General features: G+C 41.8%; 2 protein-coding genes across 6 annotated transcripts; one reads left to right on the top strand and one right to left on the bottom strand.

Annotated features, from left to right (window-relative positions):
• The first annotated feature begins 7,604 nt into the window (after positions 1-7,604).
• On the top strand, positions 7,605-48,630 carry CHRFAM7A (CHRNA7 (exons 5-10) and FAM7A (exons A-E) fusion). Its single transcript, XM_039339903.1, has 10 exons — positions 7,605-8,105; positions 11,700-11,839; positions 24,423-24,467; positions 28,628-28,737; positions 40,188-40,267; positions 41,159-41,326; positions 42,802-42,996; positions 45,071-45,157; positions 46,257-46,366; positions 47,967-48,630. Exons 1-10 carry the CDS (start codon positions 8,051-8,053, stop codon positions 48,480-48,482), a joined length of 1,506 nt encoding a protein of 501 aa, XP_039195837.1. The 5' UTR covers positions 7,605-8,050; the 3' UTR covers positions 48,483-48,630.
• Positions 48,631-153,521: 104,891 nt separating this feature from the next.
• On the bottom strand, positions 153,522-287,506 carry THSD4 (thrombospondin type 1 domain containing 4). Of its 5 annotated transcripts, XR_005556355.1 has the most exons (19): positions 287,071-287,489; positions 278,882-279,002; positions 276,832-276,901; positions 271,629-272,059; positions 265,381-265,837; positions 260,842-260,941; positions 237,098-237,234; positions 189,734-189,938; positions 177,565-177,740; positions 176,944-177,040; positions 175,609-175,839; positions 171,638-171,767; positions 170,513-170,717; positions 169,826-169,999; positions 166,283-166,456; positions 158,509-158,688; positions 156,222-156,366; positions 155,150-155,644; positions 153,522-154,608 (listed from the first exon to the last, which is right to left on the bottom strand). XR_005556355.1 is itself a non-coding variant. In XM_039340167.1 (18 exons), the coding sequence occupies exons 2-18, from the start codon at positions 278,908-278,910 to the stop codon at positions 155,502-155,504; spliced, it is 3,084 nt and encodes a 1,027-aa protein (XP_039196101.1). In that variant the 5' UTR covers positions 278,911-279,002; positions 287,071-287,489; the 3' UTR covers positions 153,522-155,501. The 5 variants fall into 5 exon arrangements, 4 of the variants coding, with proteins under 4 accessions (XP_039196101.1, XP_039196102.1, XP_039196104.1 ...); XM_039340167.1 differs by having other exon boundaries at positions 153,522-155,644; XM_039340168.1 differs by lacking the exon at positions 287,071-287,489 and adding an exon at positions 285,699-286,134 and having other exon boundaries at positions 153,522-155,644.
• Positions 287,507-288,358: the final 852 nt, after the last annotated feature.

Here is a 288,358-nt window from a genome sequence, read left to right as displayed (position 1 = left end):
GACAGCCATTTGTATGGAATAATATAGGGTCTCCTGTTCAACTAGGGGGTTGGACTAGAAGACCTCCAAGGTCCCTTCCAACTCTGTTATTCTATGTTTCATGTTCTATGTTCCAATTTTAGTTTCCCAATCATGTTATTGATGAGGTTTCTCTTTTCAAACATTGGGTTGACCAATGATATGCTTCCAAGTCATTGTGGACTCTTAGCCATCACATAGGGTCATCAACTTCTCCAGGAGGATCTGCTCCCAACTTGGTCCTTCAGCTCTTCCAAGGATGCCATCATCACCATCATGACTCAGTCCATTTACCTTGCTGTTGGCTGTCTTCTTCTTCCTCTCTTTCCTACCACCTTTCCGAACATAGAGTCTTCTCCAGAGATTTAGGTCTTCACACAACATGTTCAAAATTGGATGATGTGACTCTGGCCATTTGTGCTTCAATTGAGAATTCTGAGTTCATTTGTTTGATGCTCTGTTGGCTTGGTTTTTTTGGCTGTCAGTGTTGTGAACAGCCTAGTTATTCTGTAAAGAAGGAGAAACTTTTCTAAAACGATCATTCAAAAGGCAGATTGGAGATGGCACCAAACATATGAAAGTGTTTTGATCTGGGGTCAGATATTTTTCCAACCTATCTAGGATTGCCTGCAACTGTTCCTTCCACTAAGCTTTTTCATCTCTTACACACAAACACACACACACACATCCTTTCAAGAGCTCAAGGCCAGGGACCACGAGCCTTGCCTTCTCTTCTCCACCTTGCAAAGGAACCATGCCATCTTGATTTACCTTTACAACACTCTGTTGCCGCTCACACAATCGCATTGCAAGCAGAGTTGGCTCATCTGTCAGATCCTCTTAGCATCCCTCTGCTTACGTTTAATATATTTCCTGGCAGATGTTTGTGCAGCTGAACAAAGGTGTGTGTGTGTGCCTGGCTGTGTGTGTGCTTGATGGCATTTTGTATTTAAGATCGAAGGGGGGGGGAAGTGGAGTTTTAGTGCTGGTTTAGCAATCCTGGGTGACAAAAAGGGACTTTGGCAGCTCCTGTCACATTAGAGCTGTGTCTTGGCACATAGACTGCCCTGCTTGGTCATTTTCTCTCCTTTCTATTTAGAGGGTTCAAGCTGGTGAGGCCATTAGCAGAGAGGATAAAAGCTGCCAGAATTGGGTTCTCTCCATTGCAGGCAAGAACTCAGGTTAATTAACACAGCCTAATTGAAACTGCATAAAGATGAGCTCGTTTGGGGTCTGGAAAGAGCTGGGCAGAGAGCCAGGCACCTGGATAATGAAACCAGTTGCCAAGCTACTAAAACGGTGGGGGAACTGGGTTCAGTGTGCTTGACTGGGTGCTTTGCAAGCAAGAATGGCAGTCTTCCCCCCCCATATAGGGTAGGAAGCCTGAAGAACAAGTGACCTTCAGGGACTGACTTCACACAACACTGTAATCCATTATTTACTCAATCATGGTTGACTTAGTGTTGAACATTGTTGACGGAACAGCAACTGAATGTGTTCGCTGCATAAGCTGGATCAGAAACGGTCATTGGCAAATCATGGGGACCAGTTTCACTCAATGTGAGCCAGAAGCAAGGCAGTCACCATGCCAGAGTCTCAATGAAAAGCAAAGCCATGGTTTGGCCTACAAGACACTGAATGCTAGCTAAACAAAGAGGTACTCAAACCAACAACCAACTAGAGATCTGCTGCATTTGGACAGTTGCGTAGGTGACGTACTCATCTCATAATCAATAAAATGAATGAGTAGGCAGTTAAAGTCATCCGTATTTAGCTGTAGCCATGTATTGTTGTCTAAACCACCATGGACTAGGATCATCTATCTTGCAAAGTCACAAGATGAGCTTTTATGAATCACCATTGGCTGATTTACACAACTTTGCTTAACTAAAAGCAAATACCTGTCTGAGGGTTTAATGTGAAGCTGAAGTGTCAAAAAAGTCAAGATGGCAGCTGCAATGGTGAGGGTGAAGCTTCGCTTGCTATGATGCATATCAAATAATACTGTAATTCCAGAAAGAAATGATTAGATTTCCTAAAAGTGTGATTTAGCAATTTTTGAGAAAAAATGATATATTTTGCAAATCAGAAAATACAATAGTATTTCTGGAAAAACAAATCTTGGATAGGATGATGAATATTGAAAGTTTATCTTCTCCTTTTAAAGACTTACCTAACCAGGTGAATTTGGAATATATTTGCAATTACAGACTTTTTTTTCATCTTTTCAATGTTTTCATTTGCTGCGTTATGTTTTTTCCCCTTTTTTCTTCATGTGTTGTGAATTGTTCATTTTCATTTTATGTATGTTTGTTTGCTAATGGCTGAATAAGCAGTATTATTTTTTTTAAATTATGCAGTTGAAAACCAGGGGGAGGTTTTTGAAACGGAAAAAAAAGATACAATGGATTGTTGAACGATATCAATAAATCTTGAGTCTTCTAATAATAAACTCCCAGATTTTTCTTTCATTTTTTAAAAATGTCTTCGAGGCCCCACATATAAAATTTATACCCCTTTAAAAGGTACATTGCGCTTTTCTATTATTCAAAGTTGGGATGACAGTGGAAAAATTGTCAGAATTAATTTCTTGCATTATTCAACACAACACTATTTGCTTCCCACCGCTCCAAAGTATACATTCTTCTACTTTTTCTTCTCTCTGCCTTTCCTGTTCATGCAAAATGCACAAATCCTAAAGTCAGATTTGAAAATTAAAAAGAGACTTCCCCCCCCCCACCATACCCTAGGCAGTCCCTAAATCCTGAAAATTCTGCAGATTTTATTTATTTCGTTTATTTATTCATTTTAGGGACCGCCTGTCTTGCTCACAGTTTGATGGTCACAATAATTACGATACACTTTTCAAATAATCCAATGGCAGCATTGAACCCTACAAGAGTTGGAGCCATCTCTGAAGCAGCGATTTCTCCTCAGTTGAAGGATTTGGTTGAATAATAAATTTTTGTTTTTTAGATGGTGGTTAACAATCTGCCTTTCCTGATTCGGGGAATGGTCAATAAGGATGAAATAGAATCTAAAATGTAACAGTGAGAGCAATATAGGTAAAAGAATTAATATTTAAATCACTCTTGGGCAGGACAAAAGACAGGGACAGATATTTTTCTGAAGGTCTGGTTTCATACCTCTAGGAGAAGCTGTTCCTCTTGTGCATGAAGTCTTGGAAATAACTGAATTACCAACCACTTTGAGAGCTGAGCCTATTTCTCCAATGCTGAACATCTCCTGGGGAGCTGGATGGGCCAGCTAGGTTGGCCTTACATAAGGCATTAAAACCCTGGAAGTTCCCATAGAATTTGGATTAGGAGGCTATTATCTTAATGTTTGGAAGTGGTACCGGTATATGTTTTCAATCTCTTGTATAATATGTTTTTTGAATATTGACTTCATGATTTGTGTTATTTTTTGCAGGGGGTTAGCCTTTGAAGGTCACCAAGGGTCACCCGGTTGAGGCAGACAGCTCTATAAATAAATAATCCCTATTCTGTGGGATGGAAAAGGAGATATCTGTGATCTGAAGAATTAAGTTTGATAGACCGTAGGGCAGTGGTTCTCAACCTTTTTAATGCTGCGACCCCAACTGGTTGTAAATCGAGGACTACCCAACCGATCGTAAGTCGAGACTACCCAACCGGTTGTAAGTCAAGGACTTTCCCTGCCCGGGAGCGCCACGCATGCGTAGTGCCGCCCCCTGCGCCGGCCGAGGTGTAGCTGGCAAGCGGCAGAGACAGAGCAGGCCGACCACCGGCTGGACCACCAGCTGGCCCAGCCCAAGGGAGGTAAGGCACCCGCTGGGCCCCATGCGTGCCAGCAACCCTCCCTGTGCCCGCCGGCCTCCCACCTCCCACCCCTGGCCCTCTTTTACTTACATTTTTAGTAGTTGCTCAGCAGGGAGGGGTGGAAACTTCCAGACAGCTCGCCTTAGCTGCAGACAACTTGCAGCACCGTTTGCAGAATGGGACTTTTGGCGGGCTCAGCAGGGCAGAGACAGCCTGGACAATTCCTATTGGCTTTTGAAAGCCAATAGAATTAGACTCTATTCAAGAGAGTCTATTCTATTGGCTTTCAAAAGCCAATAGAATAAAACGGAGTAGCGCAGCTAAGGAAAAGGGGGAAAAATGGCGGAGTGTGTTATTTGGCGACCCCCGTGAAATGGTCGTTCGACCCCAAATGGGGTCACGACCCACAGGTTGAGAACTGCTGCCGTAGGGGGTAGATCACGAAGATCACCAAGAATAGGGAGGCTGCTCCATACGGAGGTTGAAGCAGAAAGTACCTAGAGACATTCTACATTCTAGGGAATTCTCTCCTATCACACTTATTTCAACCCCCCCAGGTGTTTCCAGATTGAAAGGATTAGCTGGCAAAATCACTGTTGCCCAGGGGGTGCCCAGTTGGGGGGTCCTTTTATGTCCCAGCAGGAGCTGGAGTGAAGGACAGGAACTCACCCCATCCCACGGCAGTGCTCGGGTCTCAAACACGGCCTTCCTAACATCCAACCCACATCCTAACCATGTGAGCCAATGTGCTCTCTGAGGATCTTGATGTTGATTGGTATTGCCCACCCATGTCCTAAGCCATAGTTCACACATTGCATTAACCTGCCCACCATGGCTTAGAATCAAAAGAACACATTCGCACAACATATTCAATCCAAACTAAGCCAACTGCTTGGGTTTGGGTGATGTGTGGATGGCCTCAACTTGCATCCATGAAACATCGTTGAATTACCGGTGTTCTAAGTTATCCTGACAAGATTTAGGAGGTCATCCTGTATAGGTCTACTGAGAAGCAAGTTTTAATATATTCAGTGGGATCACTCCCATAAATACATCCTTGTAAGCCTGGCTTTAATGAATGAGCTTCACTGATCTCAATTCAGCAGTTGCTCCACCTAGTACTTAATTCTCTCCATGACATCATCACAGCTAAGCCAATGGCAGCCAAAGGAACTGTGACAATCACATCTGATAGCAAAGCACCTCAACCAATCTGTCTCAAAGCTGTGAACAAGCCAGAATGCATATATTCACACCACTGCAGGTATGCTCCCTTCCATCAGGTAGAACAGAATAACAGAGTTGGAAGGGACCTTGGAGGTCTTCTAGTCCAACCCCCTATGCCAGTGTTTCCCAAACTTGACAATTTTAAGGCATGTGGACTTCAACTCCCAGAATTCCACAGCCAGCGTTGCTGGCTGTGGAATTCTGAGAGTTGAAGTCCTCATGCCTTAAAATTGTCAAGTTTGGGAAACACTGCCCTATGCCATTTCAGACAAATGGCTGTCCAGTCTCTTCTTAAAAGATTCAGAGAAACTCGAAAGCAGAATAAGAATGCCCCCAAATTGTTTCTAAACCCAGATGGGGGTAGCACATTGATTCTCCCCCCTCCCATTTGACTTTTATCTGCTAGCTAAATCAACCAGCACCTCAAGAAAAGCTTCAGTCAACAATCACAACTTTTCTCCTTGGTTTTTGAGCACTAATTACTTGGAATTTATGATTTAAAGGTGACAGCCTAATTGTTTCACTGGAAATGTGGCTCTGTGTTGCAGCTTAGTGAACTGTAAAATATCCCACAGATGCTAATTTGAATGAATAAAAGATTCCGCTCGCTTCCCAAACCTGGCCTTGACAGTTGCTTTGAGCAAGATCTATGCCTCGGAATCGGTCGGTGGGCACGTTTCCTGGTGCCCAAAATCATCAGGTCTTGAAGCCTGACTACATTTTAAGTATAAATAAAGCCATCTCTTTGGATTATCTAATAGAACTTTAGATGGAGATGTTCTAAAGGCCAAAATGAGGGGGAGATGTTGTTAATCATTCATGGTCTTGAGAGAAAGAGACGGTTTTGTCCATTTTTTTAAAAATTCCACCTGCATTTGTTGTTATTGTGTTAGTGAGTCATCCTGATGGCTGGTGACTAGAATAAGAATAACAGAATAGCAGAATTAGAAGGGACCTTGGAGGTCTTCTAGTCCAACCCCTTGCTCAGGCAGGAAACCCTATACTATTTCAGACAAAGGATTGTCCAATTTCTTCTTAAAAAAACCTCCAGTGTTGGAGCGTCCAGAACTTCTGGTGTTTTGGCTTCATTTTCTGAGGAGGTTTTCCAGTACACATTTCCTAGGGCTGATAAAGAGAGTGGCTGGCTCATCCAAAGTCATCCAACCGGTTTGGTGCTCAAGGCAGGACTAGAACTCAGCTTTCTGTGCTCTTAGTCCAGCACTTTTGACCTCTGGACCAAACTGAGTTGGGATCATCCAGTTGACAGTTGAAACCAGACCAGGAAAAATAAGGTCTTCTTCCTGCATTTATTATCCATTATTATCATCATGATCATTATGAAGCATTCGCTACCCTCAGACGTAGAGATGCCCCTCCCCCTGCTTGGATGCCTTTGAAACGGCAAAGGTCAAAATCATGAGATACCTGTCAGAAGGTCTAAATGGATTCTCCTAAATGGATTCTCAATCTGCAAAGATAGAATGCAACTATGTCAGCCGGCGTTTGAGTAGTAGGGACAGAAGAAGTTGGGTGTGAAGAATGAAGCATCTGTCATGAAATTAGAATCCAGAAGAGAGCTGGGCTTGGGTTCACAAAGTTCATGCAAAAAAAGCTTTTTTGGAATCGGTTCCCAAAATCCAGATTGGATCAAATGAACTGAATTAAATCGGGCTGATCTTGCATATACTCAGAGAACATCCATTGCTACGAGTCATTCTTGCCTCGTCTGAGAGCTTTTTGGTCTCTCTCTGGGATTGTGTGAATGAGTGAGTGTGCAAACCAGGTTCCCAGTTTCTGATTCAGGAAGCCTTTGATCAGATCTAGCAGGCTTCTTCTATGTCCTTCAAAGCTATTGGACTGCAGGGGCTGCTCCTTAAACAGACAAGCATAACATTAACCCTTACAATGCATTGTTGACTTGCGAAGGCCCAGTGCAAGTCTTCCCTGTCTCCAAGAGGGAAACACCTGATGCCAACTGCCAAGAGTGCCTCTGAGCATATGAGCACCCTTGGAGACCTAGAATGGACAGGTCCATACCTTGTTGGGGGAAGGATGTGACGTTAACCCTTTGGGCAAAGTGAGGATCAGGCTGTCATGATTTCCTCCACCAAACATGGTTAAAAAAAAAAAAACCGGGGGCCAAGCTTAGGGGTGTAGCCCACCCCTCCCGATGGCCCAGAGCCGATCCTCCGTGCCCCTTCCTTGCAAGCGAGCCTGGCCCTTTTGCTTCCTGCTCTCCCGTTGCCAGAATGCGTTGCAAAGAGCTTTCTCCGGAGCGCGGGGCGGGGGGGGGGAGGAATCGCCGCCTTCTGCCGCCTGGCTGGCGCTCTCCGGGTCGGGACGGAGCGAAGCTGGGCCTGCCGTTGAGCCAGGAGGGCGGGGAGAAGGAGGAAGAGGAAGAGGGGGAGGAGGTGGTGGTGGAGGAGGAGGAGGAGGAAGAGGAGGAGGGCGAGGAAGAGGAGGAGGAGAAGGGCGAGGAGGGCGAGGAGGAGGAGGGGAAGAGGAGAAGGAGGAGGAGGAGGAGGAGGGCGAGGAAGAAGAAGGAGGAGAAAGGCGAGGAGGAGGAATAGGAGGGGGTCCCGCCGTTATACATAAAGCCGGCTCCTTCCGAGAGCTGCAGTCGCTGGCAGCAGCAGTAGCAGCAGCAGCAGTAGCAACGGCTGCCGCTTGGCTCCTGACGCTGGGAAGGAGGGAAGCCCGTCACGTGGGAACGGCAGAGCGAAGCCCAGCCGAGCAGCGGCGGCGGCGGAGGAGGCGAGCGAGCGAGCGGCGGGCAGGTGGGCGGACGGACGGACGAGGGAGGGAGCCAGGCAGAGAGGCGAGCCAGGCGACGTCTGGCTCCGGCAGGCTCCGTGGAGGAGGCGGCGGCGGCGGCGGCGGCGGCGGAAGAAGAGGACCCTTCACCCCACGGGGGTGGTATTTCCCGGTTGCGCGGGATCCCGGGCGCTCCCGCCGGCCTTGCGCCTCGCCGGCCCGCCTGGCAAAGCAGGCAAGCAAGCAGCGCGATGGGGCTCCGGGAGCTGTCCGTGGTGCTGATCCTGGCCGGAGGACTCGTGCGCGGTGAGTGGTGGGCTTCGGGAGCTCGCTCGTCGGGACTCTGCGATCGCAGCCTTGCTTCCCCCCCCCCACACACGGGAAGGGCTAGGAAGGAGGCAGAGCAGGGGGAAAGAGAGCTTCTGACCATGTCAAGAATGCCCCATTTCCCCTTCCTGATCTTTGTAAGGGGCGGTTTAAGGACTTGAGCGTTTGGAGGGAGGGTCTTCAGGCGGACCTCAAAGTGCATTATTCAGGTAGGATTCCCAGGGAGGCGGGTAGCCCAGCCCTTCGTGAGGACCGACCTCCTAAAATTGGCATGGTGATAAGAAAGGAGGAGGAACTCACAAGAGACAGAGAAAGAACCGAAGTGTTTTCTTGTTTTGTGTCAATCGACTTTCTCCGGCAGGGCTTTCCTTCCCACAAACCCCCCTCCCGAGCATTGGGGGACCCTCCAATGGAGTTGGAACGTTGCCATCATGTGGTTGGTTGGTTGGTTCTCAGCTTAGCCTGCTGCACAGCCACTGGGGTTTGCCAACCTTGCTTGAAGTTGTGTGAATCCAGCGACTTGCAGTTGATTCAACAAGCAGTTTTACACAGACACTCCAGAATACACTCCAGAGATCTGCCGAGAGGGGTACAGAATCCAGAAAACTGAATTCAACTTGGAGTTGATTAGCTTTTGAAGTTTCTGTGTGCATAATCTCAAGAAAACATGCCTAGCTTCCAAACTTTCAAAGTGTTGTTTTCCTAATATTTTCGCACCCACATGCTCAGACATTCCCGTTTAAAAATAGTGGGGAAGTAACCATACCTGGAAAATGTGGGTCTAATTCCTGGGGGAAAGAGGTAGGTAATTGTGCTGTGAAACTTGGCAAGTCCCTCTGGCTTTGTTGGAAGGTTTGCTAAACCCGTTTCCTCCCCAAATTCTTAAATTTAATTCACTCCCAGGCAAAGCTGGGGTGGGCGGAGTGGTGGGGAACCGGTTAGCAGGAGTCCAGCTGCTGTGGTTTTATGCACGCTTACCTAAGTCGCTTCTAAGGCTTCTCTTGCAAAAAAAACCCAAAAAACACACCACCGTTGGGCTTATGGCTCTTAAGTTAATTAGAAAGAATAAAGGAATTGCTTTTTTTTAAAAAAGTATCCCATCCAGCCAATTTTCAGACATGATTTGCAAAGAGTTTCCAGTAAGTTTTTATGATGAGAAAAGTACTGTGTGTTCTTTTTTAATTTCTGCTAATCTGGCTCCATTGTGGCAGCTGTTTTTAGTACCTCTGTATTTATATATATATATATATATACAATTTCTGTCTATATAACTTCTCTCTCTCTCTCTCTCTTATATATATAAAATAAATAGTAGAGAGAGATGATAGAGATAGATAGATAGATAGATAGATAGATAGATAGATAGATAGATAGTAGATAAATAGATAGAGAGAGAGATGTGTTGGTTGGTTTCTCCCCAGTTTCTCACTCTCTTTGACTCGAATGTACAAAAAGCTTCCCATTTAGGATGGGAAAGAAGTGTGTTTGCAGTGATTCAAACAACCCTCTGCATTTCTCAGCTCCTTAAATGGCTTTTAAATGATTGCTTTTAGCTGCAGTGTAGCTTGTTTGGCTTCAACGTAGCACGCTGCCAAGTCAACTGGATCACTTTATCGTTGGGCAATTGTTGCTGTTGTTTTAATGATAGTCCCGACTTACGACCACAATGGAGCCTCAGATTTATGTTGCTAAGTGAGACATTTGTTCAGTGAATTTTGCCCCATTTTTCATCAGTTCTCAGTTGTTCAGTTAGTGACACGGTGGTTCCCCACTGACTTTGCTTGTCAGAAGTTCGCAAAAGGGGGTCACATGATGCTGCGACCATCATAAATATGAGTCAGTTGTCAAGAATCTGAATTTTGATCATGGGATCATGGGATACCGCAATAGTTGTAAGTATGAAAAACAGTCCCAAGTCGCTTTTTTCAGAGCTGTTGTGACTTTGAACGGTCACTAAATGAACTATTGTAAGTGAAGGCATACCTGTATTATTATTTTTTTAACCTTGTATACTGGCCAATAATGTTTTGAATTGGACGGGCCTTACCCATTTCATACTTTAAAGTAACTGTTGAATGTAGGCAGGGTGGTGGGCAAACCATGATGGTTTAGCATGACAGGAAAACTCACTCAACAGAGGTTTATTCAGTACCTGGCGTTGGTTCAATACGAGTTTTAAAGTTGCCTAGGAAGAAGATGGAGAATAAATACTGCAGATGGTATAGACCAGGAGAAATAAAGGAAGAGATAAAATCTGAGAGAAGAATGGCTGGTTCATTGTGCAGAGAGTTATGTGCTGAGCAAGTCTATTTATTTATTTTTAAAAAAGACACCTCCCCATAAACACACACACACACACACACAGTGTTCCTTGACCTTGTCGACTTTAACATGCATGGACTTCAACTCCCAGAATTCCTCACCCAGCCAAGCAAAGCTGGCTGGGGAATTCTGGGAGTTAAAAGTTCACAGATCAAGGTTGAGAAACATTGCATTAGCAAGTTTCTTTTTCTCTCCCTGTCTCATCTCATTGGGCCCACCCATCAAAGAGAATCTCCTTTGCAGAGAAGCCTCAACATCTGTCTCCAGCTGCAGGTCTGAAGCTGTAACCTGTGAACCCGTCCAATAAGACTGCTGGCGCATTTATCCCTAAACTGTACATGTGAAATAAGAGCGGAAAGCAGGTTTCCAAAACAGTTCACGCCTGCAGATGTTTCTCTTGTTCTGCCATATGTCTTATCTCTTCTTCCCCAGGGAAGAGAAATAAGGCTCTCTCTGTGCCTTCAAACTGCTGAGAAACTTTGCATACAATGTGAAAATCTGGAGAAACAGTTGGACGTGGCTAGATTTATCCCTTATTTCCCCTTGCTTAACGGAGTGCTTACTTTAAAGACAGTAAGGGAAGGTTAGATACATCCTTGCATGATTTATAGACTGATCTCCAGGAAGGAGGTTTGGCACCTGCTGAGGGAGAAAAATATATCTCCTTGCTAAAGATGCTGGCTAGACAATGAATAATAGAACAACAGTGTTGGAAGGGACCTTGGAGGTCTTCTAGTCCAACCCCCTGCTCAGGCAGGAGACCCAATATCATTCCACACAAATGGCTGCCCAATCTCTTCTTGAAAACCTCCAGTGATGGAGCACCCACAACTTCTGGAGGCAAGCCGTTGATTAATTAATAAAATAACAGAATTGGAAGGGACTTTGGAGGTCTTCTAGTCCAGTCCCTTGCTGAAGCAGCAGACCATATACCACCCCAAACAAATGGCTGCCCAATCTCTTCTTAGCAATCTCCAGTGTTGGAGCACTCACAACTTCTGGAGGCAGGTTGTTCCACTGGTTAATTGTTTCTCCTTAGTTCTAGGTTGCTTCTCTCCAAATTGAAAGGTTTGCACAGTTTGCAAAGTTGAACCGCATCTGTGCTGGCTGGGGTATTCTGGGAATTGAAGTCCACCTCTCTTAATGTTGCCAAAGTTGAGAATAATTGGTTGAGGGATGCCAATTTGAGGAGATGCTCCAGCCAATCCTGACTTTTGACCCCTTTGATGATTTCCCTTTCTTCTCTTCCAGTGAGCCTGCAAGGGGAGTACCAGCGAAAACTTTACCGAGAGCTGTTGAAGAATTACAATCCCTTGGAAAGGCCGGTGGCTAATGATTCTCAGCCGCTCACCGTCTCTTTCAGCCTTAGTCTCCGACAAATTATGGATGTGGTAAGCTTTCATTGTTTGTGTAGTGCCTTGTCTTCCTCTACCCAGAAGGGCAGCGTTACAAACATCCAATTTCTCCGCTTGGGGCTAAGAGAATTGGCAATAGTCAAGATTAGACTTATCAGACCTAGAACTCATCAGACCTATATCCTTCTCTATGCCAATTTGGTGGGTCCTAATCAAATATTGCCGATATATACTGGGTCTGGTTTGCAAGAGTCTATTGTTAAATGCGAGAGCGAACTGTTAAATTTTTAGGCATCTTGACAGCTGGTTGAGAGCAGAGCTGAGCTACGATGCCTAGAGGTCCAATCAGCTTTGGGGTGACTTGCAATGTGGTGCAGTGGTGGCAGTAGATGGGCAGAGCCAGCTGTTATCCCTTTATTTAGCACGCCATTGGATGTTGCCAATTACAGCTTTTGAATTTGGTCATGTCAGCTCTTTGAAGTTGGCAAACAAACCCTGACTGGACTGACTGGAATTCTATGTCATTGGCGCAGGTACAGTTAGCCTGATTGGGTTTTTCCTTCCTTCCTTCCTTCCTTCCTTCCTTCCTTCCTTCCTTCCTTCCTTCCTTCCTTCCTTCCTTCCTTCCTCATTCCCTTCCCTCTTATTTGTTTTATTTCCATTGAATCATGTCCAACTGCTTAGATAAGTCCCTGCACTTTCCTTGGCAAGATTTTTCCAATGTGCTTGGCCATTGCCTCCTTCCTGGGGCTGAGAGAGAGGGACTGGACCAAGGTCATCCTGATTTCTGCTCAAGGCAAGACTAGAACTCACAACCACCTGGTTTCTAGCTTGATGTCTTAACCATTACACTAAACTGGTTCTCTCTTATACCCCAGTGAATTGGGGTGGAGAAAATCTGAGCTTCCTTCTCTGTTTCTCAAGTCCAAGGAGACTTTTGTGGCTATGGATCTCTACACACCCCTTCGAGGTAGACCAGGTCAGGAAACAAATGCAAGTTGATCTTTTTGGTTTCAGCAGAATGAATTTACCGGTCATCTTTGCAGATCGTTGCAAAGATCTTTGCAGATGCAAACAATGCCCCTTTTAAAAAGAATGAAAGAGAAATCAGATTTTTAAAAAAAAATTAAAATGAAAAGAATTAAATCCGCAGAAGCAGATCCCAGGGCTGCTAAGCCAGCCTTTGGAATCTCATTCAGAAGTAAGAGCTGAAAGACTGGCAACCTGCTTCTTAAACCCCAACCGGTTCTGTTACCTTCACTCATCCTTAGAGATTTTAATCCAGCCGGTCTTGGGTTTTTAATTGTTTGCCTTTTGAAGGCAGCTTGGTAGGAACTTCACTTTCTACTTTTCTCCTGTTTAGAATTTGCTCCTAGGTGTTTTGTGTGAAGAAAATAAAATAGAAAGCTTTTGAGTGTTTAGGAGAGAAGTTCCAGATATCTTACTTTGTTCTTTTATTTTTTGGGGGGGAGGAAGGGGGTGGTGGTGACATAATAATCAAAAAGCGTTTTATAGACATGCTCCACTTCCTAGTCAGGAGTCAAAGAAAAGGCCTTGTAGGATTTCAAATGCCTTGAAAAATTTCCATCGTTCGGTTCTGCGGCAAACTCTCGCCCTGCTCTGAAGTGGTGCCAATGACTTGAAAAAAAAAAAAATTGGAGAATACGTGCTTTGATCAAAATTCAGACGCTTGGCAACTGACTCGTACTTATGACGGTTGCAGCGTCCCTGGGGTCACGTGACCCCATTTTGTGACCTTCTGACATGCAAAGTCAATGGGGGAACCAGATTCAATTAACGACCGTGTTACTGGCTTAACAGCTGCAGTGATTCACTTAACAGCTGGGGCAAGGAAGGTCGTAAAATGGGGCAAAACTCACAAGCACTGCCTCACTTAACACCATAAATCTGGGGCTCCGTTATGATTGTAAGTCAAGGACAACGTGAAAATAGATACTAGAGCAGTTAAGAGACCAGCCGTTAAGATTAGTATAATTTGTTGTTACAGAAATGGTGAGTATTTGTTAAATTGGTAAAGTACGAACTTGAGGTTAAAAAATTGAATACTTTATTGTGCAGAGAAAACTTGGAAAGTTATACATTTTTCCTTTCCTTTTTATCTACACCTTCTCCCCCCTTCTATTTTCCTCTCTTCATATTCATCTGTATTTTATCTTATGATACCCTTAGTAAAATTCTTATGTAGATAAATAAAAAAGAGATCCGCGGTCAAATACTCTGCAAATTCTCCCCTAGCAGACAGAATCCAAAGCCCCAAATTTTGGGGTGAGGCTAAATATCTGCCCTCAGGATCCCCAACCATTGCTTCGATTTTAGGGTTAACTTTCCTAATTAGCCACCCACAAAACCCTTGTAGAAATGGACCAACGCCACTCCAGCCTTTATAACCTGCGTTGCTTATTTCTCCCTCTGGCTAAGTACTGAAAGCTGCCATCACGCAATTAAGGGTGGAGTGAAAAATCAAGGCTTTGGACCAAGCTTTATTTTAAAAAATAAAGCATTGGGGTGGGGGTGGGGGGTTTTTTGGAAAGATTTTGAAAAGCAGCCACCAAGCCATTAAGGTAATCATATTATTCAAACAGAATAAAAGCAGCTTCAGTCGCTGACTAGTGGAATATTTCAGCTACCCAACTAACGTGAAGAAGTGAATTAATCCAGACTGAAAAATGTAAGGTCCAGCCTTTTCGTCTCAGATTCCAAGGGGAGATCCAGAAATTAGTCAGGAGAGCCAGGATCCCTTCTCATGATCTTCATCGATGACTAACTAGAGGGTTACGGCCACAGTTGAGCCCAAAGTTTCTGTGGTTTTGTTCAGTGAGTTTGGCCCCATTTTACGACTTTCCTTGCCACGGTTGTTAAGTGAATAATTGAAGTTGTTAAGTTAGTCACAAGGTTGTTAAGTGAATCCAGCTTCCTCATTGACTTTGCTTGTCAGAAGGACGCAAAAGGGGATCATGTGACCCCGGGATACTGGAATTGTCATAAATAGGAGTCAGTTGTCAAGCGTCTGAATTTTGATCTCGTGACCATGGGGATGCCGCAACGGTTGCAAGTGGGGAAATGGTCCTAAGTCACTTTTTTCAGTGCTTTTGTACCTTCAAATAGTCACTAAACAAACTTTTGTAAGTCAAGGACTACCGATGTAAAGCCCTAATTGGTGGGTGATGTGCCATCAAGTCACTGTTGACTCTTAGCAACCACTCATTGTTTCTCCATGAAGATCTGTCCCTAACCTGGTCCTTCAGATGTTCCAGTGGTCTCCCCATCGCCCCTCTTACCAAGTCCAACCACCTTTCTCTCCTCTCCTCCCCTCTCCTCCCCTCCCCTCCCCTCCCCTCCCCTCTCCTCTCCTCTCCTCTTTGTAACCATCACAGCAGAATCTGACCTGTTCTCCAACCTACCTTTTCAGCCTCTTGAACAATCCCGTTTCTGTGCAGAGTTCCACACATCTCTGTGACATCTATTTTCTCTCTTCTTTCTAAGAGAAAAAGCTATTTCCCATTGCTGCCAAAAGAAGGGCAATTTGCATAAAACGAAGGAAACAATTGGGTCTGGACAAAAACAGAAAACTAAATTGCTGGTGTTTGCAATTCTGAAATAGGTATGGAGGCATCATGAATCCCAAAGATATTTTTATATGCATGTAAATGGAGCATTTAGTAACGAGTCAGCTGTGATTAAGGAGGCCTGGGAAAACTGACGAGAATCCTAGAGGATGGATGGTATGTGATAGATGGCTGTGGATGACTGGGGTTGAAATATAAAGCTTCCTTTCGCTCCTAAAACAACAGGATCAGCATATCCAGATGTCGTGAGATGGTTATGATCACCATTAAGCAGTTAATGCAACAGAATTACATCCCTGCTCATAATGTTTATGCCTCAGCTGTGCATGGTTCAAGTGTCCTTGCCTTGTGTTGGTTTGAATTTTATGTAAGCGCAGGGGCTAGAATGAATGTTTTCAGTTGCAGAGAAATTTGCATAGTGGATTCCTAAGTGGAAGGTGGTTTGGTAGCAGACTCCCCCCCCCTTTTAAGAATTTATAGTGCATCATTCCCATGAAAAAAGAGATGGTGGAGAAGAGATAGTATCAGAGGGATTCTTGTCAATTGGAGAGGTGAAGAGTCCCAAATCAAAGAATGTATATTAATTATTATATTCATGTGCTTTCAACTCCATGTGGGCTCCAGGGGTTTTTATAATATCTTCATATAAAATTATGGGTATCCATGGTGACCCCGTCTCTTGAGAAATCTGTAGTGCTGAGAAAGGAAACAGAAGAAAAGAATGACCAACATCAAGTGGATGGATTCGATTATAGTGGTAATGGATATAATGTGAAGGACCAGGTTGGAGACAATCCCCCTGGAGAAAATGTATGACTTTGCTAACAGTCAACACCATAGCATATTATCAATCAATCAATCAAAATCAATCTCGGTGAACCAAGAGTAGGATGCAAAATGCCAACACAACATTGCACAATTACTTCAATTGGCATATTTGCATCAGAGGTGAGAATGCAGCTACAGAAATGCTGTATGGATGAGATGATGCCACCAAGCACACATCAGCATTTGGACAACATTGTGGTTCCCTATGGATGCCACTATATCGAACCATAAAACCAACAATTAAAACCATGAAAAACAAGCCAGCCCCAAATCCCAGCAACTTTCTAGATTTAAGTGTCAACAAAATTTCTCTGTTTTACAGCCCGCCTAGGTGCCATAAAAAAAGCAACATCTGGATCGCCATGGTAGCTTGTTCCAAAGGGATGGACCCAAACTGAGAAACATTGTCCTCTGATCCTTCTCTTCCTGAACAAGTAGAGAGAGATTTAACTCCATCCTGCACACAAAAAAGCAAGCTTTTGCCTACTATGTGATGAACACAATGTGCCCAGCTGATAATTGCTAAGCTAATAATGTCTGATCATCTCTTTGCTCCTTGATCCAAGTCTTTTATTCCTGACTCTGTCCAGGGTCCTGAAATGATGCCCCTTAAAGAATGTCTTGATCGTATTGCAAGCTTTTAGTCTGTGTATGTCAATCCATGATGTCATCACCCCCCATTTCAAAATATTGACTCTATCGCTTAAATGGTCTATGTCTCCAGCCTTTCCCCTTACCCAGAAGGAGAGCAAATTCGAAATTGGAAGGAACCCTTTGCACTGATAGGATGTTTTGCCTTTCAGGGGAAGGTTAGGAGAAGGCATTTCCCTTATGGCTCATGCTCCACCCTGGCTTTAAAGGGTGCTCCATCCAACAACTTGACTGATCAGCTTTCTTAAGCTGGACAATTGCACGTGGGTCATGTCTATCTCTAGGACAGATTAACTGTCTTCTTATAGGTTTGCTCTCAGTGTCAAGATGTTTCTAAGCATTGTAGAGCTTAGAAGATTCCCACAAAATTCTTCCATCATTGCATCTGGAAAAGAGAGCTGTGGTTCAGATAGTAAAAAAAAAAATCGCTATTAAAAGAGGCCAGTTAAATGTAGCCCAACTAAATAGTCAAGAGATGAAACAAACAGAAATAAACAGAGGCCAACAGAACAGTGACAGTGAAGTGATGGAAGCAAGAATTATCTCAACAGTAGAAAGCTATGGAGAGGTATAGTGAACGGACTTTGTTCGTTCATTCATTCATTCATCATTCATCCATTCATTCAAATTTCTGTAGCCTCCCAACTCAACCATGTGACTCTTCTTAGTGTTAGTTGTATTTCCTTTTCTTGTCCCTTTGTTATGTTTTTTTCTGTGTTTTGTATACTACCGTATTTATTATCCCAAAAAGGAATAGTATGCTGGGTGAGTACGTCAACACTTATTTGGACCAAGCTGTACAACTATTTGGCATTTCATACGCCATCCCAATTCTGAAATTAATTGGAAAGCTTAGCTTGTGTAAAGCTCCATTACATTCCCATTATCCCAAATAGGGACCCTCAAATTAGCTCCATGTCTGCGAATATTCCATATATTCTATTAATGGACCATCCCATTAAATCAAAATTATGTTCAACCGGCCTTGCTATATCTAAAAGGAGAAGTGTTCTACGCGACTACCGGTATACTCCGCACGCAGCTCAAGAACGTATTGGTGTGTCGGTTTTGCTAAGTTTTTTAACAGCATTGTTTCTAAACTTTCAGTATCTATGCCATTTTGTAATTATTGGAATTTCCCCCCATTTGAAATGGAAGAAGTACATCTGCCTATTTAATAGCTTCTTCAGATTTCATTTCGGGAGAAGAGGGAATGCAGTTCTGCGTTAGGATTTTTATTACTTAATAAGAAAAGTAATTTGTCTTGCATCAGTAAAGGAAAAGACCCATTTAGGATGTGGACACAGCAGTACCTTTTATCTGATTACGTTGTGTAAACTATGGTCTCCAACAGAGTGTGGGAGGTTGTTAAATACTGAGGAGCCACGGAGTCACCATCATTGATTATGAAAAGGCTTCCTTGTCATCTTGTGAACAGCGAATTGCAGAAACAAGGGAGAACCCCTTCAGCAATTACGAATACTTAGGTCCGAGTTGATGTTGAAATTGTGTCACCGTCATTTCTCAGACGGAAAAGGAACTTAACACAGCAAGTATAAGAAATGCTTTTGGCCCACTTCAGGAAAAGCCGCTCTTGCTTCAATTACTTTGAAAATGACATTTCTAAATTTGCATTTATCATCTCGATGCTAACGAGGAGGGCGTAAAATGTTTTGAATTAAACTGCTCTGAATGGGAAACACTTCATTTTGAATTCAAAACAGGCTGTTCCTAGGTCAGAACAGTTGCTTTGAGTGTGAAAAGGCTCCCTTGGAAATGTTTTTCTAAGTGTTCAGAACTCTTAGAAATAACTGGAATGGTCTGTTTCATACTTAAGACTAATGTGGCACATTCAGATAGGGTTGAATGGAGCCTCTAATTGTAAATGACTCTATCTAGAAAGTGAGTTTGGATACCAGCAGCTAGCCTACATCAGCTACGGAGTAAGTAGTTGAAGGCCTTTTTCTAGCTGTTAGTAAATTAGGATCTAGATGTTATTGCTTATAGTTTGGGTTAAAAACTGATGTAGTAATTTGTTAAGCTTGTGAGAATACATGGGGAATTCTGGGAATTGAAGTCCTGAGGTCTTAAAGTTGCCAAGCTTGGACAGCTCTGGTGTAAAGCAAACCAACATGTTGTACGATGTACTACAGCTAATAGAAAATGTTCTGATTGTGTTCCTGATTGTAAACAGGAAAATGTGCATGTAAATACCAGCAGCAACATGGAAGGGACATGGGAGAGAGAGAGGGGGGGGGGGCTTGGACAGTTTGTCCTTTTCTGAATTTTCAAAGAAGACAATTGGCTTTGCTCTCCTTATGGGCTGTTGCTGTGGAAATAAAGGATTTTGCTGAAAGAAGATGACATAGATTGTAGCAGAACTGCAGCCAAGCTTTCTGATGCCAGTTGACGCCAACAACTGAGGAGCTGAATGTTGAAGCTGTGATAGAAACCCTTGCCAGACCTCACCATCTTTAGAGCTAGCAGAGGGGGGTCCCAGTGAAAACATTCATTTTGTTGGATGGGGTCCCATCAATCACCCCATCTGTTATCTGCCTGCAGTTTTCTCATTTTGTAGATCTTTCTATTTGCTCGTAAGCCTGTCCACTTGCCTTAAATTTATTCAACATTGCAGTTTCTGATAATGGTAGAAATACGTTGTTTTCAATATACCTTTAAGTCATCCTAAAAATGTCCTTTTGTGATAGATAGATAGATAGATAGATAGATAGATAGATAGATAGATAGATAGATAGATAGATAGACAGACAGACAGACATAATTGGATAAACCTGGAGGATTTTTTTTCATCCATTTTCAGTGGGAGAGTAATGGTTACAACTTTATTTAGGGACAGAGGTTGAAGAAGAGAAATAGTAAATTCCTGAAAGTATCTACTCAAAAACAAGTCTAATTTTTTTATACTTCAGAAGAATAGAAACTGTGGGTCTTCTCCCTGTGCCTTCAAGGAAGTCAGCCTTGCTGGATTGTACTTAGATGTCTGAGGGGATAAACGAAGAGAGCATTGGACATGCTTTTATTGTGGAACAGTGAAGTTTTCACTGGAAAGAAGTATTATAATTATAACCGTTTTAAAAATGTTAGCAAAATTAAAATAAGTTATGAGAGCTCTTTGCAAGAGCCCTCTCTGTTTAATGTTTAAATGTTTAATCCTCTGTTTTCCTCCAGAGGATGTGAAGGAAGTTCGTTTTTATTGTCTGAAGGAGAGAGTATAATAGCGTTGCCACTTCTGCACCGTTAGACAGAAATTTATAGCTTGGCATACTCATTTGACCTCATCTCTTCATTAATTACTTGAACTTAACTTATTATTGCAATTAGATGAACGGCAACATAACCTCTCTAGTAGAAGAATCATTAGCAGGTCAACAGTGGATGGAAGAGAAAGCAATGGTGAACCTCTAGTTAATGTTGGGGAAATGCAGATTTTTTTTAAAAAAAATAACCCATAGAATAAATTAAAAGCTGCCCCAGTCAGCCAATAATTTCCCAAAGCCTTCCCTATGTCCATTAATAATAATAATTATGGTAATGATGATAATAAAGGTCAGGATGATTACACATGGCTTTCTTGACCAAAGCAGACAACTGCCATATTGGCACAAAGAATCAGGGCCATTTGCAAGGTTGCAGTGTAGAAGATTTATTCAAGCTTATATCCAAGAATCTGGTCCACTAAAGTTCAACACTAAATTGGTGCCAGATAAGGGTCAAAGACTTCAGGAGGGATTTGACTTGGTGAGCTTGTGGGAACGCAACAATTCTAAACTGATGACGTGCTTCAATCCACCTCCCCAGCCCTGCCTGTTTTTCTCCTACATTAGAAGACCAGAGGAATGGAATAAATCCAAGCAATTTTGTTGACAAATGAAAGCTAATGAGTTCCCTCTTCAACTCAGTGCTACCACAACCTCAAATCAGCCAACCCACCCAATTGTGCCCAAGATGGGACTAGACTCACAATCTCCAACAAAAATCTTGGATTTTATTCCGTTCCTCTGCTCTTCTAATGTGGGAGAAAAGCAGGCATAACTGGGAGGCAGAGTTAACCATGCCATCAGTTTAGGATCGTTGTGTTTCCACAAGTGCTTCAAGTCCAACCCCTCCTGAAGTCCTTTGACCCTTATCTGGTTCCAATTTAGTGTTGAACTTCAGTTGACTGGATTCTTGGGCATAGGTTTGAATAAATCTTCTATGCTGCAACCTTACAAATGGCCCTGATTCTTTGCACCAATTTGACAGTTGTCTGCTCTGATCAAGAAGGCCATTTATAATTGGGTGATGCCAATTTCCACCTTCCCAACCTATTTTTTAATAGTTGAGCACAGCTGCCTCTAATTTTACAATTTCTGAAATAGTTATTAAAGGTACTTGCTCATGGTGCTGAAGATTATTATTGAAAGCTGATGGGGTCCATCCCTTATGGAAATTTCTTGGCATGTGGCATAATCACAGTGGGCCCCCAAACTTCTTAAATTTTAAGAAACTAGTCCATTTTCTGATTGTGCCAGAGAGGGATCTACTGCAGAGATTATGGGATGTTGCCAAAAGCAAGGTTTGCTTCCAATGTTTTTGGTTCAGTATGTTATTTGGTATAATGAAGGCACTTTTACAAAAAGCAATTGATTCTTAAGTTTTAGCCTCCTTTCCTTCTTTCCAGATTACACTGTTTGCCTGCAGGGAATTCTGAATTATGCTACATCAGTAGAATAGTAAACTAACCCAGAATGACAATTTTTACAACAGCTTGGGGAACTGGGATTGTGTTTTTACTATAGGCTATTGCTGTGCAGTGTGAATTTAGCAATGGCATAAGATGCAGAGTGGGTACAGCAAAGTTATTTTGAATTATAATCATTGTCTTTTGCTGCACGCCTTAACCACATTAAGAGTTTCTTTGATTTTAATCTCTTGCAAGGGGACTTGGCAAAATCTGATTTTTCTTTTGAAGGGAACAGATCCTTTAATAAAATGAAGGACTTAGTTTTGCAAAGGGCAAGAATGCTCCAGACTTAAGAAGCAAGCTTGTCCGCAGAGGCAAAATAGCTGCAGCTACTTTTATGGAGCATAAGAAAAATAAGAACAGAGAACAGCCTCATCCGATGTGTAAGTTAACATTTAGAGAAGGACTCTCCAAACTCTTCACTTGCTAAGAAATTGTGTGCAGGATCAGCTTGCCTGTTAGAAATGCAATTTATTTATTTTTCTATCAAATTTATATGAAATTTGATGGGTTGACCTTTGCAAAGCAGGCCAATCTTTTCCACTGTCACCGAGATGTTCATCGCTTGCCACCTGTCCTTTGGTTTCCAAAATAAAATGGTTTGAAATCAAGCAGCCGAAATGTCTCCTAAAAAAACCTGTGGAATAATTTTGGTTTTCTGCGGAAATACTCCTGGCTGAGCCTCAGAATGCTAGTTTACTTTTATAACTGGTTAACAGTCCTGGAAAAGGAATTTAGAGTAAGAAATCTTCAACGTGATACTCAGAAAGGAAGCAATTGCATCTGAAAAGGCTCCCTCGTGCATTCTGAATTTTTAAAGTCAAGGACTTTTCCATGGGAAATGCTCTTCATAAAATGTTGCTTTTCCTTTGCTAACTCTGCGTTAAGCGCTCTGCCAAACTTTGCAAATTAGCAATGCGGGAAGAAAAGCATCTCTGCGATTCTTCACTTCCTCACTTGTTTTTTTCCACAAGGACAACTCTTGACATTGATTAGAATGGCCATTAAAAGCCGGGCAAACTTAGGCATCCCTCTTCAAGCTGAATTGGGAGGTGGGGGGGGGGGGAAGAGAAAACAATAATCTTGACATTTGGGCCTTCATTTGCTCATTCAATTATGTCAGTAATTAGATTTGTATCCCAGCTTTGTAAGAACGGTAAAAATATGGGCTGGCCCTTGCAAATCTCGTACTTAAAGCAATAATTATTAAGAGGCCTGAAACAAATGGAAACATGGGAGACCTTTGGCAGAAGAGAAGCGAGCTTCATAAAAACAGGATGTCAACCCTGGAAGGGGGGGGGGAGAGATTAAAAAACAAAGCGAAGCCTTTTGCATCAAGAAAACCCTTAAGGCTGCTAAGTACCGTATTGGCAAAGCAGGAAGCGCAAAAAATAATATTTGGACAGGACTTCAAATACAGGCAGTCCTTGATTTACAACAGTCCTTGTTTAGTGACATTTGAATGGTACTGGAAAAAGTGACTTATGACTATCCCCATGGCCACATGACCAGAAGCCGGACGCTTGTTAACTGGCATGTACTTATGACTGTTGCAGTGTCCCAGGGTCACGTGATCCCCTTTTGACAAGCAAAGTCAATGAGGGAAGCCAGATTCACTTAACAACCGTGTTACTGCATCTGCAGTGCTTCCCTTAACAACTGTGGCAAGAAAGGTTGTAAAGGGGGGGGGGAGCAACACTGTCGCTTAAATGTAAGGCTTAATTGTGGATTTATGGCTATGGAAAGCTGAATCTCCATTGCTTTGGGGTTTCTAATAGGCCACTCTTTGTCCGATGTGTTTCCCAAAGGTTTGTGTAGCTTGGAAGCCAACATGTTGCCCATTAGTGCTGATGAGGCATCAGAACTGTTGTGATAACGAGCAACACCTTATGAAGCCATTATTAATAAAGACTCCCAGGAAGCTGCACCAGTAATGACCAACCAATTATATCTCCCTGGCATGGATGAGGAAGTTGGTGGCCAAACATGTCCATCTCCATCCTTAATAACCATTTTGGCTGAAAGGCAATTTTACTGGGCTGGGAAATCTGTTTCCCCTTTTCTAAGTAAGAGCCCTGGAAGAGATGAGCGAGAGCACGGAACCCATCAATCTGGTTAAAGAAGAACCAACTCAACAACCATTTGCAGCGGCACCCTTTCCCTTTTCTAACACCTCTGCTGAGACCCACCGGGTGACCGTGAGTTCTAGCCCCAGCTTTGGCACAAAATTCAGCTGAGTGACCTTGGGACAATCCTCCCTCCCAGCCCTGGGAAGGAGGCAATAGCAAACCACTTCTGAAAATCTTGCACAGAAACCTGTAGGGACTAGTCCAGGCAGTTGCCAGGAGTCAACACTAACTCAAAGGTCTGCGCGCACAGACAGACAGACAGACAGATGGAGGCACTAATTAAACAACCGGTTTCATCCTTATTCATCCTTGCACCATTGATTCAAATCCTGTTAAAGGGTTGAACTTAGAGCATCCCCTAGGGAGGATGCCTACACCTAAGGAGACCCAGTAAGGATGAGGCTTATGTAGTGCCTCCAACTGGTCATTAGATAGCATAACACAGGTTCTCCTGCTTGGGCAGGGGGTTGGACTAGAAGACCTCCAAGGTCCTTCCCAACTGTGTAATTCTGTTATGTTGATTCTCTACATCCTCCCTGAAGAAGCTCCTTATTTTTTAGGTGGGCTTTTTTTCGGTGGGAGGAAGATCACATGGGAAGGAAAGCAGGAAAGGTTTTCAATCTAAAATTTATCCTTCTAAAAATATCTGACTTGGTCTAATTCTTTCTTTGGCTTTGCAGGATGAAAAGAATCAAGTATTAACCACGAACGTTTGGCTGCACATGGTAAGTTTTAGAGAGCAGAAGTTCCTTCAGAAAGGGTGGCTGGGTAATTGTTTCACACAACAAAGGAGAAGACGCACAAAGTGGGACTGTTAAATGGGTGATCAAGTTTTGGTTTAAAAGCTAGCTCAATCTTAAGCCCGCCGTGACGAAGTTAATGAATGAATCTCTGACTGGAGAGGAGAGAATTCCATCGAAAACCCTGAATGAGGGCCTGTCAAATATTACCTGCTGTCCTGCATCAGCTGTCAAGTAGAAAAGAGTCTTGAAGTTGTCTGTCACACCAGGCAGGGTTTTAACAATGCTCGGTTTTAGGCCATGCCAGCTGTCACTTGCTGGAAATGTCAAACACCTTCTTTAGAATATCAAATACCAAAGAATTAGATAGGAATAACCTTAGGTCAGGAAGCTATAGTAGTTTGGGTGGATTGTTAAGTCAAATGATGGTATTAAATCATGATACGGCATCTGCATGCTAAAATATAGGAAAACTGAAACAATATGTTGAGATAGTGTTGCAGTCACATGTTTAAATAAATCCACCCCCTTGGTAATTAACCCTGATCATCTGGAAACTGATCAAGGAGAGATTTAACCTAGAAATAAGGAGAAATCTTTGGACAGAGAGAATCATCAACTAATGGAACAGTTTGTCTACAGAAGTTGTGGGAGCTTCATCACTGGATCCTTTCAAGAGGAGAATGGACAGCCCCTTGTCAGAAATGGCATAGGGTCTCCTGCTTGAGCTGGGGGTTGGATTAGGTCCCTTCCAGCTCTGTTCTTCTACTCTAATCTCTAGATGGCTTAATGGCTTTATCTATAAACTTGATAATCTTTGGTTTTGCCCGGGTGAGAAATTTAATTTTAAGAATCTCCATTTCGCTTTCCAATTCTACAGCAGCTTCATTCAAAGGGAGTCAAAACCCGGCTAAAAGTTTGCTCCCAAAGGCTATCGCTGTTAGGGAATTGGAGCTTGAAGACCAGATGATAAGACCAACCCATGAGTACATAAAATGATATTTAAACCAATAATATCTGCACCTTCCTCAGACGTGATGGCGTAGGCTTGAAAAACAAGCGATTCCCTACATTTCTTCAGGCAGCCCTTTCAGGGGGAAGATTTATGGCAGAGAACAGCTCCTTCTTATATCTGTGGTCTATTGCCATTCTTTTGAATGGTGGCTACGAATCTCAGCATGACAGCTGGTGTCATAGCCTCTGCAAAGAAAGACAGAGAGAGAGAGAAACTCGCAGAGAAGCGATGCTAATTCAGTTTGTCATACATGCTGTTGTTGGCAAAACCACCTGAATATCTGTGTTATTTATTTTTTTTAAGAACTGCAAATCCAGAAATCACTGAGAATGTTGGAGATGGGGGGGGGGGAAAGGAGAGGAGGATATGTGATGTCGACTTCCAAGCGCAAAAGGGAAAGTGTCTACAAAATGATCTCATTAATGAAGATGCTCTAGTTATCCCCTATGTTGGCCTGGGATCAATGTTTTCCATGCAAAACACTTTTCTGTGATTGATTTTTGGCACTGTCTCTCTACCAAATTAACTTTTAAGCTCTCTTTGGCTCTGCATGCTGAGGTGTGGCAGTTCCCAGTGTTCAAATCCTTGCTTTGCTTTGAAGACAGATTAATTCCAAGTGCAGAGATTTCAGGAGGCAAAAGAAAGAACTCTGTGGTTAAACCTCAGAAAATATTCTGGATTCTAAAGTAGATAGACACATTTTTAAGTGTGGTTCAAAATATCCCAGCATTGATAAGTTATCTTTCTTTGGGAGAAGAGAATGTGTGTAGCTCAGGATTCACTGTGGGGTCCTTGGTGCTCTCTGAGTTTATTGTTTTTATTTGTCTAACACATGGACAGACTTAACCATAGTTTACACTGGGAAATAGTGAGCATTCTAGACTAAGCCAAGTCCAAAAGCTCTAGAGAATTCGTGGAATCCTGGTGCTCAGACAAACCAGCCATCAACAGGCACAAAGAGATAAACAACATCTACATGCCATTCAAATGGGAGAATCAAAAAGTCAAAAAAGGAATAAAAATGACCAAAGCACCTCCTCACCAGCAAACAACACCCAGATAAGCAGAGATTAACACCAGAGTTTAATATTAGACTAACAAGCAAGATGTCAACAATATCCCAATCAAGGAACTGCCCACTCAGACCAACAAGCTGACAGTAAACAGTAGCTTAATCAAGGAACTACCAAGAATATTCTCATCCTGAGAGGGCAAGACTCTTTTATATGAATAGAGAGCAACTCCTACCGATTGATAGAATTGTAAGGAAGAGAGTTAATGAGCATCTCCACAGCAGGTCAGCGTAACCGTGGACACAGCCTTGTGGAGAACACAACAATTATTTGGCGAGACTTTGAGAAGCTAAAACGAATGATCAGAGAGGGCTGCAAATTTTAAAAGAAACCCACAGGAGGCATTCTCGACTTGACATTGTTTAGAAATCCTCCTGATGGATTCGAATCAATGAGCAATATTTAGTCCATCCTGGTTTTTCATCCTTTTTTCTTCGAGCTGGCTAGTAAATGAGGTTTTAGTAAATAAGGGAGATTCACTCTGAAAGACTCTAGGGGGCAAACTTCATGTTCTTTGCTGTGTTCTTTAAAAGGTGAAAGGCAAATTTTGGATCCAGATTGATCCCACCAGAGCAGAGCCACTGAACACATTGAGAAGACAATCCCCATTGATTTCAATGGGGCTGCTTTAATTTGGGAAGTTTGGAAACCATGTTTGGATCAGAGAGGCTGCCATCTCTTTTCTGAGATTTCAGATTTGGTTTCCTTTGATTTCTGTAGCCCCTCTGGATAACTCTCCTTTCAGAACGCCTGGTTCATTATGGAAAAGTTGCAGATTAGAAGCAGAAAAAGGGTGGACTTCCTTCCTAACCCAGCATTCTCAACCATGCTTTTTTTTTTTTTTTTTAAAAAGGACTCCCCTCACTATCTCTGAGTTGCCTGAACACCAAAAGAATGTAAAGAATTCATTTTTAATAAAGGAAAACATGGGAAATTTGTTTATAATCATGGACAATTTCTCCAGGAACAAAAGACACAGAGAAAGCAGGATTCTCAACAGAGATACGTTTGAGGGGTCCTTGGTGTTTTCTGAGCTTGGTGATTTTCTTGCAGATGTTTCATTACCCAAACTAGGTAACATCATCAGCATTGATGATGTTACCTAGCTGGGTAATGAAATATCTGCAACAAAGCCACCACGTTCAGAGAACACCAAGGACCCCACATTCTTCCTCCTCCTCTTTCTCTTTCTCCTCCCCCCTCCTCCTCCTCTCCACAAACCTCCCTCCCTTCTAGCACTGATGATGTTACCTAGCTGGGTAATGAAACATTTGCAAGAAAACCTCCAAGCTCAGAGAGCACAAGGACCCCACATTCTTCCTCTTCTTCTTCCTCCACTCTGCAAATCCCACTCCCTTCTAGCACAGATGATGTTACCTAGCTGGGTAATGAAAGAATAACCTGCAAGAAAACAAGCAAGCTCAGAGAGCATCAAGGACCCTTCACTTCAACCCTGAGCTACAAATATTCTCTTTTAGAGAGATGTTTAGCGGTCTCGCTAATGACTTCTAATTGGTTATTTCGGTCTTTTCCTTTTCAGTTTTAGGGAGCTATGAAGTCACGGCCCTAAAGGGAAATGTAATTGGGATGTAAGGTGTGCATGTGTTTCTGTAATATTCCAATTTTCTGCTATGAATGGCATGCTGGATGCTGCGTGCTGAAGTTTCTTTTACAGGTATTTGTGTGCAGTTGGGTGACCTGATACCTAAGTTTCTATTTACCATCACAATATTGTTTTTTTGGGGGGGGATCCAGGGTGGTCTTCAATGTGAAGGATATTGAATTCCATGGACTTGCATCTGCTATGAGCCATAGGGATGCCTCCGGCTCCATGACACCATCCCATAATTTGCATCCGTTGCGCATAAAACCGTGACAGGTGCAAATGACATCATTTGCTTTATATTTGCAACAATGCTGTGATCCATTTAACATCCCTTGCCCCTGCAGACATCCAGGTCCTAAGGCAGCAAGTTGGTGCTAATAGAAAAGTAAATTAGCTTCTGGCTGTTGGCTCAAGTTTTCTTTTTTTCTTTTTCCTTTTTTTAATTTGCAAGTATTGGACAGATTATTATCTACAATGGAACATGTCTGAGTATCCTGGAGTAAAGAACGTTCGCTTTCCTGCTGGACAGATATGGAAGCCAGATATCCTTCTATATAACAGGTAGGATTAGTTGATGCTAGAACAACTGTAGTCATTTGCTTATAAAGGAGGTGGATGCTTTTGTTTTGTTTTTTTAATGTTACATTCCACAGTTGCATTTATTGATGCTATCTGTCATCTCTTCATCATCCATCCATCTGTCTGTCTGTCTGTCTGTCTGTCTGTCTGTCTTTCTGTCTGCCTGCCTGCCTGCCTACCTACCTACCCATCCGTCCGTCCATCCATCCATCCATCCATCCATCCATCTATCTATCTATCTATCTATCAACCCATCCATAATCTATCTATCTATCTATCTATCTATCTATCTATCTATCTATCTATCTATCTATCTATCTATCAGTCTATCTATCTATCTATCTATCTATCTATCTATCTATCTATCTATCTACTATCTGTCTACCTATCTATCATCTATCTTTCCTACTTTCCTCTTTGGAATGGCAACAAAAATGCAGAATACAAGATTATTATAAATAATTGTATTTCTATATTTATAAACAATACAACACAACATAATAATGTAGCCATTGAACATGGAAGATCTGCCTAAAGAGGTATGTTTTTAAAGATTTCCTGAAAGAGGAGAATACAAAGACTAAATCTACTAGGACTCGTCTTATACATCTGGGAAGTGAACCACATCAACAAGACTCTTGAGAGCAGCGTATCATTTATGGTTAGTTGGCTGGACAGGTTGGTAACTGTTCTTTAAGCATCAGGTTCCATGAGAGCTCTATAGCATGCTATTGATCAAGTTCTAGGCAAAAGTAGAGAGGCTGCAAAAGTAGCCACTGAAGTAGGAAGAGGATTTCATTTCAAGGACAATGGAGATTGAATGTGCATGTTGTGAGGCATCTCCCAAAACATGAGTTTGTTCTTGACTGAGTGGAATTGGGGACATTATTCACAAAAGAAAGGAAGAAGATTGGAAGAAGTCCTAAATCTTTGCTGCCACAAGGAAGAGCAACGGGGCTGTCATCTCGCAGTTCATCTGGTTCCTATTTAGAGAACACCTCAAGAATCACCATGCATCTACTTAGGCTTCAGCAGAAATAGCTTCCAGGCTACAATATTTCCACCCAAATGAATGAGTTTTGGAGAACTTGAAATCAGTTTGGGGAGCCCAGAGAGGCTGACCCCTTTGTCCACATGATATCTGCAATGATGGAGTGGCAGAGGGTCCAAAAAATCAGATTGGAATACAGCTGGAGGGTGTTGCATGTGTATATAAATATCTCAACCACTAAGAACAACATCATCTGTAAAATGATTAGCTGAAACTCTCAGCTTAAAAAACCAGATTTCAGAGAAAGATCAAGCCAGTTTTCTGGAGATGCCTTTAACGGCTGAAGTTATAAATAATATCTTGTAGCTGTCTGGAAAGTAGGCATTTCTTAAGCTGCATTTGTATAAATGAATACATTAACAGTGACACTGGCAAATTGCACAAAGTTGTCACTTAGCTGCACAATATTGTTGCTGCTATAATTATGCTTTCATCACCGGCTTAATTACAAAGTCGTATTTCATTATGGAGAAAGAGGAAGGGGAGACGGGAGCAGTAAATTTTTATTCAACTTGCAGTTAGGTGGAATTCAAGCATTCTCAGCTTCCTTACATCAGCAGCTGCCTGCAGAGGCTTATGGCTGAATAATAAACATGTCCCTCATTTGGAAACATGCAAATCGCACAAGCACTTCACAATGCTCCAAGCCCGACATTTCCACACCGCTGGCTCTATGATATTAGAGTAATTGTGAGTTATGAGAGAGGGTCATAGGTCCATGTAGTGCATCTTCTTCACAGGCATCGGAAGTTTGATCCCCATCACCTCGGGTTTCCGGGAATCAAGTCGCAACTGAAGTAATAAAAAACATAAAACATAAAAAACAACTGCCAGTCAGAATAGATAAAACTGAGCAAGAGGAACTGGGAATTAAACCAGGACCATAGCACAGTGGTTTAGCACACATTTTACAAGTGAAACCTCTCAGATTCATTTCACAGCATCTCCAGGTAAAGCTGAGGAAACATCTACCTGAAACCTTGTGAGGTATTCGCTTAAGGCGATGAGATCTCGGTTACAAAAATTCAGATTGCTAAAATTAGGAGTTTTCTCCTTCTTCTTCTCCTTCTCCTTCTCCTCCTCCTCCTCCTTCTCCTCCTTCCCCTTCTCCCTTCTCCCTTCTCCTCCTCCTCCTCCTCCTCCTCCTCCTCTTCCTCCTCCTTTTTCTCTCCACCATTGTCTCTCTAATTCCCAGTTGCAAGGTGCTGGTTGGGTTGATAATTGTGGAGTGCTATGACATGTTTCAAGTCCATCTTGGCCAATAACTGTCATTCTCCATATGTTGGGCTTATGTGAACCTTGGGAAGAATCCTTATGCAAGCTAAGATTTGGGGTTCAGCATAAAACCCTTTGCATTCTCTTAAACATTCTTCCTGGGCAGTTTAGCTAGAGAAATGGCATCTTAAAATTCTCTTCTCTGGCTGTTGTGCTCACAGATTGTCCTCCTTTCTGAGTACAGCCCCAGCTGTCTGTGTCCATTCATCCTGCTAAGCTACCCTCTCTATGCAGGGTGAGTGATATTTATGCACCAGATAGGAAAGCCTAGTTGTTGAATGCCACAGAGAGAAGGGATTAAGTCGGAGAGCGGATTTAAATGTTCCCAGGGAGTTTTGTCATGTTATGCTTTGTTTTGCTGGCTTCTGCTCAACCCTCACTGAGTGACTACCTTGCTGGTCTTTAAAAACCGTAGAGCTAAATTCTTGGCTGCCTCTGCAGGTGGGTGGCCACCAAAACTTGAAGGCTCTTTGGCTAAAAGCTGAAAGAAACACATCAATCACCCATCTTGCCAACATTGTACAGATAAAAATAGAAATGCTTAAGATGCAAGGCTTCTATTTTCCCAGGAGATCCAAAACGGGCAGATATTTCTTCCCAGGTCCTGTCAGATTTGGATTGCAAATGACCAGATTAAAACTCTTGTTTCTTGCCTACCTCCCATGGTGAGATTTTTGCAGATCTTCTCAGATACAAAAGGTGTGTTAAGCAGTCCATGGAGTGTTTTCTTTTTCAACCAGTTTTCAAAGGGCCTCTCTGAGAATTCTTTTTCTTTGCTGGTTCACATGACACCTGTCTCCAGGTTAGGTAAAGCCTGACTTCATGCAGCATGCTAAGCTTAATTAGTTTTAGTCGTGGTTACTTTTTGGAGGAGGGAACTTTCCAACTGAAGACCCTTGTTTGGAATCTGATCACCTCCTCCTCCTTCTCCTCCTCCTCCTTCTCCTCCTCTTCTTCTTCTCCCTCCTCCTCCTTTCCTCCTTCTCCTCTTTTTCTTCCTTCTCTTTCTTCTCCTCCTCCTCCTTTTTCCTCCTCCTCCTTTTAATCTTTTCCTCTCCCCTGTTGTCTCTCTAGTTGCAGGAAAAGAACAGAGAATTCTTTCAGACGCCTCACAGTCTGGGCAGATTTTTCAAGGAGAACCTTTCCTTTAGTTTTTTTTTTAAAAAAAGCCTTGTGAAGGACACGTCTTCCTGCTTTCTCCCAGTGAAGCAAAGTGTCCACATGCTACTTGCCTCCTCTGACATTTGCGAGAGGCAGGGATCAAAAGGCTCTTTCAGTTTTTATGAACGCTGCCATAAGCCGCAAAGAGGCTGAGGGCCTCTTTGCGGCCCATCAAAGCTGCCATGGCTGGACCGAATGGGAGCAGCAATCTCGTGAAGGGATTTTGAAATTAGGCCAAAGATTTCTTGCTTTGGCCTGCACTGGGCTCAGTTGTTTCTTTTGCTACACAGTGGATCTCCGGCTGAAAACTGGCTATTTTAAGCTGGACTTTTCTTGCAAGCACTTTCATCTAAAGGAGCGCCTTTTTTTGATAGGGCCAGACTGAAGGTCAAGTGCTCACAGAGGCATATCTGAAGCCTGTTTCACCTTGCTGCTTCCATGGTGAGATGGAAAATGGGTGGGAATGAAATCTATGAAATAATAATACCTTTTAGGTTTGATCTAGGTAACCCACTAAGGATTGGGGAGGTAGCCTTTATAGGAACAGTTGGATTCTAGTTTCTTATTCCTGATTCCTAAAAATGTTCATCTGAGACAAACATCTCATCCACTTGAAGGCTATGTTCCTTGTGGGAGATTTAAAAGAAAATCAAACCAAGAAATTGGTTTTGAGTGGCAGGAGATCAACTATTTTACAAGCCCTGGCAAAAATTCACATTGTACACGATGGTGGCTTTACAAGCAGCAATTAGGACTGCAGCTTTCATAATTGAAAAGGAACAGTGAAGCCTGCAAGTGAGAAAAAAAAAAACAACCTAAAACAGAACAGCAGAGGCCACCCAAAAAATGTTGGCTACAAAGCTAAATCAGTCTGAAAAAGAGTGTGAATTGGCTGCTCCACCACCCAAATTACAATGACAACAACGACAATGTCTGGGAAAGGATCCATAGACTTTGGGAATTTGTATCAAAGTCAAACAGGGGATAAAAACCATGTGTGGACGAGTGTCATGTGGCCACAGTGGGTTAACAGAATAAGAGAGTTGGAAGGGACCTTGGAGATCTTCTAGTCCAAACTCCTGCTCAAGCAGGAGACCCTATATTATTTTAGAGAAACGGTTGTCCAATCTCTCTTAAAAGCCTCCAGCAACTTCTGAAGACAACTCGTTCCACTGATTCATTGGTCTCACTGTCAGAAAATTTCTCCTTATTTCTAGGTTGCTTCTCTCCTTGATTGGTTTCCATCCGTTGCTTCTTCTCCTGCCTTCAGGTGTTTTGGAGAAGAGGTTATGTAGGCTCAAAGGATTAGGCCAGAGTTTCCCAACTTTGGCCTCTTTAAGACGTGTGGACTTCAACTCCCAGAATTTGTCAGCCAGCTTACAGAACTCAAAATTCAGGACTCCTATTAATGACGGTCGCATAATGATGAGCCCGTTTTGCAACTGCCTGAAAAGCAAAGGCAATGGGGAAGGCAGATTCGTTTAACAACCGTGTTGCTCACTTAACAACCGCAGTGATTCTTCATTGTGGAAAGAAAGATCATAAAAGCGCCTGAGGGCAGGACAAGAAGCAATGGATGGAAACGAATCAAGGAGAGAAGCAACCTAGAACTAAGGAGAAACTTCTTGACAGTTAGAACAATTAACCAGTGGAACAACCTGCCTCCAGAAGCGGTGAATGCTCCAACACTGGACGTTTTTAAGAAGAGACTGGACAGCCATCTGTCCGAAATGGTATAGGGTTTCCTGCCTGAGCAGGGGGTTGGACTAGATGACCTCCAAGGTCCCTTCCCACTTAATAATAATAATAATAATAATAATAATAATAATAATAATATGGGGCAAAACTCGCTTAACAACTGTCTTGCTCCGCAACAAAAACATTGGGCTCAGCTGTGATCGTAAGTCACGTGCTGTTCCAGAAATGCAGGAGGAGAGGCCCTCTCTAGGGAAACTTGTAGAAAATTGGTATCCCGTGTGGAGGGAAACGGACTAAGTTTGGAATATCAAAGCCAAGATGTTTTGACCAAACATGATTCTTTTGTTTATTTTTTGGGTTTAATTCTAATAAAACCATTTCTCTTTTATTTGTTAATTTTCCTATATTATTTTAGAGAAACGGTTGTCCAATCTCTCTTAAAAGCCTCCAGCAACTTCTGAAGACAACTCGTTCCACTGATTCATTGGTCTCACTGTCAGAAAATTTCTCCTTATTTCTAGGTTGCTTCTCTCCTTGATTGGTTTCCATCCCTTGCTTCTTCTCCTGCCTTCAGGTGTTTTGGAGAAGAGGTTATGTAGGCTCAAAGGATTAGGCCAGAGTTTCCCAACTTTGGCCTCTTTAAGACGTGTGGACTTCAACTCCCAGAATTTGTCAGCCAGCTTACAGAACTAATAGATCAGCAGTTTTCAACCTGTGGGTCGTGACCCCTTTGGGGGTCGAATGACCCTTTCATAGGGGTCGCCTAAGATGATCGAAAAACATATATTTCTGATGGTCTTAGGAACCGAGACACCACTCCACATCCATCTCTGCATGGCCTCCTCTGCACTTTCGCTTCCTTTCTCTCTCTCTCTCTCAGGCGGACTTACCTCCTGCAGGGCTCCTGATTGGCCCTGCGCCTGGGTGCTCCACCCCCTGGGAGAAGCGCAGCCAGGGCCTCGTGGTCATGGAGCTGACTGGGGAAGCCCCGGGATCCCTGCTGGGAGCAGCCCACTGGAGGCTCCGCTGAGCGGGCCAGCCCTCCCAAAAGCCGCGGCCCAAGGGAGACCAGCCCCTGTGATCCCCAGCCAGCCCGATCATTGGACCCACTGGCCGGGAAGCATGCCGGAATCCAGGCTGCTGGGAAGGAAGAAGGAGATTCAGCAAAGGTAGGAGAGGAGAGCCATCTCCTGGGGCCCAGCGCTGGCTGCGGCTTCCTTGCCCTCCTCTTCCTACTCCCCTTCTTCCTTCTGCTGCCCCCAAAGTGGCTCAGGCAGGCAGCGGGGCAAGAGGGGTGCCTGGGGGGAGCAGCCGAGATGGCAGAGGGGCTGGCAGAGGCTGTGTGGCACCAACCCCCACCAAGGCTCCATCGGATGGGCGGAGGGCGAGGCCGGGCAGTGTGGAGTCCCGGCTAGGGCGACTACTTCCTCGCCCTCCTCCTCTCCTTCCTCCTGCTGCCCCCCAGGCAGCTTGGGCGGGCGCTGCCTCCACCATGGCTCCATCTATGGGCGGAGGGTGAGGCCGGGCAGCACAGAGTCCTAGTGGGGGCAGCAGCCGGGGCGGGGTGGCAGGGACCCCTACGATACTGCTGTGCCACTGTCGCTGCCGCCAGAGCCGCTGCCTCCTGTCCTGCTCCCCCTCCCCGCCTGTTTGGCTGAGGATGTGGCGGCCGGGCCGGGGGTGGCGGTGAGCAACCCTGACGATCCTGCCGGGCTGCCACCGCTGCCACCGGAGCCGCTGCCTCCTGTCCTGCTCCCATCCCCGCCCGTTGGGCTGTGGACGCGGCGGCCGGGCCGGGGGCGGCGGTGAGGAACCCCGACGATGCTGCTGGGCCACCGCTGCTGCCACTGGAGCTGATGGCTCCCGTCCTGCTCCCCCTCCCTGCCCCTTTGGCTGAGGACGTGGCAGGCCAGCGGCCGGGCTGTGGGCAGTGTCGAGGAACCCTGATGATGCTGCTGTGCTACCGCCACCACCGCTGCCTCCCGTCCTGCTCCCCCTCCCTGCCCGTTCAACTGAGGACGCGGCGGGGTGGTGGCCGGGCCGGGGACGGCGGTGAGGAACCCCGACGATGCTGCTGGGCTGCCGCTGCTGCCATCGGAGCCGCTGGCTCCTGTCCTGCTCCCCCTCCCCACCCCTTTGGCTGAGAACACGGCGGGCTGGCGGCTGGGCTGGGGGCAGCGGCGAGGAACCGTGATGATGCTGCCGTGCTACCGCTGCTGCCGCTGCCCCCCATCCTGCTCCCCCTCCCCGCCCGTTCAACTGAGGATGTGGCGGGGTGGCAGCCGGGTGGGGGGACCCCCCAACAATACTGCTGTAAGAGAGAGAAAGAGAGAGAGGAAAGAGAGAGAAACAGAGGAAAAGAAAAAGGAAAGAGAGAGAGAAAGAGAAAGACAGAGGAAAGAGAAAGAGAAAGAGGGAAGAAACAGAAAGAGAAAGAGAGGAAAGAGAGAGAAAGAGAAAGAGGGGGAGAGGAAAGAGAAAAAAGTGGAAAGAGGGAAAGAGAGGAAAGAGGGAGAGAGAGAAGAGAGAGAATGAGAAGAGAGAGAGAGGAAAGAGAAAGAGAAAGAGAAAGAGAGAAAGAGAGAGGAAAGAGAGAGGAAAGAGAGAAAGAGGAAAGAGAAAGAGAGAGAGGAAAGAGAGAGAGAGAAAGAGGGAGAGGAATGGCACTTCTCCAACCAGGCTGGGCGGAGCCGGCGGAGCAGCCTTCCTGCCCCCCCCTCCCTGGCCAGCTAGATGGGGGGTTGGGGGTCATCACAACATGAGGAACTGTATTAAAGGGTTGCGGCATTAGGAAGGTTGAGAACCACTGCATTAGATGCCACCAAGATTATTTTTCACTATCTCCTGTCACTTAGTGATTTCCAGGATGACTTGGTCATCCTAGCATACGTGTCTCATCTTAAAGAACTAAAAAAGTAGCACATCTGGATCATCTTTGGACCACCTGGAGATCTTTGAAGCAATGGGGTTCTCCAGGCAGTGTGTGAAACAGAGTCAGCTCTTTGTTCATTTTTAGCCCTTGTGAGTGCTTTAATGTGCTTATTACCCAGTGTTGACTAGAAGGTTCAGTTCTTTGGCCAGAGACCTACAAACTAGCCACATCCCAGCTAAGCATCAAGAAAATGCCTTGTCCCTTTTCTCAAACAGCTTTGAAGCTTGATTAATGTCACTCCAATTTGGCACTGTCCATCGTGATGGTGCTTCTTCTGGCCCACTTGAGGATTGGCCTCGCAATTAGACGCTGGTGTGAAATAATATTGTCTTAGTTTAGTAGTCTGTAGAGAAGACACTTTCTCCTGTCAATCAACAAGGAGCCTCTTTCAGGTCTGACAACTTCATTTTGTTTACTTCAGGATCCGAGCGCGTCTTTTTCTCATGCATCTCTTCCCTGTTTAAATAATCTTGGATGAAACTTGCTCCAAAACGTGCTCTACCAGCTCCATCTGTCAAGGGGAATAATTGGTTCAGAGCTGGAGATGAGCATGTGTTATTAGCCTTGGAGGGGAAGGGTAAACACTAAAAGGCTTATAAAGACTTCCTTGTGGAAAAGAGCTCAAGACACACTCAGAACAAGCATCGTTGTTCAACGTTCATTTCAGTGCAATGTATTTTTTTCTCCTTGTTGGAAATTTGCTTTCCTTAAGCACTGGAGTAAAGTCAGAACGTTTAGCTGTTGGTTCTGTTGGGTTTGTCCAAAGACTCTAGTTCAACCTCAATTGTCCTTCACTGATGAAGTTACCCAGTTGGGTAATGAAATGTCTGCAAACACATACATAAACAATCATGCTCAGAGAACATCAAGAGCTCCACAATTCAGTCAGATACAGATCTTTTCTTCAAAAGGAATATGAAGCAATCTATTCCTCCTTATTTCTCCTAATGGTCTTGCTAGGAATAGATCCTTGTTTTCCCAGGACCAATCAGATGCCTCTTTGGAACACCAGGAGGAGATTTGAGAATGGCGAGCCCATTCTCCACAAGGAAGAGGGAGTCAACCTATTCTCCAAAACACCCAAAGGCAGAACAAGAAGTAATGGATGGAAACTAATCAAGGAGAGAAGCAACCTGGAATTTAAGGAGAAACTTCCTGACAGTGAGAACAATTAACCAGTGGAATGGCTTCCCTACAGAAGTTGTGGGTGCCTCATCACTGGAGGTGTTCAAGAAGAGACTGGACAGCCACTTGTCTGAAATGGTATAGGCAGGGTCTCCTGCTTGAGCAGGGGGTTGGGCTAGAAGACCTCTGAGGTGCCTTCCAACTCTGTTATTCTCCAATGCTTGGCTCCTTAGCAACAGTTCTCCAAGAACAGTTCCTCTTTGCGAGCCTAGAATTTCTATTTCACACCATCAGAAGTGTGGGGAGAAGTCTCCTGTTGAAGAATAAGACAATGCTCCCTTCATATCAGCTGATATGCATCTTGTGGGAGACCTGCAAAAGAGCATTGTTGGATTCTGGCTAAACATACGCTCAGGCGACTACTGTTTGGCAGGCTTCATTTTTCAAGTTGTCAATTTGTCAAGTCTCTTAAGTGTGGCATTGTAGGAAAGCCGAGATGTTGCGTCTTCTAAGCCAATTGTGATGGATCTCCTTTCAGAAAGCAGTGACAAGGTTCCTAATTCACTTGGAGATGGGGTAATAAACCAAATTTCCATTCTCCATGTGCTCGCACCTCTTTACTATGACGGCCTTGTGCAGCACATGGAAGAGACTGCAAGAGACCCCTGACTGAGGAGGCCATCAACATCAACCCCATGCTGTGCCTCAGCCATAGACAGGTGTCTAGTCTCTATCTGAACTCATCCTGTGAATGGGAGAAGGTATAGCAAACCTTTCACTCTGTCCTCCATCGCCAGAGAAGAGCAAAGGAGGCAGTAGCCAGCATATTCTCACAGAGGCCATCTTCAAAAAGATCCTAAATATACTTAAAACAATTTATTATAGACAAACCGCTATAAGTAATTGTAAATGGAGATTTTACAGAGAACTTTAACATTAAAAAGGCACAAGACAAGGGGGTTCATTATCTCCACTGTTATATATTTAACTTTGGAAGTGCTGAACAGAAATGTCAGACAGGACCCAGAAATTAAAGGAATGGAGATAAGAGACGAAAAATACAAATTACAAGCGTTGGTGGATGATTTGGTATTTAGATTAGGAGAGACAAGCCCTAAATCATTGACAAAGATAGAACAATTGGGAGATGTAGCAGGATTGAAAATAAATAGAGAAAAGACTAGAGTGGTAGTTAAAAACCTTACAAAAAAAAAGAGGAAGGTCCTAAAATTACAGCTTCCTCGCTGACAGCTTCTTTTCATACCCCAACCAAAAGAAAAAAACAGTCTTGAGTGGTCACCTGCATACAGGCAATCCTTGACTTTCAACCACTTGTTTAGTGACCATTCAAAGTTACCACTGCACTGCAAAAAAGCGACTTACGCCCATTTTCCACACTTGCAACCTTTGCGCCATTCCCCAAGGTCACGTGATCAAAATTCAGGACTCCTATTAATGACGGTCGCATAATGATGAGCCCGTTTTGCAACTGCCTGAGAAGCAAAGGCAATGGGAAAGGCAGATTCGTTTAATAACCGTGTTGCTCACTTAACAACCGCAGTGATTCTTCATTGTGGAAAGAAAGATCATAAAAGCGCCTGAGGGCAGGACAAGAAGCAATGGATGGAAACGAATCAAGGAAAGAAGCAACCTAGAACTAAGGAGAAACTTCTTGACAGTTAGAACAATTAACCAGTGGAACAACCTGCCTCCAGAAGTGGTGAATGCTCCAACACTGGACGTTTTTAAGAAGAGACTGGACAGCCATCTGTCCGAAATGGTATAAGGTTTCCTGCCTGAGCAGGAGGTTGGACTAGATGACCTCCAAGGTCCCTTCCCACTTTATTATTATTATTATTATTATTATTATTATTATTATTATTATTATTATTATTATTATTATTATTATTATTATAATAAAATGGGGCAAAACTCGCTTAACAACTGTCTTGCTCGGCAACAAAAACATTGGGCTCAGCTGTGATCATAAGTCACGTGCTGTTCCAGAAATGCAGGAGGAGAGGCCCTCTCTAGGGAAACTTGTAGAAAATTGGTATCCTGTGTGGAGGGAAACGGACTAAGTTTGGAATATCAAAGCCAAGATGTTTTGACCAAACATGATTCTTTTGTTTATTTTTGGGGTTCAATTCTAATAAAACCATTTCTCTTTTATTTGTTAATTTTCCCCAGCGCCGATGAACGTTTTGATGCTACTTTCCACACAAATGTTTTGGTCAACTCTTCAGGATACTGTCAGTATCTTCCTCCAGGTATGAATTATTGGCATATTGGGAAAATTAACACCTGTCTCAAGAGTCCTTGCATGCTTCCAACAATGAGATATGATTTTTGGAAGAGTTAGATAAGCTCTTTTTTTTAAAAAAAAAAATCAGCCATCCCTGCTGTTGTTTCAATATGATAACAGGGATAGAGATAAACATACTTCCAGGTCAGAGGTCCTTCAAACCTACAGAGATGCAGAGATAGCCATGGCAAGATTAACCTTTAGAAATATTTATAGAAAAGTAATATAAAGTCAGTCTCTTAGATAAAAAATACAAGCAGGAATCTAGCTGGAAATATGTAAAGGGGCAAACAAACCAAAAATCACAGAAATAAAATGAAAAATAAAATAATAGTTACAGGAAGGGGGGAAAGCAACTGGTAGTAATAGTAATAGTAATATAGTAAAGTTGGAAGGGACCTTGGAGGTTATCTAGTCCAACCCCCTGCTCAGGCAGGAAACCCTACACCATTTCGGACAAATGGCCGTCCAGTCTCTTCTTAAAAACTTCCAGTGTTGGAGCATTTACTGCTTCTGGAGGCAAGCTGTTCCACTGATTAATTGTTCTCACTGTCAGGAAGTTTCTCCTTAGTTCTAGGTTGCTTCTCTCCTTGATTAGTTTCCACTTGTTGCTTCTTGTCCTGCCTTCAGGTGCTTTGGAGAATAGCTTAATTCCCTCTTCTTTATGGCAGTCCCTGAGATACAGAAAGGAATCACTGTGATACTAGTAATGTTTTATTTTGCAGGGAACACACAATATTTTTAAACAAATCAGTTGTAAATTTGGAAGGGTGGACGTTTTGCATTCTGTATTTTTCTTTTTAAAAAAGTGAATGATTGACATATTCTTTTCTTCTTTTTTTCCACTTCAACCTAGGGATTTTCAAGAGTTCTTGCTCCATCGATGTCCGATGGTTTCCTTTTGATGTCCAGAACTGTAAATTGAAGTTTGGATCCTGGACTTATGGAGGCTGGTCTCTTGATCTCCAGATGCAACAAGCAGAAATCTCTGGATACATTTCAAATGGAGAGTGGGATTTAGTGGGTAAGCTAAATCTGGGGATCTTCTTCACAAACAGGACTTCTTTTTTCCCCAGTTTAATAGTGGATGGCTCACAGTGGTATAAAACCAACAGCAGGCAAAAAAGTAAAGCAAAGAACAATGAAAAAGAAAGAAAGAAAGAAAGAAAGAAAGAAAGAAAGAAAGAAAGAAAAGGGAGGGAGGAATGAAGAAGAAAGAGGAAAGAAAAGGAAGGAAAGAAGGAAGGAAGGAAGGAAGGAAGGAAGGAAGGAAGGAAGGAAGGAAGGAAGGAAGGAAGGAAGGAAGGAAGGAAGATGCATTCACATAGACCCCAGTTAACTCTTCATGACCATAGTCTGTGGACTCCCGGCCACCAGGACATTTGAGGGCTGACAATGACAATAGAGAAAAACTATTGGGTGTGATTGCTAAAAAAAAAAAATGTCTCACCAAGCCCTGAAGAAGACTACTCTTTAAGACTCTTCAGGGATCTACAGCTCCATGGTGTACCAAGAGTAGGCCAAGGGAGAAATCCACCCTGGGTGCAGACAATAAGGGGGTGCATTAGGTGAGGAGGCTATTCAGAGGGTCTCTGGTGGGTGTGGATTGGGTTCACTCATGGTAGCACATGGGTCAGCTTCTTGGTGGACAGCAACACCGCAATGGTGATGAATCAAAATGGTCAATGGTGGTGTGGTCATGTCAGCCAAGATCCTGCAGCTGCTGTTCATCCATCTCAGGTGTCAAGGATGCTTTGAAAGGTCCTTGAAAAAAAAAAAAGACTAAATGTTGAAAATGGGCAGGGCTGGAACAAAACCTAAAAATCTCAGTAGTGTTATCCTACCTGGGAGAATCGTTATGGCAGCGAGAAAGTTCACAGATGCTGCTTTACTGCACCCTCTATGAAAATTTGTGTTTTTATTGCCCCATTATAAAAACACGACAGCTGAGGGGGGCGGGGGTCTGCTACCACAATTTGATACTACTTAATTGTCCATATTCCTGATCGTTCATTAAAAGCAGCCCAGGTTTTGTGCGGCTGCCAATCTGAACAGGAAGCGTTTGCTAATTTCACTGGAGGCCTCTCCGATTCCTATATAAAGTTGTAAATTATTAAGTTGGAAGATTAAAAATGGGCCACTCTGTCCATCTTTCTGATGAGAGCTAATAACAAAATATGAGACTGGGGAATAGCTTTACAATCTCGGTAGCTGATTCATGAAAGACAGCTTGAGTGATATGATTGTTTTTATGAGAGTCGGATATTTTGAAGTGTTTTTATCTTCTCATTGCTCCACTCTTCCACATTTGCTGAATGTGCATTGATTCAGTTTGACTGTTGGCAGCTAAACAACTCTCTCCACCTTCTCTTTCTCGTCCTTCTCCTCCTCCTCCTCCTCCTCCTCCTTCTCCTTCTCCTTCTCCTCCTTCTCCTCCTCCTCCTCCTCCTAGCCTGATCCAATGGCTGGTCCATCTGAATTTTTATTCTTTCCACGCAGGAGTTCCAGGCAAGAGGACAGAATCCTTCTACGACTGTTGCAAAGAGCCCTATCCAGATGTGACCTTTACAATCACAATGCGACGGAGAACACTGTATTATGGACTTAATCTTCTCATCCCGTGTGTCCTGATCTCAGCGCTTGCCCTTCTGGTGTTTCTGCTTCCAGCTGACTCTGGAGAGAAAATTTCACTTGGTAAAGAGATGGTTCTGGTTTTTTTTGAAGCAAGTTTTTCTCTCTGAAGGTCACCTCCAGCTTTTAACATCAGTTAGAAAGAAACTTTCAGGACGTTGTAGAAGAATTGGATCAGGAGTGGGGAATGAAGAAAGTCAAACCAACAGCCGAGAAAACTGTAGCCCATATAACTTTTATAACCTTGGAGCTATAAAAAATTCATTTTTTAAAAAATGTTGGTCACCAAATCTGCTTCATTTGCTAACTGGCCAAGAAGAGGACCGAGTTTCTGTTTCTAGCTGTTAGACTTGCTATATTCAACTGTAAAAATCTAGATGAACTTAATTGCAGCTAAGTTTCTCTTAATTATTTGCTGTAATCCAATGTTTGTCTTGATTTTTGGAGCCAGATATGGTAATCAAGTCCCAGTCATATCATTAGCCAAAGGAATTCAGCAGTTTGAAACTGGAACAATAGAGCTAAACATTCTGATTCCCACGATGTGCAGACATGGGCGAGAGAAAATAACTTTGCCAAAGATGCGGCTGTGTTGACAGCAGAAGTGAGTTTCAGACTAGGCATTTCCAAATGGGTAGTTTCTTTGCCACCCCGTGTATTACCTACTCATGAGCAAGTTCCATTTTGCTCAATGAGGATGTCTCCCAAGTAAATTCATAGCGGATTACAACCGCCTTCTTGTTAGACTTTTTCACCAATTAAGAGTGCGGACACATCACTGGTTTTACATCCTTATCTCACAATGGACACAAAATCTTAATTTAATGCATGTTTGTAGCAATTGTTTGAAAAAAAGAGCATAAGGATGATTCATTTTGGCCCTCCAGTTTGGCATGTGTCTCTGTCCAACAGATGAGCAATGTGGAATCAAGTGCCAAAGGATACCATTTGTAAATCTTCTTCATCATCACCCTGAACTTTTTCCAAGTCCACATTGCATAGCATATGGTGGCTTCTTCCTCTCGCTTTCTCTCCATTCCCTTGTTTTTCTCAACATGAACAAGATTCAAAGGATAGCTACTAAATATTTTATATTTTGTTGCTCAGCAGGCAGCAAAGCCAGGAGGATGGGAAAATGTGTGGTAATTTGCCTGCTAAATATAAATAGGGTTGCTATTGCCAGGGGCCTACAAGGATCACCCTCTATGAGATGGGGTGGGTGGATCTTCTTTCTCCTGAGAGCATTCTTGCAAGTGAATTAAGATTTCACCAGCCCTGTCGGTAGTTGTGTAGAGTAAATGAACAAGAAAAACTGTCTATAAAAAGTGATAGAAAGAACACTATGATGGGTCAAAGACACCCCCAGCTGGAATTATCTTCCCACAAAGTCTTTTATCATTAAGAGGTGTCACCTTATAAAACCTAACATCCAGTACAATCAGCCTTTTCTCCTTCTCTTCTTTGAGGCATTGATGAAGAACCTCAACTATTCCAGGCTCCATCTGTATCTTCCCTTTGTCTTCTCTCGTCCAAAGTTAACACTTCCAGTCTCAATGTCTATGGAGATTCTCAGTTATCCAGATCATAGTTGTCCCAAAGATGCTTTTCCATGAGGCAACTAGACTTTCTTGTTTTTCTTTGAAGATGTTTCGCTTCTCATCCAAGAAGCTTCTTCACAGCTGTAGAAGCTTTTTGGACGAGAAGCTAAACATCTTCAAAGAAAAACAAGGAAGTCTAGTTGCCTCCTGAAAAAACATCTTTGGAACTTCCAGTCTCATCAATTTTCTTCTTATCCATTCTTGGCCATCCTTTTGGGTACTTGCCAATTGCACCAGGCATCTTTTAGATGTGTTTGAATGGCCAACAGGAACATCTGAAAGACATCAGGGGTGGGTGAGGTTGCGTTCCATCCTGTGGAGGGATTGAGATTTTTCATGATACAGTATATTTCAATGTTTCTCAACCTTGGCCACTTTCAGATGTGTGGACTTCAATTCTCAGATTGAAAATTGGAAGATGAAGCCTACACATCTGGAAGACACCAAGGCTGAGAATGTTGGTATATTTAGTCACTTTTGTTCAACCTCAGAAATTTCTGTTCTGTGCCCTGGGTCCAACCCAATCATTTCTTTTCCAGGAATCACGGTTTTGTTATCCCTCACTGTTTTTATGCTTCTGGTGGCCGAAATCATGCCAGCAACATCGGACTCTGTGCCATTAATTGGTAAGTCCCTTTCAAAGAATTAAGCTCTTTTCCATCATGCAACACAGCCTCAAAGAGAACCAATTTAGGAAGCTCGTGTCTTATGTAGTTTAGCTTTTAGATTAAACAATTCAGAAATCTGACTTTGGAGTGGAAATAGGGAACCTTAATCTCTTTTTTTTCATTGGTCCAGAAGTCATGGTGGGTGGATGGGGGAGTAGAATGGAAGGCACAGAAACTCCTGGACTATCTGAAATTAGGAGAAGCTACACAGAATCACATTTAGTAATATTGAAAAAAAGGGAGAATATTCACAAAATTGAAGTGTCTTTAACAAAATATTCCTACTTCTTGGAAATGACAAGGCTGCATACACACATACACACACACACACACACACACACACATGTGATGGAACATGAATTTGGGTAAACTCCGTGAGACAGTGGAGGACAGGAGGGCCTTGTGAGCTATGGTCCATGGGGTTGTGAAGAGTCAGCCACAACTTAGTGACAACAACAGCAAAAAGATGAAACATATCTAACAGAGCAGTGGTTCTCAACCTTTTTAATGCCGCGACCCCTCAACTGGTGGTAAGTCGAGGACTACTCAACCGGTCATAAGTCGAGGACTACTCAACTGGTGCAGCACCGTTTGCAGAATGGGACTTTTGGCAGGCTCAGCAGGGCAGAGACAACCTGGACAATTCCTATTGGCTTTTGAAAGCCAATAGAATTAGACTCTATTCAAGAGAGTCTATTCTATTGACTTTCAAAAGCCAATAGAATAAAAGGGAGTAGCACAGCTAAGGAAAAGGGGGAAAAAATGGCGGACTGCGTTGTTTGGTGACCCCCGTGAAATGGGTGTTCGACCCCAAATGGGGTCCCGACCCACAGGTTGAGAACCATTGTAATAGAGCAATAGGTTGATCTACCACAGGGCTCTTCAAACTTGGCCCTTTTATGATTTGTGGACTTCAACTCCTGGAATTCCTCAGCCAGGCAAACTGGCTGAGGAATTCTGGGAATTGAAGTTCACAAGTCATAAAAGGGCCAGGTTTGAAGACTCCTGATCTACCATGTCAGTCTTTAAAAGACATATTTCTTGTTTCCTTCCATAGCTCAATATTTCGCCAGCACCATGATTATTGTCGGACTTTCAGTGGTGGTGACAGTGATTGTCCTACAGTATCATCACCATGATCCCGAAGGTGGCAAAATGCCAAAGTGGGTAAGCACCTTTTTTTTTCTTTCAAAATCTTATTTTTCCTCCATTAAGAACCATGGAGGCAGGTGAATATCCCCCCTTCCAGGAAATAAGAGATTTTTCCAGGCAGAAGAGAAAGATGTATAGTAATTTCTGCTAGCTGAAGATCAACCAACCGTGGGCTCGTCTCTGTTACATGCCGCCAAGTATCAGGAGCTGTGTATGTTTTATTCATCCAAATACGTTGCTCCGCCTCTTCATCTGTGAAGATCATTCAAGCGGCCAACTCATCATCAATAAATAAAGAACACTGAAAATAAAGGAATATGTAGCTTTCCCCCCTAGCAGGCAGAAAATTCTTTGGCTGCAGAAGCTAACGTTTTTTAAACTTTCAGGAGGCACCTGAAGTACCCTGGAGAAAGGGTCCAAGATCCTTTCCTTCCTGTACGGTTTTGCACAGTTTTTGCAACTACAGCATAAAGTGGTTCTTCTCTCCCCCCCCCAACATCACCAGAAAACAGCCTTCTCTTATTGTTACCAACCTCAAAGAATTCTACATTCAGACTATCCAGATTCTGTTAGCTTTGCAATAAAGGAGAATTAGTTTTGCTTGTCAAGAGTGTTGTCTGGGGTGATGTTCCACTGTGGAATGCATGGGTGAGTCTCAGTGCCCCATAGATATATAATTACAATTTTATTGGGTAAGCATCTGAAGATGATGTGTCTCAACGTCATGCTTTCCTCTTATCTATATACAGGTAGTCCACAACTGAGCCCAGAATTTATGTTGCTAAGTCAAAAATTTGTTGAGTTTTGCCCCATTTTACGACTTTTCTTGCCACATTTGTTAAGTGAATCACTGCGGTTGTTCAATTAGAGACATGGTTGTTAGGTGAATCTGGCTTCCCCTCGTTGACTTTGCTTGTCAGGAAGTCGCAAAAGGGGATCACGTGACCCTGGGATATGATGACTGTCTAGATAAGGGGAGACATAAACCTCAGCTGCTTAACAGATTAAGAAAGCGACTAAGAAGGGATCCATCTCAGTTTATCAGCATCAACATCCAGCTTAAGGATCCAAATAAAAGTCCAGGCTCATTCCATTTTCAAAAACTTACTGTTTATAGAGTACACAGCATGCTAATGCTGAAGCAAAACTAACTCTGAGGTTCCCAGATACCAGTTCATAGAATTAACAATCATTGCTCTGGGCCAACCCCCATCCTCTCATGTAATCCATGTAAACAATTTCACTTTGTTATGGTAACCGTCTGCTTCTTCTCTACACTTGCTGTGGTGCCCTTAGAAAGGTTTCAGTCTCTTACTGTCTTCAGTGGAATCATAGAGGTTTCATTTCTCCATCTTAACCACTTCTAAAGCAACACCTCCTCCTCCCTTTATTCTAATGGCAAGTTGAAATGCAGAGGCACTTAGCTGCCAAAGTTTCCCTCTTGACAATCAGGTCGCAAAGGAGAAGGTCTGAGATTTATACTTTTAGATCTGCAATGTAGCCTTACAATGAAGTAGAATTAGCTCATCTGGTCGTGTTTTCTGTCTGGTACAATTAGGAAGGCTGACAGAAAGACTCTGTCTATCAAAACCACCTGCTTCTCTGTGTTTTCCAGACCAGAATTATCCTCCTCAACTGGTGTGCCTGGTTCCTGAGGATGAAGAGGCCTGGAGAAGGCCGAGTGCGCCCGGCTTGCCAGCACAAACGCCACTGTAGCATTTCAAGTGTGGAGATCAATACGGTCAGCGGTCAGCAATCCAGCAATGGGAATATGTTGTACATTGGCTTCAGGGGTCTGGAAGGTGTCCACTGCACCCCAACCACCGATTCCGGGGTGATCTGTGGAAGAATGGCTTGTTCTCCCACGGATGAGGAGAACCTCCTTCACAACGGGCACTCTTCTGAAACAGACTCGGATCTAGCAAAGATCCTCGAAGAGATCCGGTACATCGCCAACCGATTCAGAGACCAGGATGAAGCTCAAGCGGTTTGCAACGAGTGGAAGTTTGCCGCCTCTGTGGTGGACCGCCTCTGTTTGATGGCCTTCTCGGTCTTCACCATCATCTGCACCATCGGCATCCTGATGTCGGCGCCCAATTTTGTGGAGGCGGTTTCGAAAGATTTTGCTTGACCTGCGCTTGGGGACTGCCCCGAACCCCAAAGTTGGCCATTTCTCAAAAATCTGTTATGTAGCAATAATGTATTTCAGGGCACTTGATTCTATTGCATATGTGGATGCAAACTTTGCTTTTTTTCTTTCCTGGGGGAGGCAGGGGGGAGGGTGAAGGTTCAGGCTAAAAAAAGACAGTCTCATTATTAAGAACCTCAGTGAGGTAACAAGAGCCCCTCCCTCAGTACCTGGACTCACAGCTTTGGTGTCTGGAATAAACTCTTTTAATAAAGTCATCTTGCATCTCAGTTGTATTATTGATTCAACTTCACATATTTTTGTTTTCAAGAGATGATATTATTATTTGTTTGATTTGATTTGGTGCCATGCAACTCCAAACTGTTCTTTAAGCAGTGATGTCACTCATACTGGAAAGCTGTACAAAGAAAGAAAGGAAATCTCCTTCTCCTCCTCCTCCCTCCCCCTCCCCTCTCCCTCCTCCTCCTCCTTTGTTTCCACTTCCCCCCAGAAATTTGGAGGAAGTCAGTCTAACACTTTCTCACATGGTTCTTCTGCACCAATTCTCCTAATCTTCTCCAAGGTCATCTCCATAGGTCCATGGTAGGATTCCAACTGTTGGCTTTAAACTTTGAAGACCTAAATGGCTTGACTCCCAGATTCTCTTCCAAGCAGAACCTGCTCTTCCAGTTGTCATATCCCAATTTGAGGCCTGGAAGGGAGATCCCAAGTGCTTTCCTGTGGTGGCTTCCACTCAGTGACACCCACCCCAGCATCCTTTCAAAAAATTGCTAAGAAGTTGTCTCACAAGGCTTTTGACCTCTTATTGGTGCGATCATCTCCTGAAGCTTGCCATTGCTTCTTTTAATTTTTCAACGTTGAAGTTGTACGTGCTGTCAGAATCCAATTATACTTCATCTCCAGTTATCAATTATAGAAAGCCCCATTTCTGCCTTCTATGGATTCTGTCATACGATGAAGGGAAGGGGTGAACAAAGGGGCTTTATGGCCCTCACTTCCTTTGGTACAACTTCAAAGGGATTGAATGTGGATAGCACCAAAAGGACTTATCATAACAAAGGCTTTCATGTAGTTTTCTCTGAAGTCTCCATCCAGCCGGCAGAAAGGAAAGGGGGTGGGATTGTGATGCCTGAAACTGTCGCTGGAAGAGGGGGGTGATTGGGTGGGACTACTGGGGAACCCCTTAAAACCTCGAATGGGAGAGCTCGAACCCCAAGTCCTGTCTAGAACGCCTGCAACCATTTTCTCTTAATAAAGGATTCCTGTTGGAAGAATTATTCCAAGAGTTCTGTCTTCTTAAGATGCAAAGTGGGGTGGGTCCTTACACCTGCATTTAAAACTTGCTTGTGCAGTGTTTTTACAATGGCAAGCAAGATTTACAGCTGTATGCAAATTAAACCAATACCATTTGCATAGAGAAAGAAAAAAAAACTCTCAAAAGATGAGCCCTAATGAGAAGCTTTCTTTTCTGGTTAAGGATGTCTGGATGTCTCTGACCCAACTCCCTGGGCTGGACAGAAGACCTTACTTTGATTTATTTGCAAAACTTTGGATTATTAATGCCACAGGCTCTCTGAATTTAACTTGAAAGAAAAAGCAGTATCTGAGTGTGCTGCACACCATTTGACACCCCAGCAAATCACACTGACAGGCAGAAATGAGCAATTAATTTTTTGGGAGTGGGTGGGAAAGAAGATGCTTTGATCCACTGGCATTGGGCTGGGTTTCAGCACCATCTCTGGCAAAATGTTTGGTCAGGCCGAAATGTGAAATAGAGTTGGAAGAGACTTGGAGATCTTTTAGACCAGTGGTTCTCAACCTTTTTAATGCTGCGACCCCCAACCGGTTGTAAGTCGAGGACTACTCAACCAGTCGTAAATCGAGGACTACTCAACTGGTGCAGCACCGTTTGCAGAATGGGACTTTTGGCAGGCTCAGCAGGGCAGAGACAGCCTGGACAGTTCCTCTTGGCTTTTGAAAGCCAATAGAATTAGACTCTATTCAAGAGAGTCTATTCTATTGGCTTTCAAAAGCCAATAGAATAAAAGGGAGTAGCACAACTAAGGAAAAGGGGGGGGGGAAATGGCGGACTGCGTTGTTTGGTGACCCCCGTGAAATGGTCGTTCGACCCCAAATGGGGTCCCGACCCACAGGTTGAGAACCACTGTTCTAGACCAACCCTCTGCTTGACCCCTACATCATTTCAGATAAATGGTTCTCCAGTCTCTTTTTGAAAGCCTTCAGTGATGGAGCACCCACAACTTCTGGAGGCAAGCTATTCCATTGGTTGATTGCTCTCACAGTTAGGAAATTACTCCTTAGTTCTAGGTTGCTTCTCTCCTTGGTTAGTTTCCATCCGTTGCTTCTTGTCTTGATTTTGGTGCGTTGGAAAAGATCAAAAGACCCTCCTCATCTTTGTAGGAGCCGTTCAAATATTGGAAGATTGCTATCGCGTCTCCCCCAGTCCTTCTTTTCAGATATACCAATTCCTGCAATCTTTCGCCTCCAGCCCTCTAGTTAATCTATTTTTTCCTCATTACAGGGAATTTTATAAACTCCCAGAAAGAAAACAAGAAAAATCTAACCTAAGCCTATTGCTTAGAGAAAACCACATATGTTCTTCTTGCTGCAATTAACTGTTTTCAGGATGCCCAAACTGTGCTTTGTTTGTAGGGAAAATAAATATTCATTATTTTCTAGCCAAACCAGGTCGATCACCTCATAGGAGATAGGGCAGAGAGATTTTAACTTTTATTTTTAACCAAAACACTTGTCCCCAATTTTTAATATTGTGTTTCTCCATAAAGTCAATTTAGCATGAAAAAAAAGGATTGAATCTATGATATAATTGTTTCTACTGTATTTAGATCCTAATATTGCCCCCCTAACCAAAGGGATTTTATATATGTCTATTCCAAAGTTGTTCAAATTAGAAAATTAACATTGATTGTTGATTCCCAATATTTAATACTTGACAATCGGTAAGCTTGATGATACAGGTCCAAATTACAAAACCTCCCTAATTGCACTTTCTGTAAAGATATTCTCAGAATCAAAGAACCCCATAACATTTTTTCCAAACAAACAGATTTATTTTCTGAAAATAATTTCTAGCTATTTAAACAGGACTTCCTCTCCAAATATAAATTTATCTTGGAAATAATATTCATTTCAAGATAGTCGCCTTTCCTTGTTGAATGACTCCCATCTATCCATATCTAAAAGGAACCCCCTTCTTATATATTTTCTCTATATTGCATATTACTGAGTTACATCTTTGGGTGTGTGCATAACTAAATGTTTAATGGATTGGTACAAATACAGAATTAATATTCTTTAAATGGATGGGTTAACCCAATCTTCGTCTACTGCTATCAACTCTGATCTGGACCAACTGCAAAATGTCTACTTAATTCTCCCAATTTCTTGCCTCGTGACCTTGAAACTGTCTGATGTTGGAGGTTTATTAGATCGTTCCTTTTCATAGTTTAAATTCCTGGTATTGGCCAGTAAAACTGTTTTGAATCTGTTTTTGGCTGTTGGCTTCTCTTAAGGCAGGAAGCAGAGATATATGGCTGGAACAAGGACATCTGTAAAAAGGGAGAGAAAGAGAGAAAGAGAGAGGAGGGGAGGAGATGGTTATCAAATTGGGCAGAGACAGAATTGAAAACAACCCAGTAAAAGAGCAGTTAAAGCAAATTATCCATGTGTGTGCCATAAATTGGTCCATGGGATTGAAGAACTGGTGTTCCAAAGGAAACCAGGCATTCCTGAGGGAGGCATATTTCTTGTAGGCGTTTTCTTTAATGGATTGTCTCTTCTTTTTGTTAACAGCTGGTGGCCTTTGAATTCTGCATAGATGCTTTGAGGTCAATCTGGGACGGGGGAGGCTGTGCTCCCCAAATGGGCTTAGTGGTGTGCATTTTCAAAGAACGAACAAACTAGTGGAGTTGGGTGGAAGAAAAAGAGATGAAGAGTAGCCATTTCTTAAATTCTCCCCCCTTCCTTCCTTCTTTCCTTCCTTCCTTGCTTGCTTCCTTCCTTCCTTCCTTCCTTCCTTCCTTCCTTCTTTCCTTCCTTCCTTCCTTCCTTTCTTCCTCCCTCCTCCTCCCCTTCCTCCCTCCCTCCCTCCCTCCCTCCCTCCCTCCCTCCCTTCCTTCCTTCCTTCCTTCCTTCCTTCCTTCCTTCCTTCCTTCCTTCCTTCCTTCCTTCCTTTTCACTTTTAAAATGTCCTCCATATTTTTGACTGTTTGCAGAACAGTCTGCAATTAGAAGCTTTATAAAGAAATGAAAACTAATGCAAACTAATACAAAGTAGAAAGAACAAAGAAAGAATGAAAGTGTTAAAAAACCAAATAGAAAGTAGCCTCCAATTTCCCATGCAGCAAATATAAATGCAATTACATAATTATCTCTATGGTTACAGAAGAAGCTACCCTTTTTCTATTACCCTTCCCCCCCCCAATCATCAAAACCACAAGTCATAAGTGCATTTTTCCCCCTGTTTTGTGCAAAATGTCTGTCAGGAATTTCCGTTCAATCATAAATGTAGACATTGTTCTTTTTCCCCCTCTGATCAAAATAAGCCAATTTAGCTATCTCTGCAAGTTCAATCATCTTCACCCAAGGAGAGCTGCACTTCCTGGGATGCTCATATGTGAAGCTGGCAGCTACGTCCAGTCCAGTTAGGGAGAGAATGTTGAATTTTAATGATTCAAAACTGGGCATGAATCATCCTTCATTCATCCTATTTTATTCTGTTGAATGAGAGGTGCTCCTTTTTCCTCCCCGCCCCAGAAGATTCTTCTTCTTTTAACGGTTTTCACTAGACTGAAGTGTCTATCAAAATATCTTTGAACTGCATCTTGAGGTTTGAACCTTTACACAATCCTACACTGAATCTTCATTTCCGGAGTGAATTCATTCTCTTCTAATGACCTTAACAAAGAAGTGACATGCTTTTAAGACTCAGCTGAAGCTGAAAAAGTGGCTACTATTCTAGCCTATTGATGTAATAATATGTCCTTGGAATTTTCTTTACTAAGCCTGTAGCTGTGTCTCGGATTCCCACTGGCACTTTTCTTGAAAGAAGCTTATTTACTGGCAATGCTGTCAGTATTTTGGGCATCAATTGTTCTGCAATATATATATTTTTTGTTCAGCTGATCTCATTGAATTGCATTCGATGTTTCAGTAGCATTTGGACGTCATGCTAGAAACTCAACCTTGTGAAAAATTTTTATTTTACTGCTCCTGAAACAGTGACTATTTGAAAGAAAGATTCGTTTCCCCTCTGTTACTTGAGAAAGAACAAGGGAGAGATGGCATTTTAAAAAGAAGTTTCAAGAAATTGTTTTAATTGTACTTTCCCCCCTCCTTTGCCTTGCAGACCAAGAAGGGGGAAAAGAACATTATAAGTTCATGTGACTCCATTAAACTGAATTGGTGGTGAGCTGAGAACAATCAAAACTTGGCAGGGTCCAATCCATTAATTTCATCTTTTTCATGTCTTGAATGGACCCCGTTTTCAGCTAATTTCTCCAACCTTCTTCTGCTTTACTGTACAAGGAGGTGGTCTGTCCTGGTATTGATGGGTATTCTTCTGGAACTTTTCTGAGAAAAATGAAAGAAAGAGAAAGAAAGAAAGAAAGAAAGAAAGAAAGAAAGAAAGAAAGGCAGGAAGGAAGGAAAAGAGGAGAGAAGAGGGAAGAAAGGAAGGAAGGATGAAGTGAGACAAAGATAGAGGAAGAAAGGAAGGAAAAGAGGAGAGAAGAAAGAAGGAAGGAAGGAAGGAAGGAAGGAAGGAAGGAAGGAAGGAAGGAAGGAAGGAGAAGGAAAGGTGAAGGGAGGGAAGATTTACATTACAATAGTCCAGATAGGAGTTGACCAGGATTTGGCTGAGTGTGAGAAGGGCATCTTGGTCCAACAATATATTTATTGTTTTTAGGGTAAAGATATTCTAAAATAATTGTTTTACTATAACATGGCAATGCATATATATGAAGATGACGAATGGGACTTCGTCGAAACGTCGCCAAGACACTTCCAATTTTACGCGGGTGTTTGTATGTAGGTCTTTGGTTGTTTGGGTTTTCTCCCGCGTAAAATTGGAAGTGTCTTGGCGACGTTTCGACGAAGTCCCATTCGTCATCTTCATATATATGCATTGCCATGTTATAGTAAAACAATTATTTTAGAATATCTTTACCCTAAAAACAATAAATATATTGTTGGACCAAGATGCCCTTCTCACACTCAGCCAAATCCTGGTCAACTCCTATATATATATATGCCTTGGCTAGCCTAATCATATATTTGTAGCAATGAACTCTAAGGTCTATCGGTTCGTTGATTGAGGATTTGGAAGAGAAATTCATCCTATTGGAATTTTAATGCAAATTTACCCTGTTTTGTCCTGTCAAAATAATAAATGCCACCCAAAGCACAATCGACCTTTGAAACTTGGGACTTCTCTTGATTCTTTCCAAGGAACAAAAAACAACTGAGAAAATCATATGATGTGGAAATGCATCTATTACGGTTTGAATACTATAAAAGAGTAATTGGGGAAGAATAATAGAAGACACTTATGCATGATTGCAGTACCCCCATTTGCAGACCATGCTTTTGGCAGCAGCATATTACGGGTTAGTTCTATCTCATGGAATTTAACATCCCTTTAATAAAAACCAGAACAGCCTATAAACAGTTGTGAGGTCTTAAGTTCTCTCTTCACCACGGAGAAGTAATGTATTCCTTCCTTCAAAACAGGGAAAATATTTTCTCTTTTTAAGGGGTAACTAAGCATGCAATCACTTGCCACATGGCTTCTGTGTTATCATTTCTGCAGGTTGCATTCATCATAGTTCAGCTATTGTTCTTCTTAATTACTCTTTAAGAAGATTAGAAGGGATTGTAAACATTCTTCTGGAGAGTGCCTGCTATATCAGCTGTGTTAATACAGTATATCTCTCTCTTACATTAAAATAACTGAACTGGGAATGCATTTGGATTAAACCTATAATAGGTTTGCCTTGGATTAGACACCAATTAACATTTGCTTGTTTCAAATAACAAAGTAACAGAATAACAGAGCTGGAAGGGACTTTGGAGGTCTTCTAGTCCAACCCCCCTGCTCACGCAGGAGACCCTATGCTGGTAATGACGAATCTTTTAGAGACTGAGTGCCTGAACTGCAACCTAAAACCTACTTGTGTCGGATGGGCATGGTCCATCGGGTGGGTGTGGCCAATTGGGTGGGCATGGCCCATTTGGTGGGCATGGCTGCGGTGGTAAAGGCCAACTGGGTGGGACTAAAAAGTTCAATCAATTAATTCTGACTTTGCGAGATCTTTTTTTCCTCTCAAGAAGTTGAAATTTATTGATTGACTGAACCTTTTTTTTTTTTTTGCACACAGCGGCAGAGGCCTAAAGTGAAAAGATTTTATAAAACCCAGCTGAAGGCCTAGGACTGGGGCGACAGCACACATGCCCACAGAGAGGGCTCTGCGTGCTGTAGGTTCGCCACCACGGCCCTATGCCATTCCAGACAAATGGTTGCCCAGTCTCTTCTTAAAAACCTCCAATGATGGAGCACCCACAACTTCTGGAGACAAGTCGTTCCACTGGTTAATTGTTTTCACTGTCAGGAAATTTCTCCTTAGTTCTAGGTTGATTCTCTTAGTTTCCATGCATCGCTTCTTATCCTACTTTCAGGTGCTCTATAAATAAATAAATGCAATTTTTTTTTTAAAAAATGTGTTACGTTTATACAACTCACCAAAAGCAGAATCTAACTCTCATAACATTTTAATGCAATCTATTATTTCAAGTCCGGAAAGGAGTTGCGATATAGAACGATGTACCTCATCTGAAATCCATTTGTTGCCAATATTGCTAAAAATCACTCATTTGCTTTTTTTGGAAACCAATTTGTTTTTCCACAGTATGTATCGACTGTTCAGGACCAATTTCTCGAGGTTTTTATCATCCCCCCTCCTTTTTTTATACCCTCAAATAATAGATAAACATTGAAAGCACAATATGTGCCATTATTTCAGGCACTTATGTGGCTCTCTTCCACCTCCATTGACTTTTTAGGATACTATAATCAGGATAATCACAGTCTACAGGGTTATGAATTTAAACATTATGGGTTTGCATTCATTTTTTTAAAAAAATTCCCCTTGCTGTTTCATATCATACGTCCACTTCCTATACTTATACAGTACACTTCGAGTTTGGATACATGACTGGATTTTAGTCATCATAAGAATAAGGCAATCTTGTGCTGCATTCACACAAACTACTATGTCAAGGAGCTATTACTTTTAGGTTCCTGGGTGGGACCGATAAAACCCAACTTTCCAATCCTTATATTTATAATAATAATAATAATAATAATAATAATAATAATAATAGTAGTAGTAGTAGTAGTAGTAGTAGTAGTAGTAGTAGTAGTAGTAGTAAAGTTGGAAGTGACCTTGGAGGTCATCTAGTCCAACCCCCCTGCTCAGGCAGGAAACCCTATACCATTTTGGATAAATAGCTGTCCAGTCTCTTCTTAAAAACCTCCAGTGTTGGAGCATTCACCGCTTCTGGAGGCAGGTTGTTCCACTGGTTAATTGTTCTAACTGTCAGGAAGTTTCTCCTTAGTTCTAGGTTGCTTCTCTCCTTGCTTCTCTCCTTATGTTGAATTAAATTCGAATAATGCTGATGGCCCACTATATATTCAATGCTTTTCTTCTGTTCCATTCATATCTGCAAATGAGATACACCTTCGAGTTGTCTCTAAGAGTTTCTCTGTCTGGTCTGGCATTTCTATGCTAAGTCAGAAACCATGGTTACCATCTATGACATGCTAAACCAGGGATGGTCAAGACAAGATCCCGGCTTAATTTCCAGAGTCAGAGTATGATTAAATATCAATTCATATATGACAATATATGAAATATAAATTTGCTTGTTTCTTTTGAACAAAAAATGTCAGGTTTTCTCTCGTTCCCCCCCCCCCTCGCGAGAAAGATCAAGTGTGCCATCGTCCCTTGACAATTATGAGCAGAGGAGTTTCAAAAGCAAGGTATAAATTACCTGTTTTTGTTTGAAACCTAAAGAAAAACCAACTCCATAACAGTATAGCATAATGTGTGATTAACACACAGTCTTGGGACCAACACATTTTTCTATACGAAATGCAAAAGTTAAAAAGAGCAAACAATTACTTGCATGTCACAGCAACCTAAATTCATCAGAGAAATCTTTACAAAAGAAGGTTCAGCTCAACAGATGGAATTAGACCCAGAGAGCAAATTGAAAAAAGAAAGAAAGAAAGAAAAAAATGGATAGCAAAGTCAGGATTTCTTTTTACTCTTTGCTTATTCTACATTTATCTGTGTCTAAAAGGGAGTTTCCTCCCCTTTCTATTATTTGGGGTGCTTGAGAGGCTCTCTAATCATACCTGTAATGGGAAAATACCCATGATAATAGTGTTATTTGTCTTGTCACAGATAATTCAATATGGGATGGCTTTGGTATTTAATAACCTGGAGCATCAGAGCTGGTGTAGTTATGCTTTGCAGCATAAACACAAATATTGCATACTTGACTTCAAAAAAAAAAAAAAAAGAGCAAGCAATGGAGAGCCGAGGTGGCACAGCAGTTAGAGTGCAGTACTGCAGGCCACTTTAGCTGACTGTGTTCAGCAGGTCAGCGGTTCAAATCTCACCGGCTCAAGGTTGACTCAGCCTTCCATCCTTCCGGGGTAGGTAAAATGAGGACCCAGATTGTTGGGGGCAATGTAAATATATATATATATACATTGCTTACTGGTGTGCACCGCTTAGAGAGTGCTTGCACTTAAAGCGGTATATAAGTCAAATAAATAAATAAATAAATAAAAAGAAGGTTATTTCTTCTGAATGCTTCTTGTTTAATTTGGAGCAATTATTTGTAGTCAGGAGAACGAGGCAGAAATATCATCGCTATTTCAAAAGGTTGTCCTTTGAGTAGAAGGTCCTAGGCCTGTCCAATGCCCATTGTCTACTTCTCCTTGGCTTACAAACTGAGTTGGGATTGTATTTGGGGGGATTAATTTTCCTTGTTAAAACCATGCCTTCAAAGGGATCCATGGAGTCTCATTTCAGCCCAACCTCGTTGGGTTTTTCCTCCTCCTCTTTTATCTCCAGCAGTCACAGTTGACGATTTCTTGCGGAGGTAGAATTCCCAGATGAAAGAAAGAAGAAAACCTTGTCAAAAGGTAGCCTGAAACACAGTGAACTCCTTTAGGCCACGAATGAAGAAGAGAAGAGGCGGCTGGTTGTAGGATGTGAAAGAAAAATCCAGGGTTGTCCATTGCACTAGACTTTCAGCTTCCCTGATTTCTTTTTCGGGCTGGCAATGAGTGAAAGTTCACCGTGGGACCCAGAGCCTTGAAAATTCACATTACAGTCCTAATCAGCAGTTTCTGTGTGGATGAAAGGGTCGTCCTCTGTTGATTTGACTCTATAAAGACTCTGGATTTTTTTTTCTAAGAATCCCCTTGGCTTAACTTGCATAAAATATAAAATATTAATTACAGTTTATGATGAATTTTGGCCTTGGGAAAGGTGTGTCATAGACCGAAGGTAGTGAAATAGTTAATGCTAACTCACTGAAAATGAGACACAGGGAAAAAGGGACTATCTAACTCAGTGGTTCTCAACCTGTGGGTCGGAACCCCATTTGGGGTCGAACGACCATTTCATGGGGGTTGCCAAACAAGGCTGTCCGCCATTTTTTCCCCCTTTTCTTTGGCCACACCCCTGGCACCCGGTAATGTATAAGTGGTTGGGGGTCACCACAACATGGGGAACTGTATTATGGGGTCACAGCATTAGAAAGGTTGAGAACCACTGATCTAACTCATTGAGTAAAGGAGAGATAAGGACAGTACTGAAGATTCCTTTCTTCCTTTTGCAGTCCCATCTTCAGGGATCGAAAAAGATGTTGGAAGAGAGAATGCAGGGTGTTTGCATGCTGAGTCGAAAAAGTTAAGATGCGTGCAACATATGCAAAAAAACAACAACACTTAGTTCCAGCTGCGATCTTGACTTTTTTAACCCTTACAACGGAGTCCTTCCCAAGGCAACCCAAAAAAGTAAGGGGAGATGCCCACATTAAGCTATCCAGTGGTCCACATAGAGTAAAATTGAGCACCATCTCTGCATAAGATGTTCACATCATGAGACATTCCACAGAGATGTGAAGATCTGCAATCTTTAAGCAAGTTGCTTGTTTTGTGAATTTAAATTAGTTGCTTAGTATGTCGCGGACCATAAATAAATTCTTCCAAAGAAACACATTTATTTACAGTAATCATAGACTTCATAAGGAAACTATTTATTGTCCAAATCAAATAATCAACAGGTTGAATGAGAAATCACACAGTGTCGGTAAAACTCGGTGAATTATTTTTCCTCGCTGAACACTAATAATAATTTATAGTTACAGGTGCAAACCCACTTGGATTGTAATCAGTATTCTTATCAACGTCAAGTTTAGAAAAGCACCTTTGAAAGTAACAGTAGTGACAGAAAATATAATGTTGCAATATTCCACACGCAGCCAACAATCAACAAGAGAATAAATCCTTGAATGCTCATAAGGTAAGGAAGATTTGCAAACCCATCAAGCAGGAAATCTATGGAATATAATAGTGCTTCTTTCTACGACACATGCATATAATGACGTGGTCAGGTCTTGTTTTCTTTGAACACCCATTGTCACAACAGTTGGGTCAAAAAAAGGCAATAGCTCCTTGTCAAACAGGAGAATGTCAAGCAGGAGATGAATCTTATACAAATGCTTTGAGGTTTTTGTGCTGAAAACTATTATTATTGTTTAGATTTAGACTTACACTTAAAAAAATATAAAATGGGAAAGAAATGTAACATATGGTACCAACAGAAGAGAACATTTGCAGCCCAAGGTTGAATTGTGGGGTCCTTGGTGTTCTCTGAGTTTGGCTGTAGATGTTTCAGGACCAGCTAGATAACAGAGCTGGAAGAGTGGGGGGTTTGCAGAGAGGAGGAGGAGGAGGAGGAGGAGGAGGAGGAGGAGGAGGAGGAGGAGAATTGTGGGGTTTTCTTGCAGATGTTTCGCTACCCAACCAGGTAACATCATCAATGCTAGAAAGGTTTAAACAGAGAACAAACCCATCTTCCTTCAAGCACTGATGATGTTACCTAGCTGGGTAATGAAGTGTCTGCCAGAAAACAACCCAGCTCAGATAGCACCAAGGATCCTACAATTATAACATGTGTCTGGACAAATCACACTTCAACAACACAATCAACAGGGGTTCCACAACCATCCTACCCCAAAGCATGGGAGAACAGGGAAAGTTTTTCAAGACTTCTAGGACATTGTTAGGATGGGTGTTGAATAGATGTCATTCCAGAGGATGGGCAAGAAAGAGAAGGTACATTCCTTGGGTCTCAAAAGATGACATTATTTGATGAAGGGGACCTGAAGTGCATTGAATCCAACCGATCCTATCAGATGGACCCAAAACTTGGGAGCTAAATGGTCCCTCAAATAACTTAGTCCCAAGGAAACCAGAACAACTCCATGAATTGCCAAAACAGCTTCTCTGTTGTCGATCCCCTATTTTACAAGAATCTTGCCAGACTGCCTGCATTCCCTTGGGTACCAGTAGATAAAGGTTTCACTCATCCTTCCTCCTGGGAACAATGCCATACTTGCATGCCTCTAAGCTCCCCGCTCCCCTTTAGATAGTGATTCCACCACAATTAGGTAGCAAAAGAGTTGGTTTCTCCCTAAAAACAAGGTTGGAGATGAGACCTATGGCTATTGAGCTTTGAACCAATTTTGAATTGGGGGTGATTTTTGAAGGTGGAGAGGACAACTGTGTCTCAGCCTAGTGAATTACAAGTTCAGAATCGGCTAACATCACCTTAAAATCGAACCAAATGGATGTCTTCATCCATCTGTGGTGTTGTCATTGTCCTCCATGGATTTAATCATATTCCCTTGTTGGCAATATCTGTCTTCTTCTTTATGTCTTTCAATATATCCAAAAGAAGCTCAGAATGAGGATTAGGAGAGAAGGCCATTTATTTAATGAACTGATATGCCAATTAATTAGTTGAAAGACAGATGATTCACCAGGGAAAATCTTTAATATGAGAAGATCTTTTTTTTAAAAAAAAAATGTTCATTTTCTCCCAGGTATTAATCCCACTCTCTATTTCTAAGAGATTAATCGTTCTCTGGATGTGTATTATGTTTAATAGGTCTTGATAAGGTAAACAACTTTGAATTAACACGCCAGTGAGACCTTTGCTGAAAATTTACATTTTGATGTACAGTACCATCTGGCATTTTTAATTTATTGACCTAGTCATGCCTTCATCTTCAGTCCAATACATCAAGTTTTAAATAATTTATATGGCTTGCAAGAAAACCAGGAGTCATTGGTTTAAAATAATGATGTAGACATTTCTGTAAAAAAATAAGAGGGAAGAGAAAGGAAAATAACTAAGACATCTCTCTACTCACATCAAAGTCCCTTTATTCTCAGCTTGGCAAACCTTACTGGTATTGTGCCAAAAAAAACGATATCTGTGCAAACCTTTCAAATTGGAGATCCCACTTTTTGGAAGCTCCTGTAACCTGTTGCCACATCTCATAGAGCAGAGAAGCAGAGAATAGCTTATAAGGAACATTAGTCACACGTCTCGCCCCAACCCACTAGGGATCACAGTCTGAACGGGACCACGCTACAGAAGCAAAAGAAATCCATCTTTAGCAAAACGTTGAAATCCACTGGGGAGAAAGCGAAAGAAATCTAAATGAATTGGGGGAAAATATTTCCCCAAAGTAGCTTAAAAACGTTGGCTTAATTTTATAGCTACCAATTATATACCTTTTGCAAGCAAGCAGAGATTTGATTTCAATTTGTTTGTATTTGTTATGCAGCCGAGCAGGTGGTTATTTTGGGTCTCACGATAGATGCAAACTGACTCCACGTTGGCACTTTATCATCTCGCAAAATTCGTTCAGTGACATTTTAAATTTTACATTGTTTTGCAGAGAACAAAGGACAAGCGCCAGATTGCGCAGCCAGGAAAAAGGAGAGGTCAAAAAGATTCAACTTCCTTTTCTGCAGATTGAATTATGTTTTTAATTTAAAGACTTTTTTTGTATATTCCTATAAAACATGGCAAAATGAAAACGGGGCCAAAAGAAAAGCAGAACAGAGATGTAGATGCAACTCATTTTAATCTTTTTTTTTTTAAAAAAAAGTTGGCATTTGATATTGTTGATTAACCCAATCATAGAACTGATAATATCCTACATTCTGTTTCATTAAAATTACAATTTGGAAATTATTTCAGGGATTGAGGAGGGATGTGTTTTGGGATTTCAACTCAGCTGTGAACTCCAGTTGTTCCTCTCTTTCTAATTTAAACTTTAAAAGTTTTTCTTGCAGCAAGGAGACACTATCCATCCCAGCGCTGGCATTTACAGAGCAGCTTAAAACGCACAGCCATGCATATTTAAAAAAGGCGTAATTATAAATTTATTTTGCCCTTTTGCTGGTTATAATTGCCTCCATCTTTATCCGCAGCTCTGGAGGAGCCATTTTTCTTGGCCACCAGAGGAACCAGTTGGGGTGGGCAGTGGGAACTTAGTCTCAGACTGGAAATTAGCTTGGCAAAGTCAAGGGAAGATGAAGACAAGTTTATTTGAATTATGAGAAAAACATGGTTTAGAAAGACAAACAGGGAGAGGGCGAATAAAAGCACTTTAACCGTTTTACAAACGACATCTCTAGAGTTAATTGGTAAATAAATATGCATGGGAATAAATCCCACGCAAATCACAGTTAAAACAAACAGGCTCCAAAGCTTCATTTTTCCTGCTGATCTGATGGCCAAGATGGGCATCCTGTGATCTGATCACAAGACGGGCATCTAAGCTGCTTTTGCTTCTTAAGAAGGCATCTAAGCATCCCATTAGATAACTGACAACTAATTTCAGACTCTTTGCTAATGTGGAAAACACTGGAGGTTTTTTAAAGCTTTTTTTGTTTTTTTGCATACCCTGATTTATGATTTAAAATGATCTACTGCTGGGCAGTTGTATAAGGAGACAAACAAGGCCTTCTGGTAATGGCAGCCTGTAGGCTGAAAAGCATGCAAAGCAAATATTATGTCCAGCAGCATCATGGTAGACTGGATCCCATTTTTTTCATAAGCCAATGATTTGTAGATGCCGTTTGTCAAGCATAGCGCCCAATGATGAATGTTTGTGACCAAGGCAGCACAGAATACATGACTGAGATCAACTCTCTGGTCCAGGAGAACCTGCTCCAGTGCTTTGGGTCCTGTGGCTTCCTCCAACTCTGTGGATGTGTATGATACAAATGTTCTCTCAAAGCTTGCCTTATGTTCTTCTTTGGGTCAAGTTAGTATCATCACTCAAAATGTTGAGATACTTGACTCTTTTGGAATAGTAATAGACAAAGCTAGCAGGAGGGGTTAATTTCCCCTTTGAAAAAAAGTATGGTGGGACAGTTGACTTGGAGTCCAAGTCAGCTTCCATATTGCCTAGCTGTTGGACCAAACCAAGAAAAAAAATCTTTTGTAGGATATAATGCACAGTAGATAATCTGAATGCTGTCGAAAGACATTCTGTGAACCAAAACTCCTTGATGATCTTAAATTGGTCATGATGTCTTTTGAAGCACACCACTTTGTTTCTAAGGCAAGGGTGCAAAAATCTCTATCATCTCACTTAAATAAGGGAACAAAGCTTTTCAGGTGGAAGCTGTCCGGCGTTTTTAAATATATCAAACAAGAGCTGTGCTTAGGCACGGTGGCCCACACAATCAGCAGTTTGGAAATTAGTTACTCATAAACAAGGGAGATTATTAAGATGACATATGCCATGAGCAATTCTTTTTCAATTTTTAAAACTGCCATATGGCACAAATGGATTATATTAGCCTGTCTCTGAAGCGTGCAAATGCACATCTTCTTTTCTAAGTTTATTACATTCCAGGATCACAGTTTGGAGAAAGTTTGCAAGCTTTCACATATCAAGTAGATCAATCAATCGATTGATTGATTGATTGATCAATTGATAGATGGATGGATGGATAGACAGTTAGATAGAAGGAGGGAGGGAGGGAGGGTGAAAACGATCACAGAGAGCCTAAAAACAAACAAATGGTGCTTGACAAGATCATGTGGAAGAAAGAGAAGAAGAGGTTAACAGCAGCAAAGTGGACAGACTCCATTACAGCAGTGATGGTAAACACCTTTGGATAACTGGATGGATAAGATTGTGGACCAAAGCTCTTGGAGTTGTTCTATCTCTGTGGTGATTAAGAGCCAGCCCTGGAACATAATTAATCAAGACAGCCGCAGGCAAATTGTTCATTTGTACAAGAGCCGTGACTCAAGGAGAAATCCTTAAGAAAAATTGTCAGCAGGCTTCTTAGAAGGGAGAGATTGCTACCGGCTGACTAAACTGTGGAGATATAACTACGGTATTGTTTACCTGACATGAGTACGGAAAAATGTTCTCTAGCAAATTTAGCTTATCCATATCTATTCTGATAGTGAACTCACAGTCACCACCTGTTGGGCAGGTGCCCAGGTGGTGAGGGGAAACCTAAAGGTGAAGGCAAGGCCATCATACCAGCCATGATGCCAAATGCTGTCCTTGAACAGGGACCACAGCAAGTATAACAGAAAAAAGGCACACGTGGAATTCATTACAAAGGGATGTAAGATTAATGAGCGCGAGTTAAAATTATGGCGTGGCAGTCATTCATTCTGCTGTCAGTTTTAATGAGCCTCTTTGTCTAGGATTCCCAAGGAATTAATGGACTATGTGGCTAATCAATTTCCTGGAAAACTGCCTTGGAGAAAAGAAATATTATATGAGCAAAGCGGTTTCGTTCATTCTCCTGGACAGATATTCAGGCTCACCTGGCTGTTGATGTTCGTCATGTGGTGCTGAACCATTTGTGAGAGCACCATGCAACATCCCAACTTCTTCAAGCTGACTCAGATGTAGGTTGAGGCCTCCAAAACTTCTTGGCATGAGAAGGCAAGAAAGCTTTCTAACTACACTATCATTGGTGGAAGTGGGTCCTTCATAACTGGTCATAACCATCACAACAGCTCTTTTGTGAATGCCCATTCAAAAGACCCAGGGTGCCAAGGTTGTGAAGCTCTCTTCTCTCAAAACTCCAGATGGGTCCATGAATCCAAAACGACGGTCAACTTCTAAAAGTAATTTCCAAAAGTGTCTGAAGCCAAGTGACTTTTCTGTAGGACAAAGGTGCAGAATGCTTTTGGGTTGAGGGCTACCTTTGGGCTTTTGAACTCAAAGTTCAGAGTCTATGCTTCCCAAGCTAGATTATGAGGACAGCCCCCAAGCTCCATCCAATGTCTCTCAATCATCATTTGCCATTAATTCCACATAATATAAGTCATATTATTACTCTCCAGCCATGTCTTTAATTGCTCTCTCCTTCTGTCACCTTAAAAAAATTACAGTTTGGCAACCATTTTTAAAGGAACAATGGCGGTCACTTGGAGGCTTGGGATCCTCGCCGCTTCCTTCATCTCAAGTTCTTCTGCGTTGCAAAGCATGATGAGAAACAATTCATCCCAAGATCCAGGATTTGACTTTCCTTCAAAGATGTCTCTCACCAGGAAGTGATGCCAAACCTCAAACTGGTCTGTTTGCACAGGAGGAAGTTATCAAATCATCGTGCAGAAGAGGCGTGAAATGTTATAAGATTTTTTTTTAAAGGCTTCCTTGCATGCACAGCTAAGAACATGATTGTTATCGTTGTTAGCCAGGAATGGAGAATTCATCTAATCTGAATCTTTGGCAGGCAATTAGAAAAAGAGAGTGAGAAATACGGTTTGTAAACAAGAGATACTAAGCTTAAATCCTTTACTGGCTCCTTACCACAACTATGGTTATTTCGGGGGTTCGTTCCTTGGTGGACTATATTTTGGGTTTTGAAGGCAAGGCGGGGGATCAAAAATGAGATCTATGTTTTTCTTTTTCTCTTTCTCTCTCCTGTTCTCATTTGGTTGAAAAGGAAATTTCTGACTTTCTACTGCGTTTTTCACAGGGAACCTGTTCTCCAGTTTTTACTTCAGTTTGCAGAGGAATTGCCATATCTCAGTTCATATTTGGCTGCCTTTGCTAATAATAATAATAAATGGAGATACTGATATTATCAACCTTGGGTGACATTTGGCATTAATGAGCGTCACAAAAGATCCATCCAGGAAGATCAGGCTGCTTCTATCAATGCATGAATTCCTGTTTCTGATTAAGTGTATCTAAAGTGCCAAAAATCAGAGATAAAGGCAATCTAACATAAGCTCCAAGATGGGTTTTTTGCCCCATTAGCTCAACTTTTTCCACTCCCCAAAGGATTAAGTTTTGCCTGCTTTATTCTTTTCATGCACAGAAGTTTCACAGCATTGGTTTATAAATGGAGGATAGTTATACTTTCATTTCAGTCTGGAAACAAAGAAGCATTTCTGAGTGATGCTCAGTATGATTGGCAATTTACAGGGAGGAAAAAGCAGAAAAGGTGAGCTTCAGAACCAGGAAGTCAACTTAGCTCTTCACAGAGATGGTCAAGGATGTATTGGCCACTGGTGAACATTAGTATCAGGTTAGCTGTGTGGTCAGCCATGGAGGGTCATCTAATCAGAGCCCAGAAAGAAAACTAGAAGTCAGAACAACAGGAAAACTTCCAGAAAACATTGATCTTCAATTGAAACCATCTATTGTAGGAGGAGTTGCATTCAAGCATTAACATTTTGTGACCTTTGGTGGCCCAGACTGGGCCAATGTTGAAGGCTTCTTTCCCTGAGAAGTCATGCATGGATCAAGTCAACACTTGATGTACCAGCGCTCCTCAATCTTCTTGAGTCTATCTAGCTTTGGGAATTCCTCTCCCTGCATACATAGTTTTGATTGACCAAGAACTCTTGGAGATGAAATCTACACATTCAAAGTCAATGAAGATTCTCAGTCATCCAGGTAGAGTTGTTTGAAAGTTGTATCATAGCAACTGGGCTTCTTTCCTTTTTTTGGTTTGCAATGTTTTACTGCTTACCCAAGTAGCTTCTTCAGTCTACATATTTGTAGAAGCGGCCCGGATTAAGAAACACTAATATAAGCATTTCTGCTAATTTTTGAAGTCCATCTTTCTCGATTACTGAAGATCTCAACCATACTGGGTTTTCCACAGCATTTGTATGTTATTACAGTGGGCAAGTTCAAAGTCCTTTTGGGCAACCTGACTCTTTGTATTAAGTCATGTTTAGCCCTGTTTGTTGAAAATGAATAGTTTCTCAATTGTGTTGCAACCATAGGCACATTTGACTGTGTTGGCAAGGCAAGATAACAACTGGCGAATGTTTTTACGAATCTAACCAGGGTTGTCCCCTCCAATGGATCTTCATTGGGGGCCTCAACTTTGTCAAGTGGTTCCTTGGTGCTTTATGAGTTTGGCAGGTTTTTTTTTTTGCAGAAGTTTCAGATCAGTGCACTGATGCTGTTAGTTACTTGGGCAATGAAACATCTGGAAGAAAACAATCAAGCTCAGAGAGCACCCAGGGTTCAACCCTGAGCTACAAATATTTTCCATCAGTACTTTGCCAAGTGTTTGACTGAAGAGCAACTTTTGATAAAGGTAAATACTTTTTATATATATACAAAAAAAATAAGGAAAGCAGAATCTAGGCTATTCCATATTTCATACTTTCAGCTCATGTCTGAATTTTTAAGCAGCCACTACAGCTTCTCTTGACATATCAAACATCTTTCTTGAAACAAAGTGACATGTCTGCTTTTTCTCTTGGTCTTTTTTTTTTTTGGTTTTTCTTTCAAAGTGAACAAGTAAACAATGTGTCAATCTTTTATTAATGATTCATTGAGTTATCTTTCGGCACATTAGATTAAACGGGGGGCAACAGGGGGCTTCCTGCAGAAAGATCTTTCTCCCGTTCCTGGAGTAATTTTTGCATCTCATTTAATCAAGGTTTCCTCCTTCGAAATCCACTTACTTCTCTTTTTTAGCAAGCAGTTTGTCAAATGCCGTGTAAAAATGTGGGATTAAAAGCACTCATTTTAATAATAGTTCATGGTTAGGGGTTTGAAGAAACTTTTCATTATATTTCAAGCCGCTGACATCTTTTTTGAAATGTCACATTCATGCAAGGTTTATGCCAGGAAATATCATGAGTGTCATTGCTGTGGTTAGCAGAATGCAATTTAAGCAGTCACTTCTTTTTTTTTAGGGCAATATCCTCATTATTAGTCCAAGAAAGATCTGGAGAGATATCTCAAGGAAGCATTGAACTTGTCAAGGGTTCACATCATCAGAGACATTTAAAAACAGGGTGGGAATTGTATGGATTCCATCCATCATTCTGGAGTGGAAGCAAAAGTCTGTGAAATTGTGGGTGCTCCATCACTGGAGGTTTTTAAAGAAGAGATTGTACAGCCACTTGTCTCAAGTGGTGTAGGTTCTCCTGTTTGAGTTGGACTAGAAGACCTTCAAGGTCCCTTCCAACTCTTGTTATTCTGTATTCTATTCTGAAATTAATCAAGGAACTTGTTGAAAAACACCTGGGCGGAGTGGGGTGGAAGGGTTAAGAAGAAAGTCATAAGGCAGATTGTTCCTGTTAAGTCCTTCGCTTAATGACGAATGAAGATCACACATGGTTGAATCAACAGCTCTTTATTTCTCCTTCTGCTCACTCCAACAACAACTGTGAGACACACAGGTCCCTCCTTTTGTGTCCGGATCCCCGGGCAAAACGGTTACAGATTATGGCCCGCTTTCACACCTCACGCATGCGCGCAAGGCTGGCGCCGCTCAGTCTGGTCCCGGGCAGCTTGCAGCAACCCCGGGACCATAGCAATGTCCCGAGCCTGCTTTTGCAGGCTCAAGACACAACAGTTCCATTGATAATTAACTCCAACACCTATAACCTGGCCACCACGTGTAAAATTTAAAGTAGAAAAGAGTACTGTACATTCATGTTATGTCTGGATCTGTACAACCATTAAATCCAATAGACATTATGAATTCACACCTTGGCCCAAAGAAACCAAGGATGACCAATCATTCAAAATAGAGCTGGATGGGACCTTGGAGGCCTTCTAGTCCAACCCGCTGCTCAAGCAGGAGACCCTATACCATTTCAGACAAGTGGCTGTTCAGTCTCTTCTTAAAAGCCTCCAGTGGATGGAGCACCCCCGACTTCTGGAGGCAACTTCCATTCCACTAAAGAGCTCCTGGCAGTTTGCGAGAATATTAGCTATTCTCTTGCTTTTTATGTTACGCTTTTAACTCTGTGGGCTTTTAAGCTAATAGTAAAGATGAAAATCCCTTTATTCACCAGAGTGTTCATTGTCTCTGGATCCAAAACAATCCATTGCCTGGGCACCTGATTGCTGCCCTGACACTTGGCAAAACAGGTGATGGTGACAATTGCAGGCAGGAAGAAACGTGGCTGGTTTGGATGTTAAACTGTGTATTACTCATTAGTGCCTGGCTATGGAGTGTTTCTATTTTTGTCGATGGCTGTAGGGGAGAAAGTGTGATTCGGAGCTCTGCTCAGAACAGCGATAGCCAATCTCTTGGCCTCGGCGTGTCCAAAATTCAGAAAATACAGTACTTGACTTCCCTCAAAACAGAAGGGAAACAATTCTCTACAGATTTATTTATTTAAAAATAAAATATGTTCCAAGCGTGTGTGGTACTCTGTATGTCATAAAGAAATACCACGTAATGACAGAAATGAAATACGAGTGAAACAAAATCTTTTTGGGAGTCGTGCTTTTGAGAATAGTTACTGGTATTGGTGAACGCTGGCATGTCACTCCCAAAATTGTGGTGGGTCACCTTTGACACCCATATGATAGGTTTGCCGTCACTGGCTTAGAATCACAGGTAAGTCCTTGACTTACAACGGTTCATTTCAGTTACAACTGAAAAAAAGGGGCATACAGCACGACCGTTTTTCACATGACCGTTACAGCATCCCCATGGTCACATGATCAAAATTCGGAGGCTTGGCAACTGACTCATACTTATGACAGTTGCAGAGTTCCGGAGTCATGTGATCCCCTTTTGCAACCTTTTGACAAGCAAAGTCAATGGGGGAAGTCCGATGCGTTTAACGACCGTGTTACTGACTTAACAACTGCAGCGATTCCCTTAACTGTGGCAAGAAAGGTCATAAAACAGGGCAAAATTAACTGTCTTGCTGAGCAACAGAAGGACCACCTGTAGTAGAAGGGCAAGTTCTGAGTTCGGAAGGGGTGGGGTGACAAGGACCCCCAGACAAACTGGGGCTTCATAACTAGAGAAGGCCCACTGCAGAGCCTTCTCTAAGGGGGTCCAGTAAGAATTTGGTTGCAATGAGTGACTTATTTTAGTGCAGGCTGATTTCCTGACAACTGGAACCTCAGTGATCTCGAGCAGGAGAACATTCAGATTCCAGGTATTACTATAGCAACACGTGTCCCCAGAGGTCTGGCTTGGTGTCAATTAGGCAAGGACCATGCTGGAACAGTGACACAAATCTCTTCATTTTGTCTCCAAAAGAACAGGCAGCAAAGGAAAATCTACACAGGTGGGTCAATGGAAAGCAAAACAAAACAAAACCACACATATAGTTTCCAGAAGGGAACCCAGGAAGTGTGTGTCTTTTATAACAAGGCAATTTGCATCCTAAACACCACCTCCTGATTCATTTTCCCCATAAATGCAACCTTGGCTCTTCTCAGAAAAAAATAAAATAAAATAAAACCAGAAGAAGATATTGGAAGGCTGTGGCTTTTTTGAGCTGAGGAGCTGCTTTCATCAGATGTAGGAAAGGTCTGGACCAGTGGAGGATTTTAACTGGGATGAGCTGAGGGCACAGGAAGGGTAGGCAGGCAGAGGCAGGTTACAAGAACCTTAATATTAACAATTGTGATGTGTTAAATCCATTATTGTGCAATGATTGGAGTGAAAAATCTGGAATCTTGGTTACTGAGTCCTTTGTTTAGGACAAAAGGAACTGCTTCATCAGTCAAGATCACCCATCCACTTAGGCCAACATTGTCAATAAATGCTCTGGAACAATTCTCCAAGATTTCAAACAGCAGTTTTGCTTTTGCTCCAAGCTATTAGATGGTTGTCAATCTAGTGAGGCCAGCAGTCCTTCCTTCCTTCCTTCCTTCCTTCCTTCCTTCCTTCCTTCCTTCCTTCCTTCCTTCCTTCCTTCCTTCCTTCCTTCCTTCCTTCCTTCCTTCCTTCCTTCCTCCCCCTCCCCTCCCCTCCCCTCCCCTCCTCTCATGTTTCTCCAAACTCCTGAATTTGAATGATGCTGTTTATTTTTGTGGATCTGACATCATCGCTCTGGCTGAATTCCAATTAATCTAAAATGCATTGAAAGGACTTCATGATAGTGAAGATGACCTCTTGGGCCTTTTGTTGTTGATCAATGGAAGGAAAGCTGCAGGAAGGTCCACTGCCTCTTATTGCCCATGGTTGAAGAGGAAAACTTGGTGAAAATTTAATTGGGAAGGACAATTCTCTCTCTTTCCAGGTGTTCTTTGTGATAAGGTAGCCTCATCCCATCATAAGTTGCTTTGAACCAGCCTTTATCCAAGCAAAGATCCACTTTGAGGTTTCATTTCCTCTTCTGTAAAATGTGTTTGCTGGAGACCATGAAAGTGATATATCCCTAATATGGTTTACAAACAATAAATTCTTCCACAATTAATTTTGTTGCTTGGTTAGGTGGCTTCTAAGATTGGTTTCTCAGACTCCAGTTGAGGCCAAAATGTTTTTTCCCCACCTTTGGCTGGTCCAGCTTCATAAAGACAAAGCTTTAGGATCTGAACCCTTCTACAAAGACCCCAAATACCCAATTCTTTCTTCCATCTGCTTTGAGCTTCCATGTCTCATCCCTTTGTGTGGTCTGAGGAACCTTGGAAAAACCTATTTTCCCTGCAATTCATGCTGTGCTGAGGACAGGAAGGTGAAGAACATGTGGGCCTCCAGGTGTTGCAGTTCCCACCATCCCACTCTAGAGTTCAACAACATCTGGAATACCTTAGCTCTTCTTCTTGTTATCAGGTAGTCTTCCAGCTGTGGTGCAGGAAAGGAACAACAACAAAAAAAGACAATTCTGTGCTTCAGGTTCTCTGTCATTAAAAAAAAATATTGTCCAAGTGCTTGATCTTAGACTTCTATACCTTCTTTATTCTTTGGAAAGTTGAAATCCATGCTGAAGAGATGGGAGATCGATGCTTTGCCACCGAGGAAAAAAAAGTCCCTTAAGACAGTGGTTCTCAACCTTTTTAATTCCGTGACCCCCAAGGGGTCGTAAGTCGAGGACTACCCAACCGGTCGTAAGTCGAGGACTACCCAACCGGTCGTAAGTCGAGGACTATCCAACCGGTTGTAGTCAAGGACTTTCCCTGCCTGGGAGTGCCGCACATGTGTGGTGCCGCCCCCTGCGCCGGCCGAGGCGTAGCTGGCAAGCGGCAGAGATGGAGCAGGCCAACCACTGGCTGGGCCACCAGCTGGCCCAACCCAAGGGAGGTAAGGCACCCGCCGGGCCCCACACATGCCAGCAACCCTCCCTGCGCCCGCCGGCCTCCAACCTCCCACCCCTGGCCCTCTTTTACTTACATTTTTAGTAGTTGCTCATCAGGGAGGGGTAGAAACTTCCAGACGGCTCACCTTCGCTGCAGACAACTTGCAGCACAGTTTGCAGAATGGGACTTTTGGTGGGCTCAGCAGGGCAGAGACAGCCTGGACAATTCCTATTAGCTTTTGAAAGCCAATAGAATTAGCTCTATTTAAGAGAGTCTATTCTATTGACTTTCAAAAACCAATAGAATAAAAGGGAGTAGCACAGCTAAGGAAAAGGGGGAAAAAATGGCGGACTGCGTTGTTTGGCGACCCCTGTGAAATGGTCGTTCGACCTCAAATGGGATTGCGACCCACAGGTTGAGAACCACTGCCTTAAGACATCTTCCTTTGATCTGAAGTCTCCCACTTCTATCGTGCTCAAAGCTCTGTTTTCAGTATAATAAAAAGCTCAACCTTAGAAAGGATCTCGTTTGGAAGACTTTGATGTTCAAATGCCCCCAGATGATTAGCTCTGTCATTCAAGTAGGGCTGTGTTTTTATCAAGACAGGAGATAAATTCTTTAAGCTCTGCTTCTTCACCGAACTGTTAATGAGTTATCCCTTTTATCTTTCCCCAATGAATATCATTATCAGTCAAGGTCTATTCACAAAACCATGCTGAATCCCCTCCGCTCCCATTTCTCAATCTCTCATTTCCGACTCTTGGCGAGAAATTCTGTTCTTTTTCCATCTTTTGGGTTTCACACGCACTTCAGTTGAGTTCATCCATCACGCTAAGCTAGGATTCTTAAAACTATCCTAACCGAGGTATATTTGGACCGCCAACAAACCATAATGGTTGGGCTGACGAATCACACTGAGCCAATAGTGGGATTCAAATAGGTGAACAATCGGTTGTCTGTGTGGATGCCGCTTCCGGAAGTCCATTCTGGGCCTGGGCAACAAAAAATTAGCTACCGGTTCTGCCGAAGTGGTGCGAACCAGCTGAATCCCATCATTGACACTGAGCCCAAATCAAAGGAGCATTTTTTCCTCATGCGGGTGCCAAGTTCTAAAAATGGGAATCCCCCATATCTTGTAAGATGCCTGTTGAAATTCTTGCAAAATGTCATTCTGATCTTGCTTTTTCTCCTTGTTCTCTAATGTGGCTGCCAAGAATAAGATTTCATTCCTTCTTTGTGCACCTGGCCATTAAAACACAGATTCACCTGCCTGTAGAGATTTAATTTCTAGAAGTCTTGGAAGAAAATAAAAACTGGAACAAGAGCATTTAGTAGAAGAAAAGCTGGTGAAGATTTGCAACATCACATTTTTTTTATTGAAAGTTTTTGAATTTTACAAAATAAATCCCTTCCCCAAACCCCCCACCCTCCCATACCCTCCCCCTCTCCCCAAACCTCCCATACCCTCCCTCAACCTTCCCAGAGCTGAGTACAGGCTTAATTAAATTTTTTCAAAAAAGATAAGAAATAAAAAAACTTAAAACACATATAAATCCAAACAAATCTAAATACCTTAAATTAAACAAATTGTCTTCTCTAAAAGATAATAATTACAAGCTTTAAACACATATTATGATATACTCTAAACCTTTTCTAATATTGTAGTTATATTATTACCCATCATTCTATAAAGAATCACCAAAACACCAATTTGAACATTACTTTCTTTAAATATCTATACCTACATTATAAAATCTAATCTAATCTCCCTCTTTCTTTACTCTAAAACACAAAAATAAGCATATGAACATTCATTATACCATTAGGACTGGATACTCATTTAATTAGTTAAACTAAATACTTATATCTAAACTTCTTATCTAAAATTTAATTAAACAAATTAACTTCTCTTAAGAATAATAATAATAAAAAAGAAAAGAAACCAATCTTTAAACAAACTATAGTATACTCTAAACCCTTTTCATATCATTTATATTATTATCCATCATTTTATAATATACTCTAAACCTTTTCATGTCATACATATTATTATCCCAGAACACATATTTAAGACATTTTCCAAAAACATTATAAATTTTCATTCAGTCTCCATAATCTTCTGTCCAATAGCCGGTTGCCGTCCACTATAAACACAATCCTTATCAGTCTCTCTTGCCCACTATAAACACAATCCTTATCAGTCTCTCTTGCCCATAAGCATCGAAAGAAATGCCCTTGAAGATCACATCACATTTTGAAATTCACTCCAAAGGTCATTTATCAATGAGAACTGTGTTTAGATAGTAGCATTTTTATACCAAAAAAACACAATATCCCTTGAAAATAAAGACTGCTGCTGGAACATCCTCAGGAATATTATCATGTGGAATGGCCTTGTGTTGTTCCACGGCTGAAGATAATTGAATCACAATTTGTAAAACCAGCCTCTTCTTTCTTAGGGTCACGCTAATTCCAAACAGAAAACAGATTTTTATGAAAAATGGTTTCCCAAGTAATGCTTGGCAGTTTATGACTCAGAGAAGAGCTGCCTTTTGTAATATAAATGCTTGCCAATTTCCATGTATCAGGACTAGAATTTTTTTTTAAAAAAATGTGTATATTTCCAGCTCTATATAGACTGGGCTTGCTTTCCCATCAATAATTTCAATGCCAATTTGACTGTCTGGCCAGGTTTTCTGGAGTTATATCTGCTAATTCAGAGATTCGTCTGTCTTACCTCTTAAAAAATCCGTGTCAAGTATTCGCCATGCTAAAATTTAAATTTTGTAAGCTGCACACAATCACCTACTGTAGGTATGTGTTTTAATAAGTAAATTTTATCAATAAAATAAAATGACACATAATAAAATGAACAGCTTGATTTTGGATTGCAGATAAGCTCACCACACTTGCTAAGCTAAACATACTTGCTCTAAATCATGGTTTAGACCATGTATCTTAACCCTTCTGCTGTAGGCCCCTTCCCACTTTCAAAAATGGGCTTGCATGACGTGCTTAGCATGGCTAAACTTATGTCACGCAAACTTAATTGCAGCTAATTATGATTCACTCAATTTACCAAACATTATGCATTCACACCACATACTCAGCTATAAATTAATTATGCAAGCTGGGTTCTGATGCTGCACTCTGCTAAAATATTTTTTGTTAGTTTGTGGATCAATGCCATGTGTTCATTAAAAAAGGGCATTTTCTCCCATATTGCATCTAGTTTTGGTCGCCATAATATAAAAAAAGATTTTGAGACTCTAGAAAGAGTGCAGAGAAGAGCAGTAAAGATGATCAGGGGACTGGAGGCTAAAACATATAAGGAACGGTTGCTGGAATTGGGTATGTCTAGTTTAATGAAAAGAAGGACAAGGGGGGACATGAGAGCAGAGTTCCAATATCTGAGGGGCTGCCACAAAGAAGAGGGAGTCAAGCTATTCTCCAAAGCACCAGAAGGCAGGGCAAGAAGCAACAGATGGAAACACCTCAAGGAGAGAAGCAACCTAGAACTAAGGAGAAATTTCCTGACAATGAGAACAATCAACCAGTGGAACAGCTTGCCTCCAGAAGTTGGGGTTGCTCCATCACTGGAAGTTTTTAAGAAGAGATTGGACAACCATTTGTCTGTAATGGTAGAGGGTTTCCTGTTTGTGCAGGGAATTGGACTAGAAGACCTCCAAGGTCCCTTCCAGCTCTGTTATTCTGTTATTCCATGTTATCTCCTGTCTCTAATCTAGGACAATTAATCTTCCAGTTGCCAATCCATATTTGCTTAACAAGAACTAACACAGCAGGAGTTTATTTCTAAGTAGACTTCATGTTATTGCTGCATAAAGCTAATTGTAACTCTATTTAAAAAGAAAAAATATTAAGCATTCCTAATAGAAGATTTAGAGGTAACAGAGAGAGCTTATAAAGCCTCCAAATATCCAAATATTTAAATTCAGTATCCAATGTTTGTCAGAAGTAAACAGCAGAGTGTTTGCATGGAATCTGTTATTTTGTAAGAGAAGAGAAAAAAATGTTCTTGGCTGTTTGCATTTCTTCAGGGAGTGATTTCAAAAAGACAGATCTTTATGTGCAAACACGGGAAAAATGAATACATTAATATATTTAATGTGTGTTCAAAAATTTGTCAAATTGCTTTAAAATATTTTAAAATTACAAAGTAAAGCAAACATTGGCTTTGCTCTAAACACAGCTCTGAAGAAGAGAGCTTATGACATAAATCAAAGTTTTGTAGAATTTAAAATTTGGCAACCTATGGAGCAGTCCTTTTCAAAGAAGGGTGATAGTTTGATAAAATACCTAAATTGATCAGGCTTCATTGAATATCAACACCTCTTTTTTTCTTGTACTTTTCCTTCCTCCTTCTCGTATAATTTGTTTGATAATGTCACATTTCCTTTCTCCTATCTGGGGACTATGCAAAGAGTCATATTTACAGCGTTCTGCCTAAAGAAAAATGTTCTTAACAGCTGTTTATAAGGCTAAAAAAAAGCAGAATTCCCAAATCATTTTCCCTGTGGAAATAACCCATGCACAAATAGATTACAAACCATAACTAGAAAATCTGCATCAGCCGAAACCCTGAGCTAGGAATCCAGAGGTTAACTTCTACACTTGCTAATGCAAAGTCTGAATCTGGAGATTACCAACTGTTTGCTAAAAACTCCTTATTTCTGGACTACATGAATTATCAGCCTCTCTGCCCACCTCTGTATCTACATACAATAGAAGCCACCAAGGTCAAGAGGATTCGTCTGAGATTCTCCATCATCCAGCTCAGGGTTGTCCCAAAGGTGCTTTTTCAAAAGGCAACTGGACTTCCTTTGTTTTTGCTTCTCATCCAAGAAGCTTCTTCAGTTCTGAACAAGTGAAGAAGCTGAAGAACTGAAGAAGCTTCTTGGATGAGAAGTGAAACATCTTCAAGCAAAAACAAAGAAAGCCCAGTTGCCTTTTGAAAATACATATTTGGGATACTCAAGAAGATCTGGAACACTTCAGAAACCTGCTGGACAGAAGGAAAGAAATGGGAGAATGTGTGGGACTCAATAGACCACTGATCATCATCTGAGTTGGCCAAAGAAAGGTTTGTTATCATTCTAGATTACAAATGTCCATCCATTTGTTCAACGGAGCTTAAGCATAGAATGGCAAATAAGGAAGACTGCAATTGTAATGACATAGACTTGGTTGGCTTAATACATCTCCTTGAAAAAACTTTTTAAAAAAACAAATATATATATATATATAGAAAAGGTTGCAGAAGAAGGCTTGATTTTTTTATTTAGTTTGCTATTTGTTTATGTTGCTTTCCTGATGTTATTGACAATCATTTCCTTATGCCAGTGTTTCCCAAACTTGACAATTTTAAGGCATGTGGACTTCAACTCCCAGAATTCCACAGCCAGCATTGCTGGCTGTGGAATTCTGGGAGTTGAAGTCCACATGCCTTAAAATTGTCAAGTTTGGGAAACACTGCCTTATGCAATGCTAAGCTGCCATTGGAGGCACCACAACGAGCCATCCTGACCCATTATTCTCTCAGACAGAAATGGGAATCTATCCTAAAGTCATCCTACAAAATAAGGAAGCATCTCCATTGCTAGCAATGACTACTTACAAATGGTATCTTCTTTAAAACAACAGGCATTATCTAAGACAGCGTTTCTCAACTTCAGCAACATTAAGCTGTGTGGACTTCAACTCCCAGAATTCTGAATGGGGAATTCTGGGAACTGAAGTTCACACAGCTTAAAGTTGCTGAAGTTGAGGAATGTTGGTCTAAGAGCGCACAGAGAGACTCAACTTATTTCATTAATCATCATCTGAAGGTCAGCTAGGCAGGCTACAGAGGCAAGGTGGAAAAAAAAATCAATGAATCTTGGGAGCGAAAAGAAACTTCAAGGAGGCTGCTTGATTAATAGTTTTAATTAGGGTAAGCCACCTAGGCATCACAAAAAGGTCTTTCAAGAAACCGATTGAGCTATCTAAACAATCACTTCACTATGATTTTTTTTAAAAGTTGCTGTGTTGACTAGTTCAGAGTTTAAGACTAGGAGAGTGAGTTGATATTCAGGAAATGAAAGCAGCAGATGGCAACTCTTTTTAAGTCACCACGGAAGAAAAACAGATCAATAAGCAGCAATTAAAAGAACATCAGATAGGCCAGCATGCTGTCTTCATCATTTGATGCTAGCTGACATGACATTTTCTAAGAACAGCATATAAGCATCTCCACCTGGCTTGGATGAACCAACATTATTGATAAGAAGAGACTATTTGTAGTTCAGGATTGAATTGTAGAGTCCTTGGTGGTCTCTGAGCTTAGTTGTTTTCTTGCTAATGTTTCATTACAAACGTCTGCAAGAAAACAACCAAGCTCAGAGTGGGGTCTAGTCCAGCCCCACCTAAAGCAGGAGCCCCTTACATCTTATATGGGGTTATGTATTTATTGATTAGGCATATAAGGCCCTATGACTCCATCTAGTGGAGCTGATAGACCACCTGTTCAGCCAGTGGTCTATCACCTGTAAATAATGTCTACTATTTATGCAGAAGACCACTAGTAAAACATCTCTATTTTGTTTACAGGCAAACTCTGAAAATCGATTCAAGTATCCCACCATTCCTATTTGGCCTTGCACCACAATGAGCCTCCCACATAATCCAAAGCTGGACCTTCAATTTGCTTGTTATCCAGCCTCATCTTCACCCTGTTGAATAGATCTATCAAAGGACCTTGTCAAAGTTATAAAAAGCCATTAGTTCTCGCTAGAAGTGCATCCATTTCTATGCACATCATTAATTCTATCCCCCCACCCCAGGGCTCAGCCTTTCATAGAAGGCAGAAATGAACATGCTGGATGGATCTGAAGGACCTCATTACTGCACCATCTAGAGAAAGTACAAATAAGACAGGGAAGATGTGGGGAGGAAAAACAACTTGGGTTTGTCAAAGGCCATTTATTACTCTTTTGCCTTTTAAAGTGCATTAGAATTGTCAGCAGTTGGATACCAAAAATTTGATTAATTTGGAGACTCAGATTCATACTGTTCCAAGAACTCTGAAATCATAATTATTTAAAATGACAGCAAACTACATTAGAGCTGCTGCATTCATACGAAGGGCACATTAAATGGCCATTACTTAAAAAGAAAGAAAAAAAAGCAGAAAGAGATTGGCATCAGACTTCTAATTTTTTAAAAAAAGTCTCCAATCCTTTGAAACATTTTGAAGGTATCTCCAGCTGTCTTCAAGAGGAAGACACAATCACAGTCTGGTGTAAAGTTTCTGTAGGTCTTGGAAAAACAGAATCCAATAATATGACTTGCAGTTAAAAAGCTGTAAGATCAGTTCCTTATATAGTGTTTCTCTACCTTGCTTTTTCAAGAGGCAACTGGACTTCCTTTGTTTTTCCTTGAAGACGTTTCGCTCCTCAACCAAGAAGCTTCTTCAGTTTCAGTCTTCTCAACCAAGTGTTTCAATCTTTCAGTCTTCTCAAACAAGAAGCTTCTTCAGAAGAAGAACTGAAGAAGCTTCTTGGTTGAGAGGTGAAATGTCTTCAAGGAAAAACGAAGAAAGTCCAATTGCCTCTTGAAAAAGCACCTTTGGGATAACCTGACCTGGATGACTGAGAATCTCCATAGACATTGAAAATGAGTGGACTTCAATGCCCAGAATTCCCCAGCCAGCATGGCTGGTTGGGGAATTCTGGGAGTTGAAGTCCACTCATTGTCAAGCTTCCAAGGCTGAGAAACACGGTCCTAATGATTCCAACTAATATATATGCCATATATGCCAACTTTAGCTGGCATATATATTCCAACTAATATATATGCCAGCTAAAGTTGTAAAGTCTCCCTTGGGATGATATTTGAGGTGTTGTTCTAGGGCAGGGGTCTTCAAACTTGGCCCTTTTATGACTCGTGGAGTTCAACTCCCAGAATTCCTCAGCCAACATGCGTGGCTGAGGAATTCTGGGAGTTGAAGTCCACAAGTTATAAAAGGGCCAAGTTTGAAGACCCTTGTTCTAGGGAATAGAACAGAATAAATTTCTTGAGGACTTATTTTTAAACATGCCAACATAATCTCCAGAGATATTTTGGGTGGTCTGCTCTCTAGATAATTTTGAGCTTGCTCAAGATTGATTTGATGCAGTCATTACCTGGCTTGGCACACATCAGTTTGGTCCATTTTTTAAAAAAAAGAAAAAGAAAAAAAGGACTAAATGAGAATTTTTCAGTCTCTCAATTTATGTTGGAGGTGAATTGTGGGACAGAGAAATAAGCAATGTTAGGCTGCTGATTGAGGTTTAGCAGTCTGGTATTGCCACATCCTGAACCTCATTAAATATGCACTTACGATATGTGTGCTTCGTAATAATAACATTGCAATGCACTTCCTTGACTTTGAAAATTTCAAATCTCCAGGAATCTGCCCCACTTCTGCTGACTTGAAAGGAGGAGACATCTAAAGAAATGACCATGCTGTGCAGTTTAGCTCACCTGGATCCAACGATCTGTGTGCATGGGATGAGAATCTTAATAATATTTCCAGGAGAAAGCGGTCCACCAACTTACATACATGTCTTCACTAACTTATCTCGCTAACCATTCATCTTCTACAGGCTCTCCTTGACTTACCATCATTCATTTAGTGACTGTTCAAAGAGTTACAACCATTGCCGCATCCCCTTGCAGTAAAGGAGAACTAGCTTAATTAGTTGGTCAGCTTTCCTGCCTGGTCTCCTGGCAAGGTTGACCAAGACAGACCTTTTCAAGCCTGTTTTTCCTAGTAACATTTTAAGATGCATTTTTCTAACCCATGCACCGTTTTTGCAAACCATTTCTCTGAAAACGAGACTTGCCTCCTTCTTTGTGCCTACAGTTTTCATTTTTTTTCTGCTCGTGCCTCCGCCTTTTTAAATGGCGTAATTCTGAAAAATTCAGATCTCTGTAACCATCTGTGTTTTGGTTTGGAAATCAGTTTGGGAATTGACGATTGGATGCCTTTGTTTAGCTATCCAGACTGCAATAATACCGGCCTCATTTCTCCCTGGGTTTTTTACATCAGCTACTGACTCTGGTGCTTGACCTGCTATGAAACCATCTTTTAAAAGAACAATTATTCCCCGTTTTTTTTAGAGCACTCATGCTGAAGTTTTATTCCAGACACACGATTCATTTGTTTTCATTATTAGCTGTAAGCAATCCCGAGAAAGGGATTGCAAGTAATTATGGCTCTGCAGGTAATTGATGCTCCATTAGTCTAGGTGATCTATATATACACACCACATTTATCGTTCGGGATGTTCTCTAAAACAATCCAAAAATATTCCCATTGCTTCTCCATTGCTAGTCTACTTCATGCCTGTTACGTAACAAATTCTCCTACAGGTGAATCAAAATTCTGGATGGTCGAATCTCCAAAGTGATATACAGGTACTCCTTAACTGACAACCATTCTCTTAGCAACCGTCCAAAGTTACAAAGCAATGAAAAAGGGGACTTACAACCAGAATTATTTTTGTTAGGAATAATAGAAGCTAACTATGAGAAAGATTGCAGATATTTAATACTACACGTACTAACGGCAGCAAGAATTGTATTTGCCCAACATTGGAAAAATGAAAACTTACCAGCTGAAGAAGTACTAATTAAGAAAATTCTAGAGTGTGCAGAAATGGATAGATTCATTCATTCATTCAAGATAAAAGAGAAAGAAGACTCAGTGTGCTTTAGAACATGGGATAATTTCTATCAATGGCTAGAAAGACGAATTAGAGAGAAAGGAACGTGATATGTAATTTTGAATCTATATTAGCAAGATTGAGTAATTAATTAACCTATTGTTTATGATAATTAACTATTTTCTATTATTGCTTGTTAAATACATGAACCCAGACATTATGCTGTTTGCTAAATATTGAGAATGTTATTTGGAAAAACCCTAACCTTAATCCCAGCCCCACCTTATTCGTAACCCCATAAAAACTAATAAAATTTATACAAAAAAAGAGAGAAAAAAGTGACTTACAACTGGTCCTCACAGTTACAACTGTCGCAGCACCCCCAAGGTCACGTGATCAAAATTTGGGTGCTTGGCAACTGACAGGTACTTACGACGGCTGCAGCGTCCCAGGATCACATGATCACCATTGGTGACCTTCCCAGCAAGCAAAGTCAATGAAGGAAGCTGGATTTGCTTAATGACCATGTGATTCACGTAACAACCGCAGTGATTCCCCATTACAGCATTTAGAACACACACACACACACACACATATATATATATTTAATATATTTATTGTTGCAGGGCACCATTCTGTGGCTTTGGGTAGGCGGATATGTGAAATTCTGCTTTCCTGTTAAAATTCTATTTTACTATCAGGTATCTGGAATCTTGGAACTGGGTGATATATAAATATATGTTAATCAATTAAGCCTGCCTTTTTTTGTCTTCCCAAGAGTGAAACAATAACTTCCATGGGAGACACCCAGAAATCCCAGCTTGATTTGTCTTGTCTCCTAACAGGAGTTTGTAGTGATGGAACAAGACACTTTCTTCTCCCCATCCACCCCTTCCCAGGGTCTGTGAATTGTGCTCCTGGCCAAAAAAATAAAAATAAAAAGCATCTGTCAATTTTAACAAGGGGTCTGGCTCTACAGTTGTCTCTGGTTATGATAGCCCATAAATACATGGATGCTTTTAATCCTTCAAATATTTGTCAGCTCAAAGGAGCTGCTTCTAATGCCTCATTTGCCAAGGCAGGGAAGGAAATTGTAATGGATGAACCTGAGGTGGGGATTAAATGACAGTATACAACTCATTTTGGGGTGACTCTTTCTCTGGGGATGCTGACCACCATTTGGACAAGTGAATTAAGGAAGGAAGGAAGGAAGGAAGGAAGGAAGGAAGGAAGGAAGGAAGGAAGGAAGGAAGGAAGGAAGGGGAAGGGAAGGGAAGGGAAGGAAAGGAAAGGAAAGGAAAGGAAGCTGTTGGAGACTGGCATAAGAGATCTTGGACATCTGATTCAGACATATAATAAAATGACTTCTAGAAAAGTCATTGCCATTTGCTAGGAGGGTAAGGTGAGGACCATCAAGACTGAAGCATCATGATTTCACAAATGATTCACAAATGATATGATTATGTACTTGTGCTGGGTACGTAACATGACGTAATTATGGATTCTTGAAATCCAGCTCTTGAATAATATAAATAATACATATATGCATATTGATATTCTTCTGCACATTGACTATGCTTTGTAAATTAAACCAAGGGTGTTTTCCAAATAAACAAACTGTAACCATTTTCAAACTATAATTATCATCGGTACTCAGCTGTCCTAATTATGCACTTCTCCCAAATCTTAACCAATTCTATCCCCACAATTAAGACCTTCCTATTGTTAAGCCGGTAGGAGTCTTGAACGTGCAGATCAATCCAAGGACATGGAAACCGAAGATCAAGGACACACACCTAACACATTTTGGCAATCTTAAGAGACTCTGATCTATAGGACAAGAAATAAATTGAGAGTGGTGTGGGATTTAACTCCCATCCCACTCAGCAAACGCAATCAATAGCCAAACACAAGGATCGTTCTCATTTCTTTTGTCTTCTTCAGAAGAAGAATATTTTAATGAAACCCTCATGAGAAAGGTGCAAAGCTCTTGAAGGTGGCCAAAGACAGTGTGCATTTTTATGGTACAATCTCTCTCTCTCCCTCCAAGGATTGTCAATCTCTCTGGATTTTAGAAGGAAATTAGCTAGAAAGGAGTGGGGGGGGGGGATGCTTAAGAAAGCTCCAACGTGCCATTTTAAAGATGCCCTCCCCATTTTTTCCCATTCTAGATGGTTTATTTGCATTTGAATATAATAGATGCTTTGCTGCTTTGCAAGACTTTTAAACAATAATAAAAAAAACTCAGCAAGGCTGTAAACATTAGCATTAAAATTTATTAGCAAGACTGATATCCTGGTAACAAACACAGCCAAAGCTAAGCAAATTGTTCTTGCAGCTTATAAAGAGAAGGGGGGGAAGCTGGGTTAAATTTGAATAAATAAAAAACAGTATTTTGCTTGGATTGGAACTGCTGAGGTTTCCCTGGGCATCTTCTGAAGTGAGATTTTGCTTCCCATTAGCTTTATTTCTGCCTAGAGATGTCATCATTATCTCCCCTGTCACCAGGCTGCTAAATAAAAACCTGAACAAAAACCATAAAAAAAAAAAAAACAGAGAAAAGAAAGGGGAAAGGTGTTTCATTTCCTGCCATAGTGCTGGGTTGGGAAATAATACCAGAATATTATGACTCTTGAATTTAGGTCACAAACTGAACTGTCAAATCTGCTTTCCCTCCTTTATGAATAGCAAAAGTAATTACGCAGATATCCATGCAGAGATGCTTAATGGGTGTATGTGTGTGCGCATGTTGTTATTATTGATACTAGAGTCACGTTCCCCGCCCCAGAAGTCTTGAAGTCCACAATTTCTTAAAGGTCTTAAAGAAAGCCACTGGATTGGCAGCTTCCGAGAAGAAACCAAGAACTTATCTGATTTGTAAATGTTCATACCTGATGTTCATACTCAAGGTCACGTAGGTTTATTGGAAAGCAAGAGCAATGGGACTCACTCCTGCTTGAAGGAACCCCAAACAAGCATGATTCCTTAGAGCTGAATTCCTACACTACACTAAATTCAGGTTTTGAATGACTAAGCCATAAAGGCTGAGCTTGCACAACAAGAAAAATGTTTGATTGGGCTTTAGCAGAAACCTGGAAGACAAACAGGATAGGTAGTGCTTGACTTAGGACTAGTCACTTAGCAAACATTCCTAGTTAAGTGGACTTCACCTCCCCAAAGGTACTTGTGGAACTAGTTATGAAGTTCCGATGGCTGGCCTCAACCCCAGCAGTAGATCAAGCATTCAACATCTACAAAAGTATTTTGATTTGGTCGGGTTTTCTCCTTTAGTTGGCAGAAATTGTTCCTGTAAAGTGAGGGTATCAACTAGGGCCAGAGGGGGGTCCATGAGTGAGTCAAGATGCCAACTGCACTCCCTACATTGAAGTCTCATCCCCATAACTTGTACAATGACTGTATGAAGGAGGAAGGGTTTCATTCATGCAATCCTAGCTTTTGTCTGGGCTATTATGAGCCGCCCCAGAGATGCCCCTGAGCATAGGTGCCCACGGGGTGGTGGAAGAAGCACCAAGTGACAAACTCTGCATGGCAACATCATGTCCCAAACTCTTCCCCTTTCATCCTTGCATTGCAACCCTGCACACACAGTTATACGGTAGGTTGTGACATCATGATGCAAGCTTCACCTTTTTACGAATCTAAGCGTGCTGACTCAGTAGGGTGGATGGACCAACCACATTTCTGAATACAAGTGTCTGTGGAGATTCTCCATCATCCAGGTCATGGTTGTCCCAAAGGTGCTTTTTCAGGAGGCAGCTGGACTTTCTTGTGTTTCTTTTGAAGACATTTTGCTTCTCATCCAAGAAGCGTCTTCATCTTTGACTGGATCCTTCCATTCCCCACCATCCAGTCAGAGCTGAAGAAGCTTCTTGGATGAGAAGCAAAATGTCTTCAAAAACAACCAAGAAAATCCTGTTTTGCCTCCTGAAAGAGCACCTTTGGGACATTCTGAATACAAGGATTCTGAAAGTTCAAGTGAAATGGTTATCTTACTCTTCCTTGCCTTACAAGAGGTAATGTTTGACATGGATTTAGTGCAACTTTTGGGTTTCTGTTGCGAGGAACAAAGGCCGCACCTTTGTTGAGCCTGCATTGAATTAACTAAGTTCACAGACTCCCAAACACTTGAGTAATTTAAATGCTGGTGAGTGGGATTAATTATTTTAAATGGAGAAGCATCTTTTCCCCAGAGTTCTGGTCAGATATATTGATTGAGGACCATGTAAGATCGTTAAATATCATTAGGAGTTTAACAAGCACAAAGGTCAAGATAGATCGAGAATTTATTTTGGGGGCAGGGAAGAAAAAGTTAAGAAGACACGAGAGTCATACTTATAAATTCTTCTCCATGCACCCTATTAAGCTATATTCATGGATTTCCACAAAGCCTTTAATTCAGGCAGGCACCTGGCTCACATAACGGGTAGAGGATGATGGAGTTTGCTTGCTTTTAGCTTGGCGTCAGGTGCAAATTTAGTAAAGCGCAATTTATGACTTCACAACCTGGTTCTACATCAAGCCAAAGCACGGCACACTTAGCTGAATTTTACTGAATAATTCACAAGCAACTAGGTTTGCACACTACATGAAAATATCCCTCCAAATAATCTCATTGTGTGTGAAACCATTTACTGCCTCTTATCCATTTTGTGCTGGCAAATGTGTCAGCCTGAGTTCTTTCTCATAGTGGTAAAACTGAAACAAGGAATGGATGCAGACTGTCTTCCTTCCCCAAAGCTCTCACCTGCATCAAAAAAACATGAGAAAATGGACACAGTTTTGCACCATATTCCCAAATAGAGAGATCCTATTTGAAAGTAAAATCCTTGTGGGAAGTCTGGTGTGTCACCTTAACCTTCCTTCTAAGAAATGCTTTCAATGAAAATTCTCAGATTCTTGTTCCAAGATTAACCATTCCAGTCTTGGTTGCAAGGATGGAAGTCTGACTTTATTTATTTATTTATTTATTTATTTTTATTGAAAATTTTTAAAAGTTTTTACAAATAACAAAAAAAGAACAAAAAATAAATAAACAACCCTCACCCAACCCCTCCCAAACCACCCCCTCCATCCCCCCCCGAGCTTCCCAGAGCTGAATATAGGCTTAATTAAAAATTTTTAAAAACCTAAACAAATTTTAACAACTTATAAAATAGTTAATAATAAAATATATATGACATAAGCATTAAAAAGAAAAAATACTTTAAAAAAGAGAAAAAGAAAGAAAAAAAGAAATAGAAAAAAGAGAAAAAGAGAAAAAGTACAATCAAAAATTATATACAAGTTATAAAAAAGCTAATGATATTTTTTTGTATCCAATTTATGTTGTATAAAATTTATCCATTTTTCCCATACGGCAAAAAATTTCTCTTGCGATTGCTCCTTTAAAAAAGCCGAAATCTTTGCCATTTCCGCCAGATAAGAAACTTTAAAAAACCACTCTTGCAAGGTGGGCAAAGATTCCTTCTTCCAATATTGCCCTACCAACAGCCTTGCGGCTGTAATCAAATTTAACATCAATATAACCTCCTTAGCATCACAATCAGTAACAATACCTAACAAAAATAATTGCGGAGTAAATTTTACCCTCTTTCTAAAAATTCTTTGAATATTCCACCATATCTTAATCCAAAAAGCTTTTATGTTTTTACACGACCACCAAATATGATAATAAGTGGCGTTCAGACAACCACATCTCCAACATTTAGGTTGTAAGTCAGGGTACATAAGAGACATTTTTTGTGGATCAAGGTGCCATCTATAAAACAACTTTATTTATTTATTAAACTAACTTTTATAGTGTGGTGACTGCATCCAGTTTTGGTCACCACACCATAAAAAAGATGTTGAGACTCTAGAAAGAGTGCAGAGAAGAGCAACAAAGATGATTAAGGAGACGGAGGCTAAAACTTATAAAGAACAGTTGCTGAATTGAGTATGTCTAATTTAATGAAGAGAAGACTAGGGGGTGACAGGATAGCCATGTTCCAATATCTAAGGGGTTGCCATAAAGAAGAGGGGGTCCACCTATTCTCCAAAGCACCTGGAAGCAGGGTAAGAAGCAACAGAGGGAAACTAATCAAGGAGAGAAGCAACCTGGAATTAAGGAGAAATTTCCTGACAGCTAGAACAATTAATTAATGGAATAACTTGTCTTCAGACGTTGTGGGCGCTCCATCACTGGAGGTTTTTAAGACGAGATTGGACAGCCACTTATCTGGAATGTTATAGGGCAGGGCTTTTCAACCTTTTCACCCATTGTGCCACTTTTAGGATATGGCAACATCCGAGTACCACCAGTCACCTAGAAAGGTGTCAAAAACTTGATGATCCCCCCAAAAAGGAAAAAAGTGATAAAGTACAGGTAGTCCTCGACTTACAACAGTTCACTTAGTGACTGTTCGAAGTTACAATGGCACTGAAAAAAGTGCCCCCCAAGCCACAGCCGAGCAAGACATCTGCCTGCCCACCTGGCGGTCCTCTTTCTCCGAGGTTTCCGTTGTTGTGAGCATTTCTGTTGGGGATTGGCAGCGGGGGTGGGGTGGGCTGTTTGGTTTTTATTCCCCCTGTCTGCTGGGTGGTTGCAGCAGGTTTTGGTCACTTCACATGACCCTAGGACACTGTGACTGTTATAAATATGAATCAGTTGCCAAGCATCTGAATGTAAATCACAAGATCCTGGAGATGCTGCAACATTCCAGCTGATCGATGCTTCTTCTGGGCTCAGCAGAAGCATCAGGATCAGTGCCAAGCTCCAGCTGAAGTCTGGTGCTGATCCTGGCACTTCCACTGAGCCCTGACAGCCCTGCAGCTCCAGCCATCTCTCACTCAGGCTTGTGCGGTGCTGCCACCAGTTCAGCTCATTCCCCTCCCCCGCTACCCCTTTTCTAGGATGGTCGCGTACCACCTGCCAGGTGACAATGTACCACAGGTGGTACCCATACCACTGGTTGAAAAGCCCTGGTATAGGTCTCCTGCTTTAGGAGGGGTTTGAATTGGTGACCTACAAGTTCTCTTCCAACTCTGTTATTCTGTTCTGTTTTGTTATAACTTATAGAGCTGCTTATAGAAGAAACTGGGGCACTGAACAAAATTAAAAACACAAAAGAACTAAGTGGACACTTCCATCAATTTCAGTTCATCCACCAACAGCCTCTGACAGCTCCGTCAAGGTACTGGCCCAGGGCCAGCAGCAAAACCTAAGTCTTCTCTGTTCTCCAGATCGGAGTCATTGGTATCTCCCAAGTGTGTGTCTCACTTTCAGATGAAAAGCCTGTATGTAAGCAATGCTAGAAGGCAAAACGCTAGTCTGTTTTCTTGTGTTTTTAGCACCAAGAAATAACTTTCTCCTTGAGGGAGCTGTTCTTTATTGATTTCCTTGCAGAAGCTGAGCAGACCTAAATATCTCCTCCTTGCAACCCAAAGGGATTCAGCCCAGCCCTCCCCTCTGAACCCAACTTTCTCAGTTTTGAGAAAGGTGTAGCATCTTTCTCGTGGGAATCAGAGGGAATTATAAAAAGTCAAAAGTGGGATGAGGCCCCCTTGGGGTGCCACAAACACTCTTCTTCGGTTGACATCAAGAGGAGAAAAAAATCGAGCATCTTCCATCCTATTTCGCCTTGACACTTTCAAAAGGATGTGCAGAGAAAGCTTCGGCTTCCTCGCCAGCCACATCTCTCCTCTGGGAAAGAACCTTGTTTACTCTCCGTGCTCATTCGGCCATTGACCTTTCTGGCAAAATTCATCTGATCTGTCACTCGCTAACAAGGTTTTGGAGGATTTTATGATGTGGGCAACCTTCAGAAGGAAGCAAACAGTCACTTCAAGGAGCATCGGGGAATTGCCAACAAAGGTGAAATCTTCAACTCCCTCCCTCTTTTAACAGCAGCTGCTCTTCGGTGGTGACATCTTTTGGAAAAGAAGACTTTTAAGCAAGAGAAAGAACAACAAAAAGAGGAGCTTGTTCAAAATAATGGCTTGGTAGGCACACCCCAGTAGTACAAGTGAGTGCACAAATGCATCAGAGGAAATGACTTATTCAGGAACCCCCCTCAGCTATAAATGAAAATGGTTTTTGAGCGATCATCTTTCTGTCTTTTTGTCTTTCTGTCCTTCCTTCCTTCCTTTTCTTCCTCTTTCCCTTTCTTTCTTTCTTTCTTTCTTTCTTTCTTTCTTTCTTCCTTCCTTCCTTCCTCCCTTCCTCCTTTCCTTTCTTTTCCTTCCTTCCACCCTCCGTCCCTCCCTCTTTCTTTCCTTCCTTCCTTCCTTCCTTTCATTTCCCCCCCCCTCTCTCTCTCTCTCTCTCTCTCTTTCTTTCTTTCTTTCTTTCTTTCTTTCTTTCTTTCTTGTCATAACAGGGCCAGATTTTCCAACTTTTGTAACAAATAGGAGAGAAAAACATGAAATAAATTTCATTTTTTTAAAAAAAACAAAAAGTAGGTTCCACCAATGACTTAAAGGGATTTTGATTATCAAGGGCCAATGAAATATTAGTGGGGAAAAATAAGACTTACGATCAGCTTGAAAAATCTGGGGGAAATTCAGCTGGATTGTGACTTTCTTGGAAGACGAATAAGCACCAGGAGCGAGTCTCAACTTCTCTTCTGGAAAAGGAGTGTGCAGGCATGTGAATAATGACAATTTCTTACATTCCATTAAAATGAGTGATTACATATAATGCTTCGTTTTCCCTCTGCATGCTGTTTTTCTTCCTCTATGACGGATGATCAGCTTCTCCTAATCCAGCATTATCTTGCTGCTGCATCAAACTCTGAGTGCCACAGAATAAGACGAATGTAGAAAAAGTTAAGTCAGTTCAACTATGCAACTGTTGGCCACCAGTTCAGATGGTCTTAAGTGGGGAGTGGACCAGTTCGTGGAGGAATGGGCTAGGAATGGCTATGAATTTGGAAGGGTGGCATTTTTGAATCACAAGCAATGTTCCTTAAATAGCTACTACTATTGAGCAAAGATAGAAGAGAATGGCCACCCTTAAACCTGAGTTTGTATGTTTCCTGGATGAACTTGGCTACTGTGTATCTCCAAATGCTGGAAGAGATGGATTCCTACCTTGATTTAAAAGGGAGGCACTTTATATTCTTAACTACCTGAATTATTGTGGGTTCGGAGGATAATAAATGATCAGAAATGAGAGAAAGAGGAATGGGAAGAAGGAAGAAGGAACTGAGGAGAGTAAAGTGATAGAATATTTAAGGGAAGGGAGCATTTTCAAACTGATCTCTCATCCTCCTCAATAATTAACAGAATAATAGAATAACAGAGTTGGAGCTCTTCGTCCAACCCCCAGCTCAAGCAGGAGACCCTATACCATTCTAGACAAATGGCTGTCTAGTCCAGGGGTTCTCAACCTTGGCAACTTTAAGACGTTAAGACGTGTGGACTTCAACTCAGCTTTGCTGGCTGAGGAATTCTGGGAATTGAAGTCCACACGTCTTAAAGTTGCCAAGGTTGAGAACCCCTGGTAGTCTCTTCTTAAAAACCTCCAATGTTGGATCACCCACAACTTCTGAAGGCAAATTGTCCCACTGGTTAATTGTCCTCACTGTTATGAAGTTTCTCCTTAATTCCAGGTTGCTTCTCTCCTTGGTTAGTTTCCATCCATTGCTTCTTGTTCTTCCTTCAGGTGCTTTAGAGAAAGGTTGATCCCCTCTTCTTTGTGGCAGCCCCTTAGATATTGGAAACTGCTATCATGTCTCTCCTAGTCCTTCTTTTCATTAAACTAGACATACCCAATTCCTGCAACGTTCATATGTTTTAGCCTCCAGTCCCCTAATTGAAGGGGAAGAGAGTTGAAAGCCAACATATCAGAAGGCCAGATGGGAGAATAACCTATAATAGCCTGTTGGAATGTAAGATCTAATTGGATATCAAAATTCTTTTCTGATGTTCCCTTCTCCCAGTGATGAATGTGTTTTCATCATCTTCCCTCAGCCCATCAAAACAAGAGATTTGCTGTTAAGTAGGCTGGCTCAGCGAGATCAGATGTTCTTTTCTCCATTCTGCACACTTCAGGAAGCAATATTTTTTCCACTTGTCAAAGAGCACTCTGCCTAGAACAGGCATTGTTAAAAAGAGAGCCAAGCACTGTCTTTCTCTTAAAGGCAAAGGAGTAGAGAAAAAAAGAGAGATTTAACACTCAAGCATCAGACAGGACAATTTATAAGACAGTATATTCAAGAATTGTAGCTTTAAGGGTTGAAGCTTCTGTAGATATGCTAAAGAGTGGGGGACTACTTTACAGATCTTTCCAAATGTTTTTCACCAATTGGTGCTGAAGTCCCTGGAGAACACAATAAAATAACTGAGATTTTGAAGCAATACTTTATTTTAGATGCACCATGTTTCTCCTTGCCTTAAAATCTGAGAAGAGAAGAGCTGAAAGACCATCAACTAACTGGGAATTGTTAGTTTGTGAAGCACATCTTTGAAGGAAAGAGAAATGAAATGGCCATGCCACTTCTCTTCATCTACTTTTGAGGCCTCCAGCTTAGGTCTTCATCTACTTTTGAGGCCTCCAGCTTAGGTCTTCATTTACTTTTGAGGCCTCCAGCTTAGGTCCCAAAACTGGAAAATGATTCTGTGAGTGCTTTTGTGCAGAAATTATTTCCAAGAAAATTCCAAGATCCATTGGAAAATCCTTGAGGTCCATGCAAAGCACCTGGATGAAGAGAATTGCATCTCCTTCACAGCACAGAACAATTGGTTGGGACCAAGTCAAGCCACATTGCGCAGTCCTTACACAGTGTGAATTTATTCATTTAATAAAATCACTTTAAATAAATTTCAGATGGTCAGTTGTCCAACAGAGGGGTCAAGGATTCCAGCACAGAATTCCCCCTGTGCTTGAGAGGTAATAATGTGTTTCAACCATTTTTCTTCCTCCATAGACATTGAACTGCTTCTGACCTTTAGGAATGCCAACAGAACTGAAAATTAATCTGCGTGCTTGGAGGACTTCTCTTTGGGTAGGGGTTAGTGTGCATGTGGAGAAAATAAATTTATCGCTGTAATTTCATGCTACAAGATGCTCCATCTGCATCTCTTTATAAAGATGGTGCTTCATAAATGCAGGAATAAACTTTTATGTCAGAATAAACCTTGAGGGCAATTATTCCATTGATTCCACTGGGAATTTTGGTATTGGTAGATCTGAAGCCTCCTTGCAGCTATGAGAGAATGACTATTGCAAAGTTAATATCTTTGGTCGAATAAATGAAAATGCAATTATGACACAGTTTGGGGTATGTGTGTGGGGGAATACTTAAACCATTGCTTGTCATTGAGCATTGTCAAAAAAAGAGAGATGTATGTTCAATTATTTTGGACACTGAACTGAAAAATATGCATTTTTCACAAGTTGTCTAGGGATCCCAGTCAGCTTTATAATACTGTATTATTGGAGGTAAGTGGATATTTACAACAATCTGCTTATGACCTGGGATGGATTTAAGTTGAGTCCTTCCAATTCATTGTTCAGTGTCTTGGTCAAAAATCTGCACATCTGGAAGATTTAAACCAGCTATTTGAGACGACAAACACCTTACAAAAGTTGCTCTCTTGGCAAACAGGTCCAAAAAAATAGAGACAAATGACTTTTAGGTCCCAGCAAAAGTGGACTCCTATTTAGTACTTTGGAAAGATATTTCTGATCATGCTTCTTTTTTATGACCCTCCTGTCAATTTTCTGGCCAGGAAGACCTTCTCTTCAAAGTAAGATTATTTTCATGGCTCCACTTGAAAATATTTTCTTTAGAAAGAGAATGCATTTAGACTTTCTTGTTTTATGAATCCCTGCAAGTGGTATGGAGCTCCATGGAAGCAAATGGAAGTTCGTTTGAAATCCCTGGGGAATGGTCATTTCTGTTTTCAAGGTCTTCACCATTTACAGTCCTGTGCGGCTGTAGCTCTGCAGAAAAAATATATAGCAAGACTTGCCTCAGAGGATTTGCTACTTCTCATCTCTCGTGCTATTTATCTCCCCGTTTTTCCATGTGAATAATATCACCCAGACTGTTTACAGATTTGATTTCCTACAGTTGGAAGGGTCTGAAGAGTGAAGATTGCACAATCAAAGAATTAACAGTTGGAAAATTTTCCTCCTCGTATCTGCAACATCTTTGTATCTGTCTGAAGCCATCTCATCCATTCAGACAACATCAGACAGCAGAACTGAATATATTTCAGGTAGGTTTGATGCTGGCTGGAGAATTCTGGGAGCTGAAGTCCTCATATCTTAAAGTTGCCAAGGTTGAAAAACTCTAGCCTGTAGGATTCAGCCTTAATCAACATTTCTCTGGAATAAATAAAAGTTCTTCATATTCAATACTTTAATAAGGGAACTACAGCTTGGAAAGTCATTAGAGATTATGGATTGTGGTTTTGTTTTTGTCCCCTGCATCTGATAATCAGATTTATTTCTCCCACACACATATATCCTTTTTTAGTTATCATAGGGTTAGCTTATCCTTAATTAATTCATTTAAGCTCTTATTAAAACCATCCAAGTGAACATCTGTTGCTGGATCTCATAGTAATGAAATCCTTAATTATGTATTGTGTGAAGATGAACTTAACATTCTTCAAGTGGAGAAAAAAAACAGCTTATTTTTGCCATCTCTCCTCCACTCGGGATTATTTTTTACTTTTCAAAGCTACAAACGACACTTGGGTAAAAAGGTCAATCAGAAGAAAGAAAGAAAGAAAGAAAGAAAGAAAGAAAGAAAGAAAGAAAGAAAGAAAGAAAGAAAGAAAGAAAGAAAGAAAGAAAGAAAGAAAGAAAGAAAGAAAGAAAGAAAGAAAGAAAGAAAGAAAGAATGTTAAATCAACCTTGTGTACCTTGTGGAATATAAAAGTAGGTTGATAGGTTCAAACTATCATTTCTTGAATACATTATATGAAGACCCTACTTTCTTGAGAGGTCTACAGTCCTTGAAAAAGTGGAAGGTTTAGGGGTAGAGTTCGGGAACAGGTCAGACCAAGTTGAGATAGTTATAGATTAAGGAAAGAGAGGAAAAGAATGGTGGAGGAATTTGATTACAACAGCAGTGAATGCACCACTGAAAGATTTGAAGGCTCAGGCAGTGGACAGATCAAGATGGAGAAAGTTTACCAGTGGGCCACTAAAAGTCAACATGGACTTGATGGTGATTGATCCATCAAGCAGACTCTACATAACTTGCAAAAATATGAGGCTTTGTGGGTCTGCAGAAGACTCCACTTCATGTAAATTCCAGTGAAGTTTGAAAGGTGACTTCTGCAGACCCACAAAGCCTCCTGTGATACCACAAGGATCAATTTGCTCTTAGAATCCAGGGCCCATGTTGCTTCACCCTGTGATTTTGAGGGGGTTCTTCATTTTGTCTTTCCTTGAAGCAAAGCATCACTTCAGATCTTCACAATCCATGAACATGGGTGTTCACCCCTTTCCTCTGTCCACACAACCAGAATCTTCCGGATGTTTGGTTCCATCCCTCATCCTCCCTCAATTGCTAGTGACAAGGAGTTGTTTCAAGTCCAGCTAGCAGGAACGTCTTCAATTTCATATGCATGCCGATCTCAGGGATGTTATTACAGAAGATGAAAATGCGAGCCAATGTTTCTTTTTACAGTTCTGAAAAAAAGAAAGTAATTTCAGACTAACATTGATTTTCAACTCCTCTGACCCTCCCTCTTTCTTTCTTTTTTAAAAATAGCTCACAAAAAGCTGTGAACAGGCCCGGAAATCTCAGCCTTTTTCAGCTGAGCTTTGGAAAATGACGTGACTCCATCTTTGGGGCAGAATTAATTTATGCCCAGTTTGTTAACCTTGCAGAAGAACAGCATGGCTCTATCAGTTATCTGGGACTCCTCATTTAAAATCCAGCCACAGATAACTTTGCTAAATTCCATTGCCTTCCATCATAGCAATGCTCAATTGGTTGACCTTGATTTTATTTTATTTTTTAAAATACAACACTCTTATGGTAATTTCCTTTGTTCTATTATTTACATGCATAATTTTAAGAAGGGGGCATGAACTACAAGCTTGTAACAAGCAGATGTTATAAATTATTACTGATGTAACTGCTAGGGGGATTATCATGCTACGTTCATCTACAATGAGTGTAAAAAAATGGAGCAGGATTATAGCAGCCCATCTTTGGGTCTTTTTGGACCCAACAATTCTACAAGGAACTACTTTCCAGATTAACCACCAACAGCCCTTAGTTCTTAGGATCTTTTAAAATTGAGTAACAGTTGGTTTTCCTTCAGCTGCATAGCTTGGAATCTATACTAATAAAAGTTGTGAATAACCTCAACGCTGCCTTTGGTAAAACACTATTAAACTTGGAAATAACATTTTCTCTCATTTGAGACTCAAGAATGACTAGTAGTTGGAAGGGGGAAAAAACTCCTCTAAGCATTCATAAACAAGAAACATATTCTAAAATTGGCAAGAGACCTTTTTGATGTATAGTTATAAGGACATAATCCACTCCATAAAAATAGATGAAATTCTGTATCTCTCAAATTACTATAATTGAATATAATCTGAAAGATGCCATACTGTTTGAGTTAATGGTATAGATTACTCCAAGCTTCTGAAAAGTATATTTATTGTATTGGGTTACCCAAGGGATACACAAAAGCATTCTTATAGAGACCAATTTCATTTGACAATGGTTTAGACACAAAGGAGAAGAAACAGCATTTTATCAGTGAATACTGATGAGTTGCACTGAAATTGTTATCCTTCCGTTCTTGATAAATGCTCCTTTTCTTGCCTGGATTTCTTTTATGTTTGTTCTTTAATCCCTTGGCTGTTTTTCTTATATAAAAGTTTGATTTTGTTGAGTTTCCCAGTTTTGCAATTCAAGCAAATGTTACATGAAGATTGGCACCATTACCATATTTATTTTTCCCATGCTCTGTTACATATCCAAGTGTATTTTTATATGGAGTTTTCCAAAGAATTCCCCATAAAAATAGTGCATGTTACTCACAAATTTGTTTCCCCAATATGCGGATTTCTGAATGCATTTTTTTTGTCAATGGTAAACTGTTGTTTGAAAGTGTGATTTGAGAAAGTTTGTGTTAAAAATTCCACAATCGGACTAAATCACATGTGGTTTGGATTGACTTGAGATGGATAACATCTTTACCTTTATTTTAAATGTGGATAATATCTTTAGCAGTTTAAATTTGTAATGGCAGAAAACAAATAGCAGAGTGGCAGATTTGGTTGCTGGCATTGTGTATTTTATGGCTGTAACTCGGAACCTGCCCAAGGGGTCGATGTGGCTATAAGTCAGGATAGACACATTTAAAATAAGTAAAATAAAACATTATAGATTTGTTCTTACGTTTGCAAGTTTGCTAGGTCTGAAATATTATGGAATTGTGATAAGACCGATCAGTTTCCTTCTTAGGGGATCTCCCTGACTTTGCTAGATAGCAGATAAATATTAAGTCACCCTTTGAAGTGAGAAGCTCCTAAGCCAAAGGAATCTCCAGAGACAAAGTGGTCAGATTTCCCACAAAGCTGTGTTAGCAAAATTTCCTTTCCTTCAGGGAATAACAGCCCTAACATTTTCTGAATGATGGAAATGCTGATTGCTGCGGTACAAAACCTGAAAGCTTGAAACCTCTTATTTTTTAACATAACCGATGCCTGCTGATCAGCAGATACTGTATCCTTAAAGCTGACATTCACTTAGGCCACTACCTAGTGAAGATATTTATGATATATATAGTAGCAGTAGCCTTCAGGACAGTACAAAGCTTGGTAGCTTTAATGAGAAGAAGAACACGTCTTCTTTGCTGCTGTGTGTAGTGGGTGCTCCCCCCTTCAAATAATCTAGCAAGAAGCCTTTGTGCCTCAGCACACCAGTCAATTGCAAAAGGCAGCTTTGCTTGGGACAGCTTACATCCTCTGGCAATATCTATAACAACATCAACAACAATGTCTGCCTCTCCCAGGTCTTTGGGAAGGACTCGAGAGGTGAATAGAAATGTCAAATCCAGTCTAAACATCTAGATGACTGTGCAACATACCATAATAATAATAATATATTTGGAGCACCACTTGAACACCATCGGCATTGACAAAATCCTCATCAGTCAATTGCAAAAGGCAGCTTGACATGGAGCAGCTTTCATCCTGTGGCAAGACCTTTTAATACTATCAAACAACAACATCTGCCTATCCCCAATCCTTAGGAAGGATCCAATAGATGGACCACATGGCAAATCCAGGCTAAACATCTGGATGATGTACAACCCATAATAATAATAATTTCATAGAGGACTTGGTTTTCAATCGTCCTTTTTCTTAGCTTTATCTTTAGCTGATGGAGGCACTGGGTCATTGTAGAGCTAAAGTTATCCCTTTAGGGTTTGGGGTGTTCCTAACTAGGCACTTTCCTCACTATTACCCAGTTCAGCAAATGGTAGGAATAAAGTCCAGCGATGTGAAGGTCAATTTAAACTCTGTAACAGCCTATCTGAGCTGAAAAGCATTCGCTAATGAATAATCCTGAAATTGCTATGCATAGTTTCCTTTCTGTTTCTACTTTCATATCTAAAGCTGGAACATTTGACAGCAACAGGATGAAAAGGCTGATTTCAAAGAACAGACGGGTGAGTTTGAGGAAGCAGGACGGTAAACCTCAGTGTCCTTCTTAATCTCGCTCAAAATTATTTTGACCACTAGACAAGCGGAGCTATTAAATCCAAAGGAGAAATTTTAATGTATCAAACAATTCCAGCAAAATATTTGGGGGCAAAAGATGCATACCTATTACAATGAAACAGGCATCGCTAAACATAGAAGAACTTCTTTTTCTACAAGGACATTTAGAAGTTATCTGTTTGTTACACTTTAAAAGGAACAAAGTCCATCCAGACGTTCTTTCTTCTCCAGTCTGATTTGAAATGTAAATGTAAATGGTGACAGCTTATCATTTCTTTGATATAATGTCTTATTGTTAAGGCACCCCCAAGAAGTTCTATAATACTAAAATGTTGCAGCAGAACGCCTTGAGAGCTGAGATTTCTCTTCAGGATTATGTAAGGAAGGCAATGTTCTACCATTTTGTAGACACATCCAAATCTTCTTGATCTGTACTTTTGTGTTTCATCACCGATTGTAGGTTGTTCACTGTATTCCAGTCAGATGGTATTGTTATTGAGATCAGTCATGTAAGCGTCCTGATCCAGAACTTGGGCTCAGATCCTGACTCTGTAGAAGCTGCTCCAATTGAACCTGTGGAGCCACCAAGCAAAGAATCACTTGAGGCTGATCAAAGACAGACACCATCAGAACAGCAGTCAGATAGGACTTTCAAGCTGTTGGCGAGTAGAACGGAGAGCAGAGCAAAGATGATCCATGAGGCTCCTTGCCAAGCAAGAGAGAAAGGATCTTAATTGAAGATAGCTGGCTGCAGTCTGATTTAAGAGGTAGATTGACTCATGTTAGTCGGAAACAATCGTCGGGTCTCCTGGTGTAGTGTGTCATTTTTGTGACTCCTGACTGTTCTTCTGAAGCTGACCATGGGCTGGCTGACAAACCTGACTTGACTTCTGAATTGCCTCTGAAGTTCAGACTACTCTGAAGTCTAACTTTTAACTACTCTTCTGTGTGCCTCTGTTGAAAGGGAAACCGCCAGGTATATTTTTTCCCAAGAGACTTTGTTGACTTACATTTCTTTTCTGGTCTGCCATTATCTGCTCAGCCTGGAATAAATTGCTATTCTCCCTTAGCAACTGTCTGTGTGTGAGAGAAAATTTGAAGCCTGAAATGGACAGTAGGGAACTTCTCCAAGTACACATGTTACAAAAAAAAAAATATCAAATTCATTTAGGTTATTTTTTTTAAAAAAAATAATACCTATGTCTCAGACCCATATAACGAGATGAGCAGGTCTAGATGGCTTCAGACTGGTTGAAATGCCAGCATCCTTTCAGTAGCTCTACTTCTTAGCATAAAACCAAGGCGTTTGTGTGCTTTTTGCCAACAAAACAAAATAACCTTATTACTTCACTGCTAGATGTTATGGAGTTGGGAATAATTAAACACACAGCATTTTATGCAATAGATTTAGCCTGGAGGTATACATTTTTTTTCCCTCAGAATGAAAGCTGCACATAGTTCTTAAGACACATGCTGCAGTCCTTAGTCTCCATATTAGCAGATGGGGCCAGGTCAAAAACTAAATTTAATTTACAATCCAATTTCATTCACAGCTAATTTGTTTACGATAATCCTCCTCCAACTGCATAATTAATCATCTTCTCAATCTGCTGCCTAGACCCATTGAAGTTTTGCTAACAACTTTGGGAGGTCTCTGTGGACCCCCCCCCTCCTGGTTTTTGTGGTTTGGGGCGTCAGATTTCGCCTCTCTGCTTTGGCTGGTTTGTCTGCAGTCATGGCACAACTGCCATGATTTCTCCCTGGGAGTGGCTTTTATAAACAAGGTGAGATCGAAACAATGTTGGCAGAAGGGATCTGCCATTCAGCTCAATCCAGTACAGAAAGTCAATTTGTTGCAGAGATTTAATTGAAGTATAGGGAGCCCTCGACATTCGACCACGATGGAGCCCAAAATGTAGGTTGCTGAGTGAAACATTTGTTAAGCGAGTTTTGCTCCATTTTATGACCTTTCTTGCCCACAGTTTTAAGCGAAACACTGAAGTTGTTAAGTTAGTAACACAGTTGTTTAAGTGAATCTGGCTTCCTCATTGACGTTGCTCGTCAGAAAGTCACAAAAGGGGATCACGTGACCCTGGGACAGTGCAACCGTCATAAATACAAATCAGTTGCCAAGCATCTGGATTTTGATCACATGACCATGGGGCACTGCAATGGTGGTAAAGCATGAAAAAGGGCCCTAAGTCCCTTTTTTCAGTGTTGTTGTAACTTTGAATGGTCACTAAATGAATTGTTTTAAGTCAGGGACCACCTGTACCCACGAACTGAACTTCTGGCTGGCTTCAAGGCTGCTTCAGCATTAGAAACATCCTGTTAATTTTATGCAAACATCATTGAACAGCCTAACACATGCTGGGATGCTGAGAGCCCAGTGGGGGAGGGGGGGGAGAAATTGGAAGAAGTAAATTGAATGCATCTTTGATTCCTACCTCTCTCCATAAGGGTCTTGTTTTCCAAGATGGCCATTCCTGAAGATATTTGGCCTGGCATAAGTTCCATATTAGACCAAATACCATCAGCCTGAGCCTCTGCTTTCTCTTTTCACGGAGAAAAGGTCAATCCAGCCAGCAGGGCTGTATATTAACCGAACCCATAAGTATTGTCAATTATTTTTAGATTTAAGTTGCAATGAACCCATTCCAGAGGCTCTTTGCTTTCTTTGAAAAGAGACATATATTTATACCTTCACCATTGCATTAAAGGTGGACTAAAATAACAGAGCAATACTTTAGGTACCATTAAGCATTCCTTGACTGTTCTTTTTCTTTTCTTCTTTTCTTTTTGCTGCATCCAGAAAACAAGCAGCTAAATTGAAAATGTAGCCCGGGGTGACCAAAGAACTGCGTTATGAATATCCAATTCAGGAGTTTTTCACTGTTAATTAAGAGGTCACTGGGGAATGTTGGAGGTGGATTAAATCATAATTCATGCCTTTATTTTTCCAGAAGAAAGGAGCTGTTCTACCTTTCTCCAAGGGTCTTGCATTCCCTCCTAGCGCAATCTGATTTGTAAGAACCATTGTGAAAATGAAGGGTTTACGCCAGTGGTTCTCAACCTGTGGGTCGGGACCCCATTTAGGGTCAAACGACCATTTCACGGGGGTCGCCAAACAACGCAGTCCGCCATTTTTTCCCCTTTTCCTTAGCTGTGCTACTCCCTTTTCTTCTATTGGCTTTTGAAAGCCAATAGAATAGACTCTCTTGAATAGAGTCTAATTCTATTGGCTTTCAAAAGCTAATAGGAATTGTCCAGGCTGTCTCTGCCCTGCTGAGCCCGCCAAAAGTCCCATTCTGCAAACGGTGCTGCACCCGTTGAGTAGTCCTCGACTTACCACCGTTTGAGTAGTCCTCGACTTATGACCGGTTGGGGGTCGCGGCATTAAAAAGGTTAAGAACCACTGGTTTACGCACACAGGCGTTCTCTGGGTTAGCCCCCAATGTCTCTAGAACAGCCTCCCAGAGAGACTTAGCCCTTCTTATGGCATTATGGCAGAATATGAAGGATTTCCTTTTGAGCGTTGCTCCAGATTAATGTCTAGCAGCTTATATCTGTAGAGCAGATTAATCTTTTTTCCTCTCCTATGGATGCTTTTTCTATTCTTGATTCTGGTAGCCTCCCTTGGGGTTTTAAGTCCATAGGGTCCCCCTTCGGGAATTTGATTTCTGTCGTCCTCCAATTTACCCAGGGGTTCCATTTTTTCAACCATTCCATCCCTAGAATCATTGGGCATTCCATACCTGGGGTCACCACAAACGTTATGTCCTCTTCATGTTTGCCCAGGGAGAGGTGTATTGGTAGAGTGGCTAGGGTGGCTGGCACCCCCCCCTGCTATGGATCCATCTAACTGGCCAAATGAGATTGGTTGTTCCAGTCTCTTGGATGGGATGCCCAGATTCCCCACTAGTGTTGGGCTAATGAGGCAGCGGGTGCAGCCAGAGTCTATTAAGGCTTTCACCTTCACGGCTTCGGGCATGGGGGGGGATTAATATAGTCACTGTTTTGAAGATGGGTGTGATGCATCCACTTACCAGGGGTTCGCCCTCCGAGCTGTCATCTGAGGCATCCACTGGCCCTGTGGTGTAGGCTGGAGTTCTTTCCCCTTGGTGAGCAGAAGTGGGGGGGTTCTGCAATTTCCATCATTCTCATGGCCGTTTCTTTTGGCTTAGCTGAAGACTTTCCGGATTGGTTGATTGGGGATCTGTCTGGGTTGTGCTGGGGGGCCTTTGAGCGGCATTCTACAGCTCGATGCCCTTCTCTTCCGCACTTGAAACACCCCATTTGCTTCTTGGCTGTAGCCGATGATTTCACCGGTTCGTGTGTCAGCTCAGGTGGGGGGCGGCTCCATTGTTTTCCTCGGCGGTGCCTCTTCAATATGTCGATCTCTGCTTCCTCTGCCAAGACGTACCATTCCTCAAGTCGGTGTGGGTCCCCTCGGGGCAGGCAAGCGTCATATAGATCATAGTTTAGTCCGTCTTTGAAATGGCTAAGGAGGATGTCTTCTGGCCAATTCAGTTTGCTGGCAATGGCCCGGAATTCTTGTGTATATTCAGCCACCGGGCGTTTGCCTTGCCTCATCGTTTTTATCCTTTCACGGGCTTTGCGATCAGCCAGGGGGTCTTCAAATCGTCTTCTCAAAGAGGACATGAAACGGTTGAAGTTACTGAGTTCTGGGGCATTGGAGTCATGCAAGTTCACCACCCAATCTGCAGCCGGTCCATCCAGGGCAGATTGCACGATCCGGATGCGGGCTTTGTCGCTGGGAATGTCCTGCCCATATTCCTCCATGTAGCTGAGGACTTGGGTTAGGAAAAACCCCAAGCGTGTTGGCTCCCCTTTGAATTTCACCTCCAACGGTGGACGTCTTGGAATGGATCGGTGCCTCCGTTGTTGGTGGTAGTGTCTTCCGTCCAGATTGCCATCTGTGGTCCGGTAGGGGGTGGGGGCTACTGGATCAGTAGATGTCCCCGGGGTTGCAGGTTCCACGTCCCCCTCGGTGTCTCTCCCTTTGCGGCTCCAGGAGCTGGGGCGGCCGTAGGGCTCAGGATTCTCCTCTCCTAGGGAGCTGAGAGTTCTCTTCATCAGGTCAATAGCTTTCTCTAGGATCCAGTCTGAGTACGGTGCCCAGCTTCCTCCCTCTTCACTTGCGTGCAGGGATTTCTCCATCTCCTGCTTCCATTCTGGTTGCTTGGTCCCCCGTCTCAGGGTCACCTTTCTTGATTCCTTTCCCCACTCACTTTTCTTTCCAACGCCCATTGACCAGCGAGGCTTGTGGTCCCGTGTCTCCACCACTTCTTCTCCTGAGGAATCTGACCTCTCGGATCCCAACATCTGGCAAGGTTCCAACTGGGTCAGCAGCTCTCTTTCCAGGGAGTTTTCCCCCTCTCTTGCTCCATTGTCTGACATGGTAAATTTTTGCAAAATCCCCCGGCAAGGGTCTCCCTTCCAGGTGGATTAATTTTGCAAGTCCTGTCTAATGTAAGGACCCACCCCACTTTGCATCTTAAGAAGACAGAACTCTTGGAATAATTCTTCCAACAGGAATCCTTTATTAAGAAGAAGTGGTTGCAGGCGTGCTAGACAGGACTTGGCTCTCCCATTCAAGGTTTTAAGGGGTTCCCCAGTAGTCCCACCCAATCACCCCCCCTTCCAGTCATAGTTTCAGGCATCACAAATCCACCCCTTTATTCCTTTCTTCCGTCTGGATGGAGACTTCAGATAAACTACATGAAAGGTAAATAGCCCCCTTTGTTATGGTAAGGTTCTTTGGTGCTAACTACATTCAAACTCTTTGAGGTTGCAATAAACACATTCAGTTCCTTAGAGGTAAACTGAAGGAAGTGAGGGCCATAAAGCCCCTTTGTTCTCCCCCTTCTCTCCCTCTTATGGCAGAATCCAGAGAAGGCAGAATTGGGATTTTCTATGTTTGATAATTAAAGATGAAATATAATTGGATTCTGACACTCTACAAAGGAAATTGAGGTATGAGGGGTCCTTGGTGCTCTCTGAGCTTGCTTGTTTTCCTGCAGATGTTTCATTACCCTAACTAGGCAACATCATGAGTGCTAGTTAGATGTTACCCTAGCAGTGATAATGTTACTAGCAGTGATGATGTTGCCTAATTAGGGTAATGAAACATCTGCAAGAAAACAAGCAAGCTCAAAGAGCATCAAGGACCCCTCATTTCAACCCTGGAGCTACAAATATTCTCCTTCATTGAAAACTAGGTATGATTTGGATGGGTTCTGTTCATGTAAGCTTGACCCTTTCCTCTTCCTCTTCTTTTTCCTCCTCCTCCTTCCTCCTTCTTCCTCAAAACTGGCTAAATCTGATGAAATAAATTATAGATTAAAGAAGGATAATCCAGGATTCTAGAACAGCCCCTTCACTTTACAACGAGGACTAAGTCTCTTGATATCAAGAGTGACTGACATTTTCTGCAGCTGCTAAAAGCATATCACAGGGTTTTTTTTTTGTGCAGCTTTCATGCTCTTGCAGGTGAGAAGGAGCAATTAGAGCGCTAGTTCCTTTCCCTGTTTGTCCTATACAGCGAAAGCTCCTCACACTCTCTCTGCGAGCAGAAGGAGAAAGATAAAGGAGGAAGGTTTAAAATAACATTTCTTCTCCAGGGTTCAACCTTGCTTGGAGGATTTAGAGACTGACCCTAAAAATCTACTCCATGCAAAAGAGATGCTCTACTTTTGGGCTATGAGCCTTCCCCCAAAGATATCCCACTCCTGGTTCTTCTAAACCTTGGAAAAAAGTTACATATCCAGGTGAGCTTTCTGGCCTTGCTGCCCCCCATTTACAATTCATCCCACACCTGTTCTTATATACTAAAAAGTCCCAGAGTAAACCCCAAGTCTTGAATGACTTGATGGAAGAATTACATTATCCTTGATTCTTTCCTCTTGCTGATGGCTTCCTATGATGAGAATATATCATGGCACATGTAGTCCTTGACGTACGGCCACAATGGAGCCCAACATTTATGTTGCTAACTGAAGAATTTGTGAAGTGAGTTTTGATGCATTTGAAGACTGTTCCTGCCACATTTGTTAAGTGAATCGCTCCAGTGATTGATAAAGAGAAGGATGAGGGATGACATGATAGCAGTCTTCCAATATCTCAGGGGTTGCCATAAAGAAGAGGGAGTCAAACTATTCTCCAAAGCACCTGAAGGCAGGACAAGAAGCAACAGATGGAAACTAATGAAGGAGAGAAGTAATCTAGAACTAAGGAGAAATTTCCTGACAATGAGAACAATTGATCAGTGGAACAGCTTGCCTCCAGAAGTTGTAAACATTCCATCACTGGAAGTTTTTAAGAAGAGACTGGACCGCCATTTGTCTGAAATGGTATAGAGTTTCCTGCCTGAGCAGGGGGTTGGACGAGAAGACCTCCAAGGTCCCTTCCAACTCTATTATTATTGTTATTATTGTTGTTGTTATTGTTGTTGTTGGCTTCCTCCATTGTCTTGGCTTGGCAGAAGGTTGCAAAAGGAGATCATGTAACCATGGGGCACTACAACCGTCATAAATGTGAGTCAGCTACCAAGCAACCAAATACAAATCATCTGACCTGGGGATATGGTCGTAAGTGTGAAAGATGGTCATAAGTCACTTTTTTTTTCAGTACTATTGTAACTTCGGTCACTAAAAGAACTTTGTGAGTTGAGGACTACTTGCAGTCAATGGCCTTAGAGACTGGTCCTTCACATCTGGATCCTAAGCCAGCAGCTAATTAAGTTCTTGAGATCGTAACCACCACTCCAGCAATGGATCTGACTGAAGGCGTCCTGAAAGAAGAGAGCAATTTCACTTCTGCTGATTTACAATGTAATAAAGCTATTGATGGGGAATTGGGAGGGGCAAGAGATCGATGGGCACGGAGGAGGCTGAGTCAATATTAAACGTTATTCACAATCAAGGACAGGCTGGGGAGTTGTTGCAACTTGTCTGCTGTGGCCTGAACAGGCTGAAAGGCAACCGGAGACCTCTCTGCTGCTTTTATATTCTCTCTTCTTCTAGAGCGGAAGTCTCCAAATTTGGCAACTTGAAGACTTGTGGACTTCAATTCCCAGAATTCCTTAGCCAGGGCATTCTGGGAGTCAAAGTCCACACGTTTTCAAGTTGCCAAGTTTGGAGACCCCCGTTTTGGAACAGTGTTTCTTAACCTTGTCAACTTTAAGCTACAAGTTCCCAATTCCCTTAAAACCAGGCCAACAGCCCAGAACAAATCCCATTTTTTTCAATGACAGAGCTGACTTCTCCCAATCTCTTTCTTTTTCTTCTCCAGTAATGTATTCAGGCTTTCATATGTCTGTATTTGTTTTTAGATTTTGCTCTAGGCAAAATTCAATGTCCAGTCCAGCATCTGGCAAAGAGCAAAACAAAGATGTTGCTCAAAAGCAAAGCAGATGAAATTAAAATCATTTTCAATTCTGTTGACTCATTTCAAAATGGGAAGATATTAGGTTAGCATTCCTAGAAAAAAAAATAGCTTATATATTCCTCTTCCTGCCACTAAGTAGAGAATATGCAGAGCAATACGTCAACGCTTCGGTCTTAAAAGTCTACCCCTTTCTCTCCTCGGCCTAATGAAGTTACCAGCAGTCTGAAAAGCAGACAGATTTACAGTAGGACAATAAAATGCTGCACTAATGCATATGACAACCACATCATTGGAGATCATCTGGCAAGTCATGAACCACCAGAGGGGTTAGATGAGGATAAAGGGGAGGGATGATTAGCTATGGGAAGACTGGCAGGTTATAAAACTTTGGAATAGTAGAGTTTAGATGATCAACATCAGTAAAAACACAGATCAAGAAAACATCTGAACCACAGAAAAACACGACACTCGCAAAAAATGCATTTTAAAAGAGGACCAATAAAACCCTAGATGTACAAAACAATCAACTTGCAGAGAACAAACAAGGTAAATAAATATGTGTAGAACATGATGGCTTCTGGAAAGTTTTGCAATGGCCTAGCTGGCTTATAGTTTCTTCCATGAAATAAAGTAATGTTTTGTGTTTTTGTGAGTGCAAGCATTGAGAAGCTTAGAGAATAAGATGGAGGATCTGATGATGTTCATAATTTGTAATGTCTCATCATCTCTTCTTCCTTCCTTCCTTCCTTCCTTCTTTCAAAAAAAAAAAAAATCTCAGAGCGATGGGCCAAAAACCTAAACTACCTTGCAAACTTTTGGACCAGTTTTCTCATTAGTGGCTACGTAGCTACAGTGAAACAAATCAAACCTTGGTGAGTTATGCAAGAGTGGAACAAAAAAGCTGGCTGCACTATTTACAAAGTGCTACCAGAAAACTGAGAGAAAAAGCTTGAAAAGAGCTGCCCTCCTTTTAAATGGTTTTTTATGGTGACCCAACTCACATTTCCTCCAACTTGGATGGAAATAATGGCCTACATCAACCCACCAGTTTCAGAAACAGACTTCTGGGGTGGTGCAAGCTGCCGATAAGCGTTTGCTGGGGAAATGAGTTAAAAGGTGGCTTGTTTTGACTCTCTCTACACCCCCAGATGCCAGATGCAACAGGGAAATAATTGGTTGGCAATAAAAAAACCCATCAATTTGTGAAATGGAACAATGCCCCAAAGGGAGGGGACACATTAATCAGTCCAAAGATAAGAACCTGCTTCAAAATTATGGAGAAAATAACATGGGGAAAAAAACCCAAGGTTAAAATAGATATGTGGTTATCTCTGGCAACCCTTAATGGACTTTTGCTGATCAGGACTGAATGAGGAGGCTCTAAGGATTTGTTTATAGATAAGAGATAGGATATGGGAAGAAGAGATCCTTGGTCGTATTTTTAGAGAAAGTGATATTGTAGTAAAATCATTTCTACTTATTGCAGGGGTTCTCAACCTTGACAACTTTACGAGTTGTGGACTTCAACTCCCAGAATTCCTCAGCCAGTTGCTGGCTGAGGAATTCTGGGAGTTGAAGTCCACAATTCTTAAAGTTGCCAAGGTTGAGAACTCCTGACTTATTGTGATGAGTGGGGTAGATTCATTTCTTTATAGATTTGTTTTCTTTTACTATATTCTTAATTTTTCTTTCTTCTTTATTTTTCTATTTTTTCTTTTCTACTCTTTTATTCTTCTTTTACTTTTAATGTGTGTTAGTGACTTTCTTTCCAACTGTAATGTTGAATAAAACTCCTATAAAACAAAGAGAATAGATGTGATATGATGGCAGTTCCTGTTTTCCAGTGACTAAGCTAACCCTCCCCAATTTTGTCCCTGTTTGCAGGGACAGAATTTTAATTGTATCTGTTTTATGCTTTTAGAAGGTCTTTGTGATGCTGCTAAGGAAGGAAGCCTGTTGATATGGGCCGAGAGACTTCATGAAAGTTAATAAAATTGCCATTTTGAATGATATAAAATGATGACATTCTCCTGGAGGGAGAATTGGATAGATGAAACTGTGACATTACATACAATATGTCTCTTTTGAGTGGGCAAGCCTCTTCACTTCTTAAAAGTTATTTTTTTAGAAATGTGATACCAACCTGACCAGGATATACATTTATAGTTTGTCAGACCCAAGAATTAAGAACAACACATGGAGTTACCTAAGAGTAGTTTCCTTTATTGTTCTTCGCCTATAGACAGAATCTTGCCAGACTAAAACAACATTTTGCTTAAAAGCAGATACTTTATATCAGGGCTTTTCAACCTTTTCACCCATTGTGCCACTTTTAGGATATGGGAACATCCGAGTACCACCAGTCACCTAGCAAGGTGTCAAAAACTTAATGACCAAAAAAAAAAGGAAAAAAGTGATAAAGTACAGGTAGTCCTCAATTTACAACAGTTCACTTAGTGACTGTTCGAAGTTACAATGGTATTGAAAAAAGTGCCCTCCCCCCCAAGCCACAGCTGAGCAAGACATCTGCCTGCCCACCCGGCGGTGCTCTTTCTCGTGTCCGAGGTTTCCATTGTTGTGAGAATTTCTGTTGAGGATTGGCAGCGGGGGTGGGGTAGGGAGGGTGTTTGTTTTTTATTCCCCCCACCTTCTGGGTGGTTGCAGCAGGTTTTGGTCACTTCACATGACCCCAAGACACTGTGACTGTCATAAATATGAATCAGTTGCCAAGCATCTGAATGTAAATCACAAGACCCTGGAGATGCTGCCACATTCCAGCTGATTGGCGCTTCTTCTGGGCTCAGCAGAAGCACCAGGATCACGCTGAGCTCCAGCTGGAGCCTGGCACTGATCCTGGCGCTTCCACTGAGCCCTGACAGTCCAGCAGCTCCAGCCGTCTCTCGCTCAGGCTTGTGCGGTGCTGCCACCAGTTCAGCTCATTCCCCTCCCTACCACCTGCCAGGTGACAATGTACCACAGGTGGTACCCGTACCACTGGTCGAAAAGCCCTGCTTTATATTACAGGAATAGCTAGGAAGGAGCTTTGTAAGTTCTGCTGCCTTTTTTGCTTTCTGGATGGGAATCCAGACTACATTCCACAACACAATTGCAGCAATCTCTCTTGTTTTTCTTACTTCGGAAAAAAAAAATCCATTCTCACATGGAACGACTTATTGGGATAATGAACAGCAGGGGTGTCTACCGGGCAAAATTCAAAAATTCAAGATGGTGGTTGTGATGTGTGATCAAACTTCTGCCTTTTTTTTGTGGGTGTCACACATTTTCACAGCTGACATCTTCACTTTTTTGATCCTACCCAGTGAATACCCCTGGACAATAGCATCGATCCTGAAGTTTGATTTGCTGGAACATCTGAACCTGACTGATATGCCAACTCTGATGGAGACAAACTGGCTTTATTTTTCCGTTTGGTCCAGGGCAGCCAGTCCATCTAGTGTGTGACAAGGGCATGAACAATTTTTTTTTCTCTCTCTCTCCACCTTTGCTGGATATTTCATTTGAAATATAACCTCATTGTATGTGAGTCCTCTCTGCTTGCTTTCCTCCACGCAAGATGTCTTGAAAAATTGTGACAAGCACTTGGGCTGAGCGTGGCAAAGTGAGATGTACTTAACATACAATTCCAGCAGTGAAAAAGAATCTGGTTAGCAGGAGGATTTTATAAGACATGGATTTCCAAGGAGCTTCTGTAAAGAGTCACGGGACGACTAATTGAAAAAGGTATGGCTGAATTGAAAGAAGAGGGTGCATTTTAAGAAAAGTCATGCAGTCCCTCTCATTTTACCATGAAAGCCACAAGACCGAGGGGGACAAGGAGGTGAAACAGCAACACCAAGAAAATAAAATCATATTTACAGCCTTGAAGAACAGCAAAGTCCACAGAATTATTAACGGAGGATAAAATGAACGCCCAAATCAGAAGCAAAGGGTCATCTGAGTTCATTTTAGAAAAGCAGAGGCCACCCGGAAGGAAGGAAGAGGTGAAATCATCAAACAAAAAATTAAAGACGAAGAAGTGGAAGTTAATAGAACATCAGTTCTGCTGGAATCATCTGCACAGAAATGATATCAGAGACCAAAAGAATAAATAATAGAGCAGAGAGGGGAAATATTGGAGGTGAAAAAAATATGATTGCTTCATCCATATTTCAAGGATATCAGTTCCCTTTGATCAGAATGGCATACAGAACAGAAAAAGGGGAGAATCAGAAGGGGTCGTGATTTATTTTTTATGTCCTTTGACGGTATAGAGGGAGAAGTTGTTGGCCTTGTGAGGTAGTTCAGACAAGAAGCAAACCCAGGAGCTCTAAGTTTATTCTAAGTTTCCGTTAATAGAATCTTGCAAGTCTGAAGGGATTCCTCCCCTCCTTTTACTTCCCAGAAAACTAGGGAGAGTCCCTTCTGAGATGTTTCCCACACCCCTTTTCCTTCTGCAGGCTCAGCTGCCTCTTATCTGATATACGTAGGAGGAAATGCCCCTTCTAGCTTTGGGTATGGTGGAATTTGCTACTTGATAGGGAAACCAAAGTGGAATCAAAACAAAAGCCCTCCTACTCTTTGTTAATCTTCTCAGTCTAGCACTCCAATTGTCTTAGCTTTCAACTCCCATAATTCCCAGCTATACAATACTTAAATCCCAACATATCTGGAGGGCAAGACTGACCTGTATTGTTGCAAGAAGAGAAGAGAAGAGAAGAGAAGAGAAGAGAAGAGAAGAGAAGAGAAGAGAAGAGAAGAGAAGAGAAGAGAAGAGAATTGTTGGAAGGGACCTTGGAGGTCTTCTAGTCCAATCCCCTGCTCAGGCAGGAAAGCCTATACCATTAATCTGATCATTATTTAATCTGGGTCTCTTCTCTCTGTCTCCCAAGGTCATTCTCACACACCCCTTATGTCAACCATGAAACAAGATAAGAACTGGCATTGACGTATCATCTGGAAGGTAATGAAGGATGACTGATTAGCTGAACCGATCACATTTTGCCATCACAGAGTTTACATGCATTTGTTTTACTGCATTGCATCAACCCAGCCACTGCTGACTGTAAATCATGGCGTATGGTTAACTATGTTGGGTGTGGGCCAGCATGGAGATGACAAACCTACCAGCACAGTTGGAGAAGTTGCCCTTTACAGCCATGGCTACAAAATGGGTGAATAAAAACGTCAGTCATTATGGCCACCTGCATTTGGGGCGGCTACATTTTGTTTACTCTCAAAAAGTTTTGCCAAGTTACACATTACCCAAATGATTACTTACTTCTTAATCTGCTTGCTCCTGATCTAGAAATTTAGAAGACTTGGTTGCCATTATAGGAAAACAGTTTTTGACAACTTTATAAGGAAAGAGATGAATTAATTTACTTGTTTTTAAGAATTCAGCATTTTATGGGCACCGGTTGATTGTAAGGGTATATTGCAGCTGAGATTAGACTTAGATTTCCCATTTGTTTTTCACTTCTACTGAGTTGTTAAGATGGGGAAAGGCCCTTAAATCTTAATTAAAAACAACAAAGAAGTTTCAGTGTCAAGATCTTTTGGCTTTGATCTTTTTTTTTTAATCTGCTTTTTTGGCCGAATGCATGTCAAAGGTTTGATTCGCTCTCAGCCAGCTCCATCATAAATTTACATACAAAAAATTAGATAATTTGCATAATACTTTCACTTCATAAGAGTCTGGAAATATGACAGGGAATCAGCTCACGGGTTGATAAAGTGGAATCCACTTTCAATTCATCTTGGAATTTCATAGGCCAGATTTGATAGTCTAGTCACAAAGTATTTGCCTGGCCACCTATTAATGCCATCAACATGATTGTACAAGGTTGCCAATCCATCTTTTGGTTAACATATTTCTAATAAGGAAGACTTCATTGCCTTTCAAATCGGTCTCTTCTTTTTTGAATAGCTTACCTTGTAGTATCAACAAGGACTTCTTATGTGCAGGCAAAATCTCATTTCTCGGAATATAACACCTTTAGTTGGAACCTTACTGTCATACTACCTGACAGCCCTTCAAATATTTACAGATGGTTATTACATTCCTTCTGCCACCTGTTTTTTCTAAGCCCTTCCGTCTTTTTCCTCAACGAATTTGTTCTCAGAGTCCCAGCAAAAATAACATTACTTTATGTGGAGTGGGGAGGGGAAATGTGATTTAATACCACAGATAGATATTCTGCATCTTGAAATGACATAGAAAAATAAAATGACACATCCTTCATGTGCAGTTGAGGGTTTCAAATATTTTATTAGTTTATCAAAATATAAAATACAGAAGAAAAAAGAAAAAGAAAAATAAGGGGAGGAAAAGGAGAAGAGAGAAAAGTATAGGATAGTATAGGAGAGAAGAAAAAGAAAAGCATTGGTAACTTTGGGTGCAGTAGAATAAGGTAGAAACATAAAACTGTAGCCTTTTACTTTTATACGATAATGTATACTAGCTATTTCTATAACAACAGACCTATTTAATTAGCAAAACCCCAAAACAAAGTTTAGCAATAGCCCTTAGACTTATATACCACTTCACAGGGCTTTACAGCCCTCTCTAAGTGGTTTACAGAGTCAGCATATTTTCCCCCAATAATCTGTGTTCTCATTTTATCGACCCTGGAAGGATGGAAGGCTGAGTCAACCTTGAGCCGGTCAGGATCAAACTGCTGGCAGTGGGCAGAGTCAGCCTGCAATATTGCATTCTAACCACTGTGCAACCATGGCTTTTAGTTTCATATTTTTCTAGCTCATGCACAAAGTCCAAAAGTGATTTCCAAGTAGAAAAAACAAAATTGTGTTCTTTTCCTTCATCAAAGCAATCAGTTTAGCCATCTCTGCTAACTTCACCAACTTTCTTCATGTGGAGTTATGATAGCTCTCCATTTTATGGATATTGTGAAGAGATTATTTTCTGAGAACTGCTCAGGAACTGGAGAGGAGCCACCCATAAGTGGGAGTCCAGCAATGGATACATTTAATAATAACATGTCAAACCATAATTTTATTCTTTCACCTCCGACAGGAGATGGCCATCCATAAATGCTGCTTGTTCCACCCTCTGAAAGGCTTTCAACTAGCAATGGTTTTCCTGTGAAAATATCAGGCAGTGGTTGCTAAGATACTGCAAGAAACATACACGGAGAGGTCCACAAAGTCTCCAGAAGTCTAACTGATGCAAGGGGGATTTTACCTTTTATCTCTCTGGCATTCGGTATCTATTGGTACCAGATGTTGCATTCATACAATCTGCGGGATGCGTTCTATTTTCTGCTCCGACAATTCTCAGTCACCGCTAAGGTGGAACATTCCCGTCACAAACACTGTAGCCTCCCAGGCCTCTTGTTAAGTGCAGCCTCCCTTCTAGGAAGGCGATAAAGCTATCACTCGACATCCCAACTGGCAGTTTGAGAGATTGGGATGACTGTTACCTATAATTCATTCGTCAAATGAAATTAATTTTCAGACATGACATTTCTAGACAAGGAAAATTGGTCTTGCTAAGGCTAGGCTACGCTTCCTAGGCTGGTCTTGCCAAGCTAGGGGACACTTCCCATAAAAATAAAATAGATGTGGAATCAGATGCAGGTCTTAAAAACCAACAATCAAGGCTTACTGCAGTATTTATTTAATCAGAGGACAAATTCCTTCCAGAAAACAATGGGAGGGACTCCTACGAAACTAAAGAATACATTCATATTTATAGATTCCAGGGAAAGGAGAAAATGATAGTCATGCATATGCATTGGTAATAAATGATGTAAGCACACAGTAGTCATTCATAATTAGCAAACCTCAAGTCATTTCCCTACCCTTCTGTTGTTACTGTCTTAATAGAAAGAAACATATCAGTTGTGTTGCCATAGAGGTTTGGATAAAGGGTACGGTCAACCAAGCATTTCAAGGTTGCTCCAATTAGCACACATTCTTTCTCGGCTTCTACTTTTAACCATGTTTATGGCTGTAGTATTATCATCATCCTTCTCATCTTCTCTACTACCCTCTCTTATTGGTATCATATTATGACTATTATTCTGTTGCTTTGCATGTACATTAAGAGCTTCTGCACCAGAGACAGATTTTTTGTGGGTCTAATCATAGAACACAGAACATAGAATAATAACCGAGTTGGAAGGGACTTGAAGATCTTCTAGTCCAACCGCCTGCTCAAGCAGGAGACCTATATCATTTCAGATAAGTGGTTCTCCAGCCTCTTTTTGAAAGCCTTCAGTGATGGAGTACCCACAACTTCTGAAGGCAAGCTATTCCATTGGTTGATTGCTCTCACAGATAGGAAATTACTCCTTAGTTCTAGGTTGCTTCTCTCCTTGGTTAGTTTCCACCCATTGTTTCTTGTCTTGGTTTTGGTGCTTTGGAAAAGATCAAAAGACCCTCCTCATCTTTGTAGGAGCCCCTCAACTATTGGAACACTGCTATCATTAGACATACCCAATTCCTTTGCATGTTTTAGCCTCCAGCCCCCTAATCATTCCTGCTGCTCTTCTCTGCACTCTTTCCAGAGTCTCAACATCTTTTTTATATTGTGGTGACCAGAACCAGATGCAATAATATTCCAGGTGAGGTCTTGCTAAGGCTCTGTGAAGCGGTAATAGAACTTCACTATAATCACACTTGGCCAAATAAGAAGGAAGACCATGCAGCTTGCTAAATACTGACTTCCCCAACGTTTAAAACTTTTAAGCATTTCCTATTGTCTCTGACAATTGCCGTGAATATTCAAGTGGTTACTTTTCATTCTTTTGCCAATAAGTTTTGGCAGTGACCTTTTCGGTTTTCTTTTTTGCACACATGTATAAAGGAATAAAATACTTAACAGGGGAAAATCTTGTAGGGGGGAATTTGTTTATTTATATGCTAATTTAGATTTAACATCGACTCTGCCAAAGGGTTTAGGGCAGGACCTGATTAAAAAGATATAGATTTACTGAAGCAGAATAAATTCTATCACATTAAACAAAAATGTCATCCTTATATTTGATTAGTAATAAGGTAGTCAGGGAAAGCTTGTAGGAATAGTTTGCATTTCATTAAATAGTTGATTTTTCAGCAAGGGACAGACATGGTTTTCCTAGATCAAATGACTGTGCTCCATTGACTTTCTCCAAATGTATCTGCCAGTACCCTAAAATAATTTTCAAAAGCCTTATTATTTCCTTCAACATGAAATGAGGCACGGAACACTGAAATAAAGCTTGGTCTGTTTTAACGTGTCTGCTGCAAAATTTGCTTCCAAGAGAAAATCAAATAGTTGAGTCACAAAAATGTTATTTGGCTTGACCCTTAAGGTCCTCAATACATAATTAAAGGTGTCAACTTATTTTCGTGTTAAGGTCCTTCTTTTAATTTTCATTGTGACATTGTTGTATTTAATTCCATTTGGTGAAGTAACTTCCAGGGGGTTAAGGTTGAGGCTGAAAAGCTGCATTAAAATGCTTTGACTAATAACCTTATAATTGGTGGACTTAGACAAGCCAAGCAATCTGTTCATTTTCTGAATTTTAAATGCCCACATTGAAGAGAAATTCTTTGTTTTGCTTGTCCCCTGCCAAGTCAGTCAATTCCCTTGAAGATCGCATATTCTAAAATTATATTGACATTCTACTGTTCATTCCAGAACAGTGATATTATTATTAATGTTCAAGTTGTCACAATAATATATGTTTGTTATTCTCCTGAAGCAGAAACTGGGGACATTGGGCATTAGCAATTAGGCTGAAAGGCTGAATTGCATAAAAAAACGTTTCTCTGCATCAATTTCGGAAAAAGGGAACGCTGTTGTAAAAGAAAAAGGAAAAATGTTTGAAGAAGTATAGCACATCAAACATCAGACAATGGTGATTATAGACTTGGAGGTACTGAAGCAGCTCCTCTTAAGCACAGGTTTCAGTGGGAAATCCATCATTTGTAGAAAGCACCAGAAAAGAGTCATTGGAAAACTGCCTACATATTGCAACAGTTGGAACTACTCCCACGGAACAAGAGTTGAACCTCACCACAGCTGCATACAGGTTATATGACAGCCCTAGGTTGACAGGGCCCAGTTATTTGGAATGAAAGCAGCTCTAGGAAATTTCTAGAAGCCTGGCACACTGACAAATTAACATCAATAGATACATAGACATAAACAATGTTTACATCCTGTGCAAAAGAGACAATCAAACAAGCCAAAAAAGGAACAAAAAGACCAAAACACCTTCTCAGTAGCAATCAGCACCCAGATGAGCATAGATTAACTTCAAGATGAACATTACGCCAGCAATCAAGAAGTAAAAACCCTAATCAAGGAACTGCCAAACAAGCTAACAGTAAGCAGCCCAACCAAAGAATCTCTAAGATCGTTTCCACTAACACTGTCAGGGCAAGCCACTAAAATATCAACTGAGAGCAAATACCACTCCTTGCTAGCATGGATGATGTTATCTAGTTTGGGTCATGAAAGACCTGCAAGAAAACAACCAAACTCAGAGAGCCCCAAAGACCCCACAGCCCTCCTCCTTCACGCCGCAAACCCCACTCCCTTCTAGCACTGTAGATGTTACTACTTGGCTAATATATTCAAATGTTAGTAAAAAGAAATCAAGTTTACCTTCTTTCTGCCCAACTCTATTACTACTACTATTATTCAATTCAATTCAATTCAATGGATGTTGCCTGACTCCCAAGGATGTTTCTGGAGGATTGTGACGAAAGACCTAGTATGCATCCCCTCCCCAGCTCAGAAAAATCCCCAGACTCCTGTTTTAGAACCTTTAACCTAAGGAGAGGCTGAATGGTTCAGCCTGGGATGTGCTGTCGACCAACAACACCCTGATCTTGTTATAATTGAAATTAGTCATTTTACAAGCATCGGATGCATTTACGGCTGCAGCAGCCTTTACACAATCCTCATGCAAATCTTTTCACATGATATATTCTTTAATAAAAAATCTACAGAAGAACCTTTGTGATTCAGTAGCAGGCCTCCACCACACATGCATTGCTCAGATGTTGAAGAATAATTTCCCATAATGCTAATAAAATATCAACCATCCTATGTATATATTTTTCATCTTTAGAGCATTATCAATGGCTGTTACTGGTGGACTAATCATACAGATAGGACCAGCAAGGATCAATAATTGCAATCAGTACGCAATAAATGAATCTCCAAGTTTGCTCACCTGCATATTTTTTATGCATTCAAGCATATTATTAACCTGAGTTGTCACAGAACCTTAACGACACCATAAGGCACATAGAGAAGACTATGCTACTATATGTGCTGAAATAACAACATTTAATAGCTAAAGATATTCAGAGTTATCATGCTGGCTGGGGAATTCTAGGAGTTGAAGTCCACAAGTCTTTGCCAAGTTTGGTCCCAGTTCGGTTGTAAGCTGAGCTCCTGCACCAGGTTGTATCTTATTGGAAGCAGATACCAGCAAAAATGTCTGGTGATCCAGAAGACTTTTCTGATGTTCCTGCAAAATCCAAGGCTATAAAACAAAAAAACACTGCAAAGCCCTAATCATCAATTACTAGAAAAGATGATCTGGGTGTAATATATTTACGAAGGGGAACAAAAAAAATCTCTCCTGAAATATTCTGGGAAAGGACATAAAACCTTCTTCCATAAACTTCCTAGAGTCAATCTGTTCTTTATCACAGAAGATTCCGACAGGAGCAGCTGATAAAACTCCAGCCCCCACTTTGATAGCAGGTTTTGCAAAGCATGTTGGTTCATTTATTGCCAAGTTCAAGAGGTAGAATCTGTATATAAAATCCTGCAAAGTGGAGAACACGTTTAGAATTGCAATAACTTCTGCATAATGCTCACCTCCTTTTCAACCCAGGAAGATAGTAAGGAAGCCTTTTAATTGTAAGCAAGGTTTCAAAACCACACAGGCACTAAATAATTATATCTTCTTGGAAAATAAATAATTTCTCTACCCAAGCTTATTTCCACTAGGCTTAACCTGTCTTGTTGCAATTTCCACAAGCACTACATTGACTCCAAATCTGCTTTATCGCATTCCTCAAAGTTACCCAACACCAAAATTGAATAGATAATGAAAGGTAATTCTAGACTTACAACAGTTCATTTAGTGACCGTTCAAAGTTACAATGGCACTTAAAAAACAGACTTAGGACCATTTTTCACACTTAGGACCGTTGCCGCATTCCCGTGGTCACGTGATCAAAATTCGGATGCTTGGCAACTGATTCATATTTATGACGGTTGCAGTATCCTGGGGTCAAGGGATCCCCTTTCGTGAATGTCTGACAAGCAGAATCGATGAGAAAACCAAATTCACTTAACCCTGTTACTAACTTAAGACTTACTTAAGTAAATCTTACTAACTTAAGGCAGTGATTTCACTTTGTAGCTGTGCAAGAAATGTCGTAAAATGGGACAAAATTCACTGAATAACTGTCTCGCTTGGCCACAGAAATTTTGGGCTTAGTTGTGGTTGTAAGTTGAGGTATTTCCATTTTCTTATGGGAAGGAAGCCTGGGATTTTCCTAAGTAAACTTGTAAATAAAGGAAAGGAAATTTATTGGCGAATTGCCTGTTCACGGCACTTCCGTTCCTTCACAGGGAGGGATTTCTTTACCCAACTTAGAAAAGTATGTTGAATAAGTGCCTCATTTTACCTGAAACCCTCCCTAAGAAACAAGTTCTCATTCTTCATTCTTCCCAGGAGCATCCTTGAATATTCATGCACACCTGTGCCAAAAGAAAAAAGAAAAAGTAAATTTCATCCCTGTAGTGAAGTAGAGAGAACCAGCGAACATTTTAATTAACTCCATTCCATGGACGTGAAGGAGTAAACAGTGAGATGACCCCTGGGAAATCTGTCCTTTAAAAAAACAGTGGATAATCTTTGGATCCTGGAAAGAAGAACCAGTTTTTCAGGCGATGGTAGTGACGGAATCATTAAGAGGCAGAAATCCATGCCTACAAGTTGGCTACTACCAGGATGGGCTCCATCCTGAAGGTATGGTAGTTATCCTAAAGCATGTCAACCCTGACTGTTTTTTGGAAGGAGAGAGATACGGAAGCTGAAACTCAAATACTTGGACCGCCAAATGAGAAGAGAGGAGAAGACTCTGATGTTGGGAAAGATGGAAAGTAAAAAGAGAAGGAGACAGCAGAGGATGAGATTAGATGTTTAGTGTCACCAATGCAATCAACATGAGTTTGGGCAAACTCCAGGAGACAGTGGAGGACAAGGGAGCCTGGCGTGCTATGGTCCATGGAGTAGCAAAGAGCTGGACATGAGTTAGCAAATGAAAAACGACAACAACATAGTAGATATGGCTCCACCAACTAGCTCCATCAAGACCACACCTAGAAAGTAGCACTGGAGGGATAGAAGGCAGGAGATCATTGAATCAGATGCTTCAGTACAACTATCCAACATTTCTCAAAGCTGCAACTAAGGAAAAAAGATCCCTAATTCATATTTCGCTCCACTCATGTTGGCAGAAGGGAGCTTATCAATCAAGGAATTCCAGTTAACCAAGCCCAGGAGAAGAGTCTTTTCTGCTACATCTTCCAATTTCCAGCTGGCTGACAGGCTAGATGTGTGCAAAAAATTGATTTAGTATTAAATTAACTGCCCTTTTCTGCAGGTTCTCCATGATCTATTTTTCCAATGTGGTGATTTCTGATTTCCCTCATCTTTGTGCATATAAGAACCCCTCTATTTGCTCTTTCCCAGAAAGCCAAGGGGCTCCTAAAATCTTAACTGTGGATACAAAGGTTGACAATGCACAGAAATCCCACCTTACCTACCTTTACCTCTAAAACGCAGTGGTAGACATTGAAAAATGATGGCTTAGCCCACTGAGACAGATGGAGCTTATATAAAAAAAAAACCTGGAGGGGGGAAAAAATAAAGCTATCATTCCCCTAATCTTCACACTTGAACGGATGGCCTCACCATTCTCTCCATCAAAGTGTCGCAGATCTTGAAAACGGTAACATTAAAAGGATTTGGCTTCTTTGGGGACTTGCTGGTTCCAGGAGAAGAGGCATCCTGCTTGTCTGGGAGGCTTAAATTTAAGGCTTCATCCTGCTCTATACCTTGTTAAAGACAATTGATGGCTCTGCAATTACACAACAGACTTTATGAAGTTTTCAAGGGGTTTTGTGGTGACTGGCTGGAAGAACGCAAGTGCAAAGGGAAATAGAGGATGATCCTAACCAACTACTGACTTGGAAGATGGTGCATCTAGACCAGGGCTTTTCAACCTTTTCACACATTGTACCACTTTTAGGATATGGCAATATCCGAGTACCACCAGCCGCCTAGCAAGGTGTCAAAAACTTGATGACACCCCGCCCCCCAAAAAGGGGAAAAAGTGATGAAGTACGGGTAGTCCTCGACTTACAACAGTTTGCTTAGTGTCTGTTCAAAGTTACAATGGCACTGAAAAAAGTGCCCCTCCCAAGCCACAGCCGAGCAAGACACCTGCTTGCCTGCCTGGCCACACTCTTCCTCCTGTCTGAGGTTTTCATTGTTGTGAGCATTTCTGTTGAGGATTGGAAGTGGGGATGGGGTGGGGGGGGGTTGGTTTTTATCCCCACTGTCTGCTGGGTGGTTGCAGCAGGTTTTGGTCACGTCACATGACCCCAAGACACTATGACCATCATAAATATGAATCAATTGCCAGTATCTGAATGTAAATCACAAGACCCTGGAGATGCTGCAACATTCCAGCTGATTGGTGCTTCTTCTGGGCTCAGAAACGCCAGGATCAGTGCTGAGCTCCAGCTGGAGACTGGTGCTGATCCTGGTGCTTCCACTGAGCCCTGACAGTCCTGCAGCTCCAGCCATCTCTCACTCAGGCTTGTGTGATGCTGCCACCGGTTCAGCTCATTCCCTTCCCCTGCTACCACTTTTCTAGGATGGTTGCGTACCACCTGCGAGATGTCAATGTACCACAGGTGGTACCCCTACCACTGGTTGAAAAGCCTTGATCTAGACGTCACGGGCTCAGAAAAGCAAATGCCATAGAGTTGGCATGATGGCAACGATCCAATGAAGAAGAAAAGGCCCCATGAGCCCAGAACTCATATTATGCTTCATTAATGTGCAGACTGATTGCAAGCAGGAAGAAGAATGGGATAAAAGGAGAATGGAGGGAGAAAAGAAAGAGAGAGAGAGAGAGAGAGAGAGAGAGAGAGAGAAAAGAAAGAAAGAGAGAAAAAGAAAAAGAGAGACAGAAAGAAAGAAAGAGGAAGAAAGAAAGAAAGAGAGGGAAAGAAAGAAAGAAAGAAAGAAAAGAAAGAAAGAGAAAGAAAAGAAAGAAAGAAAAAAGAAAGAAAGAAAAAGAAAGAGAGAAAGAAAGAAAGAAAAGAAAGAAAGAGAAAGAAAGAAAAGAAAGAAAAAAGAAAGAAAAAGAAAGAGAAAGAAAGAAAAAAAGAAAAAGAAAGAAAGAAAGGAAGGAAGGAAGAAAGAAAGAAAGAAAGAAAGAAAGAAAGAAAGAAAGAAAGAAAGAAAGATTGCAAGTGGCATATTTATTAAAAAGATACCTCTGGAGCCACAAAAAGAATCAATTCAATAGCAAGCAAAAGTAGCTAGCGAAAGCTACTCTATGTTGACATCCCAGTGTCGAAAACTTTTTTTTCTCCAGAACAAAAGGTGAAGGATCGGACTTCTACTGCTTTTCTTCTGCAAAAGAGAGGTTGAATTTATTTTGCTTGGACAATGCTTCAAGAAGAAAAGCATATTTTCTCATCACCCCAGGCCATGAAATCCCAACGTCCTTTGTGATCAAATTAGCAGTTTTGCGGCAGATCTTAAGTAGCTACAAAAAAATTTCAACCCTTAGATTCAAGGAGAACAAGACACGTCTCCCAGAAAGGTATCCATCCCATAATGTGCAGAAATAGGCAGACATAAGAATCTATCTGAAAAATCGCTCAGAGGTTCATGTGGGAGATGTGAAATTTCTCTCCTCTCCTCTAACACGAGTGGCAGAAAACCTATTAACAGAAGCATTTGGAATGGATTGATTTTATGATCCAAGGATTTAGTGTACCCACACTGTAGAAATTGTTCTTTTCTGGCTTTGAATTGCCAAGATAAATGCACAAGGAAGCCTTTCAATCTGCTGGAGAATTATGGATGACCTGCAGTGCTGCTTTGGGGTGGTTTTTGTAACATTTTAAGCAAGGGGAACAAATGATAAATGGTTGCCTGAAAGACCATCTCTCCTCAAAATTAGTTACTCTTCTCTAAGTGTCCAGGCCAAGACAAAATCAAGAAGAAAGGGAAAAGTCTTGTTTAGGATGGAGATGCCAACATCTGGATCTTCCAACACCAAGTGAAAGCCGATTATTTTCCCAGACATTTTACAAACCATTTATTATAACCTTAATTTTGCAGCTGGTTTGAATGTGATTGCATCTGGGGTGATAGCGATAGCCACTAAGTTTTCACTTGCACCGTTATTGCTTCTTAGTGGTGCATTATATATTATGCATTTCTTGTACTCAGCACCAAGAATTGTTTTTCTTGGGTGTAATAAATGATGGATGAAGAAAGACAGAAAGAGAAAGAGCGATGAATGGAAGAGTGGATGAACAGAGAGTAGTTTTCCAACAGGGTTTCTCAACCCCTGTAATTTTACTTTGGGTGGACTTCAACTCCCAGAATTTCCCAGCCAGCATAGGATAGAAATGAATAGACATATAGATAGATAGAAACATCAAAGCATAGATCTAAACCTCTTTTGTTCACATCATGTCTTGTTTCTAGTGTCTGGTTAGAAATCAGGAGACTGTGAATTCTAGTCCTACCTTAGGCATGAAAGGCAGTTGGGTGACTCTGAGCCAATCACCAGGAGATAGAGAGTTCTAGTCCCACATAAGCTAGAAAATTGGCTTTGACTTTGAACCAATTGCTAGGAGACAGAGAGTTCTAGCCTCATTTTAGGCATGAAAATTGGCTTTGACTTTGGGCCAATCACTAGGAAACTGAGTTCTAGTCCTAACTTAGGTGTGAAAGGCAGTTGGGTGACTTTGAGCCAATCACCAGGAGATGGTGTGTTCGAGTCGCACCTTAGCCATGAAAGGCAGCTGGGTGACTTTGGCCAATCATTGGGAGACAGTGAGTTGTAGTTGCACCTTAGCTATGAAAGCCAGCTGGGTGACCTAGAGCCATCTCTCTCTCTCTCTCTCTCTCTCTCTCTCTCTCTCTCTCTCTCTCTCTCTCTCTCTCTCTCTCTCCCTCCCTCCCTCCCTCCCTCTCTCTCTCTCTCTCCCCAACTCACTCAGAAGGTTTTGCAAAAAAATGGGAGAAGGAAGAAGTATTAGGTAGCTTGCTGCCTTGAGTTATTTATAAAAATAATCAAGGTGGGATAATATATACATAAATGTCTTGATTGATATAAAGCAAAATGCCCTTCCCAGCACCTAATCAAGAAAAGTTATTTAGTAGCCACCAGTGGGTAGAAAGGACCAAAATGGTGTTCAACCAACAAAGTGCTGGGGCCAAAATTAATTTGCTGCTTGAAGAAACCTGTATATTTTTAATTTTCCCCTTCCCTCCATTCGGAAAGCTCCAGAGGGTTTTGTGACATTTTCAGGGCCAGAATGCATCAAACATCTGATGGAGGTCAGGAGGGGTTAAGGATTTAGAGGTACCGTTTCTATTAAGAATCTCTTTATTTGTCTCTCCTTGTTTAGGTGTAATTCCAAATCCTTCTGAAGGAATCTTTTGATTCCCTTAGCTAAAACTTCTGTGGATGTAAGAATTATCTCAGAATTATTATTAATAATAATAACAAACCATCAAATCAGAACATCTGCCTCTCCCAGCCCCTTGGGAAAGACTCGATAGGAGGATAAAACAATACCAAATCCGGCCCGAACATCTGGCTGACTGTGCAACAAACTTTAATAATAGTTCTTCCCTTCCTAACTACCTTTCCTCATATTCTTCTTTCTTCTACCCTCTTTCTTTAAAAATGTTTTCCTTAAACTTCTTTTTAACCACTTTTCTCAGACGGCTTTTGCTTTGATGGATAAATAAGGAAGCAATCCATTTTCTGTTGGATGCAAGCTTTTAAAATTCAGATTCCCTGCTTGCTTCCGTCTCAGATGGCGAAAACAATCCCAAGAATCAGATCATTGGCTGGGAGAGGAAAATTTTCTGCTTGATTAGAGAGAAAATCATTTGTAATTCAGGTCTGAATTCTCTGGTTTCTGGTTTCTGGTTTTTTTTTTTTTTTTTTTTTTTTCCCTTTTAGGAACAAGAGCAGAGTGTGAATATCTTTATATCCTTCTTATGCAAAAATCTTGCTTCTGTATGGCTAGTCTAGAGAAAAGAAGGAATGGGGTGACATGATAGCAGTCTTCCTCTCAGGGGTTGCCACAAACAAGAGGGGGTCAAGCTATTCTCCAAAGCACCAGAAGAAGTGCTTTTTTTGGTCATAGAATGCACTGGAATGGAGTTCCGGCACCTTTTTTCAACGGATTTTCCAAGTTTTAAAAGTAACTTTAAAATCTGATGTTTGGTCCACGTGGACTTGAATCGCCCTGTCAAGCATAGCAGGTTGGTGGCAAAATCATTAAAATGGTGCATGCGGGCTGCTTGTGTGTCGAGTCCGATGCACGCGTACTTCATCTGCACTGGTTGTGATGGCGCTGCTCAGCTTGTGGCACTGCTCAGCTTGTTATTGGTCATGTGGTCAAGGACTGAGTGCTTACTGCGGGTGGCGACCATTATGTTTCGTTACACAACTGATGTGTGTGGGTGTGTGTACAGTGATTGACTATGTGCGAAAGGTAAATTTATGTTAAGGACTGAATATATATTTTTTAAAATAAAAGATAAACAAGATGTGAGTTCCGGCACCTTTTTTCTTACAAAAAAGGCACTGACCAGAAGGCAGGACAAGAAGCAACGGATGGAAACTAATCAAGGAGAGAAGTTACCTGGAACTAAGGAGAAAATTCCTAACAGTGAGGACAATTAACCAGTGGAACGGCTTGCCACCAGAAGTTGTGCTTCATCACTGCAGGTTTTTAAGAAGAGATTGGACAACATTTGTCAGAAATTGTAAATGGCCTTCTTCCTGAGCAGGGGGTTGGACTAGAAGCCCTCCAAGGTCCCTTCCGACTCTATTCTGATTCCGATTCTGCACATCGCCAGATGCAGGTGAAGTCTATTCTGGCCGGTCAGAAAAAGGAAGACCATTCTAGATTTTAGATCATCCCCCCTTTATCCAAAGGAGAATACACAATGGGGGGGGGGAAACCCCTCTGACTCTATTGTTGTATCTTGAGCAATCATACACAGGCATGTACCCCATTGTGTGGGAGGGGACAAAACACTTTGTCTCCATTGCTTTGCAACTTTTCATAGGTAAATTATTTTCGCAGCCATCCTCAAATTTGCATTTCTACATTTATGTCTCTCCGGCTTTGGTTTCCTGGCTGGGTCATTAGTAAACCCAGCCCCAAGGGCAGAGAGTCCCATTGCTCTCTCTCTCTCTCTCTGCGGTAATCTCCTTTGTAAAGGAGAGGAGCACTCTGGAGATTTAAGGGCCAGGATGATGAATTCCTACCAGGATGGAGGTTAATGCAGTCCACAAGGAGAATAATTGCTGAAAACTCCAAGGGAGATTATGACGAGAAAATTTGTCACGGTATTTCAGAGATCCAATCTTTTCCTGGGGAAAGAATGTCGCCGTTAGAAGAACTGTAATAAGATTCTGAACTTGAAAACCAGCGCACTCTCTTTCTGACATACAGACTGCCAAGGGTGTTCTTTCCAGGGAAATACAAGATTTAGAAAAGGAAAAACAAGAGAGAGAGAGAGAGAGAGAGAGAGAGAGAGAGAGAGAGAGAGAGAGAGAGAGAGAGAGAGAGAGAGAGAGAGAGAGGGAGGGAGGGAGGGAGGGAGGGAGGGAGGGAGGGAGAGAGAGAGAGAGACTGCTAAATTCTTGAACAGGCTCCAGTGGCAATCGGTTGCTTTTTTTTTGCAAATGAATCTCCTGTTTTAAACATGAGAGCAAAGCCATTATTCTGCACATACAGATTCTTCCCTGCTATCTGTCTCTTTTATGCAATGGGGCTACTCGCCAGTTGGAGAAAACCGCCAGGAAAATGGTTCCAATTATGAGTGGAAAATCAGCTTCGGAGATCCCAATTAAAGTACCAGCAATCCTCAATTTACAACCATCCATTGAATGACTGTTCAATTTTACAACGGCACTTATGACCGTTTTTCACACTTATTGGGTTTATTTGGCCTCTAGGCAGCTTTCTCACCAAGTTCAGTTGTGACACAGCCTCATTCCTGATTCGTACTTGCCAAAGAGAGCTTCTATAGCTTCCCATTGTAGACAAAGGACCTCACTTTATCTAAATCCTAATTATTGTGCAGTGGGTTTCAGTAGGCAAGGAGCAGACCAGCATAGTTACAACGTTATTTATTGACTCAAACTAGAACTGGAGAACTGCAGGCAATTGCCTGTAATTTATACTCTGAGCCCACAGGGCCTTAACCAATCACAATACTTGAAAAGCCCGCCCAAATATGAATGTTCAAAGTTTCCCTCCAAAACAGTTGGAGTTAACAGTCAGGGTCATCTAAAGGTTAGTTTCATTTTAGCTTCACAAGCAGTTGGAGTTAAGTTAGTTTCACTTTAGCAGGGATTAACACAACTTTATATATATTCAATTCATAACACTAATGGCCACCAAAATTTTCTGGGGTCAAAGGGGCCTAATATTGAGCAATATCTCCCAGTGGTCGCTGCCCTGTTAAGCCAGTCAACTTGACCTGGGAGAAGCCCCATCAGAGAAGCATTCATCTTACCTGCAATGCTGTCTCAGAACGCAAGAGTCTGCATGAGAAAAATATTAGCCCATCACTCTTGCACTCCAGAGGTGGAAGGAGAACAGAGGACTTTTTCACCAGTTTTCATGACACACATTGCAAAATGTAGAATTGATGGCTCTTGGGTGACCGGGCTGGGCTCCCATTTTTCATTCTCTCAAAGAGAATGCTATGACCGTCATAAAGGCGAGGACCAATCGTCATCACTTTCCAGGGTCAGTGTAACTTTAAACTGTCACTAAATAAATGATTGTAATTTGAAGACTATTCATACTGCAGTTATGAAAATTAAATGGCATCTGTGGGAAGTCACCAAAGACGAGATTAACTCAAGGCAGACTTCAACTTTTAGAGCAAAAAGGTAGAGCTATTGTCTTTTAACTCAAAACAATCCTTTATTCCATGCCAACATTCATGCTCTTTAAGTAGAGGGGCAAGCGTTCATACTACAGGTGTCCAGTATAAGCTAGAACAATGTCCTATGAGTCACAATATCAACCTGCAAATGCTGACGATGATGCAATTTGTGACAAATTGTTCCCTGGGCAAAACTCCATGATTAACAAAACAAAGGACTTTCACACCCAACTGGAACCTTTTTCCAGTCCAAAATTTAATCAGGAGAATATTAGATGTAACATCAGACATGATCAAACATGAGCCCTGATAGCACAGTATGACCCTTTAATACAGTTTCTCATATTGTGGTGACCCCCAACCCCCCATCCAGCTGGCCGGGGGGTATCAAAAACTTGACCAAAAAAAAGGAGAGGAAAAAATGGGAAAGTATAGGTAGTCCTCAACTTACAACAATTCGCTTAGTGACTATTAGAAGTTACAACAGCACTGAAAAAGCGAATTATGATCATTTTTCACACTTATGATTGTTGCAGCATCCCCAGGGTCATGTGATTTACATTCGGATGCTTGAAAACTGATTCATACTTATGACATTCACAGTGTCTCAGGGTCATGTGATCAATGGCCAGGGGGCGTGGCCAGCTGATCACTCAAGTTGCAGAGTGCCCGTGGGGGGGAATCTGTGGGTCTCTGGGATGGGACTGGGGTGGGTGCCTGCCTTCCTTCCCTCCCCTTGTCCCTTCCTTCCTTCTTTTCTTCCTTTCCTTCACCTCCCTTAGTCTCTTCCTCCTTCCCTCTCTCTCTCCCATTGTCCCTTCCTTCCTTCCTTCTTTCCTTCCTTTCCTTCACCTCCTTCTCAGTCTCTTCCTCCTTCCCTCCCTCTCCCATTGTCCCTTCCTTCCTTCTTTCCTTCCTTTCCTTCACCTCCTTCTTAGTCTCTTCCTCTTTCCCTCCCTCTCTCCCATTGTCCCTTCCTTCCTTCTTCCCTTCCTTTTCTTCACCTTCCTTAGTGTCTTCCTCCTTCATTCTTTCTCTCCCATTGTCCCTTCCTTCCTTCCTTCCTTCCTTCCTTCCTTCCTTCCTTTCCTTCACCTCCTTCTTAGTCTCTTCCTTTTTCCCTCCCTCTCTCCCATTGTCCCTTCCTTCCTTCTTTCCTTCCTTTCCTTCACCTCCGTGTCTTCCCTCCCTCTTTCCCATTGTCCCTTCCTTATTTCCATCCTTTCCTTCACTTCCCTTAGTCTCTTCCTCCTTCCCTCCCTCTCTCCCATTGTCCCTTCCTTCCTTCTTTCCTTCCTTTCCTTCACCTCCTTCTTAGTCTCTTCCTCCTTCCCTCCTTCCCTCCCTCTATCCCCTTGTCCCTTCCTTCCTTCCTTCCTTCCTTCCTTCCTTTCTTCCCTCTCTCATTGTCCTTACTTCCCTCCCTCTTTGCTGCTGGCAAACCTGCCTGTGCACAGGAAGAGACAGAGGAGAGCTCCGCCCAGCTCACTTGCTCAGATTCACCGAAAGACATGCCGCTTGTTAAGTTAGCAAAAGCTCCAGGATCAGCACCAGGCTACAGCTGATTCGCGCTTCTGCTAAATTAGCAAGCAGCATGTTTTCTAGCAAAGCTTGAGCAAGTTTGCTGGGCAGGAGCCAAGGAAAGCAGCTACAGCTGCAGAAGCGTGGATCAGCTGTAGAGGCTCGCCCTGATCCTGGACAAGAGGGAAGGGAGGAAGGACGGAAGGGACAAGGGGAAAAAGGGAGGGAAGGAGGGACAAAGAGGGAGGTGAAAGGAAGGAAGGAAGAAGGGAAGGAAGGAAGGAAGGAAGGAAGGAAGGAAGGAAGGAAGGAAGGAAGGAAGGAAGGGACAAGGGGAAAGGAAGGGAAGGAGGGACAAAGAGGGAGGCGAAGGAAAGGAAGGAAGGCAGGAAGGAAGGAAGGAAGGAAGGAAGGAAGGAAGGAAGGAAGGAAGGAAGGAAGGAAGGAAGGAAGGAAGGAAGGAAAGGACAATGGGAGAGGGAGGGAAGGAGGAAGAGACCAAGAGGGATGGAAGGAAAGGAAGTCCCAGCCAGCAGAGGCTTGGCAGCCCAGCTGCCGAGGAACAGAAGAGCGCAAAGCCAAGGAGAAGAAGTTGGTGGTTTCCTCCCAAAGGGGGCTCCTTTTCTTTACCCCTTCCCTGGGTTTGTGGGGAATTTCTCGTCACCAATGCTGACAGGTGCTCCTTTGAGCCCGCCGCAAGCTTTCTCACCCCCTTTGCTTCTCCCCCCTCTCCCGCTTTCGTGAAGATTGTGGCGTCCTTGGGAAGCCCACCGTGCTTTGAAGCTTAGGAGAGGAGGAGTAGTCCCTTCCTCCTTCCCTCCCTCTCTCCCTGTCAAGCCCCGGCGGGCTCAACATGAATGGGTGGAGGAGGAGACGAGGACAGGCGGTGGCAAAGGACACCAGCGGACATTGCCAGACCTCCCGGCTGACAAGCACAAGTTCAGGGGTCGCCAGCTGACAGGCTCAGGAGTTGGGTGCTATGGCAGCCTCCCCTTCACTGACCTGCGTGCACAAGAAGAAATCAATCCGGTTGCTGCACAATGAGTCTCTGGGGAGGGCGGGGCCTTGCTCTGCGCCTGCACTCTTCATGCACCCCCTGCAGCGCACATTTGGTAGAGTTCATGCAGACTGCCGCCAAGCAGCATATTTTCCACAAACAAGTGAAGTGGAGCGGGGGGGGGGAGAGAAGGCAGTTGACAAGCCCTGCCTAAGACCATCGGAAATATGTGTTTTCCGATGGTCTTAGGCGACCCCTGTGAAAGGCTCGTGCGACCCCCAAAAGGGTCGCGACCCACAGGTTGAGAACCGCTGATTTAAGGAGTCTTCTCTTGATAACGTTCTCCAGCTGGGGAGGGTCACATCTAATTCTGCAGTGGACACTCTGGCAGATGAAAACAAAATGATCTAGCTGCATCTGAAGAAATGCACTGCGTTGCAAGAAATTTAGTGGCAATAGAAGCAAATGTGTGTAGCTTAGAGGTGGGCAGTGGAGTTTTGGGGGTTCTCTGATCTTGGTTGCTTCCTTGCAGATGTCTCTTTACCAGGCTGCTGATGTTACCTACCCACTTAGTAATGAAACATCTTCAAGAAGACAAGCCAACTCGGAGTGGACCAAGAACTGCACAGTTCATAAATATTCAATTCTTAAATTCCCTGAATTGTTGATGTCAGATAATAATTGGATTTAGCTAATCAAGTTTTTAAGGAGACCATTCCAAACGTTCATAGTCTATTCTGTTGACCATAGCATACTCAAGTAGGACATGGGTGGCATATTGTACTCAAGAAAGCGACGGATTATGCCCTCTTCAAACTTCTACGCTGGAGACCATAAAGAAAGAGGAATAGGTCTCCTACAGATGTTCTGCATGGTGACCTTGATGGAGAGAGGGAAGCCTCACAAATAATGCTTGAGTCCAGACAATGGGTGAATTTATAAAACAAATGATGGCAAATACATGTGGCCCAGGATAATGTTGTAGGATCGAATCTGGGTCAGTCACGGACCCAGGTGGGAAGACTCGGTTTAGTCTTCTGGACTTGTGCTGGAGCCCATATTCAGGGAGTTTCTCTCACCAGAATGTGTCTGATTTATAAAACATGATCTGGAAAACATCCTCCGTACTTGGCATGAATATAAAATAAGGAGGAGGGGAACCAAAATCAGATTGCAAGATTTTGTTACTGTAGCTAATCTCAACAAAAGAAGGTTTTAGTCTTCTGTGGAGCTATAGCTTGGTCTCCTTTGCCTCATAGGGCTGACAGATTCTCTATAATTGTCCAGCCTCCTTCGGTTTTCTTATTTAAGTGAGCAACTCAAGGCATGTAGAAACAAATGCAGTTTTAAAGCTGCTATTATTTTTCAAAAATCAAGAGTTTACTATAGCATTGGCCGTTTGTGTGGTCTACCCAGTGTTGACAACTTTTCCATTATGTAGCACACAAAGCCTCTTTACTGTAATGTCTTTTAATGTATGTAAATCAGCGTTGCAGCCTGATTATCTACGTTCAGTCCCAAGATACCAAGAAAGCTGCAGAAACCTTTTGGGGAAGCACAGAGAAATTTAAGCCTTTCAACCTATATGAAAATGAGATAACCAGGAAAACTCCAGAAGCAACTTGCAAATACTTAACCGTCAGCAAACTTGCAAGCTAGAAATCACAGACCATGAACATTTAAATTTAGGAGCTCAACACCGCTCTTCAGCCCTTGGGAAGACAAATGACTTGGGCAGCCAGTCCAATCTGGAAACACTTTCTCTGGATATAAATTGCACCCTGGGAAAGTTTTTTGTTTACAAGATCCATTCTGAAATATGACAGGTCATTTCATTTAGCTTGCAAGACTTTGGCTGTGGTTCACAAGAAATTATAAGTAATATTTGAGAGATGGAGACGTGCCGCCATCTCCGAAGAACACCTTGGAGCAATGAGGCACTCAAAGTTGGAGAAGAAGGAAGGAGAACTCCCACCTTTCTACCCCTTTTTGACCTCATAGATCAAGAGCTTGGTTTGAATTTTTCTCAGTTGGCAAGTCATCCTTTTCTTCGTGCCACAATCTGTAAAATGGCAAGCATTTAAAGATACCCAGAAGGTGTCTTCTTCACCCTTGACTGGCTCACATCTCTTTTATGAGACTTGACAAGTGCTGATAGGAACGTTTCTCATTTGGGGAAGAAATACAGGGAGATGGTGAGATAGCTTTGAGATAGAAATGATCACTACAATATAGATTTGCCTCTGAGTTGCAGGAAGAATCTGCCAATGTTCCCAGGTGTTCATTAATGAACTGGAAAAAGTATCAGTCCTTTATACTCTACTCTAAGATGTAGTAGTGAGCTTAAGACATGAAACAAGTCACGTCTTTCTTCTTTATTGTTCTCCTGATTAGCTTTATAATGTTTCCTATAATGAAACTCATATATCTAGTCTCCTCCAGATATGTCCACCATAATCTTTTGAGATCCTGTAGGTTGGCCAGAGTGGGAGAGACTGGCCCAAGATCATTGGAGAAGCATCCATGATTGTGGGTGGACTCCAGCCTGGATCTCCAGTTCTAGTCCTCTAAACTGCACAAGAGATGCTTTACTAGGTTTTCAGTGCACAATCTTAAACATGCCTGCAGTCAATCAATCAATCAATCAATCAATTATAGAGATGAGAATGTTGTTTGGTCCTTTCTTTGGTGAGAAATAGCCCAAAGTTGTCCATATGTTCATCAGTGGAATGGAATTTGGACATGGGAGAAAAAAGCAAAATTGATCAATTCCATTTAATGGATATCACAGTTGCCCCTTCTTGCAATTGTATGTTAGAAGTATTTACTGCTAAGGTGATGTTAAGATTCTAGACACTCTCAAGAAGAGGCAGAGGAAATCCGTCTAGGAAATAACCTCAGCCAGCAATCCAGTTTCATGCAAGGCTAATTTAGCATATCCTGTTGCAATTACTCTACTCTTAGTTCAGTGGATTTCAAGGATTTCAACTTGATCTAACCTAGCGGAGCCCTCCCGAAGAGTAGTGCTGTCTGATATACCTTGATAGTGCTATCTAATACACCATGGGCAACTTCAAATAAATTAAAGCAAAGAACATTGCAATTATCATGGGTTTCCATGTCCTTCTCCGCTCAAAAGCTATATCCAAACACACTGAGAGATGAGATAAAAATGCATTCAGAATAGTTATTAAGTTTGGACATTTGCTTTCTGAGAAAAATGGTATATACAGCAGCAGAATGTAAGTATTAATGCAGAGATTATCAATCAGAATACACCCGGAAGGGACCTTGGAGGTCTTCTAGTCCAATCCCTCTGCTTAAGCAAGAGACACTGTACCATTTCAGGCAAATTGTTGTCCAGTCTCTTCTTAAAAACCTCCAGTGCTGGAGCACCCACAACTTCTGGAAGCAAGGAACGGTTGCTGGAATTGGGTAGGTCTAGTTTAACGAAGAGAAGGATGAGGGAGGACATGATAGCAGTCTTCCAATATCTCAGGGGCTGCCCCAAAGAAGAGGGAGTCAAGCCATTCTCCAAAGTACCTGAGGGCAGGACAAGAAGCAACGGACAGAAACTAATCAAGGAGAGAAGCAACCTAGAACTAAGGATATATTTCCTGACAGCCAGAGCAATTAACCAGTGGAACTACTTGCCTCCAGAAGTGGTGAATGCTCCAACACTGGAAGTTTTTAAGAAGAAACTGGACAGCCATTTGTCCGAAATGGTATAGGGTTTCCTGCCTGAGCAGGGGGTTGGACTAGATGATCTCCAAGGTCCCTTCCAACTTTATTATTATTATTATTAAGATGCTCCACTGGCTAATTGTTCTCACTGACAAACAAAATTAATGGGAAAGCCAGATTTCCTTAACAACCATGTTGCCAACTTAACAACTGCAGCGATTCACGTAACAAATGTGGTAAGAAAAGTCATAAAATGGGGCAAAACTCACTTAACAAACTTCTCCACAAACCCACATTTTTTAAAACATAATGCCTGCCTTTGAGCTAGTTTGGAGAAAGAGTAAAGTCCAGTCATACTGCAGGAAAACAAGAAATGCATCCCAGAAGGGTAAACAACCTCCCTGGGCATTTGCTGACTCACACATCTGGCTCTTTTCCCTCCGAAACAGATTTTTTGCACCGAGTTGCAAATTTCAAATGGTGTCACCATTAAATGTCTTGCTTTGCCGCCAGGCTGAAACAGTGCCAAGTGATTGTAAGAGAAATGCCTCCGCACTCTCTGGGATTGATCTGCATGATCGAGGACAGGCTCTCCTCCACCCATGGCAAATATTCCTGATTTTAGAGCCGGCTGGGAAAGATAAAAGCAGCCGGAGCAGGGAGCAGTGAACGGCAAGGCACAGAACAGCAGCAAAGGCAAAACCTAAAAGATCAGCTCCAAGCGGTTTTCAATCCCTCCCGGTTCTGAAGGGCGGCAGATTGACTTTGCCTTCCAGGATATTTTCATATCAACGCACAGGAAATCTATTGAGCAGGGTCGATGGGACATTGGGTCCCACAACGTTGCAAAAACTGAGCAACACGGAGCACCGGAATGCATCGTCCGTCTGGAAAGGCAGGCTGTGAAAAATGGCAATTGACAAAATAACTGATCACTGGTCCTTGCTCTTACGACGGTCATAGCATCATCCCTGCGGTCATGTGATCAACATTTGGGCACTTGGTGGCCAAGGGTTGCAGCACCTCAAGGTCCTGTGGTCACCCTTTGCAACTTTTCCAGCCAGCTTCCGGCAAACCAAGTCAATCGGTGAAGCAGGTTTCACTTAATGACCATTTGATTTGCCTGAGAATTGCAGTGATTCACTTAACTATCAGGGCAAAAAGGTCGTAAAACTGGGTGTGATCCACTTAACAATGGCCTTGCTTGGCAACGGATATTTTGGTCCCAGAATGTCTGTAGCCGCAAGTCAAGGACAAGTTAGAACAATTAACCAGTGAAACCACCTGCCTCCAGAAGTGGTGAATGCTCCAACACTGGAAGTTTTTAATAAGAGACTGGCCCGCCATTTGTCTGAAATGGTATACGGTTTCCTGCCTGGGCACAGAGTTGCACTAGATGACCTCCAAGGTCCCTTCCAACTCTGTATTTCTCTCCTACTACCTGGACCTGAGGCCACCAATGGCCAAGTAGACACCTTTCCTGATGAGGAAACTCGCAGTGGATAGCAGAGGTGGATCAACACTTCAGAAGGCCAGGATTGAGTCACAAACACTGCATGCTCTTCTCTTCCTGTCTGGTTTCCTCCAATTTCCAAGAGCCCTATCATTTGTCCCTTTCAACCGGCTTTCATCAGGCATAAAAACATGAAACCTGCAATCAAGATTTCAAAAGAAGAATTACAGAGTTTCCAGGCGTTTCTGATGGGTTGTATTATTTCTCCCCCATCTCTGGGCTCGTTATTCAGGAAGTGACATCTAAAGGAAAGAAGACTACAAAGCCCCCAATCCTTATCAGCCAAAATCTGTTTTCTTTTGTCTTTTGTTCAGGAAGTCATTGTGGGGCGAGATGGTTTTCTAAACCGTCTGTTGCCCCATTTCTCCCTTTTGTCTCTCAACAATCAAGACTAACAATAGCACTGATTGTTCTGCAGTGTTTGTCTCCCTCCTTTCTTTTTTCCCTAAAAAACAAAAAAAATTAGCCCTCTGGGAACCTCAAACCACAACAGGTTGGTGTCACAACAGATGTTCGGCCTTTGTTCTGTTGAAGATCTAGCTCTTTGCAACGGACCCAGATGGCAAGGTTAATCTTGAAGCAAGCTTTAGCAAACTCCAAAGAGGAGATGAGCAACTTTATCTAACAGCTTCCTCTCTAGGTGGGACCTCCGAAAAGTATTTATTGAAGACCCAGAGCATGCATGGACCAAATTTTCAGAAGAGCATTAACTCTGATTTGGTTCAGTCAACCAAGAAGCCATTAATGTTTTGCTTATTTGTGGCTAATAAGTATAAATTTAGCTGTTCTTATTCCAATTTTCTTATTCCAGCTTGCTTATTTGGGGCTAATATGTATAAATCCAGCTTTTCTTTCTTTGTAAAACCCAATTTAAGAAGAACATGTGCTTGTATTTGGGTTTGCAGAATTGACCTCCAGGTAATACCCCATCCCTTCCCCAGACACATCAAAAGAAAGTCTAATTAAACCTCCATGGTGAAGACTTTATTGATGGGGTATCTTCTTTGCTTTTCAATGTTCTTCTTCAAAAGATTTTTTTTTTTTTTTTTTTGTCTTTGGCGTTAAAGGACTTGGCTATTTGTTTCCTTTAACAATCCCTGTGTGTTGATCGAAGCAGGAAAAGATCTTAAAGACTTTCCTGTTGCTTTGCCAATGGCTCTTTCAGCAATGAGCATTAAGAGTCTGATCCTTCATTAGTAGTCTCCTAATTACAGATAATCAGAAATTTAAGTAGGCCAGTAAGACACATTAGTCGTTCTAGCTTGGCTTAGGAGAATGGTTAAGGAATGGCCTCCTCTCTCCAGACCTATTTTTCTTCAACGTCCTTGAAGGATAATATTGGCTGAAGTGATAAAATAATAAGGCAATCTTTCTGGAAACTGAAATAGGAGAGAAAACCATTTTTTTTTCCTACCCTGTGTAATTTTGCTCACCCAGCAGGCTCAGATGACAAAGTCCATTGCTAAGCAACACAATGACTGCCATTTTCTTTTTCTTGTAATGGTAGATTTCTGTCTCTCTCTCTCAGTTAGCCATGTTCATGGGATTCACTGAATGACTGTGGCAAAATAAAAAGTTGTAAAATCAGACATGGTCATGTGATGACATACTTTATGACCACGTCACTAAGCGATGGATGTCCTAATATTGGCTGTTAGTTGTCTGTGGAGATTCTCAGTCACCCAGGTCATGGTGCTTCTTCAAGAGGCAACTGAAATTTCTTGATTTTATTTTAAGATGTTTCGCTTCTCACCCAAGAAGCTTCTTCAGCTCTGGCTGGTTTGAAAGAGGAGTCCAAGAAGCCATCTATATCAAATTTGGACATCCCTCTCTCAACAGAGGGGGAGGGATACGACCTCATCTATCTCCAGTCTACAACACAGTCCTTTCAGCAGTTCCAAGAAGGCTCCACACCCATTTGCCCTGCTCGGGTGATACTCAGGACACAGGTAAACCTCCAAGTGGCCTCAGTGACTCTCTACAACAGTGGTTCTCAACCTGTGGGTCGGGACCCCATTTGGGGTCGAACGACCATTTCACGGGGGTCGCCAAACAATGCAGTCCGCCATTTTTTTCCCCTTTTCCTTAGCTGTGCTACTCCTTTTTATTCTATTGGCTTTTGAAAGCCAATAGAATAGACTCTCTTGAATAGAGTCTAATTCTATTGGCTTTCAAAAGCCAATAGGAATTGTCCAGGCTGTCTCTGCCCTGCTGAGCCCGCCAAAAGTCCCATTCTGCAAATGGTGCTGCAAGTTGTCTGCAGCGAAGGTGAGCTGTCTGGAAGCTTCCACCCCTCCCTGCTGAACAACTACTAAAAATGTAAGTAAAAGAGGGCCAGGGGTGGGAGGTGGGAGGCCAGCGGGTGCAGGGAGGGTTGCTGGCATGCGTGGGGCCCAGCGGGTGCCTTACCTCCCTTGGGCTGGGCCAGCTGGTGGCCCAGCCGGTGGTCGCCCTGCTCTGTCTCTGCTGCTTGCCAGCTATGCCTCGGCTGGCGCAGGGGGCGACACCACGCATGCGCAGCGCTCCCGGGCAGGGAAAGTCCTCGACTTGCGACCGGTTGGGTAGTCCTCGACTTACGACCGGTTGGAGGTCGTGGCATTAAAAAGGTTGAGAACCACTGCTCTACAAGAAGGCAAATGACCATCTGTCTGCAAGGAGTATAAATCCTTCCATTTCCCACCATCCAGTCAGATCTGAAAAAGCTTCTTGGATGAGAAGCAAAATGTCTTCAAAGCAAAACTGAAGAAAGTCCAGGCGCCTCTTGACAAAGCACCTTTGGCACTGTCCTCCTCTCTTGGAAGTCTCAGGTGTGATGGAGTGATGCCATTGTGGAGTAAGATGAAACTTTCTTTTAAGCCTGCTTGGAAAGGGACATCTCCCTGAGGTTCTGGAACCAGCCCTGCAGATATGACTCTTCGTATGGGGTCAGTTAATATGGACAATCATATTTTACCCAGGAGTCCTTGGTCCTGCCAACCACTGAATAATTAGTAATAATATAATCATAATAATTAATAAAATTATCACAGGTCTAGGCATCCCTCCTACAATCCTTGTAGAAAAGTTTCCTTCCCAACCAAAGAGTGGAATCGTAGCATTTCTTTGAAAAAAAAAACAGATCAAATAATTACCTTTCCTATCTGTGAAAGCTGAGCTTAAGCGGGGAAGCTGTCCCACAAGGCCCGCTCATTAATTTGGTGTAATGAGTCCTTTCATATCTCTGCGTGAAAGACTCTCTGCTGTGCTGGCCTGCCATTTATTAACCTTCTCTCCATCGGTGGGACAACCTTCCAAAAACACCAAACCCTTGCCATTAAACAGACAATTTCATGGAGCAGAGAGGGAGGAAATCTGGTGTTTGTGCGAATTTGCTTCGAACAGTGTCTTCCTTTGTTGTCTCGGCAAAAACGTCAGGTCCATTTGTCCCCATTCGTCTCCTGAGGAGAGGGGCCCAGAGTGGAGGACTGGTGGGGAAACGGTCTCCAAGTTACAGTCAATTAAGCTTTGACCAAGATTTCCAGACTGTTATGGGGCTCCATGGATGAAGAACAGCTCAGAGAATAGATAAGGTGGCTGATGGTAGCTATGCAGGCGCTATGAAATCAAATTACATATCCATCATTTTTAAGAGCTCTGATGAACTCGTTGCCTTTCCTGCTGTACTTTCTAGAAACATCTCCAACGTTCTCAAGGGCCCCCTCAAAACACGTTGGCTAGACTGTTTGCCTGGTGAAAAGGATAGTTTGCAAAGAAGTCATGGGAGAATGAGAAGGAAACTGTAGATCTCCAAAACAACCCTTGACGAGCCAAGTGTGAGATATTTTTTTCTTCTTCAAGAAAACAACAAGCTCAGAGAGCACCAAGCATACCACAGTCTTCTTTCTCCTCTTCCTCTTTCTCCTCTACTCCACAAACCCCATTTCCTTCTAGCATTGGTTATGTTACTTCGTTGGATCATGAAACATCTGCAAGAAAACCATCAAGTTCAGAGACAAACAATGACCTCCCTCCCTTCCCTCCTTCTAGCTTTGATGATGTTTCCTAGTTGGCTAATGAAATGTCTGCAAGAAAACAACCAGGCTCAGAGACCATCAATGACCCCACAGTCCTCCTCCTCTTCCTCCTCCCTCCCTCCCTCCTCTCCTTCTAGCTTTGATGAAGTTTCCTAGTTGGTTAATGAAACATTTTGTTGAAGGAAAAGTCTTCATCGTGGTTCAGTCCAAGCCGGGGATAAACAACATGGCGACTGCTTTAGAAAGAAGGTTGCAGTTTATTGAAGAGAAATAATTCCTACATGTGCTCAGCCCTTTTTCTCTCTTTCCTGCCAGACAGAAAGATGGGTCTGGCAGGAAAGAGAGAAAAAGGGCTGAGCACATGTAGGGAGTGGGTTTTTATACCCTCTGAAGTCTTTTGTTTGACGTTGCTTCCTGTTTTGAGGCTTTGTATTTCCTGTGTCATGTGTTTTGACCTGGGTGTGCCCTTTGGCATCTGTGGGTTAATCCTATTATGTCCTGTCTTAGACTTTGGGTGGGGTATGTAGATTTTAGGTGTCTTTGTCTTCTTAATCTTCTAGCTGGGGGCTCCAACCTTCCTGGATTTACATCTGCATTTCTACAGAGCTGGTTTCTGCTTGGGGGAGGGAGACCTGGGGCTATTAAGAAAAAACTGGGCATGCTTTTCTGCTCTTTAAGATCCTTTGAGGAAATATATTTTTCTGCCCTTTTAATATTTCTTCTCTGGGGGACTGACTTCCCACAGTCTGCAAAGAAGCAACCAAGCTCAGAGAACAACAAGGATGCCACAGTACCAAACAGTAAGTCCTGGAAGGAGAATCAATTTAGCTGAACTTTGTCACGGTCAAGATGCATTCCTTCATTCTCATGTTAAACCTGGGGACCTACAGGTCTTCTGGAGTATTTACTTTAAAGACTAATTAGTACATGTATATCTTCCTATCGTTCACCATCTCAGAATGGGCAGCTCTGTGTATTTTAGTAGCTGTCTGGCTAATGAGGTGGCTGGTGGGAAACAGGTTGTAGTTTCCTCTATTTAATGATTGGGAGACAAGCAATTTCTGGAACATGATTCCAAATCACTGGTGGAAGCAGCACATTACAAGACATTCTGACAAATTGAGTGATGAAGACTCGGAAAGTGTATACTCCAAGCAATTTGTTAATCTTTTAAGTGGCTCCAAAACCTTTCTTCATGGCTGGAATGAACTAATCCAGCTGTAGCCTCTGGAAATGATCTTCCCCACGGATTGGCCAGGCAAATCGTGGTTCCTGTGGGGCTCAGCCCTAGATGGTTCTGATTTTTGTCAGTTTGGGACATCTGGTTGACTCATTCTCCTATGAAAAATGACTCGGTAGGGGGAAAAAAACCTTCAACTGGACATCACAACAAACATTCCAAGGGAGACATGGAATTTGAGAAGGTATATTAAATAATACCCATATGACCAGGGACTAACAGCAAGATTAACACTAAACCAGCAATCAAATAAACAATGGCCCAATCAAGGGATTATCAATGCAGATAAACAAACTAACAGTAAACAACAGCTTAATCAAGGAATCCCCAAGAACATTCCAATCAACACTGACAGGGCAAACCATTAATATATAAAAATGCAAACCCCATTCCATTCTAGCACTGATGATGTTACCTAGTTGGGTAATGAAACATCTGGAGAAAACCACCAAGCTGAGATAGCACCAAGGTCCCCACAATCCTCCTCCTCCTCCATTCCCCTATAGCATTGATGACGTGACCTAGTTGGGTCATGAAATGTCTGTGAGAAAACCACCAAGCTCAGAGAGCACCAAGAACCCCACAGTTCAACCCTGAGCTACAAATATTCTCTCCTATCAGAAGTTATACCATCTAATGAGGTAGGATTATGGCTCTCAGTTCTACCCAACTGCAGTGAGTCTTTCATTGGAAACATTGGCACGAGATTTACTGAGATGTTCATCATATCTGGGTCACCACAATGAAACTTAGGCTGCGTGAGTCTACATTAAATTCATAAATTATGAGATCCATAGAAGAAATCCATATAGGCACATACAATGCAAACTGCTACCAAGCCTTATGAATTATGCAATGTGTATTATTTTCTCAATTTTCTTGTGGTGTGTGTGGCATCACTTGTACCGCTTGCCTTCCCCATGGACTGCTGTTATGCAAGGCACTGACTTTTAATGATTTCCCAAACTTCAATTAAACTGGAAAGAGATTCCTCCAGGTTAGTTCCCTAATGAAAACATTGACTTGATCTAATGGGTTCCAGCATCTTCTCTCTATGTTGATTGCGCTTCTTATTCCTGACAGTAATTAAACTGAGGATGCAATAATTAAGGAATTAAGAAATTTGGGGACATTTCTTACAGGCAAATGGAGGATAATGGGTTTGCCTGAACTCTGCCGACTGCCTCTCGCCACAAGCTAATTAAATCCTAAGTGAAATAACAATAAAATTGCATCACATCCTCCATTTAAATGGTGACCTTGCTTTCAGACCATTACAGCAACTTCTCCTCTCATCATTTTGTCTGGTCTGTCTCAGATGCAGGTTATGAACAACCCGGGTGTCCAACAGAGCTGCCTTTCTTTGCTAGTTGCTTCTTTTATTGTAGTTGGCTTGGAAGATCTTGTTTAATTCCAGTAGAAACGGCGATGCACCAAAGAATTAAAATGAAAAAAGGACCAGCTCAAACAGAAAAGGGTTTCCTTATTTCTGCAAAAAGCAAAGAATGAAAAAAATGTTGGGATCCCTTCAACACTCATATTATTCTTATATTCCTGCAGCACATTAAACCAGGTTAATGAAAATCCCAATGGCTCTGTTTATCCAATTTCCAAAGTTGGTTGTAGTAACTTGATTAATTTGGGTTTTAGATTTTATTTCATCAGGGTCATTAATGCTTCACTCTAATGGGAGAATCCAGAAAAAGTATGGATTATTTACCAGCTAAGCGAGTTATAGGAACACAGACACAATGGCATGGAGTTTCAGGGATTTATTAAAGGATTGGACTTTTTGGGAGGGAGAGAGAGGTGAACAATGTTGGAGATAAGAGAAGAAGTAGGTGATCCAGTGCCAGAATGAAGACGAAACAAATGTCAAGCTATGAAAATGAGAAAGAGGAACACAGTGAATGGATGCCTACTGTTGGGATGGACATGGATCCATGTTGATGGAAACAACAGATGGAATGTTCCTTCTGATGATGGAACGAGATCTTCCTTTGAACTTAAACCAAGGATAGACAACTTCTCAACCTCCTGACCTACTGGAGCACAGGAGTAAAGCTACCAGTGACATGTCGACAATCATCAGAAGAACATGACCAATATTTGGACCTCTTCTTTAATTGTTAAGGTGAGAATAGGAGCAGGAGGTCTTCTTTCAAGAAGATAACAATAAAAAATGGAAGCACTGGAATTCTGTTAAGCTCCTTTTATAAACATCTGGTGATCACCCAACATGTCCCAGATATTGACTCGCTAAACATATGCCAAGTCAAAGCAATGTCATCTGTCTCTCTCACTCTCTCTTTCAAGTATCCAAGAATAGCACTGATCCTTTTGTTAATAAATATGCAATATTTTGCCAGTTTTCTGACACAAGATTTGAAACTAAGCCTTTAGTCTTTTCAGAACATGCTATTAAAGGAAAAGGGATTATTTAAGAATAGTAAGATTTCGACCATATCAGCCTTTGCGCCATTCTAAATTGAGGTGAAAACATTTAATAATCCTGACTTTTTATCTTCCTTCCTTCCTTCCTTCCTTCCTTCCTTCCTTCCTTCCTTCCTTCCTTCCTTCCTTCTCCTTCTCTCTCTTTTTGCCATTCTCCATGTTAACACAATTGGATTTTACTCTGAGTTACCTTTTAAAGCCAGATAAGGGAGAGCTAAAAACTACAGCAAAGGTTGTTGAAAAGGGTGAGCGCTCCTTATCCATGTTGTGTTCTTGTGGTCATGATCTGCACACAGGACAAGAACAACAAGCTGCAATGTCCTTCCTAAAGTAAATAAATCTCTTCTTTATTTCTTGTAAGATTTGCAGTTCTTACCTCGGAGAAAGCAACACACACCTGAACTCCTAGCAAAATCTATTTGTTTCTGTTCTGGTTACTCTTTCAGTTCTCTCTGAAGTAATAGGCTCATTAAGCCTTCATGAGATGGTGATTTTTAGTATTCGAGGCATTTACCTTCATTTTAAACCTCTGTTGGATTTTGCCAAGTTTTAATGGAAAAAAGAAAAAAAGCCCAAGTAGTTACCTTAGAAGTAATCATGTAATTTGGCATATAAGTGTTATGGAATTGGAGCGGGATGAATGCCCTCATTGCTTTTATGAAAAACCAGATCGGGCAAAAAGGCTTCGTGTAACCTAAAGTGCTCTGAAATTTAAGAAGTCAGCAAAATTACCTGTTACAGGAAAGTGGCTCCCAATTGTTTTTTTCATAACGCAAAAAATCTTCCCTTCCAGCAAGAGAAACACCCTCAGGAGACACATAATGGGCAGCAGAATTTTCATTGCTAAGCATGGGGGTTGTTAAGTCGGTGATTTTACGACCTTTTTTGCCTTTTGTGCCATTGTTGTTAAACGAATCAAGTGAATCTGACAATCTCCCCTTGTCCTTGCCTGCCAAAAGTGGGCCAGGAAGGTTGCAAATGGCAATCCCTTGACCCCAGGATGCAGCAAGCATCATAAATACTTGTCAGTTGTCAAGGGCCCCAGTTTTGATCACGTGACCATGGGGTACGCAACAATTGCAAGTGTGAGGACTGACTGGTTGTAAGCCACCTTTTCAGTGATGTTGTGACTTTGAACAGTCACTAAATAAGTGGTTGTAAGTCTGTATTGTCAGGATCGCTGTGATTTGTAAGGAGGAGACAGGGAGAATGTTTCATGCTTCTCTGTTGAGTGGAAGGCCAAGAATTCAATCAAACTGAATTCATTTAGTGAATCCCAAGTGATCAGCTTTAGGAGTTTGAATTGTATCTTTCTTCAGAGAGGGTTTGAAGCTCTCTCTCATGTGTCAGCTGTCTAACTTAAGAGAACTTCACCAACATTGGTCATCAATCTACATGTATGGGGATTCTCCGTCATCCAGGTCATGGTTGTCCCAAAGGTGCTTTTTTGTCAAGAGGCAGATTGACTTTCTTGGTTTTTCCTTGAAGACATTTTGCTCCTCATCCAAGAAGAAGCTTCTTCAGTTCTGGATGAGAAGAGAAAGGTCTTCAAAGAAAAACAAAGGAAGTCTAGCTGCCTCTTGACAAAAAGCACCTTTGGGCCATCAATCTACATGTTAAGTAGATTGTCAGTTTATGGAATGGTTTATGGGTTCCTCTAGGTCACGGGGGTCAAACTCGCCACATCACGTGACATGTCATGATGTATCGTTACTTTTTTTGCATTGCTGGGCTGGGTGGGCACGGCCTCTGTATGATGCAACCGGCCCGTGGGCCGGCAGTTTGAGACACCTGTTCTAGGTGGACAGAGTTTAGATTCAGAAGATCATTAAAAAGACCCTCCTGGTAGCTAACCAAATGTATCAAGGAAGTGGACAAATATTATATTCCTCTTCTGCTTCTCTTCCCCTCATTCCAAGCAGCTCATCCGTGATTCTGGAGATGGTACGGAGCTCGCAATCACTTCCAGCTCTTTTCCCCTCTGTGATTTCCTATTTTCAAAGCCCTCCAAACTGATGGACATTCTGATAGCAGCAAATTTGATCAGGGCACTTTCTACTCCCTGGAGAGCAGGCATTGAAGGCATGGGTGCATCCATGCATGAACAAATACATGAATTTTAGTCAATCTGAGATTTCCATACACTCAATATTCATGGCTGAATATATATTTAATACTCCTAGGACGTCTTTCTAAGATTTTCTTCTCTGATTCTCTTTAGCTTTAAGTTCAAAAGGTCCCAACACCAGTGTCTTTTCCCACGAGGCAGGTTTTCAAAGGCATCTCAATTTTCGCCTTTTCCATCATTCGTAAAATGCATGGATCAGTGCCATTCTCAGAGCAGGACTGCCCCTACTGAAAAGTTTGTAAAGTTTGCTGTTCTTCCCAGAATCTCCATTCCAATATCTGAAAATTGTTTTATTGATCTCCTGTGGTCTTGCTTTGGCTAAAACGTGGCTGCTTGTCTCTTCTGTTCTGTGTTTCTTCTTTGAGAAGTCAAGATTAGGTTTAGTTCATGCACAGAAGGTAGCAGATGTTCTTTGTTTTTAAATGTAGAAGAATGCTGGATTGTCTCCTTCTAATGGACCTTTAACTGCCAACATTAGTCTAAAAGCAGAAGCCCCCCCCCCCAAAAAGCGCAGAAAAGCGGGTGGAATTTTCTAGAATGACTTTGTAGAGGACCAAATGTGGCACCAAAAACTTCAAGGAATACAGTTCCGGTGACGTGATCTTTAAGATTTCCTGCAGGAAGGAAATGGATCCCTTCCAAAAACTTAAAGGCAGCCCTCAAAAAAAACCCTCTTCCTTCCTTAAATGAAGATGAAATAACCTTTGAAATACATTGAGGGGAACCTGCCTCGTACAATAGTTTGTTTAGGGACCATTCAAAGTTACAACGGCATTAGAAAAAGCGACTTAGGACCATTTTTTCACACTTAACAACCGTTGAGGCATCCTCAGGGTCGCGTGGTCAAAATACAATCAAAGTACTCCTATTTATGACAGTTGCAGAGTCCCAAGATCCTGTGATTCCCTTTTGAGACCTTCTGACAAACAAAGTCAATGGAGAAGCGGGATTCACTTAACCGTATTGCTAACTTAACAACTGCGGTGATTCTCTTAACGATTATGAGAAGAAAGGTTGTAAAATGGGACAAAATTCACTAAGTGTCTCACTTGGCAACATAAATCTTGGGGTCAATTGAGGTCATGAGTTGAGGACTATCTGCTTAAGGCAAAGTTTTGGGGGTCTCCAAACCTGTTGAGGGTCAAAGATTCAGAGACTCACAAAAGCTGCAGCCAGCTTTTGTAATCTTTAAGTCAAAAGTGGGGAGAAATGTTTAAATCCATTACTTAGAGGTAATCATAGTAATTACAAGTTATTTTAATTAATTTTCTTCCTGCACATGCTAAGAAATCTAGGTCTTTTTCTTCCAGCTGTATCACACAGTGTAGCTCCTCAATGGCAAAACAACAACAACAAACAAACACCTGGAGCTACATCAAAGCTGTGGATTGCCAGCTCCTGACCTCAAAATATTACTTTCCTGACTCTCCTCAAAAGCTTGTTTTCATTGCTATTAGTATTTTATTCTAGAGTTGCAATGCACCGCAATGAAATTACAGTTTGCATTTCCAGAAAGAAGAAAGAAAGAAAGAAAGAAAGAAAGAAAGAAAGAAAGAAAGAAAGAAAGAAAGAAAGAAAGAAAGAAAGAAAATCCAGACAGGCATTTGTAAATGCACAGCAGAGCAATTGCTTAATTTAATATGTAACAAAACACAGTAATTATACAATCTTACAATCTCTGGCCCCAGATGGACTAATTATTGTAATTGTATTTAGAGGAAGAAAAAAAAAAGCCAGCAATTAGCCTGTCATATTTTCCTAGGCAGGTAGTTCATCCTTCCATTCCAATTACAGTTCAAGATGCATCATGGACAATAGGAAATTGCATTAAGAAAGGAGAGAGAGCTTGCAAAGGATGTGTGCCATAAATTTAATGGGAGGTGTTTCCAAAATGCTCAGAAAATTAGGAAGGCAATGGAAGCAGAAAATAAAATTTCCACCAACTACTTATGGGTGAATTCATAACTTACCTGTGTGTGTGCTTTGTACATGTTCGTTTACAACTCTTTTGTCCAATTTCTGCATTTGTCTCCAAATTCAAAACATCAGGCTCTGAAATATTCTCTTACAATTTTCTCCATCCTTTCTTGGAATATGAACTAATAGGAAAAGTTTTTTTTTAAAGAAAAGGAACTAGAGGAAGAAAAGAAAGGAGGAGACGTGTTGGTGTTAGATAGCATTCCTCTGTTTATGTAAAGGTTTTTTAATCGAAATAACCTTTGCTTCTTCCCACATCTGTACTGCTGTTAAATTCACAGGGAAATTTGGTATCCTATCAGGGGTGGAAGGGTGGGAAAAAATCAAGTGCTCGCCACAAGCAAAGACATTGAGTTTTTCAGAATCGAAAATCAGCTGATTGGCTTTAGGATTAGACAGGTTTTCTGTTTAGAAACAAAGCAGTTTCTTTGATATATCCTATCTTTGATTATGCCTTATCTGATGTCATTTATTTATGTTCTGGAACTGATATACTCCCATTTTTGAAGAAAATGATGCACAAGGCCACTAGGAGGGAGGGAGAGAGAGAGGGAGAGAGAGGGAGGGAGAACACCAATGGACCATTAGCAAAAAAACTTGTAAAAACTTTCTCAGTTGCTTTTTAATTTCTTTCCCACCCTTTTTGTTTAAAAATCTTAATCATGATTACATCCCCCCTTTCAGAGGAATTTTTTTAATGCTGATATGCAACAGTGACACCGTATGGCAGAGAAGCAAAGCTTGAATGGATTTATTTATGGAAAAGCAGAAACGGATTGTTTTTTCTGAGAATGTTTAAAGCAATGTACACACATCTTCACTTTTTTTCCCCCAAGGAGAAAACAAGCATGCAAATTTAAACGTCTGGACCAAACAGTATTATGAAGCCAAAATTTTGTTGTTGTTGTTTTGGCCAGCAGAAAGAAAACACACACACACACATGCATACACCAATGTATCTCTTCTACCCTGTATTATTAGCTGTTTTCCTTTGTGACCTGGAGGGTTTCATGATAGTTCTGTATAATTTTGTTTTTTAAAAATGGTAAAAGCTGCACATTTTATATCTGGCACCAATAGACCAAAATATTTGTTATGGGATAAGCTTTTTTTATAAGATGCATCTGTGGGTCTGTTTCAAGTTCTTCAGATGATGGAGTGGTTACACAAAATAATAGCATGATAATATTCATTGTCGCAAATGCAAGATGCATTGTCTTTGGCTTCAGTATACAAAAAAGTTACAGGAGAAAGTCAAAATTATCCTCTTCTCATTTGACTTGACACTCAATTATTTCCCCTTTCAAGGTGAAGATGGAAAGTCACAGTTGGGTGAAACACTTTGCTAATTTGAGGCCAGTGAATGATGCTGGAGGCACTTGCAAGAGATTCTGCAGAGGCTTCCATGAATCTCATGTTGAATCCTTGTAGAATTTCCATAGAAAGATATCAAGGTGATGTCAATGATAAACTGTCAGTTGAGTTGAGCTTGGCTCCTGATAAAACAAGCTCCAGGTAGTCTGCGACCCAAGAATTAAATTGAGGTGACTTTACTTAGCTTCTTTAGATCTGGTTGGCTAGAGGTTGCCACCTGTTTTAATAGAAAGGTATGAAGACCTTTGGGGTTCTTCTGTGACAAAAACTTATGAAGAATGGTTGCAGGAATTGGTATGTCTAGCCTAGTGAAAAGAAGACTAAGGGTAACATCATAGCAGTCTTCCAGTATTTGAGGGACTGCCATAAAGAAGAGGGGGTCAACTTATTTTCCAAAGCACCTGAAGGCAGGACAAGAAGCAACGGATGGAAACTAATCAAGGAGAGAAGCAACCTGGAATTAAGGAGAAACTTCCTAACAGTGAGAACAATTAACCAGTGGAACAGCTTGCCTCCAAAAATCGTGGACGCTCCATCACTGGAGATTTTTTAAAAGAGGCTAGACAGTCTCTTGTCTGAGATGGTGTAGGTTCTCCTGCTTGAGCAGGAGTTGGATTAGAAGACCTCCAAGGTCCCTTCCAGCTCTATTCTGATTGATTTATTGATAATTGCATTTTGCCCCTTCTGTGGGCGCATTTTGGGTTTAGCTCTTTGAAGTAGGCCATGCCAAGAAAGAGAGATAGCAGGATTTCCAGGAAAGCTACTATATGTTGCAGAGTAAGTTAACAAAATCTTGAAATACTATCCCAAACTTTCATCAACCCATTTTGAAGGACAATAAGATCATGGCTTTAGAGTCTTTTTCTCAGACTTTCTAATGTCCAAGGATGGAGCAAGAGTTTCTCCTGTCTCACCTCTTTCTCCAGGCCAGAGCTAAATTTGATGACTTTCTCAACTCCATTCCCCACTAGTCTAACTTCCAACCAAACTCCCCCAAATATGATATTGTCCTTTGAACATTAGGCACAGCCTTTGGAGACTTCGCTTTCTGCTCAACCAGGATGCCTGGGTGAACATTTGAAGCTAACCCTGGCTTGAAATAACCATCTCCAGCAAAATCCTTCTGAGGATAGCTTTCAAGAGGAGATACTCAGAGTGAGTTTAGGAGTATTACAAAGATCTGAGAGTTTCAAGATTTTCACTCAGGAATGAATTTTACACCTTGTGTAAACACAACCAGGAGCTTCAGGCAATTGTAGGAAGATCTACAGTTTAATTCCAGCGGCAGAGTTGAGGTCACACCTTGTTAAACATGCAAATTGCAAACAAAATTTAAAGGACCATTCTTGCTCGCTTCATCAGCCTTTCATTCACAAAGCAAGAAGAACCAAAAAAAAAAAAAAAAAAAAAACCTCTAACTCTCCTCGGCTCAGGTCTATTACTCTCTAACAAATTGTCTAGTAACAAATGATTTTGAGGATGGAGGTTCGTTCTCTGTGGTTGTGGGTTGGTTCCTGAATGTTTTGTCACCAGGCTAAGTAACATCTTCCACTGCATTTAGGGAGTGCCATTGTTCTTCTGCTTCTAAGTACTTTGTATGGTCAGTAGGTCTTGTGATGGGAGGGTCACGTTCAGGTGAGGGTCTTGAGATGGATGTTGTGGTGATGGGTCAGGTGAGGGTCTTGTGATGGGTCAGAAGAACACTGACACTGGCATCCCCTAAACTCCGCTGAAGATGTTACCCAGCCTGGTAATGAAACATTTGGAAACCAACCCACAAGCTTGGAAAATGAACTTTCCACCCTCATCCTACACCTGAGCGACAGCTCTTCACCACTATCACAAATAAATGATTTTAACTATTTTTGTAGTTTGAATATGGGGGCGTGCTCTGGGTGTTCGCGCAGTTGCCGAAAATCCATTTAGCAATCTCAGTTGCTTATCAGTCAACCGGAGAGCGACCTGTTACTTAAAGATTGGTGATTCTTCTGAGACACTTCCCCTGTTTTGCAGGATTCTACTCTACAGCACCAATGTAAAGGAAGGATAATTGGAGCCCAGGGAGAGAACTGGCAACAAATGTCTGTGAGTCCCAGGCAGATCCTTTTATCTTCTTCCCACTTTAGGGCATTTGAAGACTTAAGAGAGCCATCCCCATCAAGCTGAGGTGGACAATTTCACCAAGAATGGGCATGAAGAATGCTGGAAATCTCTTCTTTGAAGAGGGCTTTTGAGAAAATTGCAGAATGAATTTTTTTTAAAAAAAGAGAAGGCAAACATACAAACAAACAAATAAGTAAATAGTGAAGGATTTCTATACAATTTGCAAGAGACTATGCTACAGGACAGTTAATAGCATTTAATGAATCCAGTAGCATTCACTATTCTCTGGTTGAAAACTAGTCTGAAAAACACATTATTTTGTGGGTTGTATTCTTTGGAATGCACACACAAAAAAATCAAGATGGAGTTGTGACATTAAAGACCTATCCTTTTTTTAAAAAAAAATAAATGAAGAGATCCTTAGTGCCACTAGCAACAGCAATCACATTAGAAGAAGGAAAGGGAGATAGAAAGACAACTTATAACAAGAAACCTGACATAAATATATTTTGCGTGAATAAAAATGATATACCCAAAGAGGACATTAAGAAACTCTGTGTTAAAATTTTTAAAAGATCAGATTTTATCCTAATTTCTTCATCAGTCCCCTATAATTTTGATCACTCCACATTCTTCCTTTCTCAAAAAAAACAAAAAAAAAAAAAACACCTTCCTAAGTGAGAGCAGCATTTGGCAATGGAAGAAAAACTGAATAAAAGGTATTGTAAGTCTCTGGGCTTTTTTTTTTTTTTTTTTTTTGGTCATCTGGTGCCAACCTGCTTTCAATAGGCTGTGATTGCTTTAAAAATCAGAGCAAAAATAAAAAAGGGGGGGGAAGAATAGTGAAAGTGTCCCCCAAATTTGTGCATTAACCCTTTGGAAGAGCTGCCCAACGGAGACATTTTCAAACAGATTCCAAAATGACATAAGTGTTGGAAAGCGATCCCTCAAAGAAATTTGCGAATATTCAAATTCAGGAAATTTCCCAATATTCCAATATTGGGAAAAGCATAGCTCCACCTGCCCATAGCAAACTGATATAGGTTTTTACAGGTAGGTTACACCTAAATCATAGAAACTTTAAATCAAGAGGAGAAATCAAGGCAGCAAAACCATAGAATGAGTGACGGGAAAAAATCTTGGTGAATGCTGGTGGTCAAGATGCAAATGAATGTAAATGAAAATTAAGCATTGTATTAAGCATTGTGGCATCTTATGGAGTAAATGAAGAGAAGGTTATTGTTATCCTTTTATTTTTTTAAAGAAATTAAATGATGGAGGAGGAGGAGGAGACAAAACTATAAAAGAAGCCAAGGACATTTATTTCATGTCTTTATTACTTTTTCACAATAGTAAAAAATAAATTAGTCATAAGCAAAAATACCTTTTTTTCCTCATTGGCGAATATGTATACAAATATTAAAGGATGCTGTACAAATACAGTCCAGGTGCATTGCTGAGCATATAAATCCTGAACTAATCTAGAGGTTCTTTTAACTTATACATCTCTCACTTTTTAACACAAGAAGCCATTTGTAAAAACGGATGATTAACCTTGGAATTAGAAAACATACTCACTAAATATGGATTAAAGCATGATACTGATATATTCAACATGGTATAGAATTTCCAGGCTAAAAGCTGATTAGTATTACCAAAAAAACTGGACAGACATGGCAGTGGAATATATAAATAAATACAATTTTAGTCCCTTTTTTTGTTAAAAATACACCACAAAAAAATCACTTTCTAAATAATAGAACTATTTTGTTGTAGTGGCTTTAGAATACATACTTTCCTATAAACATCTTGTATTTACAAATATAAAAAAATAAGTTATAAAAAAGTATATCCTTCTTTATTTTGCCAGATGGAGTTAATTTTAGGTTAATTGACCCAGGGAATGGGAGGTGAGTCTCTCATTCTGCAAGTTGCCTAAATCTGGCTTAGTTTTCATGCCTCTGTTGAACATGGATGAGAAATCTCGCTAGCTTCGTATGGATCCGGGCATAAACAAAGCTAATTTTCTCCAAACCAGGGGCTGGTCTTGTTTACTGCAAAGGCAACTGTGATCTGAGCTAAAATGGGGGGGGGGAGAGGTGGAATGAGTAAAAATCTTTTCTTCTTGAGCTAAAATCAGCATCAGAAATGAAATCTGAGTTCCTAATACTTCTTCTCTTGGAAATGAGCAAGACACGTACTTGAGATGTCTATTTCTGGGTCCAGAAATGAAGGAAGCTGTGGGAGATCTACCCTGATTGATTTCTCAGTAGCTGGAGGTGATATAAACATAGTTATGTTGGAACTCAGAATAAGGTTCTCCACTTCTCCAAGAACAGGGAATGGAAATAACAGAACTCAGCAAATGTTCTTAGCCCAGATGGAAGTCTGGCGGAACGATCCTAGAAATGAAAAATGGAGGCCAGAAACATGGGTTACTTAAACTTGCTCCATAGCTGAAGAAAGGAATGTGGTGAACCTGAAACAACATGCTTGTTTACTGAAAGACAACTGAAATAATTGGAAAAAAAACCCACCCCACCATTCTGCAAGAGTTGTGAGGTGAGGAGGGAAGGAATCCATTTCTACATAAAACATTCCTCCCCTGCACAGCCCTCCATGAAGTTGTCTTTTCATAAATCAAAGAGAACATGGGTTGGGTAGGTCAACTTGACTCAAGTCAAGCCAACCAAGAGTTGTTTGCATGAGGTTCTTCCAGATCTGTCCTTGCCCTTCAAAGAGACTGTGAGACGCCAGGTAGTCTTGCTTCGACAACACTTCTAACCTAGTCAACAGCTAATGGACAATGCAAAGACCTCTCCCACTTCATCCCAGAAGTGCCAGATTTCTATCAGCCCCCGTGCCTTCTACTGTCAATTAACAACTGCAATAACTTACGACATAAATTCCAGTCCCAATTCTGATTGTAAGTTTGAAGACTACCTCTCTTGTCATGCATCCTGAAGAGCTGAAAAAGCAGGTGAGGGACAACAGGTTGACATGGAGAAAATCTATGAGGTTGCTAGGAGTCATCAATGACCTGATAGCAGATCATCCATCCATCCATCAGCATGTATCCTCATGCCTAAAGCTTTGAAGGTCCAGCGTTACAGCATGGGTTTCCCCAATGTTTTTATTACAGTGTGTGTTAGTGATATTCCCCCAGAGGTGCTTCCATCACCAGAGGTGCCCATCATTATGGGGAAAAAAGAACCACTCTTGGAAAGGTGGAAGTGTTGTGAAAACAGCTTGCGGGAGCTGAGGCACAGGTCTGAAGCCCGGGACGGAGCAGCTGTTATCGCCTCCCCAAAAAGCCCGACTGCCGATTCGCCACTCTGGAACAGGATATGCAGCAGGCCGTCTTGTAATACGTGTACACGCAGAGGCGGGCTTGCACCACAACGTTGCAGTTATAGTATTTATCTTTGCAGTTTTCATCTGGAAGCAGAACATCAGAAAGACCTCTTAGGGCAGGGGTTGCCAACCTTGGCAACTTTAAGACTTGAGGACTTCAATGCACAGAGTTCAACAAGACTGCAAGGTCTGGTCCAGGCGATCATCAGGACCCTGACCGCTGACTCAAAAGCGCTCTCTCTCTCTCTCTCTCTCTCTCTCTCTCTCTCTCTTTCTCTCTCTCTCTCTCTCTCTCTCTCTCTCTCTCTCTCTGTGTGTGTGTGTGTGTCTCTATCCATCCATCCAACCATTCATCCATCCAACCATCCATCCATTCATCCATCCATCCACCCATCCACTCATCCATACATTCATACAGGAATCTATCTATTATCTATGCCTATCTATCTGTCATATATTTATCATCTATCTTCCATCTATCTATCCATCCATCCAACTTTTCATTCTAATTTTTTTTAAGAGAGATACATTTAGCTCTGATTAAAATCATCTATCCATCTATCCAAGAAGTGCCTTCGTAACCTCAGGGGCATAAATAGATTTCTTTCTTTCTCCACTAGATGGAGATCCATGGTTAGAAAAACAAGACCAGGCTTCTTACCTATGTCAGGCATGCAGTCCTGGGTGTTGCAGGATTCCTTTTCCACCAGCTTCAGCTGGGAGTCACATTTGGTACTTGGGGACATGTCATCTGACAGACATCGCACCTCCCGAATTCGAAAGCCGCCTTCACATGACTTGGAACACTGCAAAAGCAACAAGCAAAAGCATTGTGGTGAGGTTGGGTGATCTGTTTGTCTGTCTGTCTGTCTGTCTGTCTGTCTGTCTGTCTGTCTGCCTGCCTGCCTGCCTGCCTGCCTGCCCACCTGTCTGTCTGTCTGTCTGTCTGTCTGTCTGTCTGTCTGTCTGTCTGTCTGTCTGTCTAGCTATCTATCTATCTATCTATCCATCTATCCATCTGTCTGTCTGTCTCTCTCTTGAACTGCAGCTTCTAAAACCTGCATTGGCCCCTTTAAGTCTGGAAGTCATACTTAACCAACTGATTTAACCAATTTGTTGTTTTGAGAACCCAAGCTGCAAATGTAAATTTTTAATTCTGTGTGAGGCTCAGCCTCAGCCCGTGAGGCAATGTGCAGCGATCCCTACTGAGCTGAGTGGTTCTTCAGATGACCCTGGGCCAGTCACCCGTTCTCTGACCGATTCCCTTCCTGAGATTATGCTAAGAACAGCAGAGTGAGCCAAACTGAGTTTCTGGGAAGACCAAAGGCTGCAAATGTAAATAATACCCTGGGTTATTATATGCTTACCTTAATCAGTGCATTTATCTTTAGTCTGCAAACTATCTCAAGTGTTTCTGAGAATAATGTTTTTAATGTGCATTTTTTTAATTAAGCCAAACCTTACTCAGTTTGCATTTTGGTTCCTGCTGCGACTGGGAATGCAGCAAAAATGCCACTTTAGACAGCACAGAGAGAATGGACTGATTCCACCAATGAGTGGTGAAGAAGGGAAGAATTTATGACTGCAGAAACAAGCAGTGAAAGCAGCAGAGGCCAGAACAAGACCACATTCTTGCTTTATGACCGAAGCATCAAAATCTACAAGGAGCAAACTTCACCCGCAATCTTCTCATTTTTAAATTATTTGTTAAAGAACTTTTTTATAGCACTAGCATTAGAACTTAGACTTATATACCGCTTCACAGTCCTTTACAGCCTTCTCTAAGTGGTTTTTCGGAGTTAGCATCTTCAATCAAAATAGAGCTGGAAGGGACCTTGGAGGTCTTCTAGTCCAACCCCCTGCTCAAGCAGGAGACCCTATATCATTTCAGACAAGTGGCTGTCCAGTCTCTTCTTTAAAACCTCCAGTGATGAAGCGCCCATGATGTCTGAAGGCAACTTCTGTTCCACTGGTTAATTGTCCTCACTGCCAGAAAGTTAATTCCTTAATTAACCTTAATTCCAGGTTGCTTCTCTCTTTGGTTCCAACCATTGTTTCTTGTCCTGGTGCTTTGGAGAATAACGTGACCCCCCCTCTTCTTTGTGACAGCCCCTCAAATACTGGAATACTGCTATCATGTCCCCCTTAGTCCTTCTTTTCTCTAGACTAGCCAAACCCTTGCCCCCAACAAAATGGGTCCTCATTTAACCAACCTTGGAAGGATGGAAGATTGAGTCAACCTGGAACCAGTCAGGATTTAACTGCTGGCAGTGGGTAGAATTAGCCTCCAATACTGCATTTAACCTCTGCACCACCACGACTCCTAAGCCCTGAGTCCAAAAGTTCAAAAATAGCTTCAGCATCAGCAGCACATTATACGAGTAATCCTTGACCTACAACCATTTGTTTAGCAACAATCCGACGTTACAACACTGAAAAATGCCACAATCAGCCTTCACACATATGACCATCGTAGCCAATGGTGGGATTCAAATATGTGAACAACTGGTTTTCTGTGTGGATGCCACTTCCGGAAGTCCATTCTGGGCCTGGGCAACCAAAAATTAGCTACCAGTTCTGCCGAAGTGGTGCGAACCAGCTGGATCCCACCACTGATCGTAGCATCCCCACAGCCAGGTGCTCAAAATTTGGGCGCTCAACAACCAGCATTTATTTACAACAGTCGCACATCCCGGGGTCATGTGATCTGCAATCTTCCCATTGGGTCACCGTCAAGCAAAGTCAATAAGGGAAACCAGATTCACTTAACAACCGCATGGTCCACTTAACAACGGCAGCGATTTGCTTAACAATCGTGCCCCCCCCCAAAAGGTCATACAATCAGACTCACTTAACCACAGGCATCCTGGTCCCAAATGTTGTCGTACATTGAGGACTACCTGTACTGTGGCACAAAGAAAGAGTGGGAAAAGCACCCAGGTACATACAGCGCTCCATTCGGTACTGAACCACTTGGCACCACAAGGCTTGAGGTTGCAGGTCTGCTGGCTGGGGGGTCTTTGCAGGAAGGCGCACTCGTGGGGATTCAGCATCTCGAAGTGGTTCTCGGTCTTCTGGATACAGACGACCTCCCTCTGCTGGGTGCCACTGCCACACTCGATGGAACACTGGACCGGGTGACAAAAGGGCAGAGACAGAGATTATACAAGGTGGACAGCTCAACCTTTTTGAGATAACTGAATAACTGGCAGGAGTGAGTATCACCAATGTTACTAGAGCAGTGGTTCTCAACCTTTTTAATGCCACGACCCCCAACCGGTCGTAAGTCGAGGACTACTCAACGGGTGCAGCACAGTTTGCAGAATGGGACTTTTGGCGGGTTCAGCAGGGCAGAGACAGCCTGGACAATTCCTATTGGCTTTTGAAAGCCAATAGAATTAGACTCTATTCAAGAACGTCTATTCTATTGGCTTTCAAAAGCCAATAGAATCAAAGGGAGTAGCACAGCTAAGGAAAAGGGGGAAAAAATGGCGGACTGCGTTGTTTGGCGACCCCCGTGAAATGGTCGTTCGACCCCAAATGGGGTCCCGACCCACAGGTTGAGAACCACTGGACTAGAGGAAAAAGAGAAGGAAGAAACTGCTTTCATCAGAAGCGACTAAGCACCTAAAATCCTTAAGGAACAGGATTAAAGGAGCAGAATATAGAATAACAGAATAATAGAGTTGGAAGGGACCTTGGAGGTCTTCTAGTCCAACCCCCTGCTTAAGCAGGAGAGCCTATACTGTTTCAGACAAATGGCTGACTAGTCATAAAAGCCTCCAGTGAGGGAGCGCCCACGATTTCTGGGGGCAAGCCATTCACCTGGTTAATTGTTCTCACTGTTAGGAAATTTCTCCTTAGTTCTAGGTTACTTCTCTCCTTGGTTCAGTTTCCATCCGTTGTTTCTTGCCTTGCCTTCGGCTGCTTTGGAAAATAGGTTGACCCCCTCTTCTTCGTGGCAGCCCCTCGAATATTGGAAAACTGCTATCCCGTCTCACCTAATGTTTTTTTTTTTTATTAAATTAGATTAGACATGGCCAATTCCTGCAACTGTTTTTCCTGGCCCACTCTGGATTGGTGTCTCCAATTAATTTTGAACAATGTAGAACAGGGTTTCTCAATCTTGGCAAGCTTGAATATGGGTGGGTGTCAACTCCCAGAATTCCCCAGCCAGTCAGGTTGGGAGTTGACACCGACCCATCTTCAAGCTGGCCAAGACTGAGAAACCCTAATGTAAAAGCGAACCACACCTCTTAGGACTAGCCAAAAGGAGACAAAGTTTGCTTTCCTATTCCTTCCACAGACATTTCAGCCACTCTTCAGTCTCCAGGGAGGGAAGTCGGAAACGTCAGAAGGAATTGGAAGTTCACATCATTTCTGCACAAACAATGTTTGTTCCAGCCATTAGCCATTAGACGCCCTGACCACCCAAGAATATGTATGCAATTGTGACTGGATCAAAAGAAGGGATCCATTAGCTAAACAACTTGAAGCAGGTTTAATGGAACAGGTGAACATGTACATGTTCCCAATTGAATATTTTCTGGAGAAGCAGCAGCAGCTGCAATCCAGGTTTAGATTATTTTTCCCTCTTGCCTTTTTAAAAATCATTTTTCCCCACTTGTCATGTTTTTATGTCCAAGGCTTTGATGCTCCCTTGGATCCAGTTTGGATTTCCTGAGTGCTCCGGACAGTTAGGAATCACATATTCACAATGCCCTGATTTGATGAAGTGACCACTATTAAAATAAGTGTGAAACCTGGAAAATCACTGCAAGAATATTGTGTCCCATTTTTAAAATAACCATACATTGAACTAAGCCAACACAAAAACAGCATCTCATACCTTGAATAGCAATGATGCGAAAGCAAGAAAAATAAAATTAAAAGATATTTCAGTGACTAATCCAAGAACCATTGACTTTTGATTTTAACACTTGCTTTGTTTTTCTGAGTTCATTCCAGCTTAATTTGCAGCAACCACCACCAAGATGCCTGTGTCTGCTCAAGATCTGTTGCAGGCATCTTACTTTAATCAGGAGGACTAATTGAGTCTGCTTAGAAACAAAATAAATAGGTGGTTTGATAATTCAAGTTTAAGAAGCACTTGTTTTCACAGAACACAAGGATCAGTTTGCAAGACTCCACCAAATGTGATTGCAGTCATGTGGCTCCACAGAAAGCAAAGCTAGGCAAAGTTATTTTCCAGCATGTTTGACCTCTCATTTAATGTGGGAAAGAAAGAAAGGAAGGAAGGAAGGAAGGAAGGAAGGAAGGAAGGAAGGAAGGAAGGAAGGAAGGAAGGGCAAAAGGGGAGGGGAGGGAGGAAGATGAGAATGGGAGAAGGAAGGAAGGAAGATGAGAATGGGGAAAGGAAGAAAGGAGAGAAGGAAGAAGGGAGGGAGGAAGGAGAGACAGGAGGCAGGGAACGAGGGAGGAAGGAAGGAAAGAAAATGAGAATGGGGAAAGGAAGGAAGGAGAGAAGGGAGAAGGAGAGACAGGAGAGAGGGTGGGAGGAAGGAAGGAAGGAAGGAAGGAAGGAAGGAAGGAAGGAAGGAAGGAAGGAAGGAAGGAAGGAAGGAAAGAGGGGTTTAAAAAAATCAGAGGAAAAATGTGAGTAAAATTCTCCTGGGTGTACCGTAATAAAGAAAAAAAAAACCTAATAGGATTGTGACATGGGGGGGCTATTTGAAGGGAAAGCAGGTGAGCTTGTAGCTTTTAGGAAAGAAGATGTTTTCTTAGGAGAACTAAGACAAAGCTGGTTAGCCAAAGGCAAGCCCTGAATCTCATCCAATTTCTTTTCCTCCGTTCATTCTATTAGATTCCGAGGAACCACAAATCCACTCTCACCCTTTACAAGGAGCAATGAAAAGCAGGGAATTATGGCGCCTATTATTTTCCAGGCCAATATTCCAACCTTGAATGCAGTTCTCTTCATCTTGTGTCGCAGTCCTCTGATCAAAGCATGCATTTCCCCCCCCCCCAAAAAGCATACATTACAGCAGACGGTTCTCTGATTCCGTACATTTTAAAGCACGTTCTCCCAGGGGCCGAAGTGAGGGCGTTTCTTTTGTAGGCTTCTCCTACCCAAATATTTGCAAAGCCCGTGTGGAAGTGAGGTGGAACCAGCTAGAGCTTCAGAAAGACCACAGATTGGCAGGAACCCAAGTGGGTAAAGACCTCCTTCCCTTGTGGCAGCCGTCGCACAAACGGTTTTTTTCTTCTTCTTCTAAAACAGAAAGTTGCAGCTTCTAAGCAAAACCAACTTCCATGAAGGTGAACATTTTTGCTACTTCTCCAGCAATTGAGGCGAGAATTCAGGTTGGCTGCTGGCTTTTTTAAAAGGGAAAAAAAAAAAAAAAACAGCCCTCCTGTTCTATTCAATCTTTTGGAAGGACAAGCAATCCACCCGGGTGTTGGACATGGACTTCGGGTCTGAAAAAAAGCTGATTTTGGCTTTTTGAAGATCTCTCCTGCAGCTTTAAAGGCTAAATATACAGATGTGGTATTCTTCCTGAAAAAGACAACTCCAATAATGTACCGTTTTCTAGGTCACTTGAAAGGCTACAATCTCTAAAGAGTTTGGGGTTTGGATTAGCCTAGCCTAACTGACTCTTATTTTAAAAAAGCACTGTCGTTTATAGGCCAAGTATAATTTTTGTTATATTTGAATAGACGTAGATCAGCTGTCCCAGCAAAAAGTACAGGCTGTTCTGAGCAAAGTCAACACACGTGATAACTAAAAACAGCCCAAACTGACCCAAATCCAAAATATCAAATGTTTTTAGTATGGTCTGGTTAACAGGGATGGTGGGAAAGGATAACTCAGCCTAAACTCCCTCCCTTCTGCATTGATGATGTTCCCTAGTTGGGTCATGAAATGTGTGCAAGAAAACTGCCAAGCACAGAGAGCACCAAGTACCCCACAGTTGTCCTCCTCCTCCTCCTCCTCCTCCTCCTCCTCCTCTTCCTCTTCCTCCTCCTCCATCATCATCTACTGGTTTCAATGAAGAATATGAGGATTTCCCTTTTGGATAAGTGGTCCTATCAAGTTTAGCTCTGTCCTTTACCTCAGGGGTCTCCAACTGTGGCAACTTTATAGACTTGTGGACTTCAACTCCCAGAATTCCTTAGCCAGCCAGAATTCTGGGAGTTGAAGTCCACCAGTCATAAAGTTGCCAAGATTGGAGACCTCTGCTTTACCTGTTCCAATTTCCTGGACACAGATGCAAATATTTGATTTCCTCTTCCCTTTCTCCTCTTTCTTCTTTTTATTGTGTACCAATCAGGTGACTGATTGAATTGAGCTGATTTATCTGAGTAGGCTTTGAAACCATCATTATTTCTGAGATGCCTTAATGGCTCACCCATTTATCCTGTGAGCTGTAAGGGCTCATAAATTACATCTACTTTTCAACGGGGACACCAGCAATCATAAACAAGGAACCAAGTTGCACAATTTTAATAAAACTATTTTGAAATGGTAACCATCTGCTTCCAATATGACATTGTGTCATTTTCTGTGCTTTTCAACCTTACAATATCGGCATGTGCCCATCTGTTGCAGAGAAAGCGATTATAACTAACAAAGGAGAATTAAAGTCTTGTGGGTTTTAAAATACTCTTGGGTGCCTATTCCTGAAGAATTTATTACCTTGGAGAAATAAATTAGAGGCCTGGGGCAAGAGGGGAGATTTATAGATAAACTCAACATGGGTGTCTGAAGTTCAAACATAATTCCAGTTAATAGCGTTGTAAATTGTGGGTCTCAAAGCAAGTTAACTCTTAGGGGAGCAGTTACCAAAACGAAAACTTTTGGCTGTGCAAAAGTTGTGTTTTATTTTCAGGAAAAATGTTTGTGCAGTAGAACTAAACTGTTGGTGCTCAGCAAAGGCTAAGCAGCTGGCAGACGTGAGTATCGCCAATGTTATTAGAGGAAAAATAGACTAAACTCTTAAAATCCTTAAGGAACGGGATTAAAGGGGCAGAATATAGAATAACGGAGTTGGAAGGGATACCTTGGAGGTCTCCTAGTCTAACCCCTTGCACAAGCAATCAACCCTCTGCCATTCCAGACAAATGGCTGTCCGATATCTTCTTTAAAACCTCCAGTGTTGGAGCATTCACAATTTCTGGAGGCAGGTTGTTCCACGGATTAATTTTTCTACTGGATCAAGCTGAATCCATCTCAAATGCTCACTTAGTTCCAGGCAGAATGGGGTCAAATGAGTAATAAAGACCCCCGATTGCAGGGTCTTCCCTCAGATCTTGCAACGGTACTTGCTTAAAACAGGGGTGTCCAACTTTGTCAACTTTAAGACTCATGGACGTCTGGATGCTATGATGATCGGAACTCTTGAGGACCAGTTGTAAGTCTCCCTAGGACCCCACCATCACCAACCTGAATGGTCCCCTAATAAATGGTCCAAACCCAAGGACCATCTGAAGACATATTGCAGGAGTGGGGCTCATGGTTCTGATTTTATCTTTTCAGTGTGAAAAGACTAAATTTACAGCAATATCCTATTTCTGGCTCTGCAGCGTTCAGCACAGGATCACCTGTCTTGCTGAAATCCAGGGATGTTTATCACCGTTAACATTTCAGCAGGAGCATCTCCAGATCCATCTAGGATGTCATCAGATTGGAGGACCGGAAGGAGAAGAGTGGAAAATGGGGCTACTCTCCCCCCCCCCTCAGCTGAGAAATCAGCAACAGATGAGCCCTTCTTTTTAAACAGGCCCCTTCCAGCTTTCTCTGATAAGACAACCAGCAAAATCTGGCTAGGTTCTGCCACATCTGCGTTGCAGTTGTTCTTAAGACCGCACAGCATTGGGAATTTGGTGAAAGAGCGATTCTAGTTCTTCTCTTGTCTTCCCACCTGCTCTCGGGGGTGTGCAAGGACTTTATTACATCATGGCCTTGAGACAGAACTTAGTTCTCTTGGCAACCATTCCAACTAAAGGTACAGATTTCCCCTGTTCAGTCATGTCTGACTGTGGGGGGCAGCACCCATCTCCATTTCTTGGCTGAGGGAGCCAGCATTTCCAAAGACATGACATGTGGTCATGTGGCCAGCGTGGCTATATGCCAAAGGGACACAGAATGCTGTTAACGTCCCACCAAAGTGGTACGTATTGATCTACTCACATTTGATTACAGAATAACAGAATTGGAAGGTACTTTGGAGGTCTTTTATTCCACCCCCCTGCTCAGGCCGGAAACCCTCTACCAGACATGTCAAACTTGTGACATCATGTGACGTCGCACGACGTATTGGGACTGTTTTGCCATTGCCAGCAATGGGGTGGGTGCGGCTTCTGCGTGACCCATCCGACCCGCAGGCCGGCAGTTTGACACCCCTGCCCTATACCATTTCAGATGGTTGTCCAGTCTCTTCTTAAAAACCTCCAATGTTGGAGCATTCACAACTTCTGGAGGCAAGTTGTTCCACTGATTAATTGTCCTGTCAGGAAATTTCTTCTAGTTCTAGGTTGCTTCTCTCCTTGATGAGTTTCCATCCGTTGCTTCTTGTTCTGCCTTCAGGTGCTTTGGAGAGTAGCTTGACTCCCTCTTCTTTGGGGTAGCCCCTGAGATAGTGGAACACTGCTATCATGTCCCCCCTCATCCTTCTCTTCATTAGACTAGACATACCCAATTCCAGCAGCCGTTCCTTATATGTTTTAGCCTCCAGTCCCCTAATCATCTTTGTTGCTCTTCGCTGCACTCTTTCTAGAGTCTCAACATCTTTTTTACATCGTGGTGACCAAAACTGGATTCAATTTTCCAAGTGTGGCCTTACCAAGGCATTGTTGTTGTTGTTAATTGCGAAGTCGTGTCCGACCCATCGCGACCCCATGGACAATGTTCCTCCACGTCTTCCTGTCCTCTACCATCTTCTGGAGTCCATTTAAGTTCACACCTACTGCTTCAGTGACTCCATCCAGCCATCTCATTCTCTGTCGTCCCCTTCTTCTATTGCCCTCAATCTTTCCCAGCATTAGGCCCTTCTCCAGTGAGTCCTTCCTTCTCATTAGGTGGCCAAAATATTTGAGTTTCAACTTCAGGATCTGGCCTTCTAAAGAGCAGTCGGGGTTGATCTCTTCTAGGACTGACCGGTTTGAACGCCTTGCAGTCCAAGGGACTCGCAGGAGTCTTCTCCAGCACCATAGTTCAAAGGCCTCAATTCTTTGGCGCTCAGCCTTTCTTATGGTCCAACTTTCACAGCCATACATTGCAACTGGGAAAACCATGGCCTGGACTACACGCACTTTTGTTGGCAGGGTGATGTCTCTGCTTTTTTGTATGCTGTATAGATTTGCCATAGCTTTCCTCCCCAGGAGCAAACATCTTTTAATTTCTTGGCTGCAGTCCCCATCTGAGGTGATCTTGGAGCCCAGAAAAATAAAATCACCAAGGCATTGTAAAGTGGTATTAACACTTCATGTGATCTTTATTCTATCCCTCTGTTAATGCAGCCTAGGACTGTGTTGGCTTTTTTGGCAGCTGCAGCACAAGACTGGCTCATATTTATTTGCATGCTTTTGTATTGCTAGGTGGGAAGGGGCAAGGGGCAAGGGAACGGGAGCTCACCCGTTGCACAGCACTTGGGTCTTGAATCCGGGCTGTCAGTTTCCTGGCTAACAAGCTCAATGTCTTTAACCACTACCTCCAGCTAAAGAGGGATCCAGAAATACCTGGCATCCATGCATGAAAGGTACCTGACTCCAGCTGCCAGCAAACCACTCGACTTTCCCCAGGCAAGGCCCGTTGTCACAGGGGGTACTTTCCGAGGGTCTGTTGTTGCCACAACCCTCCAGTGGCAAACTGCTGATGTGGTTGGTCATACAGACCACGGAACGGGTTCGAACACCAGACCCACATTCTGCCGAGCACTGTTGGGATGAAAAAGACAGTGGAAGGATCGTAACTAAGAGAAAATGAATTACGAGAAGCATTGGGAGGAGAGAGACCTGTTTGACACAAAACATACCACACAGGCCCAGATTTCTAGCTGGGGAAATCCACCTTGGGCCATGGAGAAAGGCTATGCAACATTATAATAAAATTTAATGATTTTTAAAGGTGAGTTTGCAAGAGATTCTTCTTTCTCCACATCCTCTTGTATCAGAAAACTGAGCAAGGGAGAAAAATGGCTGGAGAAGACAGGAAGAGCAAAAGGCACAGTGGGTTTTTTTTCCAGAGAACCTCTTTTCCATCACCCTGTCGTATAAAAAAAGAAATAAAATTTAGGAAATTAAGCAGGGCTCGCATTTGCAGAAAACTGAGATTCACAGAAGGTATGAAATGCAAAGAAAAGAACAGCTGTATTTCTCTTTCTCATACACACATAGAGACATAAAGATATCCTGGGGGAAATCTATGGGGTATGGTAAAGGACGAGGGTCCCAACAATTTGACAAAAAAAGTGCCTGCTTTTTCCTCTGTGAATGCAACACCTTGAATATTCTGAATCTTCCAGAACCTCCAAGTGTTTCAATCAGATGCAAATTCTTTCCGTGTTTTGCGCACGTACCTAAGTCCTCGTTTTTTATGCTTCTCTTCCTTTCTTTAACTCCCTTTCTCACTCTGTTGTCCCTCACCTTTTTAGACAGACCCAGACAGGCAGGAATTCGTATCAGATTCTTTTAGAGGGGGCAGAGAATGGATTATTGAAAATAAAGAAAAACCATGCGCCGACTGCTGAAAGATGTGTGCATAATTGAATTTAAACAGTCACGAACATTTATATTATATTTCACATGGAAAGAAAGCCCCAAGTAAGCATTTTGTTACAGGGTAGGCTGCATGTGCCAATTCTGGCATTTGGCAACTGCACTTGCACACACCCGCAGCCACACTCACACACACACACACACACACATACAAAATTTCATTAAGAGCAGGAAAGGGAAGGGAAGGGAAGAAAATAAGGGAGGGAGGGAGGGAGGGAGGGAGGGAGGCAGGGAGGAAGAAGGGAAGATTATTTTATTGAAGGACTAGGTTCTATGGAATGATAAAATTCAATTATGGAAGTTCTTGAACTTTCAAGCTGGTTTTGAGTTCATTAGGAGGGGAGAACACCATGGAAAAAAATTATTCTCTGTCTGCAGCCCTAGGGAAAGAAAAAAGTGTAACAGAAACACATCATTTTAGATTGTGTGTGTGTGTGTGTGTGTGTGTGTCCCCGCAAAAGATATTTTCCTTTTCAGCCGATTTTCCAGGGTCATTCCTCCCCCAGCCCTCTCCAAGACAAAGAACTGGAAACCACTTTGGGTGAAGTTCCCCAGCAATGATCCCCCTCTGTTCTGTTTTAAATGGCTACAGGCGAGCCCGGCATGCACGCATCCAGTTTCAGACGAAAGGCCAAATGAGAAGATACAGGCCCAGCCCACCCTGGGGAGTGAGATTTCAGTACAAAATTTACTGCTCCCAAAGAATTCAAAGGGCTTCAGCGGGAGACTTCAGACTAAAATATTCCTTGGCACTCAGCTTCTATCTCGCCCAGCCTTTTAGCATTAAAATAAGGGCATTCTTTGGGAACCACCAGCCCAGCCAAGAGAAAAAGAGCAGAGATCTGGGTGGGACCCAGACCAGAAATTTAGATGATGATGATGGTGATGATTGGTTTCCTGCCCAATCTAAATAAGCAAATTAGTTTTGTCCATAAGTATAATAATGCAGAAATTGCTCTAAGGAATTCTACACCAGGGGTCCCCAACCTATGGTCTGCAGCCCAGTACTGGGCCGTGGCCTCTTCGCCACCAGGCCACGGGAATAGCTGGCGAGCCCCCCCCCTCGTGTTTGCGCATACCTGTATTTGGAATAACATTCATCTTAAAACAATTTCCTAAGCTGTCCTCGATTCTTCAAAAGGACCCTCCAGGCAAAAATATCTGATCCAATCAAAACTATTTGGTACACTGTGTGCAAATCGCAATAAAGACATTCTCCATTGTAAAAAGGAAAAAAAAAATTAAGTCACAGGTTTAAAACTGTGGAAGAACAAAAACTAGTGGGAGAAAGAAGAGGAAGAAAACCTGCAGCTAATCTCTTCACTGATGTGGCTGGATTTATAACAACGTTGGATTTAATCCAGAGATGCTTTTGTGCATTTATTTTTTGCTTCCCTGTTTTGGGGGAACAATACCTTTTTCTTCTCATAAGGATTCCAATAAATCACTAAAGAGATATCCATTCCCTTGTCAAGGTAAATAAATAAACACTAAAAAAAATACTTTGTGAAATGAGAAAAGAGACTCAGTTACAGCTTTGAGCTTCAGCCTTGAGAAAGAAGTTGGTGGAGCGGAGAGATTTTGGCATGGGGCTAGAACCATCTGGCCAACTGGAAGAAGTACAGCTTTATTGAGATGAAAGTCTGTAGAAATCAGCTTCTCTTGTGGGTCCCCCAAGATATTTTCTCTACAATCACTCAGGATCACCTCTAAGATTCCTTGGGAAAAGGAAGATCCCCAGAGAGCAGATAGGAAGGTGGAAGCTGTATAGTTTGGACTTCTCCAGAAGCAAGTATCTTACATAACAACAACTTTATTGTCATTTTGAATGTACACCAATCGGCATACACCAAAATGAAATTTCGTTGCATGCAGCTCTCAAAGGACCACCACCTCCGATATACACTCCTTGTTCGTGGCTTCCAGCTGAAGTTTCAGATCGTCCATTTTAATCTCTAGGGAGTGAACGATGGCAAACAGGACATCCTGTGTCTCTTGGGCAGGCGTCTCCAAACCTAACAACTTGAAGACTTGTGGGTTTCAAGGCTTCAAGTTTGGAGACCTCTGCTCTTGAGGAAAAGAGAATTTCAGAAGACTAAAGAATATCACCAAGTATCAGTGGGACAGTGGGTCCTTGAACATCCTTAGTGACTAGGGGAATGTGTGAACTAGGTGTTTCTCCTTGCAAGCTTCCATACACCAAAACTTCCAATGAACAAGAGAGTCAATTTCAAAACAGCAAGAGGAAACTCAAAAGAAATTGGCACACATCTGAGGGATAAAGTTAGAAAACCAGGTGTCCTTTTAAGGCATTCCAGAAACTACAACATTAATCTGTACTGCTATTTGTGTAATGGAATTCTCTTTTTTTGGTTTTTTTTTCTAGGCTAGCATGACCAAAAATTGGACTTCGATCATGTATGTTGAAAGTTTGGTGGAGGTTTTTTTTTTTTTTTTTTTTGTATGCTAAGCTGCTTTGCTTTGCCTGAGCAAACTCTGATTAAATTGGATGAAAATACCCAACCTTACCCGATCACTCCATTCCGTAAGGAACCAGCTCTTGGCACAAGGCCCCATATCACAGTTCTCAATGTCATTTGGCCGCAGCTTCATGTTACACTCCTCATCATCAACAATGTCCCCAAGGTTGCTGACACATTTTACATCCCGGGTCTTCTGGCCAACTCCACATGGAACCGAGCACTAAAAACAAGAACAAACTTTCAGATCAAGCAGACACAAAACTCACAGATCAAAGGTTGCTTTCAAGTCACCATGCTATCACCCCAGGCCCTGCCCTTGTGATGACCCCACCACACAGCCAAGATATCCTGGATTGGGGGGTTATCTCAAAACTCAAGTCTTTTGGAAGACCTCAACTGGGTTTTTTTTTTTTTTTTGGTTTTTTTTAATTTCAAGGGCAGTCTGGTGCTGATGGAAACCTTCCACCCTTGTTTTGAAATGGAGACCATGGATTTCCTCTGATAATCAAAGTAAGCCAAGATCGTCTCCCAAGGTGCCCAGATGCCTCTCACCCCATTCAGTTTTCAGGGAGGCTACCCTTTCAGCCCTCCTGGCCTTGTGAATGGTCTTGTTTACCCTGCCAAAGGATTGACCTGGCCTCTTCAGAAAGGGCTACCAACAAGAAGGAGTGGGTTGCATCAATGGCACTGCCAAGCTGCCAATGTTGTTTGGCTTTGAATCATTCCTGTTTACCGATGTCCATTCTGTCCGAATTTGCCATTCACTGCAGATCTTCAGTTGGCACGTACTTGTCGTCTCTGGTTTCTCCAGGTGTTGGCATCGATGTAGCTGAACCGTTAAGGTGCGGTTGGCATAGACTTGCCGGCAGAGAACTTGGCGATGCTGCATCCCCAGGCCGCAGGATTTGCTGCATTCTGACCACTCTCCTAAATCCCAGCTAGGAAATAAGGAAATGCAACACATTGGTGCCATCTATAAATCTGGGCTTTTGCCAATAGCTTTATGGATTGTCTCGCACACTAGCTAAGGGCAGAAAATGGAAACCTCTGAAAAATGGTGGAAATTAACTACTCTATCACCCGATTGGGGGTGAATTTTTCTTCTGTACTGACCGGTAAGTTTCAGCACAAATACAAATTTCCCCTCAACTTCCTTTCTGGAAAATATGAATTGGGGTCCTTGGTGATCTCTGAGCTTGTTTTCCTGCAGATGTGTTGTTACCAAATTAGGCAATATCTTCAGTGCTCTGGTGGTGTTGATGATGTTTTAATGATGATGGTGATGATCAGGTAGTTGTGATGTCACCTAGTTGGGTAATGAAATGTCTGCAAGAAAACAACCGAGCTCAGAGCACACGAAGGACCCCACCATTCTCCTTCTTCTCCTCTTTCTCCTTCTCCTTCTCTTCCTCTCCTTCTTCTCCACTCCACAAACCTCCTTCTCTTCTGGCACTGATGATGTTACCTAGTCCTAGTTGCATGATGAAAGTAAACAATCAAGCTCAGAGAGCACAAAGAACCCCACAGTCCCCCTCCTCTTCCTCTCTGCAACCCCCCTCCCTTCTAGCCCTGATGATATTACCTAGTTGGATCATGAAACATCTGCAAGAAAACCACCAAACCCAGAAAGCACCAAAGATCCCACTGTTCAACCCTGAGCTAGAGAGATTCTCTGGGTTCAATGTGGATTGGATTGGAGCTTTAGTTTCTAGGCAGAGCTACATTAACTAAGCGTTGCCACCCTACTTCCACTTGAAATTTCAGAAATGGGGGGGGGGGTTGCAGGGTCTGTGGTTAGGGTTCTCTGGAAATGGCCAGGAAAGTTTAGGTGCTATATGAGAAAGGATCAGCTCCTTACAAGGCTGGGCAAGGGAAAAGGTTGCAGGGTTCCTCCTCCGGGGTGGGCTTGGAGTTGATGTCGCAGTAGCTGTCGGCTACCTCCTCGTGAGTGTTTCTGTGCACGCAGCGGAAGATGGGATATTGCGCCCCTGAAAGGAAAAGACAGATAAAGCAAGAAGCTGTGAAAAATCCATTGAATGGAAGACATACATGTAGCCCTGGATGGGATGAGTCAATTTCTTCTCCTGCATTCAATTGAACTCACCCTGAATTTCTGTAGATATTCCAGATCAGAAACCATAAATAAGAAAGGAGAAGAGAAAGCCTACTAAACATATGCCAAGTCAAACTAATGTCATCTCTCTCTCTCTCTCTCTCCTTCCCTTTCTGTTTCTCCCTCTCTCTCTCTTTATCCCTCTCTCTGTGTCTCTCTTTCACTCCCTTCTTCCCTCCCTCTCTGTTTCTCCCTCTCTCCCTCTCTCCCTGTCTCTCTTTCTCCCTCCCTCCCTCCCTCTCTTCCTCCCTCTGTTTCTCCCTCTCTCTGTGTCTCTCTCTCTCTTTCTCACTCCCTCCCTCTCTCCCTCCCTGTTTATCCCTCTCTCCCTGTCTCTCTGTCTCTTTCACTCCCTTCTTCCCTCCCTGTTTCTCCATCTCTCCCTGTCTCTTTCTCCCTCCCTCCCTTCCTCTCTGTTTCTGCCTCTCTCTGTGTCTCTCTTTCTCCCTCCCTCACTTTCCCCCTTCCTTTCTGTTTCTCCCTCTCTCTCGTCTGTCTCTCTGTCTCTCTTTCACTCCCTTCTTCCTTCCCTCTCTGTTTCTCCCTCTCTCTCTGTCTGTCTTTCTCTTTCTCTCTCTCCCTTCCTCTCTGTTTCTCTGTCTGTCTGTCTGTCTGTCTGTCTGTCTGTCTGTCTGTCTTTCTCTCTCTCTCTCTCTCTCTCTCTCTCTCTCTCTCTCTCTCTCTCTCTCTCTCTCTCTCTCTCTCTCTCTCTCTCTCTCTCTCTCTCTCTCTCATGCTTAATCCAACAAGCCACAAACACATCTCACTGAGTTTCGGCCAACAGCCATGAATTTAATTAAAAGAACAGCATTTAGGTCATTGTAAATTTCTCTCTAAGAGGCTTTTTTTGGTTGTTGTTGTTTCTTTGCTGGTTTGGCTGCAAAGGGCTACAGGGCTCTTCCCCCCTAGAGTGTGAACCTTTGTTTTAAAAGAAACAACCACCACAACAAAACCTCACACAGTTGGAACCAGTTTTAGTAAGACTGCGAGCAAACCCCACGAATGCCATGGGGGCTTGAGTGACCAGCCTACCACATCAGTTTCCGCAGATCTCCCTAAGTGGGACTAAACGTTACTTCCAAACCATCTACTTGATGCTCAGTTTAAACAACCTTGACTGTTGTTGTGATGCTTCTCTGATAAAACTATGATTGTTTGCCCTTCTGTTATGGTCGATGGCAAAAGCAAATACATTTGAATTCCTCAGCAATGGAAACCTTTCCCAATCTTTGAAGTAGGATATCGTATATATTTTGTCAAAAAAGTGATTTTCCCTTCACAAGCGATAGAGGGAGAAAGGTTGTTGTTGTTTTTTTAAATTTCTCACAGCAGTCCTTGGAACAGATCCCTCTTCCTGAATTTAAACCAGAGAAGGTTCTTTCCATGGCCAATTTCTCCAGGGCAGGAATCTGGACCAAGTTGGATTATCTTCCCAGTCAAAATATGACATGCTCTTGAACCCAGGCCAACTGCAAAGTAGATTTTGACAATGAGGTTGCAGTTCTCACAAGACAAGGAGGAACCTTGAAGGCTGCAGAAACCTTCGTTGTACAAAGTGAAGAGCTGAATTGCAACAACTTGTGGGATGAGTATCACTTCAGAACAGTTGCAGGGCCTACTTAATTAGGTTCAAATTTGACCAGGTTCATATTATCCTACTTTGGACATATGATATGAAGACCCAGTTCTCTGGAGAACACCCTGATGGTGGGAACAGTAGAAGGAAACAGAAGAAGAGGAGGACCACCAGCAGCAAAGGGGAGAGACTCGGTGGAAGTCCCTTGGAAGTTCTGAAGAACAAGATTGGGGACAGATGATCAGGGAGAAGTTCTAACTAGGATTAGAAAACAACTCAATAGCAGGCAATCAAGAAATCAATCAAAACTGCCGCATATTATATTAAGATATGTTTATTTATGAGACTTATATACCGCTTTAAGTGCAAGCACTCTCTAAGCGGTGTACACCAGTAAGCAATGTATATATATATATATATATATATTTACATTGCCCCCAACAATCTGGGTCCTCATTTTACCTACCCCAGAAGGATGGAAGGCTGAGTCAACCTTGAGCCGGTGAGATTTGAACCGCTGACCTGCTGAACACAGTCAGCTAAAGTGGCCTGCAGGACTGCACTCTAACTGCTGCGCCACCTCGGCTCATTGTTGTGGCCCTCCATAGGTTGCAGAACTCACAACTCTCAGAATCTATCCACATGAGCCACGAAGGCTGTGGCTCTTTGAGGTTGCATCTTGGCCACTGATGATCAGCTACAGATTCATGCGTCAGACCCTTGGCATCACAGAACGAGTGAAGCCAAGCTTTCTATTCAGTGTGTGTTTTATTTCCAATCATCTTGAACTCTCACGAGGAACTTCCCGTGGTTCTTCCCTTCACGTTGAGTGTGGGTGGAATGGGGAGAGAAACTGGCCTTCCTGCTTAGTCCTGAGGGCTGCTTGACATACCGTGAAAAAAAACAGTCCCGATTTACTCACAAAGGAAATGAAAAAGGAAATTTCTGCCAAAGTCAAATGTAATATATTCAATGGTGTATTCAACCAGGAAAGCTCTCAGCCTCCTAAAAGCTAACAGGGCTATTCTTCTTCTCCAGAGTGAGTTTACAGAAAATCCGGAAGTTTTGGCCAGCCTCCATCCTTCCTCTTTTCCTACAGTTTCCTCTCTCAGCATGCTGCTTCTATCAGAGCAGTAAATATCCCAGTGGCTAGCAAATCTTGTTTTCACAACCACCAACGTTCCCAGGAATAGCCAGCTGAGGAGCTCCAAAAACGGGGTGTGATTGGAGAGAGGAAAACCTGACCAAAGTGTCTTTGGAAGAGGCAGTTAGATCCTCAATTAAGAAAAATGGAGGAGGACCTGGTCAACGTGAATGGCCTGGACTCAGGAGGGGGGTCCTTCACCCCAGGTCTGAAAAAGAAAAATGTTTCTAGGAAGCCTTAAACTTCAGATGGAGTTACACCACTGGGAAACTTTTCCAGCAGAGAATTTCTTGAATTTTTTCCTCCTGAAGTCAACCTTCAGTAACTGAGATGATCTGGAAGGGAAAAGAGCCGAGGTGGCGCAGCAGTTAGAGTGCAGTACTGCAGGCCACGTTAGCTGACTGTGTTCAGCAGGTCAGCGGTTCAAATCTCACCGGCTCAAGGTGGACTCAGCCTTCCATCTTCCGGGGTAGGTAAAATGGGGACCCAGATTGTTGGGGGCAATGTAAATATATATATATACATTGCTTACTGGTGTACACCGCTTAGAGAGTGCTTGCACTTAAAGCGGTATATAAGTCTCATCAATAAATAAATAAATAAAATGACCGCTGGCACTGGGAGGCCCTGAAGATGTCCCAAATACTAAGAGAGGGAGAACTGCACTATTTTGCTGCCCCAGTCTGGTTGGTCTTCCGTAAGGCTTTAAAAACCTGGCTACATACCCAGGCCTGGGGATCACAACCTGCTAAGAAACCTGCTTGTTTCTTGACCCTACTGTTAGTTGTTTCACTATCTTGGCTGCTGTTTTGTGTTCCTTTTCTAGCTGTTTTCATTGTTTTAACTATTTTAGAATTCTAGACTTATAAGCCACCCAGAATCGCTTGGGCAGAGATGGGCAGTTATAGAAATTGAAAAATAAATGAATCAATAGCTAAACTCTCCACCTCCTCCAAGCCCTCCCGGGGTCAAATCTGTGAGTCCGTCACTACAAACCTTTCCCACAGGTAGCGCTGCATTCAGTTGTTCCAGTTTGTTTCCAGTTATGTTCCCGGCTGCGTCTGGGAGGCTGACCGACTGGGACTTGGTTGTCTGGAACTTGGGAAGGAAATCTTCCAGGCTGACTCATCCCGCGTTGTCTCGGGTGGCTGCCTGTCTCCTGGTGCAGATCTTTGTCCTCGTAATTCACGGTCTCTGTCATGTCCAGTTGGCCATTGAACGGCTCCCCTAGGCACACGAGGTCAATCACATCACAAGAACAAACATGTATTTCTCAGCCATGAGCCAGTCAGAATACAAAGCCCCCCCCCCAAAAAAGCCTTGAGGACTTGGGGTGACTACATAAGTTCAGAGGTTTCTTGTAGCAGTGAACCCCAAAGCACCAGGGTGGTTTGAAAGACGCAAAGGCCGTGAACTGTTTAGAAAAAGATATCCTATTTGTCAACCAGGCTGCAATGTTGAACGTTTGTTCTTCGACCAATCTTGCAATAGCACAGAGCATTCAGTTAAAGCATCCAGGTGTGAATAAAACTGAAGCAACAATGGGAAACGGGCCAAGCTAAATAGCTGGAAATTAAGGGGAGAAAAATTGGTGCGAGGGAAAAAAATGCATTCTTTATTCTCCCCAAAAATTTGGTGAAGAGGTATTTTATGAAAATACCCTGAGACTTTGGGTAGAATAAAAAAAATAGGCTTTTCCCCTCATTCTATTCCCCCCCCTTATTTTCCATGAATAAAATCTGTTTTATCTATAAAAATACCCTTCCTTTTGCATGTAGAGAAGTGTGCAGAAATGTCCAGAAAGACCACATAATAACCTTTCAGAAGCATTTAATTCCCTAAAGGAGTGAAGGTGAAACAAACAAACAAATAATCTTTGAAAAGCTAAAGAAACCAAACCTGGTAATTTGAGCAGGTAGATGAGCTTCTCAAATAATCTTTTGATAAAGCTATCAAGTTTGGGGTACCCTAAAAGCAACGATGTGATATCTATGGAGATTCTCCGTCATCCAGGTCCCAAAAGGGGATTTTTCAAAAGGCAGCTGGACTTTCTTCGTTTTTCCTTGAAGACATTTCGTTTCTCATCCAGTTGTGAAGAAACTTCTTGGATGAGGAGTGAAACGTCTTCAAGGAAAAAACAAAGTCCAGATGCCTTTTGAAGTAGCCTCTTTGGGACAAATGTGATGCTTTGCTTTCAATGATAGTTTTACTGGATGCATCGGAGAGAACCATTTCCTGCCATTGAAAGGATGGAAAAATGCCTTGTTTAAGAAGTCCCTGCCAATCAAGAGAAAGTCATCAGATTGGTTGAGGAAATCACTGCATTCTTACCTGGCCGTCTGTGAAGAGGCACCTGAGAACTGATGGTGTTGGGACCTGGAATAATGTACTCATAATGTATACCTGGATTGGGCTGTTGATGAATCATCTATGGAAGGAAGAAGAACCTTTGAGTTCATTGAGTTGACTCTGATGCACAAACCCAGTTTATCCCACCAGCTGGAACAGATCAGGAAACCCACTCCACAGAAAGACTTAAACTACAGGTAAACCTTGTTTAGCAACCACAGTTGGGACTGGACACCTGGTTGTTAAGCAAAACGGTCATTCAATGTTCTTAGGGACATTAAGTCCATAAAAAGAAGTGGCTTTGTTCATCTCCACATTTTTCTGTCCCCTCTCAAGTTCAGAGATGTTCAGCATGTAAGTTTAATAACTAAAATAAAATTAAAAAAAATAAATTTACCCATCAGAGACAATGTTATAAATAAATAAACATGCACACCTGCCGACCCAGGTCTCTGAGTTCCTTCTCAACCTATCCAGATGGAAAATTAACTTAAAAAACTATTTTATCTGGGAGTAAATGACTTCCCAACTTCTAATGGTTAAGGGTGGTTCCTCTGGTTCAATAAAGAAATGATATAATTATCTGAAATCTTCGGTTCTTACATAGACATCCAAGATTTCATTGGTTGGGCCCTCTGCTAAAAAGGATTCCCCAGCAGTACTTGAGATCTCGTTGGGCCGTTTATAGATGAATATCGTTCCTCCTCCCTCGTATCTCCCAGGTCGATCAATTGCCCAATTCCCGTTGATAATGGCACGTCCTGATCGACTCCGTAGTGCTGTAGGAACAACCAGGTGAAAACAACGAAAGAAAGAAAAAGAAAATAAAGTATTAAAGAAAGTAATAATGAACAGCCAGGTGGACAGTTACAGCAGTGAGGAGTGTCCCATTGGGAAACCTTGAAGCACAAATTAGTAGTAGATGGTCATGGAGAAAATCCCTCCCTGTGGTTGTGAGGATTCGACAATGTCATAATCATGAGCCACAATCTTTCAGGGAGAATAGATGTTTGACCTTAATAAGAATAACCGTTCAAGGATCTGCTTATTGTCCTTAATATCTACTATCATCCCTTGTGAACTGTCCATGGTACTGACACTTTACCATTTCTACTGTTTTTAGCTTTGCCTTCTTCTGTTCCACAAGGCTAGATCCAACTATTTCTTGGATGGAAGGCACTTACAGGGAAAGGCAAATCTATTGAACTGATTTCCCCAGTATCTCAAATCTTTCTCTTTAAATAGCTCCACTTAACTTTGCACAACTCTACCCATTTCCCCAGGAAGCTTCTTATCATGATATGAGATTATGGATCTCATCATGTATGCATTTTTTGATGGGTCATTGATGAAATTTCTCCATTTCAGCACAGGGATTTCAATGGTGCAGGGACAGCTACAAGTGGGCCATGGATGGTCCTTCCATCATTGTTGTAGCTGAACTGGGAATCAGAAAAAGAGAAAATAGAAGCACAACCATATTGGTACAACAGATACTATGCAAGGAAAATGTTTTGAGTCTGCTCAGTAAAACTATAAATATTTCTGCTTGCAGGTCTCAAAGGTTTTTCTCAATTAGTCTTTCTAAGGCCACATTCCTTTAAACTGAATCACTTCTTAGTGAAAGTTGAAATAAATCTTTGGGCATTTCTGGTGATAAACTGAATCTCTGGAAGATAAAATTGTGAACTAAAACTCTCTTCTATATACCTCAGTCCCTGACATAGGGAAAACAGCATCTTTCAACTATAGGATAAACCTGTAGCCATATTTCTTGTTTCTTCTAATTTTATGTTAGGAAAGGAGGAATGGCATATTTTCCAGGGCAGGGATTATTATCTGCAAATTGCCAGTTATGTTCAGTGCAGTGGCAAGCCTTTTAAATCGATACTAGATACATCGCAACGTGTGTATGCATGCATATGCAGCCAGAATTCAAAAATTAATAATGAAATTGTGCAGAGATGTTCTGTATCTGAAAGCCAGAACATAGGTCAACATCTGGTTGTGTAGTCTTCACGAATTAAGCTTGTCAACAGCAATCAGCAAATGGTTCTCTTCAAATATTTGGATCTGAAGTTCATTTGAGACAAACTTAGGGGGAAAAGAGTGGGAAGAAATAAGGATTTCTCTGAACTTGTGTTGAATGGCATGAGAAGGTCTCCAGATTCCACCAGAAGTAAAACTATCTCTAGATACTTCTCACCTCCCTTCCTTAATTCTCCTTTTGAGATCTCCCTGCATCACTCAGCCTGCAACTTTCCCTTCACTTGTTAGGCTTCCAAAATTCATTCCATCTGAATTACAAGTTGATGTTTCCCAGAAAAGCAGATCTTGAGACATAAAGTAGCATGAACAAACTTGAATCGTGCAATCTCAGAATCGTACAAGCGATGGTATTCAATGGAGTAAAAGGCAATGTTGACTTCATGGATTGTTTTAAGGATAATGTTGAACAGAAAAATGCAATTATATACATGCGTATTTAAATTAGTAAAAACTGTTTAATGGATTAAAAGGCATTGTTGGTTCTATGGATTGTTTTAAGGATAATGATTTAGATTTAGAAGTAAGAAATCTACAATTATATTTATGTGTCTTTAATTTAGTTTCATGACTTTTTTGTTTTATGGAAATTTGATATGGAAATATGAAAGTTAAATGTGGAGTGAAAAAAGAAACTTGACTTTATAGAGACTAAGAATGCATTTCTTGGAATAATAGATTGATTTAGACTGGAATTTTGAAATGCTTAATTAATTAGGAGATTTTTGTGTATAATAATATGTCTTGATATGGTGTGATAATTAATTGGATGGAATTTGGTTTCTTTAATGAATGGAAATGAATTAAGTCAAAGACTACTATAAGTAACAAAAATGGACTTATTGGCTGAAAGGTTAAGGATAATGATTTAGATTTAGAAGTAAGAAAACTATAACTATATACATGTGTAATGTTTAATTACTTAAGAGATGTTTGTGTATAATAATATGATTTGATAAGATATCATAATATTGTTTTTTAATTAAACTAGTTATTATTGGAAGAAGAAATAATAAGATTGATGATAAAAAAGGGATGAGAGGGATTAAGAACTTGAATATATTTGCAAGAGGTATTTGAAGTGATAATATGTTGATGTAAAACACTATCTGATTATGGTAATTGAAATTGATTTAAAGTTTTAATAAACAGGTTTAGTAGTAATAGAAATTTAGGATAGAAATGAAATATATTAAATTTACTATGTTACTTGAGGGAAATAGAGAGATGATAGTGAATGTATTGAGCTGTTATTGTGTGATTTTATGTTGGAATCTTTGTTTACCCAAATACCACGGTGTGTCTTAAACACTTTTTGTTAAAACAATAAAACCAATAAAATATATTTTTTTAAAAAAAAGAATCGTGCAAGCGATGGTATTCCCCATGAGTCTCTATGGAAACCAAAATTGGACTTTGTTTTTTCTTTTTTTTTTAATTTTTATTTTTAACCAACAAGACAAAACAAAACAAAGCAAAACATAACACACATACACACACAATACCGTAAATGCTGGCGTACAAGGCGACCCAGCGTATAAGACGTCCCCCGTCTTTATAGCCGGGCCGCATTCCTAGAACGTCGTCTTATACGCCGGAAACTACCAGTATTTCTGGTGTATAAGACGACTCAGCGTATAAGACGACCCCCGTCTTTGGCGCCAATTTCAGCGCTCGCGGAAGTCGCCTTATACGCCAGCATTTACGGTATATACTCCTCCTTTTTTTTTTACAGCAATTACGTAACGGTAATCTATTATTTACATTTCCCCTTTATTCTTCTTTAGAATATTTGTCCTTATAGCCCCGTTATTTCTTATTTACATTTTTCTTCCTTCATGTTCTACTTCTTACTAAGAATAATTTATATTATTATTATTATACATTATTATACACATATTTTCACTTTTGACCTTTCCATATTTATTCTCCTCTATTATTTCTAGTCTCCAACCAGACATACTGTATAACTTGTTCCATACTATATAATACTCTGTGTCTTCCTTTTCTTTTATCTCTTTTGTTAATTTGTCCATCTCAGCACAGTCCAGGATTTTTCTTATTACTTCTTCCTCTGATGATATATTCTCATTTTTCCAGCACTGTGCATATGCTATTCTTGCCGCCGTTATTATATGTAAAATTAAATACCATATTTCTTTACTATATTTTCTATTTCTTTACTATATTTTCTACCCAACAAAAAGATCTCTGGTTTCCAGTCTACGGGTTGGTCTATTATTTCTTGGATCCATTTTCTTATTGTAGACCAGTATTTTTTTTGCAACTGGGCATGTCCACCATAGATAATAATATGTTCCATGTACTTTTTTACATTTCCAGCATGTTGGCGAATTATTCTGGAACATCTTGGCAAGCTTTGCTGGTGGAAGATGCCATCTGTAAAACATCTTCAACTGGTTTTCCTTGAATGCCGCCGACATAGTCAATTTTATATTTATTTCCCATATTTTTTCCCATTTCTCCAATTCTATATTATATCTGAAATTTTTTGCCCATCTAATCATTGTGTCTTTGACAACCTCATCTTCCATTTTATATCTCAATAGGTATTTGTATAAATTGCTAATTAATTTTATTTCTGTTCCATGTATAATTTTATCCAATTCTTGCAGCTGTTTTCGGATTTCATATAATTTTTTGTCCTCTGTATATTTAGATTGAATTTGTGTAAATGTCCACCAATCAATCTCTCTGCCATTGTCTTGTTCCAATTCTTGTTTTGTTTTCAAATTTCCCTGTTCATTTACTAATTCCTTGCATCTAATTATCTTATTTATGTCCAATAGGTTTGGGTATTTCAGAGCTTCTGTTGGGGATAACCACATTAGAATTCTTATATAATGTTTTTGTTTTATTTTTTCCCAAATCTGTAGCGATGCATTCCTAACTATGTGTCTTTGAAAATATCTGTGTATTTTATGTTTTTCATTCCATAGGAATGCATGCCACCCTGCTTGCAAGTCATGTCCTTCTATTGTTAAAACTTTAGTATTTTTCAAATCCATCCAATCTTTTAGCCAAGTTAAGCTCGATGCTTGGTAGTATATTTCCCACTCTGGTAACGCCAAAATTGGACTTTGTTAAAGGGGATGGAAAGATTATTGATGCCTTTAAACTTTGAACTTGGACTTCAGACTCCTGAAAATACCATGGACAGCCAAGGAAACCATCTCCCCACCTTTGCTCTGGCTCAGTTTTAAATCCTCTGAGCTGCACAGAAAAATGGGTGATGAGAATGAAATGTTCTGTAATTGATAGAATAATGAAATCCTTCGTTGTCAATCACTCTCTCCCAACACTGCATCACGGCCTTCCCACCCTTAGGCTAAAATATTCTTACTTATTTGGGCAAATATATTTGTTTATCTATTTTTTTTAATCGAAAGCTTTCTTAAACTGCTGTTGTATTTCGCGTTGTTACCAATTGCTTTGTGTTGTGCATTCTTTGGGAATATGGAAAAATTTAACTCGGATTCAAATCACAAACTCAAAACCAAGCCACGGTCTGAACCTGACCCCAACATTCTTCAATTTACATACACAGAGAGGGGAGTATACTTGCCCTTGAAACCGGCACTTTTCAGAATTTGGTGATTACACAAAAGAAATGCTTGCCATATAGAGACAAATAAGGTGTTGAAAGCTTGGTGAGGCGAGAGCAACAAATGCCATAGAGGAGGGCTTTGTCCCTTAGCAGATTAAATTATCATCAGATTCTTCCTTGTTGCTTAAACACTGGCTTTCCAATGAGTGGATCAGCAGGACGTTTCTGAAAAGCTACCCTTCACCGCCAATTCTAGGAAAACCAGCTGATTTCTTGAGAAATGCAATGTCTGCATTGTTTGGAAATGGGCTTTTGAGAAAGACATTTTTTTAAATTTCCCTTTATGAATGGGAAGCTGCCGAGGCAGGAGGGGGAAATGATATTTGAACAGCATGAGAACTATTCAAGGGGCAGACCATTGTCTGTCTGGCACACTGAGTGGTAAAACTGCTAAACCCTGCAAAATGGAGAATTCCCATTTCACACTGTTCAAATTGAAACCCTCAATGAGTTTTTACGCTGGGGAGAAGGGGAAATGTTGAATAACATATTCTCTTTTCCCTGTTACAGCAGTAACCATGCTGGGGAAAAGACGAGTTGAATTTTCAAATTGTAAGCCCGATTTGCAACGAGGGAGGAGACAGGCTGAATGCTTAGAGTGTGGCAAACTCTCTTCCAAAAAGAGATATCCAATGAATTCAACAAACTCCCAATAAAATTTTCTGCAATATTGGTGTTAATAAATACAAGTTATCTTCAATTTACGGCCACAATGGGGATCAGAATTTCACTTTGCTAAGCAGGGCGGTTATTAAGAGATTTTATTTTATGAAAGTTCATCCTTGTCCATTACCTTCAAAATGTTCTCTGGACCGTCATTTCCACCCAAAAAATACTTACTACATATTTGTTACACAAGGAGACAATAGTCTGAATCTGCTTTGGAAATCCCTGAAATATTTTGTTTCCTCTTCAAGGAACTCTTAGTGCTGTCCTGACAACATCTGATTTCTGAGCATCAGGAAAAGCAGGGAAAGGCACCCTGACATAAAAACAATGGAAGGGATAGAGGTGATCTTTTAAGGATGTCTCCTAAGCAGACTGAGGCATATGAATTTCTGATTTGGTCACTTAATCCAACTAAATTCACCGGCTGCACTGGGACTGAGGTTCTTGGCTGATGCCTCTCCAACTCTGAAACATGTGCTGAGTTGGGTCTTAAAAATATTTGCAAAGAAAAATGTCTGTTTTCACTGAATGAAATGCAGTCCATTTTTGGAACCTGGGAGTTTCTTCTGAGAGCTGCTTGAGAGGACCAGCACTAAAAAGGGATGGTCTACTTGGAAAATCTACAACTGACCAGCCCGGGAAGAAACTGAATCTGGATGAGGTCGTGACCAAAACTCAGGAATGAGGATGAGGAAAAACTGGGCGAGATGCATCTTATGGGAAACATGGTGGTGGCATTATTCAAGAAGAAGAGAACTTGTTGAGCCAACATTGACACATCACTCTGTCTTAGGTCAACCCTAGCAACCTCTAAGGAATAGCAGGACATTTGGAGGTAGGGGAAGTTATCACTTGTATACCTTCTTCTCTCCAGGTTCTATAGTTCCATGGCAGCTCCTATTCTGAGAACCACAATTCAACCCAGATGGAGGACACCAGACAGGGCAAGCTGTCCCTGAACATCATTAAAGTTTCATTAAAGTTTCAGATTGTCTACAAGGGATCATAAAAAAAAAGCTAACTGAAAATGAGTCAGGACTCAAAAGCGGCATTTAGGTGAAGCCAAATGGTCAAATCCAATTAAATGTAGCTCTATTTTTAAACTGTAATCAAGCCGTTAAAAAAAGCTCACTTAATTGAAGTCTTTATCCGTAGGATGCAATATTACTTCTCCTGAAAGGTTTCTCTAAAGGAAAAAAAAAAGAAAAAGTTCCTTGATCTCAAATCAGTCGCCTTGCCTCGTTACATAATTCAAGGGAAGAGCTTAAGAAATTCAAAAGAAGGATTAAAGTGTTTTTACTGAGAATGGAAAGAGTCACAGTAAGGTTGGACACAGTCAAAGTGGGATTTAGCATACAGATTAAGAGTCTAGTTGGCACAGCCCTGATGCCCTCAGAAAGTTTTTTCTAATTACTTCCCATATTTAGAGTTCCTTCAAAGTTTTGAGAGCTATAAAGTTTCTCCCATGTCATACATTTGGGCCACAAGCTTGTTTTATTTCTCCATGGAACTCCACTGTCTCCAGATCTATTATTTGGAGACTAATTTGAGTATAGTTTGCCATATTCCCAAGAGACTGGATTTAGTCCACTTATTATTCTCAGTAGAACTACAGCTTGGTGCCAGATCACAATGGCTTGAAATAGGTCTGCTGATCTTCAGACAGCCTCAAACAAATCAACCCAGAGGTCTCACTCAAGACCCAAATTGTCCTACTTCAGAGACATTAAGTGAAGATAGAAAAGGCTGTAATACTAGGAAAGGTGAAGGAAAGAGAAGAAGAGGATGACCAATAGCCATATAGATGGACAGTAGCGATGGGTGGGGCAATGTGTCCTGGAGAAAATCCGTTTATTGGGTTAAGAACTGACAATGACTCAATGGCACAAACCAATCAATCAATTATAGAACACATCTTGAGAACCAATGCAGACCCCACAGCAAAGTCACTAATGTATCCCCTTCCTCCTCTAAGCTGCTTCCAGTATGAAGCATTGCCCTCATTCTTCTAGTTATTGATCAGTAATCAAGACAGATAGCTTCCAGCGCCAGATCTTGATACCAAAACAAACACTGGCCAGTGTTTTGTCAAGGCCTGAGTCAATATTAATTGTAGAGTTCCAAATTTCTTTGGGAGAGTTTTAACCTGATTGTCTTTTTCATTGCTTTGGGCTTGGCACAAGATGCTCTGAGTTCCATCACATTAATAGTAAAAATGAGACAATTGTCTTTGCAAATAAAGGCTGGGCCTTTTGCATGCTTTTATTAAGTATTTCAAACCTTTCTGGTAATAAAGCATGGAATTTCTCAAACGGAGAGAACAAAACCTGCCATGTTCTGTTGCAGAAGCAAACGCTGAAATAGGGAGAGGTTAAAATTACCAGCTAATAGCCTGCATGATTAAAGGTTGCAGGGGACTGCAGAAAACTGATCTTTTAATTGTGTTGGCAACTTCTGAAGAAGAAAGATAAGGGAAGAACGGTGAATAAAATTTGAGAACACACAAGCTGGGTTTTTAACTGTTTTTCTCCCCAGTATCTGAGGAAACTGTCTTTAACTGACACTCTAACCCAATATTGTAAGTTCGTTGGCAAAAGTTCTCCAATTATTTGTTATGGGAAGAAGGCAAAGAAAGAAATCCATGTTCGCAGTTTAGAACCATCATTGTTTCCCACATAACCCAAATCTGATTTAGATTAAGAGAACTGATATGAATTAAGAAATCTCAAAGAAACCTGATATGAATTAAGAGCCTCACTGGAACACATCAACACAGTCCACCCCAATTATTTTGCTGCATGAAGATAATACAAGAAAGCACACCCTCCACGTTCAAAATGCATGTTGGCTGCAGGAGTTAATTGTAATTCTGCGTAGGCTTTCACACAAGCCAGAAATACAACTCCTGGCTTTTCCAAATGTATTCTTCACATAGCAGAAATAGGTTTAGTTTGTGCATCAATCATGCACAAGACTGGATTATTCTTTTGCACTAGCAATGGGACCCCGCAGCACTGGGAACAATGGTGAAGCTTGGTTGGCTCGCTACTTGAGCTTGATCACTACGAAAAGGGAATCAAGAATGGAATCTCTTGGCCAAGAAGATCAAAGTTTCTCTAGTCAAAGTCCTGATGAGGATTTACTTGAAACTTTGGTGGAACCCAAACCTAGATTTCTAATTTCAGTTTTCATTCAACCAACTAATAAAGGATGGAGATGTGTTCTGATCTACAACACCTAGTTGGGCTGGGCCTTTCAGATCCAGATTGAAAAAGTTTGATGGAATATAATTGGAGGTGACCTTTTTGGATGATTTGATATCTTTTCCTCCAATTCTCCTTGATTGTTATATGTCCTACATATCCAGTTGCCAGTTCCTTCACTTTTTCAAGTTCTAAGAACCTTTATTTGATTTTTGCATGCCTTCTCCTACCACAAACAGATACCCTGCTGACTTTACATACATATACATGAGAGCTGGCTGATCAAAATATACAAGGGTTGTGAGTAGTAGGTCCACTGTGGCCAAGAAAGAAACCTGAAACTCATTGATGTTTTCCAACTAAACAGTCAACCAACGATCCTCTCCCCAAGGACAAATACTCCATTTTGCTGGAATGTGCTGCTTTGTGCACTTGCTTGCTCCTTGTAACTATAGATTTGCATTCAAAGGTTCCGTTCTGCTTTTATTCATCGTTTCTTTCAAGGGAAATATTTCAAAATGGAGAAGGAAGACAGGGAGAAACATGACAAAGTGCTAAGCAGATGCTGGCTGCAAGAGTTAATTGCGATGCAACGTAGGGTCTCGCCCAAGATAAAAATATAGCTCTAGGCTTTTTCCAAATGCATTCTTTACACAGCAGAAATAACTTTAGCTTGTGCATTAATCAAAGTTGTGGGCTTTTTCCCACAATCATTTTAGTGTGCCAACTCCTTAGCATGTGCTTCGCAAATAATTCATCCAAATGCTGAACTTAGCTCATGCCTAAATAAAACTGAACCAACAATATTAATAGCTTTTCACACAATTCTTTCTCCTTGTTTTTTTTTCTTTAAATAACAGTATCAAAAAATCATTTCTGCATTTGGAAGTAGATATTCTATATATCTGCAGCACAAACTATACAGTGCAATACACTTCAAAGAGAGTCAGTTTGATATAATAGTTATGGCACCTGGCTAAAAACCAGGGGATGGTGAATTCTAGTTCCTCCTTAGGCACAAAGCCAGCAGGGTGCTTTTGGGCCAGTGATGCCTAAATCTCAGCTTTTAAAAATGCATTTTTACCTCCTTTTGACAGATGAGGAAAGGTTTAGCGTTTGGTGAAAAAAAACAATCCTTGGTGTTAATTTTATGGTCTGTTTCAAATTAATGAAGCATTGATCGGATAGCTTAAAGGATGTTGTCTCAGGTGCTGAATAATCAACCCCTTGCTTTCAGACAACAAAATGTGTTGGCTACGTTATCACATGCAGGAACACATCTTACTGATGTGTTACTTTGTTTATTTCACTCCACCTTTGGTGGAGACGGGACTTTGAACACATCAAACTAAAGCTAACAACACAGCCTCCAAACTGAGCACTGAGATCAAAGAAACCACAAAGTTGCAAACCAATTCAAGTATCACATCCAATCCACTCCTAAAACTAGCAAGACAAACACAGAAACTGAGCTTAATGTTACGTTTAGAGAAATCACAGGATTTCTCCTGCTTGTTAAACAATGAACTGGCATCGGAGATCTGCCCAACACGTGACCTGCCACAAGACAGAGGCAATCAATACATTGCACAATGTAGCAGAGATACATAACCCATGGGACAGAAGATATTGTTGAACTACAGTTCCCATCACCTTTGCAGGAACTGCCTTGGATGGTGGGAGTTGAAGTTTAATAACATGCGGAGCTATACAATTTGGAGTAGGACATAGGAATATGAGAATGGAGAACGTTCGGGGTTTTTTCATTGGGTTGGGTGAGCCTAGCCAAAAATTATTCTACAAACACGGAGAAGACATTTAACAGATTTGGGGGGTTTTTGCAAAAAAGGCGCCATTGGTGAATTAATGTGAATCCACATTAAAGCAAGAATGGTAGATATCAGTGACGTCTCTGATTGAAGGGGAATAATCATCCTTCTGTCATAATTGGTCCAACTGTTGAATGGTTTTGCCTTCCTAGAATTTTAATCTATTATCTCGTGTCCTGTACTCTGGGATAATCAAGAGCAGATTGTGACAACCCTTCAGACAATTGACAAATACGATCATCTCAAGGCTAAACTTACCCTTAACTAGATAGTCAACTAGTTGACTACTAATTGGCCCAAAATGAGAAGGCTCCCTAGCTAAAGACGTTGGGAGCTAGCTCTGAACCAGAAGGAATTAAAAGACTAGGAACTTGTAAAAAAGTGATGGTGGGCATTTCTTATAGTGTTCCTTTTTAGGACTTGCCTCAAACGGAACATACCATGCCATTTTCATGGGCAGAAAAATAGCAACATTCCTGTTCTAAAAAAGAATCACGCTCGTTGGCATGCCTGGGAAGAAAACCTACACACAGTTTCTCAGGGCTTTTTCAATCCCTAGAGTTTCACAGCTTGGCTTGTACCAATGTTTTGAAGACCTGTCTGCACCAGATCAATCTCCCAGTGTTGAAGTTTCCCAAAACTACTGCTCCATCCTGTTAACTACCAGACATTTTGCTTACATCAGAAGCAAAGCATATTTCCTGTTTTCATACATGGCCATCTAGGTAGCAACTACGTCACCGCTGTATTTCAGGCAAAGTAGATGAAAACAGGAGCAGTAGAGCGACTAGGGAGAGTGATGTAAAGAGGCCAACTTTGGAGTTCAAACATACTGTCATAAAAGACACACATCAAAAAGCTTTCTTACAAAAACCAAAAAAAAAAATAATAATACCCAGAAGGTATTGCCAAAGGGAACTGATTGCACAGATCAATTTTCAGGTCCTCCATTTCTAGTTCATCTCATAGATTAACTCATACATCATCTTGCGCCTCACCTCATATTCCTTAGGAAGCCTATTATTGTTCCTGAGCATTCACTCAATGGTTCAATTTCTACCCGTAAGTGATCTCATGAGCTTTGTTTGGACTGATGTCCTTTCTAGGAAGAAACAATCCTCCTAGAAGGTTTCATTCAACAAACAATGTTCGAAACAGCACTCTTCTCAAACCAACATAGGCTGACTCTCTTTTTTGCTTTTATGCCTCCTCCTCCTCCTCCTCCTCCTCCTCCTCCTCCTCCAGAAACAATTATTCTCAATCTGGTTTCTTTCAAATCACTTGGGACCTACCACACCCAGGAATCCAGAAGGCTGAATAGGGAATTCTGGCATCTGCAGTACCAACAGATCATCCAACTAGAAGAAGACTTTTTTGGGGAGAGATGGACTTCTTACCCAGGTAATTGTTGCTCTTGGACATCTCTGTGATGTTGATTTTGGTGGCCCCTTCTGGAATTTCTACTATTTTGTGGTAGCCAAGGTTGGTCAGGCTGTGCTTGAAGACTCCTGAGATCACCCTGCAAGCTGTGTTGTCCCCTCCACAGATTCCACATTTGTCCACCACCTTATCGGAACCCAGGTAGTCATCACAGCCAATACTCTGTCACAGGAAAGGAAACAGAGAATCAAGTGGTCAATTCGCTGTATATGGAATGCATCAGAACTGGTTTTAAGAAAGTAGAGTGAAACTCAGTGTAGACCATCACCAGCTTGGAACATGTTTCTATTTCTGCATTTCAGAAGTTACTGTAGATCGGTGCTTCTCAAAGTGTGGTCTGAGGACCTCTGAGGGTCTTCCAAGCATGAAATCAAAATTATTTGCCAGCCTATGTTGAAATAAAAATCCCATCAAACACTTGCGAGAAGCAGTAATGGCAGCGAATGTGTCAATTTAAATTTTTAATATGATAAGTACTGTTAAATTTAAGAAGCATCATGATATGGAGGCATCTTTTCACTGCCTCACTGTGGACCTCCCAAAAGTTTGGCTGCTCTATAAGCATTTAAAGATGTAGCCAGTCTCAGCATCAGGTAGTCATAACTAGGATAAAGAGAAACCCTTCCCACACTTACAATGCTCATCTCAGGAGATGTGCAAACATTAAAAACTACTCTACAGATCAAAGAAATCACAGTGCAGACAAAGAACAATGTCTCTGCTTCCAAATCCCAACATCGTCCCCATTCTCTGCGGGACGTTGGGAAACTGGAGTTAACTTATTGGGGGTTGAAGATGCTGTCATGCTTTGTCTCAATGGTTCTTTGATTTGAGCTTTCATTTTGTTTATATTGTTGTTTTAATTTAGTATGATAGTACTTAACATTTAACATTTAACATACTGGAGAGGGTATGTTAAATCTGTCAAGTCAAGCCAGGTCTGGGTCTGGTCTGGTCTGGTCTGGTCTGGTCTGGTCTGGTCTAGTCTAATCTAGTCTAGTCTAGTCTAGTAATGCAACTCAACACAACACAATATATCACAACACAATGCAATACAATAGTGCTTTTGTTAATGATTCCTTTGCTTGAAAGTTCTTTAGAAACTCCTTCCTGATAGAATCCAAATTACAACTGGGGCAATTTACTCCTCAAACCAAGGCAGACTTTGTTCCCTCCTCCTTCTCAAAGCAATGGAATTCACTAAGTTGTCATCAATTCTTTGAAAGTAGCTTCTGGGTTCTACTGAAAAAATAATAAATATGACAACCCCTTTGGCCAGATGTGGATACACAGTAGAAACTCTTTATTCTGCTGCTTTACTAGGAGCTTTCTCTTCCAATGGCCTGAAGTAGATATTTAGAACTCTGATGAGTTATGGAAGATTGGGCCGGACACCTGTAATTGGTCCAAAACTGAATATTGCTGGACTTGGACCTTTGGCCAAAACAATTTTAGGGGTGAAGAATAAAGCAATTTTTCTGGCAGGTTGATTTTTTTTATATATGCCTGTTGGCTTTAAAGGCAGCTGCTGCAAGAGGCTCAGCACTTAGGAATGTTTCTGAAATGGAGAAAAAGATCAGCCTACACCACAATGGAGAAGCTGAGTTCTTGATGGATGACAGAATGGGTTGTGCAGGGCCCTGTTTTCCTCCATTTTTCATGGGGATATATTGTGACCAGATGATATGATAGGAGCAGGACAGGAAGAAGGCGGGGGGGGGGAGGGAGGATGCAGGCCAAGATGGAAAGAGGTTAAAGGAGATGATTTTCCATCAAGGGCTTAGAAGAGATTAAAGCCTCTTTTTTTTTGCAAGGTATTATCTTTCAAGCTGGATCTTCTCTTCCAGCTGGGAGAAGACTTCAAAGGAGTCAATTGCATCACTTTCCTTCCAAACAAAAGACTCCTCTTTCAGATTAGTACCTTCCTGGTATCTAGAAATAACCGAATAACAGAGTTGGAAGGGATCTTGAAGATCTTCTAGGCCAACCCTTTGCTCAAACAGGAGACCCAGTGGTGGGATTCAGCTGGTTCGTACCACTTCGGCAGAACCGGTAGCTAATTTTTTGTTGCTCAGGCCCAGAATGGACTTCCGGAAGTGGCATTCACACAGAGAACCGGTTGTTCACATATTTGAATCCCGCCACTGAGGAGACCCTATACCATTCCAGACAAATGGTTGTCCAATCTCTTCTTGAAAACCTCCAGAGATGGAGCACCCACAGCTTCTGGAGGCAAGCGGTTCCACTACTTAATTGTTCTGTCAAGAAATTTCTCCTTATTTCTAGGTTTAGAACTAAATTTCAGTAGATCTAGGTTTAAGGACTCATAAAGCAACTTCATTAGGAGGTTCTCACCAAATACAAGACTCTCCAGCTAATAAGTGGGGAAATGCTTCCAAAACCTGAAAAGTCACTACAATCCATCCTACTTAATGCAAGGCTAGAAAAATGAAAGGTTTTGTAATTATAAGAGATGATGCTGTTTGGCCCAGAGAATTTAGTAGTATGGAAAAAGAATGGAAGAGACCTCTCAGAATTAGCCAGACACCTATCTAGCCAACATCATATTTATTTATTTGTATCCTGCCTTTATTATTCTTACAGATAACTCAAGGCAGTGAACATATCCAACACACCTTCCTCCTTCTCCTCCTATTTCAGTCACAACAACCCATGAGGTGAGTTGGGTTGAAAGAGAGTGACTGGTTCAGAGTCACCCAGCCAGCTTTAATGGCAAAGGCAGGACTAGAACTCACCATCTCCTGGAGCTTGGTCCAAAGTCACACAGCCGGCTTTCATGTCTAAGGTGGGACTAGAATTCACCTTCTCCTGATGATTGGCCCAAAATCACCCAGCTGGCTTTCATACCTAAGGCGGGACTAGAACTCCCCGTCTCCTGGAGCTTGGTCCAAAGTCACCCAGCTGGCTTTCATGGCTAAGGTGGTCCTAGAACTCCCCATCTCCTGGTGATTGGCCCAAAGTCACCCAACTGGCTTTCAGGCCTAAGGCAGGACTAGAACTCCACGTCTCCTGGTGATTGGCCCAAAGTCACCCAGCCAGCTTTCATGGCTAAGGTGGTCCTAGAACTCCCCATCTCCTGGTGATTGGCCCAAAGTCACCCAACTGGCTTTCAGGCCTAAGGCAAGACTAGAACTCCACATCTCCTGGTTTCTAGCCTGGTGATTTAACCACTAGACCAAACTGGATCATCATATGAATGCAAAGTTCTAATATTCAAAGTCCTATGATAATCTTATGCAAGTCATTTGACAAGAATATGAAATGGATACATTGGAGAACAGATTCCCATGCCATTAAAAAAAAGGAATCCTTTCCAGCAATTGGAGGGGGCACACCAAGGACACAAACCCATTTTAGTTTGGTCTAGGGAGATCCCTGTGTTTTGTTTCCCACGCGGAAATTCAACGAACAATGAACAAATGGGATTTCTTGCATCAGGAGAAACCCTTGAATTCCAAATTAATTTCAGAAAGTTATGCAGGTTCAATTAATCTTGGTTTAACCCCTTCTGTCTTTTTGTTTTTCTGTTCCACAGGCCTGTGTGTCGTGTTTATATGTTGAGTTTTGAATGAAAGACCTCCAGGAGGTCAAACGAAATGGGAAAGGAGCGAGTTGAGGTTGAAGATTGGCTCAACTTTTGCTAATTAATCTGAAAAAGAAAATAATAATAACACCAACTCTTTGGGGCACTTTTTGTATTTGCTCATTCAAGTGATTCCAGAGAAACTCTGGGCATCCTTGGAAACTCATTAGGGACTTCCGCGTGAGGCTAGCAGTCGTGAACAAGCTGTCTCCCCAATCTACGAAGGGGCTGTTCGCCCTCAGCGAAGTCCATGGATGGATGAAAAATTAATCCTCCTGGAATTTGTGCACCAAGATGCCTGTTCTGCACCTCCCCGAGCAAAAATGAAAATTCAGAATGAATTTTCCAGACCAAGAAGAGCAAGCTTTCACTTAGGTTGGATAGAGACAGAGATCTGAATACAGAATAACAGACTTGGAAGGGACCTTGAAGGTCTTCTAGTCCAACCCCTTGCTCAGGCAGGAAGCCCTATACCATTTCAGACAAATGGTGGTCCAATTCCCCTCCCCTCATCTTTGTGGCAGCCCCTCAACTGTTGGAACACTGCTATCCTGTCTCCCCTAGTCCTTTTTTTTCATCTTCATCCCAGATCAGAGGCCACATGTGAGCAGGAGAAAAGGCGATTCAGAGTGGGATCACATCTGGAGAACAAGAAAATTTGCTTTTCTGGGTTTCCCCCCCCCCTTATTCCTGGCTATTAAATCACTCTTCGGAAAGCCAAGCTGCAGACAGTTACACAAAGAGGAAAAATGTCCTTCCACTGAGTTTAAAAACATGACTTATATAACTCGGAACATTTGATCTCCTCATTTCCTATGGAGCCTCCTCGGCTGGCATTTTGTACCGATTCTGCAAGAGACAGGTTACATTGTGAGGCTCTTAGAGCAAGGAAGACCATTTCCAGCCTTTAAATGGGAACCAGAAAATTTTGTAACCACAACGGCAAAGAACATATTGCTGCACGCTGGTAAACAGCAAAGACCCACTGGGTTCGCACCACTAGGATAAGCCACGATTCAACAACGGTTTATGGCTTTGTGGTCTGAGGCTTTTACGATTCTTGTGAGCTGCCCCGAGTTGCGTTTTAAGATGGGCAGCCCGACAAATCTTTTAAACAAATAAATGAACCGTGGAAAGGGTAAGCCAAAAATAATGATGAGCAAATACGTTGGGTTTATTAGGCTATTATAGCCTAAACTAATCCAGATTTAGGACATATTGACAGTGGACTGTAAAGTCTCATGAATGGATGATTTTGCGGTGCCAAAACTTTATTGGGTGGAACGTAAGAAAGAGACAACTCCTCACTCTTTACACTTTAAGGCATAAATAATCTGCAGTGAATCATCGGGAATTGCACATTCCCCCCCTCCCTTTAACCAACACATCTTCCTGGAACAAAGTAAGGGCTACCAAGTTGAACACTCGTTGCCAAAAACCCCAGCATACATCAGACGTCGGTTGGTCCGTTCGTTGGCTGTGAGCTACATTCCCACAAACCCATTTCAAGAGATGCATGATTCCTCTCCCGGGACAGCCATATTTCAATTCTTCAGAGAAGCACAGAGGCTCACCAAGAGTTTGGGAAAGACACAGGTTTTTTGGGGGGGGCTTTTTTGCAGTTCCTCCGAGATTCTGCCTATTAGCTTTTGCTTCTAATCTCCTTGTCCATCTCTTCCAAAAACCTAGCAGCAACCTCCAGGCTTCCGAAAGAAGAGGAGAGGGCTGGAGCTGAAGAGTTATACGCTGGGGAGTCTGGGGTAGGCAACTGGCCATCGGATGCCAATCTTTTCCAGAAGACTTTCACACAGACGTCTCCTGCTGACTTCCATCCCGGGGCTCCAAATCAGCCCTTCAACCATTGTTCCTTTGAATGCTTCAGGAGGAGAGAGGAAGCGATCTTCCTCAAATTGCCCTGCCGTGATTCATAGAACGAGCACATTTCATGCTGGGCACAGTGGGAAAAAAGCCCTTTCAAGACAGACCCACAAGACTTAGTGTGGTACGTTCCAGCCATAAAGTTTGGTGGGCACTGACACCTTTGTCCAAAGCTTTTGCTCCTGGGCAACCCCGTTCCCACACTGTGGCCGCACACAATCATTGTTCTCCTTTCCCAGAGAGTGGCAGAGCTGCACAGAGCTTGCTTTGGAGATTTCACCATCGCTAAAATACAAAGAGTCCTCAACTTATAACCACAATTAGGCCGGGAACTTCTGTCGCTAAGTAATGCGGTTGTTAAATGAGCTGTGTTCAATTTTGCAATTTTATTTATTTTTATTTTTTATTTTTTTTGCTATGGTTGTTAAGCCAATCAGCTTAACAACTTCCCCCACTGACTTTGCTTCTCAGAAACCGGCTGGGAAGGTTGATCAGATGGGGATCAAATGGTGATAACAGGACCCCGGGATGCTGCAACTGTTGTGAATGCATGCCGATTGATACTTTATCCATACTTTTTCCCCAAAACTCACACCATTTGTAATCTCTAGATTTTATTTTTTTTACACTGTCCTTTGGGAAGATCCTTGCTTCCATTGGTAATAAAATAGCTAGAATCAGTGGTTAGAAATTCATATTGTACCTTCCTGGCAGGTCTGATGTTTTTGCACAGCAGTGTAATCGCTGTCCTAAAGCCGAAAAATTTCCCTCCTGCCACCAATCAAAAGCTGGGGCTGCTCAAATCAATGAAGAGGAATGAAATCTCTCCCCAGATCCTTGGTGAATGTCTCAGAATGTGGAAAAGGAAAATAAATGGGGATGGAGAGACCTGTCCTCTCTCCAAACTGAGCCCTCCAAGTCAGGTGTGGTCAGCTCAGCTGATGGGTAGCTACAGGCAAGGGACCAAATCTGCAAGACTGAAATTGCATTTATTTATGGTCAGTAACCAGTGAACTAGCTACAACAATAAAAATCGCACATAAAAGCAGACCAAAATACAATAAGAGCAATAAAACCTCCATGCAAAGCTGCCAGGTGGGATTTACAAGTGTGAGAAGTCAAGAAAGGAGAACAACACAAGACAAAACATAAGAAAAATAGATACAATCTGTGAGATGACAGGGGCAGCATCACAATGCAAGTCCTGCCCTTTTGGCATCCCCACCACCTTGCAGAATTTCACCAGGGTACACCCATGCAACAAACACCACACCACTGCATTTGTCATCTTGATCTGGTCTTTCTTCCTATGAAATTCTCCACAACATGACAATGTGGATATTCTCTCTGGAAGCACCTGTATAGCTGTGGTTTTTGGGGGGGGAAACCACCACTTTCTCGTCTCTCCCCCCCCATCCTCCGCCCTCTCTCTCACACACACAATAACTCTTTGCCCAAAATAGAATATATTTTTTTCAAAAAATAGCAGCACAATCTGGGATTGTGGAGAAGGAAGAAGAGAAGGAGGGAACAGGAAGCTGGAGAAACAAAAGGAGAAAAGAAAAAGCAGGAGGACGAGGAGGAGGAGAAAAAGGAGGAGGAGATAGTGGAAGAGAAGGAAGGAAGGAAGGAAGGAAGGAAGGAAGGAAGGAAGGAAGGAAGGAAGGAAGGAGATGGAGGATGGGAAGAAAGGTGGAGGAGAAGGTGAAGGTGGTAGAGAAGAAGGAAGGAAGGAAGGAAGGAAGGAAGGAAGGAAGGAAGGAAGGAAGGAAGGAAGGAAGGAAGGAAGGAGGGAAGGGGAGGAGGAGGAGGAGGGAGGGAGGAAGGAAGGAAGGAGGGAGAGAGGGAAGGAGGAAGAAAGGAAAGAAGGAAGGAAGGAAAAGCAATAATAATAATTATTAATAATAATAATTAATAATAATAAAGTTGGAAGGGACCTTGGGGGTCATCTAGTCCAACCCCCTGCTCAGGCAGGGAACCCTACACCATTTCAGACAAATGGCTGTCCAGTCTCTTCTTAAAAACTTCCAGTGTTGGAGCATTCACCACTTCTGGAGGCAGGTTGTTCCATTGATTAATTAATTAATTAATTAATGAGACTTATATACCGCTTTAAGTGCAAGCACTCTCTAAGCGGTGTACACCAGTAAGCAATGTATATATATTTACATTGCCCCCAACAATCTGGGTCCTCATTTGACCTACCCCGGAAGGATGGAAGGCTGAGTCAACCTTGAGCCGGTGAGATCTGAACCGCTGACCTGCTGAACACAGTCAGCTAAAGTGGCCTGCAGTACTGCACTCTAACTGCTGCGCCACCTCGGCTCATTGTTAAAGAGGAGGGGGAAAAAGATGGAGGAGAAGATGGAGGAGAAGGTGAAGGTGGTAGAGAGGAAGGAAGGAAGGGGAGGAGGAGGGAGGGAGGGAGGGAGGGAGGAAGGAAGGAAGGAAGGAAGGAAGGAAGGAAGGAAGGAAGGAAGGAAGGAAGGAAATAAAAGTACATGGAGAAAGAGGAGAAAAGAAAAAGAAGGAGGAGGAAGAGCAGATGGAGTAAGAGAAGGAGAGAAGGCAAAGGAGGAGGAGGAGATAGAGAAGATAGAAAAGAGAAGATGGTGTCTCCAGTGTCTTTTGTTAAAGGAGAATGTCCTGAACAAACCAACCATCTTTCAACACCACAGAAACAGAAAAAAAAAGTGTTTTCAAATTTGTCCAGCAATATTTCCAGGAAGACAAGAGGGGTGCTCATTGGCAACATAAAGAAGAGCAGGAAAGGAGGAAAAAGATTCTTTAAGGTGTGAAGGACCCAGATTCCCCCCTCCCTCCCTCCCCCACTTATCTGGAGTTGATTGCTCTTTCTCAACCAGCAGGAATGAAAGACCAAGCAGAAAAATGGCCAGGCCACATTTGGAGCCCAGATGTCAGGCAAGGGCTGTTGTTGTTGTTTCTTCTTCTTCTGTTGTTTCTTCTTCTTCTTCTTCTTCTTCTTCTTCTTCTTCTTCTTCTTCTTCTTCTTCTTCTTCTTCTTCTTCTTCTTCTTCTTCTTCTTCTTCCTTCTTCTTCTTCTTCTTCTTCTTCTTCTTCTTCTTCTTCTTCTTCTTCTTCTTCATCTTCTTCTTCTTCTTCTTCTTCTTCCTCTTCCTCCTTCCTCCTTCCTCCTTCCTCCTTCCTCTTCCTTCTTCCTTCTTCCTTCTTCCTCCTCTTCCTCCTCCTCCTTCTTCTTCCTCTTCCTCTTCCTCTTCCTTCTTCTTCTTCTCCTCCTCCTCCTTCTGTCAACACTGCAAATACTGTATATTCTTGCTTTGACAAAATATGCAAAACTGCCTGGTATTTTGAGAGTTAATGCAGAGCAGAGGAGGGAGGAGGGAAAAGCCCGGGAAACAGAATGGAAGTGAATCTTTGCCCTCCATGTTAACTGGAAGATGTGAATTATGACCCCAAAATAGGGGACGGGAAATGCCTGGAATGTTATGTGCAAAGGGAAGGGAAATTCAGAATTTGGCATCCATCATGCCGTGCTGACACGTCTCTGCTAATAAAGGGTTTTTGGGGTTAAACCATGCCTGAAAATTCTTTGAAGTGGTTCATTAGTCAGACACATGACACCTTCTTCTTCTTCTTCTTCTTCTTCTTCTTCTTCTTCTTCTTCTTCTTCTTCTTCTTCTTCTTCTTCTTCTTCTTCTTCTTCTTCTTCTTCTTCTTCTCTTCTTCTTCTTCTTCTTCCTCTTCCTCCTCCTCCTCCTCCTCCTTCTTCTTCTTCCTCCTCCTCCTTCTCCTCCTTCTTCTTTTTTTTGGAATAAAGAAGAAAAGCTGAGAAGCTTTAAGAGGAACCAAAAGCTTGTTCCACCATAAGGCCAGATAAGGGAGACTCAAGGCCCTTTTTACTTTCACCCTGGTTGCAAACGCTCAGAAGAAACAAAGTCTCAAAACCCAAAAGGCCTGTCCAAAGCCAGTTGGGAGACCTTCAGCTTCCTGAAATATTTGTGTTGCATCAGGATATGAAACCTATATTTGATTATCAGTTGTAGCTAACCATGAAAGCCTTTGTTCCCATTCCAGAACACACTCAGCTCTCCTGTGGCTTGTTTGAGGTTGACTCTACCTGCTGGGTAAGCCTTCCTGTGGCTTGGTGAGATTTGCTTTTTTATTATTATTATTGATAAGGAAAAGTCCTATTTCTAATCGTCACAATACCCTGGGAGGCAGGAATGACAGAATTCCAACGTGACTTGATCTCTTGAACTGAGCCTCCTGACACACACACACATGCACGTTAACTAACGTGGGAAGTCTTGGCGTTGCCAATAAACTCGCTCCAGCTAGATTTGCAATGCCGTTGTGTTGATCCAAGTGCTCTCTTCCATGATGCTAGAGCATTTGGCAGGGATTCAAGGACAATTAGGTGGGGCACCGTCTTTGAACCATAATGCATTTTGGAGGACAGATGTCAAATCTTGTAACAGCAGATAAGCACAATGAACAATATCTGTACAGCAAACATTTTATAGGCTGAGGAGGTTCTGAGGCTGCTGTTATCTTCTTCTATTTGATAAAAGAGTAGCAGTGCTCCCAATGTCAGGAGGAGGAAACATGCAAAGCATTATTAATAGTATTTTCTCGGTTCCATGGTGTAATGGTTAGCACTCTGGACTTTGAATCCAGCAATAAGCAGTTCAAATCTCGGTGGAACGTCCATGGCTAAAATTTCTGCTTATTTAAAGGACCATTCACAAGAGTGATATTTTAATGTATGGAGAAGATGGATAGAATATGTTCAGAAGAAGTATGGAACTACAAAGTTTCACTTATTTTATGAGTAATGAATTTGTTTATAAACTTATGATGTTAAAGTTTGAAGAGAGTTAAGGGTTAGTATGATTTTGGTTATTGTATAATTAGTAAACTTAAATAGATTATGTTTAATATGTTTGTATAACCCTGTACTTGGCTCTGGGAATTCGGGGGGGGGGGAGGAGGGGGGGGAGGATGGGTTGAAGTTTAAGTAGCTCAGATAAGTAGAAATAGTTTTATTGTATATAATATTGATGTTTTAATTTGGAGAGAGGAATTGCTTGGGCATTTCCCCTGGACCGCATCCAGAGCGAGAAGATAGAAGAAGGGGAGAAGGAAGTAGGAAGGTTGAGGAGAAGGGGAGAGTGAGGAAGAGGAAGAAGAGGGAAAGAGGTTAGAGGGTGGATGCGGTTTGGGGGGAAATGGGTGAGCAATACCGAAAGTTGTGTGTATCAATTTGTTTTATTTTTTATCTGAAGTATTTTTATGAATGTAATGTATTGTAAAATTGAAAATAAAAACTTTTTACAAAAAAAAAATAGTATTTTCTCTCCTACCCCCAGGTAACTGTGTTCTTCAGCATGAATGTCCCAAAGGTGTTTTTTTTTTTTCAAATGGCAACAGGACCTTCTCTGGAAGACATTTCACTTCTCATCTAAGAAGCATCTTCTTGGATGAGAAGAAAAACATCTTCAAGGAGGAAAAGAGAGAGGGGGAGGGAGGGAGGGAGGGAGGGAGGAGAGAGAGAGAGAGAGAGAGAGAGAGAGAGAGAGAGAGAGAGAGAGAGAGAGAAAGTCCACTTGCCTTTTGAAAAAACGTACCTTTGGGGCAACCAGGACCTGGATGACTGAGAATCTCCATAGACTCCCTTTGTGCCCACAAGAGATTTAAGTCCAGCCCACCTTGAATTCCGTTAACTCTTATCTGCTGCCAATTTGCTTTGACTGTTAGTAGTTCAGATTCTTGTAAACAGCATAAGCTTGCAGTAAACCTTCTTATTCATTTGAACTGTCTGGATTTCCTGATTTTCTCATGCTTGACATTAATCTTCAAGGTGGGCTGGACTTAGATCTCTTGTGGGCGCAAAGGGTCTCGAGGCTTATGGCATGTTTGACTCCTCCCTCAGGCCCAGCCTAGTCCTCCTACAGAATCTCTCTAAAAGCATGTCCAACAAGGGGTTTGGAAGCAGGTGGAGAAAGCATCTTCTGGTGTGAAGCCATAACATCTTAGCTTCTGTTCTGCCATTGGAGTCTAACGTCAACGGTCCACCTCTACCTTGAGTTCAATTCCTCTTTGGAGGCCCAACTGCTTCTAAGTGAAGAAAGATAATTGGCTAATAAGGAGACATTTATGCTGGCCAGCATTTCTTCAGCTATGGAACAGGACGTCCAAAGAAGCTTGCTCTGCTCTTACTCTTGTTTTTGACCCATTTGTAAATAACTTTTAAGTCTCCTGATTCATTCTTCCCAGCAAGAGTGAAGCCATCATATTCACAAATGCCTCTGATACCCAATTTCCCACCAGGCTCTTGAGAAAGTAAGGAATGGATCCAGGCGCACTGTCTGGAACCACTTAAAGGAAAAGTAGAATGCAAATGTCCCACATAAATAATATGTTGAAGAGCTTTGGAAAATGGTCAAAGAGGTATTTCAAAATACAATTACTGGCCCTTGGAAATGCAAACCAAACGGATGATCCAATCTTCTTGAGCATGTATCAGATCCATGGCTTTCTTCAGATGGAATGGGGTGGCCTCCTGGCCTTGCATTTCACAACCACTTAATAAATAACTTGTGGGAAAGGAGGCAGAAAGTCCAAGATCTACCCACACTAATGGAAGAAGGGGGACCATGTTCAAAACTTGAGTCATTTCCTCCTTTCAGCTGCACCAGATGCCCATAATAACTTGGCAAAACAAAAAGCAACAAATTAAACTCAATTTTCTCCAGCACAGATTGGGACAAAAAGGAACAACCACAACAGAGCCTTAAGAATTAGAGAAGGATGGCTATAAATTCATCGGGTTTGCAGTTTAAATTTATGGAGCTTTTGCTCTGCTCTGCTTTTTTTTTTTTTTTTGCCTTCCCCTCCATTTCAGGAAGAGTAGGAGAAAATAGACCAAAGACGTCCATGGCTTGCAAAAAGAAATGAAATAAAAGTTCCTTGGTTGCTTCCTTTTAGGGGGACAGCATTAATTTCCCCCATGATGGACAAAGGGGGAAAGAGGGCAACAATTTAATAATTTAGTGCTGTATATCCCATTTGAGAATTACTTTCTCTCACTTTTTGCACTAGTCTATCAGATAAATTGTCTGTCTGTCTGTCTGTCTATCTATCATCTATCTATTTATCTATCTTTATCATCTATCTGTTGTTGTTGTTAATTGCGAAGTCGCGTCCAACCCATCGCGACCCCATGGACAACGCTCCTCCAGGTCCTCCTGTCCTCCACCATCTTCTGGAGTCCATTTAAATTCACACCTACTGCTTCAGTGACTCCATCCAGCCATCTCATTCTCTGTCGTCCCCTTCTTCTATTGCCCTCAATCTTTCCCAGCATTAGGCTCTTCCTGGACTATACGCACTTTTGTTGGCAGGGTGATGTCTCTGCTTTTTAGAATGCTGTCTAGATTTGCCATAGCTTTCCTCCCCAGGAGCAAGCGTCTTTTAATTTCTTGGCTGCAGTCCCCATCTGAGGTGATATTTAAGCCCAGAAAAATAAAATCTGTCACTACCTCCATTTCTTCCCCATCTACTTGCCAGGAATTGAGAGGGCCGGATGCCATGATTTTGGTTTTATCATCTATCTATCCTTTATCTATTATCTGTCTGTCTGTCTGTCTGTCTATTTATCTAGCTAGTCACAAGGAGTCAAAACAACTTACTGGTACATAATCTATCAATATCAAATAACAGTACCAATAAACTATTGTACAAAACTCAAAGGTTGCTTCATTGTTATTTTATGTCTATAAACCCTCCTCTGAGTCAAGTTGGACATGTCTCTGTGGTTTGTCTGACAACATTTTGCTCTGGAATTTTGATTATTTTATTTGGGGTGAGTTTATTTAAGCTTCCCAGTCTACTCTTCAGTAGAGGAGGTTTTTAAGAAATGCAACTTTCTATCTGTCGAAAAGAGGCTATAAACAATATTTTTAAAAAGTTTTTCTAGAGTGTCCATTGAAAAATCACTTGACCATCAGCAAATGTCTGCAAAGGTAATTCTCCCTCTCCCCCACACAAACACTTATCCATCCACCACAAATCTTTGTTATGAATCATCCTTCTCTGAGGCTTCAGTTGTCATGAATGATGAATATATGAGGACTTTTTCCTCTACAAAGTGCCAATAAGCTGAAACACTTAAATCAAATCAAGCAGACATTGATGACAAATTGCCCTTCGCTTGACAAGGATCCTGTCTTAGTATTCTAGAGGGCATGCTCAGTTTCTTTACAAAATGGGAACTCATAGAGAAGCTGTTTCTTTCTTTCTTTCTTTCTTTCTTTCTTTCTTTCTTTCTTTCTTTCTCTCTCTCTCTCTCTCTCTCTCTCTCTCTCTCTTTCTCTCTCTCTCCCTCCCTCCCTCCCTCCCCCATCAAACCATCCATCCATCCACCCATCCATCACGGTTGCCCATCTTTCCAGGAATCCTGGCCAATGAATCTATGAATATTCCCAAATTAACCAAACTCTGCAAAACCATAGTAGTTGTAGATCTCTCCATTCTTTTGCCCTCTTTAAGTATTAAGAATGAACATCCCAAGACAGTTGAAGGTAGACTATCAGACTTGGCCAATTCAAGTGTGGTTAGCCATATCATCTGGATTTGTCCCAATCTGGGACAAATCTTATTGTGTGGTTGTTTATACATATTTCATTTGAATTACATTATACTGAGCTCCAGAGAACTTATTCCCAAATTAAGGAACAATGTTAGGAGAAACATTCATGAAATACTTTCTCCTTGGTCAACTGGATCAAGCTTATGAATTTGGGGAGATGTACAGGAAGAGCCGAGGTGGCGCAGCAGTTGGAGTGCAGTACTGCAGGCCACTTTAGCTGACTGTGTTCAGCAGGTCAGCGGTTCAAATCTCACCGGCTCAAGGTTGACTCAGCCTTCCATCCTTCCGAGGTAGGTAAAATGAGGACCCAGATTGTTGGGGGCAATGTAAATATATATATACATTGCTTACTGGTGTACACCGCTTAGAGAGTGCTTGCACTTAAAGTGGTATATAAGTCTCATAAATAAATAAATAAATAAATAAATAAATAAATAAATAAATAAATGTACCATCTCCATCCCTTGTCTTCGGTCATGCAAATTTGGCTTAAATAGTTTGAATGTAACTCTATTTAAGAAAAATAGAGAATCTGGGTGTGTATTGAAGAGTTTAATCTAAATTCACTGAATTTGGCTGAAACGTCGCCAACAGGTTTTTGAAAGAATCCTGAATGCTGATTTTCATGTGTTTCATATTATGCTAAAGTTTCACACTTCCAAGAATACCAGAGTCAGTGTTTTTTACATTTAAAAAAAAAAATCTGTGTTTCATTCTGTGTGTGTGTGTGTATGTGTGTCTATATGTAAAGAAAAAAGGAAAGGATTTAAATTGCCCTCTTTAATTTCTTTCCATCTCTTTCTCTCAAAGGCTGAGAACCTTAAATTGTTTGTATGCTACTCTACTGTATGACCGTAATAAAGATTGGATTGGACTTCATTTGAGTTAAATTGTTCCACTTTGGATTGCACGTCAGAACCTAACAACAGTGTTGAAATATTATTGATCTTCAAACTGATATCCTGGGACAAGAGGGAAAGGAAAACTCCAGAAAAATGCATGGAAATTATTGCTCCCATAAGAAAAACTGCTACGAATCACCAGTTAGGAACTCCAATTATTTAATTTATTTCCTATCCCTATCAAGATAATATTTGGGGTATGATCTGGGGTAGGACGCCATCTGAATGACCGTCTCAGCCTTCTTTGGTTGGGAAGCTGGAGGAAGTATTGGTTATCTCAGAGGATTTGAAGATGGGTGATAGGCAAGATGATCATGAGTCTGTCCTTAGCTGCTTTGAAGGATAAGGACTTTAAAATTATGGTGGTGTGGCTGCCTCCTTGGGCAGCAAAAGTTTTGGTTCCACTTGCAAGGGAAGTACACAATGGAAGATACAGCTTCCTTGCAAACTGACACTGGACTACAAGATCACACATTGAAACAGAAAAAGTGGACTGGAGGAACTTCATCCAAAGGGTTAGTTACTGGCCATTTCTTGTCAACCCAATGCCATAGTGATGAAAATGACCTCAGCTTAGATCACGGTTTTCCAACTTCGGGAACTTTAATACTTGTAGACCAACTCCCAGAATTCCCCAGCCAACAAGGAGTTGAAGTCCACAGGTCTTAAAGTTGCCAAGGTTGGGAAACCCTGGCTTATAGTGTACTTTCCATGGAATAATTTCTGAACATATGGTTGTGGTATTCCTGGGAATGTTGTTTGGACCATCATGGTTTCCCAGCTTAATGCCATAAAGATATAAGCTTCCCAATCTCACATTGAAAATGCGCAGGATGGCTTTTTAGGGTGTTTCCAATATGTTTCACTTTCACATACAGCCGCTTCATCAGCTTGAAAACACCCAGAAGACTTTGATCACATCTGTTCCTAGTCAAAGCTAAGAAAGAAGTGAGTTGAGGTTGGCCAAAACAGAGTTTAAAAACCTTGCCTTCAAGGACGAAGGAAAATCACAACATTTTTAAAACTCCCCGTCTGTTTGATTCACTTTTCCTTTCATTTTACAACACGCTAAACATAAGCTGATCTCCACTCATCCCACCAAAAGAATGTTTCCATTGAAAAAAGCGTGGGATGGGTGTCACTCCATTCACGGATCTGTGGGTTCCATTCGTGGATTTTAAGACACTGAATTCCCAAGGGAAAAAGAAACAAATGCTTTGACAACATGTCACGGGAACGGCCAATGGCAGGAAACTTGATCATTCACAAAATAGGCGTTTGGCTGGAGTGGCTAGTTAGAAAAGACCAATTTGCTACAAGTTGAAGTGAGATCTCCAGCCCACCTCTCTAAGGATGAGGTCCACCAGCTCAGCTTTCCTTGGCTGAATTCTGAGGAATGGAGACACTGAGGAATGGGGGAAGGGAGCTCAGCATTGAAGATGGCCTCTCCCATAGTCTATTTTCTGAGAATGTGTGGGTGGTCCTACAAGACCCAGCACATCCATGAAAGAGAAGATTAGGATCTAGAGCAGGGGTGTCAAACTTGCAACGTCACATGACGTGTTGTGACGTATCACAACTTTTTTTCCATTGCCGGCAATGGGGTGGGTGCGGTTTTGCTAGGATGCATCCGGCCTGCAGGCGGCAGTTTGACACACCATACATCTAGAGTATGGTGCTGCATCCAGGCCAATGTAATTAATCTGGCGGGACAGGCATTAAAGATATGGTTGCTACCTTGAGTTGAAAGGTCTCAGGTAGTAAAGCTGAGGAGCTGATCTACTCTTTTAGGTCAATGCTGCTAAGTCACTGTAGGAAACGGTGCATGCATGAACAGCATGTGAGAACATAAATGCAGCTTCAAACCTATTATTTGTAGAAGACATAGCACAATACATTGTTAGCCTGGGCCAAATATGGGTTACAGAAGGCTACAATTCAAATACCAAAAAGTTGGAGGGTTCTTGACTCTAAGAAAAAAGTAAGGGACTGAGACATCAAGTCTATCAGCAAACTTATTTGGTCTTAGCCATTTTTTTTTTTTAAGTTCCTTTTTTAGGATGTGTTCCCAACCAGCCGAACAACCTAGAGAGGTAACTAAAGCACAGAAATCAGCAAAAGAAACTGCCTCTTTACAAAACAGCTTATGAAAGCAAGACCACAGTGTAACCTCTGTGCCAAAAGAGTCTCCGGTGCCAAAAATGAAAGAAACTGAGACATTTCAAACCACAAATTGGAAGGTATCGTGAATTTCAAAGGAATTCAGAGGCCTGAGTATAAACAGAGCTGCTTTTAATTGCTCAATGCACTGGATTGAGGTATATTTCTCCCCCACCCACCCAGCTGAGAGTGGTCACATTTCCCTTTTCATAACGAAGCGTACAGATCCCAGGATCCTGTATCTCCACGTGCCCAAGTCAATTCCTTGGAGAAGGGTACAGAACGATTTTACCTGATGTATTGTCAGAACTAGCCTCGTGGCAAACCACGACAGTCTCCCAAGGCCGGAGAAGGTGAGGATAGGGTCTCCTTGTTTGAGCAGGACCTCCAAGGTCTGTTATCCTGTCCAGGGAAGAGTCAGACTGCAGCAGTAGAGCAAATAGTTGGCATGCCAAACGTTCAGGACATTTCCAGAAAGGGCTGGAGAAATGGCCCCTTGAACATTTTAATTCTGCGTTGGATCTTTCTTTGATAAAAGAGATCCATCGTAGAACTAAGGAGAAATTTCCTCTCAGGGAGAACAATTAATGGGTGCAACAGCTTTGCCTCCAGAAGTTGTGGGCGCTCCATCACTGAAGGTGTTTAAGGAGAGATTGGGCAGCCGCTTGTCTGGAATGGTGTAGGGCAGTGGTTCTCAACCTTTTTAATGCCGCCACCCCCAACCGGTCGTAAGTCGAGGACTACTCAACCGGTCGTAAGTCGAGGACTACTCAACTGGTGCAGCACCGTTTGCAGAATGGGACTTTTGGCGGGCTCAGCAGGGCAGAGACAGCCTGGACAATTCCTATTGGCTTTTGAAAGCCAATAGAATTAGACTCTATTCAAGAGAGTCTATTCTATTGGCTTTCAAAAGCCAATAGAATAAAAGGGAGTAGCACAGCTAAGGAAAAGGGGGGAAAAAATGGCGGACTGCGTTGTTTGGCGACCCCCGTGAAATGGTCGTTCGACCCCAAATGGGGTCCCGACCCACAGGTTGAGAACCACTGGTGTAGGGTCTCCTGCTCAAGCAGTGGGCTGGACTAGAAGACCTCCAAGGTCCTTCCCAACCCTGTTATTTTGTATTCTGTAAATGTTGGAGAAGCTTTTCCAAGGAAAGCTAAGCTACAAGGACAAAGGTTTGGGACAAAACTCCCATCTTTCCTGCTGTTTCCTGGAGCTCCAAAAGTTAAAGGAATTTTAGCAACTGGCAGAAGCGGTCCAGGAGCGATCTTCCCTGACACTTTGAAAATGAATTCAGACACGGCTTTAATCCCCCAGGGCCCAGCCTCCTTCCCAGTGCAGAATACCTTCCTTGACTGAGTTAGCCAAATGGATTAATCTGCCTCTCGTGAAGATGCAGACTGCTGTGTGGCTCTGGAAGTGAAAATGATCTCGCAGCATCCAGCCAAATGCTTGGAGGTGCAGAGAGAGAGGGGGGGAGAGGGAGAGGGAGGGGGGCTTGGCTTGCTGCAGCAGCAGAAAAGGAAGCTCCAGGAAGCTCAATAAACATCCTGGAAAACTTCTGGCCAGCCTAACCCAAAGCATACCTTGAGAAGAAGGGAAAAAATATCTTTTTTTTTCCTCTTGTGAATTCAGCTTTTCTGCTACTGTGGTTAAAAACAGACCTCAATTCACACAGCAGTCTTCCGAAGAGCATTGCTGCATCCCTTACTGCATTTCTGGTCTGTGTGACCCCAAGAATTCACATAGAATAGCCGGATTGGAAGGGACCTTGGAAGGATCTAGTTCAACCCATTGTTTGAGCAGGAGACCTTGTACTATTCCAGACAAATGGCTGCCAATCTCACCTTGGAAACCTCCAATGAAGGAGCACCCACAACTTCTGGAGGGAAGAGTTCCTTCCTTCCTTCCTTCCTTCCTTCCTTCCTTCCTTCCTTCCTTCCTTCCTTCCTTCCTTCCTTTTTTCTTTCTTCCAACCTGAATTCTTTTGATTTGCCAATCAACGGGGAAAAACAAGCCCCGACATCCCCCCCAAAGCCCCCTCCCCCCAATTCCCGCAGCCTTGCTGCCAAGGAAAGATGCTTTGGGCATTGAACGCACCATCTTACTTCGGACGCTCACTTCGTTACAACCGCGAGTCCTTTATTATGGAGCATTAAGGAGCAATTTTCTATCTCTGGGCTAGTCAAAAAAAACCCGGGTGCTTGCATGAGAAAAAACAAAACAAAACAAAACTGGAAAAGTCTAAAAACTTTTTTCCCGGAGGGGAAAAAAAAATAAGACACTGATCAACACGACTTATCCTGCAACTATCAGAAGACAGAGAGAAGAGATAACAGGATAACGGCAGAGAGGACCATCACACGCCCGCGCGCACCCCTGCCCAAACTCCACTAAAACCCTCACGCGTGCCGGTGCGGTTGGAGCAGAATCTCACTTTTGTGCCAGGGGCCAAAGTGGCAATCACTTCTGCAAACTCGCCTCCCTCTTCCGTAGCGTCCTTGAGCTCAGCCAGCGCTCCACGGGGGTGTCTCCGTGCGTGTCTTCCTGCGCGGACAGGTGCGCCTTTCCCACAGGTGAAAAGGTAAGGCGGGGGCGTCAGGCTGAGGAAGGCAAGAGACTTTTGACCCGTCCGGCTTACCTTGTCTTTGGGGGTCGCTGACGTCGCGGCTTGGAAGCAGAGCATCCCCAAGAGCAGGTAGCTGGTAGGCATCATCGCCCCACACTTTTAACTCCCTTCAAAGCCAAATCTGTTTCCTTTTCGGGGCTCCCCCCCCTCCCCTGGGAAGGTGACGCGCTAGCAGACGTGGTGGGGGTCTCCAAAGTCTCCAAACTCTACATTTCTGGATCTCCTGGGGGCGAGTTCCTCCACACCAGCCCTGTTTCTCCCGGGCGCGCCCCCTCTTGCTAACGGCGCGGGGCTTCCGCGCTCAGCAGCTCCGCTCCGAAGACAAGCAGTCAATTGATCTTTTCGTGGACTAACGTCTTCCGATTCGGGGGGCGGGGGTTTCACGGCAGCCCCGCGGGGGAGGGGGGGAGGAGTTGTATGTGTGTGCGTGTGTGTCATTAGTGTGAAGCAAAGGAGGGGAGGGAGAAGAAGTACATGGGCAATGACAAATCCCCCCATCTGTTCCAATTTATGAATGTTTTTTCTTTTTTAGAAACTATGGCAAAGAATTTCCCACCCCCTCCTTCTTCTTCTACTAGGAACGGTGCCAGGGTGTTATTTGCTAACTGCGGGCAGGCATGGCTGGGTCTGAAAGCGCCTGGGGGCACCTTCGGGGCATGTATTGAAACGAAATACACATATATACACATATATACAGCTACGATCACACACTGCTCCTAGAAGCGCGAAGCTGAAAGCACCAGCCTGAAGATGAGGAATGGGATGGGACTTCGTCGAAACGTCGCCAAGACACTTCCAATTTTACGCGGGAGAAAACCCGAATAACTAAAGACCTACATACAAACATCCGTGAAAACCTCAGAAAACACACACACACACACACACACACACACACACACACACACACACACACACACTAGCCAAATTTGTACAGCCACCCATCTCACCAAAAGGGACTCAGGGCAGAGCACAATAATTGGATGAAAACTAAAAATGTGAAAAACGACTGTTTTTTTTTAAAGATAAAAAAAATCTACATGAAGAAATAAATGGTATATTTTTAAAAAGAATGTATAAACCTCTAGACCAGTGGTTCTCAACCTGTGGGTCGGGACCCCATTTGGGGTCGAACGACCATTTCATGGGGGTCGCCAAACAACGCAGTGTGCCATTTTTTTTCCCCTTTTCCTTAGCTGTGCTACTCCCTTTTATTCTATTGGCTTTTGAAAGCCAAAAGAATAGACTCTCTTGAATAGAGTCTAATTCTATTGGCTTTCAAAAGCCAATAGGAATTGTCCAGGCTGTCTCTGCCCTGCTGAGCCCGCCAAAAGTCCCATTCTGCAAACGGTGCTGCACCAGTTGAGTAGTCCTCGATTTACGACCGGTTGGGGGTCGCGGCATTAAAAAGGTTGAGAACCACTGTTCTAGACCAGGAGTAGGCAACCTTGGCTCTTTTATGACTCGTGGACTTAAATTCCCAGAATTCCTGAGCCAGCTTGGCTGGCTCAGGAATTCTGGGAGTTGAAGTCCACGAGTCATAAAAGAGCCAAGGTTGCCTCTAGACCAAGAGAGGATAACAGTGGCCAGCTCAGAGTCTGGAATCTCTCTAGAAAAGAACAAACTCGTCTTGATTGAAAATTGGTCCACAATCATCCAAACTTTATAAAAGGCCTGAAAACTTCATTCTATGCAGGAAATTTCTTTCTTGCAAGACACTTTCCTGACTATTCGGCTTGGATGTTGTAATTTCCTGGGGCGGTTGTCAAATTTGGCCCACTTGCTACCCATCTCACCAGTGGACTTTCCTGGAAGTAAGAAGGGTAAAACAGGAGTAAAAATGGATGGAAACTGACTTGAACCTTGCTTGTTTTGAAAAAGCAATTGATACAGCAAGTAATTTGGCTTTGTCTGCTCCAGTCCTTGTCCGTAGCTTGAAGGTCCAAATGTACTCCTTTGATAACCAACATCAGCCCTATAAGGTAGTCCAGAGCAAGAAATAGATGCTACATAAGCTTATAAATACTTTATCTGCTCTCTGCTTTTGTGAGGACCTTCCCTCTCTCCTATCAATATCCTACAACACAGGAGTTGATATTTCTTTTTTTTATATTTTTTTTTATTATTTTTCACCATACACCATACACCCAAACAAACTTAAAATACATAAACATAAATCTTTCCTTTTAACAGAACAGTACTATACATTTTAAGTATTTCTTTACATCTAATGTTTTACCTTCTCCCCCTTTTCTAACTCTATACCATTATTTTAAAAAAATCAATCCAAATTGCTTTCTTATCCCTCTGATGAAAAATTATCTCCACATTATTGGAATAAATTCTCTTACTTTGGACTCAGATTACATTCCATTGAGTAGAATGAAATCAATAATTATATTTTAAAAATGAGATTGTAAGATGAGCCAAAAATTATGGCTACCCACACCCTCTCTCCAATTACATAATTTGATTTAGACAATTTTGTTCCTCCCTATAAATTTCCATAGTGCTGGCATATAAATTCAGATCGAATCGAATATCTTTTATTATGGTGTTTAACCAGTTTTTATAATAGGGAAAGAGAAATAGTTTGATACTGCAATTCATGATCAGGGGGAAAAAACAATAATAAGACAACAAAACAACTTATCTAATTAAAAAGTTTTGAGTAGTTGTATGACTTGATGTGGATATTTTGCCAACTGGTATGCGAGTGTAGAATTGGCATCCCTTATAAAATAAAAAACATAAAATTTATCAAGGTCCCTTCCAACTTTACTACTACTATTATTATTATTATAACCCTCAAATTTAGAGATGGTCAGGGAGATTGAAGCATATATAAATATAAATGTAATCCACTGTATGAAGTCGTGTCCTAAGTTAACTAGGAGAAAAAATGAAAAATGAAAAAAAAAGTAGGTATCAGACAATGCCTTTCTCACATCTAAATCGGTTTAGAAAATTGGCAATCCCAGATGGCATTAGGGTCGATATAGGTAGTCCTCAATTTACAACAGTTCATTTAGTGACTGTTTGAAGTTACAACAGGACTGAAAAATTTGACTTATGACCGTAACAATATCCCAACAGTCATGTGATCAAAATTCGGAGACTTGGCAACTGGCTCACATTTATGACGGTAGCAACGTCCTGGGGTCACTGTGGTCCCCTTTTGTGACCTTCTGACAAGCAAAGTCAACAGATTCACTTAACAACCGTATTACTAAGTTAACCACTGCAGCAACTCACTTAATAACTTTGGCAAGAAAAGTCATAAAATGGAGCAAAATGGCTTTTTTTAAAAACAAAAAAATATTTTAATACACTGGAAAAAATCCTGACTTGCACCATTTCAGATCCATATAACAAAGAATTCATCACTGCTGCCGAATTTCCATGTGAATCATTGTCTGAGGCAAAAGTACCCTGAGTGGACACCATATGGAATTTTCCACTGCAAGCCCATCACGTTCCACTTTACTGTACTTTGGGAAATCCAAAGTTAGCCAACACTCACGCTTTTTGAAAGAAGATTCATACATGGAGATGCTTTCTTGGATCCAAGAGCCCAGTAGAGATTTAAGATCTCTTCCGTTCAAGACGAATTCCTGAACATTTCCCACGAGGTGGGGGGGGGAACCCTCACAAATCCTAAGAACGCCCTTTTCATTCTTCCAGGTGATTTGTTTTTTCTCCCACCTTTCTGCTCCATGGATTGTTGTAATCCTTCCAATTTGCAAACTTACAACTTCTGACTATTGCCATTGACTGGAAGTAATTATGCCTCTATCTCTACCACTCAACAGCACGAGGGCATTTGGGAGTGGACAGCTGTTTTGATCCAGCTTATTTATTTATGTTAGATGGTTTATTCTTTCCATGTGTCTCCAGCTTAGATGAAATCCCCATCTAAACTCATTATGGAGGCTAAGATCTCCGGTCCATTTGGAGATGAATCGTCTGGAGGGAACATTTGGTCTGAAGATGGGGGGCTGTTTGAAGTTGCACATCCTAGAGGGGACCCCAAAGTCAGAGACAGATGTGCAGACACTGCCACTATTGTATGGCCAACCATTTTAAGCAAGGCAGTTCCAGTGGTGAGGAGGACACAGCTCAGCCAATATAGAAATATTGCTATGTATCAGTCTTTTCTAATTGAGGGCATTCCCAATGGATTGGCACCAAATTTCTATAATTGCTAGGTAGAGTATCCAGTCCAATGTTTTTCAACCTAGGCAACTTTTAAATGTTTGGACTTCAATTCCCAGAATTTCCCAGCCAGCATGCTTTAAAGTGCATGGAGTTCAGGTCCCAGACTTCCCCAGCCAGCATGTTTCAATTCCCAGAATTCCCCAGCCAGCATGCTTTAAGGTGCGTGGAATCAACCCCCAGAATTCCACAACGAGCATGCTTCCAGTTTACAATGTATAGCCATTAAAGCCAGAGGTGGTGTTGGGGCCCACAAAAAGTTAAATCAGGGACCCATCTCTATATTCCTTACACTCATTTATATTTTATTTCCTCTGCTAATTTTCTGAACAGCCTCAATCTTAGATAGAATGTAAGCAAAACAAAGAGGAGGCCAATGCACATAACAGAGATCAAATAAATCCATAATTTCATTGCCTATTAAAATTAAGAATTATGCATACTTTCACATCTGCTGTTGGCAACATCCCCCTGGACTGCATCAGAATTCCAGTGTGACCTACTCAAAAGGTATTTCTTTCTAGTTCACAAATAAGGACAACCAGCCCTATTTAGACTATTGCAGCAAAAATCAGCAAGCCAGGGAGAGCACCTACAAGGTTGCCATCTAGAATTATTTCTCTATATGTATCCATTCCGTTTTGCATCCATAATGCAAAATAGCTGCCATCTATTTTGATGAATATGCCACAAAGAATAATATTTAATTTCTAGTTTAGTTTATTATCCATTTATGTGAGAAATGCTGGTCTTCTGAAATCTCATTATAGCAGGAATACAGAACTGCAAATAACAGCCAAGTGAAGCATTAGGCTGAATTTCTGCGGATTGATTGAAATCAAGATTATACTTTACACAGCTGGTGCTCCCCATATAGTGCAAGGACCCCGAAGAAAACAAATATTGGTTTTATATTACCGATATATTAAGGCACCACCTACAGGACTTTTGCTATTTATTCATCAAATCCAGGAATTAGCTCAGGTTTATTCCAAAATCTAGCATTTTCTGCCCTTTGCTGAGTTAAATCCAAATGAAGCTAAGGTATGGGTATTGAAATCTAAACTTTGAACTCAGGGGAATGTAAGTGGTTAAAATCATGGCTGAAAATGTAACAAAATGAATGGGTTTTCACATCAGGGGTTCTTTGGTGAATTAAGAAGCAGCAAATTTCAAAAGTAAGTCTCTCTGGCTGAGAAATGAGGACGTATAGTAGGTTGGGGGGATATTTTGGGGTGACACAGAAACATGATTTTCATTCCTTATTTTGTTCTTTTCATAGACTCCTAGCGCTGGAAAGGACCGTGAAGGTCTTCTAGTTCAAGCCCCCACCTACCCAAAGCAGGAGTCCTTATACCATCAAGGACAAATGGATGTCCAGTCTTTTTTTTTTTTTTGAAGACCATCAGCAATGAGTTCAAGAGGCAAATTATCAATGTTTAACCATTCTCCCTGTCAGAAAATTCCTCCTTAGTTCCAGACTGGGTCTCCTCTGATCAATTTCCTCCCATTTGCTTCTTCTCCTGGCTTCAGGTGCTTTGGAGAAGAAATTGATCATTTAGTCTGCTTCTTTTCTTCCTTTTTTACATATAGTTTTATTAACATTTTGTGTTTTATTCTGCATTTTGATATCGCCTATTAATGAACAATGGAATTCTAATCCAGTTAGAATATTCCTAGAGAATATTTTCCTGACTTGAGGTTTCATCTTTAGCCAGCTGAATCTCTTACAGGTTGGATATTTCCCTTCCTGAAATCTTACTTCTTATAATCCTGAACTCAAATTTGAGCTTCTGAATACTTCATAAAAAAAGGGGGGGGGAGACCAAGCACAGCCAAAAGTACAGACGTGCTCCCCGCCACCCATACTGAAATGCACATTGACATAGGGTTAAAGCAGGTCCAAAACTAGAAGCGTATGAATTGTAAGCTATCTTATGACATGTACTTAATAACCTAACCACAATTAAGTTGTGTCAAGTATGGGCACCATGAATCATGACAGACACAACCAGGAAATCAAGAGAGAACAGCACAGGCTCTGCACAACTGCTGCAAATTAAAGTCATGACTCAGATGCCAGAACAAATGTTCAAAATGACCCTTGTTTTAATTAACAAAGGAAACATTGCTGGAATAATGAATCCAAAGACTATTTAAAAAAGAAAACAGGCTGAGATTCAGAACAGTTTCTCCAAGAAATTAAGGCTGGGACATCGTTATGGGGTGGGCATTTCACCTCCTTCCTTTTAAATAATGGCTCGGTGAAAATGCAAACTTAGAGGTTTGACTCAACGGATCTTTTTGTTTTTGGTTTTTAGGATTGATTTATAAAAAAAAAAAAAGCACAACACTTGGGAAATAATATACCAGAATTGATCAATAGCAGGTTTTCTCTTTTCTTATTTTTGCAAAGGATTAAGGACCAACCCACCAGTTTTTAACTGTTTCCATTGTCCAGGAAGGCAAATATCATTTTTCAACCATGAGAATGAAAATCAAGCTAACGTAACAGGTAAATTTTGCCAACAAACATATGGATCTGACCCATTCTGATCTCAGTTCCTCTTGTGAGAAGCAGAAGTCTAGCAAAAGGAAGAGAAAAACCATTAAATTCACCTAACTTTCACACAACACAATTCCTTTGCTGAGAATTTTCTATATTATTTATGCCTGTATCCAAGGTAACCCTTACCATGTTATACACAGCACTTGAATTTACAGTTTTGGAAGTCTACAAAAGCTAACATGTTCTTCAAATTGGGCTTTCCCCCAATTTTTTCCCCATCCCCCATGTGACTATCCCCACCAATTGCTTTTAATGGAACCTAAAGGTGCAGGTTGACAAGGCTAAACAGGATTCAGAACAATCTCCACCAAGTTAAATTTATCACCAGACAGAATTCCTCAAGGAAGTTTTCCCACATTGCCGCAAGGTAACAAAAACGTGTGTGTTTCTCACAACACCCAAGTTGCTAAAAGAAAAATGATTTTCTCAGAGGCTCATGTAGAAAAAGTTTGGAATCAAGACAAGCCAGAACAACAAAGAGATTAACATCTGGATGAAGGTTTAGTCTTGGGCAATTCTGCTCAGCTTTTAAGACTTTTAGTGAAGACCTCTCTTTCTGCAAGAAATTCTTGACTTCAACATTTCAAGAAGAAACTGAATAATTTAAGGATGGCTTGGCCATTTTTCAGTGATGGAAACCCAAAGGCGATATACTTTTTCCATACTTTCTTTTATCTTGCTTTCGGATCTAGTTTGATGCAGATTTTAATCAACAGTAAATTATCTGCCTGACCTAGCACATTCTATCTTAAGAAGCAAGATCCCACGTCTGTTTTTCAGCAGAAATTACAGGTGACACCAGCTTTTCTGAATGTGTTCCTTCTTTTTTTCCTCTTTTCTGCAAAGGATGGGTGTTCCTATTACCAGGAAAATTTAAAGGGATAATCTTAACAGGACTTCAAAGATCTGGTATTCAAGAGTTCTGATATTCCATTTCTTGTTTACTTGCAAACTGCAATTCTTGTTAGCAAGAAATCAGGCAGGCTGATTCCTTCTGGGATACAGAATGACAACGAAAGGTTTTATTTTGTCTGGGATTTTTTTTTTTTTAATTAAACGCCACCTTTGGGTTTTCTGCATCCTCACTGTCTTTTGGAAGTGGGAAAAAAATCTAGACATATCCTTATAAATGAAAAAGAGATATCTGTCTCTTCCCACAAAGGGCTGACTTTCAGGACCTAGGACAGAGTCTGGAGACCAGCTGACTTGGAAGACTTCATCTCTTATCTGGGGGGTGGGGGGCTGTCAGTGTCTAGCACACCCTTCTCCAATCAGCTGTCATCCAAGTTCATTGAGGTTGGCCTTTCCAACATTTGAGGATCGTTCTCGCACTGAAGCTCCACCCCACTTAGATTTCATTGCTGGGGCCTCCTACATTTCTTAACCCAGTTATGGGCTGTCTCTTTCCTCTTGAGGGCAATCAATCAGGCTAAGCAACTCTGCATGAATTATATTTTTCCCAGGATGGGGATTTTCTTTATGTAACCATTCGACCTCACGCAGCTCTGCATATTGTTGTTGTTCTGCATAGTTTGGAGAGCCCGTCATGATCTTTTAACAATTCAACGCACAAAAAAGATACAGACACATTTTGTAGTTGCTACAAAATAGGCAGATATAGTGGGGTATTTTCAAATTCTACTGCTATCTAGGGGATTCTGGGGAGATTATTTTGGCCTGTGATTGTCTGAAATACAACAGTTTCACACTGACGCAGAAGCCACACAAACATGGGATTCACAGTAGGGATCTTCAGAATCAGACAAAGCCGTGCAGGTTTCCTTTACAATCTGAAGATAAACCAAATGATTAAAATGTGATATTTCTAGAGGTAAGAAAGATAGCAATGTACGGGGACAGATTGCAAAGGAGGATTGAAAGAGACTTCGCTTATCAACCTATTCCAAATTTTGGGCTGGTTTTACCTTGTTTTATACCACAAACTCTACAGGGAACAATAGTACAACAGCTTGTATTTATGGCAAGGAAACTATTAGAAATTTTGGGCATGTTTTTTGGGGAGATGCCAATTGTTTTAAATCCATATATTTTCTGCTTCAAGAAATTATATTTCAGAATATTCATGCAGGATACATAAAACAGGCTTCCCTAAAAAGCTGGCCCTCTAGGTGTACTGGAACTACGGTTCCCAGAATTCTCTTGGCCATGTTGGCTGTTGATTCCTAGATTTTCTACAAGGATTGGGGGAAATGGAATTAAAGCTCCATTGTTAACCAAGAAGACTTTTTTGTTTTGCCAGTTATGGCAATTTTTTTCTTTTCTACTTTATTTACTTATTCTTACAATATATATATTAGGCAGTGTCAATGATCAAATGATACAATCATTCAAAACCCTGACAAACACATGGACTCAAATTATAGATTCCACGGATAAGCTATTCCAGTGCTTGATAAATGTCTTCCAGATGTTTCAAATAAGACTTTTTCCCCACTGGGTTTTACTGTTCCTGTAAATGGCTAAAGCTAGTTTCATGCTTTCATTTTGCATTAAGTTCCCTTCTTCTTTTTTTTATTTTTTGACAGATGTTTGAAAGTGACTGACGAAGTTTACAAACAACAACAACATCATCATAAAAGTGAAGCTCACGGTATAAAAAGAGAACTTGATATTGGGCAAATTTGCAATGCCTACCATCCTCGCCATTTCCTGGGTTATATCTTACACTCTTTGGCAAATAGGTGAAATGAGACAAGATAAAATCAGGAAAGATTAACGAGCTATCTGTTAACTATCTCTGCTAATTTGGGGGAGATTTCTGATTGAAGCTTTGATCTTCTTCTTACAGGCAGGATTTGAATTTAAAAAATAAGAAATCTGACTATTACATAGCTAACTATAGGACTATGCCTTAACTCCCTAAGTAGCAATAAAGTAAAAATAAAGTTTGACTGAGGATTAGAACATGTTGGGTTCTTAAAGGGGTCTCAGTTGTGGCTAGTTTTTCAATTGTTTACCCTCAGCTTTTGTTCAGTAAATCCACCAAATGGCTGCCATGAGGGATGAACGTTTATATCCATTTACAAAATATCAATAGCACCTATACTAATTCTAATTATTAGCCCATAGGATTGAGCACCAAAGTCAATGCTCAGAATACAAAGGTCAAGCATGGGTCAAGTTAACTGATATTAATACCTGGAAATATTTATAACAGCTTTAGGCTGAGTGTAGGAGAGACTGGGTGTGTATTTACATTTGTGCGAGAAAAGGGTAAAAAGACTAAAGAAAATTCCTTCGATGATTCCACGGACTGAAAAACCAGAAAGACAGAAAAATACGTCTCCCTGCTAGAGCAGTGAAAGCTGATTAGATTACCCCTAATTAAAATGCTACATTTTGATTAGCTCCCTGCCAATTCAGGCTTCCAATAACGTTCGAGAGTAAACGAGTCCCATTAAAAATATTTTTGAATATTTTAGATTTTTGGGCTCCAGCTGTGCTTACAGGGGGGAAGGAATAACACCTGATGTGGGGTTTAAATCCATTTATCATGTTATTTCCGATGATGGCTGCTTTCTCCCCAGTCCCGCCACATCCCCCTTTGACATTTTAATTAAACCACAGCCACTGCCATAAAACGATATTGCTCTGAGCCAAACTCCAGCCAAGAACCCATATTTCATGAGCAGGAATCAGCACAGTGCAGAAACATATGCTTTGGAAAGCGAACTGAACAGAAATATTGTAAGGGAAGGCAGGCAGAAATTAAAAATCCGAAAACCAGACGATTAGAGCAATTAAGGAAAGGCCTTGGTGGCGTTTAAATGCGGCAGATTCAATGTGTGCCTGATTCACGACTCCCGAGCATTTCAACAGATTGTTTATTAATTAGAAAAGATTTGATTAACGGGGCCAGATAACATGTGCTCTGGACGGCCCCAAAGGCGCTTTTTTCAAAAGGCAACTGGACTTTCTTGGTTTTTATTCTTTGAAAATGTTTCGCTTCTCATCCAAGATGAGAGAAGAACTAAAGAAGCTAAAGAAGCTAAAGAAGATGAGAAGGGAAACATTTTCAAAGAAAAAAAAAAACAAAAAAATCCAGTTGCCTTTTGGAAAAGCACTTTTGGATAGACATGTGCTCTGGACAAAACTGGACATTGAGTCACTCTATGTAACAGATGGGCAATCTCTAAATATCATAAATAAATACATCCAAACATACCAGACTATATTTCAATGCATCATTATGTCATTTGTCTCCAAAATGTTATTGCTCATTGCTGAAGAGACCATCTCTGGTGTAGTGGTTAAAGGCTCCTAGCTAGAAACAAGGAGACCTTGGGTTTTAGTCCTGCTTTTAAGGCACGGCCACCTAGGTGACCTTGAGCCAGTCCCTCTCTCTTTTATATATATATTATTTTTAAACCAACAAAACAAAACATAACACACATACATACACCGTATATACTCCTCCCTTTTTTTAAAACAGCGATTACGTAATGGTAATCTTCTATTATTTACATTTCTCCCCCTTATTCTTCTTTAGAATATTTGTTCTTATTGCCCCGTTGTTTCTTATTTACATTTTTCTTCCTTCATACTCTACTTCTTACTAAGAATAATTCATATTATTATTATTATACATTATTATACACATATTTTCACTTTTGAGCCAGTCTCTCTCTCTCTCAGCTCTAGGAAGAAGAAGAACAAGTTCCCCTACTTGGAAAAAAAATCTTGGCAAGAAATCTGCAGAGACTACAGGTAACTCCCCAGAGTCGTCACCCCAAAACCAGAAAGATAAGAAGGATTTGTGGAAACTGAGAATGAAACAGAAAGAATTGTGTTGACCTGAAAGAATCACAACACTGTGTTCCTAACTGGTTGGGCACAGTCTAATGTAATTCAGGTTGGTCTATATAAGCCAAGTTGCATTTCAGGGAACAGTTACTAGTCTTTTATGGGCCAGCTTAACTTTTTTTGAAAAAAAATGTGATTTATTGTCGAAGCTGAGGACTCCAGCTTAGTATAAAATAAAATATAGGAAAAGGAAAGAAGGGGGAGAAACTTCATTCCAACAGTTTTCTTAAGGGTGGAAACGTAAAATGGTGCTGTGTCTTTATCCCAAGGAAAAACACTACCTGATTTTTACTATAATTAAAGCCTTAAATTGAAAAAGAAAACATATATAACAACTGAGGTCATTCTACTGGGGGGAAAAAAGAGATGATTTCCAAGTGAAGGAGGCACGTTTGGGTTACACCCTCTGCTCCTTGAGAGACCACCCAAGGAAACCACGAGGGGGAAAAAAACGTCCTTCCATTTTATCTTCAAAGAAATTCCTTGGATAAATAAATAGTGTGAAAAGGGAGGGACGTGCAGGGTTTTTTTCCCCCTCCTTATCTTACAGAATGTATTTATTTGGATCAAAAAGTGAATATTTCGAGATGAGCTAAGAAAACACAATTCCTAGATCATAATAGCACACACTCCCCTATCAGGTGGGAATTAAGATTAAAAACACCAAACAATTTCCCCAAAGCTCAGAAACTCATTTATTCAGATGACCTTTGTTGCAAAACCAGTGTTCTTGCCATAAAGGTTACAAAAACAAGCCAAATTCCACTTGGGATAGGTCTATTCTAAGTCCGTTCTCTGAAACTTTCATGTGAAAATTAGATGGTTTTAAAAACTTAAAGATTGTTTTAAAAACAGGGGTGCCCAACCTTGACAACTTTAAGACGTGTGGACTGCCATTCCCAGCTGAACTGGCTGGGGAAATCTGGGAGTGGAACTTGTCAAAGTTGGGTTCCATATTTCCAAAATACAGAACAAGTGAATGTAATAAACAGTTTCCTTTAATATTAAGCCACCCCAGTGCAGTTTCTCCAATATTACACACTTTTTCATAGCATTTTAATGCTTGTTCATTCATGTGTGGGTTTTCTTATTCATGTGTTGAGCTACTAGGTTTATTACCAAATTTAGAAAGGCGGACAACCCCAAGGATTAATTAATAGATTAATTTAGGAATTACAAATTAGCTAGATTCACTTGAAATGAAGAGCAGATCTTTAGTTGTCCTTCTAATCTTTTCTCAGTACAGCAAGATAGACAATTCTCCTGTTCATCATGCACACACCTACATTTGAAATGGTATAGGGTTTCCTGCCTGAGCAGGGGGTTGGACTAGAAGATCTCCAAGGTCCCTTCCAACTTTATTATTATTATTATGGATCATCGCACAGTCAGCCAGATGTTCAGACTGGATTTGGCATTTTGTCTACCTATTGAGTCCTTACCCAGGACCTGGGATAGGCAGATGTGGATGTTTGATGGTATTACAGATATCGTCGCAGGATGGAAGCAGTTCCTAATAAGGCCGCCTTTTGCAATTGACTAATAGCAAATTTGTCAATGCCAATGGTGTTCAAGTGGTGCTCCAGTTGTTTTGGGATTGCACCCAAGGCGCCTATCACTATTGGTACTACCCTTGCTTGCTTTTGCCACAGTCTTTCTATTTCTATTTGTAGGTCTTTGTATTTTGTTACCTTCTCCAGTTCTTTCTTGTCTATTCTACTGTCTCCAGGCCCTGATGATGATGATGATGATGATGATGATGATGATGATGATGATGATTTAACTTACAAGTCTTTAGAAGATTGCAGATACTTTCAATATCACTTCAATGTTGCTTCAAGAAGCAACGGATGGAAACTAATCAAGAGAACCAACCTAGAACTAAGGAGAAGTTTCCTGACAGTGATAAAAATTGATCAGTGGAACTGCTTGCCTCCAGAAGTTGTGGGCGCTCCATCACTGGAGGTTTTTAAGACAAGACTGGACAGCCATTTGCCTGGAATAGTATCGGATCTCCTGCCTGAGCAGGGGGTTAGACTAGAAGACCTCCAAGGTCCCTTCTGACTCTGTTATTCCATTCTAGATCTACTCCCAATGTTGAAACTGGGCATTGGTTCATTTTGAAACCATTCACTGCCCTTGATTACCTGTGCTAATGCAAGTGGACAGTTTTGGCTTTCTATCCCATATGACCATTTGTATTTGTGTCTCCAACTTTCTTTCTCATTGCTCTTCCGGAATGTCCTGCGGCTTAACTCAAGCTTCACAGCTTTCATAATTTTCCTAGCAAATACTTTTCAATGCAATGAGGCTTCGCAAATGCTCATTATCAGGAAAGATTAAACTCCTGGAGATTCCTTATTTCCGCCTCTTTGATGAAGGAAGCAGCACCTGACCTAAGTAGCTGATCTGATCCAGAAAGGTCCCAAAGCTGCTTGAAGAACAGTCTGGGAATAAGAATAAATGAACTCCAAAACTCTGGAGTACACTTGTACACTTTTTGGTGGCACTTTTGATGGTTAGGAATGCAAAAAAGAGGTTGAGACTCTGGAAAGAATGCAGAGAAGAGCAACAAAAATGATTAAGGGACCGGAAGCTAAAACACATGAAGAACGGTTGCAGGAACTGGGTATGTCTAGTCTAACAAAGAGGAGGATTAGGGATGGCATGATAACAGTATTCCAGTATTTGAGGGGCTGCCCCAAAGAAGAGGAGGGGGTCAACCTCTTCTCCAAAGTGCCTGAGGGCAGGACAAGAAGCAACGGATGGAAACTAACCAAGGAGAGAAGCAACCTAGAACTAAGGAGACATTTCTTGACAGTGAGACCAATTAATCGGTGAAATGGCTTGCCTTCACAAGTTTTGGGTGTCCCATCACTGGAGGTTTTTAAGAAAAGATTGGACAACATTTGACTGAGATGCTATAAAGCAGTGGTTCTCAACCTGTGGGTCGGGACCCCGTTTGGGGCCAAACAACCATTTCACAGGGGTCGCCAAACAACGCAGTCCGCCATTTTTTCCACCTTTTCCTTCGCTGTGCTACTCCCTTTTATTCTATTGGTTTTTGAAAGCCAATAGAATAGACTCTCTTGAATAGAGTCTAATTCTATTGGCTTTCAAAAGCCAACAGGAATTGTTCAGGCTGTCTCTGCCCTGCTGAGCCCGCCAAAAGTCCCATTCTGCAAATGGTGCTGCACCAGTTGAGTAGTCCTCGACTTACGATCGGTTGAGTAGTCCTCACTTACGACCGGTTGGGGGTTGCGGCATTAAAAAGATTGAGAACCACTGCTATAAAGCCTCCTGCCTTGAGCAGGGGGTTGGACTAGAAGACCTCTGAGGTCCTTCCAGTCCTATGATTCTATGTTCTATGGAATCATTTTCAGAGGCAGCCCTTTAAAATCTGAATGCTATTTCATTAGCAACTGTGGGATATCAGCAAATGAAGGTGCCATTTCCTGAAGGGGAGCTGTAATCTACAGTTAAATGTCTCAGCAACTGTGTTTTAAAAAAAACCTCCTTTTTCCCTACCCCTCTTTCTTCCTCTCCTTTTTCTTTTCTGTCTCCTTCTCCCGTCATGCTCCTGACTTAGAAAAGAAAGTTAAGGCATCTGTGTTGCACAAAATGCACTTTGCCATAGTTAAACAATTTGACTACTGAGCTGGCCTTGTGAGGAGAAACTGAAGGTTTATTCTTAACTACAAACACCCCTTTGAAGAGGGACAGCCTTAACGGTCTGCAAACATTCCTATTTTCAGTTTTCCTGAAGAGGTATAGTTTACACCAGAGCTGGATCCCAACCAATTCAATCCGATCTATGTAACTGTAGGAAAAAGCTGATTTTCTGCATAGAAAATATTGTTCAGAGGCAAGTAACGGTGCCCTTAGTAGACTGGAAAACTAGATAGTGATGAGGAAAGAAAGTTTGATATTGAATTGTAGAAACCCATTATAACAGGGAGTCCTCATTTAATAACTACAATTGGGATGGGCCACTTGGTCACTGAGGAGTGAAACTGCAGTTGTGCTTATGATCTGACTTCAGTTTTCCTTTCCTTTGCAGGGGTTGTCAATGTGAGAATTGGTAGCAAACTCTCTTTTCATCTCTGCTGTAACTGCAAAGAGTTGCTAAACGAGGCAGATGCTAAATGAGGAATACCTGGTAGCATTGGTTGCTGGGTTGTGAATCACCTCTGAGCCAGTTAGTTTTTATTAGTGACTACTCCCAACTGGTGAGGTGGTGCTCTAGACAATAAATTCTTGTTTACCAACTACAAAAATTGAGTTGGCATAATGCGCTAATAAACCACACTTTACCATGGCAATTTCCTTCGCCTGTCACACAATTTTTTTTTAAAATTTGATTAACAACTTTTGAAAATCTTAGAGGAATTCTGTCCAGGAAAGCAAAGAGTTCCAGGAGCAAAGTTGGCTGTTTTTGGCCCGTCAAAGAATTTCCTAAAATAAATTGTGAACATTGAACTCTTACCAATGGTTATATTCCCAAAATATACCTCTGTCTGCTCCCAAACCAAAAAAAAAACAACCAAAAAAACAGTGATTCAAATCAACCAAATCCAGGAAAACAGAATTAACAATGGACACTTTGTTCTCGGCCTAGTGAGAAGGTAGGGGAGAGTTTTTCAAGCGACAAAGGAAGACGCTTTCTACAGATACCACCTTTCCATGGTCCTCTCCTATCACTTCAAATCCTGAAGGAAAAAATGAGGGGGCAATTTTTTTTAAATTCCCCAGCCCCATTTCTGGCCTTGAAAGCCACAATTTGCATGGGAACGCTGGTCTCTGACTGGCTGTCAGAAATCCCGACTTCTTGGAAGTGTTTGAAGATATGATTTGTGGGACACACCACTTGAATGCCAACACGGGCACAACAATGAGCTGGGCAAAAGACGGCAAGGCAGACAGGGAGGCTGCAAAGCCCAGCTTGTTGTAGGAGATGGTGAGCCGATTGTCTGCCTTTCTAAGTGTGTGTGTGGGAAAACAAACATGGCTTAATTATTCTAAGATTAGCCTGGGCCTCCGATGAATTTGTTAGCAGCTGCTGCCCTTCCTTGAGACATCTCCACGGTGAAGGATGGGCCCTTTTTACCAATTACGGCATCAGACAGACGGGGCCGGGCCATTCAGTGGGCTTCGTCTCTGCTCCAGGCGGTCGAGGTCAAGGAGTTTTCACGTCTGCTCCCAATGAAAAGCCGGCCTTGGGGAAATCTGCGATGGGGCAGGAGCTCTTGGGAGTCTGGAATCCTACTTTGGAAACCAAAGGAGACTCCTTTTCTTTGCAGGCAGACTCTCTCATTCAAAGAGTTTGAACTGGGATTGTTCAGGTTGAGAAGTAACTAATTATCAGAATGCTTTTCATTAGCAGAAGGGGGTCATTTGAAGTTTCATTAGCCAGGATGAGTTGTAGCTAAGCGCCGTAGCAGGAGCAGGTTTCTTGTCTAGATGATGTGTGGGAACTTTGTGGCACTGTACATCCAGGCCGGGTGATCTTGGGTGGAACAAAATGTTTTGTCTGGATGGAGCAGGTGTCCTGTAGCCTCACTGTCCTGAGAAGAATGGACCTATTTTTAGAGACACAGCAAACACGGCACGCTTCAAGCTTGCTTTGTTTCCTTGACTTGATGAAGAGTTTGTGCTTTCTATGCACACAACACTAAGTTCATTCCCATATTGCCAGATGAACGGGGCAGTGAGCAGACAATAGCTTGACATTGACAAGAGTGGCTGTCAAACTCAACTGCCCATAGAAGAGAATATTTGTAGGTCAGAGGTCCTTGGTGCTCTCTGAGTTTGGTGGCTTTCTTGCAGACATTTCATGACCCAACGAGGTAACACCTTCAGTGCTGGGAGGGAGTGGGGTTTGTGGAAGGAAGAGGAGGAGGATCATGGGATCCTTGGTGCTCTCTGAGCTGGGTGGTTTTCTTGCAGATGTTTCATGAACCAATTCAGTAACTAGTTGTGATGATGATGTTACCTAGTTGGGTAATGTAACATCTGCAAGAAAACTACCAAGCTCAGAGAGCACCAAGGACTCCACTAACCCAACTACATGGGAGAGTTGATACAGGATTGATTGGTTGATTGATTGACTAGGTGTCTTCAAGTGGGTGCTGACTCCTTGTGACTACTCTGATAAGTTTTCTCTATGATGTTATCTCTCTAACCAGGTCCTTCAGGTTTTCCAGAGATACCCCATCACTCCTGCAATGGAATCCATCCATCTTGCTTCTGATTGTCCTCTTCTTTTCTTTCCTTCACCTGTTCCAGTATCAAAGCCTTCTCCAGAGACCTAAGTCTTCACATCCAAAGTAGGATAATTTGAGCCTGGTCATTGGTGTCTCAAGTGACAATTCTGGGTTGATGTGTTCAGTTGAGTTTCCTTCTGTGTATAGATGAATGTTGTAGCATTGCAACCCTGGGGAAATCCTTGAGAATAATCTAGCAGGGTTAAAACTATTGTGGTCTGATAGAATGGAGAGTTGCCTGGTTGCTTTCTTGTTTCATCTTTAGATGTTCTGATGCTCAAAAAAGAAAGTGAAAGAAATGAAGGTGGCTTCTTCTCCTTAAAGAGGCATTTGACCTTTCCATACCTCAGCCAGGAAAGAAGGTCTCTCTGGAAAGGCCTTTTTCTATTTTTTTTAATCCAACCGCTAGAACTTTAAAGCAATATTGTTTTAAAGGTGCAGTTCTTTGCATTAAAAAAAGGCTTGGTGAAGGAAAAGAAAACCACAATAAATAATTTGAAGAGTATTTAGATCTTCTCCTTACATCTCAGCCAGGAGGGAATCTCTCTTTGAGAAAGCTTAAAACATTTATTAGACCCAAGAGTGTTACCACAATATTATTATTATTTTAAAAGTTTTAAAGAGTTTATGAAGAAAGAAAGACAATTAAACGTTTGGAAGAAGTGTTTCTTTTTCTCTTTGACATCTCAGCTAGGATCGGAGGCCTCTTTGAAGGGCCTCTGTGATCTGCTTCAGGGAAAATGACACCACCTAGTGATGTGCTTTTCCCAGGGGCATTTTGGCTTAAAACATTGGCTCCTCTCAGACAATGAAGAGGGGGAGGGGGAAGGGGAGGAGGAGGAGGGAAGGAAGGAAGGAAGGAAGGAAGGAAGGAAGGAAGGAAGGAAGGAAGGAAGGAAGGAAGGAAGGAAGGAAGGAAGGAAGAAGGGAAGGAAGAGAAGGAGAGGAAGAAGGACAGGAGAGATGAGGAGGAGGAGGGGGGGAAATTTCAGTATCTTATGAAAAGACAAACCAAATCTTGAAGAAGCCAAACTGAAGGGCAACCATTGGGCGCTCCCGCCCTCACTCCGGCAGCTACAAAGTCAAAACCTTTGGAAAAAATACATATATTTCTTCTGGGCAGCTTCAATTACATATTTGAATTATTCTGTCTTTCCAAACAACCTTGTTCTTTCTGCTCAACGGCCAAGGAATACTTGTTGACCTTCTCATTTTCCTGACCCAATCCCTGTCTTAAAAAACATGTGCCAAATCCTTGTTTGTCTAGACTCTCTCCTATGTAAAACTCTAAATGCTTTACATCCATGCTGCGAGCGGGACATTATTTTAATGTTTGCACATGTTCTCCATTTCTCCTTTGGCACCGGAAGCCAAACACTGCATGCGTTGCCTACAAGCCAAACTTCACATAAGGTATCTATTCTCAAAATGGACAATCCAAGGAAATGGTCCCACAGCAACATGACGAAAATTAAATATTCCACCCAAGAGTTTTTGTTCCTCTATCCAAGATGGTTTCCCTTTCCTCCTAGCAGGTCCATATTGACAACCAGGACAGGACGAATTCAGTTTCCCTCCATTCCCACAACCAGAACCGAGAAACCCACACAGAAACCTGAAAAAAGTATCTTCTTTAGATGTATCCCACACCTCTGCCTCAGTCGAATTCCTTCTCTGCAGTCAGGTTGGAGCAGAGAAGCTGGGTTAATATTTGAAAGAGCCTTGATGTTTCCAACTTGGCTAACTCCATCCTAAAGAGATTTCCTACAGGTCTCACACAGATGCGATGGAAAGCTAGGCAGATCCGAAAGGGACATATGGTAGATCACAAAGTGTTGAGTCCTTTGGATGCTTCAACTGTAAATAATCAAGGCGTCCTTGAGAGGGGAGATGCTAATTAAAAATAAAAATGGTGTTATAGAGCAGAGGAAGTCAAAAGTTTTCTTCTGAAGGAAATGCAAGATATGTGGGGGAAACGTCTTGGTAGAACTTGAGGAGAATCAGTATACAGGGTGATGGAGGAAAATCAAGCTAGAAGGAGGTCTTTGCTTGGGATCTGGAAATTTATCAAAATGATGTCCCAGGCTAAATTAATCTTTCTCTTGGGAGCTTTTCCAGCCAACTCTTGTAAAAGGTGAATCATTTGTCCATCCATCTTGAAGTGAAGCCATTGGTCCATCCACCTTAAAACCATTGGTCCATCTACCTTCTTGAGGTGAAACTATTTGTCTCCAAGCTGACTGGAGAGTTCTGAGAGATTTAGGCATGTCTATTGCACATGTGCATTATTACAAATTTTAAGCAGGACAAGAAGCAGCAGATGGAAACTAATCAAGGAGAGAAGCAACCTAGAACTAAGGAGAAATTTCCTGACAGTGAGAACAATTAATCAGTGGAACAACCTGCCTCCAGAAGTTGTGGGTGCTCCAACACTGGAGGTTTTTAAGAAGAGACTGGAGACAAGAAAAATATATTTCAGTCTGGAGAAGATGGATTGATTATATTCAAAAGAAATATGAGACTGAAAAGTATTATCTTGCTTATGAGTAGATTTTAGATTATTATTAATAGTTTAATATGGTTGAATTTATATTATTTTTAGTGTTATGGTTTAATTATATTATTACTTTTGTTTTTAATTAGTTAACATTTGTTTTGAAAAGGAGTTAAAGTATGTTATAGATTGATTGATAGTATAGTCGGGTAATGTTAGTTAGATTATGATTGTTTATTTGTTACCCTGTAATCAGCTCTGGGAAGTGGGGGAGGGGGGAAGGGGTGGGAGGGGTTTGGGTTATATTGTATTAAATTTGTAAAACCCTTAATTAAAGAAGAAGAAGAAGAAGAGACTGGAGAGCCATTTGTGTGAAATGGTATAAGGAGGGAGTTGGAATAGAGGACGTCCAAGATCCCTTCCAACTCCATTCTTCTGTTCTTCTGGCTAGTTCACAGATCTTGGAGGTGGATTTTGCAGAACCTCTGATAGAAGCCGTAGGATGACCCTCAGCCTAGAGTTTGTCCACCTTCAAATCTGGCTGTTTCTTTTTTTCTTTTTCTACTCACAGCACGTCCCTTGCAATGAAGGACAGTGGGGAAAGAAAGCATCTCTCGTGGAGAATCTGGAATTCGCAGTAATTTATTTGCATGTTTTTAAGCTCAACTTAAGAGAACTGAACTGCGAGGAAATCTCCTCAGGCTACAAAAAGGGGGGATTTCCTTCTGGGATGGCCCAGAATTAAGGGAACCCTCGACATAGCCCCCACCCCACTCCCTTTGTCATTTTCAAACGTCTTTTTCATTTCGACTGCTCTGTTGTTCTCAGGGATTTGTTACCAGTTGTTTTTACAAAATCATCTTTTACGATGATTTCACCCGTGAGCCTTTTTTTTATGTTTTCCCCGATGTTTTATGGCACTCTGAGTTTTGCAGGCTACCCCGGTGGCTTTTTAGGAGGAAGGAGGACAGAAAATACTAGCCATAAATAAGAGGAGCTATTGGGACCCGCAACCTTTGTGGAACAAAAGACTTTTCCGATTTTCTGATTGCACAAAGGATTCGGGGCTTGAAACTAGCCTTGGAAAAAGTAAGAGAAAGTTTTCCCTCCAGGGATCTCACCTGTTCGAGTAGTATTTACGCAAAGCTGCAACGTAGACTAAACTAAGCAAGGGGGAAAAGGAGAGAACTGAAGCCTCCCCTCTAGGCCACAAAGAATAAAACGGGATTGTTTGGGGAAATCGTCGGTGTGGTCCTCTCTTCTTTGCCCATCTCTAGTTTCTATTATTCTAGAACCTTGCCAGCTTGCAGCTATCCTTCCCGTGGCTGGCACCGAAGAAGGAGAGGAAGATGGCCCGGCCAAATCTTTTCCATTCCAAGCCTAACCAAAACCAGAACTTCGGTTGGATCCCATCCTCGCCTTGCGTATGCTTCCAATTTATACCACACAGGAGTCTGTAAAACCCGCAGCCCAGCCAAATCGAAGGAAAAGACTGTCCAGCAGTGATTGTGACTGTCAGCTGGAAGATCTTGGGACAACAGCCTTCCCTTCCAGCTGGTTCTTTCCCACCCTACGGAGTGCAGGGGAGACACGGTTTCTCTGAGCGCCACTACCCCAAACATCGAGTGGGGTGTCTTGTTAAGCGATTCTGAAAGGGGGGAGACTTGGGGAAGGATGTTTTATGGGACCTTCGTTCTGTGGGAGGCTAGTTGAAAAATGGGATTTCTCTGCAAGGTGTTATAATATTACAGAATACAGAAGAACAGAGTTGGAAGGGGCTTTGGAGATCTTCTAGTCCAACCCCCTGCTTGAGCAGGAGGTCTTATACTATACCAGTGGCTGTCCAATCTCTTCTTATGTCAGATATTCCATTCCGTCATGGTGTCCCAGTTGCGTTTGGTTCGAGGCTATGATTCTGCATGTTGGTTTGATTCATTTGCTGACTCTTATCCTGAGGTTTTAACTACCAGGTTCCCCAGAAGAAGGCCAACTGACCATAGAAGGAGGATCTCCAAGAAATGGTATGAAAACCAAAAATCCTTGTATTTTTTATTTATTCCCCCACACGGCCATTCCTGTTCCACCTTAGTAGATGACCTCTCTAGCTACCAAATGGGGGTTTACCGCTCTTAATGCACAGAAATACTAACCGTTCTTTCTGGGAGACACTAAAAGTCAACATGTTATGGCTTTACTGGAATATAAAGTTTCCTTTTGCAATTGCACAAACAAACTGCCTTTTTCCACCCAAATTGTGGGTGCCTCTGGCTAAGGTGGAATTATGACCGGGCATAAATATGGCAGCACTGCAAATTCAATAATCTTGACAAGTTGTCCTTTATGCTGGAATCTGAGTTTATTTTGACCACACGGGAGATCAAGTTTCAAAGCAGTTTGGAACAAAAAAAAAAATCTGAGCACTGTTTGTTCGATAGCATTACCTACCCAGCCACAAAGAAACATTCATTTGGCGAAAACATTCCCCGAAATGTTTTCATATTAAAAGAAAGGACACAACTCCCTTATAAAGAAGACAGTCTCTTCTGGAACACGCAGCCTGTTTTAATAAGAATCAAAAATTTATTTCTCGCCATTTCACCACTGATGGTACTTACAGATAGTTCTTGACTTATGACCACAGCTGAGATCAGAATTCCTGTTACTAAGGAAGGCGGCTGCTAAGTGAGTTGCACTCACTTTTAGGACCTTTTCTGCCTTCCAAACTTGATAGTATCTAAGGCCCAACCTGTCTTAGACCATAAAACATGATGGATCGTGCATTTAAGTTTTTTTCTCCCATTAATTCAATAATTTGATGAGTGCCCTAAGTTAGGCTTAGGATGAGGCCTGCTGGTCTCAGACAAATTGGCCATCAGCAGTCACATAGAGATAAATGATATCTACATAGCACTCAAAAGAGTCCATCAAGAGCCAAAAAGGAAAGAAAAAGATCAAGACACCTTCCTTCCAGCAATCAACACCCAGATAAGCAGAGATTAACACCTATCTATCTATCTATCTATCTATCTATCTATCTATCTATCTATCTATCTATCTATCTATCTATCTATCTATCTATCTATCAGAATAGAGCTGGAAGGGACCTTGGAGGTCTTCTAGTCCAACCCTTTGCTCAAGCAGGAGACCCTATACCGCTTCAGAGAAGTGAAAATAAGTTGACTCTCTCCTCTTTGTGGCAGCCCCTTAAATACTGGAAGACTGCTATCATGTCTCGCTTAGTCCTTCTTTTCTCTAGACTAGCCATACCCACTTCCTGCAGCCGTTCTTTGTATGTTTCAGTCTCCAGGCCTTTAATCATCCTAGTTGCTCTTCTCTGCACTTTTTCCGAAGTCTCAGCATTTTTATTTATTTTTTTATAATGTGGTGAGCAAGCCTGGATGTAGGATTCCAGATGTGGCCTTAATAGGGAATTTATAAAATGGTACTAATACTTCATGTGACCAGATTGACACAATTGACAAGACTGATATGAGAGCAGCAGTCAAGAAGTCCACAACACCCCAGTCAAGGAACTACCAACTCAGACAAACAATCCAACAATAAACAACAGTCTAGTCAAGGACCCCCAGGAATACTCCCACCAACACTGACAGGGCAAGCCATGTATATGTATAAACAGGGGGCAAGCCACACTTCTTCCTAGCACTGATGATGACTAGTTGGGTCATGAAAAGTCTGGAAGAAAACCACCAAACTCAGAGAGCACCAAGGATCCCACAGTAGCCCTCCTCTCCTCCTCTCCACAAACCCCATTCCCTTCTAGCACTGATGATGTCATCTAGTTGGGTCATGAAATGTCTGCGAGAAAACCACCCAGCTCAGAGAGCACCAAGGACCCCACAATTCAACCCTGAGTGATAAATATTCTCTTCTATTGGTGCACAGGTCTTTTCCCTAGAAGACTAGGTTGGGCCATCATCACACATCACATCACTGTCAGTGATGGAGGTGAGCGTCCTCGCCGTTCTGTGAAATCTTTATTTGTAAAAATGAAACCAGAGGCCTGCTGGCCAGAAGATCCATTCAGTTTTGCGCTGCTTTAGAAAAGACACATTAAATGAAATATTGGGGGCCATAATGACGCTCACTCAACAGGGGAAACTACGGTCCCTTTTTTGTGGTCACATCAGTGGCAGAATAAGGGGATAATTGTGGGGTGAGGACCAGTGCTGATCAGGGATACAGACTGAAAATAGGATTTCTTAAGAGAGTGGGCAATCTCCCCCCCCCTCCAGAAATTTCTTTAAGAGGAACAGAAAAGTCTACAACTGTTGTGCATTATTGTGAGTTTGGCGCCACCGTGTGGTTCAGCATCTAAGTGTCTGCATAATTTTGTATAACTGTGCAGAATACACTCCTCGTTTTTCTAATAAGAAAAAAAAGTCTATTTTAGCATGCCTCATCAGGGATGAATTAACCTAAATTAAATCTAGGTCAATGGTTTATTTATTTGCTACTCATTATTTCTTACTTCCCTTCTGCTCTCTGCTTCTTCAGCAACTTGAAATCAACTCTTCTCGTATGATCCTCGTGGCATAAATGGGACTATAACAAATCACCCAGCAGATGGCACTGAAGGCCTATTAAAGGAATATATATCTTCTCAACAATTTTCAAAGTCCACCAAGCCCAAAATATAAGTTCCTCCTTTGTAAACTCTCTGAATTGGACCCCAGGGAAAACAAAGGCAAATGAAAGATATTTATGCCCAAGAGGTTCATTGTGTCTGCCAAATCATTCTTCCTTTGTAGTTCCTTACAGCTCTGCTGGCTGAGGACTTCTGGGAGTTGAAGTCCACCTATCTTCCAGCTGCTGAGATTGAGAAAACTGCCTGATGTCATTCTGCACTGTCTCATTTTTTTTTTCATCCCATAATGTATCTCTTCAATAATAGAAATATAAGAAATTACAATGCAATAATAGACCATAGGCCAACTTTCTGTCCAGGTCTTCTCCTTGGCCACCCCTCAACTGAAAATGTCATACATCTGAAAACTAATCTATGGTCCATGGTGATTTTCAAGCATCCAGGTCATAGAAGAAAGAAGAAGAAGAAGAAGGAGGAGGAGGAGGAGGAGGAGGAGGAGGAGGAGGAGGAGGAGGAGGAGGAAGAGGAGGAGGAGGAGAAGGAGAAGGAGAAGGAGAAGGAGGAGAAGGAGCTGCTGCTGCTGCTTGGATGAGAAGCGAAACTTTCCTTTTTTCAAGGGAAACAAAAACAACAACAAAAAACCCAAGAAAACCCAGTTGCCTTTTGGAAAAGCACCTTTGGGACAGCCATCCATGGTCTTCAAAAAAGGAATGAAACCCCACTTAGACAAGCAATGCAGTGTGCAACCACAACTGAAATAGAATGGTCAAGGACAAAGCGAGGGGAGAAACTCAAGTCAGGTGTTCACAGGTCCAGTCTACTTTTTGCTTAAGTCAACAAGCTTAAAAATGTTTCTTACCAAACAGTTGCAGGATAAAATCGTGGAAGAAGGAAGCAATTGTACCTGCTTCCCTTCAGGTTTCACCGCACTGATCCTTGTCGGAAGAGTGCCTAATATCTCCTTGAATCACACACAGCTCTGTCTATATGCACAATGCCCCCGTTGCAATCTTAAAAGGAGTCCACACCTGGACATGAAAAGCTTTCTGACAGCAAGTACAATGAGCGCGTAAATAGCCTTGAAAGAGAAGTGACAGTTATGGCAATTTCATAATATCTACTTATCTGAATGCAATAATCAGGTTGCTTTCAAGAACCTCCTCCTCTTTCCCCAAAGTGTGTGGGTCCACACACACTACAAAGGCCTTTTAAAAGCATGGCAGAGAGGCATTTTTCACACTCTTTACAAAGTCAAAGACATCCGTCAAAATGATATGCTGGGAAATTCAGGACAAAGAAAAGGAAATACACAAAGGAGAATATTTTGTAGGTCAGAATTGAAATTAGAGGTCCTTGTTGCTCTCCGAGCTTGGCTGTTTTCTTGCAGATGTTTCATTACCCAACTAGGCAACCTCATCAGTTGCTAGTAAGGAGTGGGGTTTGCTCTCAGTTTATATTCTAGTGGTTTGCCCTGTCCATGATGGTGGAAATGATCTTGGGGGTCTTTTGGTTGGGCTGTTTACTGTTAGCTTGTTTGACAGTTCCTTGACCGGGGTATTGTTTATTTCTTGATTGTTGATCTGACGTCACCTACTTTGGGTAATGAAACATCTGCAAGAAAACAGCCAAGCTCAGAGAGCACTAAGAACACCTTAAGGAAATACGTATTTACACAGCAAGAAATTTGGGTTTGGATTTGCTACCAGCAGCTCTGGTGATGGCAGCCAAGGATATGTTCATGGGGAATCATGATATAAAGGGCTTGCACCCTTTGGCCTATCGAAATGAGTTTCCAAAATGGATCCCGTTGGACCCAGAAGGCTTGACTTAATTGGTCAAGAGCCTGAGATTGTCTCAGGATTTCTTTGGGCTGAAAAGATTTGAAGTCTCTGTGTTATTCAGCAGTGTTATCTGCAAAGAGGAAGCCAAAATCGCTCTTTTTCCAGACTCTGATTTATATAAACAAACATGTGAAGAACATCTGTGAATGAGAATGTTAAAAAGCTATGTGATCATTTACGCACCCAACATGTTTCCTTGGTTTTACAGTACAATCGCTCCATGGTGTATTCTGACATGAATCCAACTGAGTGTTACTCATTGCGAGTAAATGATCATAGACAAATTTCTTTCCATGTTTGTATCTTCTCTTCCAACGAGTATGGCCATATTGTGAAGTTGGCCTTTGGGCATTATGTGGATTCAGCTTGGATCAAAACAACAACAGTCTCCTGGCTTTCAGCCTTATATCAAAAGATGCCTTAATAAATAATCTGAAACCCAGCCATATCATCCATCTACAAAGATAACTCAAGCTTCCAACTATGCTTTGAATCACTAAAAATAACTTCCAAGAACATGTCTGATCCTCTCCAGATGTGGACAAGTGGAGAAACCTAGACTTACAGAAAAAGATTGTGTTTATCTATAAAAAGAAGTCCAAAGAAATGTACAGAAAATATTTATGTTCTCTTTTGGTTATATAAAGCCACAGGAATCAGATGGAAGAGGAAGCTTCCAACTTCAAGGGTGATATTCTTCTTACCTTGCATTGCCCTGACACGCAGACGGAGGTTCCATTTTGATCGCACGGTGTCCCGTCAATGACTTTCTCTGCCTGCCTCACGTAGAAGCGATAGCCGACCGCTCGGCAGTTGAGCTCACATTTCTGACTGCCCTTCACTGAAAGGAAGGCGGAAAGAGTAAAAGGAAGACAAGACGCAAACACAAATATTTCCCCAAATCTTCTTAATGTTGCTTAATTGTGCCAGCCTTACCATGAACAGAATGAAGTTCTGTCATCAGATAGCAAATTATTTTTTTTAGGAGGAAGGGTTTGGGACCAGGATTTATGCAAGGACTCAGACAAACCAGGTTTCTCTCTTGCCCCACAACCTATTTGGGCAACCCTGGAGACAAGGAATGGTCTTCCTTTGCTTCTGGGCATCCTACATCCAATGACTATAATCCTTCAGACTGTTGGACTGTTATGTCTACACTGTCTTTCCACTGGTCACATTGGATGGAATTTATGGAAACTGAGCTTCAAGGAGCTCTGGAAGACTCCAAGTTGTCCTATTTGTCCTTGAGCCTTCGGGATTAAGCAAATCCTATAAAATGCTGTCTTGAATGTTTCTTGAAACAAGCCACGAACATGTTGGCAAGTTGCCTGGCTAGTCCTCTTCTATGGTTATCTCCCTCCTTCAGTTCGCTAACATGTGCCAAGCCCTCTTCCTCTCTCCTCCTGCCCAACATCCACCAGCAGTGGTGACATCTTTTCTCTCTTTCCTTTAAGTTTTAGAAACAGCTGGATGGGTTGTGGAGCAAAGTGATGGTAACACCAGTTCTCTTTGCCAGGGATCTTATAGTGGAAGAAAGAAAGGAGATGGGATGATGGGAGCACTATTGGGCTGGACTAGAAGACCTCCAAGGTCCCTTCCAGCTCTGTTCTATTCTAATGACAAAGAAATGGAAGAGGGCTCTCTCTGAGCTGAGACAGTGGGCTGTGTTTGGAAAATCAGGTTTGTGGCATCTTTATCAAGTACAGTAAGGGGTGCAAAATAGAAAATAAGCCTTCTGAACCACATGCAAAGCAAGTGAAAGTCTTTCTGATGTCAAGGTTTCCAACTTCATCCAGATATTTTTTTTTACTAGATTATTTTTTTCCCCCTCCAAATTAAAACTGAGCATGAGGTCTCTTTACTTTGGGCTGCGTTGGCATTAAATGTTGGCTTAGAACATTGCAGAATTTTTTTTTAAAAGGGGGGGGTGAGAAAGAGGAAGAAACAGAGGAATCTGATCCTCTTCAAGAACTTATCTAGAAGTGACTGTGCTTCTGCTTGGCCAGGTTTCTTCATGGGCTGATATAGTGGTCAGAAATTGGATGATGAATGGCCTGCATCCAAGAGATTAAACTGTTTTGCAATACCATACTACCAGTTTTAAATCTATCATTAACAATATAAGCAGCCAACAGTTGTTTAAAAGATGTGGGCATCTGATTTTGCTTGATTCTACTTTTTTTATTTCCCAAATTCAGTTCTTTACCTCCCATCCTTGCATTCATAGCTTAAGATTTCTACCCACACATGTGTTTCTCCTTCCCTAATATGCAAGTTTTATGTTTTATAATCAATTTCTTTGCATGATATAAAGTTTAATGTAGCAGATTTCTTGGAAAACTCACCCTACACTAACCCCAGAACCTATCATCATCCTTTTTATTCAGAGCGGTTTTCATTTCTCCCAAATGTAGTTTGGAGATATCTTGAGATGGATTTGAACACATGCAATGAAGAAGATGCTTGTTCTCACCACACTAAATTCACTTTTGGCAGTTGATCCTACTTCTCTTGGATGGAAACCCAGGCAGGATTAATTTTACAACCTCTGAAGCAACCAAGTCAGACGAGAAAGGAGCATTTATCTGTTCCTAAACTCCATCGTGATGCTCCCAATTTGATGAGGCAGTTCTAATTTTCAAAGCACATTCTTCCATATCTGTTTACAGTCTCTTCAAGGACAGTTTTGGCTGCAACTTCTAGTTCAACATGACAACCAGTTGCCCACAGGACCTTGTCCTTATAAGGACTAGGGGACACATGATAGCAGTCTTCCAGTACTTGAGGGGAGAAGAAGGGGTCAACCTATTCTCCAAAGCACCTGAGGGCAGAACCAGAAGTAACAGATGGAAGATTATCCAAGGAGAGAACCAACTTAGAATTAAGGAGAAATTTCCTGACAGTGAGAACAATTAATAAGTGGAATAAATTGCCTCCAGAAGTTGTGGGTTCTCCAACACTGGGGGTTCTTAAGAAGAGATTGTACAATCATTTGTCTGGGATGGTATAAAGTCTCCTGCTCAAAAGAGGGCTGGACTAGAAGACCTCCAAGTCCTTTCCAATTCTGTTATTCTGTATTCTGCAAATCTAGTCCTTGATATAAAAATGTGTGGAAAAATATATAGAAATCACAGGTTAAGCTACCCTTTAAGAGCCTCATCTTCTTCTTTGGGAAATTTCTGAGCCAAGAAGTTTTCATATTTCTTGTCTCCAATCTGTTGAATACTGAATCATGTTTCATAAATCACTGATCCTTTCTAATCTCTTTGGCTTAATTTATCTGCCATGCTTACTCTTGTTTCTCCCCAGGTCACATAAATCTTCATCGAGTTTGGGAAAGTCTTCCTGAATTTGTTCAGGCCTTGACATCTGTCAACCCTTAACCCATCCCTCATTCCAAATACATACCATGGAAAAAGCACCCAAAATGATTATTAAGAGTTTGTGGGAATGAGCCAATAACATATCATTTGTTTACTGCTTTTAAGAGCATTCCATGAATAAAATAGACATTATATAGATGTTTCAACCCAAAATGTAACTAAAATTACTTATTTCAGTCGGAGGACTTGTCCTTCCTTTGCCCTGCTTTTAGTATCGTGGCATTTAGATTTTTTGTCCTTATTAGGCCGTCTTTGCTCAAAGAATTTTAGTAAAGTTCCTTCTCCTTAAATTTACTTCTGACAAATTTTTGTCTTCTTACTGCTGTATTTAAATTATTTTCAATCCTTGCATTAAAGTCACCAAGGATTTGCACTGAGAAATTGCAATCTCAGGCAATCTAGAATAAAACCTTCTGAATTTAATCGGAGTTCCTTTGGAGGAGACATATAAGGATCCCATTGTGTTAGTGGGATTCAATGGCAATGCTACCAACAGAGCACAGTATGGCCTAGTTAGAAGGAAGGTGAGATCAACTTATCTTTGTGTTGCCTATATATTATAGGGCAGTGGTTCTCAACCTTTTTAATGCTGTGACCCCCAACCGGTCGTAAGTCGAGGACTACTCAACCGGTTGTAAGTCGAGGACTACTCAACTGGTGCAGCACCGTTTGCAAAATGGGACTTTTGGCGGGAAAGAGACAGCCTGGACAATTCCTATTGGCTTTTGAAAGCCAATAGAATTAGACTCTATTCAAGAGAGTCTATTCTATTGGCTTTCAAAAGCCAATAGAATAAAAGGGAGTAGCACAGCTAAGGAAAAGGGGGAAAAAATGGCGCACTGCGTTGTTTGGCGACCCCCGTGAAATGGTCGTTCGACCCCAAATGGGGTCCCGACCCACAGGTTGAGAACCACTGTTATAGGTTTTTTTTTAAAACCTCTCATTTTCAAAGTAGCTTAACTAGGCAGTATTATCTCTTAAGATGCACTGAATAGTTACAAAATCAATTCATTATCAAGTTGATGCTGATTCTTAGCAACCACATAGATCTTCTCTGTGATCTTCTTCCTAATCTGGTCCTTCAAGTCTTCTAATGGTGGCCCCATCACCACTAAGTCCATCTACAGTACCTTCCTGCTGGCCATCTTCTTCTTTTTCCTTCCACGAGAACTGGATCTTTATATTGATTGATTGATTGATTGATCGCTTATGTCTCATTCAGTTGATGCTATTAGTGAACACATTGCTTTAACTATTGGTTGTACACCATCCAGAGTCACATTCAGTGAGAAAGGTGGTCATCTAAATTTATCAAAGAAATAAATAATGTTCTCCAGGAGAATCTATCCCCAACTTGTTCCTTCCGGTCTTCCAACTGTAAATCCACCCCCTTGCTATTGGTTGTCCTCTTCTTCTCTTTTTCCATTAGCAAGGGGGTAGATTGATAGTTGGAAGACCTGAAGGAACAAGTTAGGGATAGATTATCCTGGAGAACATTATTTATTTATCTGATAAATTTAGATGATCACCTGTCTCGCTGACTGTGACTCCTTTTGAGACATATCTGAGGTAAAAAAAAATTGGGATTACCCTTTAAGAAATTCCCAACATTAATTAATTAGACACTATTTGAGTTTGCCTAAGAGAATATTGAGGTTATGAAGAAGACCAAATGAAGCCAATGGGACAACAGAAATTCAGTGGGGAGGGTTAAAGGGAAAAAAAGTATTGTTCTCTAAAAAGAAGGGGAAACCTACCACAAAAGTCCTCTTCCTTTCACTAAATGTCCACTGGGGGTCTCTACAAGTCCATGCAGTTGTGAAGTTCTCGTGAATTGGGCATGTATACATTTACATGTCATTTTCATCTATTTATATTTATACAAACTTTCCCCACAGTTTATGGGAAGGAAGTGCATCCACCCAGCCACTCACCCAACTTCACTCTGTCTGTCTTTGTATTTATTCCTCGTGATAAGCGTTCCATACAAATGTAGTTTTATTAAGTGGTTGTGATTAGGTAGCCAGGACAAGCAGATGCACTATCTCATGGCAACATACCAATATAAACAAATCTTCAAAGGATAATGGAACCAAGACTTCACTCACAAACACACCATTTCCCAAACCAAGAACTGGGAACTCTTGCTTCCCTCCTGGTGAACTCTCAAGATCAACTATCTATATCACAGCTGAAGACCATGGAAGATCAATAGGAAAAGGATCAAGAATGTCTCACTCTAGTTTTTGCTTGAAAACTCAGGGGTTGAGTTGTATAGATCTATCTCGTTGGAAGTTCCACACTATCTTCCAAGAGGCCCACAACAGTTAAAGCAGTGGTTCTCAACCTGTGGGTCGGGACCCCATTTGGGGTCGAACGACCATTTCACGGGGGTCGCCAAACCACGCTGTCCGCCATTTTTTTCCCTTTTCCCTAGCTGTCCTACTCCCTCTTATTGGTGGCCACACCCACTTGGGGGTCACCACAACATGAGGAACTGTATTATGGGGTCACAGCATTAGAAAGGTTGAGAACCACTGAGTTAAAAGAACAACCTTTCTTGTCCTCTCCATTAACTTATCTTTGAGAAGTAGGATGGCCCTGATCATGAAGGTGTCATCTTCTATAACCACCAGAGTCAGTTGATAGAGATAGACCTGCCTCTTCTATGAATTTGTCTGACTTTCAAAGATGCTGGTGAACATGACATAGCTCAAAGTTCCACATTCCTAAGTTAGTGAGATTGTAGCTGCTTCCATTATAGATCTCCCTTTCAATACTTTTTGTCCAAAGGACCTACATTCTTCTGCAGATCAGTGTATGCAGTTTGGACATATCTATGCAGGATTTCCACTCTCACCCGACAAAAACCTCCTGAAATCCAATCTTAAAACCAAAAGCTGTAATCCTCCCCTTTGTCTGATAAAGGAAGAGTTCAACCTTCCTGAGGACACCGCAATAGAGAAATGAGAAATGTAGATAAGCTCTTAGAAAATGCAGGGTGCCAAGATGGCCTCAGTTTACCTCCCTTCGCAATTTTTCATCTTCTCTGAAAGATCTGCAGATTAGAGGGAAAAATGTGTTTTGCCCCAGGTGCAATCTTTGGGAATGCACCTCTACTATGGCATCATGAATGAAAGGAGAAAAAGTAAAGAGAAGAGAGGGAAAAGGATATTGTCAGGTTCACACCCAGTAGAGGAGAACATTCCAGGCTCTCATTTGGAAAGACGATTTATCACCCATTTCTAGCTCTTGCAAGCCTCTCCTCAGGGAAAAAAAAAACAGAAGTTAGAGAAGGCAGCAGCAGGCAGGCAGCCTCTTGAATTAGCATGACAAAGAAGAAGGTTTCCTACAAATCCATCAGGAGACCACAAAGCTTTGACTTGGTGTTGCTGAGTTAGCTGAAGAAACATCCTTTCTAGATAATACCCAACTTTTGCCATTAATTGACATGGCTCAAGCTAAAACGCAAAGGAGATCAAAGATTCTGCCTTGCATTGCTCAGCTCCAAATGCTTTGGAAGGACAGAGTACAATTAGCCCGTGCAGGCTGCAACATGCCTATGAAACAATGGAGAGCTAGCAAGCCCCATTAACAGGTGGGGCTGTTATTCTTGCTGGGGACTCAGAGGAAAACAAGCTAAAATTACAATGTGTCTTTCAAAAAAGGGTTCGTTTGCAAAATTGCAAATGCAAGAAGCATCTGGTGGTCAGCCTTGGTTTTCAAGGATACTTCATCAATCTTGCTAGTCCAATTCTGGGCCATCCAAGGGACCTATGCCTTCAAGCTCCAGCAGAAAAGGTCATTTCTTCTCCTCACTTCCCAGGAATGTTTTAGTGCCAGAAGTTGAATTTTGGAATTTGCTTCCTGCAGAGCAAAGACTTGAGAACTGAGCCACATCTGGGTTCTTCTCCTCCAACAGAGGAATACAAGACCCCAAGCAAGGAGCAGCTCCAAGAGACGGGCTTTGTTTCATAAAGTAAAGGAGGAGTCTTAATTAAATATATATCCACTAATAAAGAATTCCACTAATGATTATCAAGATGAGCAGGAGCTGGCTGGAGTGTGGACTTCAATTCCCAAAATTCCCTAGCCAGCCTGTGAACGATGTCATCGTTTCGGTTATGTTGTGCAGCACTTTTAAAAGGTTTTAACTTGAAAAGTAAGACGACGGTACTCCAAATAAGCTTAATATAGTTGTACATCTGAAGGACAGCCTGAATACTTTGCAATCTGCGTTTGTCAAACAAGTTTAAAGGGGGGGCAGCCAAACACATCTTCGCCACACTTGAGAAAGCAAGATGTAAGCACTTGAGCTTGCTGAAAGAGCATAAATAAACGTTACATATTGCTTGGATATAATTGCCAGCATCCTGCTCCAATCTTCGAATGAACTGCTGCAGGTCCATGCTTCCCAAACAACAGTGATTTCCCCAGCCTCTTTCTCTCCTCCCTTCCAAGTTGGCTCGCAAGATCTGATTTTTCTTTTTTCTTTTTCTTTAATCAGGTTGGCCGCTGGTCAGATCCTTAAGAAAAACATCTAGCTCTAATGAGATAAGCAAAAGCAGAATTATATTAGCAGGCATGGGGCACGGCTGGGCCCAAAACAGAGTTAATTCATCAAACGTGGTGCTTCTCTCTTGCCCAGAAGATACCTTCAAAGCCATGAAAATATATGATCCAGCAGGGTTGCCACAAGGGGGAAAAAAAGGCAGCAAAAATTTAAAATGCCTTCCAAATTAAAACGCTTTGCAAAGCTGAAACAGTTGAAAGCCGCTAAGGGTAAGAAGCTCGGTGCCTTTGTTCAGACTGTTTCTTTGCGTGCAGAGAAAAGGAAAAAAGAAAAGTTAACTAACACGGTCTGGCTTTGTATATAAAAAAACAACAACTGAACTATGTTTCAACCATATCTTTGCCTGGTGTCTTGATTGAACTAACACGGTTATGTTAACCGTGAGTGATTGTGTAATAGGAGCACAGTTCTAAGTGACAACCTGCACCTGCCTTCCAAGAAACCATAGTTAATTTTAAAAAAAAGAGGAAGAATCAATTAATACTAAAACAGATGTATTGTCTTCTTAAGTAGTGCACATTCATTAAAACCATGGGTGGGGGATCCAAATCAAAGAGAGACAAGTTTTAGAGTAGGTTGATCATTTTGCTTTGGCTGGAGGTGAAAGAAACATCTTCAGGAAGATTGAATGAGAAACCATGTACAAATATAGCTGGTTTGGATGGAAGTGCCTTAGATGATAAAGCCATAGGTGGTGACCTTCTAGGTCAGGGTAGGCAACCTTGGCTCTTTTATGACTTGTGGACGTCAACTCCCAGAATTCCCGAGCCAGCCTTGCTGAGGGGAAAGGGAGAGGTTTCCAAGTTGAGCCATGCTGGCTCAGGAATTCTGGGAGTTGAAGTCCATGAGTCATAAAAGAGCCAGGTTGAAGGTAGATCTGAATCTGGGTCCTTCCAGTCCTAGTTCAACACTTTAACTAAGCCACTGGACCATCTATTCCTTCTCTTTTTGTGCTGAGATGTACTGTGGTTTCCTCTCTCTCCATTCTGCTAGGGTCATGCTATGATGACTGCAGCATTCCAACCCTGGAATAGAAGCATTGCTCTTATTACCCAGAGTTTATCAACCATGAGCAGATTAACTTAATTCTGATGTTTGGTAAATCTATGCTAGTGAGAAAATGAAACGAAGTTTTCACCAAGTAGATCTGAAAGAAAACAATTATGCTCTAGCAGCACAACTGTCCCAGATCAGCCATGAACATATCTCAGCCTTCTCTGTCACCTGAAAGAACAGATCGTATCAAGCCTCAAAGCTGTCCAAGTCTTGGGGCCCAATGATGGTTAATGCACTCTTGTCTTGAATTAATTTCAGACTTTTTTTTAAACTAGCATCTCCATCTCACAGCCAGACCCTGGGAGAGCCACTAACACAGCCCAAGCCAAAGTAGATAAAAAGAGAAGATAGGGATACAGAGATATTGTGTGAGAAAGAAAATAGTTATTTCCAGAACAAGTTGGAATGTGAACACAGCATAGTTGAGTATAGTTTTATTTGCTGCACATCCACACATTGTATCAGAGTTAAGTTATAGTTTCTTTCTTTTTTTTTCTGGGGAGGCATGGAGAATCTTGGAGAGAAGGGTCAAGACAACTTGAAGAAACCTGAGATGTTCAGTCTGAAGAAAACAAGAGTAAGGAAGACATGATAGTCTTGTTCAATAACAGAAAGAAAAGTTATAGGGGAGATGTTCAAGATCTAATTTCCAGAGTTACAGAAATAGCCCAACATTTGCAGTTACTGACATATTAGTTACGTATGAGAAGAAACTTCCTGGCAGAAAGACCTGTCTAGCAATGGAACCGTCTTTGTGGTTCTGGGGAGGGGGTGGTTTAAGAAGAGGCTGACCAGTCATCTCTCAAGAACCATTTCATGGGTTTTTCTACCCCTTGCAAACAATTGGATGGGATGATCTTGAGTCCCTTCCGACTCCACAACTCCATAATTCTAAGCTAAACCATGAACCATGGTTTGACAAACCACAACTGGATTCACATGGCCCGCTCATCCATAATGTAACGAGTTTTTGACTTAACAAACTGATGGAGCCCAGATCTTCCAGGAAGGCAGAACCAAAGCATTCCCATGACAATGGTCCCAGCTCCAGGAGACCAATCATCCCAGTGGAAAAGAGAGGTCTCTTTCTTCGCCATTTGGCAAAATTCCAAGCGGAGGGGGGAGGAAAGGGTGGGAAAAATCTTTGCCAAACTACTATCACCAAAAAGAATAATGTACTCACAAGATGAAAGCTATAAATTATGTCTTTTTCCCTCCAAAGAGCAGCTTCCACAAGAGCTGATGTTATCCATTATCCCCTCTCCATTGTAACACTCACACTAACGTAGGCCACAGCCTTCAACGACCCTCACGTCTCTTAAATCAGCCACTCCTCTCTTGCAGAGAAGTCAGCTAATGAAAGCCCACAGAGCTATTCATTGAGCTCGATGGCTAAGAATGTCTAAGAAGGTGAAGAGGAACAGACCTAAAAGCAAATTGCGACTCTGGAAAGAAGATTTAAAAATTAAATGCGATAGATGGAATGCATAGCTGTGGTTTGAAATTTTCAAAGCCAAAAAAAGTATGTATGTATGTATGTATGTGTGTGTGTGTGTGTGTGTGTGTGTGTATGTATGCCCTCCAAAATCCAAAATCCTCACTTGTAGACTTCAATTCCCAGAATTCCTCAGCCAGCCATGAGGTTTATGGTTTATGGTTTATGGCTGGCTGAGGAACTCTGGGAATTGAAGTCTACAAGTGAGGATTTTGGATTTTGGAGGGCGATCTTCTCTATGTGACATCAGATTTCAGTTGTAATCAGAAGCAAGATTTTGGGGTCCTTGGTGTCTCCTCTGCTCTCTGAGCTTGGTTGTTTTCTTGCAGATGTTTCATTACCCAAACTACAGGAGGTAACATCAATAGTTCTATTCTGCGCTACAAATATTCTCTTTTATTAGTCCACAAGTCTTACAGTTGTCAAGTTTGGAGAGCCCTGTTTTAACTATTAATTTGGCATTCCTTGGAGAAGGGATGTCCAACCTTGGCAACTTTAGAACTTGTGGACAAGGCATGAGCAGTAAGAGAAAGCATGATGGTCTCCCCTGTGCCAATGGGTCTCAAGGTCTCTGCTTCCCCTGGATTCATTGTCTTCTACCACCCTTTGAGTGAATGGATCCCAATTGCTTTGACTTGTTCTATGGACCAAATTGATCACCAGCTAAGGATAACCCGAATTTCCCCCAACTTCTTTTGAAATTCTTCTGCTGTTTCAAAATGGCCCATGAACTACCCTGCTTTGGTGGACAAAAGCTGGTGAGCACAATATTTTCCATCAAGCTCCCTCTAAAGAAATGTCAACCCACTTCAATGTGTGAGGAGAAAAGAATTAAAGTGGGAGGAGGGGGAATCCTAAATTCAGAACAAACACCCACCCACCCCATGATATGGGCATTCAAAACCCACAGACCAAGAAAAAGAATCTATTTTGTGTCGGTTTTTCCCACTTTATGATGCAAACCAGTCCCCCTTTTTTAATGAACCCAAACTCTGGAGACATTTCAAAGCTTTTTCAAAGATTTATGGAGGAAGCCACAGTTAGCCATCTTACACATGCCTTCTTTTTTATTCCCTTGACTTTGAGATGGGGATGCCGGGTTTTGTTTGGTTTGTTACCATGACGACCTATTTATCTTATTTTTTTACCCCTTCCAGCATTCAGTTGTAAGTTTTCTTGCAGAAACCCCATGCTCTACCTACACTCTATTGGAGGAGTCAGATAGAGACTCTCTCTCTTTCTCTATCTATCTATCTATCTATCTATCTATCTATCTATCTATCTATCTATCTATCTATCTATCTCTATCTCTTTATCTCTCTATCTACCTACCTACCTACCTATCTATCTATCTACCTCTATCCATCCATCATTATAAAACCACATCAGTACAAAAATTAAAGAATAGACTGAAAACAGAATTAAACCAGATTAAAACCTCTAAGTAAAATATCTGAAGGACTACAGCCCATCTTGAGTGACCAAAGGATTCATCCTTGTCTGAATCAAGTCCCTATAGATATTTCTTAAGATTTTGTGAAAGATGCTTGGTAATAAATGCCCCAGCTTGTAATAAATTATCGGTTGTCCTTGGTCGATTGTTCATTTCCTTCTCTTTCGTCTTCCTTTTCCATAGATCTCAGCCAGATTCTGATCTCTTACTTGAAACTCCCAGTCAGAGAAAACAGCTGTTCTTGATGACTATTTAAGCTAACAATTTAAAGCTTAGATCTGTCAATCTTAAAAAACACTCACCTGCTTTACTCAGCTAAACAGAAGTTACTCAGAATTGCTCAAAGCCAAGAAAATCTGAATAAATCAAGTCTGAAGCCCAGGGTCAATGTCTGCATTTCGAGAGGCTTCTGCAGAGTTGATCGTCTTTCTACAAAACTTTCTACAAAATGGTTTTTTTAAAAAAAAAAATGCTTTTTTTTTAATAAGGACCGTTGATGCGGAAGAGAAAGAGACAGGGGAACTAGAACTAGAATATTGTGAAATATCCCTTTTAAAGCAAACTCTCAATTTAAATGGGGTACTTTTTCATGCCGAACAGATTTCACAAAAATGTGCTTTTTCCTGGACTAAATTGCTTCCATGCCTTTTCATTATTAGTACAGGGATAAATTGGCTGGACTCCTCTAGATTCCGATCCAGATAAAGCTGCTTCCCACTTATCTACACTTAAACCGTATCCAAACTATATGCAAGGCTAATTTGTGGTCGGCCTAGGGTATCACCCACACTCAGACCGCAGGCTTAATCATGGTTTAAGGGGGAATCCTAATTTCTACCAGGCTTTATCACTGAGCAACTTCCCTAAACTAGGATGACTACTTGGATCAGAATGGGGAAGGTTAATCAGTGGCTAATCTCTCTTTCTGGCTTTTGGAGACATAAATATCCCTCCAAATACAGGAGGTTTTTTTTATCCTTTCTGCATGTGATGTTGCATGCTAAAGCGATTTGTTTTCAAGGAACTGTTTTGCTCTTTAAACCAAAACAATGGCAGAAAATAAGAAAGGAAAAAAAGGCATCCATCGTCAGCGCTGCAGCCACTGAAAGCCGCTGGGACGGAGTCCAAAGTGGTGATTCACCATTTTGGGTCAATTCCGAAGGCGGCTCATATTAACCAATGGGAGAAATATTTCTCTTTTACGAAAGTAGCAGGAATGCAGTCTAAGGTTGGCGTGTGTGAAACGTCTCAATCGCCAGTCCTGCTTCTGTAAGCATGACACCTATATTTGCAAAACAACAAAAAAGAAAAGTTTTTCCTTTCAAGGTTCACCGAAATCCAAGAGGCCTCATTCATCACAGCATTAGCTGTGCAGACTGGAACCAAAACAATCTAGTCCCCAATTTCTCTGAGACTTGACCCGAGCAAGTGGCATCTCACAACAATGCACAATGTTAAATATGCAAGGCTTCGTTTGGCGCCCGGGCAGATGCAAATTGCAGCTCTCTGCAGGACATTATGGAGACGACGTGCTTGTAAAAATGAATCTGGGACCTTCTGAGGGGTTTTACTCTGAAAATGTGTTTGCTATATTCAGCAATGGGACAGTGCTAAAAACCGCCCTGGGGAATTAATCCTAAAACTTAACTGAAAGACACAGCAGCCTGAGCCCAAATTTTAGCTATCCGCTGGATCCATTTCCAACAAGTCATGATCGTGAAAGGGAGTCATCTAAAAGATGATTGCGTATGACAGCTGATGCAGATTTTAAATGTGTGTTGACGAGTTTTAATAACTGATGGCTATTTGGTATATAGGTCATTTCCTTGCACAGAAGCTGGAAAAAACTTTTTCTAGTGGGAAGACTTCTCCATGACATTCATCAGAACTGATCTTATTTATGCTGTTTTCTTAATCCAGTGTTGTGGACTACCTTCTTCCTATCTCCCAACCCAACATAAAAAATCCCACTGGGGGGGATCCTTGGTTTTCTCTGAGCTTGGTTGATTTGTTGCAGACATTTCATTACCCAACTAGGTAACATTATCAGTGCTAGAACAGCACTCCTTTATAATACTGATGATGTTGCCTAGTTGGGTCATGAAACATTTGCAAGAAAACAACCAAACTCAGAGAGCACCAAGGACCCCACAGTCCTAGTTCTCCTCCTCCTCCTCCTTCTCCTCCTCCTCCCCTTCCTCCACTCCCTTCTAATACTGATGATGTTATTTAGTTGGGTCATGAAACATCTGCAAGACAACAATCAAACTCGGAGAACACCAAGGACCCCACAGTTCAACCCTGAGCTACAAATATTCTCTTCTTTCCATATAAAGACCACAGCTTAATTGAACTCAGCCAAGAATGAGGTCTCGAACTGTGGTTACGCAGACACCAAACACTCCTTTTCATGCCTGCCACAACTTGCTTTAGTCTATGGTTGAATCACAGCCTTTGCACTTTTGCAAAGTTACACCTTTGTTTCCTGGTCTAATTGCAAAGCCAGCAGACTGGAAACAGTTTGAGGGTGAGCCCTGCCAAGGACTCTTGCCATCTATGAAGATAAATCTCAGCCCTCTGTCGCTGGAGCTATGAAAGTAATAAAGACAGGATTTAAAAAAAACAAATAAAAAAAAATTAAAAAAAACCTGCTACACCCCCCGCAGGTTTGCACAGTTCCATCTGGCCCCCCCGGTTCATCCCAAGGAAGCAAAATTGTCAGCCATTCTTTAAAACTATCTCCTTCAACAGGTTCTTGAAACCCAATGGAGGAAGGAGACAGAAGAATGTAGAGTTTAAGCAAACACTGTGAAAAGCGCAAATATTGACATGAAAATTCAGCCGATGAATAAGTGGAAGAATTATCCTTGTCGGCAAAAAAAAAAAAAAAAATTAAAAAATGAGAGAAGTTCTTTTCTTCAACTAGAAGCCAAGATCAACTCTTTCCCTGTTGGATGAGTTGTTGCCTTCCAGGCATCAATAAATCGTCCAAATATTTTGCATTCTTTCTCTACCCCAACACACTCACAAACACACACCCTCACCAAACAGGAGATTTCCAATTCATTACCTCATTACCAGCCAAAGAGGACACCAATTTCCAAACATTTTGTTTTAAGGATCGGCTCAAAAATAATTTTGAGGGCAAAGGTAGCCCTCTGGGGTCTTGGCAGAGTTGCTGAAGGAAACCTCCCCGTGGATTCAGTTTGGCCAGGGGCAAGCGCCAGATCTGAGTGGGGGAAAGATGCTGTTTTTAGGGCATGTTTGTGATATGGACAGGCACAAGAGGATGAGGAAGCCGGTCAGAAGGAAAACCAACCTGAAAATAGAGAGGAATTTCCCAACAGTGGGAAGAATTAATCAGTGGAACATCTTGCCTCCTGGTGTGGTGGGTTCTCCATCGCTGGAGGTCTTCAAGAAAAGATTGGACAACCATTGGCCCAGGTTGGTGTAAGGACTCCTGCCTTGGACAGCAGATTGGACTACTAGCACAGGGCTTTTCAACCTTTTCACCCATTGTACCACTTTTAGGATATGGCAATATCCAAGTACCATCAGACGCCTAGCAAGGTGTCAAAAACTTGATGACCAAAAAAAAAAGGAAAAAAGTGATAAAGTACAGGTAGTCCTCAACTTACAACGGTTCGCTTAGTGACTGTTTGAAGTTAAAATGGCACTGAAAAAAGTGCCCCCCAAGCCACAGCCGAGCAAGACACCTGCCTGCCCGCCCAGCGGCGCTCTTCCTCCTGTCCGAGGTTTTCATGGTTGTGAGCATTTCTGTTGAGGATTGGCAGCGGGGGTGGGGTGGGGGTGTTTGGTTTTTATTCTCGTCTGCTGGGACACTGGGACACTGTGACCGTCATAAATATGAATCAGTTACCAAACATCTAAATGTAAATCACAAGACTCTGGAGATGCTGCAACATTCCAGCTGATTGGTGCTTCTTCAGGGCTCAGCAGAAGCACCAGGATCAGCACTGAGCTCCAGCTGGAGCCTGGCATTGATCCTGGCGCTTCTACTGAGCCCTGACAGTCCCAAGAAACACTGATTAGCTGAAAAGCGGCACTGATCCTGGCGCTTCCGCTGAGCCCTGACAGCCCTGCAGCTCCAGCCATCTCTCACTCCAGCTTCTGTGGTTCTGCCACCGGTTCAGCTCATTCCCCTCCCCCGCTACCACTTTTCTAGGATGGTCGCGTACCACCTGCCAGGTGCCAATATACCACAGGTGGTACCCGTACCACTGGTTGAAAAACCCTGGACTAGAAGACCTCCAAGGTCCCTTCTAGTCCTGTGGTTCTATGATTCTATGACAAAAAGTGAGAACAAAACCGACAGGGATCCAAGAAGATAATCCCAGAGCCAGATGCAAAGAATGGCACAAATAAATTGAATTGTTACTAAAAAGAAACCGGTGCACCATCTCACTTTCAAGAAAGATCCACATCAACCAAAGATTCTTACAAAGGCCATCTCTAGTTTGCCTTCAAGATTAACCCTACAGAGGAATCTTTCACTATCCATCTCATTTTGAAGGAAATAGCCCCTGTAACCATAACACCACTAAAACATAAGCTAAACAATCAAAATGCAGGAGAATAAATACGGAAAGGAGTTTATTCAAAGAGTAGTTGTGTTTATCTCTTGTGCTAGCCCACCCACTATTTGTTTTACTTACATCCTGATTTTAAAAAGAGAAGATTCTCTCTCTCTCTTTCTTTCTTTCTTTCTTTCTTTCTTTCTTTCTTTCTTTCTTTCTTTCTCTTTCTTTCTCTATCTATCTATCTATCTATCTATCTTTGTGTGTAGGGAATACAAACTAAATCTGCAATTTCAGGGATGAAATTTTATTCATGATTTAATCCATGGTTATCTCTCATCCTGGGCTTACTCTCTGGAATTTTCACCTCAATTTTTGTTTGCAGATCCTGCTCAAGAGTAGACTCAAGCCAACGTTCAGGAGGAGAAGGATTTATTTAAATTCATTAGCCACCAAACTCCAATACATCCTGAAGGTTGATCAAAGAGAACTGTGGTGTCCTCGTTGGTCTCTGAGCTTTATTGTTTTCTTGTAGATATTTCATGACCCAAGTAGGTAGTCTCATCAGTGCTAGAAGGGAATGGGGTTTGCTCTCTGTTTATATACAGGTGGTCTGATGATGATCATCAGCACCAATGATGTTCTTTAGCTGGATCATGAAATGTCTACAAGAAAATCACCAAGCTCAGAGAGCACCAAGGACGCAACAGATGTATCTGAGAATAGTAGGTTCCCCAAGATAAAGGCTGGTATAGAAGATGGGACAAGACTCCAAAGACAGTAATAAAAAGGAAAAGGAACAGACCAAAGTGAGAGATTTAAACATATGTTTTAGCTCCAGAGCTGTTTTTTGAGCAAGAACACTGGAGAGTGTGAAAGCCACCAGAGAACCTGAAGAGCAGATCTGTTCCAATGGTGGAATTCAAAAAGAATGCATTCAAGACTTTTTGCTAGCTAAAATTTTCTGAACGGATGGATTGAGCATTTATGCCTAGGGTTAGGGTTACGTCACCATGAATTCGGAGAGCAAAATGGACATTGCCAACAAATTCGGAGTGCTTGGGTATGGTTAGGAGGACACTGACTTTTCTAGCCTGTCCTATCTATGTTTCCTGGTAAAATACATGGGGAAATCCCATTGGAGGAAAATTCCACTTAGGGTTAGGGTTAGGTCACCATGAACTCATAGAGCAAAATGGACATCACCATCAAACTCGGAGTGCTTGAGTATGGTTAGGAGGGCACTGATTTTTCTAGGCTACCCTATATTTCCTGGTAAAATACATGGGAAAATCCCATTGCAGGAAAATTCCACTTAGGACCAGCGCCGTTCAGAATGTGCTAACAAGAGCCATGCTCTACATACTCGACTGTCTTTGAGTATTTCTTGATCCAAGAGAGAAATCAGAAAAAGTCCCCATTCCCTCCCCTTTGCAAAAAAGCAGAAAGAAAGAAAAGAAAAGAAAAGAAAAGAAAAGAAAGAAAGAAAGAAAGAAAGAAAGAAAGAAAGAAAGAAAGAAAGAAAGAAAGAAAGAAAGGCATGAACTGCTGAAAGTCAAAATAATTTAATATTATAGTTTCAGTGGGATAAGTCCAGCTGGCTTTTAAAAAGAGGAAAAACAGCAACTGCTCCAGAACAACATAGCAGAAGGCTCCGAGACCCCCACACACCCCCAACCCCATCCATTGGTAAGGTTTTGCATATCCCCACAGATCAGTGAAAACATCTGGAGAATAGACCCAAAAAGAAACCTAAGTTCAATTGTTATTTTACCATATGTCAGCAGTAACGCTGGGGAATTCTTAACAAGGAAGCGATTAAACTGAAAGCGATCAACATATGTTCCATACTTAGGGCTGGATTCCTGAATTCTTGTAAACAGGATTCTGCTCCCGATTCTGGATGCAGAGCCAGAAAAAGTAGTAATACTAATAATAAAAATGCACAAATGTTTTATTACTCAGTAATGAATGTCTTTGCTATGAACTGACTTTTTTTGCCAGCAGTGAGATCAGCTGTAGCTAAATTGATAGAATTGGGCTGGAATGGATCTTGGAGGTCTTCTAATCCATCCCCTGCTCAAGGCCAGAGTCCTTATATCAACCAAGATCAATGGTTGTCCAATCTTTTCTTGAAAACCTCCAGCAATGCAGCTTCCACAATGCTGGGAGGCAAGATGTTCCGTTGATTAATTCTCCTCACTGTTGGAAAATGTCTCCTTATATCTAGATTGGATCTTTTTCTGATGAGCTTCCATCCCAAAAAAAAGTGTTTGACTTAATAGACAAGTTCAAAGCAGGGAGTTTGACTTAACCATCACATTTAGGTGGACAACTCTGAAGTTGCAGTGAGCCAAGGATTTCAGAAAACAAAGAATCAAATGTTCAAATCAACTGCAATTAGAAATTTATCAAAGAGAAATTCAACTTAAAATTAAGGAAACATTTCTTGTTAACGGGAACAATTAATCAGTAGAATAGCTTGCCTTCAGATGTTGCTCCATCCCTGGAGCTTTTGGACTGAGCAGCCACTTGTCCAGAATATTATGGGGGTCTCCTGCTCAAGCAGGGGGTTGGACTCCCTCCAAGGTCCCTTCCAACCCTGTTATTCTATATTCTGTACTTGAGATGAAGGATGAGAAGCTCCCCATCACTGAGATGCAATTATTCTCAGTGGCATCACACAGATGAACCCAGAAGGGTGAAACAGCAGATCAGGCAAAAGGGAGCTCACATTTCATGAGGGAAGGAGAAAAAGAATGTTCCCAGGACATCCATCTTGCTTCAGTTCGCCCTCATGACACGTAAAACACTGCCCTGTGGATTTTCTATCTTCAATTAATCCCCTGTTTGACACCAAACATCGACCCTAGCTTGATTCCAATAATGGCCAGTTGCTTGAAGGATGAAGTTTCAGGCCAAAGGGAAGCTACGTTCTAGAAAGTATTTTCCCATGTTAGAAGTTTAAGTGAGGAAATTCGTTTCTGACAATCCAGGAGAGAAAACAGTAGGACAACAACTTTGCTGGGGTTTTGCTGGACTTTGAAGCAGGAGGCTCTCAAAAAGCCATTTCCAATGGCCTCCAACGGACCAACGCAGTCTTAAAAGCCAGTTCTTTGTCTTTATTTTTATTAAGCAATTTGATCGCCTACAGAGGTACGCCAGTAAATCTTGGCAGCTGAGTTAAATAACATCTTAGGAGCAGGTGATCCCTTGTCCCTTAACCTCACTTTGTTGCGACACATCTTTTCACAGGGAGCTATTAATGGACTTTTCATACATATGTTAATGTCTTTGGGGAAGAAAACCGCTTGTTTTTCTCCCATTCGCCTCAATCCGATTGCTGTAACAAAAACCCATGTTTTATCATAAGCTCCTCAAACTATTTAGCCAGCAGCTTCATCTCCTCAGTTGTAGTTGTGTGAAATTTCCTCCATCCTGAATGTGGTATTCATTGGCATTGACCTGCAAGCATTTTTATTTTTTTTTCAGTTCTGGCTTCTACTGAAATCCAGATAATTTTCCTTTGGTTGAGATTATGGAAGGTTGAGAGTTCACCTCTAAATTAAAATAGCAGGAAACAAAAACTCATTTTCCAAAAGGGAAGATTAACCAAGGTTTGTTTACAGGATGAAAAAGCCTGCCTTTTTTTAAAGACCAGCAAGCTGAGGGATGGAGAGGTGGAGAACTCATAAAAAATCAGTATTAAGTCCATACTACAAAGAGAGCTGAATAAACAAGAATGTGGAAGGTTCTTTTATTTAAACATTTCTTAGAAAAGTTTATGAAAAGCCCAGCATTTCGCCCATGTTGTGAGATGTATTCAAAATAGACTTTGGTAGACTGAAATGGGACACAGCCTTGTCCTGCTTAACATCTCTAAGGTTTTCATAAAGTAAATTATTTGCTCAAGTTAATCTATAGATTTTGACTGAGATTCACTTCAGATGGAACATATTTTATGTGATTTTTTTTCATTTATACTGTTTCTATTATTTAATATATAAAATACAAAATACAAAGAAAAGTAAAAAAACTTTTTGGCTGCCAAAGAACAAAAAGAGGAGATTGAGGGAACCTTCTTAAATCTCGACTGCTCTGCACAAGATCCCAGATGTGGAGAAAGCACAATTCCAGATCATCTTCATGTTTAAATCATTTGACGTTCACTTTTCCTGGATGCTCATATCCATAAGCCTGTTGAGCTGATTGCCTTCATCCAAAGGAATTCTCCTTGTCTCTTCTGGGTCCTTCTGCTAGCATACTCACAGAAATCTATGGAGGATTTCATTCAGGGTCTTAGTACAAATTGCAAACGAAGATCACAGTTCTTCAGTCAACTTTTCTCAACCCACAGATTTCTCACCAGAAGGACTTCATCCACTAATGTCTTAGTTGTCTCTGGATTTGCTTACAAGCTACATACATTACCAAGAAACGGAGAAAGCAAGGAGTGCATTCAATTAATTTCATACAAACATGAAATCAGACTTTGCTTCTTTCATGCTTGCTTCATGGCACCTTTGGAAGTTTCATCCCTCCATTTACACAGACGTATAAATCACTTTGGGAGGTTAATGATAATTAACTACACTAAAGCAGGGCTGTCTACCTTTGTGGCTACAATCACTCCCATGTTCAGACAGCCAGGTTTCCTTCCAACGACTCTCACAAGAGAAGATGTCAACTCTACAATGAGCATGGCTGCAGCCATTTTTTCTTCTCATTCTAGGTTGCCACATAGGACGGAGGGAGGGGGCATGTCCAGGTGCTTCGCTAGTCAAAATAATCTTCTGTCCCGTGGGAACCAAGGTCATCTGCTGCTCCCGTGATCAGGGACTGGGCGTGTATAAGAAAGCCCGCCAAATGAATGTATTGGGGAACATAGTGATGGCACAGTTTTGTGGGTGGGACATTATACTTTGGAACTGGGTAATTTTTAGTGGGAAATTCAGACTTAGTTTCACTTTTGATCGTGCCAATACTCTGTAATGAATAAACATGTTCTTTGAGGAATTTCCAAGCCTCAGAGATCTGCTTTATTTGTCTCTGTCTGTCAGAACCATGACAGAAGAAAGAGGGGCTCTTGTGCTGAGAAAGGCAGCCATCGTGTTGACAGGTGGTTGAACCCTTGGGATCACCGACGCTTAAGGTACTTTAGGTGACATTTCTCAGGACCTTCTTTTGAAGCTCAGGGACATCGCGAAATATAGCTCTGTTCCTTTTGTTGGTGCCATTATCGGAAGTGTTGACAGAAGAAATGTGTGTGCAGTGAAAGCATGAAGGAGGCCGAAAAATCGACACCCAAACATGTTGCAATAAGCTTTTGTGGAATCTGAAACTCGCTCATGTAGACTCTTAAGTGCAAAGTCATGCCTGCTTGATGCAGGAATAGCAAATAAACCTTCTTGGACAAAGGATTGTCCAGTTTCTGCTGGATGACTTCCATGAAGAAGAGTCCACCATTTCTCTGTCAAGCTGCTCTTAATATTGGGATATTTTTTTTCTCTAACACCCAGTGGGAATCTGCCTCTCTGTAATTTAAGTCCATTCTTCCTTATCCTATGTTCTGGAACAAGAAAAAACAGATCTTGACGTTCTTCTGTGGGACCTCTCTTCATCCAGAATGCACCAACCTGACATCGCTGATCTCAGCCAATTCTTGTTTGCTATTCTCGTAGACTCAAGCAACTTCCTCTCCCCTGTGAGATAAGCAAAGCCAGAGAGCTTATTCCTTGGTTTAATTCAGTTACATGAGCTTAGAAGGTGATCCACCAAGCCAGATTCTTAAGAACCTCAGCTGACCCAAAAAAATGAAGAAATGAAATTTGACTCTACTATTGCCTCCATATTTGTCAAATTCAGTACACAGTTCAGGAGATGTCTGATGTGGTAAACATCCTTATGATGGAAATAAGGTATTCACAATATCCTAAGGCCACATTTGCGTGTTGACGTGACCCCAATTTGTTGTTTAAAAGTCCTTAAGCTGTATGGGTTCCCTCTCCTTCATTCCTTTATCCTTGCTACTACATAGGGTTCCCCATGAATATATTGAGGTTCAGAACCGTTCTTGGTTTGGAGAGCAATAAAATAACTCAAACTTGTATGCTTGAATGCCTGTCAAAAATTTCCCTCAATTTTCCTTGATCCAAGAATTGCATTTAGGTTTTTGCTGAGGAACCACAATTCAAAACGTAATGGGGGAAGTCAAGTTAGAATTTCAACTGGATAAATTTAATGAGAAATAAATATGGCTAATGGGATTGTTTTTCATTGTATTTAACATTCTTCTCTTCTATCTCAGTAAAATTGCAATATAAAATAAACTTTTGGCAGTCCTTCAGGAACCCACCAAAGGAGTCTTAGGTTGTCTTCTTCTGTTTCATAGTTGTTGACAATATTTGGAATATAAGAGCTTGTAGGCCCATAATTTCTGAAGGCATGGCATAACTGGACTTCAACATTATTTATGACATTATTTCAATTTATAGCACTGGGAATAACACTGAAATGGCCCGTATGAAATGGTGAAAGGGAAACAGTTTTGAATCTACCTTTTGATTAAACTTTCTGAATGGGTTCCCTTATTTCTTTTGCTGAAATGCCTTGTTCATCATCAAATTCCAAGAAAAACTAGGAAAGAGGATAGGAAAAAAATGAAACTGTTCTGGTTAAGTAAATTAGATGGCTTTAAAATCCATTTCCATGTTATGTTAGTGCATACAGGGCACATATTCAAAATGACAGCTCTGGGAATAAACGCCGACTGGGGTGGTAGCTCTACATTTTGTGCTGAGCTGGATCTATTTCACCTATAAATTAAAAAATGACCCAATTTATGGGTTTTTTTAAAAAAAGAAAGCTCCAAAGATATTTTTCTGACTGCTTCTTACCTACACACAGTTCTTCATTCTCTTTCTGATTAAATGCCGCAGTTCCATATCACCCTTTCATCCAGAAATGCATATTATTATTTATTAATAATTAGATCAGCTCCCGACAATGGGAAATCACCCGGCTTGCAATGGAATTCCCCAAATGCCAAAGCAGACAGAAGGAATGCTTTTATAGGTAGTCCTCAACTTAGGACATTTTCACGAGCTTTCGAAGCAAAGCTCTGCTCAGTTCCTGTAGGAAATGCTATGAAAATGATTCTACAAGGTGTCCTCAGAGGCTGGGTGGAGGTGGGGGTTTGACAGTTTCTCATGCTTGGTCCTTAATTTCCTCCTCCTCCTATCCCACAGTCACATCAAAGAGCAGGTTTGCCCTTTCTCACCACAATCACCTGCAACAAAGATGATTAGGGCTCTAGAGGCTGAAACAAATGATGAACAGTTGAGGGAACTGGGTATGCCAAGTCTAATGAAGAGAAGGAGTAGGGGTGACATGATAGCAAAGTTCCAATATTGGAGAGGCTGCCACAAAGAAGAGGGGGTCAAACTACTCTCCAAAGCACCAGAAGGCAAGAAGCAGTGGATGGGAACTAATCAAGGAGGGAAGCAACCTAGAACTAAGAAGAAATTTCCTGACAGTGAGGACAATCAACCAATGGAACAACTTGCCTTCAGGAGTTGTGGATGCTTCGTCACTGGAGGTTTTTAAGAAGAGATTGGACAGCCATGTAGGGTCTCCTGCTTAATCAGGGGGTTGGACTAAAAGACCTCCAAAATCCCTTCCAACTCTGTTCTTCTGTTATTCAAACAACCCTATGCCATTTGGGCATTCACAAAATGGGGGCCAAGAATAACCAGGTTCAACCATGACAGATAAGGCCCATTTGCAAGAAGGTCCTCATTTCAGTTTCCATGAGGATTGGTAGAGAATAAGATGGGAGATGAAATATTTAAATATTCCCATCCACCGCTACCCTCTACACTGAACAACATCACAAAAAGGGAAGGAGGGTGGATGCACGTTTTCGACCAAGCCGCAGACGTGCCTTCTTACCTTCAGCAAATGGCTCCCACTCATAGAAACGGCCCATAAATGGCTTGTTGTTGTACGACGCACATTGCACCTCTCTGATGTTTCTGTTCTCAAGGCAGGCCTGTAAAACAAGTTGTGGGAAAGACACATTAACCACATTATTTGGAATTTAGGAGGACCAGGGCCCTCATCTCCTGGAATAAAAACTTAAAATCATGTTAAGTCTTGATATAACAGAGCATCTGCAATTGTTGTTTTCCGTATGATAGCCTTTTTTTGCCTCTTTTGGTTCCAAGCTAATTTGGAGGGGAAAGTGTTGTTGTTGTTGTTGTTGTTGTTAGTTTAATTGTTTTTAATCATGAAATATGGAAAATCTCAAGAGCCACAGAAAAAATTAAAAGGAAAAAAAAGGAGACCTGGTGATTATACAGTGAGGGAAAACGTAAGGTATATTATAGTTATTAAATTGAATGTGAGGAGGACAAAAAGGGGCAGAAAAAAGGCTAATTAAGCAAAGAAAAGAAAGACAAAGCTCTCTATCCCAAAACGTATGGCTTAAATCTGGCTTGAATGTCCATGCTTAAATAGAACATGGATTAAAGCCATTTACAAAGTCAATTATTTGTAATTGGAAACTCCTGGCTGGGCCAAAGGGCTGAAAGAGGAAACTTGAGATGCTGAGATGAAGATCTGGCCAAGAAATCAAACCCCTTCACTCTAAATGGGAAGAGGGGCAGGGTCCATAAAGCTCCTCCCAAGGGTCCATATTGTTTGCAGTGAACCCACAAAACATATAGGCTGTTGAGAGAATTCACAGATGGAAGGGCTGGCTTGATTGAGAAATAATTGGGAAAAAAAACCAAGGAGGTCCACATCAGCCAAACAAGGGGCACAGAAGATCCAGGCCCTGCTATAAATATTGGAGAAGGTCATGAACTTTACAGGTGGACGGGAAAATATTTCAGAGAAATCAGAAGTGTAGCATGAAAAGCCAAGGCAGAAGAGAAAAAAATGGGGGTAAAGTCAATGTCTGGGTATTCAGTGGGATGGTTTGAAGAGACCTACAGAGGGTGGGATCTGATCTAGCCCTACTCCGTTGTGTTTTTAAAAGAACAGTTTCTTTGATTTTAATTCTCATTTCAGAAGACAGAAGAAGGAGGAAGCACACAGCTGTTAGAAAAGAGATTCCTTCCCCCTCCTCCATTTTGATGGCCTATCTCCATCTCAGGAAAAGACATTCCCGAAAGTTAGCTATCGCAATAGCTTGGTTCTACCTCAATCCATCCATTCTTAGACACCCCCCCCCAACATTTCAGATAATATTCCTGGATGAGCTGTGTGGTTCTGTCGACAATTCCAAGAACGCGAAATAAATGTTGCATTGTTTTGGAGGGGAAGGAAAGTGATGTTGGTTAGTTTCCCTCATGTTCTGGCCCTCTTAAATCCTGCCATCATCAAGAAAAGAGAGCCTCTACATAGCATCATGCTCACCCATGGAATTCAGAACTGGAATGAGTCAATACAATAGACGTTAGATCAGTGTTTCTCAACCTTGACAATTTTAAGGCATGTGGACTTCAACTCCCAGAATTCCACAGCCAGCATTGCTGGCTGTGGAATTCTGGGAGTTGAAGTCCATATGCCTTAAAATTGTCAAGGTTGAGAAACACTGCGGTTAGATGGTTGCAGGGAGGTCATAGTTATAACTCAAGACGTCTATATATCATTTCACAAATTTAGTTGGGCTGAGGCACAAGCAGAAGAATGCTATAATGGTATGTGTGAATGACCTTGGGAGACAGAGGAAGAACACAGGAAAGGGAAGATAAGAGGCTGCTGAGCCAGCAGAAGGAATCGGGATGCAGCAAACATTTCAGAAGGGACCCTCCCTAGTTTCTCGACTATAAGAGTGGGGGGAGTACTTTCAGACTTGAAAGATTCTGTTAATGTAATGTAGAATTAGCTCATCTTCCCATGCTTCCCATGGCCAACAGGTTCTACAAGCTCATGTCTAATTGCATTTCATTGGTTCCAGTTTGGGTCTATAGACCCAGTTTGGGTCTATTTGGGTTCTCAAAACTACTGTTTCTTAGCTAGCAAGGAAATGAATGAACCATCCTACACACATTGTACATTGTTCTGGAACTCAATCAGCAACCCAGCCTTGTATGTACCATGATGAATTTTTTCCCTGCAGGGACACATCTTCACATCTGGCAAGCAACAACATTCCCGTCTATTTTTGCAGCTCTTTCTAAATGCTTTTATTTGCTTTAATTATTCCATCCCCTTCCAGCTGAGCATCCCACTGAGTCTTATTTATCAAATGGTGACTGATCAGACAGTTCTTGCCCTGTGCCTAATATAACTTCAAGTGTTTCTAAAACAATGGACGATTAATCTTAATTTAAAAAAAAATCACCCTTCCAGAGAGCCCTGATCTTTAAATGTGTTTTCAGAAGCATGTAGACCAAACCGTCTAAGCTGAAACTGTATATGATCCAACATGTCACTCATGAAAAATGAGTTCTGCTCTACATGAAAAAAACATTAAAACTATAACCGCAAGGAAATGACCTAATGGAGAAAAGCAGATTGAGTTAATTTGTTATTAATTAACTGCCCCAACCAGAATCCATAAGGGGAAGTGACCCAACACTACAATTCCAATTAGGAGAGCTCTTCCCCCCCCCCCCCAATAAATTATATTAACCACAGAGAATGTTCCAAATCAAAGAAAAAAATGGTGTTCTCTGCATGCTAGCAGGAGCCTTAAAATATTTTGGCTAATAAATTAAATTACTGCCTAAATGTATGTTCTGGGAGATCATGCAGAAGGTGGATAAACACAGTAGATTTTCCAGGGTCCGGTGCAAGCCCACCTCCCTCTCTTTTTATGATTTGGTGTTTAAACTATTCATCTAGGGCACAGTGAGGTCATGACACCCAACTGGGTAGCAGCTGAAACCATGATGGGTTGCCCCATAACTATTTTCTTAAAGATGTTTTTAATAAGGAAGAAGAGTGCAGGGGAAGTGGAGACAGAAAGGAGCTGTGTTCACTTGAAAAAATAATAATAAAAAAAAATAACATGAGAAACTTTGTAATGCTCTGGACAAATATTCAGATAGGAGACCTGTATATTGCGCAAGTCAGAAGGAGGTTTGAGAAGATATCTGTAGATCCCTCACATCTGGACATAAACTATTTCATCTCCTTCCCTCAGGATGGTGCTATACAGCAGTGATGGCGAACCTTTTAGAGACCGAGTGCCCAAACTGCAACCAAAATCCCACTTATGTATCATCGGGTGCCAATTGGGCGTGGCCCATTGGGTAGGTGTGGCCCATTGGGTGGGTGTGGCCCATTGGGTAGGCGTGGCTGCGGTGGTAACGGCAGACTGGGTGGGACTAAAAAGTTCAATCAATCAATTCCAACTTTGCAAGATCTTTTTTTTTCCCGCGAGAAGTTGAAATTGACTGATTGAACCTTTTTTTTTTTTTTTGCACAGGGCGGTGGAGGCCTAAAGCAAAAAGGTTTTATAAAACCCAGCTGAAGGTCTAGGACTGGGGTGATGGCGTGCGTGCCCACAGAGAGGGCTCTGCATGCCACCTGTGGCACGCGTGCCATAGGTTCACCACCACGGCTATAGAGCAACGTATGCAGTGGTGGGATTCAAATATGCGAACAACCAGTTCTCTGCGTGGATGCCACTTCCGGAAGTCCATTCTGGGCCTGGGCAACAAAAAATTAGCTACTGGTTCTGCCGAAGTGATGCAAACCGACTGAATCCCACCACTGATCATATGCCAAGACAATTAGACACAGGGACAGTTTTTCCCTCTTGCTATCATTCTGCTGAACACCTAATCTCATAGTACTAAGGTCTATGCAAATTTACCCATGTAGTATAGCTGTAGTATTATTCCTATTTCTTATTACTATTATCGTCTTTACTTCCTCCTTTTATTGGTACAGTTAGTCCTTGACTTAAACAATTCATTTAGTGAATTCAACACATTGACACTGAAAAAAGTGACTTATGACCTTTTTTCACACTTACAACCGCTGCAGCATTTCTGTGGTCATGTGATCAAAATTCAGATACTTGGCAACTGCTTAATATTGATGACGACTGCAGTATCCTGGGGTCAAGTGGGGTCCTTTTAGGATCTTTTGACCAGCAAAGTCAATGGGGAAGCCAAATTCATTTAACAACCCTGTTACTAACTTAAAAACGGCAGTGATTTGCTTAACAATAAAACAGGGCAAAACTCACTTAACAACTGTCTAGCTTAGCAACAGAAATTTTGGGCTCAAAATTTGTAGTCGTAAGTCAAAGTCTACCTGTATTCTTGTTATTCTCTCTGTTGCTTTGCATGTACATCCTTGTGTCTTTCATCACACTTGGCCAAATAAAGTATTCAATTCAAGCCAATCCAATTCAGATCCCCCAAGAGGTCCAGTGTACTTCCTTTCTTCTCGGCAAAACTCCTAAGCTCAAAACAAGAATTTGTGGAAGAAGGTGTGGAAAGGCCAGAGCACAAAGGACAAACTTACGTTCGTATTGCAGAGTCTGTACTGCTTGTAGGCCCCGGTGCACACAATTGCAGCGGCCGGCTGAGCAGACATCTGCCCTTGGACGGGTGGATAAGACGCTCCAGGGAGATGCCTGCCCCGTTCTGTGCCCTGGAACAAACTTCGAGATGCTGCTGGGAAGGATTGAAAATGGGACCCCGGTTGTGGATAGAAAGAGCTGCTCGCAACCTGAGACCTGGCTGGAGAAGATTGGTGGTCACCTTGGTAGGTTCCTCCAGGATGATGATGGGAAGGGCTATCCAGATGGGCAAAAGTGGAGATGCCACCAGTCCCTTGTTGGTTTGGTGCAGGCTGCATGGACTGACGTTGCTTGCGGGGTTTGTGTGTCGATTGTCCCGTGTCCGTCTGCAGCGGGAGGATATAAGGAACTTTTCCATAGCCATATTTCCCAGGTCCAATGGGGCTTTTATTCCGGCCTCTGAGGACAGAGAGAGGAGGAGAATGCAGATGATCTATCATGTTTCAAAATAAGCAACCAACAGCTTCAAGACCTGTTCCGGATCCGATCATCCAAATACCAACCCAATAGGCTTCACTACTTACCCTCCTGCAGCTTAGAGGGATGGATGAATGCAGTCATAGAAGGCTTTCAAGAAATCAGAAGGACAGAAGATGTTCAGCATGGACCACAAGTCCATCTAGACTCAGTTATGCAGCAGACTCTATTGTTCATAATTCTCATATTAAAAAGGACAACTAGAGGACAATTCTTGGGGGGGGGGGCAGTCTACTTGTTTACTTTTCAAGTTTCCAGCATTGCAAGTATCTCCTCAGGCTTGAAGCAAGCTTTGTAGGATGCCAGACAGCAAACACCAAATGTGGAATACAAAGCATTAATCGTTTGGTGAAGAAGAGGGGGGTTTTTTCTGTACCTTGAAGACAACATTTATCCACAGAGAATGCCAGTGAAAGGAATGGGGGGGGGGGAGAAGAACCCTTTACTATCATCAGAAAACAAGCTACTGTTTAACAGATAACACATGTCGAAAAGCATGTACCAGATACCACCCTGAGGACATCTCACCAGACTTCCAGACTTGCTGGACTTATTTAAAATAGAAGTATTATCTCACTGATAAAAAATGTAAGCTGCTGGTATCTCTCATTCACCCACCCTGAGACCTCACAAATATATATATATCTAGTCTCCAGAAATTATGGTTAATCTCAGGTTGAGGCGCCAAGAATTGGGAATCTCAGAAATGGTAGCGTTTAGCATGAGATTGAAAATGTTGAACCAGGAAAGGCAATTTATCTAGTAAGCAAATGAAGCAATGATTTTCACGGACCCTTCATATTTTCAGACTTGTTCTCTCTCTGCCTAAAAGAAGGACACATTTCATAAAGAAGACATAGCCCTAATGATAAAGATAGCTTGCGCAAAACAATTTGATTAGTTCAGCAGTCATCAGTGCAACTATTGAGTGCATCCCACAATAGTTTTTTTGTGTGTGTATCTGTGTCACACAGGATTTGAATCAACATTCACAAACAAAACAAAAAGGGGGGGGGGGCAAAGGAGGTTGTTTTAAGAATAAGAGAACTGGGTTTCATTTTGCCTATTTGATGCCAGGATCTACCTTAAGCATCATGGCGCTGTCAAAATCAACCATGCAAAATCAATTATGTTAACAGCCAGCCGGGTGAAAATGTCCTTTGATCAATTTTTTCCATCAGATATGATGGACTCCAGTTTCCTCTCTCCACAACTCCCTCCCCCAGCTACTACTGTTCTCTTTATCCATGGTGTAAATTAGCAGGAACATTTTGTCTAATGTGAATTGAGCAGATAGGCATCTAGAGCCAATGTTTCGTTTTGCTCCATTGCTCCTCCCGGGTGTGGAGGAATTTCAACTCCCTTCAGAACAATTACAAAAACCTCAGACCCTCATCTTGTTCCCTCATTCTGGGGAGGGGGGGTTGAGCCATCTGACACCCCCAAACCACATTCAGCCTTGAGATTCATTTTCCTCCCAGCTACTGAAGCCCTCTCCATGACCACAACTGTTAATCAACGGTTATGCAGATCTTGCTCTATGAAAGCGGGAAAAACACACAGAAAATGGGGGCTGAAGACCCCCAACTAGGTTTAATTCATGAAGGGAGAGGACAGAAAAACACACCCACTCTTTCTGTCTGTCATTTCTTCCCCAATTTTACATCCATGCTTCCAACAGTAGGCCAACTTTCTTAAGCTAGCTGCCTTCTCTGTGTGAGATTTTGTTTTCAACTTCCCATAAGCCAGTTTGGGTAACCCAGAAGGTCTGAACCTGCGTGCAAGGCCCAGGCAAGAAGTTAGGCATGAACTTCACAGCAGAACAAGCTAGATTGGCAGGAAGGAAATCTAAATTCCAGCCAACGGAGAACTTGCTAGTTCCCGGATCCCTTCCTTGGTACAATTTTTTCCTCTGGCCTCTCCACCCTTTTCAGAATATAAAAAAAATATCTTTGATAAACTGTTGCCCAACTCTTCCCATTAATATTTTTCATTAGCAAGGGAGAGAGACTTAATTCCTGTCAACGTAGGCTGCTTTTTTTAAGACTAAGTCACCCACCCAGCTCATTAGCCTCCCATAAATCTCTCTGACAATTGCCTTATTTTTTCCTCTCCAAAGGGAAGTCAAATGCAAAGCCTGCCCCAGCCCTCTTGGCTGATAATGGACCCAGAGCTCCTATAACCACCAAAAGACAAAGTGCTAGTACTGGTAGTGACCTTCTACGTGACAGGTGAGGGCAGTAGTAAATCCTTCTTCCAGGACAAACATCTTAATGACATGATGTGGGAGGAGACCATCTCCCCATCCTTTCATTTACTACACGGACACAGGCCAATAGTTATGGGTCAAATCTGACCCTGTGTTTTTGCGTGCTGGGTTTCACAGGTTCACATCTGCAATATCCAGGACCAATTCCCTATGCCTGTGTGCTTTGGAGTATTATTTATCAAGCTGGCTTTTTCAGAAGTTAGCCCTGGAAGAATGCCAGAGGTGCATTTTTCCTTCGAAAAGTCATCTGTTACTCATGGAGAAGTGGAAGCAGCTTGCAGGAGATGTGTTGCCTCTGAAAAAAATATAATGTTTGGTGGAGCCCTTGGCTCAGATTTAATTGAGAGGCAAAACATCTACAGTTCCTGCCATAGCCACTGCTCTAGATGTTGGAAGATGTTTCAGAGCAATGATGCATCAGATACAACCTGAGACATCTCCTTCAGTGCAAACTGCCCAAACGTCCTGGGTCTTACTGAATTGTCTGCCACGAGGGATTATGACCCTTTCCCAATAGACCAGTGGTTCTCAACCTGTGGGTCGGGACCCCATTTGGGGTCAAACGACCATTTCACAGAGGTCGCCAAACAACGCAGTCCACCATTTTTTCCCCCTTTTCCTTAGCTGTGCTACTCCCTCTTGAATAGAGTCTAATTCTATTGGCTTTCAAAAGCCCATAGGAATTGTCCAGGCTGTCTCTGCCCTGCTGAGCCCGCCAAAAGTTCCATTCTGCAAACGGTGCTGCACCAGTTGAGTAGTCCTCAACTTACGACCGGTTGAGTAGTCCTCGACTTACGACTGGTTGGGGGTCGCGAACCCCTGCAATAGACCATAGCTAGCTTTCCAGGTTAACTCTTTTTTTAACTTATCCTTGTAATTCCATTCCTTCCTGGTGATGTAACCATTCGCCCTCTCTTGATTATAGTATTTGTGTTAATTTTCCATAAAATACCTCAAAAAAATCTCGGTTGGTGTGTCTGCACCAAAATAACAAAAGTCCATCTAGGAAGACCTTAATTAACAGTTATCCATCTTTCCTCCAACTTCTAGAAGAAGTGTCAAGAGGACATGCTATGGACAAGCAAATTTAGAGAAAGAAGATCCTTCACTACCTGGTCCTTAGCCATAAAGTGCTTTAAAAGCCTTAAACAGTGCCCAGCAACTCTTACTTGATGCCCACATTTGGGCACCAGCTCAACAGCTTAGCACCACCAAAGCCATTTCTAGTCCTTCCTACTGACTGGTACAAACATTTTGTGACTTTGGGAAATGTTTACACAGCTCGCCAAAACTATCTGGCTCTCCTCCAGATACATCTTTACTTTCCAGTTTCTTCGATATCTTCCTTAGCTTCGAGGAGAAAAAGAGAAGGAGAAACAAACTATCAGCAAAGCTTCCCAACTGATCAATATTGTTTTATATTACGGTTGTGAGCCACCCAATTCAGGTTTTAAAATGGGTGACAGTGTTAATATTCTAAATAAATAAACTCTAACCCTAACCCTAACCCTAACCTTAGAATTAAGTTGAAAACATCCTGGCAGTGTTTTCCAGCTGGAGACACTCTCTAAAAAAACACTCAGCGAACAACATTTTGCCTTTTTTTTTTCCTAGTCGTATCCACCAACTATTTACTTTATCTCCTGGAAGTTCTTGCAAAAAAAAAAAAGTCAAACATAAATTGTGCTTATCGCATTAAAAACCTTTTCATTTCACTTCATTTATGTTCTAATCTTTTCCCCCTTTCCAATTCTCTCTTTGCCTGTTTCCAATGAAGCTGCTGAATATCGTCCTCCCCAGGAGGGTCAGCTGGATTGAAGGGTCATTTTGAAGGCCCTTTTAACAATAAACCCAGAGCAATGATTGAAAGGCCTGGGTTTTGCAGCCTAGTTTGAAGTTACGTCGACGGCGCAGCTGTAAGAAATGCACACAGGAAATTCCCCGAAGGAGAGATTCTCCACCTCCAAACCGACAGCTGTTCCCTGTTCCACGGGGATCCCACAATTGCTAAATCCAGACCTCACTGGGCTGAAGCAAAAGGGCAGCCAGCCTCAAGCGAAGCTCCACAGCATTGGGGACAGCAAAAGAGAATGGAGCCGCTTCCCAAAAGAGAGATGTCCTGCTTTAATGACACGTGGACCAAAGCTGGGAAGGGATTTTATACGACTCAGCGGTCAGAGATCAGTTTGGGGGGAATATTCGGGCAAGGCTGATCCCATGCCAGAGGTTCCTGGTTTTATTCATCCTTGCACAAAATAGAGGCTAGTCCTTATCAGGGTGGAAATAGCATACAGTATATAGAACAGATCACTCAAGGAATCCTGTGTCCAAAGGCGCATATCTGTGTCTTTGCAGAATATCTAAAATTGTGACTGGATGTTGTGGTTTTGCTCATGAAGCCAGGAAGGGATTTGTCTGTTGACCAATGGCAGCCACAGTGTGTGTGGCAGGTTATAAAATACTTATTTACTATAGAGGTAGAGTTAGGTTTAAGCTTAGGCTTAGGTATAGTTTTAGAGACAGAGAAGAGAGGTATACAGGAAGTAGAGGCACAGACAAGAGACAAAGATACAGGAGAGATGTAGAACCTGATCGTAGAAGAGACAACAAAATGCAGTCGATTGCACAGGGCCCAGCTGACCATCTGTGGCCCCACTGAAACCCCTTTTTATCAAGTTGCCAGGGAGATTTTTGAAGAAGGAATGGGAAAAATGTTTAGAAGAAAAGAAAGTATAAATTCTCCTTCCAAGAATGAGGAAGAGTCCTTATTTACCATTATTTGTTCCATGTGAGCTGTTGCTTCTGTTTTAACTTTGGCAGGGGTGGGGGAGAGGTTTTATTTTAATGCTCCTAGCATGCAGACATCTGCATTTGAGCTTGTTTGATGTCAAGTCGTCTCCCCAGAGCTATAACACTTAACGGGACATGTCTACGCTTGACTGCTCTGAAGCTCATCTTGCAATCGTTCTGTAACCTAAATTTGGAAGACGACACATCTTGACTCCAGAGGAAATGTAGTAATTTCCCAGAAGTATTTATCTGTAACCTTACACAGAAATACCATCTTGTCTAACTAATTTACATAGTAAGAATGAAAGAAAGCAAATTAAGAAAAATGCTGTCTGTCAATACATATCTGCAATTAAAGAATTTAAGAAAAAGCTTCAAATTCACTAGCTAAAAGCAAAAATAAACAAATTTGTCTCTAAGAAGCATGTCGGAGGGGAATAGTTTCATAATAAAGGGGCCAAAAGACCTCTTATTGCATAAGATGGACCTTACAATTAAACTCAGGAATGTGAAAAAGGACAAGAGGAGGAGGAGGAGGAGGAGGAGGAGGAGGAGGAGGAGGAGGAGGAAAGGAAGGAAGGAAGGAAGGAAGGAAGGAAGGAAGGAAGGAAGGAAGGAAGGAAGGAAGGAAGGAAGGAAGGAAGGAAGACCTACCTTCTTTCTGATTTGGGGCTACGTCTCCGAGACTGAGGAACTTCACTCCCTCTTGAGGTGGCTCGGCTCCAATGGCTGTCATTGCGGCCTCCTCCAGAGGAGAGAGCAGCCCGTGGTGGTTCCTCATTCCTGTGAAGAGGAACCGATGTACGGATGGCTGAGATGACGTGACCAGAGAAAGGAGGCAGAGAGTCTTCTTGAGGCGGTTGCTGGATATGAGCCAGTGCCCTCTCTGAAGCAGAGAACTGCCCAGGCTTGTGAGAAGTCCTCTCATAGTAGTATCCTGGAAGACATGGCCGCATCTGCACCATCACTCCACCACTGCAGCTTCTGGAGCAAGCTGACCAAGGTCCCCAGCTGCCCCAGACCCCAGGGATTCCTCCGCTCTCATCTTCTGGGGCAACATTCCTATCTTTTATCCTTTGGGGTACCTGCAAGGGAAACCAGAGGAGATAAATTAGTGGGGCAACGTCGTATTTTCAAAGTAGACTAGGTCAAGATAATATAATTTATTTTACACCGTGTGTGATTCAAATTTGGAATTCTCTACCACAATGGTTCCCAACCTATTTTCCAAAGCACCTGAAGGCAGGACAAGAAGCAACGGAAGGTAACTTATCCAAGAGAGAAGCAACCTAGAACTAAGGAGGAATTTCCTGACAGTGAGAACAATTAATCAGTGAAACAACTTGCCTCCAGAAGTTGTGGATGCTCCAACACTGGAAGTTTTTAAAAGGAGATTGAGCAGCCATTTGTTTGAAATGGTAGAGGGTCTCCCACTCGAGCGGAGGGGGGGGTTTGCACTAGAAGACCTCCAAGGTCCCCTCCAGCTCAATTCTGCTTGAACTGAATTGATCTTCCACAGGGAGGCTGGATTGGCTGAAACACTAGAAGATCTAGCCAACCACCTCTGTAGAGAAGAATCTGGGGGTGGGATTTCCTGGTCTCACAGATGCTGCTAATTTTATGGAGTCGCTTTGTGACCCAGTTAATCAACTGCATCAGTTAAAGGAATTTTCTGAGTTTTAGTTTCAAAGCTGGGAGAGATTCAGAAATTAGGAGAATGAATCACTTTACAATCCAGAAGGAAAAGCTTGAACTCTGCTTGCCAGCAACGAGCAACAGGTCCACAGCAGCAGTACACAATACAAACACACAAAAACACACAGAGCCCTCACTCTGGCATCATGGATTCCCACAAACCACACCTCCCAAGTTGTTCTCAAGGGGAACTACTGAGCATGTTTAAATGACCCCGACAAGAGGGTAGGATTTGTCAAAAATTTACTAACAACATAAGCTAATTCAGCGTCATCTTTATTTGTTACATGCATACACAGATTTTTCTGTCAATGCAATCCAGATGTTTCTTCATTTTGAAATGCGCCTCCACATTTATTAGTCATGACATCAAATGAGGGGGACAAAGAGTCTGGGTGACTTTAGCACATGTCCCGTTCGAAATCTGTCTTGTTCTCCTTCCCCATCAATTAAAATTTTGGCACAAAAATAAAGCAAGTTTGGCCAGAAACGCTAGGAAGGACAAAACAGAAGTATTCACAATGGATGAAGGCTGTGTACCGCTTCTAACTGGTTCGCAAAAAGGTGCTTCAGACCATCATCACTCCACGTACTTAATTCCAATCTGCATCTCTTTAAACCAGGATGTCCAGCCCTGGCAATGTTGAGACATGTGGACTTCACCTCCCAGAATTCCCCAGCCGGCAGAATATTTGGAATTAGCCAACCCAAATGGCCAATAACCTTCCTCTCCTCACCCAACACCCTTTTCCCAACACAGAAGAAGGTTCTAAGCATCACATATCTAGGCAGGTAAATGTCTATGGAGATTCTCAATCATCCCGTCCTGGTTGTCCCAAAGATGCTTTTCCAAAAGGCAACTGGAGTTCCTTGGTTTTTTCCCTTGAAAATGCTTCACTTCTCATCCAAGAAGCTTCTTTAGAATGGAAGAAGTTTCTTGGATGAGAAGTGAAATATTTTCAAGGAAAACCCCAAGAAAGTTTTAGAAAAGCATATTTGGGACATCTAGGCAGGTAGTACCAGATATTTTGGGTTTTCAAGCTGGAAGCACGGTCTGAAAAGCATCAGCTCCAAAGGTAGACTTTGGTGATCACCAAAGGGCTTTGTACAGACCTGAGTGACTCTTCCTTTGGGGATAGGGAAGAGGCAGCTGGGCCCTTCTTGTGCTAAAAGATCATCGGTGGTACTTAGAAGAGCAAAAGACCACACATACACAGCAACCTGCTGATGCCTACAGGCCAGTTTGGATGGGGGCCAGTCAGAATAACTAATCTGTATGACGTTGCACCCTTCAGCAGCTATTTTCTGTGACTGCTGCTGGACTTCCCAGTCTCTGAATTATGAGATTCACAACTAAAGGGTGATGAAAGGAACCAGGAAAGGGAGGTTAAATGTTAAGCAGACCTACAAAACTAGAATCCATTTTTCACATTTTGAATCAACGCCTATTAATTCAGCTTGGGCTATTTATCTGCCAGTGCTGGAGATTTCTCATTAAAAACAAAATAACAGCCACCCCAAAACATAATAGTTAAAAGCAATATTAATTGCCACCCAATAGACTCTCTCTTAACTATTTGTTTCTACATTTCTGAATTATGCCTTCACCGAGTCAACGTCATGTCATATATATGCTAAGAAGGAAATAATGGTGAGATAATTGCTCAAAGCATTCATCCATTTTCCTAAACGTGTGTTCTAGCTCTGGCTTTTATTCAAATATTCTATTCAAAGACAGCCATCAACAAGCATTTTACTTTCCAAAGCTATTTCCATTAGACTTTGAAGAAACAAGATTGAGATCTCAAAACATGACCTATAGTTGTTGAAGCTGTGTGTGAGCCCTTGAAGAGAGAATATTTATGGAATTAGAAGCCACAATAATTCCAAGAATCCAAATACAAAATGAGACCTCAACAGTGGTGGTTATATAACTAAAAGTTATTCTTGACCAAGCTAGACTCAAAGATTCTAATATATTTTACTCAATAGATAGAGCTAACCATCTATCTGTATGTCTGTCTTTGGATGATGATCCAGAGAATATTTGGAGAGATATGAGTCCTTCTTATATCTCAAACAAGGGTGTCCTCTTTATCAAGTCTAAAACTGTTCAGGTTGTTTTGTCCAAACCATATGGCAACTATCAACAAGGCATATGGGCAAATGAGACAGAAGAGATTGTGAAACTGGGCAATGTCTGGAAAAAATCACCAGCCCTACCACATCTGAAGGGTCTTAAAGGACTTCGAGCAGACAAACAGCTCTGGACTAATGTCACCCAGATTTGCATGCTTCTGTAACCTTGAAACACCTCCCAAACTCATTCTTTTGGAGCACACAGAGAAGGCTGGACTCAAACCAGATGTAGAAAGTGGACAAAGATTTCTTCCACCCAAAATGAACCCCTCTGAACCTTAAGAATATCCATGTGTGGGTTTATGCTTAAGAGAAAGCATATGGGTCGGGACCAGGAGAAGAACCTGGTTTATCACAATCCATTTTTGGCTGAAGACATGTTGATATCTCTATGGATCAAGTTCAGTCCTGGCCAAAACCCAGCCTGGTATGTGTTCTTCCAGAGTGCTTGGCTGATTTTAAAACTGTTTCATTGCTGTGAATGTAAGAAATCTCATTGTAAAACATACTTGTCCTGTCACTTCTCTTTTATAGATGATGCCACTCTTAGATAGAATTACCAGCAAGGATTGCCAATATTAAGCAATTTGAGCAGGCAGGAAGATCCAATTCCAAAACATGGGGTGGAGTTAATGGCTTCATCTTTTTGAGAAGAACCTGGGAAACTCTCTGTCTGAAGGAACTCAAAGCAGAGGTAGAACTTTAGCAAAGCTTGAGACAGGACCATGTTTTCTTTCTTTAGTTTTATTTGCTGTTGGTTATTTAATGGCAGAGATAGGAGCTTCAAAACTAGGTTCTCTCATCATGGTTGGTTGCATATGAAGAAGACCGGATAAATAACTACCTCAGTTGGTCATCAAAAGGAAAACACTTTCCACCAAAGAATGACCTGATTTAAACTGTGATCTGCTGTGGGGAACTGAGATCAGCCTGGTTGAGCAACAGGAAGCAAGTCAAGACTCTACACATTTCAAAAGTCAAAATTGCTCCAGTGCTGGTGACCTTGTTTAACCCGTGCAAAAAAACCCCAAACAGTGAAAACAAAGGCTAAAGCCTCGGCGTGGCGCTCCGATTCTTCCAGAACAATGGAGCTGACAAGGCTCAGCAACCTCTGAAGGAAAAGCTACGTTTCCCAGCCATGAGTGCCTGGCCGTGGCTTCCTTTCCTCTCCTCTCCTCCCCATCCCACCCCACTCCAACCAAGATGAAAGCCAGCATGGGTGTTGATGTGCCTTCAGGATGTAAATGCCTTTTGCTCACCCACAAAAGGTGGATTCTGAAGGATGAGGGAGAGAGAAACAGTTACATTCAAATAAGGATTAAGCAGCCAGATCAGCCAGTTGCTGAAAAGCTGAGCTTCTTGCTCCAACTGAAATGGAATTTCAAGTCAGGATCAAAAAATATGCTGGCTTTGCTTCTCCCAAAGATGCCACCAGCTCGATTGACACACCATCTGAAGCCTGAGCTTGGCTTAATCTGGGCACTATATCCTAAACACACTAAATCCAGATCACAACAGCGTCACTTGCTTAATGACTGCAGTGATTTTCTTAATGACTGTAGTAAAACGGTCATAAAAATCAGACATGGCTCAGTTAAGGACCACATCACTAGGTGATGGGAGCTCTGGTTGTGGTCATACATCAAGGACTGCTTGTCAGGACAATGGATGAAAATCTGTCAAGGTCAAGGTTTGAAGCAATGCACACCCAAAAGTGAAGCTATAGAGCAGGGGTCTTCAAACTTGGCCAATTTAAGACTTGTGGACTTCAACTCCCAAAATTCCTCAGTCGGGCACGCTGGCTGAGGAATTCTGGGAGTTGAAATCCACAAGTCTGAAAGTGGCCAAGTTTGAAGACCCCTGCTGTATAGCAAACTTTGCCAACATTTCAGCATTTTAAGAGCTACTGAATGGACTCATTGCTAGCTGCTCAAACTGTCTTAGGAGGACCTTAAAGCACACAAAGCTGCAAAACTCTCCTATACAGTACATGTCGGTTCCTTGCGTGACACACAGCCCTTACCTTTCTGTGTTCAATGGGAGCCTGTGAAATGACCAGCTGAAATCCAAACACAACGAGGGAACTCAGAATCCTGCAGGGCAAAAGAGTTCGTCATTGACTTTCCTGCTTCACGAGGGAGACAACCCAACAACGACTTTCTGGTTAAATGTGTAAATGGCCCATCCTTGAGGTTTGCCCACCACCACCACCCGAAGGCCACAGGGTGCACACCCATAGCACTGATGGTATTACCTAGTTGGGTCATGAAAACAGCTAAGCACAGAAAGCACCAAGGAGCCCACAGAATAAACATTTTCATTCCAAAGCTAAAAGTCCTTCAAATATCCAACAATCTGATTGATAGTTGTCCCAAAGATGCTTTCCCCCCCCCCCAAAAGGCAACTAGACTTTTTTGTTTTTTTTTCTTTGAAAACATTTCAGTTCTCATCCATGAAATTTCTTCAAATCTCATCCAGGAAGCCTCTTGGATGAGAAGCGAAATGTTTTCAAGGAAAAAATCAAGACAGTTCAGCTGCCTTTTGGAGGGGGGGTGAGAAAGAAAGCACCTTTGGGACAACCATGACCTGGATGATTGAGAAAGTCCATAGACAAATCTGATTGACTCTAACCATTTTTGAAAGAAAATAATAATCGTCCTGGCTTGGGTGTGTGATGCAAATGTTTACATGCAAAGCCCAGATGGAAAACAATGCTTATGTTTTGCATGTCAAACAGACTCAACTTACAAAACTGCTATCGATTTTCTGTTTTGAGCAAAGAGACAGGCACTTTGTATTCTATCTCCTAAAAATCTCTCCCTTTGCCACACCTAGCAATTATTTCTCTTATTTGCTGTTTGGAAAAAAAAAGCATTATTATTATTTTACACCAAGTCAAATTATGTTTTGCATCCTTTGTGTTTATGGCTCCTTGCTTCGTTTGCCGTGTCTGAATTGTACCTTCTTCCTATGTGTTTTTACTTTTTCTGTTCCCCATCTTTGCAAAAATAGATTCTTTCTATTCTACAGGGGGTTTGCTGCAAGCTGGCAACGTTAGAATGCAGGAAGCCTGAACAGCCAAGTGAAACTGGAAAAAAATAAATAAATAAAACCGGCAGGATATTTTGGAACAGAATATGAATGGATTTCACTGCCAAGATTTTTGTAGAAGTGACATCAAGGATGGCTTTCAATCTGGGAGGCGTCAGTCCCTGCCAAATGTTTGTGAATAAAAGCTGGACGTAATCAAGAGCAATGCTATTAAAAAAATGCATTCATTTCTAGCCAGCATAGTTTTGCAATCAGATTAAAGTTTTGGAGCATATCCTTCCCGCCCTGGTTCCAAAAGTAAATCTGATTTTGCTGTGTCCTTAAGAAATTGGGTGAGTAAGCAGTGAGGTCAAGGTCTCCTTTGATTTTGGCTGACGGCTACATGGGCATGGATGTACGATATTGTTTTCTGGAAATAATATGGAAATGAATTGCCATGGCTTTCTTCCGGATGTAGTTCTAACTTCCCAGTCTAATCTTCCATCTAGAAATCTCCCTTTCAAGTGTTAATCAAATCTGACCACATCAACCAGGTTGAAGAAAACTGGTCTCAAAATTTGGATCAAAGAAAGAACATAAGCCAATTTGTCTTACACTGAAAGGTGCTGGCCAATTTAAGTTCACAGTTAAATAAGTGAGGACCAAATGCACCAACAGCCTGTATAACAAGATCTCTGAAACAGTTATAATATTCAAAACCAGTCCGACCAGCCCATCAATATTGTCCTTACCAACCCAGACAGTGAAATGAATTTTTAGTGAGTCACACATTCCTTATAAAGATCTGAAAACCCCTTGGCTATCTTTGTTCTACTTTAACAAGCCCAGGAAGACAACCAGGTCTCAAGAAAAAAAAGATTTATGCTTTGCAATCAATATCCCATAAAATGGGGGCAAAACTCACTTAACAGGAAGAAATTTTGAGCTCAACTGTGGCCGTGGGTCGAGGACCACCTGTACACATTAAGTCATCTTGGGAAAGTTGGGGGACAAGTGGGTGGGAGAAGGAGGCCAATACTCACCTCAAAGACCCTTTAAAATTGTCTAGCATAGTTCTTGACTCCGAAAATGGTGTGCAGGAGAGCCAAAAGTTGGTTGCCAATTTGTTGAAATGGGGGTGGGGGGAGGAATTATAGAAAAATCCTGAGGAAAGCAAAACAAAAAAAAGAAAGACAGAGAGAAACAAAGATTAGGTTTCATTACTCATTGGCATTTTTGAACCAAAGCTTTTCAGAATTTTTGTGAGGATGAAAGAAGGTTGAAATACCACTTCGATATTCATTGGGGACTGTGATATATAATTAACAGAAGAAAAAAATGATATAAAATACAATAATAATAATAAAATTGGAAATATGTTCACACACACCCCCAATCTTTAAATGCAGATTTCAAAGAGTCATAAAATTAGGAGACCCAAATTTCCCATTTATCACCCACTTTTTTTACTATAAACTCTAGACCCATTAAACTGAAATTTGGTTTATGCAATTAGTGGCCAATGGCCAGTTCTTAATAAGGTGAAGTTTTGCTCATTTTTCCAAAACAACAAACTATGTTTGTATGCTAACTTTTCCAAAATTACCTACTTTTTTATCAGAATTTTCCCAAATTGACCTAATTTTTATCCCAATTTTCCCAAATTAGCTAACTTTAAACTAAGTTCAGCTAATGCTATGCTCATTTTCCCAAATTTAGCTAATTTTATGCCATGTTTCCAAATAATTAGCTCACTTTAAGCTACTTTTAGCTAAAGTTTAGCTAATGCTATGCTACGTTTCCCAAAATTATGCTCTGCTCTTTATTCCAAAATAAATCTGGGCTGATCTTCCTCCCAAACATATTTTATATGGAACCAATAAGCGTAACACACCCATCTTCTTTCTGCAAAAAAACCCAAAACACCAAAAAACCCAACTCTTTCCAAAGCATGTAATAAAAGTTAAAAATTCCAGCTCGGTTCCGCAATGGTCATTCCCAAACTTCACTCAGTCCTTTCCAATGGAGAAAATCCATTTTTAAAAGACAGTCCCAATTGCAAAAACCAGCCTTCCCATCCTAGCAATAGATTGGAGAAAAGCATTTCAAAATTCCAAAGAGCAACAACGCAGACGAATGGGGGGAAAAAAAATCTGTCTCATTTCATGCCAGGACGCAACCCAATCTTTTACAGATTATCCACCTTGGTTGCCTTATGCTTTACAACCAGCAATTTGTTCTAACTGGGAGGCATTTTGCTGAAGCAGCATCCCTTTGAGATAAACCTTGATCCATGTCTGTCAACCAATCAGATAACCTGAAAAATGCCGGGCAAAACCAGAGCTTATCTCTTAAGCCACCCTGCACACGGCTCCACAGAGCCTCCAGCCTGTTTATTGTACAGATTTGACATTATCGGCTACAGAAGTTGGATTTTGTGACTTGGCCAAGACTAACATGGTTTGTAAGGGACTAAAAACAACCAAGCAGTGTTTGAAGCCCCTCTGAACTCAAGAGGGGGGTGGGGCGGCATCAGAACGATGCCAGGAATACAGAGTCCAAATTTGGATCCGGAGTTCTCCATAGGCCTGGGATCCCTTTCTCACTGAAGTCTTCTGAATGTTTACTTGGACGTTGGGCAGTGTCCCAATGGCCGAGGATCAAAGATGCAGACAAGCTGACCTGGGGGAGGAAGGAACTGTGGTATTTTTCAGCCCATTCTGCTAAAGTGTAACTTGGAAGCCCAATAAGCTTGAAATTGCAAAGAGAATATGGAAAGGCTGATGCATCAAACTGGAACCTGATTTAACTGCAATGCATTGAATAAGCCACAATTGTATGTTAAGCCTATCCACCTCCTGCAGGAGTCTAAAACTTCCCCCTTTTATCAATTCCAAAGACCTATCAAGATTGTTGCATTAAGATGTTCATCTATTACAGGATGTGATTTTTTTTAATAGCACACACAGTACACATGCAGGCACAAGCAGTCCACAATTGATCACCATTTGTTTAGCAATGATTTGAAATTACAACCGCACTGGAAAATGTTACTTATAACCAGTCCTCACACTTATGACCATTGCAGTCAGCCTCACAGTCATGCAATCAACATTCATGTGCTTGGGAACTGGTGTGTGAGTTTACAACAGTTACAACGTCCCAGAGTCATGTTAAAAAAGGTGATAAAATCAGACATGATTCATTTAACAGTCACTTTGCTTAGCAATGGAAATGTTGATTGTGGTCGTATGTTGAGGAGTCAAATATTGAGGGAAAAATGGCTCTATTTCAAGTTTTTAACCTGAAGCCACTGCACTTCCTTGAGATTTATATCCGAAACTCATTCAAGTGCAGATCGGTCTGTGCTGTGTAATTTATTTTATTTTGCCTTGTTGACTTAAATCTATGGCAAGCCAAGACTAAATTTTCTTGGTATTTATCTTTCTGCTTAGTGTGTGCACTTTGCCAGCTGCTACTGACAATTCTAGTAGAGGCAGCTAAGAAATGTCAGGTTTGTTTTGTTTTTGAAACCGACTAATTTTCCCCCAATGATTTACGACCCAAATTCTTTTGTGTAGCCAAAAAGGCCCACCCGGTACCTTTCTGGGAAAAATAAGTTGCACCTCTTTCAAGATGAGGGCCTATGTGGCAATGCCTGGATGTTCTGCCACGAGGGTTCAAAAAAGATAGATAGATAGATAGATAGATAGATAGATAGATAGATAGATAGATAGATAGATAGATAGACAGACAGACAGACAGACAGACAGACAGACAGACAGACAGACAGACAGACAGACAGACAGACAGATATGATAAGTAGATAGGTAGATAGGAAGGCAGGCAGGTAGAGAGAGAAGCAGATAGAGAGACAGGACAGTAGACCTGTCTATGAAAGAGATGGAATATTTTTTTACCCTCCCCAGCCAACGCTGCTGCCCCAAATCTAGAATTATGTCTGCAAGTTTGAAAGATTGATCCCTAGATTGGGGGGGGGGGGGAATTGAAGAAAGAAATGTTATGCTCCTGCCAGGGATTAAAGCAATCTCTGAGATGCAAGAAGATGACATCTCCATGAGAATTCAGACTAAAACCAATGCTGCCTCGAGGCTGCATGAAAGAGAGGCAGGATATACATCTAATAAACAAATAACAATCTTCCATTCTCTTTCCCTCTCTCAATAATTGCTTCCTCCTTCCTGAAAGTTGGAACTCAACTTTCTCTAACCTTCCACTCGGGCCAATTCAGAGCTCCAGACTCATAAAATATAGGCATATAGTGGCATCATGCAATTGTTCATGCAGAACCTTCCACCCTCTGGATCAAAACGTAGCTCCATGAAGAGGTGGGGGTTTCACCCAGCTGATTAACTCACACGGAGCCAAACTCACACCAGAGAACGCAACTACACCCAGCAATCAAAATTGTGTTTCTTTTCAAAGAGTTTTGATGAGGTGTTTTTTTTTTTTAAAGGTCTGATCACCCATATAATAGGAGCCAGGTTTTTAAAGGCTTGCGTGATGGTTGGGTGGGTTCAAAGGCTGGGTGTGCTGTTTTGAAGCAGAATGGATGGTGTGCTTCACAATGACATTTGCTAGGGTGTTTCACACACACAAACACATCCTTTTGTGTTGTTCTTCTGCGGAGAGCGGGTAAGTGGATATCTACCCATAGCCAGGAAGATGGCTCAATCACTGCTCTAAGAAGGTTGAGTTAAAGCCAACTATGGCAACTTTAGGACCCATGGACTTCAACTCCCAGAATTCCCGAGCATGTCCTTGGCTGCATTAACACAGGGATAGAATCAAGATCACATGAAGTGTTTACAATGCCTTGGTAAGACCACACTTGGAATACTGCACCCAGTTTTGGTCACCACGATATAAAAAAATATAAATTATGACTTTAGAAAGAGAGCAGAGAAGAGCAACAAAGACAATTTAGGGGCCTGGAGGCGAAAATGTACAAAGAGTGGTTGCAGGAATTGGGAATGTCTAGTCTAATGAAAAGAAGGACTAGGGGTGACTTGATAGCAGCCTTCCAATATCTGAGGGGCTGCCACAAAGAAGAGGGGGGTCGACTTATTTTCCAAAGCACCTGAAGTCAGGACAAGAAACAATGGATGGAAATTATTCAAGGAGAGAAGCAACCTGGAACTATTTTCTAATAGAACAATTAATCAGTGGAAGGACTTGCCTGCATAAGTCTCCATCCCTGGAGGCCTTTAAGAAGAGATAGTCTGACATGTTCTAGGGTCTCCTGCTTGAGCAGGGGGTTGGATTAGAAGGCCACCAAGATCCCTTCCAACTCTGTCATTTTGTTATTCTGTTATGTAGACTTCAACTCCCAGAATTCCTGAGCCAGCCATGTGGCGAATGGCTCATCCTGCCCTAGAGTCGCCCCAGCCCTGAGGTGGTGAGCCAAAGGGACTTCCTTCCCATTTCAAAGGACTTGTCATGGACCTCTGAAAGCTCAAACCCAGGTGGAGATGAGGCCGTTCCTTCCTTCATCCTTGCTGCAACTCTTTGCTGTCTCCCGCCTCCTTGGGAACAGTAAGAATCTGCTGTATTTGGGTTGTGGAGAACATTGAGGACAAGAGTCCCAATCTCCATCTCTGCTGTCCTCTGTCTCCTGCTCTACCTGAAGTGATCAGAGCAAGCAAGATGTGGACAGGTGTGGGTTACCTGCTCAATCTGGGAGGCCCCTGCTGAGAGGAAAAAGGTCACAGGATCCCCACAGTCCTTCCAATGGTTGTGCAGCTAAAGGAAAAGGACCACACACACAGGGAGTGGTTATCACAGTTACCCAGAAGTCACACTTGTGATCCGAAGGAGATTATAAACATTAGTGATAGTTATAAACATTAGTTTATAATCTGGGTCCTCTCCATTTTTGGAGCACAGGGGCATCCCTGACTTTACCAGCTGTTCGTTTAGCAACCATGTGAACTTCCAACGGCACTGAGAAAAGTTGACTCACGACCAATCCTCGCCCTTATGACGGTCACAGCAAGAAAATGGGCCAAAATTCACTTCTTGCTTAGCCACAGAAATTTGGGGCTCAGCTGCATCTCAGAGAGAATATCGGGGGGGGGGAGGAATTCAGTTATTGAGCCAATCAGAAACAATAATAGCATTAAATGGGTTCTCCTCACAATTTGACAACCAGTGCTACACACACACACACACACACACACACACACAGTCCAGTTCAGGACCTTGTGAGCTTTCTCCAAACTCCTTAAAACCCTCTGGATCATCAGCCTCATGTGACAGACGAGACTCCAGGTGTGGCACAGGTGAGGTGAACCTCAAGTGCAGGCAGGTGAAGAAAACAATGGAAAGTACAGGTGGCCAGGTAAAGGAGAATGAAAAAGGGAGGTTGAGAAAAAAAGCAGAGGGGAAGGAGAGAAACCGTGAGGAGAACCCATTTAACGCTATTATTGTTCCTGATCGGCTCAGTAACCAAATTTCTTTTTCCCCCAATATTCTCTCTGACACACAAAGACAGGTAGGCAGGTAGTCCTCGCCTTACGGCCACAACTGAGCCCAAACGTTCTGTGGCTAAGCGAGAAGTGAATTTTGCCCCAGTTTATGACCTTTCTTACCTCAGTGGTTAAGTGAATCCAGCTTCCCCATTGACTTTGCCTGTCAGAAGGTCGCAAAAGGGGATCCCATGACCCATTGGGACACTGCGACCGTCGTAAATATGAGTCGGTTGCCAAGCGTCTGAATTTTGATCAGGTGACGGTGAGGCTGCAATGGTCGTAAGTGTGAAACATGGACATAAGTCATTATTTCCAGTGCCTTTGTAACTTTGAACCGTCACTAAATGAACTGCTATGAGACGAGAACTTCCTGTCCCTGGTTCATGCATGGTTTTAAGCTGTTCAGGGCTCAACAAAGGATTTAGCAGAAACCACTTTTTCTTTCTTTCTTTCCTTCTTTCTTTCTTTCTTTCTTTCTTTCTCCCTCTCTCTTTTTTTTTCTTTCTTTCTTTCTTTCTTTCTTTCTTTCTTTCTCTTCCTCCCTCCCTCTCTCTCTCTCTTTCTTTCTTTTTCTTTCTCCCTCCCTTTCTTTCTTTCTTTCTCCCTCTCTCTTTTTCTTTCTTTCTTTCTTTCTTTCTTTCTCTTCCTCCCTCCCTCTCTCTCTCTCTTTCTTTCTTTTTCTTTCTCCCTCCCTTTCCTTCTTTCTTTCTTTCTTTTTCTTTCTTTCTTCCTCCCTCCCTCCATTTCTCTCTCTTTCTTTCTTTCTTTCTTTCTTTCTTTCTTTCTTTCTTTCTTTCTTTCTTTCTTTCTTTCTTTCAAAACATATCTAACTAACCAGGCCACCATTTCAAATGAATTTTGCAAGATAGGTGTGGTTGTGTTTAGAGATTCTTAGCAAGGATTAAAATGCCCATTTTCAGCTGTTGTTTGGATGGAGTTCCAGAAACAAGAGCATTTTTGTGTCGGCCTCCATTTCAACCCCCAACAATTTGCAGCAATCAGATTATCATCTTTTGTTGGTTACCCCTGTAGGCAAATGGGTTTCTTCCTCTTGCTGCGTGACTAAAACACAGTTTTAGGCTGTGCTATTTCCACAACAGAACACACCATCTGGAAGAGAGCACGGAGGGCAGATTCTCTCTCTCTCTCTCTCTCTCTCTCTCTCTCTCTCTCTCTCTCTCTCTCTCTCTCTCTCTCTCTCTCTCTCTCCCCTTTTTCTAAAAATGCCATAGTTGTCCCTAAACCATAGCAGTCGAGATTCAACCCTCAACGCTTTTTGAAACCCACCAGAAAACCAGGCTAGATTCTTATCTGAGCTCCACAGTTCAACAGGAACTCAGTCTAAGTTGCTCTTTCTTATCTAACCTACCTCAGAAGGGTGTTGTACCACATATCCTGAGTACCTTTTCTGACCAGAGTGGAAGAAAATGCCATAAAATAGAAAAGTCTTCATGAAACTTCAACTCCAGTTGACTGTATGGAGAAGACTCCAGACCTTGGGATGCCTAACATCCATTGCCAACACTTGCTGGAAACTCATCCCATGTCTTTAGCCCAGCAAGAGCAAACCCCAATGGTTTTGTCCCGTGTTGTTAAAATGCAGAAGAAATTTCGGTTGTCTGCTGTCTGGAACTGGCGTCCCCCACCATCCCCGTCTCTAAGACAGATTCTCCAGAGCTAAGGGTGGAACCGTGCCAAAGAGAAGACTGATTTCTCTTCTTTGCTCCCTCCCTACCTGACACACATATTTTTCTGACTTGCTCTGGCTGCAAAGCTCCTAACTGCTGGGGGCGAAGGGAACTTTTGCAGAAGGAGAGAAAAACCCCTGCAAGAGGAGGAGGAGGAGGAAGAGGGGGGGGGAGGAGGAGGAGAGGAGGAGGAGGGGAGAAAGAGGAGGAGGAGGAGGAGGAGGAGGAGGAGGAGGAGGAGAAAGAAGGAATGTGCACAGACCTGGGAGCTCCAGAAGACAAAACAGAGAGAGGAGAGAGAAGGGAGAAGAGAGAAGAGAGAAATGGGAAGAGAAGGAAAGGGAAGGGAAGGAAAAGGAGAGGAGAGGAGAGGAGAGGGGATGGGAGGGGAGGGGAGAGGAGGGGAGGGGAAGGGGAGGGGAGGGGAGGGGAGGGGAGGGGAGGGGAGAGGAGGGGAAGGGGAGGGGAGGGGAGAGGAGGGGAGGGAAGAGAAGAGAAGAGAAGTTGTCTTGATTTAGGATCCTAGAACTGCCCAGCAGGTGTCCTAAACTGGCACGAGTGTCCTGGCACACAGACACCCAGGGTGTGCAATTGGACCACAATCCCATATGTTGAAACTTGTCCCTTGCATGCCATGGAAACACACTCAGGATTTTGCAACAGGTCACCTTGGCACCCACAAAAGAATGAAGCCCATAGGCTTTGAAATTAGCAACAACAATCACACGACCCTCGCTCTGTTGGCTGGACACCCACACAAACACTGCATCGCAAAGCACATGTCTTCCCAGCGGCTCCTGCTTGCCTTCAAAAGGCTTTTAACCCTTGCCAGTGCAGTGGAAAAGTCTCGCCCTCCGCCCATTTCTGTCTACGCAAGTCGAAGGCCCCCACCCTCCCCAAAATCCAGGTTTCAGAAGGGATGCCTCTAGGCTAAATACCTGGTGGAAGGCCAACCAAAAGGGAGAAATCCTTCCAGGTCCTCAGTCCTACCGGGCCATCTCTGGGAAAGCAGCCAGCTCCTTTCTCCCTTCCTTCCTTTTTTTTTTTTTTTACCTTGCCACTTTCTGAAGCTTCTTCGGTGTCCCAAAGACTCACATCTGGATGATGGGAGACCAAGCTGGGCTGCCCTCTAGCCAAGATCCGGGCAGGTCCTACAGGATCATGCGAGCTTCCTTCCTTCCTTCCTCAGCACTTCTGGGTCCGGCTAGTCGGTTGCCGCCGAGTGGAGAAAAATGAGGCGAAGCTGTCAGAAGGCAGGGAAAATTTAAGAGCTTCTTCCATGATGCTCTGAGTGCCACCTGGCGGTCCTTGTGGGCAAGAACGTCCTGGAAGTCTTCTAGGAAACCCAAAACAGGTCCATGCAGGTGTTGGGAGATTTGTCTGGGCTGACTAGGTTGTTCGGAATATAGAACAACAGAGTTGGAAGGGTCCTTGAAGGTCTTCTCGTCCAAACCCCTTCTCTAGCTACGCTATTTTCTACCCTAAAAGTTGCTTCTGTTCTTATTGCCAACGGGCTTGTGCTGAACTGGGGTCTTTGTTTTATTATCATTCATTCAAATCCATTTATTACAGCCCTGAGACCCAGATACAAACAAAGTATGCCGAGAGGGGCCTAGTGATAGAGGCTCCAAACGAGAAACTGGGAGACGGTGAGTTCTAGTCTTTTCTTTGGCATGAAAGCTGGATGGGTGACCTTGGACAGCCCATCTCTCTCAGCCCAACCTGCCTCACAGGGTTGTTGAGGGGGAAGTAGAAGAAGGAAAGAGGATTAGGTATGGAAGGAAGGAAGGAAGGGAGGGAGGGAGGGAGGGAGGGAGGGAGGGAGGAAGGAAGGGAGGGAGGGAGGAGAAGGGAGGAAGGGAGGGGAAGGGGAAAGGGAAGGGAAAGGGAAAGGGAGAGGGGGAGGTGAAGGGGAAGGGGAAGGGAGGGAGGGAGGAAGGAAGGGGAAGGGGAGGAAGGAAGGAAGGAAAGAAGGAAGGAAGGAAGGAAGGGAGAAGGGAGGGAGGGAGGAAGGAGAAGGGGAAAGGGAAGGGAAAGGGAAAGGGAGAGGGGAGGGGGGAGGGGAAGGGGAGGAAGGAAGGAAGAAAGGAAGGAAAGAAAGAAAGAAAGAAGGAAGGAAGGAAGGAAGGAAGGAAGGAAGGAAGGAAGGAAGGAAGGAAGGAAGGAAGGAAAGAAGGAAAGAAGGAAAGAAAGAGGAATTCTACCTCTGCAAATGTTAAGAATCTCCCAGCCCTGTGTGTGAGACCCACAAGAATATTACTTTTCAGTTCTCTCTCTCTTTCCCTCCCTCGCTCCCCCCCCCTCGCCATAGTGAAGGAAAATAATATCTGCCACAGGCATT

The sequence above is a fragment of the Crotalus tigris genome, unplaced genomic scaffold (genome assembly GCF_016545835.1).
Source record: "Crotalus tigris isolate CLP2741 ecotype Arizona unplaced genomic scaffold, ASM1654583v1 scf7180000017741.1442986301:2390832, whole genome shotgun sequence".
In the NCBI taxonomy this organism is placed as follows: domain Eukaryota; kingdom Metazoa; phylum Chordata; class Lepidosauria; order Squamata; family Viperidae; genus Crotalus; species Crotalus tigris.
Note: the sequence above shows the minus strand (reverse complement) of the source record. Positions and strands in the feature narration are given on the sequence as shown.

What these genes read in the sequence shown, in the direction of transcription:
- CHRFAM7A (XM_039339903.1), top strand. Translation starts at nt 8,051, where the DNA reads ATGGGGCTCCGGGAGCTGTCCGTGGTGCTGATCCTGGCCGGAGGACTC. An exon ending in GGCCGGAGGACTCGTGCGCG is followed by an intron (nt 8,106 to 11,699) that starts GTGAGTGGTGGG and finishes CTTCTCTTCCAG; the next exon opens with TGAGCCTGCAAGGGGAGTAC. An exon ending in GGACTCTGTGCCATTAATTG is followed by an intron (nt 45,158 to 46,256) that starts GTAAGTCCCTTT and finishes TTCCTTCCATAG; the next exon opens with CTCAATATTTCGCCAGCACC.
- THSD4 (XM_039340167.1), bottom strand. Translation starts at nt 278,910, where the DNA reads ATGCTAGACAATTTTAAAGGGTCTTTGAG. An exon ending in GTGGGAGCCATTTGCTGAAG is followed by an intron (nt 237,235 to 260,841) that starts GTAAGAAGGCAC and finishes CCTTCCTTTCAG; the next exon opens with TGAAGGGCAGTCAGAAATGT. An exon ending in GGACTGCATGCCTGACATAG is followed by an intron (nt 155,645 to 156,221) that starts GTAAGAAGCCTG and finishes TTCTGCTTCCAG; the next exon opens with ATGAAAACTGCAAAGATAAA.